At 44.3% G+C, this 243,378-nt stretch overlaps 2 protein-coding genes across 2 annotated transcripts; both read right to left on the reverse strand.

The window, feature by feature from the left end:
- Positions 1-42,739: 42,739 nt before the first annotated feature.
- On the reverse strand, positions 42,740-97,723 carry LOC120909298 (membrane-spanning 4-domains subfamily A member 4A-like). The gene is made up of 7 exons (XM_040321045.1): positions 97,644-97,723; positions 84,350-84,567; positions 74,231-74,341; positions 69,109-69,165; positions 55,263-55,388; positions 50,439-50,561; positions 42,740-43,262 (listed from the first exon to the last, which is right to left on the reverse strand). Exons 2-7 carry the CDS (start codon positions 84,557-84,559, stop codon positions 43,170-43,172), a joined length of 720 nt encoding a protein of 239 aa, XP_040176979.1. The 5' UTR covers positions 84,560-84,567; positions 97,644-97,723; the 3' UTR covers positions 42,740-43,169.
- Positions 97,724-112,953: 15,230 nt separating this feature from the next.
- LOC120909299 (membrane-spanning 4-domains subfamily A member 15-like) lies at positions 112,954-191,475 on the reverse strand. The gene is made up of 7 exons (XM_040321046.1): positions 191,371-191,475; positions 180,634-180,713; positions 166,946-167,056; positions 152,301-152,357; positions 132,454-132,585; positions 127,627-127,749; positions 112,954-113,146 (listed from the first exon to the last, which is right to left on the reverse strand). Exons 2-7 carry the CDS (start codon positions 180,703-180,705, stop codon positions 113,081-113,083), a joined length of 561 nt encoding a protein of 186 aa, XP_040176980.1. The 5' UTR covers positions 180,706-180,713; positions 191,371-191,475; the 3' UTR covers positions 112,954-113,080.
- Positions 191,476-243,378: the final 51,903 nt, after the last annotated feature.

A 243,378-nucleotide genomic window follows, 5' to 3' on the forward strand; every position in this document is an offset into this window, starting at 1 on the left:
ATACCCACTCTGGCTAGAGTGGCAACGAAAGCTACATTGCTGGAAGCAGGAGTGTTTCCGAACAAAGTTATACATCTGAACCTACTACCTAACCTACTACCTATTACCCTTTCCCACCTCTTCAACTACTACTTTTATTCTTTTACCCCGTTGGGTAATAAAGCATAGAAAAAGAAACCTAAAGTGTGGACACTGAAGTTTTTCTCAACTCTCATCGTATACCCTAGACGGCGAAGGAATAGAGGTAACATGCCGCCCAAAACAAACCAGCAGCTCCTTCGGGGGTAGTGCTACATGTGATTAGATTTTCATGATGGTTTCATGCTGTATAATTTCAGTGTGTTTCTCTAATAAAGCAGTTCTTCTGGTTTATTTCAAACACTGGTGTTGCTATAGTCTCTTGCCTCGAGTTCCAGAGCTTGGGAAGCAGCTTCTTGGCATAGATACCCAGGATGTTCATCATGTGCAAAGAAGATCCCTACTCATTCCTGTCCTGTGGGACCTGCCAGTTGACTCCAGTAGCTGCAGGTGGAACCAGGCCACCTTTTTCAATTTCTCCATTGTCCAGTTCCGATGCTCATGTGCCCATTATAGGTGCTTTTGCCCATCAACACGGGTCAGCATGGGCACCCTGACCGGTCTGCGGCTACACAGGGACAAAAAGTTAACTTGCTGCCTTATATATCCCACTGATGTTCAGGTGCCATTGTAATGAGATAATCAATGTTATTTAACTCAGCCTGTCAGTGGTCATTAAGTTATTGCTGATCGATGTATGTCCTTCATAGAAAATGTAATCACTATCTAGGTAGGCAAATTAGTAACAGATGTATATATTATATGTGAAGCAAACGTACTTTAAACCATATACTGTATATTTGGTTTAACATATATTTTTGTGTCACATATAATAGCACTGTTCTTGGTTATCATATTATATACATCTTGTAGATGTCTAGGGAGACATATTTGAACAGCTGCTGGGGTTTCCTTTTTGCTTTTTATAGAACAAAGGTCTGTATGGCTACAGCATAACTAAATTATAACAGAGTTAATATCAATCTTACCAACTTAGGGGTAGATTCACGTACCTGTATGCGGGCATAGCGTATCTCCTATACGCTATGCCGCCGTAACTTTGAGAGGCTAGTTTGGTATTTTCAAAGATTTTGCCGCCGAAGTTACGGCGGCGTAGCGAATTAGGGCCGGCGTAAGCCCGCCTAATTCAAATGTTGAAGCTGTGGGCGTGTTTTATATATATTAAGTGTGACCCCACGTAAATTACGTTTCGATCGTACGGCGCATGCGCCGTCCGTGGACGTATCCCAGTGCGCATGCTCCAAATGACGTTGGCAAATCGTCATGCTTTCAACGTGAACGTAAATTACGGCCAGCCCCATTCACGGATGAGTTACGCAAACAACGTAAAATTTGAAAAATTTGACGCGGTTCCGACGTCCATACTTAACATTGGCTGCGCCATGTTTTTGGTGGTTTATTTTTACGCCTAAAAAACCCCTTACGTAAACGTCGTATCTTTACTGCGACGGCCGGGCGTACCTTTGTGAATAGGCGTATCTAGCTGATTTAAATATTCTGGGCATAAATCAGCGTACACTCCCTTAGCGGCCAGCGTAAATATGCAGTTAAGATACGACGGCGTAGGAGACTTACGCTGGTCATATCTTAGCAATATTTAAGCGTATCTCAGTTTGAGAATACGCTTAAATATACGACCGCACGGATTCGGATTTACGACTGCGTATCTACTGATACTCCCGTCGTAAGTTTTTATGAATCTGGCCCATACTGTATAGTGCTAAATTTGGTCAGGGCATCAAGGCTTTAATGACCCCCGATCATGAAAGAGTTATGCCGCGTACACACGGTCGTTTTTCGGCATGAAAAAAAATTTAGTTTTTAAAAACGTCATTTAAAATCATCGTGTGTGGGCTTCACATCATTTTTCACATCATTTTTCGGCTTCAGAAACGTCATTTTTTAAAATGTCGTTTTTCGTGTTGTAAAAAATAATCGTGTGTAGGCTAAAATTACGTTTTAAACCCGCGCATGCCCAGAAGCGAGTTATGAGACGGGAGCGCTCGTTCTGGTAAAACTACCATTCATAATGGAGTAAGCACATTCATCACGCTGTAGCGTGAATCGTCTTTTCCTAACAAGGAATCAGCTAAAAGCAGCCCAAAGACGAATAGAACTTCCCCTTCAGAGTGCCGTCGTACGTGTTGTACGTCACCGTGTTTTGTTCATCATTTTTCAAAAACGATGGTGTGTGGGCAACATCGTTTTTAATGATGAAGTTGGAAAAGCGTTGTTTTTTGGACATGCTTTTTGGACATGCTTTTTGGACAACATTTTTTTTCATGCCGAAAAACAACCGCGTGTACGCGGCTTTAGGCTTAGTTCCAGTTGAATAGCCGTAATTCTGTGTTGGTGTATCAATTACCAGTAAGTGATTCTGTTGGCAGAAGAGACAGTGATTGTGGTTTACATCACAGACACCACAGGCTGGTTTCTATGTGACACCTTAAACGGAGTGAAACACGGCAAGAAAAATCCCATTCTTTTCATACAGTATTCAAATATAAAAAATGTTGACTAGTTTCTATGTCATAAAAGTAGACATTTACCTTAGATGCCCAGGCAAAAACAGCATCAGTTGTGTTGGTTAACTTGGCAAAAAACTTAAACCTGCTGTACGCTGTAATTTACATACCTAAATACTATACTAAATATTTTATTAGGTACATTTTATGCTTAAAGGCTGACAAATGTTTAAGATATATATAAAAGAAAAAAAAAAAAACGTTTTATTTTTTTAATTAACTTTTTGCAGGCTGAAGGCTTATTTTGTCAGTGACCCCTCAAGCATGCTTTAGATAAAATTAATTAATCAGGTTGGTGGTTATGACAGACCTAAGGACTATATACTGTAGAATTTTGCGACAAGGTCATCTAAAGCCCAGGATGAACAAACCAAACTGCACCCCCCCCCTAAGATCTATGAGCATTATGTGTCAGAAAAAAAATCCCCCACAAAAACACAGAGCACTAATCTGCATGTTTCCCCTCCAAGCATAAAATACCCCCTCCTGCCAGTACAAATCCTCCCCATGCTGAAATCCCCTCTCTCAGCACAAACCTTTGCTCCCCCTATCCCAAAATCTCCCCCGCTCACATGCCCCCGCCCCCAAAAAATTAACCCCCTAGCAAAAATCCTCTACTCCTCAAATGTCCCCTCCTAGTACACATCTTTTTTCCCCCTCTGCAAACCCCCCTCTCAACACAAATTCCCCCCAAATCCTTCCTCCTAGCACAAATCTCCCCCCATTCCCCCTCCCAACACCAATCCCCCTAAATCACAACTCTTAGCACCCAGCCCCCCCCACCCAATTTTTTTTATTGGTTGAGCTAGATGGACCCCAAATTCCCCCTTCCAACAAAAATCCCCCCATCTCCTTTTGTTGCCCCCACCTCACATGATACCACAGTGCCCAGGGCAACTGCCCCTCCTGAAAGCCCCTTGTTCCGGCCCTAGGTATATACAGTATTTTATAATTCAAGTATATATTATTATAGTATAATATTCTTTTAACTCTCAGGGTGTTACACACGGTCAGTTTTGGTTTGTTTTACCCTCTGGTCGCCTGGATGATGAGGCCCCTCTTCTGAGGTTAACATACTGGATGATTGGAATTGCCATCTTGTTTTTAAATTGTGTACAAGTGTGACTATTGGGTTATCTATGTTCAGGAGATAATACTAAGGCCCCATACACACGAGAGAATTTATCCGCGGATACGGTCCAGCGGACCGTTTCCACGGATAAATCCTCTCAAAGATTTCCGCAGATTTCGATGCGATGGAGTGTACACACCATCGCATTGAAATCCGCGCGGAAATCCTCTGCCGATGACGTGTCGCGCCGTCGCCGCTATTATGACGCGGCGACGGGCGCGACGCTGTCATATAAGGAATTCCACGCATGCGTCAAATCATTACGACGCGTGCGGGGAATCCCTTTGGACGAATGGATCCGGTAAGTCTGTACAGACGAGCGGATCCATCCGTTGGAATGGATTCCAGCAGATGGATTTGTTGTGCATCACAGCAAATATCCGATCTGCTGGAATCCATCCCAGAGGAGATTTCTCCGCGGAAACAGATCCGCTGGCGTGTACACACCATAGGATCTATCCGCAGAAACCCATTTGCTGGGATTTATCTGCGGATGGATTCTATCGTGTGTACGGGGCCTTACATGACTGGATGAAGGACAACACACACCGAAAGCTGCTCGATTTAAAATATGACAGGAAGGCTTCAGCTCTGTCCCCTTCAAAACCGCGCCCCTCTAATGAGTTTCACGCAATCTTGGAGGAGGGAGTGGGTATGTGTCTCACGATTTTATGCACCATGATTAGTTGAGTCTGATTTTCTTTGTACTCAATGGGCTGATGATGCATAAAAACATCCCCACTCCCACCTCTACAATTAAGCCCATGATGGGTGAAATGTGTAAGAAGGGAGGCATGGAGCTGAAGCCTTCCTATCATATTTGAAGTCAAACAGCTTTCAGGGGGGGTTCCATCCTCTTCCTTCATCCAGTTGAAAATCAGGCCAGATGAGACCTTGTGAAGCTACACCCAACAAACTGAAACTGAGCTGCAGCACGATGGCCAAGACCATACAGCGGTTTAACAGGACAGATTCCACTCAGAACAGGCCTCACCATGGTCAACCAAAGAAGCTTATCGGACATACTCAGTGTCATATCCAGAGGTTGTCTTTGAGAAATAGATGTATGAGTTCTGCCAGCCTTGCTGCAGAGGTTGAAGGGGTGGGGGGTCAGCATGTCAGACCATACGCCGCATACTGCATAAAATTGGTCTGCATGGCTGTCGTCCCAGAAGGAAGCCTCTTCTAAAGATGATGCACAAGAAAGCCCGCAAACAGTTTGCTGAAGACAAGCAGACTAAGGAAATGGATTACTGGAACCATGTCTTGTGGTTCAATGAGACCAAGACGAAAGCACTCAAGAATGTGGGACATTTTGTGACAAGGAGTACAAAGACAAGTATGTCTTGCCTACAGTCAAGCATGATGGTGGGAGTGTCATGGTCTGGGGCTGCATGAGTGCTGCTGGCACTGGGGAGCTACAGTTCGTTGAGGGAACCATGAATGTCAACATGTACTGTGACATACTGAAGCAGAGCATGATCCACTTCCTTCAGAGACTGGGCCGTAGGGCAGTATTCCAACAATATAAAGACCCCCAAACATACCTCTAAGATGACCACTGCCTTGCTAAAGAAGCTGAGGGTAAAGGTGATGAACTGGCCAAGCATATCTCCAGACCTAAACCCTATTGAGCATCTGTGGGGCATCCTCAAATGGAAGGTGGAAGAGTACAAGATCTCTAACATCCACCAGCTCCATGATGTCGTCATGGAGGAGTGGAAGAGGACTGCAGTGGCAACCTGTGAAGCTCTGGTGAACTCCATGCCCAAGAGGGTTAAGGCAGTGCTGGAAAATAATGGTGGCCACACAAAATATTGACACTTTGGGCCCAATTTGGCCCTTTTTCACTAAGGGGTGTACTCACTTTTGTTGCCAGTGGTTTAGACATTAATGGCTGTGTGTTGAGATATTTTGAAGGGACAGCAAATTTACACTGTTATACAAGATGTACACTCACTACTTTACATTGTAGCAAAGTGTAATTTCTTCAGTGTTGTCACTAGGGATGAGCTTTGTGTTTGAGTCGAACGTATGTTCGACTCGAACATCGTCTGTTCGTACGTTCGTCAAAATTCGAACAAAACGGGTCGTTCGCTCCAAATTCGAGTGACGCGCAACGGCCCATAATTCACTGCGGCATTGCGCTCTGATGATTGGCCGAGCATGCACTATGACCCGCATGCTTGGCCAATCACAGCGCACAAAAAACAGAGAGCCATAATTGTGGCACACACAGGGTGGCTTTGGCCAATTATGGCTCAGGGCTTTAGCACACGCCCCACACTATAAAAGGCTGCCTGCAAGGCGGCCTCGTGTAGTGTGTTGCGGCGTTGTTAAAGAGAGCAGTCCTATAGTGAGAGCTAGAGAGACAGTCTTTTTTACTAGATAGATAGATAGAGCAGGCAGGCTAGTCAGTTTAGTTAAATTTACATTGTGTAGAGGATATATATATATACATCCCAGGAGTTGTACATATATTTATACACTGTATAGCTTAGCTAGATCAGCTATTCCTATTTGTCAGGCAGTAGATTGTGCTAGCTGCAGTGTTCTAACGTGTTGTATTGCCCGTTTGCTGTTTATTTTCACCTAAACGTACTTGGTGTTACTGCATTTGTGCTGTTTATTTGAGACTGTCACTGTGACTCAGGAGGGGACGTGTTGTGTTAGTGAGGTCTCGCCATCATCTGTGCGGCTGCACACTGCTGTCAGTGTCACTGTGTAAATTATATGTGTGTGTTCCATCCATTCTAATTTCCTGCCCTCCTGAGTCCTGTCCCTGAGCTACTTACTTACTATATCAACAATAAAATAAGAAACATGTTTTTTGCCTTATTATCTACCTTAAATCATATTGCTAATTGCATATTTTTTTTTTTTTTTTTTGTAGCCTAAATACTCTAATTTGCACTTAAAACAGTAATTTTGTAACTTTTGGAAATGCCAGTAAAAGCTTGGCTGTGCCAGTAATTTTTGGGTGTTGTGTCAGTAAATTTCAATCTGGTAGGTTGGCAACACTGTTCAGATTCTACTTAACAAACCTACAGTCCCTGTCTTGTTTGCACCGCCTGTACACTGCTGTTCAAAGTATATAGGGCCAAAGGGTCTGGTAATGACCTGGGGGGAGGGTTGGGAAACCCATGCTATTTTTCTCAATGATTTTCATCCATATTGCAGGGACTAAACATTACATTAAAGCCACAAGCAGTATTAAATAAATGTTTTCTTATAGTAATCTCATTTTGTGCAGGGACAGTTGTAAACACGTGCCACCTCACAGGCATACTATAGACACCCAGCAGGTACGATATTTAAAGGAATTTTTTATTTTTTCCCCACTTTAAGCATCATTAAAATCGCTGCTCCAGAAAAAACTTGATACATGTTTCCTGGGGCAAGACCCGGTTTCTCAAATACATTTTCCAACAATAATTTGAAGATTGGGCTTTAAAATGAGCACTTTTGAATTCGAACATTCAAGTCCCATAGACTTTAATGGGGTTCTAAATGTTCGTGCGAACGTTCGGGCCGTTCGAAGGTTCTGGTGCGAACCGAACGTGGGGGTGTTCGGCTCATCCCTAGTTGTCACATAAAAAAAAGATAAAATATTTTTAAAAATGTGAGGGGTGTATTAACTTTTGTGAGGTACTGTTACTGTATATAGGATTTATTCTATTTGCTCATACATGGTTTACCTTTATAGGCTTTCCTAGTCATATCTGGGATTTAATAAATGACATCCAAAAGTGTGTGGATGGGACATTTGTGTCTCGGTGGCTCTCTTTGAAGGCTGTTTTCCTCTATGGTGAGTATTACGGTGTCCTAGTATAGAAGTATGACAACATAGCCCACAATATGTCTGGGGATTTTATCATCTTTGTTTTCTCTCTCTCTTTTATATTTTTAACCTACCGGTTCAAGTCATCTATTCTTCAGTTGAGTATTATATCCACACTATTATACCCTAATTAGGTAAGTGGGTATATTATGAATGTACACATTTAAATGATAAGTTATATGTTGAGAGATAGCCTGATGGGGGAATAGGGTTTAGGTCTGGACACATGCTTTGGCCAGTCCATCAGTTTACCCTCAACTTCTTTAGCAAGGAAGTGGTCATCTTGGAGGTGTGTTTGGGTCGTTATCATGTTGGAATATTGCTCTGCGGCCAAGTCTCCAAAGGGAGGGGATCATGTTGTGCTTCAGTATGTCACAATACATGGGAAAAAACTTTTTCAAAGAAATAAAATTTCTAACAGAAAAAAACACTGCGCAGAAACAATGAATGTGTAAATGCTGCCAAGTACCAAAAATTGTAGATACAAATTAAAGAACAAGTGAAAAAGGAATAGGTACAGCGCAAAAACTGATAGTGATTGATAGTGGTACCTACGCTGTGAACTAAGGTATATATGTAAAAAACACAAATAATATATGTATATATAAAAGAGTTACATATAATAATGCAAAATTTCCAATAGTGCAAAAAAACAAGAGTTCATAATGAATGAAAAAGCATGTGAATGAGTGCAGTCCATACACATATAGTGGTGAATAATATAGAAAATCCAAAGAGTGAAAAAAATACAATGTGAATCGCCAATGCAATATTCAAGATGTGACAAACGTTTGGATTATTTTGGATGTCACATCTTGAATACTGCATTGGCGATTCACATTGTATTTTTTTCACTCTTTGGATTTTCTATATTATTCACCACTATATGTGTATGGACTGCACTCATTCACATGCTTTTTCATTCATAATGAACTCTTGTTTTTTTGCACTATTGGAAATTTTGCATTATTATATGTAACTCTTTTATATATACATATATTATTTGTGTTTTTTACATATATATCTTAGTTCACAGCGTAGGTACCACTATCAATCACTATCAGTTTTTGCGCTGTACCTATTCCTTTTTCACATGTCACAATACATGTTGGTATTCATGGTTTCCTCAATGAACTGTCGCTTCCCATTGACGGCAGTACTCGTGCAGCCCCAGACCATGACACTCCCACCACCATGCTTGACTGTAGGCAAACACACACTTGTCTTTACACTCCTCACCTGGTTGCCGCCACACACGCTTCACACCATCTGAACCAAATAAGGTTATCTTGGTCTCATTAGACCACAGGACATGGTTCCAGTAATCCATGTCCTTAGCCTGCTTGTCTTAAGCATACTGTTTGTGGGCTTTCTTGTGCATCATCTTTAGAAGAGGCTTCCTTCTGGGATGACAGCCACGCAGACCATTTTGATGAAGTGCAGAATATGGTCTAAGCACTGACTGGCTGACCCCCCACCCCTACAATCTCTGCAGCAATGCTGGCAGCACTAATATGTCTATTTCCCAAAGACCTCTGGATATGATGCCAAGCACGTGCAATCAACTTTTTTGGTCGACCATGGCAGGGCCTGTTCTGAGTGAAACCGGTCCTGTTAAACCAGTTCTACCATGTTACAGGGGAATCTCTGGCAAACAAACAATGCTGTGTTCATTCCAGTGATAGACTGCATTATATATGGCAAAATTGCTCTTTCTTAGGCCTTGTACAGACGACCCAACATGTCCGATGAAAACGGTCAGCGGACCGGTTTTCATCGGACATGTCCGCTGGGATCATTTGGTCTGATGGCTGTACACACCATCAGACCAAATTTCCCGCGGACAGGATACGCGGTGACGTGGCGGCGACGTCGTGGCGACGTACGCGACCCCGGAAGTTCAATGCTTCCACGCATGCATCGAATCACTTTGACGCATGCGAGGGATTTCGGCCGAGCGGACATGTTCGATGAGTCGTACTGACCATCGGACATGTCCAACAGACATGGTTCCAGCGGACATGTTTCTTAGCATGCTAAGAAACATTGGTCCGCTGGAAACCTGTCCGCTAGGCCGGGAATCCGTTCCGGTCGGCCCTACACACGACCGAACGTGTCCGCGGAAACTGGTCCTCGGACCAGTTTATGCAGACATGTTTGGTCGTGTTTACGAGGCCTTAGAGTTCTGCCTTAGGGAAAATATATCTAATAAAAACGTCTCACCCCAGCTACCAGAGGTAGAATGGGTCTCATTGGTTGGTGTGTTGTCTTGTCTATCTTTCTTCACCGCTTGGACAGTCTTGATGGTATCCAGCAGGTTAATGCTGGTGTTTATCATAGTTCCGTTAGGTGATTCACAGAAGACCTTCCCACCTTTAGCCTTCACCATGCTGTCTGCCACCATCGTGTGCTAAGGTAAGAACAGTTAGCACAACACATGGCTAAATTATGTTAAACATTGGTAAAAAAAAGTTATTCAAAACTAGTAAAACTGTCATTAATGATTTACACTTTTAAATTTGCATTTTCATTCTTTATTTCCTATAACCACCAAAAAATATATATTATTGTTGACAACAGAGAGAGAGAGAGAGAGAGAGAGAGAGAGACTTGTAAAGCGCAACACATGCAAACTGAATCGCCTCTGGGCGCTGTATCCATTTCATGGGTAAGGAACCCCTTGACCTCAGAAGAGATGGGTTTTAATCTTTCTCCTGAAGGCCAAGTGGTCCGACTCCAGTCGGATGGTGGTTGGTAGTGCATTCCACAGGTGAGGTCCCTGGACTGCAACAGAAGCTGTCTAAAGTTATGTAATCATGACTTCCATCAGAATCTTCTTGTACTAGTTCTACAACCACCATCACAAAAATGTATATAAAGCCCATATTTTCTCCATGGATGGTCTTTGGAACCCAACTGGAAAAAACTCAGATCTTATAAAATGCCCCAGAACTTTGGGATAATATGTTTAATTGATTTCTGAATTAGTGCAGATGAGTTATTACTTATACTTGTGACACATATACCTACAAGAAATGGTGGGAGTGGTTGCAAGTAGAACAGGAAGGAAAAGACAACAATAAATGTTATATGTTCTAAGGCCTCGTACACACGATAGGTTAGCCAGGGGACAACGGTCTGAAGGACAGTTGTCTTAGGTTAACTGATGAAGCTGACTGATGGTCTGATGTGCCTACACACCATCAGTTAAAAAAACGATTGTATCAGAACACGGTGATGTAAAACACAACAACGTTCTGAAAAAACGAAGTTCAATGCTTCCAAGCATGCGTCGACTTGATTCTGAGCATGCATGGGTCTTTTAACCGATGGTCGTGCCTACTAACGATCGGTTTTGACCTATCGTTAGCAATCCAGCGGTTAAATTTTAAAGCAAGTTCCTATTTTTTTAACTGAAGGTTAAATAACCTATAGGGCCCACACACGATCGGTTTTGACCGATGAAAATGGTCCTTCAGACTGTTGTCCTCTGGCTATCCTATCGTGTGTACGAGGCCTTACTCTTCTTCACTCTACTTTATCTGTGTCCTCATTGGAGAGATTTTCCATCACTTCCTGTTTTAACAAAAAGTGAGATGAAATATCTATAACAGTGACAAAGATAGTAATACAGGTGCTCTAACTATTTCATGATCTACAAGCAAAATTAAATGTTTTGGCTGAATAATCTTCCACCTGGCTGTGTGCGGCAGAACAACTGTATGGCAAAAGAAAGTTGAAGAAAAGACTTCTACTTCTATATCATTATTTTGATATCACTGGTATTTCCACTTCTTCCTCAGCAGAAGTTTTAAATTGAGATTGAAGAGTAATAAATTACATATTGATATTAAAACTTTTGTTTTCCTTTTCTATGGCATTAAGTACAACTCTCCTGCAAGCTGTGCACCCCAAGGTGGATCATAAGAGGGATGTTAACCAAGAAGTGTTACCCCCTTTGATTGAACTTTGGATCAGATGGGAAGCCTCTGAGAAGCAATCAGAAGATAAACCAGGGTATTACTTAAATGAAAGGTCCCTAAGGAGCAAATGGAAAGCAACTTGGAGTATGATGTGAATAAAAATTGCCAGGGTGTTGTACCCAACATGCACCACCTAATTGGAGGGGGCTTGCAGTCAGAATTTAAGATTGAGCTCCCAGTTCAGTCTGAACCTTTGCTTGGAACAATCTCTGTTTGTTCAGGTTTGGATTAGCGGCCAAACTAAGTGGGTGTTCAGCTGAGCCGCGACTCTGGCTGCAGTGGGAAGTGATACATTTAGCAGTGGTATTGCCTCCTCCTGTACTTCCTCTTTAGATCCAGGGTCCAGGTACAAAGACACTTTTGGATGTCCTTTCAGTTTTTGCGGTGTTGTACAGAATTGCTATCTGTCATTGCTTATTGCCCTTGCTATTCTGTATGTTGCTTTGTGGGAAGTATTTCCCAAAATAGATTCCTTTTTCTTTAGCCATGGCATGTTAGAGGGTATGGCCTTGCCGAAATATTTATTGTCATCTGGAATCAGGGGGGCCCATACATTACTGGTTACTTCGAGGGTAAGTGCTACACCCTCATAGAAATATACACTATGGGCTAGATTCACATAGAACCGCCTATCTTTGCGGCGGCGTTACGTATCCGATTTACGTTACGCCTCCGCAACTTAGACGGGCAAGTGCTGTATTCTTAAAGCACTTGCTCCGTAAGTTGCGGCGGCGTAGCGTAAATTGGCGTAAGCCCGCCTAATTCAAATTTGGATCAGGGGGGCGTGTTTTATGTAAATGTACTGTGACCTGACATGATTGACGTTTTTCCCGAGCGGCACATGCGCCGTCCATGGAATTTCACAGTGTGCATTGCTCCAAAGTACGCCGCAAGGACGTCATTGGATTAGACGTGAACGTAAATGACGTCCAGCCCCATTCACGGACGACTTACGCAAACGACGTAACTTTTTCAAATTTCGACGCGGGAACGACGGCCATACTTAACATTGGTTCGCCGCACTTACGCCACCATATAGCAGGGGTAACTATATGCCGGGAAAAGCCTAACGTAAACGGCGTAACTTTACTGCATCGGCCGGGCGTACGTTCGGGAATTTGCGTATCTAGCTAATTTGCATACTCAACGCGGAATTCAACGGAAGTGCCACCTAGCGGCTAGCGTAAATATGCAGTTACGATCCGACGGCGTAAGAGACTTACGCCTGTCGGATCTAACAGATATCTATGCATAACTGATTCTAAGAATCAGGCGCATAGATACGACGGCGTATCTGGAAATACGCCGTCGTATCTCCACTGAGAATCTGGCCCACTATTACCAAAATAATTGAGACAACTGCCTTTACACGCACATGAACTTTAATGGCACCCCAGTCTAAATTCCCGTACACACAATGCGCAAATCTGCTGATTTTTGGATCGTTAGTACGGTGCTTTGGACAGCCGATTTCACGTTTTCGTCAGACAAAAGCTGGATGTGCAGAGAATAAAATTTTTGTCGGATGTGAACTCAACGTCCGATTTTCATTTCATTAGAATAATTTCCGTATGAAAAAAATCGTAAGAGCAAGATGAAATACAAACAAAACTATTTAACGCATTTTTCCTCGCTCTAATATCACAGCCTACAGTATATACACACCACAAGCCTGGATGTCATAGAAGCTGCTAAAAAAGTGAAAGGAGAGACTTGGCAGTATTTCATTCCATATTTATCTGTCGGGCATCGCAAAACAGTAGAGGTGGAGACCTAGATAAAAGTTTACCAGGGTGCAGCAATCTTTTTTTTCTTTTCTTTTTTTTTTAAGGAAATTAACTAACAAGGTTTCATGGAAGAGGTAGGAAAGTTTAAAGAAAAAAACAAAAAATAAATAAGTATACAAACATCAATGTAAAGCCTCACACACATGGGTGGTTTGCATTAAATCCCAGAGTGCATTGGTCAGGAGTAAGTAATGTAGAGTGCAGTAGTATGTCACATACAGTCAGGGCCGGATTAACAATGGGGCTGATGGAGCTGCAGCTCCAGGCCCCTTTCTCAAGATAGGCCCATTTGCCCCAAAAAAAAAAAAAAAATAATAATTTTTTTTTTTAAGAATTTTTTTTTTTTTTAAGATCGAATTTGAGGGGTTGTAGCTCGATGACCAGAGGTCACAGAAACCCCACATTTGGGGGTAGGCATGGGAAGAGCTACCCCACAACTGGTTAAAATATGGGACGGCTATCATTTATGGTTCCGGAGATACAGGCCTGCTTGCACAGCCTGTCAGAAGCTACATTCAGAGCGGCCAATATAAATACAAGCTGACACACTACAGCAGACTGATAGGATCACAGTGCTTATAATAATTATTTGTATATTACTCATGGTAATTAACCCCTTGCCACCCAGGCCAATTCTGACACTTCTCTACTACATGTAAAAAACATCATTTGTTTTTTGCTAGAAAATTACTCTATGGTGGCCTTTGCACTTTTTATGTTGCACGGTATAGAGCTGCACGATTCTAGCTAAAATGAGAATTGCAATTTTTTTGCTTAGAAGATAGATCACGATTCTCTCACGATTCTTGCGGCGTAACATCATCTTTCACATTAAAAAAAAAAAATGGGCTAACTTCACTGTTTTGTTTTTATGGTTTTTATTATTCATTGAAGTGGGAAAATGCAGTGTGACATAAAATATTGCAGCAATAGCCATTGTATTCCCTAGTGTCTCTGCTAAAATATATATAATGTCTGGCAGTTCCAAGTAATTTTCTAGCAAATAATATTGCTTTTTAACTTAATAAACAAGTGTTGGACTTTAAGTGGTTAAATTTAGTTACAATGTTAGTTAGTTACAATGTTTCATTTTGTTTACAAACTTCGCAGACTGCCCAGATTTGTTCTTTACACACAGAAGTGTATCCCTTTGATCTAAGAAGGAAGCGTTAGTTACAATGTTTCCTGTTAAAAACTTGGCAGACTGCCCAGATATTTTCTTTTGACAGCTGAAAGTCTCTCCACTTGTTATATGAAAGAATCAGCAAACTCTGCATTAAGATCGTCAGGGGGGTTGAATCGAGATCACAATTTTTTTAACGATTAATTGTGCAGCTCTAGCACGGTATTTGCGCAGCAATTTTTCAAACATGTTTTTTTGGAAAAAAATGTTTCATTCATTAAAAAAACAGTTAGTTAGTTAAGTTAGCACAATTTTTTTTGGTATCCTAAGCGATGCTTTACATTTTTTTAGGTTACATGTTTAGAGTTACAGAGAAGGTCTAGTACTAGAATTATTGTTCTTGGTCTAACGATCGTGGTGTTTTTTAACCTGTGTGTATCTGGCTCTGATACGACCAGTGCCTACCCAGCCACTGACTAGTATCTCTCCCCAGCCTGTCCCCACACATCCTCTCACCTGCTGACCTGTGGATGGGGGAATCACTCCTGCAGTGTTATTGTGTTCTGCCAGTGCGTACAATGATCAGTGTTGCTAACTTTAGCTGGCAGCACTGATTGTTTTAAGAAAAAAAAAACAGGCTGGTTATACTCAAGTTGATTAATAGATTGACTTGTGTAAAACCAGCTAGCCCATACATAGATTGACTATGGCTGGTCTCTGCATAATTGGCGTAATTTCAATCCATGTATGACCCGCTTAACCACTACTCAGTCCCTAAATATCCTTCCACTCCTGTACATAGTGCTCACTGTCATACTCTCCACACTCCTCTCCTGTACATAGTGCCCACTGTCATACTCTCCACACTTCTCTCCTATACATAGTACCCACTATCATACCCTACACACTCCTCTCCTGTACATAGTGCCCACTGTCATACCCTCCACACTCCTCTCCTATACATAGCGCCCACTGTCATAACCTTCACACTCCTCTCCTGTACATAGTGCCTGCTGTCATACACTTCTCTCCTGTACTTAGTGCCCACTGTCGGACCCTCCACACTCCTCTCCTGTACATACTGCTCACTGTCATACCCTCCACACTCCTCTCCTATACATAGTGCCCACTGTCATACCCTCCACACTCCTCTCCTATACATAGTGTTCACTGTCATACCCTCCACACTCCTCTCCTATACATAGTGCCCACTATCATACCGTCTACATTCCTCTCCTGTACATACTGCCCACTGTCATACCCTCCACACTCCTCTCCTGTACATACTGCCCCATCATACCCTCCACACTTCTCTCTGGTACGTACTACCCTCTGTCATACCCCCTCACTCTTCCTGTACATACTGCCCATTGTCATACCCTTCACACTCTCCTCCTGTACATAGTGCTTTTTTCCGTACCCTTTGTACTCCTCTCCTGTACATAGTGCCCACTGTTAGACCCTCCACATTCCTCTCCCTCACCTGCACATACTTCCCACTTATATACCGTCCATACTCCTTCCCTATGTCGCTCACCCACAAAAACAGTTCTTTAAAATTATACTGAATATCCTCAATGTTACCAGCTCTAGAATGGACACACTTTTGTTAGTTCAACTAAAGGTAATATCAGTTCTCATATTTGTTCTGCCCCATTATTAGTACTCATTTAATTTTGTGATTACTACTATGATGTATAGAGGAACATCGGGGATCTCAGCTACTCTAAATATAGCACTTATATAAAAAAGTGGCCCTGAAAATATTTTTTAAATGTTGGCAACTGTGCACTTAGGCACTGCCCAAGGGCCACCGTCCACCGGGTCAGTAGGGGGCCCCATGAGAGGCTCCTGGGATCCTGTGATAATAAAGCGGTAGTAAACTTTCCTGACATTACTACTTTTTAGAGGCCCTGGGGTAGGTTATGCCACAACGTACAAGTATGCACAGCATATTAGCACATTAGTGTACACTTCAATTTTCAGACTGAGCCCTCCAGTGCTGTGATGAATCAGGCGGGGCCCGGACACTTCCATCTTCACCCGGTCTTCCTTCTGGGTTCTGTGCCTTTGGTCACTTGCCTTGGCTGGGCTGCGTTCATGTCATTCCCACGCATTTATTTATTATTTATTACACCCCATTCACACCTCTGCGACAAAACGCCCGACGCCGGGGGCTCGTGCCGCTGGAGGGGAGAATTCCCATTGCTGTCTATGAGATGGTTCACATCAGGTGGGTGGTTATAAAGTTAGGACTGATCCATGTGCAGTGCGTACTGCATATAGCAGTGGAGGACTGTCCATTAGAGGCGAACACATGTGCCGCCCCCCTAATCTACATGCAGGGCTATGTGTAAATTTAGGGGTTATCTAGGCTGTAAATGGCTCAGAGTGATTATGTAAATTGTTGCTTCTGTTCTAATTCAGCTGTGCTGTGTGCATTTCCCACTTGACATTTGGTGTCGCTGTCACCACAGGTCAGCGTTGGAAAAACAGCAGGCTGGGAGTACTCGTTCCCCAGAGGCAGCCCAGTGGGAGTGTTTGTGACGCTGGGCATTCTGGGAAAGGATACTTAAGGGACAGACGCCATTTTCTGGGGCTCTCTTCGACCTGATGTCCCTCCTGGCCTAAGGTATGTCATAGCGGTTCTTCTGCCTCTGGGCCTGCTGGCCCGAGGCTGTGTTACTGGAAGTAGGCCCAGGAGTTTCTGGGGTCTACTGGTTCAGGGGTGGTCCTGTGCTGTCTTGCCGGCGGGGAGAATCCGAGCAATTGGAGGCGCCAGGGGAGGACCTTTTCCGGGAGAGGACCGAACGAACCACTGGTATCAGGAAGGGGCCTGGTGACTCAATTGGAGGACGCATCCCAACCAATCTACCTCACTGTACTGCCGGACAGTTTAAAGACTCTGGTACTGTGTAGCTGTGCTTAAACTTGGAAAGAACTGTTTGGTTATGCAATCCTCAGGCAGAGGATTGTGCAACAACCCGATTGTATTCGTTAAGTCTGTGGCAGAGACTTTGTCCGCGCATCGCACCGGCTGCTAGGTCAGTGAGAGAGGCCTATCCGGTGGTTGCGAGTACCAGTGCTGGAAGCTGTTTGTCCTCTGGATCCTAGGAAGTGTCCGTGATCTGCAAACAAGGTATCTGAATCTCCCCTAACCCTCCATCCCTCTATCGCTGTAAGTTGTTTAATAAAAGCATTGGAAAAGAACAAGACTAGGTGTTTGGTGCATACATCCAGGCCCGTCGGAACCCGACAGGCAAACCAAGCAATTGCCTGGGGCCCCCGAGCTGGCCAGGGGCCCCGAGCTAGCCAAGGGGCCCCAGCAGGGAGGGCCCTTGCCGCACCGCTGCTTCCTCCTGCAGTCCGGTCAACCGTGTACCATAACCGCGCGGTACAGGAGAATCAGGTTCCTGTTCCCGGCCGGACTGACAGGAAGTGCACACACTGTGTGTTCATTTCCTCTCAGTCCGGCCCCGGGAACAGAAAACTGAATGCCCTGTACCGCGCGGTTATGGTACACGGCCGACCGGACTGCAGGAGGACGCAGCGATGCCCTCCCTGCTGGGGCCCCTGTGCGGACACCAGGATAGAGGTAAGCCGACAAAAACACCCCCCCCCCCCACTTCTGAACTAGAAAGGTGATTTTTTATTTTTTTTTGCTTGGGGCCCCCTAATATCTTCAAACGGCCCTGCATACATCTGTGGAATTATTTTCCAATACAGACTCCTGGTTCTGATACGGTGAACAGTAAGGTAACGGTAGACCCAACTTTAATTCAGCAGCTCCTACGGGGGTAGAGCTGCACATGTGATTAGAACCAAAGGCTAATAGGCTTCAAAAAAGGGTGGGCTTGGGACATAGTGCCCATCCAGTTGTGTGACCATAGGGAATGAATATGGGTGGGTGAGGTGCTGGGAGTCGACCGGGTGGTGGAATCCCCCCCCCAAAAAATATACCACTGGTTTAAGCTGTAGACCAGTATACAGTACAATTTAGACCCACCCACTTTTCACCATAACCACACCCACTTTTCACAGCTTGTCTTCTTTTTTCCAGGATTTGCCTCTTTCTCAGCTTCTGATCTTAGGATCAGCAGGCAGTATAACAGTAAAAGGATGGGTGCTGCAAAAAACAGTGGGCCAGATTCACGTAGAAATGGGCTACGCTGCGGCGGCATAACGTATCCCATTTACGTTACACCGCCGCAAGTTTACAGCGTAAGTGCCTGTTTCACAAAGCACTTACCTGTAAACTTGCGGCGGCGTAGTGTAAATCCGCCCGGCGCAAGCACGCCTAATTCAAATGGGGCGGGGACCATTTAAATTAGGCGCGTTCCTGCGTCATTGCGCTAAATGACGTCGCAAGGACGTCATTGGTTTCGACGTTAACGTAAATGGCGTCCAGCGCCATTCACGGACGACTTAAGCAAACGACGTGAAATTAAAAAATTCGACGCGGGAACGACGGCCATATTTAACATTGGTTAGACCACCTAGAGGGCATGCTTAGTTTTACGCAACGTATCTCTACGGAAACTACGTAAATTTAGAGCGACGGGCAAAGCGGACGTTCGTGAATCGGCGTAACTAGTCATTTGCATATTCTACGCCGACCGCAATGGAATCGCCACCTATCGGCCGGCCTAGAATTGCAGCCTAAGATCCGACGGTGTAACACAGTTACACCTGTCGGATCTTAGGGCTATCTATGCGTAACCTGATTCTAGGAATCAGGCGCATAGATACGACAATCGTATCTCAGAGATATGACGTCGTATCTCTTTTGTGAATCTGGATGGGTTGGTGATGCAGAAACCGGCTCTGAATATGGCTGCATTTATGTAATATAAAAAAGTGTATACTGTATATCATAGAAAGTGCTTATAAAAAAATGTTTTTTTTTTTTTTTACAAAGGTCGAACACACTGGGGCAGATTCATCAATAGATACGCCGGCGGATCTCCTGATCCGCCGTCGTATCTGTGAGACCCGACGGTCGGATCTGTGAGATCCCACCGTCAGAGCTATGCGACTGATTCATAAGAATCAGTTCCGCATAGATCTCCCTTGGATCCGACTGGTGTAAGTGACTTACACCAGTCGAATCTTAGGCTGTAATCTCCCGCCGGCCGCTAGGTGTTGTCGCGATTTTTTACCCGTCGCATATGCAAATGAGGAAAACCACCGATTCACGTCCGTACGCCCGCCCGTCGCTTGTTTTCTACGTCGTTTGCGTTCGGGTTTTTCCGGCGGATAGATACCCCTGCTTCTATGAGGGGTAGCTAATGTTAAGTATGGCCGACGTTCCCGCGCCGATTTTTAAATTTTCTACGTCGTTTGCGTACCGCGATCGGGAATACCGATGGCCGCAAACAACGTACCCGCCGCAAACAATGACGTCGTAGCGACGTCATTTGGAGCATGCGCACCTGGCTTTTTCGCCCCGGCGCATGCGCAGTTAAATCGGCGCGGGAACGCGCCTGATTTAAATTGTACACTCCCCCTAGCCGCGGAATTTGCATTCCGCCGGGGGGGGGTTAGGATCCAACGGTGCAGTTTGCGAGGTAAGTGCTTTATGAATCATGCACTTGCCTCGCTAAATTGCACCGGCGGATCGTAAACCAGGTAGATCTAGCGGATCTAAAGATCCGCAGATCTATATGAATCTGCCCCACTGACTTATTAACATTATTTACATCAAGTTTATCTCATTTACATAAAAAAAAAAAGATATACATTTTAAGAGAATATATATTACTTTGGGAAGCAAGTATCTTTACAAAAATTGAATTTACGGTAGACTGTCTCAGGCAACGAGACAAGAACATCATTAATCATATCCAGATAGAGTATGTCTGATGTTCTAGACAAGAAACGACAACAGGAAAAAGCTTGTGGTTGTAGGTGACAGGAAACCCAAAATAGGAAAAGGTTTGTGGTCATGGTTGAGTAGAACATTTTCTGTTACCACCTTTTTTCTGTTTTTATTCCATTTCTCTTTTTTTATGCCTACTTTCTCTTCAATACAGGGCCAATCCGAGGGTCACAGGCGCCTGGGTGCAGAAATATTTCTGGCGTCCCCACATGGTCATCATCATTTTACTAACTCCTCCCCTTTACAAATGTTTCTATGGCAATGACTCAACCACAGAGATGCTCCCCCACAAAGTCTTCATTACCCTGGGATCCTTACATGATATCTTAACAATAAACACAATAAAGGAAAAGAAGCAGAGTACTTTATTGGGACCTGGAGGGGAGCCTCTGTGATGGACACAGAGAGGGCTTCTGTTAGAGAGTCTGTTAGATGTTCGGCACCCCCACCTCTGCAGGTGCCTGGGTGCAATGCACCCTGTGCACCCTGCCTAGGATCGGCCCTGCTTCAATAGAGAACTCAGGCCAAAACTTTTTCATAGTTTTGGATAGAGTGGTGAACTTTTTGTCAGGTTTAAATCGGTATCTGTGTCAGTGTCTCGCTATCTGTACCGGTGACTATTGTCACCAGAACGGCAATACAGGACAAAACTAAAATATTACAGGGGCTAGCAGGAGGAATAATGGGGAAATCTACCAAAGGTACCTACGTGTATAATGTGACCACTCTGATCAATCACAGCAGATCACATGATGTACAGACAGGGCCAATCACAACCCATCTGTACCATGTGATTAGCTCTAGCCAATCACAGCTAAACAAATCAAAACGTACTACTGTAAATGAAACTGATTACGTCAGTCTAATTCTTGCTTATAACAATGAAATTCACTGCTAAAAGCAATCCTAAGGTGTACAAAAAAAAATTCTGATCACTTCCTGAGAGTAATATATTGTTACTGTGATAAAATTATATTACTCTGGTCACAGTGGGTTTATGTATGGAAGCTGGAGTGTGCAAAATCAGGTTTACTTTGGCAATAAAACCTGAAAGGTTTTAATGCAGGAGGTTAAAAGCTGATTTGCTACCATGCACAGTTGCACCAGATTCTAAATGCACCTGTTTTAGTAAATCTACCTTAGTGTGTTAAAAAAAACAAATAAAAAAATAAAATAAAAAAATGTACTGTATTTATTGGCGTATACACTGAAAATCTGTTGTAAATAGTGTGTGCGTGTTATACGCCAATACTGCAATTTGGGCTGCCTCAGAGAGAACGGGGTGGGGGGCGGGACGAGCGCCGTCAGATTGCATACAGTGAGAATCTCATGTTTACTTAGCGGCCTCTGTAATAGGAAGTCCTGTCTCCTGGGCCGGCATTGGACCAATGTTCTGTCTATCATAGAAGCTGGTCCAGGAGGCGGGACTTTGTATTAAAGAACACATTTGTGTACCCCAAAAGAGGTGTGTGTTTCCTCGGTTGGACTTTTAGATTGGGAGACTAGTTATAAGTAAATTGAAAAATTGATTAATAGACAGTTGTATTGTCAAAAAGTATCAAAATGTTATTACTAAGTGTTGTTATTAATGAACAACACATCGAGGTCAAAGTTACAAAATATAGTACAAGCATCCAAAGGACCAAGGACGAGGACATGTAAATCCGGACATACAGAACTCAAAAGAGCTTTCAAACATCAAAAAATAATAAAACATAGAAAACAATATATGGTAGCGACAAGAATGTCGCTACCAGTGTCAGTGATTATCTCACTCACAGAAGAGGTTATGCGCACGGGTGTGCGCTAAAAAACACTTAAAGTTAGATATTGAAATAGTTTGGGGGGTTTGGGGGTACTGACAGCTGAAGGCGGCCGGGAGAAGGGCATCCAACATACCTTAAAACACGAAAAAATAGGTCTACTGCTGAAGTGCATTAGAGTGCACTGGGAGTGCATTTCCCATAGGATAATCACTGACAGAGATGGGCGTTGTATGGCTTCTTCTCCTGCATATGTGATTGGGCATTGCTTCACACACGGGGATAGCTATGATGGAATATGATTGTCTTCTGATGTTTGTTTCTGGTATTTTGCTTTTGCATTATTATTTATGTTTCCTTTTTCATTTTAGATTGTACAGCGACAACCTTGCATTAACCTCGCCCTGATGAAGAGGCTCCACTCTACATAAGCCTCGAAATGTTGGCACATCTGTCTTTATTGCATTAGACAGCTCTTTAGGGGGTTTTTTTTGTATGCAATATTCTTGTCGCTACCATATATTGTTTTCTATGTTTTATTATTTTTTGATGTTTGAAAGCTCTTTTGAGTTCTGTATGTCCGGATTTACATGTCCTCGTCCTTGGTCCTTTGGATGCTTGTACTATATGTTGTAACTTTGGCCTCGATGTGTTGTTCATTAATAACAACACTTAGTAATAAAATTTTGATACTTTTTGACAATACAACTGTCTATTAATCAATTTTTCAATTTACTTATAACCAGTCTCCCAATCTAAAAGTCCAACCGAGGAAACACACACCTCTTTTGGGGTACACAAATTTGTTCTAATTTAGGGATGTGGTGAGACTACGGTTTATTTTGCTTAATGTTCAGGGGACACCTATACTCCCCCTTTTTTCTTTGTATTAAAGAGGTCGCCGAGTAAACAGGAGATTCTCGCTGTATGAAATCTGACGGCGCTCATCCCGCCTCCCTCCCTGAGATGGGCAATGATCATTCTGCATTCATGGCAATGGGGAGGCTACAGATGGGCAATTGTGAGGCTGCAGATGGGCATTGATCAAGCTGCATTAATGGGCAATTGTTAAGCTGCACATAGGCATTGATCAAGCTGAATTGAAGGGCAATTTTGGGGCTGCAGATGTGCGTTGATCAGGCTGCATTGATGGGCACACAGTTCTTTTTTTAAAATTCAATTTTTTTCCCTAAAACTTCCCTCTTAAAATGAAGGTGCATGTTATACGCCGATAAATTGGGTAATACATTTTTTTTTTTGGTACTGTCACCAATCACTGATCACAGCTACACCAGATGACACCCTAGGCGAAACCTCATCTTGCCGCTCCACCCCTGACTCCACCCAATTTTCCCTGCCCATGTATACCCCATCATTTTAAAGCGGATGTGCCATTAAAAAAATATATTAAAAGCCAGCAGCTACAAATACTGCAGCTGCTGAGTTTTAATATTAGGACACTTACCTGTCCTGGAGTCCAGCGGCGTCCGCAGCAGATGACGAGCGATCGCTCGTCACCCTGCTGCTCCCCCCTTCATCCACGGTGAGGGAACCAGGAAGTGAAGCGCTCGGCTTCACTGCCCGGTTCCCTACGTCAAATGCGCGAGTCGCGCTGCGCCCACCGATTGGCTCCCGCTGTGTGCTGGGAGCCGAGTGTTCCCAGCATACAACGGGGGACGGACGGGATGCCAGGAAAAAACCTGTCTTTTGCCCGTGTCGTGTGGCCGGAAGTGGGTGCAAATACCTGTCTGTAGACAGGTATCTGCACCCCCCTCCCCCCCTGAAAGGTGTCAAATGTGACACCAGAGGGGGGGAGGGTGCCGAACAGCACGACTTCACTTTAGGGTGGAGATCCGCTTTAATGAAGCGCCCATCAAATGCGGCCTCACTGCGGATGATATTCTGTTTTACGTCCAACAGCCTATAACAACCCTTCCTAACTTAATGTCAGCTTTTTCTGCCTTTAGTGACATTTCTAACTTTAAGATAAATATGACGAAGTCGGAAATTCTTAACGTTACTGTCCCGCCCCGGATTGTATCCCAGCTAAAAGGGTCCTTTCCTTTCACTTGGCAAGCACGGTCTCTTAAGTACTTAGGCATATTCCTCACATCTAACCCAGCCTCCCTGTTTCGTACTAACTTTATCCCCCTATTAAACTCGATCAGATCGGACTTACAAAAATGTTCCAATCTTGCACATTCCTGGTTGGGGAAAATTAGTGTCGTGAAGATGAACATTCTGCCCAGGCTATTATTCCTGTTTCAGATGATCCCATTTGGGATCCCTGTGGGTTTTTTCACTTTGCTGAGATCACTGATTTGTAAATATATTTGGAATAGGAAACGGCCCAGGTTAGCTAGGTCCGTTCTGGTGAGGTCTGAGGCCCCGTACACACGACCGAGGAACTCGACGTGCCAAACACATCGAGTTCCTCGTCGAGTTCAGTGTGGAAGCCGCCGAGGAACTCGGCGGGCCGACTTTTGCCATTGAACAACGAGGAAATAGAGAACATGTTCTCTATTTCCTCGCCGAGGTCCTCGTCGGCTTCCTCGGCCGAAAGTGTACACACGGCCGGGTTTCTCGGCAGAATTCAGCTCTGAACCGAGTTTCTGGCTGAATTCTGCCGAGAAACTCGGTCGTGTGTACGGGGCCTAAGAGGGAAGGAGGCCTTGCCCTTCCAGACATTAAAAAAATATTTCCTGGCAGTTGTCCTGAATAGGATATCGGACTGGAAGTTTAACAAAAGAACTAAGCTATGGGTGACCTTAGAAATGTCTCTCTGTGGTACGATCCTTTCGCGCAAATGTGGGTGCCCAGGAAATGCCGTTCTATGGCGGTGCATACTTCACCGATTACCCACTCAACCCTCATGGTTTGGGACTCGTTATGTAAATCTCAACACTGGTTGTTTAATTCACCCCTCATGCCCTTATCTGGACATAATTATTTTCCACCCGGAAATTTACATCCCTCCTCTCTTAAATGGTCCTTGGGAAATGTGACCCACCTACATCATGTCACTACTTCTACCGGGGTTGCCTCTCTCTCTGACCTTCTGGGTTCTTCTACAACTTCACCCTTAGACCATTGGAAATACCGCCAGCTGTCTGCATTCGTACGTTCTCTTCCTAAACCTCTCCGGGCTCTCAATGAGCTGACACCGATTGAAATTGCCTTTGCTGAGGACTAACCTGTTGAGAGACCCCTGTCTTATTTTTATAAAGCCCTTCAATCACTTTCCTCCACAGGGCAACCGGCATTCTTACATAAATGGGAACAAGACCTACACAAAGATTTTTCAGAGTCCCAAAAATCTACTATTTTATACCTTGCTCATACCACCTCGCTGTCCTCCAGGATGGCAGAAGTTAACTATAAACTGCTTACTAGATGGCACCTCACCCCAGTTGTACTTCATGGAATCTTTCCTCAGGTGCCCCCCCTATGCTGGCGGGGCTGCGGAGAAAGAGCGACACACGCTCACGTGTGGTGGTACTGCCCCCTTATCAGACCTTTTTGGTGTTCTGTTTTGGGTTTGATGAAAGACATCCAGGGTTTTGAAACCCCCGGGGATCCATGGGTTGTGTTGGTACATTGTACAGACAAACCAGTTAGACCGTATAGAAAATCTCTTACACCTCATTTACTGAATGCCGCTAAGTCCCTCATCCCTAGGTTTTGGAAACAGGCGACCGTACCCACGGTACACCAATGGTTAACGGAAGACACATGGAAGACCTCACGCATTCCCTTAGAGCTTCAGAAGACCTCTCACGCAAAATATGCTCTGACTGGTTTGCCTTCAAGTTTACCTCTGCCTATGCAGACATAATGTCTCACTCGGTCTGATTTGATTGTGTAGTTCTACTGAATGGTTATACTATTAACATATGGAGTGTACCTGAGATGGGTTCCCCTTTCCCCCCTTCTCTCTTCCGCTTTTTTCCTTTTCCCCCCTTTCTCTTTCTCTTGCTTCTCTTTCACTCTTTCGTCTCTGTTTTCTCTTCGGTCTCTAGGCCGCTATGTCTCTCTCTCAAAGAGGCAGTCTGGATATTGTTGTTTAGATTCGCTATTTTAGGTTAAATGGCTAATGTGTTGTTTTTCGGATCATAGATCCTCACATGTGGGATATATACTATTGTGTTGCTTTTCATCCCCAGTCCCAGCCCCTGCGTCTGCGAACGTTATTTGGGTTGGGGGGTCTGATTGCACCTTTGTTTATTGTTTCACCCTGGATATTAGTGCTTGACTGACTGTCACTGCTCTTTTGTTTTGCTTTCTTTTTCTGTATCATATACTTTTCAATAAAAACTTATTGAACAAAAAAATGCGGCCTCACCAGCGCCCATCAAATGCAGTCTAACCAGCGCCCATCAATGCAGCCCACCAACGCCTACCATTGCTGCCTAGTTTGCCTAGTGGTAGCACAGGCCCTGATTGCACTGGTGACAGTATGTAGAAAAAATAAATTGTAAACATTTTTTTTCAATTCTCCTTTTTCCAAAATATTATGCCAAAAAATTACAACTTTAATAAACTTGCCATGCCTCTTACTAAATACCTTGGAATCTCTACTTTCAAAAAAGGGAGTAATTTGGGGAGTGTAACGGAATGACCCGTGACAAACAGAGACTTTGGAAGGATGAGGGGTACTCCTGTCCCAGCGTCACTCATAACTCTTGTGTCTAGGGTCACCCTGTGTCCCTTTTGGGCATAGGGTGACTGAGAAATATTAATTAGAAATTATCTTGAGATATTACAAGTGTTGGTTTATTCTGACCCTACCGGTCAATAGAATGACTCTTTCAATGCTTAGCCCAGGCTATTGAGTTGTTAAATGAGGCTGGCTCCTGAAAGACCTTTCATTGTGTGATAACACTGTTTAAAGCCTATTGATGATCAGGTGTGAATACCTTTCTGTCGGAGACAGACCATCTGTCTAAAGATGTGGATTGAGGGGAACTCATTGTGTGATGGTGTTTTGTTTAAATTCTATTGATAAAGGAATATGACTTCTCAGGTGTAGTAATTAGGCCATGTTAATTATAGACCGGCACCGAAATGTCTGGAATGTTTAGTAATTAGCCCATCTGAAGGTGTATTGAAGCCCCCCAGTGTGTGATGTGTGGGTGGAGAGTTTGATTGTTCCTGTGATTACTGAAACTTGCCTTGTAAACTGTATATAAACTTGAGAGCTAACCATTAAAAGTGTTCATACATTTTGAAGCAGAGAATAGAGCTGTCAGTCTCATTTTCTGGGGAATTGATATGGATCGTGTCTGCTGGTTTGTCGGTGTGTCGGATAAGCTGTCGTGGGTTGATGGAAGGTCGTAAATGGTGGTGACCTTTACAGGGAGTATTTGTACTGTCCTGGCATTTTAGAGCCTCAAGAAATGCAATTGGCTGTCAGTACATCAGGTTTAATCGATTTTCAGATATATATGTTTGTGGACTTTATAACTTTCCTACATACTTAACAATAAACACTGATTTGGGTTATTTTCACCAAAGAAATGTAGCAGAATACATGTTGGGCTAAATTTATGAAGAACAATTCTTATTTGAAAACCTATATAACTGAAACAAAGAAAAACCTTTTTTGTTTTTTTCTAAATTTTCAGTCTTTTTTCATTCATTTAGCAAAAAAAAGAAAACCTCAGGAGTGATTAAATACCACCAATAGAAAGTTCTAGTTATGTGAACAAAATTATACAAATTTAGTTTGGGTATAGTGTTGCATGACTTCGCAATTTTCATTCAAATTTGGCCTGGGCAGGAAGGAGGGTAAAAATGCCCAGTATTGAAGTGGTTAAAAGAGGTATGGGTTTTTGTTTTATTTTTTACTCATACTTACCTAGGTGGATGCAGCATCATGCTGTGGTGTTGAGACAAAGTATGGGTTGTGATGGCGCCATAGTTGGCCCAAACTGGTCCAAAGTATTTGAACTTGCTTTTCAGAACAATCTCCAGCAGAAAAAGATCCTCCCTGGTGTTCCAATTCAGAATTCAGCTTAACGTATAAGGCTGCTTTTTACACTGAGGCTATTTGCAGGTTCTATTGCGCTAAAAATAGCGCCTGCAATGCGCTAGAAAAAGTTCTGCCAGCCGCATCTTTGAGGCGCGGTATTTCAATGGGATAGCGCCTCCAAACCGCCCGCAAAAACACCGGTTTTACCCTTTTCTAGGCCGCTAGCGGGAGTTAAAATCTCCCCGCTAGCACCTGAAAATCGCGGCAAATGCAACGGTAAAACGCCGCAAAAAATTGCGCGCTTTTACCGCCAGCGCACCAAAAGCCTCAGTGTGAAAGTACCCTAACTAAAGGCAAAACTTTGCTTTAGTTTTCGATAGACTTCAGAAGGATTGAGGGGTTATAACCATTCCTTATACCCCCTTCCTAACCAGGCCAATTTTCAGAGTTCAGCACTAAGACCCCTTTCACACTGAAGCGTTTTTACAGCGTTTTAGCGTTAAAAATAGCGCTATTAAAACACTCATAAAACGCTCTCCATGCATCTCAATGGACCCTTTCACACGGAGTCCTGCAAGCAGCATCTTTGGAGCAGCTTTTGGGCGCTGAAAAAAAAAAGCTCCAAAAACGCCCCTCTCCATTGAAATGAATTGAAAGCGCTGTAAAAACGCCTTACCCTTTCACACTGAGGCACTGCAAAAACGCCCTAAAACGTTAGGGTCTTAGCGGTGCTTTACCAGCACATTGGGATTGCAGATGAGGCTTCGCTCGAATAACACTCGAATAACGGCCCAGTGTGAAAGGGGCCTAACACTTTGAATGAAAATTACTCAGTCATGCAAACCTGTACCCATATGACATTTGTGTCCTTTTTTTCACGCAAATAGAGCTTTCTATTGGTGGTATCTAATAACCTCTGTTTTTTTGCAATATAGATAAAAACAGACCAAAAATTTGGTAAAAAATATGCTTTTTTTTGTTTCCGTTATAAAATTTAAAAGCGCCCCCCTAACGTCCGAATACCTCCACAAAAATTACGGCAAAGCGCTGCTGAAAATAGCGACGCTTTACCGGCAACGCCGCGAACACCTCGGTGTCAAAGCACTCTAACCCAAATCAGTGTACATTATTTGGTCTTTGTGAAGGTTATAGAGTCTACAAGCTATGGTGCCAATTTTTGAAAATTGATCACACCTGATCTAATTTCTTGAGACACTAATACACACGATCCGATTATCGGACGAATGATCGTCTGTTTTTTTTATTGTATGCTAATCTCACGTCGAATCTGATGAGTTTACTAAATTAACGAAAATTCTCGTACGACAGAATAAAAAATCGTAAGTGATGTCATGTGTTGTAATGCATTTGTATCGCATTTTCGAACGACAGTGTAACAGAATGACCCGTGACACCCAGAGACTTTTGAAGGATGGGGGGTAATCCTGTGCCAGCGTCACTAATGACTCTTGGGTCTAGGGTCACCCTATGCCCCTTTTGGGCATAGGGTGACTGAGAAATATTAATTATAAATTACATGAGATGGGACATTACTGATAATTCATGTATTGCAGGAGATCTGGACATATTACAGGTGATTTCATTCTGACCCCCAACCGGTCAATAAGAGTGTCTCCTTCAATGCTAATACTGTTTTGTGTGAAAAGTCTATTGATGATAGAGGTGTTGTGAGTTAGCAGTCTAAAGGTCAGATGTCTCCTTTCAGGGGTAGGGAAATAGCATGTCAATTATGTTTAGTAAAGGAATGTGTATTATGCAGGTGAATCACTTATTGTTAGAGACGGAACGTCTGGGGGATAATTAAAGGATCACTAAAGGAATTTTTTTTATCTAAATAGCTTCCTTTACCTTACTGCAGTACTGGTTTCATGTCCTTATTGTTCGTTTTTGCTTTGAAGTTGCTGTAATTCTGCTGTGATCTCCACACTTCCTGCTCGTCTGTTTCCTTATAACCACAGTACTGGGAGCTTTCTCACGGTGGTCTAAGCTGTCATTACTGTGTGTCTAAAACTTCCCAGAACCAATCAGATTCATTTTAAAAACAAAACACTGCCCTGGATTTGTTTGTTTTTGTTTTTGTTCTGTGTGTCTCTCTACTTCACAGAAACATGTGAAAGTGAAACTAGAGGTACATTATATGATTGATTTTTATCTATTTTTAATCATTTTTAAAAGGAATCAGTTAACTTTTATGTCTCTATACCCTGTAAACAGTCATTTCAGCAAAACATTTTTTTTTTCCTTTAGTGACCCTTTAACTCCTCTGAATGTCATTATCTAAAAGAATGTGATTGAAGCCCCATTGTGTGATGTGTGGGTGGAGAGTTTTTGTCCCTGTGCTTCTTGTACTGTATATAAGAAAGCTAAGATACCATTAAAGGTTCATTCATTTGACTCAGAACACAGAGTGTATGGCCCCATACACACCATAGAATCTATCCGCAGATAAATCCCATCAAATGGGTTTCTGCGGATAGATCCTATGGTGTGTACACGCCAACGGATATTTATCCGCAGATAAATCTCCCCTGGGATGGATTTCCAGCAGATGGATATTTGCTGACATGCACAACAAATCCATCTGCTGGAATCCATTCCAACGGATGGATCCGCTCGTCTGTACAGACTTACCGGATCCATCCGTCTAAAGGGATTCCCCGCACGCGCCGTAATGATTTGACGCATGCGTGGAATTCCTTATATGACAGCGTCGCGCCCGTCGCCGCGTCATAATAGCGGCGACGGCGCGACACGTCATCGGCAGAGGATTTCAGCACGGATTTCAATGCGATGGTGTGTACACGCCATCGCATAGAAATCCTCTGAAATCCTCGAGAGGATTTATCCGCGGATACGGTCCGCTGGACCGCATCTGCGGATAAATCCTCTCGTGTGTATGGGGCCTCAGTCTCGTCTCTCTGAGGGAATTCTTATGGATCATGTCTGCTGAATTGTGGAGTGTCGGAAGCTGTCTTGGGTTGATGGAATGGGAATATCGTAAACACTGGTGACCGTTACAGACAGCTATACTGATTAAACGAAAATCGCACAATCTGCAATCGTACAAAAAAAAATTCCGTGCATGTCCGATAGAATAAAATCTAATGAACTGTCCTGATCGGCTCTCGAAAGCTCTGTACTAACGATCCGATTATCATACGATCGTTTAGAAAGCGGAATTTTTCGTACGATTTTCAGATCGTTTGTACAGGGCATAAGGCTCGATTCACACCTATGCATGTTGCTTTTGAGCGTTTTTGCAGTGCTTTTTGCGGTGCTTGCTGCGTTTTTCGACACACGTTTTTGCACGATTTGCATTTTTTTTATTAATTTTGTGTTTTTTTAGCCAGCAATTTTTTTTTTATTACATTTCCTTTAGCAACAGCTATAAACAGGTAAAAACAAAAATGCAAATTGCGGCAAAAACGTGGTACTTGCGTTTTGGATGCGGGTCCATTGAATTCTATCACATGCAAAACGCTGCTTTTTGTGGGAAAAAAAGTCCCCGACCCTTTCCAACAAAGCAGAGGCACAAAAAAGCCTTGATGTGAACATGTTCCATAGGAAGCCATGTTAAAAAATAGAAAATGCAATTTTTTCAAAATGCATCAAAAAACGCATAGTGTGAATGGAGCCTAACAAGCCAGGACAGTACAAATGACCCTTTTTGCAAAGTAGTTCAAGGTATTTAGTAAGAGGCATGCTGAGTTTTTTGAAGCACCCACCCCCTAATGTTGGGGGTTCTAGCTCATCCCCACCCCCTTTCCTGACCTGCTGAGCTGTGTGCTTGGTTAAGGGTCTGGTATGGATTTTGGGGGGGACCCCAATGCCATTTTTTTGACGTGGGGGTTCCCCTAAAATCCATACCAGACTGAAGGGCCTCATATGCTCTTGTATGGGTGAACCCATGCCACTTTTTTGAACATTTTGCATGGAGTTCCTCCTAGACACAGTGCCTGGTATTGTCAGGGATCAAAGTCAGATCCCTGTTCATTGAAGTCGGACTTCAAGTCGCAGGGCAAAGTCGGATCCAAAGTAAAACGACTGTCATGTCGTACCAGTGTGAACCCGGCTTAAGGCCCCTTCCACACTGGGGAATAGCGGCGCTATACCGTCAGATTTGCCGTGGGATTCGGCCGCTAGCGGTGCGGTATTAACCCGGCCGATTAAATCGGCCGATAAAGGGTTAATACCGCCCCGCAATGCGCCTCTGCAGAGGCGCATTGCGGGCGTATTGCCACGGTTTCCCATTGTTTTAAATGGGAAGGAGCGGTATACATACCGCTCCAAAGATGCTGCTAGCAGGAGATTTTTTTCTCTCCTGCCAGCACATCGCCTCAGTGTAAAAAGCCCTCCGGCTTTCACATTGAGGTTGCTGGGCAGGAGTTTTTCAGGCGGTATAGCAGCGCTAAAAACTCCTTAGTGTGAAAGGGGTCTAAGGGAGTTTAATTACTACCTTAGGCTGGCAATACACTATACAATTTTCCTTTAGGTTTGACAATATATTATATGGTTTTGGTAAATCTAAACACTTTCAGTGGGTATGCAATCAAACTGTTGTACTACATAGTTAAAGGTAATTCTAAAGGAAATTGAAAAAAAAAAAAAAAAGTATAATGTATGGCCAGCTTTAATCTGCCACAGAACAGTGTAATTCATATGTGTTTGGGTTTAAAGGGATGAGGTGGCAACCACATGTCCATTGTACCCACCCTGAACACCCCAAATACTCCACACTATCCACATACTCTGCCTGACACTACAAATACTCCACAACCTTTCACATATTCTCCATGACACCCCCAAATCAGGGCTCAAGTCCTGCGGGAACGCGAGGAAACGGAGTTCCTGCACTTTTTCACAGCAGGAACATAGGGCCATATCCTCAAAAGAGATACGACGGCGTATCTACTGATACGCCGTCGTATCCCTGTGCCTATCTTTGGAACTGATCCACAGAATCAGTTTCCAAGAGATAGACAGAAGATCTGACATGTGTAAGGGACTTACACTGCCGGATCTTAGGATGCAGTACCGCATCCGCCGCTGGGGGCATTTTGCGTCGAAATGCCGCCTCGGGTATGCAAATTAGCACTTACGGAGATCCACAAAGCTTTTCAGCTTCGTTTTTTCTCCGTAAGTTTTAGTTTGCAATCGTAAAATTAGGGCTGCTTTTACAAAGTGTAAACTGTTTACACCTTGTAAAAGCAGACCCTTCTGTCCAGCGACGCGTTTTCTTTTTTTGTTTTAATTTTTTTTTTTTTCCGCCGTATCTTTTTTTTTTCCCGACGCAACTTTATTGACCCGTCGCGATCCACAAAGCTTGGCGTAATGTAATTTCGCGCTATGCACGTCGGGAAAATGACGTCACGAGCATGCGCAGTACGGCCGGCGCGGGAGCGCGCCTAATTTAAATGGGAATCGCCCCCATTTGAAGAGGAACGCCTTGCGCCGGCGGAATTTAAATTACACAGCCGAAAATTTCTAGGTAAGTGCTTTGTGGATCGGGCACTTAGGTAGAAATTTTAAGGCAGTGTAACTTAAAGAGTCACTAAAGGAATTTTTTTTTTTAGCTAAATAGCTTCCTTTACCTTACTGCAGTCCTGGTTTCATGTCCTCATTGTTCGTTTTTGCTTTGATGTTGCTGTAAATCCTCTCTGTTCTGGACACTTCCTGGTTGCCTGTTTCCTGATAACCACAGTACTGGGAGATTTCCCACGGTGGTCACTAATCAAGGAGGTGTGATTACTGTGTGTAAAACGAAACTGGATTGGTGCTGAGGAGTTTTAGACAAAGTATCACTGCTCTCTATTGGCTGACTGCCCTCTAGTGGCTCTCTGTACATCAGAGAACCAGCAAACAACAGCAAAAACGAAACTACACTGCAGGCACATTATATGATTGTTTTTTTTATCTATTTTTAATCATTTTTAAAAGGAATCAGTTAACTATTATGTCTCTATGCCCTGTAAACAGTCATTTCAGCTAAAAAAAGTTTTTCCTTTAGTGACCCTTTAAATGGGAATTTTTAGATTACGCCGGTTCTTTGTGGATTTGGCCCTCAGTTCCCTTTGCAGGACTAGAGCAGCCGAGCCATCCGAGCCAATCCTTCACTAAGCGGCGATGCCCAGCTCGAGTCACTGTCAGGGGCAGGCGAACCTTAGTAATCCTTTATGTTACTGGCCGCTTCCTGTATATGGATTCATCGGGTAGTGTGTGGGTATTCTGTCACTTCCTTGATGCCACAATGTCTCCTGGGAGCTTTTGTCATTGTTCCCAGGAGACATTGCGGAGGTCTGCCGCAAGTTATCGCAGGATTTAGAAAGAACTTACTAAGGTATAGTGGATCGAAAAAAAAAAACATGCAGTTTAGTGATTATGCATATGAGCGTATCATTTTTTTTTTTGGCGGGGGAGTGGATTTTGGGTGGGAGTTCCCACACTTTTTTCCCCAGGACTTGACCCCTGCCCCAAATATTCACCGCTCCTAAAGCGCTGCAAACAAGCTGCTGGCAGGACTTTTTTTGATGCCCTGCCAGCGCAGCGCCCCAGTGTAAAAGCACTTGAGCTTTCACACTGGGATTGCAGGGGAGGGTTTTTTCAGGCACTTTACAGGTGCTATTTTTAGCGCTAAAGCGCCTGAAAAACGCCTCCAGTGTAAAAAGGGTCTAAGTGACACTCTTTAGGGACCAGTGACACGTGCTTAAATAATGCATTGATTACTGTATAAAGGACACTGGCAAGAGGTTAACACCAGGGGCAATCAAAGTGTTAAGTGTGTCCTAGGGATGTGCTTTCTTAAGCCCCATACACACTATTAGGTTTTCTGCAGTCTTTTGCCTTCAGATTTACCAAAACCATATAATATGAGGTCATTCCTTAAGAGTTTCAATTTGTATGCAATCAGGCAGGCCCTTGCACTACATGGTTTTGGACAAAAATCTGAAGAAAATCGAATAGTGTGTATGGGGCGGACTGACAGGGTGTACACAGAGATCACTGTTCCCAATTACTAGGAGCAGACAAACACTGTTTACATAGGCAGATCCCCAAGCCGCACCTGTCGGCTCCCTGCATGCACCTACAGTATCTACTATACGAAAGAACGTACAGATACATAATTTTGCGCAATACTGCCGCAGGCAGGTGGTCCTTAAGTGGTTAAAGGGATGAGGTGGCATCCCTATTATCAGGTAAACATGTCATGGAGAATGTGGAGTAGTTTGGGATATCAGAGGGGGAGGCAGTGCCGATCCTGATCTCCCTGTTCCCTAAGCAAAATGACATGTCACATTAAATATCAAAGTGATAAGCGGGGGGGTGCTGACTTCTTACCTCTTCTCCCATGCAGCCAGCGAGTTGAGAAGCGGGTTGAGCGGCTGAAAATTACTTCTCACCAGGCGGGGCCTCTAGTAATTTGGGGGGCCCTCCACAGCTTGGTGGGGCCCTAAGCCGCTTGCATAGTGAGCCTATAGGGCGGATCGGCCCTGGGGGGGAGGGGTGTCAGGGAGAATATGTGAAAGGGCAACCCTACCTAAACCTAAAAACCTAACATCACCTCCATACCCTGCCTGAAAAACACAAATCCCCATGACCTGACAAAAGGTGTGTGTGTGTATATTATATATAATACTGTATGTGTATATATATATATATATATATTTGTGACAGGCAGCCCCTGTCAGTGATCGATGGAGTGCATCTGCCACATAGAATGTTGAGGTAAATAGATGGCATTAGGCGGTCTGTAGGCAGCAAGGGGTTAAGCACTGGTCACACCTCGCTCCCCACCTGGGGTATAATTTATCCTCCCTGGGTTATTCTGTGGTTGGTGCTATGAAAGGAGATAAGCAAGTTGTGAGGGAACATGTCTGCAGGACTGGACCCAATAAGGTCTATTTATTAGCCATAGGCTTACATTTATTTTTGCTGGCCTTTTTGTTGTTGGGGCTTTGTTTTCTACCCCTGCACGGGAATCCTTTCTGTTACGGTGCATGCTGACCAAAAAAACATGGGCATGAAGCCATTAACTGTGGCTTGGATCGCCTCTCTGAAAACTCTCCACAGGCCACAGCTGATCCCCACTATATATAGCAGCAGCAATTCTTTGACTCTTTCTTTTATATATGGTCATCGGAATAATTGAGTGCTGCTCTCCCCATCTGTGGTGAATCAACACACACACACACACTCATACCCCTTGAAATTTTCCACATTTTGTCATGTTGCAACCAAAACAAATATATTTTATTGGGATTTTATGTGATAGACCAACACAAAGTGGCACATAATTGTGAAGTGGAAGGAAAATGATAAATGGCTTTAATTTTATGTAAAAAGTATGGCGTGCATTTACCGTATTTATTGGGGTATAGCGCGCACCCCTAAAGTTCCCCCGAAATTCCTGTGGAAAAAATATTTTTGTACTTACAGTTTTGGTGTCTTGCGCGGCGTCCATCGGCATCCTCGTCGGGTCCGGCGTCCGTCTGCGGCTTCGGGTGTCCTCTTCGTCGGGTCCGGCGTCCTTCTGCGGCGTCCCCCCTGCTCGTTTCCCGCTTTCCCGTGCCGAGTTTGAATACTGCGCCAGCATATACCGAGCACAGTACACTCGTGTATAGTTGGGCAGGCTCAGCTACTGTCGCGCTCACGTCCAGGACGTGAGCACGAGAGGAGCCGAGACTGCCGGACTATACACGAGTGTACTGCGCTTGGTATATGCCGGCACAGTATTCAAACTCGGCGTGGGAAAGCGTATATCGCGCACCCACGATTTTGCCCTGATTTTCAGGGCAAAAAAGTGTGCGGTATACGCCGATAAATACGGTATATTCAGCCCCCCCTGAGTCAATACTTTCTAGAACCCCCTTTCACTGCAATTACAGCTCCAAGTCTTTTGGGGTATGTCTCTACTAGCTTTGCATATATAAGTATGTGTAAAAAATGCTATACATTTTCACAATAAAATTGTTAAAAACATCATCATACAATTGTAAATGGTATAATAGTAAATAGAATTGAGTTTGGATGGTATATTGGATGAAATAGGAAACAACCAACTCAAAATGGTGCTAGAAATCAAGCAAAGAAGGTGTACTTTTTATTAGCTGTAGTATGAAAACCGTATAAAAAAGGTTTTATAAGCCATAAAATATCACAGTATATCATAAAACAATAGGAAAATATATAAAAGCCATCTGCTTTATTGGAAATATCATCATAAAAGCTGATTTAAAAAACAGTGCACCAGAACAGATCGTATGTTAACCACTTAAGACCCGGACCTTTAGGCAGCTAAAGGACCTGGCCATTTTTTTCGATTCGGCACTGCGTCGCTTTAACTGACAATTGCGCGGTCGTGCAACGTGGCTCCCAAACAAAATTGGCGTCCTTTTTTTCCCACAAATAGAGCTTTTTTTGGTGGTATTTGATCACCTCTGCGGTTTTTATTTTTTGCGCTAAAAACAAAAATAGAGCGACAATTTTGAAAAAAATGCAATATTTTTTACTTTTTGCTATAATAAATATCCCCCAAAAATATATAAAAACATATTTTTTCCTCAGTTTAGGCGATACGTATTCTTATACCTATTTTTGGTAAAAAAAAATGTAATAAGCGTTTATCGATTGGTTTGCGCAAGATTTATAGCGTTTACAAAATAGGGGATAGTTTTATTGCATTTTTATAGCAATTTTAAAAAACATTCGTGACTGCGACATTATGGCGGACACTTCGGACAATTTTGACACATTTTTGGGACCATTGTCATTTTCACAGCAAAAAATGCATCAAAAATGCATTGCTTTCTGTGAAAATGACAATTGCAGTTTGGGAGTTAACCACAAGGGGGTGCTGAAGGGGTTAAGTGTGACCTCATTTGTGTTTCTAACTGTAGGGGGGGGGTGTGGCTGTAGGTGTGACGTCATTGATTGTGTTTCCCTATAAAAGGAAACACATGATCAATGACGGCGCCACAGTGAAGCTGTGTTTACACACCGCTCTCCCCGTTCTTCGCCTCTGGAGTCCCGCGATCGGTCCGTGGGTCCCGCGGTCACGGAGCTTCAGACCAGGTCGCGGGCGGGCGCCCGCGACCCACGGCTGGGCACTGAAAGAGGACGTACCTGTACGTGCATGTGCCCAGCCGTGCCATTCTGCCGATCGATATGTGCAGGAGGCGGTCCTTAAGTGGTTAAAATGTGTTTTTCCTAATACATAATCACTTTTTTCATCCAAAATATGCAATGAGTTAGTAAAAATAAGTAGTATAACCAATGACCTTTCACACTGGGGCGGTGGGGGCGTCAGCGGTAAAGGTATTTTTAGCGGCACTTTACCATCGTATTCGCTGCGCTGTTCAGCCGCTAGCGGGGTGCTTTTAACCCCCGCTAGTGGTCAAGAAAGGGTTAAAACCGCCCGCAAAGCACCGCTGCAGAGGTGCTTTGCAGGGGGTATAGCCGCGGCGCCCATTGATTTTAATGGGCAGGAGCGGTGGAGGAGCGGTAAACGCACCGCTCCAAAGATGCTGCTAGCAGGACTTTTTTTTTACCGACCTGCTAGTGCACCGCTCCAGTGTGGCTGTTTCAGGGCGCTTTTGCAGGCGCTATTTTCAGCATTATAGCGCCTCAGTGTGAAAGGGGTCTAAAAAAAATAACAACATCAGAGTATATAATTTTGTAGATTGGGTCCTAACTTCCAAAATACTACACTGAGATAAACTTGTCCAGTGCTTTCTATCTTCAGTTTTCTTCTCCTAAATAAATATATTATATATATATTGGGCCAGATTCACATAGGAGCGCGTATCTTTGTTCCGGCGTAGCGTATCCTATTTATGCTACGCCTCCGCAACTTAGACGGCCAAGTGCAGTATTCACAAAGCACTTGCTCCGTAAGTTGCGGCGGCGTAGCATAAATTGGCCTGCGTAAGCCCGCCTAATTCAAGGGAGAGGTGGGCGTGTTGTATTTAAATCAATCGTGACTCCACGTAAATGACGCGCTTAAAGAACGGCGCCTGCGCGCGCATGCTCAGTATCACGTCTAATTTTTTCCCTAAGTTACGCCGGCTCAATGCCTGTGACGTGAACGTAACCTACGCACAGCCTTACGTAAACGGCGTAGCGGCCGCAAGTACGTTCGTAAATCGGTGTATCTACCTAATTTACATATTCGACACGTAAATCTATGGAAGCGCCCCCTGCGGCCAGCGTAAATATTGCACCCAAGATACGACGGCGTAGGAGACTTACGCCGCTCGTATCTTGGCCAAATCTTTGCGTAACTGATTCTAAGAATCAGGCGCATAGATACGACAGCTCGGATTTGGACTTACGACGGTGTACGTGGAGATACGCCGTCGTAAGTCCATCGTGAATCTGGCCCTTAGTGTGTGTATATATATATATATATATATATATATATATATATATATATATATATATATATATATATATATTTATATATATATATATATATATATATATATATATATATTTATATATATATATATATATATATATATATATATAATTTGGGGGGAGGTTCATGCATCTTTGGGGTTCCTTTCAAAGATATGTTTAGAAATTTAGGATGCACCTACCGATTTTGGATTAGTTCTCAAATGAGATGCAACATATTGTGTTTTTATATTTTCCTTTTTTTTATGGGCATGACCATACCCGTTTATATACACATACACTATGAGGCCAAAAAAGTGTGGACACCTGTCATCACATCTATATAAGCTTGTTGGATATCCCATTCCAAAGTCATAAGTATTAACTGCTTCCTGACTGCCTACCGCATTTATACTGCGGAAGGGCGGCCAGGCTGCTCCAAATCACATACCTCTACGTAATTTTGAGCATGAGGTTTGGGGCGCACAAGCCATCGGTGGCCCATTTACGCTGTGATTGGACACAGCGTGAGCCAATCAGCTGGTCTGAGGGAACATTCGTAGAGAGGCAGAACTGCTTGCCTATGTAAACAAGGCAGATCACCGTTCTGTGAAAGGAAAAGAGAGAGATCTTGTGTTTCTGCTAAGCAAAAATACGGATCTTTCTTTCCCCAGTCAAAGCACTCATGCCATCGTTGGAAAGCACCCTCTAGGGACACACTTAAGCCTTTTAGCACCCCTGGTGTTAACCCCTTCCCTGCCAGGGTCATTAGTACAGTAACAGTGCATTTTTTAGCATTTATCACTCTAATAATCTCACTGGTCCCCAAAAAAGTGTCAAAAGCGTCAGGTGTCCGATTTGTCTGTCGCAATGTCACAGTCCTGCTAAAAATCGCTGATTGCCGCCATTACTAGTAAAAAAATAAAAAATACAATACAAAATGCCATAAAAATATCCCTTAGTTTTTAAATGGTATAACTTTTTTGTAATCCAATCAATATACGCTTATTGGGAATTTAAAAAAAAAAATATGTAGCAGAATACATATTGATCTAAAATTCTAAATTGACAAAGAAATTCATTTTTTTCCTTTTTTTTTTTTTATTGGGCATGTTTTATAGCAGAAAATCTTTTCTTGTTTATAAAAAAAATAAAAAAACACAGCGGTGATCAAATACCACCAGAAGAAAACTCTTTGTGGGATAAAAGGGCATCAATTTTAATCGGGTACAACATTGCACAACCTCACAATTGTCAGTTAAAGTAACGCAGTCCTGTATTGCAAAAAAATGGCCTGGTCATGAAGGGGGTAAACCTTCCAGGGCTGAAGTGGTTAATGGAAGGGTAGTACTGGGACCCTAGGATTATCTTATTGTAGTTGTAATGCAATTTGGACAGGGTATCTGAATTTTGGGTAAGCAGCTTGTCCATGTCAAAGGATGTCACCATTTTCTTTGGTTTGTAACTAAACAGATCTGAGACTGAAGTGCCACACCAAGAAGTAATCAACAAATGTAGATTTATTCCATAGATCCGATAAAAAGAGTAATGCCCCGTACACACGATTGGGATAAATTCCAACGGATTTTTCTGACGGAATTCTGTTCAAGCTGTCTTGCATACTCACTGTCACACCAAATTCCGACTGTCCAAAATGCAGTGACGTACAACACTACGACGAGCCGAGAAAAATTAGGTTCAATGCTTCCGAGCATGCGTCGACTTGATTCTGAGCATGCGTGTTTTTTTCTCCGCCAGAGTTCCATACAGACAAACGGAATTTCCGATGGAAAGAAAAGAACATGTTCTCTTTCTAAGTCCGTCGGAATTTCCGATGGAAAAACTCCACACGGTCGGAATATCCAATGAAAAGATTTCGTCTGACTTTTTTCTTCGGAAATTCCGATCGTGTGTACAAGGCATAAGACTTTTCAGGGTCCAGAAACTGCTCTCTTCAGAGCTATAAAATACAACAAAGGACTATATACAAGAAATGTATAAATTGAACAATGTGTCTGATACATACTGTAATTTTCAAGGAAAGGTTTCAAAATGAAGAGCTTTAAGGAAAAAGGTGGGTGACAAAATCCACAAACAGTGACTGAAAACTGAAGTAATATTTTTCAATGTACAGACCATTCAACTCTGGAAAAAATACAAGGGCTGTACCAAAAGTCATGCAAAAGTGCACATAACTTTTTGTCAGGTCACCTGTGGCCAGGTGACAAGTGCACCCCATTGGGGTCAGGGATGCACCACAGGGTAGTGAACCCTATGGCCAACTGCTGTGATTAGAGAGGAAGCGTGAACCCAAGATCGCCCAGGGCGCGGAGTCTAAGACCCAGCTTTTTGTTCACCAGAGCCTCTAGTGGCGAGGATGGCCCTCGCCGCAGCTGGATCCAGGTTGCGACCCCTGGGATTCCCTAATCCCTAGGTCACGCTCCGCAGGGAGAGAGGGGAAGCAGCAAGCAGGACAAGCGGTAGTGATGGGTAAGCCGAGGTCAGGGCAACAGGCAGACAAGGGTAACCGAGGGACAGGCAAAAGGTCAGGATCACAGGCAAACAGGAGAAGTCAGGGACGAGCCAAAAACGGTACGCAGGAAGATAATCGTAGCACACTGCAGACAGGAACTAAAGCGTGGTTGAACAGCAACGCAGACTAGCAGTGCAGTGGTTAATAAAGGCTTCCTGGGATGTCATAGGGTGGAGCAATACAGGGAGGAAGGTGATAAAAGACAGGCCTCTAATGAACACATGGAGATCAGGTAAGCTGCCAGACTTTATTGCATATCCATGACACTTTTGATTAGCTGTTCAAATTGTACATGTTGGTAGAGCAACTATTCCTCTATAGTAAAAACATTTTTATTGCTGGTCTATAATGGATTCCAAGCAGAATCAACATGGTGTCATTGATTTCTTGACAAAGGAGGGGTTCAGGCTGTCCGACATCCACACAAGGCTACAGAATTTTTACCAAGGATGGCACCATTGACAAAAGTCATTAATGACAATACATTGCACCTTTCAATGGTATCATCTCTGTAAACATTTTGTAGCCTTCTGTGGATGTCGGACAACCTGCCCTCTCCCTTCATCAAAAACGAATTAAGGAAATGTTGCTTCTGCTTGGAATCCATTATTCACCTGCAATGAAAATGAAGAGACTATGTAAGGTAATAACTTTTGGTAGAGCCCTAGTATATGGCTGTACTAGTTTAATTTTAGAGAACATGTTCTATTGTAAACCTGTAAAAATTACTTTTAATTATTTAAAAAAAATATTAAACAGAAGCATGCATTTCATGAACTGGCTACTGTCAGCCAAGGTTCACACATATGTGATCTAAGACATTGCATGTGATTTGCACCCGCACTGCAGGCGCTGATCAAATGCGATGTCTGCAGTGCGAGTTCTGATATAGAGTTGTATGTCTGAGCTCTCATTAGATTTGCAGGGACTTTTTTCCCCCCATACTGAAATTCCTGTGCCAGTTCATAGTTCGCACTGTGATCTATGAACCGATCTGGGGGTGTTATTACCAATGTAATGACACCCGCACTGGTTCACAGAGGGCAGTGTGAACTGCCTGTGGGAGAGATGCGGGAACCGGCGCTGTAATCGCTCTGGTTCCCACATTGCACAAGTCTGCACCTAGGCTGTAGAGAAATGTATGCTGCCTTCTGGATTTGAATATACTGATGGTTCAGGCTTTGCAATCACAACTTCATTCTGGATCAGAAAGGTCTGTGAAAACATACAAAAGAAAAAACAAATTCATTATTTGACATAAAAATCTGAATCAGACAATATAATGTAAAGGAGCCCCTATACCCTTTTATTAGATCATGGTAAGCAAATGTGGCTGTTAAATTTTCCAACTAAAATATAAACCTCTGATCCGTATATGTACTTGATTGAACCAGATTTGCAGAAAAGTCTAGCACCTCCAAGGCTAAGCCCATGTATTTGTAGGGGTTCACTGTTTTATAGATTGGCAGGACCTTTGGTACAAGTTGTCCTTGTCATGGAAACATGAATCAGACGTACAAAACAGATAAATGAATAAGAAGATCTTTATTGAAAACCAAACAGCAAGGTCAAAGTCCACGCTGACGATCGTAACCACCAGAAGAGTCGTCCAACCGTGCCAGGGTCGATAGCCAGGGAAGAACGTCAGCCAAGCCGGAGTCTGTAGCCAGAGACTGGGTGAAACGAAGCCGGGGATCAGGAACCAGAAGGAACGTCCGTAGCCGGGTCGGTAACCAGGAACAAGCAGCACGATCACAGAAGGGGTAACAGACGAGAGGCCCAAGCAAGGAAATGCTGCAGCTGCCGTCATATATATATATATATATATATGCAGAGCAGCCAGCTCCTCCCAGTGGGAAGGAGGAGCCGCAGAGTGAGGCAGGTTACAAGAACCCCATGAAGCAAGATGGCTGCCAGCACATGTCAGTGATGAGAAGCCTGCAAAGAGGTAAGACCATGACAGTCCTTTGATAAATCTACTTCCCTGATTTCTGTCCAGCTGGATACTTACTTGCCTCTCTCCCTGTTCCTGCCTGGAACCACCTTTGGAAAGTGTCCTTACAGGGTCTTCTTCTGAGCATACTAGAGAAAGGGTTTCCTATGTGTGCCTGAAGAGAGACAACTTTTTCATCAGGACCTATAGAGAAAAGTTACTTGTATGAAGTCGTGCAAAGCCCCTAATTAACTGATAAGAGAACTAGCATTGGTTTCACATCCTGGACTGGACAACCTGTTGAGCTAAAGTAAAATGAAAGAAAGGTGGCATGGTTTGACCTCAGTGGAAGATGGCTGCTAAGCCTGTGAGCTTCCACCAGCAGAGGATCTCACTCGACCCCACCGGAGGTTTGCATCGTGCAATCTTGCCGAACAGCATGGGGACCTCATTCTGTGGCTCCTCTGCCACATGGTCCTGCTCTCCCCACGATTCTAGCGGCAGGCTGAGACAGAATATCCTGGAGTGGACACAGGTGAGCAGCATTACAAGGCCCTACCTCTTCATCAGACATGTCTGCTACGGGTCCAGCATAGGGTGACCACATGTCCCCGGATTGTCCGGGACAGTCCGGCATTTTGCAGATCTGTCCCGGGCACCTTCATTCCAGGACAATACAGTGTCCCAGAATGAAACTGACACAGCCACCCCCCCCTGGGCCAATCTGATGCCCCCAAAAAAGGCTGCCACATCACCGTTTTACTCAATGACAGCACAATCCCTGCCCCCTGTTTGTGATTGGAGAAATCATAAATCCCGCCTTTTGTGTCCAATCACTATGCTGTGATTCATTACAGCACAAGCTGATTTTTGGGAAGGGAGGTGTCCCTGAATTGTAGTTTGGATATGTGGTCACCCTAGTCCAGCATCCACCCACTCATCCCCTCTAGTGTGTACAGTTGTGGCCAAAAGTTTTGAGAATAACACAAATATTAGTTTTCACAAAGTTTGCTGCTAAACTGCTTTTAGATCTTTGTTTCAGTTGTTTCTGTGATGTAGTGAAATATAATTAGACACACTTCATACATTTCAAAGGCTTTTATCGACAATTACATGACATTTATGCAAAGAGTCAGTATTTGCAGTGTTGGCCCTTCTTTTTCAGGACCTCTGCATTTCGACCGGGCATGCTCTCAATCAACTTCTGGGCCAATTCCTGACTGATAGCAATCCATTCGTTCATAATCACTTCTTGGAGTTTGTCAGACTTAGTGGGTTTTTGTTTGTCCATCCGCCTCTTGAGGATTGACCACAAGTTCTCAATGGGATTAAGATCTGGGGAGTTTCCAGGCCATGGACCCAAAATGTCAAAGTTTTGGTCCCCGAGCCACTTAGTTATCACTTTTGCCTTATAGTACGGTGCTTCATCCTGCTGGAAAATGCATTGTTCTTCACCAAACTGTTGTTGGATTGTTGGAAGAAGTTGCTGTTGGAGGGTGTTTGGTACCATTCTTTATTCATGGCTGTGTTTTTGGGCAAAATTGTGAGTGAGCCCACTCCCTTGGATGAGAAGCAACCCCACACATGAATGGTCTCAGGATGCTTTACTGTTGGCATGAAACAGGACTGATGGTAGCGCTCACCTTTTCTTCTCCGGACAAGCCTTTTTCCTGATGCCCCAAACAATCGGAAAGAGGCTTCATCGGAGAATATGACTTTGCCCCAGTCCTCAGCAGTCCATTCACCATATTTTCTGCAGAAGATCAATCTGTCCCTGATGTTTTTTTTGGAGAGAAGTGGCTTCTTTGCTGCCCTTCTTGACACCAGGCCATCTTCCAAAAGTCTTCGCCTCACTGTGCATGCAGATGCGCTCACACCTGCCTGCTGCCATTCCTGAGCAAGCTCTGCACTGGTGGCACTCCGATCCCGCAGCTGAATCCTCTTTAGGAGACGTCCTGGCGCTTGCTGGACTTTCTTGGGCACCTGAAGCCTTCTTCACAAATGCAGTGGATTTTCTTTTTATGGGATTAAGTTAATTTTCATGGCAAAGAGGAACTTTGCAATTAATTGCAATTCGTCTGATCACTCTTCATAACATTCTGGAGTATATGCAATTTCCCATCTCAAAACCTGAGGCAGCAGACTGTGAAAATTAGTATTTGTGTCATTCTCAAAACTTTTGGCTTATCACCTCAGTCTGACTTCACAAGATCACGGCGGACTTTAAGGATACCTTAATGGCTGCAAAAACAGACCTTTGCATTGACATCCAATTCATTGCAGGCAGGGTGCAGAGGTGAAAAAGGTAGCCACACACCAGGGCACTGCCATACGCCTCATCCATCAGGCTGTAGACACCCATACCCTGCAACTCAGAGATCTTCACAGACCTATGGAGGATCTTGACAACTGTGGCAGGTGCCATAACCTGAGGCTCAGAGGCCTTCCAGAATCCGTTGATGCTGAACAACTACTACCTTTAGTACAACCTACTAGATAGGCCCCCATCCAACGATGCCCATATACCTTTTTAGATCCTCTTACCATATCTCACCCGCAACCTTTAGATTCCTTAGAATCGCTCTCTCTTCCGAATTATTCAGTGTCAAATAACAAACTTAGAATCTTGTTTACCAGCAGATGACACACTCCATAGAATGACACCCTCTCTCCCTATAAGTAATAAGCTCCTTCTAAAACTCCTATCCCTAAACTCTTGCGGTCTCAATATACCAGAGAAATGCTTCCAGCTACTTCATGCAATGCATAAAAACAAAGCTGCCATTATTTTCCTACAGGAGACGCACTCTAAAATGAATTCTATCCCTAAACTCTCTAACACCCGCTATCCAATGGTCTTCCACGCTACTACTAACACATCCAAGACAAAAGGGGTCTCTATCCTTTACATCAAAAACTGTTCTTTCCAAGTCTCAGACTCCTGCTTTGATAAAGAAGCCCAATACCTTTTTGTAAAAAAAGAACACTTAATGGGAAATCTGTCACCCTGGCAAACATTTATGCCCCAAGCAACAATCAAGTCCCCTTCTTTCGCTCCATAGTCCAATCACTATACCCCTGAGATCTCCCCAATGACAAGATGGGAGGCACACAAATGTGTTATTCGGGCAGAACTGATTGCTCAAGCGTCAAAGCGCATACAAGAACAACAAGCTTGCATAAATGATTTAACTAGTAGCCGACCGCGCACCGTCATTATACGGCGGCAGGTCGGCTCTCCTGGGCGAGAGCCCGTAGCTATACGTCCTATCGTATAGCCGCCACTAGGGGGCGCGTGCGCGCCGCCGGAGGCGCGCGCGCGCTCCCCGCTCGCCCCCGACTCCCGTGCGTGTGCCCGGCGGGCGCGATCGCCGCCGGGCACACGCGATCGCTCGGTACAGAGCGGGGAACGGGAGCTGTGTGTGTAAACACACAGCTCTCGTTCCTGTCAGCAGGGGAAATGCTGATTTTCTGTTCATACAATGTATGAACAGAAAATCAGTGTTTCCCCTAGTGAGGCCACCCCCCCCCCCCACAGTAAGAACACACCCAGGCATACTTAACCCCTTCCCCGCCCCCTAGTGTTAACCCCTTCACTGCCAGTGGCATTTTTATAGTAATCTAATGCATTTTTATAGCACTGATCGCTATAAAAATGCCAATGGTCCCAAAAATGTGTCAAAAATGTCCGAAGTGTCCGCCATAATGTCGCAATACCGAAAAAAAAATCGCTGATCGCCGCCATTACTAGTAAAAAAAATATTAATAAAAATGCCATAAAAATACCCCCTATTTTGTAAACGCTATAACTTTTGCGCAAACCAATCAATAAACGCTTATTGCGATTTTTTTACGAAAAATATGTAGAAGAATACGTATCGGCCTAAACTGAGGAAAAAAAATGTTTTTTTATATATTTTTGGGGGATATTTATTACAGCAAAAAGTAAAAAATATTCATTTTTTTCAAAATTGTCGCTCTATTTTTGTTTATAGCGCAAAAAATAAAAAACGCAGAGGTGATCAAATACCACCAAAAGAAAGCTCTATTTGTGGGAAAAAAAGGACGCCAATTTTGTTTGGGAGCCACGTCGCACGACCGCGCAATTGTCTGTTAAAGCGACGCAGTCCCGAATCGCAAAAAGTACTCTGGTCTTTAGGCAGCAATATGTTCCGGGGGGTAAGTGGTTAATAACCCATATCCATACTTTGGAACAAGCACACGAAATGTCACAAGCTGCGCTCTCCCTCCAAGAACTCCAGCAGACTAGGACAGACCTACTGGAAGAATAATTGCAACAAAGGGAATTTGGGACTTTAAATGAAACAGTGGGCTAAATGGGGACAAAGTAATGAAACAAACCATAGATGAAATGTTCATGTATTGAGAAAATAGAATATTTGGTAGAAACAAATAGCTATTTACACTACACAACACAACACTATTTACACAACATTACCACTTTGACATACTGTAAGTAACCAGAACTGACTTACTACCTCTTTTTTGGTGGATCCAATTTTAATACCTTGATCACTAATCAAATCTGTATTCCAGATATCCCACTACATCCGCCCCTGATGAGTGTTTTTCATATACACGAAACGCCGCGTCGGGCTTATAAAGATGTAGCTATACGCGTTTTATGGGACCCATTCTGATCAACCAGTACTTCTATGATCTATTTACATTTTATACTTCACCTATTGTGTGGGTATGCCCAACCTCTATGTGGCTATATATGTTGTCATCGACTGTTATTTATTTAATGTATTTTTATATCAACTATTGTATTATGTATGAAATGTATGTTCTGTACTTTTGTACAAGCTATTTGTTTCTACCAAATATTCTATTTTCTCAATACATGAACATTTCATCTATGGTTTGTTTCATTACTTTGTCCCCATTTAGCCCACTGTTTCATTTAAAGTCCCATATTCCCTTTGTTGCAATTTTCCGCATATGGGATGGAGATATAGTATGGATGTAATCTCATATAAAGTCCAGACACAAGGATGGAGATACATCACAGAGGTATTCTCATTTAAAGTCCCAAACACCTTCGGTGGTCCCCCCCTTTTTTCTACTGGAAGAATAAAGTAGAGAAAGCTGGACTTAGACCTTCCCAACTTGGTATCATATCGAATCATGGACGAACACAGTATTTAATTCTATGCACTTGTACTTTTACAAATATTACAGATATATGTTAAGTTTTTTTTTTTTTTTAACAATACATATGGGTCAAGTGTATATATTATGGTGTTATCTTCTCTAGATGTACTCCCATTTTGGAGCTTTAATCTGTAGTATTCATTATGTCACACATAGTGACCCCCACCTGTTCATTGTTATACCGGTTTTGTACAATCTATAATAATTATGTACAACTTGCCTTGCAAACTACAGCTCTTTTTAAATACAAAAAAGTTAAATCAAAGAGCTGCAGTTTGCATTGTTATTCTTTAAGTGTCAAACTAGGGAATAGGTACTCAATAAAGCAAATGTAAACTTTTAATTTAAATATGATAAATATATTCCAGGTTCACCAAAACAAAAGGTGTGCAACATTTTACAGTTCAGTTTCTGTAGAAAGCAGTCACAGTCTCGCTAGAAAAAAACATGTCCTCTCCCAGCATGCTGCAGAGAAAGAAGTTCTCTGTATTGACTTTGGCTGCGACTTTAGAGTTTTTTTTTTTAACCCTATACTCCACTCCCCTTTTATTTTCTGCTGTGTACCTGTGGCTCAACCCATCCTTGCTGCTCAAAATCCCTTCCCAGACATTGCTACCTCCCAAAGCACATTGTCCACCTAGCAAGAACATTGCACAGCTGTGTTCACAGTGCATGAAAGAAAACCTTCAAGAGACTGAGAGCTGTTTTTGACAATGAACAGCTCATTCAACATGTATGTAAATATCCTGCAATTTTAGATACAAGGGACCCGACCTATAAAGACCAAGGGAAGCAAGGCCGATCATGGTTAGAGGTAGCAAGACTATTCCATGAGGATTGGGAAAGCTTTTTGGCTTCAGAATGGTCCAAAAAAATCGAATAAATGTCGCACTCTGGCTTTGGCCAATCATAACAAAACAAAGTCACAAGAAAGCCTCATTGAGGTTGCATCAAATCGCAATGCACTGGAAGTTGCATGACTTTGGGGTCATAGCAGTGTGAACCAAGCCTGAGCAATAGGATTCATTTTGGGAGGAGGGTTTAGTGTTTAGTTAGAGGGAAGGACAGAGTAAGAATAAAACTGATGATATATGCTAGCGATAGGTGAGAGTTAGTTGAGCATGGCTGGTTTTGCCCCTGGTGCCAAAAGCTTCAAACTTAAATGTCTTGGTTTCTGATATCCAAAAAGTTACCTACTGCTGTTCAAACTGCAACAAGACTCACAAAACTTCTCTACAGGAGCTAAGTATGGATGGACAAGATGCCCAAATGTGCCTCACCTGGGGTACACTATGAGGTGCAAGAACCATGGCCTGGCATCCAAACACAGACAAGAAAATGGATACTGAGAAGAGCAAAAGATTGCTTAACAGGAGTGCTACCAGAACAACATATCCACCAGCCTGTAAAAACAAAAATGAACATTAGTAATGTAACATGCTAACATTATTGGCAAGCTGAAAGAAAACCTGTGCTGAAAAAAATTCTCAAAGTCTGCCTTTGCTCAAGTATATAAAATAGCTTTGGTCTGTAACCCCAAAATCCACAGAAAATTACCCATAGTGGTTAGAAACCTCAATAAAACCCCATACCTCCATATAGTTTTTATAAACTCTAGCAGATATAGAAAACAATTACTAAAATTATTGACATCATTTTTTTTTTACATAAAGCCATCTTAAAGCGGTAGTTCACCCTCACTGACATGATTTTTCCATCGAGACAGGCATTGTAGCGCGAGCTACAGTATGCCTGTCCCGATTTTTTTACCCCCGTACTCACTGTGTACTCGTACATTAAAGATTTCGGCTCCCGCGGGGAATGGGCGTGCCTATGGAGAGGGAGGATGATTGACGGCCGGTCCTGGCACGTCACTCTCCCCGAATACAGCCGAAGTAGGTCTCGGCTCTTCACGGCGCCTGCGCACAGGCTATGCGCAGGCGCCGTGAAGAGCCAAGCCTATTTCGGCTATTTCCGGAGAAGCGTGACGCGCCAGAGCCGGCCGTCAATCATCCTCCGTCTCCATAGGCACGCCCATTCCCCGGTATCTTCGATGTACGAGTACAAGGTGAGTACGGGGGTAAAAAAATCGGGACAGGCATACTGTAGCTCGCGCTACAATGTCTGATTTTATGGTAGAAAATTTTTTTTTTTTTTTTGTGTTCATAGGGTGAACCCCCGCTTTAAATACCTGAACCTAAAACTTCTCTTCAAGAACATATTTTTTTCCATTTTCACTTTAAGATAAATGTACATTATCAACTTCGCATAATAATCGGTCCCCTAAGAAAAAAAGAGTAGTACTGGAGTGTATAGAAGATCGTAAATGTTAATTAAAACCCCAAATTAACACCAAAATTATTTTAAGGTATGTCACTGTATATTTTCCAAAAAAGCCATCAAATACAAAAGCAGCCAGGAGATCCCAGTAATCAGTCTCTACCTGATGCTGGCTTCTGGGAGAGTACTTAAGTCCTTCTTCTGCTGATACACTTTGCATCAGGGTTTTGCATTGCTGTGATAAGGCAGATGCCTCTGCCATCTTTCCTGGTCTTGCACTTGTCCTGCCTCCTGTACCCTGCACCTTGCTGCATTATATCTGCTCCCCTTGTTCCTGATCCCAGTCCTGGTTCCCCCTTCCTTGCACCTCTGGTATTCCCTGTGACCTGTGTTCCTCTTCTTGTGTATATATAGAATTATAGTTAGGCTTCTTGTTACATATAACCAAAATGCCTAACTATTGTGGTTGTTCACTCGTAACTTCATGTTTGCAGTGTTTCCTGTTTGTTGGTGTATGGATGTATTTTTTTTTTTTTTTTTGCTATTAATAAATTGACTTTAATATATGTAATCAATTGTCACCACTGTGCCATGCCATCAAACGCAGCCACTGTGCCATGCCATCAAACACAGCCACTGTGCCATCAATTGTCACCGCTGTGCCCTTTAATTGTCACCGCTGTGCCCTTTAATTGTCCCCACTGTGCCCATTGTCCCCACTGTGTCTATTGTCCCTATTGATGTTGCCGCTGTGCCCTGTAAAGTGCCCCTTTCCCCCCCCGCCCGGCACTTACCTTTACTGGAGTCAGCCATCCACGTCCCTCGATGTCTTCTACCGCCCTTGATGACTGACAGGCGTCTCAGCAATCAGGTTACCGGTAGCCAGAATCGGCCAACCTGATTGGCTGAGACGCCTGTCAGTCTTATACAAGGAGCGCATCCCTGTACTCGGAAAAGCCTATCAGAGCCCTTGGCTCTGATAGGCACTTCCGTACAGCCAACCAGCTGCCGTTATTCAGATGGCCGGACATGAGCGCCGACCATCTGAATAGAGCAGCGGCGATAATAACATAGATTTGTGCAGTGCATGAATCTATGTTATTAGACTCAGTGGCAGTAAGAGCCAGAGGGGGCGGCGCTCCAGTGCACTGGTTGTGTGTGTAGAATCCCACTCTATAATTACTTGCTATTAAAGTGCATTAGATATGTTGGATTCATTCATTTTCTTTTTTTCAGACTTTTTTTCCTATATTGTCACTAAGTGGTTTTGCCAATAATATACTTTTTGACCTAGGGTGACAACTGTGCAGTATCTATGAAGGAGCAGCATTGCCAAATATAATACAGCAGGTGACCTGAAATCCATTGAAGTGTTATTTGAATTACAGGAGGTCTCCAGTTTACAGTCCTTCAGGCTGTAGGGGGGTCGGACTATAGCCAGTGGGAGTAAAGCATGCCGGGGGTCAGTGAGAGAAATAGTGTCCCATCATTGGTATTAGTGGGAGGAATAGTGCCCCATCATTGGTATTAGTGAGAGGAATAGTGCCCCATCATTGGTTTCAGGGTGAGGAATAGTGCCCCATAATTAGTGTCAAAGAGAGGAATAGCGGTGTTAGTGGGAGGAATAGTGTCCCTATCATTGATTTCTTTGGAAGGAATAGTGCCCCATCCTTGGTGTCATTGGAAGGAAAAGTGCCCCATCCTTGGTGTCATTGGAAGGAATAGTGCCCCTGCATTGGTTTCTTTAGAAGGAATAGTGCCCCATCATTGGTGTCATTGGAAGAAATAGTACCCCATCATTGGTATCAGTGGGAGGAATAGTGTCCCATTATTGGAATTAGTGGGAGAGATAGTGCCGCCCATCATTGGTTTCAGTTGGAGGAATAGAGCCCCAACGTTGGTATTAGGGAAAGAAATAGTGCCCCGTCATTGGTATCAGGGGAGAAATAGAGCCCTATCATTGGTGTCATTGGAAGAAATAGTGCCCCCATCGTGCAACGTGGCTCCCAAACAAAATTTGATGTCCTTTTTTTACCACAAATAGAGCGTTCTTTTTCCATATTGGGAAAACTGAATATCTATGGCTTTGGATTGAATACAACTGTGCACTCTAATCACCTTTACACACTGACAGCTTTGTCCTGCTACAAAATCAACTACAGCTGGCGCTGTGGGACTAGCTACCTGACTTAATTAACCACTTAAGGACTGCCGCACGATGATAAACGTAGACAGAATGGCACGGCTGGGCACAAGGGCATACAGGTACGTCCCCTTCAAGAACCCAGCGGTGGGACGCAAGCGCGCCACGCTCGCGACCCGGTCCGAAGCTCCATGATCGCACCGGCGGGAACCGCGGACCCGAAAGCCGCCGGTGTCTCGCGATAGGGTCACAGACCTGAAGAACGGGGAGAGGTACGTGTAAACAAACCTTTCCCCGTTCTTCCTAGTGGAAAATATTTCATGCAAGAACAACTATACAACATTTTGACCACCAGAGCTGACAGATACAGGCGTATTAATTAATATTTATAATAATAAATTTGTAATAATTAAATGAGGAAATATAATACATTGATGATAAAAGATTTAAATACATTAACACATTATTTAAATAAAAAAATAATACAAACATGTATGAAATGAATAAAAAGAAAATGCACAAATAATGCATTTTGTTTAATCAAATAGTAAATTACATTAATAAATTAAATACATAAAAAATGCATAAAAAAATATTAAATTATTAAAATTTAATATTATTATAATTAATTATTAAAACACACCAGGACATTGCTAGCCACAATGGTGTAGATTCAGGTAGGGGCGCGCAATGATACGGCGGCGCAGCATATCGTATTTACGCTACGCCGCCGTAACTTACAGGAGCAAGTGCAGTATTCACAAAGCACTTGCTCCGTAGGTTGCGGCGGCGTAGCGTAAATGGGGCCGGCGTAAGCGCGCGTAATTCAAATGTGGAACGGGGGGCGTGTTTTATGTAAATGTATGATGACCTGACGTGATTGACGTTTTTTACGGATGGCGCATGCGCCGTCCTTGTACATATCCCAGTGTGCATTGCTTCCAAGTACGGCGCAACGACGTATTGGTTTCGACGTGAACGTCCAGCCCTATTCGCGAACGACTTGCGCAAACGATGCAAAAAATTCAAATTTCGAAGCGGGAACAAAGTCCATACTTAACATTGGCTGCGCCTCCTAATAGCAGGAACAACCTTACGCCAAAAAAGCCTAACGTAACTGACGTAAATACATTGCGACAGGCGGCCAACGTTATATTGCACACAATTCTACGCCGCTGCAATCAAGTTACGTCGGTGGAGGAAGCCTATTTTTTAAGCGTATCTGCCTTTGAGAATTGGCGTAACAATGCACAGATTTCAAATTACCGCGGCGTATCTGGAGATACACCGCCGTAAAAGGTACGTGAATCTACCCCAATGTCAGTAGAGCACTGCTGAGCCACTGGGAAGTAGCTATATTTTTATTTATTTGTTTGCAACAAAATTTGCGTAAAATGTAACACCTAATAGCTCACAATGATCATATCTAGTGAATGTGCATCCCCGCAAGGAATAAAGACCCAGGCCTACAACATATCTGTTTTCTTTTTTGTAAAATAAGGATACCCTGAAAAACATTGAAAAGGATGCTTAGGCTGCCACCTTCTGGTTAAGTAAGAAAATACTATTTATTTAAAAATGTTCATATATGGCTGACTAAAATATAAAACATTTTATATATAGTAAATACATATGTAAATATACACAATAAAATTATTTATCTTTTTTTAAAATAACTTACAACTGATCCTTTTTTGTAGTGATGGTAATTGTCATGACTTATTACGATCAGATCCACACAGACCATAACTAGTGCAAGAAAACTGATGAAGGTGGAAGCAACATTTAAGCCAAAAGAGCTTTTTATCTGGAAAAACACCAGAAAAAAATTACTGTAACTTAATTCAAACAGGAACATTTAAAAAAAAAAACGTATACAGTAGTCTAAACTTTAAAGTGTACCCAAGCACCTTTTTTTCCTTTTAGGTGGGGAAGGCACCACTATCACCAATGGGGCAGATTCAGGTACCTGCGCGCCTAGTTACGGCAAGGCAGGGTATTGTATTTACGCTACGCCGACACAACTTACAGGAGCAAGTGCAGTATTCACAAAGCACTTGCTCCGTAAGTTGCGGCGCGTAGCGTAAATGGGGCCGGCGTAAGCCAAATGTGGAAGGGGGGCGTGTTTTATGCTAAAGTGTGATGACCTGGCGTGATTGACGTGTTTTACAAACGGCGCATGCACAGTCCGTGTACATATTCCAGTGTGCATTGCTCTCAAGTACGCCGCAACGACGTATTGGTTTCGACGTGAACGTAAATTACGTAAATCGAACGACTTGCGCAAACGATGTAAAAAATTCAAATTTCGAAGCGGGAACGACGTCCATACTTAACATTGGCTGCGCCTCCTAATAGCAGGAGCAACGTTACGCCGAAAAAGCCTTACGCAAACAACGTAAAAAACTACTGCCGGGCGCACGTACGTTCGTGAATCGACGTAACTAGGTAATTTGCATATTCTACGCCGAAAACAACGGAAGCGCCCCTAGCGGTCAACGTAATATTGCACACAATTATACGCCGCCGCATTCAAGTTACGTCGGCGGAGGAAGCCTATTATTTAAGCGTATCTGCCTTTGAGAATCGGCGTAACGATACGCCGGCGCATATTTCAAATTACAGCGGCGTATCTGGAGATACACCGCTGTAAAAGCTACCTGAATCTGCCCCACTGTCTAACCATTATACTGCTGTTTGTGTCCCCGTCAGGGAAATTCATTATCTCTATTGTTGGGGAACTGAAAGTGATGATTAAAAACGTTTTAACTTTCCCACCACCTAAATCTATGAATGAGGACACACTATCAAGACAGGAAGATCTCTCACTTTGGATGAATTCCTTTTTATGCTCTGCTGTGCTTGAAAATAGGAATTAAGGGCCAAATCCACAAAGACCCGGCGTAACGGCGAATTTCTAATTTGAGTTACACTGCCTTAAAATTTCTACCTAAGTGCCCGATCCACAAAGCACTTACCTAGAAATTTCTGGCCGTGTAACTTAAATTCCGCCGGCGCAAGGCGTTCCTCATTTCATGGGGGCGATTCCCATTTAAATGAGGCACGCTCCCGCGCCGGCCGTATTGCGCATGCTCGTGATGTCATTTTCCCGACGTGCATAGCGTGAAATTACGTTACGCCCGGCTTTGTGGATTGCGACGGGTCAATAAAGTTGCGTCGAAAAAAAAAAAAATAAGGCGCGAAAAAAAAAATTCAAATAAAAAAAAAAAAATGCGTCGCTAGACAGAAGGGTCTGCTTTTACATGGTGTACTAACTTTACACCATGTAAAAGCAACCCTAATTTTGCGTATGCAACTTAATACTTACGGAGAAAAAACGAAGCAGAAAAGCTTCGTAGATCTCCGTAAGTGCTAATTTGCATACCCGAGGCGGCATTTCGACACGAAATGCCCCCAGCGGCGGATGCGGTACTGCATCCTAAGATCCGGCAGTGTAATTCAATTACACATGCCGGATCTTCTCCCTAACTATGGAAAACTGATTCTGTGGATCAGTTCCATAGTTAGGACCAGGGATACGACGGAGTAACAGCAGTTACTCCGTCGTATCTCTTTTGAGGATTTGGGCCTAGGGGCTCTTTTGCACTTAAAAAACAAAAATAATTCTGCGCTATCTGGATAACAAGCAGCTACATACAATCCAGTGAAAAAGGAAAGTGAAAAAAAAGCAAAATACAAAAAATGTAGCGCTAAAACATAAGTGAGTAATAGGAAGACACTGATGGTCTATATCGCACACCAATGTGTCAATGTAAACAGAAAATATAAGTATAAGTCCATATGTTCCTCACACACCAAGTCAATAAAGAAATAGTAGATGGGGGGCGGAGCTAGCCAGGATCCGAGATGGCCGCATGTTAGACTAGCTCCTACACCAGCGGCGTTAACCCGGCTCACAGCGGACCTCAGAAGGGACTGATTCCCTTGCAATAGCGGCGTTCCAGCTCCGGGAAGCCCAGGGACCGTACTCCTGCGATGACGAGGCGTAAAAACGCCGGCAACCGGCCCACCAAACTCACCGAGTTCTTCAGCATGGAGCGCAGACAAGATGGCGCCGGATCTTCCTCCACGCCGCTCACAGGCCTCAGGAACCATCCGGCCACTACAGGGAATCCGCACAAACGGAGCAGCCCTCCCAGAGGCATGTCCTCCCAGCCGGCCACCCCCTCATCTGGGAGCCCTGAAAAACACAGATTCAGGATGGACACTCCGGAGGCCGCACATGAGGTGAGCACACTATTAGATTCTGGGGAGGACACCAGGGAGCTACCAGACTCCATAGAGGGTTTCCCCACCACTAACAAACCGGTCATGGACACTGTGCTAAAAGAGATGTTGGTCTCATTGAGGAGCTCTCTCCACTCGGACATGATGTCCTGTGTCCACAAATTTAGCACAGAACTCAGAGGAGTGGCAGACAGGGTGTCTCACATAGAGGACAAGATGGGAGAATTTGCCTCTACCATTAATGAACTAGTGGATGCAAATGATGGCAAGGATGATGATATTGAGGCTATTAAGGCTAAGATGGCAGAAATCGAGGACAGATCTAGGAGAAATAATGTGAAAATGAGAGGAGTGCCTGAATCTGTTAAACCTCAGGAGCTCCGTAAATATGCCTCCCAATTGTTCTCTGCTATACTGCCTGATCTGTCCGAGCTGGATTGCACTATTGATAGAATACACAGACTTCCCAAACCTGCGTTTCTGGCTGAAGAAGTCCCTAGAGATGTGATCCTGCGCCTACATTTTTATCACGCTAAAGAAAAATTGATGGCTGCATCCAGGCAGAGGGATAACTTCCCGCCTGCTTACGCGAATCTCCAATTCTACGCAGATCTATCGCAGTTTACGCTGCAAAAGCGCAGAAATCTCACAACTATCACCAAGGCTCTCAGGAACCATAACCTGATGTATAAATGGGGGTTCCCTACCAAACTCATAGTCACTAAAGACAACCGTGATTATGTGCTGGACTCAGTTGACAAGGGCATGGCCCTACTGAAAGAGTGGGGGATAATCCCCGAACCGCAACATACATCACGGCAGAGAGGGGGAGCAGGAAATGTTGATGCTGGATGGCAAGTGGTGGACCGCAGGAACGCCAAATCCCATAACTGAACCTTCTGGAGGTTTACAATGATGCAACAAGACCGCTGAGGAGGAGTTGCTTCGGCTGGCTTAAATCTCAAGTTTTACTTGAGTTTCCCCGTTCTAGTTTATGAGCGACTATTGAAAGTCGCACACAGTTTTCTCTAACTTTTCGGCAGCATGCTGGCGGTATGTTGCCCTGTTAACCACCTTGTTTTTTTCTCTTTATTTTGCTGTCTTTTTCGTTTTTTTTTTCATTATGCCCTTCCAAGTAATACTTCTCTCTACACCTGGCTGCTGATGAGGATGGACTCACCTGACCCGAGCGGACTGAGAATGGTTTGGATGCCTGATCACCGGCCGATGGGTATGCCCACTAGATCATCCACTGTGAGTACCTTATTGAAAATCTCAACTACACCCACACATTCCATCTATGTACTAAGATGATACAGTTCCTGACTGTTAATGCTAAAGGACTCAATCACCCGGCGAAAAGGCGATCCCTCTGGAAGGAGGCCTTACAACAGAAAGCTGATGTTTTATGTGTCCAGGAGACCCACTTTGATAAATTAGCCCCTCCGAAATGCTCACACCCCAAATACCCGCTTACTTTCTTTGCTAACGCAGACACCAAAACAAAAGGGGTGATGATTGCCGTGAGAGACTCTGTTCATTTTTCCCTGCATAAGTCTATCATTGATCCACTGGGAAGATACATAATCTTGCTGTGTGACATTGACCTAGTGTCATATACGGTGGTCGCTCTGTACGCCCCTAATGTGAAACAAACCAGATTCCTACAAAGACTGACTAAGAAGATCAGGGTGGAACAGAAGGGTCTGCTCGTGATATGCGGAGACTTCAATATCATACCTGACCCTGCCATGGACTCCACCTCTTCTCCGAGGCGCACTCCCCCTTCCTTGGCTCCCTTTTTGAAAACACACGAACTGTTTGATGCGTGGAGATGCCTGAATGCTAATGAAAAGGACTACACCTTTTTTTCTTCCAGGCACAGGTCATATAGCAGGATAGATCTTTTTCTGGTTGATAGAAAGATGCTCTTGAAATGTAAATCTGCTCGAATCGATGGTATCACCTGGTCGGATCATGCTTCGGTGGGTCTGACAGTAGGGGACTCGGCTCCCAACACTCCGGTCTTCATGTGGAGATCCAATCCTTCACTATTCAGGAGCGGTCCGGCCAGGTCATACATTGAAACAAAGTTAAAGGAATTTTTTGATAACAATGTAGGGTCGGTCACAAGCCCTTTTACTCTTTGGAATGCCCACAAGGCATGCATCAGAGGGATCATGATTCAACAGGGGGCAAGGGTTAAGAGGGAAAGGCAGCAGCGCACATTGCACCTCCTGGCTCAGATAGATGACTTGGAGTCGCAGAACAAATCTAAACCATCCCTCTCCCTGACTGAACAGTTGGCACGTCTCCGTACAGACCTCAGGACGTTGTTTCTTGATGAGTATGAAAAGGCCTCTAGGAAATTTAAATTAGCTTTTTTTACTAGTGGCAACAGAGCAGGCAAACTTCTTGCGAGCAGGCTTAAGGGACACAGAATTAAATCTAAGATCCCCTTTATTCACCACCCTGAGACCAAGGTGAAACATTTTCACCCTCAAGCAATAGCTGACGCTTTTAGTCACTATTATGGATCGCTCTATAATCTCAAAGATGATCCAACAATAACCCAACCCTCCTCAGACTCTATCAAAGCGTTCCTTGACAAGACTAAACTCCCGACCTTGACCTCTGACCAGCTCCTGGAGCTAAATTCCCCTTTTACTGAGGAGGAAGTGAAAAAGATTATACAGTCACTCCCGTCGAATAAATCCCCAGGCCCTGACGGCTTTATTGGAGAATACTTTAAGACATTCCAGGATGTACTCAGTCCATATTTGGTTCAGGTATATGATGCCGCTGCTGCCTCATCCTCATTCCCAAGGGAAATGTTGAGCGCCACTATTGTGGCTATACCCAAGCCGGGGAAAGATCCGATCACACCTCAAAATTTCAGGCCTATATCATTGCTGAACAATGATGTCAAATTATACGCTAAACTTCTGGCCGCCAGACTAGTGGACATACTCCCGGGTTTGATTAATGTCGACCAATCAGGATTCACCAGGGGGAGACAAACTGCGGACGCCACTAGGAGGTTGTTAAATATAATACATATCACAGAGCAACGTCGGACGCCTTCTCTGCTCCTTGCGCTGGATGCGGAGAAGGCGTTCGACAGGATTCACTGGAGGTTTCTGGAGCAGGTCTTGGGGAAATTTGGGTTTAGGGGTTACATTTACTCTGCCATTATGGCGTTATATTCCCACCCATCGGCACAAGTGTTCGTGGCAGGCACTCTATCTACCCCATTTGACATAACAAATGGCACGAGGCAGGGGTGCCCCCTGTCGCCTTTAATCTTTAACCTCTTGATGGAGCCTCTGGCGTCACACCTGCGGACACATCCCCATATTTCTGGGATCAGGGCGGGAGGGAAAGACCATGTGATCAGCTTATTCGCAGATGACATCATACTGATGGTCACTGACGTAGAAAAATCGGTTGAAGCAATATACTCCTCTCTCAGGGCATTTAATGAAATTTCATACTACAAAGTGAACGAATCGAAATCGCACATTTTAAGCTTGGGAGTCCCTAAAGAAATTAAACGACGTATGGAACAGAAGTTCCCTTTTGTATGGCAGGAAGAAGGCGTTAAATACCTCGGAATTGTCCTGACCCCTAGAGTCGACGGGTTGATACGGGCCAACTATACCCCTTTCCTGTCCTCCTTCCAATCTAGACTGGATGCTTTGGCCAAAACCGAACTATCGTGGTTGGGCAGGTTGGCGGCCTTTAAGATGCAGGTGCTACCTCAGCTCCTGTATCTTTTCAGAACGTTGCCTATCCCGGTTCCTAATTCCTATTTTAAGCCCCTCCAATCTACGCTAAATAGGTACCTATGGCAGGGAAAAAGAGCTAGATGTGCTTTTAGTAAACTAACAAAACACAGAAAGGCAGGCGGAATTGGGCACGTACACCTCCAGAGCTATTACTTTGCCACCATACTTTCACAGCTGCAATACTGGCTAACACCGGCCTCGGGAACACTGTGGGGTGGCTTAGAACAGTCCCAAATTAAAAGGGGTACGTTACGAGACTTTCTACTGACCTCTCACATAAACACGACACTGGATCCACACACTGCGCCCACCATTAGGGCTTCCTTGAGGGCTTGGGGACACCTTTGTAACTCTTACAAGTGGACGGGGCCAACGTCTCCGCTGAAGCTCCCTATTACTGCCATAAATAACATTATACCTGATATCAACCTAGATGAATGGGTCTCCAGGGGTATTCATCACCTCAAGGATATAGTAGTGGGGTCTTCACTAATGTCGTTCAGGGAGATGAGGGACAAGTACAAGATTCCGGCGACTGACCAATACAAATACATCCAGCTGTCACACCTGTTCAAAGGTAAGGCACAACTTTTCACGTCACTTCCCGACAAGATCTGTCAGTTCTACCAACAACCCAACGTTACCTCCAAAGGAATCTCAATATTGTATATGGGAATGCAGGAAAAGCATATGTTAGTTAAAATGCAACACATGGAGGCCTGGGAAAGGGAGGTTGGGAGGGAATACACTATCCTCCAGTGGGAAAAATCCTTGAGAGTTGTGTACTCTTCTACCAAGAGTACTAACTTAATGGAAACTCACCAAAAACTTCTGTTGAGGTGGTACTTAACCCCCTATAGATTATCGAAGGTGTTTGGCGGCACTTCTCCTCTGTGTTGGAGACAATGCGGTGAGGTAGGGACTCTGGTCCATATCATGTGGTCATGCCCGAAACTGAAACATCTATGGTCTGGGGTATGGGGCATTGCCAGGGATATTCTGAACTCAATTGTCCCGCTGACACCTGGATTGGCAATCCTCTCATTGGAAATTGACAACGTCCCAATCATTTGTAGAACTGTAGTGTCGAACCTCCTACTGGCCACAAGGTTGGTAATTTTGCGCCACTGGAAGAATGTAGCACCGCCCTCACTCAATGAGATAATCTCTACAATGCATACACAGGGCAAATATGAGATTATGCACTCGCATGCGATGGGTTCCTCCGAAGCCATGATAACATCATGGTCCCCTTGGTCACAGTGGTATTCGAACCTTACAGGGTATTGAAATAATCTGAACACATATGAGAAGAAAGTATTAGTATTAGTTAAAGATGGCTAGCAACTGTGGAATGGGCATATGCATCCTGTTAATCTGCTTATCTTTTATTTACTTTTTATTTTTTGTTACTCCGCTCATAATGCATATCTGCAATATGGATTAGTTGGAGGCACCTGAAATTCCCTGATTTTGTTACTGTTATCTGGTTTAGACCTCTGTATGGACATATATGGGGCGGGTGGGCCATCAAAAGCAGGGGTGAGGGGTCTCGGACGGGATTGCCACTCTGACCAACTGAGAGGGATCGGAGGGGGTGGTCTGGGCTGGGACCTTCTGCATCCGTGGGTTTATGCAAGGTGGTATCGATGATGGAGAGGGGGGGCTACTAAGCCATGCCTACATTGTGATGATGCATTTCTGGTTGCACAATTGTGACATGCAGGGGTATGTTGTATATTACTGCTCAAATGACTTGTGGTGCTCTCAAGTGTTTTTGCATTCAGTGTATTTTTATTTCTGTTTTATGCACTGTAACCTTTCTAAAGTTCTCAATAAAAAACATTGTTCAAAAAAAAAAAAAAAAAAAAAAAAAAAGAAATAGTAGATGATGTTACAAGGACACTAATTAAGTGTGTCTAATATCAATTAGAATAAGTACGAGGGTATAAGTCCATATGGGTGAACATGAACTGGATAGATGAAAAAAAACAACTCCAAATACGGTGATTGGAAACCCACAGTGTTTCGTTGTTGTATTATGATGTAGTGATAATACCCGCCACCAGAGAAGGAGGAGGCTTACCAGATATGGTGGACCCAAATGAGCGTATGCCCAAATGCACGATGCAAGTTATTGCGAAACATGTCGGGACTCTACTGCTGCCATGCACTTTACAAACATCGATGTCCGTTTTTAATCTACCAATTGTAAGTGTTTTTAACCGATATTAAACCTCCCCGCTTGTACGGAATTACACTATGTGCCTTTTATTTTCCTCCACATACCCTGAGCATGTTCTCCATTTCCCATGAGCTATCTCCCAGCTGATGTTACCTCCTCCACCCGTTATCAAGTGAAGACTTCATTGCTCCTTGCTGATCGCATAAATTGGTGTGTGCCGGTACATCTTTCCATCTACATTATTTACAGCTTTTTTGATCCTTTGGGCATAGGCTCATTTGGGTCCACCATATCTGGTAAGCCTCCTCCTTCTCTGGTGGCGGGTATTATCACTACATCATAATACAACAACGAAACACTGTGGGTTTCCAATCACCGTATTTGGAGTTGTTTTTTTCATCTATCCAGTTCATGTTCACCCATATGGACTTATACCCTCGTACTTATTCTAATTGATATTAGACACACTTAATTAGTGTCCTTGTAACATCATCTACTATTTCTTTATTGACTTGGTGTGTGAGGAACATATGGACTTATACTTATATTTTCTGTTTACATTGACACATTGGTGTGCGATATAGACCATCAGTGTCTTCCTATTACTCACTTATGTTTTAGCGCTACATTTTTTGTATTTTGCTCTTTTGCACTTGTGGTGACCTCTGAAAAGCGATCCACATTCAGATCACTTTTCAGAGGGCCTTTGACAGGCAACAAGGTGTTATGTTGCCACCGCACCACCTGTTTTAACCCAGTAATGCCGCAATATCGTTCCACAATCACTTTTATGGCATTCGGTTGCAGTGTGGCCCCATTGAACTCCGTAGGGCAGTTTGACACGCAGTGCCACCTGTCAGTTTCTGCAACTCACAGTAAAAATGCCACGGCCACAAAGAAAAGCATGAAATCGTGGCTCTGCCTTCTGTTTTTACCTCTCCCCAGCTGCCCAGCTGAAAGAGCTCCAAATGGGACACAAGACAGCAGTCCCTGACTATTTTAATGAAGTATTTCTTTAAGGTAGGCTCAGACAAAGTATTAGCTTTGGGGCAGATCCACGTAGCGCGACACATTCCTCCGTCCGGCGTAGTGTATCTCTGATACGCTACGCCACCGTAACTTACAGTTTTTTTTGTATCCTGAAAGAATTTCCGCCGTAAGTTATGGCGGTGTAGCGTAACTTAGTCGGCGTAAGGGCGTGCAATTCAAATGGATGTGATGGGGGCGTGTTTTATGTAAATTTGTCTTGACCCGACGTAAATGACGTTTTTTTCAACTGCACATGTGCCGTCCGTGGGGGTATCCCAGTGCGCATGCTCGAAATTAAACCGGAACAAGCCAATGCTTACGACGGTGAGGTCATTCTACGCAAAGCCCAATTCACGAACGACTTACGCAAACAACGTAACATTTTCAAAATTCGACGCGGGAACGACAGCCATATTTAACATAGGATACACCTCATATAGCAGGGGTAACTATACGCCAAAAAAAGCCTTATAGAAACAACGTAAAAAAATGCGCCGGCCGGACGTACGTTTGTGGAGCGCCGTATCTAGCTAATTTGCATACTCAACGTGGAATTCGACGGAAACGCCACCTAGCGGCCAGCTTAAATATGCACCTACGATCCGACGGCGTACTAAGACGTACGCCTCTCAGGTCGAGCCCAGATTCAGTCGTATCTTGTTTTGTGGATACAAAACACAGATACGACGGGGCATTTTAAAAATTATGCGGCGTATCCATAGATACGCCGGCGTAATTCGTTTGTGGATCTGGCCCTTTCTGTCTATTTTTAGTGTGTGCAAAACCATATGTAATGGGATAGTTTTTTTTTTTTTAATTTATGATTGTGCGAAGGTTTATATGTGTCTGTAAGGCTCATAATCAAAGCATATTTTATTAGTACAAGGAAGTCCGTTTTAGTTTTTTTACGCTGTAGTGACACTTATTCTCAAGTTCTAAAGTTGGGAGTTATACCTTACCTTAGCTCTGTTTCTTTATCTCTGTAATTATTTGTTTCCTTTATTTTATTGCTATATTATTAGGAGGAAGAATTGGCTGTGTGGTGAGCAATTGATGAGGACCCCCTTGGCAGAAAATGTTTAAAAATGTTTTGATGGAGCTGCAGGGGTGGTCTCAGGATAATTGCATGGGCAGTGGCAGCTGGTGGTACATTTCTGGGGGGGGGGGGAGGGGGCACACAATGGACCAACAGTCATCCCCACCCTGTCTCCACCCTATGCGTCGGTTGGTCAATTGGGTCTGCACACAACCACCACCACAACCATCGGGCAGCGGCTTCATCCCCTGCATCTCCTCCTCTCTCCTCATTGTGGTCCAATAGTATCGCTTGTCATTTTGGCAAATCAGGACCCGCTTTCTGATTGATGGAGAGGACATTCAGTGTGACAATAGCAAATATTCATTCGCTCTTTGTCACACAACTGGGTGGGCTCGAAGTACAGAGCTCTGCCCCCCGAGCCCACCCTTGTTTTAAGCCTATTAGAGCCTCTGGCTCTAATCATGTGCTTAAACCACCCCCCCTCATTTAAATCCATGCATCCGGGACCTCAATGTAGATTTGCATGGATGGAAGGGGTGTGGCACATGTGTGCCCCAAATGGACGGGTATATATTTCATAGAGAATGCCAGAAAGTGAGACCTTACTACAGCAAAACCTTAGCGAGGGTCCACTGATGTAGATAAATGTTTATTATTATTATTATACAGAAATTATATAGTGCCAACAGTTTGCATGGCACTTTACAGTATAAAAGGAGACAATGCAGAAACAAAACAATTCAATCCAGAAGTGTTAGGAAGGGGCTGTTGGAACAAAAGGTAGTAACTGTAAGTGATGAACAGATGGGAGAAATAGAAGAATTTACTTATTAGCTGAAGGCAGGATAGGCTTCCCTGAAGAGATGAGTTTTCATTCCTGCTGGGAACTACCTGATTGGATACACATTGAATGCCAGGCAGTGGTGCCATAAAGAAATGAGACCCTCTGTATTGTCCCCTACACTTTCTCACTCATTTGCTCTCTGGGACAGTCTAAGGCCCCATACACACGATAGAATCCATTCGCTGAAAAATCCCAGCAAATGGGTTTCAGCGGATAGATCCTATGGTGTGTACACTCCAGCGGATCTGTTTCCGCGTATTTTTCTTCCCTGGGATGGATTCCAGCAGATCGAATATTTGCTGACATGCCAAACAAATCTATCTGCTGGAATCCATCCCAACGGATGGATCCGCTGGTCTGTATAGACTCACCGGATCCATCCGTCCGAAGGGATCCCCCGCATGCGTCGTAATAGTACGACGCATGCGTGGAATTCCTTATATGACAGCGTCGTGCACGTCGCCGCGTCATAATCGCGGCGACGGCGCGACACGTCATCGCCAGAGGATTTCGGCACGGATTTCAATGCGATGGTGAGTACACTCCATCGCATTGGAAATCCGCTGAAATCCTCGGGAGGATTTATCCGCGGAAACGGTCCGCTGGACCGTATCCGCGGATAAATCCTCCCGTGTGTATGGGGCCTAAGGGAACGAGCAGCTAACATCGCCCATTACTCCCCTAAAACACTTATTCCAAAACCCGGCATTCCCTCCAGGGCTAAACACAAAGGCTTTTCAGATGGTGGCTCGATAAGGGACTATATAGAATAGGTCACTTCCTCAGACCCACACCCTAAAACATATTACATTTATGACCTTGACATGCCACCATCGGAACTCTTTTGTTACACCCAGATCTCCAACTTCCTCCACCAATTTGGAAAGCACATCCTGATAGTCCCCGAATCACATCTTTTGAACAATGGTGTGGCCAGGCCGATGAGCAGAAGGGGGGAATCACAGTAATCTAGAGGGCACTATCCTCCATTCGCTCCAAAACTTCCTTTATGCTGGCATTGGAGGAAGATCTTTCCCAACAATGGAAATTGGAGACTTGGAATAGAAACTTTTTTCAGTCATACACAGGTATTCTCAATTCTAGCCTTGCAGAAGCTAGCTTAAAAGTAATCTCCCGATGGTATTTAGTCCTCACAAGACTGGCCAAGCTATACCCGGCAACATCCCCCTGTGTTTTCGGGATGTAACCTTAGAGGAGATATGTTACATGTGTGGTGGGGATGCCCCAGAATACAGAGTTTCTGGAACAAAGTTTTCTCCTGGATACGCAAGATTACCAACGCCCCTATTCCAACTTCTCCCCTCATTGCCCTTCTTAACTTTCCGGTGAGGACAGTGTCCAGGAGTACACAACGCCTGATTTTCTTTATCCTTTTAGGAGCCAATTTAACTTAAGCCAAAGCTTGGAAAAAGTCAGCAAAGACTACTAGCAAAGAGAAAGATTTCCTGGATTATGACGCAAGAGAAAATAGCAAGTGTACTCCTAGGCCGCACTGAGAAGTTCGAACAGGTTTGGGAGCCCTGGGCCACCTTCGTTAAAGTCTTGTTACACCCAGTCTCCACTCCGTTCACTCTCTCTGCTGCTCTTCCCTAGTCGGTCTCTTCCTCTATCACCTCCAATATTTTCTCTATTTTCTTCTCCTCCTTTCCTCTTCTTTCTATATCTTCTCTTTGAGGGTTGTGGTCTCAGGCCCACATCCTCACTGACCCAGCCAATCCTGAGGTTGGGTCAACTAGCAATATTACCATGTTACTTCCCCATATGCTGTTTTGTTTATTGGTAATTTGACAGGTACCACGTCTCACCTATCCATTTAATTGGTGCTCTATGCCTTGACAGGTCCTCTGACCCCTTTTTTTTTTTGCCTTTTTTTTTTAAGATTTTGCTTGGTCTACCTTAAACCAGATTACACCTCAGAGCCTTGAACTAGGGGGGTAAGAGCTCTAGCCACAGCATGATCCCTTTTGGGATGGCGGGAATGATCTGCCAGACCCCCGAACCAGACTCTTTCTTCACAGTTTTAAAGGATGCATGGCTCTTAGTTTCTGTACCACAGGCTACATATTGATGATGGTATATATATGTTTCCTTCATTGCATATCATTGAATCATATTGTATTCTTTACCTGTTGGATTACTCCCTTTTATTTAGCCATGTTGGCTTTCACAGGACAAATGGTCCTACTCTTGTCTATGTAATGTGTATGCTTTCTTAAAACGAATAAAAAGTTATTGAAAGAGTTTTCAGGGATCGCCTAAAAGTAGACAGAGTAGATATCCGGACAGATTGGGGTAGAGAGTTCCAGAGGATGAGCATGGGAGGAGGAGGAACGGGGGCTAGAGCAGGAGGTCTTTTATTCAGTAAAAACTCACCATGCAGACGTTAGGCTTCGCCTGAGCTTTAATTGTTAGAACACCAGCAGTGATATACTATAAAAACACAATTAATAAAAAAAAGATTATGTAGTACAAACATCAATAGCTTGTTAAAACAAAGCATTTATTTTTCAATATGTAGGTAAAAAGAAACCGAAAAAAAACTCTTTCCTTACCACAGTGGAGCAACCAAATGCAAACTGAGTGTTGAGTCACAGGGCTGACCTATAATACCACTCATTCTCATAGTGCTTACCAACATGCTCTCTCATTCTCACAGTGCTGACCTATATGCTCTCTCATTCTCACAGTGCTGACCTATATGCTCTCTCATTCTCATAGTGCTTACCTATATGCTCTCTCATTCTCATAGTGCTTACCTATATGCTCTCTCATTCTCATAGTGCTTACCGACATGCTCTCTCATTCTCACAGTGCTGACCTATATGCTCTATCATTCACACAGTGCTGACCTATATGCTCTCTTATTCTCATAGTGCTGGCCCTTATGCTCTTTCATTCTCACAGTGCTGACCTATATGCTCCTCTCATTCTCACAGTGCTGACCTATATGCTCTCTCATTCTCATAGTGCTTACCTATATGCTCTCTCATTCTCATAGTGCTTACCTATATGCTCTCTCATTCTCATAGTGCTTACCGACATGCTCTCTCATTCTCATAGTGCTTACCTATATGCTCTCTCATTCTCACAGTGCTGATCTATATGCTCCTCTCATTCTCACAGTGCTGACCTATATGCTCTCTCATTCTCATAGTGCTTACCTATATGCTCTCTCATTCTCATAGTGCTTACCTATATGCTCTCTCATTCTCATAGTGCTTACCGACATGCTCTCTCATTCTCATAGTGCTTACCTATATGCTCTCTCATTCTCATAGTGCTTACCGACATGCTCTCTCATTCTCATAGTGCTTACCTATATGCTCTCTCATTCTCACAGTGCTGACCTATATGCTCTATCATTCACACAGTGCTGACCTATATGCTCTCTCATTCACACAGTGCTGACCTATATGCTCTCTTATTCTCATAGTGCTGGCCCTTATGCTCTTTCATTCTCACAGTGCTGACCTATATGCTCCTCTCATTCTCACAGTGCTGACCTATATGCTCTCTCATTCTCATAGTGCTTACCTATATGCTCTCTCATTCTCATAGTGCTTACCGACATGCTCTCTCATTCTCACAGTGCTGACCCTTATGCTCTTACTCAGTTTCAAAGTACTGACACATATGTTATCTAAATGTCACAAGTACTGATCCATATGTTCTCTCATTCTCCTCATACTGACCCATTAGTTCTCTCATTCTAACAGTACTGAGTCATACTGTACGTTCTCTTACTCCAAATACTGACCCATATGTTCTCTAAATTTCACAAGTACTGACCCATTCGTTCGCTCATTATCACAGTACTGACTCGTACTGTGTGTTCTCTCACTCCGATATACTGACCCATGTGTCCTTTTAATCTTAAAGTACTGACCCATAAGTTCTCTCAGCATCACAGTGATGATCCATCTGATTTCTCTCAATCTCGCAGTGCTGTTGCATGTGTTCTCTCTGTCTCACAGTCCTGACCCATAATATTATTATTATACAGGATTTTATATTGCGCCAACAGTTTTCGCATTACTTTACAACATGATGTTCTGTAAATCTCACAGCGCTGACCAATATGTTTGTAGGTTAAGGGTAGGGATGGGCCGAACTCCCCCCACCCCCTCCCAGTTCGGTTTGCACCAGAACACCTCGAACAGGCATAAAGTTCTAGCGAACATGCAAACCTTATTAAAGTCTTTGGGACACGAACATGAAAAATCAAAAGTCCTCAATTTAAAGGCTAATGCCGCGTACACATGACCGTTTTTCATGACAAGAAAAATGCCATTTTTTTAATTGGTCGTGAAAAACGGTTGTGTGTATGCTCCAGAGCATTTTTCTCGACGAGAAAAATGTCCGGAAAAATTTAGAGCGTGCTCTATTTTTTCTTGTCGTTTTTCACGTCGCATGCTCAGAAGCAAGTTATGAGACAGGGAAATTAGCAAAAGCAGCCCAAAGGGTGGTGCCATTCAAATGGAATTTCCCCTTTATAGTGCCGTTGTACGTCACCGCGCTTTGCTCAAGCATTTTTTTTTCACGAACGTGTGTATGCAAGGCAGGCTTGAGAGGAATCATGACAAATCACGTTTTTTTCATGACATGAATAACGGTCGTGTGTACGCGGCATTATATGCAAGTTATTGCCATAAAAAGTGTATGGGGACCCGGGTACTGCCCTAGGGGACATGTATCAATGCACAAATCTTTTTTTCAGGAGCAGTGATTTTAATGATGTTTAATGTGAAACAATTAAAAATGAAATATTCCTTTAAATATCATGCCTGGGGGGTCCCCTTAGTCTGCCTGTAAAGTGTCGCATATGTGCAATGTGTAGAGCATGCCGCAACAATAATGATCTTTATAAAGGAAAACATTTCATTTAAACTTGCTCGAGGCTGTAATGTATTGCCGACTCCCGGCAATATAGATAGGGAAAAAAAATGTCATAGGGTCCCCCCTCCTCCCAGTCCATACCAGGCCCTTAGGGTCTGGTATGGATTTTAAGGGGAACCCCATGCCAAAATGTAAAATCCATACCAGACCCTTATCTGAGCAAGCAGCCTGGCAGCTCAGGATAGAGGGGGGATGAGCGAGCGCCCCTCTCCCATGTTGATGGGGACAAGGGCCTCTTCCTGAAAACCCTGGGCTGTGGTAGTTAGGGTCTGCAAACAGGGGGGCATATTGGAACCTGATGTCATATGATGTCAGAAAGGGGCAGGGTCACTCGGTTACGTCACTGGGGGGTCCCGCCCTTGCCCATATAACAGCTGTCAAAGCCAAGAGACAGCAGTCGCCGGTAGGTCTTCCATGTATGCAGAGCCTTATTAATTTGTTCTATCTTTCTGGTCCATCGGGCGGCATGATTGAAGATGGATGGGCATCTTGGGACACTTTTTTTTCCTTTTTAATAAAGGAATTCTCAAATTGTCTTTGCGGTTTTTAATTTTTGACACTTTTTTTGGTGAATTGATAGGGGTACAATGTACCTGAGGCCCCTTCACATATGTCGGATGTGGAATCTGGGGGCCCCCTTAAAGGGGGCTTCTATATTCTGATAAGCCCCCCACCCGCAGACCCCAACAACCACCAGCCAGGGTTGTCGGGAAGAGGCCCTTGTTCCCATCAACATGAGGACAAGCAGCATGGTATGGTTTAGGAGGGAGGGGTGCTCGCTCATCCCCGCCCCTCCCTTTCCTGGCCTGCCAGGCTGCATGCTCGGATGAGGGTCTGGTATGGATTTTGGGGGGCCCACGCCATTTTTTTTAAATTGTGGTGTCTGGTGTGGAGTTCCGCTTAAAATCTATACCCGACCCAAAAGGCCTGGTGTGGATTTTGGTGGGACCCCACGTCATTTTTTTCTAAAGTCTGCCATAGGGTTTCCCATAACTACTATAATACACTGTATTATATACTCTGCACTGCACTATATACCCTGCATTGTATCATATATACTACACTGACTGCACTATATATTCTTCACTGTATTATATACTACAATGACTGCACTATATACTCTGCAATGTATTATATATACTACACTGACTGCACTATATGCTCTGAAATGTATTATATATACTACACTGACTGCATTATATACTATGAACTGTATTGTAGTATATATATATATATAATACAGTTCAGAGTATATAGTGCAGTCTGTGTAGTATATATAATACAGTTCAGAGTATATAGTGCAGTCAGTTCAGACTGCACTAATACTCCGAACTGTATCATATATACTATACTGACTGACTGCACACTATACTAATTACCTCCCCAATCTCCATTCATTCACTATATATGGCCGCCATGTAAGCAGCAGCCTTATATAGTGTGGGGCGTGCCCCTGAGCCCTGATTGGTTGAGAAGGCGTAGTGGTATAGTGACGACTGGTGGTATATTGTTTTGGGGAGGCGGAAAACAATGCACCCACAGCCCCCCCTGTCTGTGGCCACCCTCACCTACTGACACACCCCCCAGTTGGTCACTGGCCCACACTTACCCCATCTAGGTCATGGTGGGTCCAGGCAGCGACTTTTCCTGCATCTCATCCTTCCCTTCATCACGCCGTGCATTTCCTCCCTCCTCTCCTCTGTGTGCCGTGCGTTTCCTCCCTCCTCCTCCTAGGCGACCAATCTGATCGCCTCTCCTTTCAGCCATTTGAGTGACAGGTCTCAAGACCTACTTCTTCATTGGCCGGGAGGAGAATCAGGAAGACACAAGTGAATATTCATTTTGCTGTTGTCACACAAGTGGGTGTGCTCAGGGCAGAGTGCTCTGCACCCTGAGCCTACCCGTTTTTGAAGCCTATTAGAGCCTCAGGCTATAATCATGTTCTTAAAAAAACAGAATGACCCCATTGGAATCCATGCATCTGGCACCCCGCATGTAGATTAGGGGGCTGGACGCATTCACTCTGCATTATAGGTCGCCACTGTGTAATATTGTATATTGTTAGTCATTCCAGATACAACAACAGAGTCTCTTTAACAATAATAACCGATTTGGACAGCAGCCCTCCTCATTACCATGTGGAGCCCTAAGAGGAATAAATATTTCTCTTGTCCTCAGTAGACGCAACAGCGCACTCATGTAGAGAGGTCAACCTGCACCTGCCTACATGTTCTCTCAGCCTCACAGTGCTGACTCCTATGTGCTCTGCAAGATTTGGTGATGTCACTACTGTGCTTCTCCCTGTTCTCCTTACTGGAGGCGCTGACATGAGAAAGCAAAGCCCTGCCTTTACCAAGATGGCTGCCTCCAACACAGAAACACAGTGCAGAGCAAGGCATGGTAAGTCAGTAATTGGAAAAGATTGGTTGCAGGGAAAGCACAGGCAATACTGCTGACTAGTTTTTTTTTTGTTTGTTTTTTTGCCCTCTGCATACATTTTTACTCAGTACAATTAAGCTAAAAAAATATTCTGAATTTTTTAATCACAGATTATCATTGCTATTCAAAGCACCACTAGAACAATAGCATTTTAACTCACAAGCACTGGTCCCCAGAAATCAATTCCGCTGGTCAAGGAAATAGCAATTGTTGTAAATATTGATGCAATACCCAGAACAATCTGTAGGCTGGAAGTAGCAATCAACACAATCTAAAGGATAAAAAAGAAAGATTATAATGATGATTACGATTATATTATTGAAATAAAAACATATTAAAAGATATGTAAACACTAACAATGACCCTATTTGCTCTCTATTGGTTTGTTAAGCATACTATCAAAAGTGTTTGTTGTTTTGTTTCTTTGCAATACTTGAACAGATATACCCAAACTACTGAACACCCACCCTCAATGTAATAGAAATGAGAAGAGGAGTGAAGGTTCTGTATTCCTAACACACTTCCTGTCCTCAGGGCCGTCTTAATAGCATCATGGGCCCCTGGGCAAAGTAATGCTCTGGGACCCCTACAGTGCAGGTAAACAGACATGAAGTAGATAGGAGGTAGACAAGCGGAGCTTCCCCTTTTCCCCAGATTATCCCCCCAGCACTCTGACCCCTCTACACCCTAGATATTTGCCCCAGCACTGTAACCATATACTATAAGATATCCCTTGTATTGTGACCCCTACTACATCCCTGATACCCCCTACACTGTGGCCTATCTACATCCCTGATACCTCTAGCACTATAGCCACCCAAGCATTGCTAACTCCTATATACCCCAGATCCCCCCTCAGCATTGTTTCCCCCATACACCCTTGATATCCCCCAGCACAATTATTCCATCCATGTAGTACCCTCTTTTCCAGTAGAGATAAAGTGCATGTAAATGTTTGGCTCTGTGCCCACCTCCAGCACTGCACTCACCTATACCAAACAAGCAGGCAGAGGAGGGAGCATCCCTCCGGGCATTTCAAGCTTTTTGGTGCAAACAGTGCTGGACAGCTGGTTCATCCACAATGCTACTTCAGCAGCTCCCACTCCAGCTCCTACACCGCAGCCTTCGAGTTCTGAGCATTCAGGATGCATGGGGCGGGGTCAGAGTATCACTGGCACTCTGGCCCTGCTCCTGTCTGCTGGCTGTGAAATAATAGGTATCGTTCTGCACCACGCGGCGCACCGCTGCCAGCCTGCCTCTCCTGTGTATCCATCACTCTCAGTGCCATCATGGGGCCCCCAAATTTTGGGGCAGCGTGGGCTCAAGCTTAGCTGTTTTGGGGAAAGAGCAGGGGCCCCCCATGCAGCTGGGGCCCCTGGGCAGTGCCCAGGTGTGTCTCCTCATTAAGACAGCCTTGCCTGTCCTAGGGTGACAACACTTCTTCACCATGGAGAGAGTGAACGTTGTCACCCTATAAAAGGAAATGTGTTAGGGCTTGTTTATACTAGTGTTGTTTCCTGATCTTGAGATTGGCCGGGAAGTCCTTTTGGCCTCGGATATGATGACCCTTGAGGCTACCCTTGAGGCTACCCCTGAGGCTACCCCAGAGCCTACCCCAGAGGCTGGCAGCAGTCAGGCCACCATCAGGGGTAGCCCCTCTCACTCCTCCCCCAACAGGCCGCAACCCACAAGGGTCACTCTCCCCCCTCCTCCCAGGCCACAAGCCTCAGGGGTAGGCAGGATGGCGACCCAGGAGACCAGGGGGGTGGCCGAGCGTCTGCCGGCCAGTCTGCAGAAGGACAATGCCCGGCAGACCCGCCATCTGGGTCAGATAAAAGAGACTCTGACCCAGATGGAGCACAGCCTGGGTGTAATGAAGGAGTCACTCAGTGATGTGGCCACAAACTCATTGGCGGTCATCACATGTTTGTGTGAGTTGCAGACCGCCACAACAGGTGTGGCCCAGGAGGTGACTGCCCTGACCCAGTGTTATGACCCTGTGAGAATATTCTGGGTTTAGTAAATATGGTTTTGGATCTCAACTGCGGAGGCTTCTCAGGGTTCAACCACCGGTTCACTCTCAATGAACAATAAGAGCTTGGGGTTTACTCATCACAACCTCCAGTGAGAAACAGAACTTATAAGTATGATAGCTTATTACCTCATTAGCTTAATTAGACAGCAAGCTATGAAACAGTCCCTTGTTATAGCTACTGGCAGCTCAGTAATAAACAGACAGGTTGGCTGCGGTAGAATGCAAATGGTTCTACTAATGATTCAGTGGTCTTGCTGTGGTGTGTGCAGGAAATAGACTTGAGCTGAGATAATTAACCCAGTGGTATAGCAGATACAGAGAATAAGAACACTGTCCCTTTAACAGCAGAGATGATATACATTGTAGTAACAACTATTTGTCATTAGGGTACTTGCGGTTAGCTTGTAGCTTCAAGTGGAGGTTTCCAACAGAAAGGTTGCTGACATCCAGATAGCAGGGTTCAGGGAAGAGGTGCTTTGGAAGACTGGCAAAGAGACGTTGGAGCTGTGGTCTTGGTGAGGGTGCTGTGGAGCTGGTTCTGGGATGCTGGGTTGGAGTCAGGGCTGCTGGGCAGACTTGGTCCGAGAAGGAGAGGCTACAGAGGGGTCCCAATACACCGGTGGCGGCAGACGTCCAACTACAATATCTGAACACCCTGCGGCCGAACCTGGGGGTTTAAATAGCCCGGGCTCGTGAGAGGAGCCGGGCACCGTACGCTAGAAAGCACTTCAGCGTTCCAGCGTGAACCGCAGACGTACGCACACCGGAAGTGACGCGGACGTCTTATTGAATAGAGCGCAGCTGTTAGGGAAAGATACAGCTGCGCTCGTACTCACTGAATTAACGCTGATAGCGTTACATACTCCCCTCCTCAAGGGGGCACCTCCGGTGCACCTAGTAAGAGATGGTCTATCAGGGTACCTGCGATGGAATTGTTTAATGAGTCGAGGAGCGTGAATGTCTGAAGAACATTCCCAGGAGTCATCAATGGGAGAATAGCCTTTCCAACATATCAAATATTGGAGGGAAGAACCTCTTTTCCTAGAATCGAGAATTTTCTCTACTTGATATTCGGTCTCACCAAGAACTTCAACTGGAGGAGGGGGTTGAGGATCTCTGTTAGGAAATGGATTAGGTTTGTATGGTTTGATAAGTGAGACGTGGAATGATGGATGAATCTTCCAATTTGAAGGTAGTAGTAGTTTGACAGCGTTAGTGTTTATGATCTGAGAGATTGGGAAAGGACCAGTGAATTGACGGCCAAGTTTCTTAGAAGGAATTTTAAGACGTAAATTCAGAGTGGATAGCCAGACTAAATCGCCAACGTTGTATGAGGGAGGTACTGTTCTATGTGAATCATAATATCTCTTTTGTCTTTGCTGCGCAGCCTCAAGGTTAGAACGGAGTATGTTCAGGGTTTTCTTTATGGTTGAAAGATATTGATCGATAGCGGGAACATTATTTGGGTGTAAGATAGAAGGCATACTGTTGGGATGGAATCCATAGTTGGCGTAAAATGGTGAGAACTGAGAGGAAGAGCTGGTGGCGTTGTTGTAAGCAAATTCAGCGTGGGGAAGTAGATGGAACCAGTCATCTTGAAGATGTGTACAATAACAACGTAAATACTGTTCGAGTGTCTGGTTGACACGTTCTGTTTGTCCATTTGTTTGAGGGTGGTAAGCGGTAGACATGCGGTGATCTATTTGTACGTTTTGACAAAGAGCTTTGCAGAATTTCGAGATAAACTGTGAACCACGATCTGAAATGATCTGGGAAGGCAAACCATGCAGCTTAAGAACATTGGAGATGAAAGCTTCTGCTGTCTCTTGAGAAGTTGGTAACTTTTTTAAAGGAACGAAGTGAGCCATCTTCGTTAGAACGTCGACTGAGACCATGATGGTATTAGCGCCGTGAGACCTAGGGAGATCAACTATGAAATCCATGGAAATGACGTCCCAGGGTCTATTAGGTACTGGGATGGAAGTTAGCAGTCCATAAGGAGGCTTCCGTGAATGTTTGTTGGTGGCACAGGTATGACAGGAACGGACATAGTCCTGAACTGTTTTTGTCAAATGGGGCCACCAATAGTCTCTCTTAACGAGATGTATGGTCTTACTGACTCCAGGATGACCTGCGAGAGGAGAATCATGGAGTTGTTTGAGCAGTATGAGTTGCAACTTCGGTGGGATGTAAGTCTTATTATTGAAGGTAAATATTCCATTAGATTGTTTTAGTAGTCCCTCAGGCAATTGAGAACCCTCTTTGGAAAGGGTTTGAATAAGCAACTCTTTAAAGGACGTAGTTGTACCAATGAATCGGTTGGATGAAATAATGGAGAGAGGGGGAATCTCCCTTGACTGATCTTCGTACATGCGTGACAAGGAGTCGGCTTTAATATTTTGTGTTCCTGGGAGGTAGGAAATGTTGAAGTCAAATCTATCAAAAAATAAGCTCCATCTAACTTGGCGAGCAGAAAGAGTCTTACATGCTTTTAGATGTTGTAAATTGCGATGGTCTGTGAGGATGGTAATAGGGTGTGAGGAACCCTCCAGTAGATGTCTCCAGTTGGCCAAGGCATCTTTTATTGCCAAGAGTTCCTTTTCCCCAATAGGATAGTTCTTTTGCGCTGGTGATAGTGTTCTGGAATAGAAGGCAACTGGATGCAATGGTTCTGATAATGTTGATTGTTGAGAGAGTACAGCACCCAAAGCAAAATGTGAGGCATCGACTTCCAGTGTGAAATGGTATAGTGGGTTAGGCAACTGAAGAATGGGAGTGGAAGTATAACTGACTTTGAGTGTATCAAAGGATCTCTGTGCTTCCTTGGACCAAGAGAAAGGTGTTTTTGAACTAGTTAAACTAGTTAATGGCTTTACAATCGTTGAAAAATTCTTGATGAATTTTCTATAGTAATTCGAAAATCCAAGGAATCGCTGGAGGGCCTTCCTAGTTTGGGGAATCGGCCAGGACAAGATGCAATCCACTTTGGAGCGATCCATCTGAATTCCATTAGGGGTGATCTGGTAACCGAGAAAGGAGATACTAGTTTGACTGAAAACACACTTCTCAAGTTTAGCATATAAGGAGTGTGTTCTGAGTCTAGCCAGAACCCAACGCACGTGTTTATTGTGTTCCTCCGGAGTGTCCGAATAAATTAAAATGTCATCCAGGTAAACTACAACACAAATGTCTAGCAGGTCGTGGAAAATATCATTAATGAACCTCTGAAAGGTTGCTGGAGCATTACATAGCCCGAAGGGCATAACCACACTCTCGAAAAGACCATATCGCGTCTTGAAGGCAGTCTTCCATTCATCACCCGAACGGATTCTTATCAAGTTGTAGGCCCCCCTGAGATCTAGTTTTGTGTAGATCTTGGAGGTCTGGAGATGTTCAATGAGTTCTGGAATAAGTGGTAACGGATACCTATTCTTTATAGTGATATTGTTGAGAGAGCGATAGTCAATTACTGGCCGAAGCGAACCATCTTTTTTTTTAATAAAGAACAATGCTGCACTTGCTGGAGAAGTGGAGGGCCTAATAAATCCTTTCTTGAGATTCTCATCCAGGTATTCTTTCAAATGTACCAGCTCTGGTTGTGATAAGGGGTAAATCCGAGCGGTAGGGATAGGCCTGTCAGAAATAAGGTCTATAGGACAGTCATAAATCCTATGTGGAGGAAGTATGTCTGCGTTGGTCTTGCTGAAGACATCAGCAAATTCATGTAAATAATCTGGCAGATTAGCCGGGTGAACTTCTGAAAAGGAGATCATGCAAGAAGGGTAACAGAATTCTTTACAGTAGGTAGACTGTAGGGAAAGAGAGTTTGTGGACCATAAGAAAGTAGGTTGATGAAGAAGTAACCATGGAAGACCTAAAACTATAGGAAATACAGGAGATGAAATAATATCAAAAATTAGGGTCTCCGTATGACCACTTGCACAAGTAACCCCAAGAGGAGATGTTTGAGTCGAGACTGGACCGGAAGAAGAACTAGAACCGTCAATAAAGGTGAGTGACACAGGAGTATGCTTGAACACACGGGGAATTTTATTAGATTCTACAACACTTGAATCTATGAAGTTGCCGCAGGCTCCGCTGTCGACCATTGCTTCAATAGTAATCTCTTCTTGATCCCACTGCAGGGTAAGAGGAATAAAGACATAACGGTTAGATGTGGTTCCAACTGAATTTAACTTACTAATGTGGGAAAAATTACCTTCAGAGTTCCTCTTAAGAAGAGGAGAGGTGGAAACGATGTGGTCTGGAGCTGAGCAGTAGAGACAGAGATTGTTGGCTCTGCGGCGTTGTTTCTCTGCTGAAGTCAAGGGTCCTTTAATAGCTCCAAGTTCCATTGGAGAATCTTTGGGAGGTGATTTGGACCTCCTATAGGAAATGACTGGGTAGGTAGTGGCACGTTCAGCTTTTCTCTCACGAAGACACCGATCTATAGTCACTGAGAGGTGCATAAGATCTTCCAGGGAATTAGGGAGTTCCACACTGGCCAGCTCATCCTTCATGGCCTCCGACAGACCCAACCGGAACTGGTTTCTAAGAGCAATATCGGACCATTGAGTCTCTCTGCTCCAGCATTTGAATTCAGAAATGAAGTCTTCCACAGGCCTCTTCCCCTGTTTAAGATTCCTAATTGAATTCTCAGCTGTTAGCTGTTTGTTGGGGTCTTCATATAACAAAGACATCTCATCAAGAAAAGTGTCAAAAGCTCCTAGGAGATCTCCATGTTCCTCCACATAGGTATCGGCCCATACTCTGGGTTCACCCCTGAGATAAGTAATTAACGTGAGGATTTTAATCCTATCAGAATAATAGGTACGTGGACACAGTTCAAACATCAAGCGGCATGAACTAATAAATTGTCTGTAATTTTTTCTTTCACCAGAGAAAGGTTCTGGAGCACAGACCTTAGGTTCGGGTCTATCTCTGGCTTGTACAAAATTTTGATTACATAAAGCATCATTCTCCATACGCAACTCATTCATATTAGCTGTAAGATTATCCACCCTTTGGGAAAGTGCAACTACATGATTTGCGAGCTCCGCTGGATCCATTCTTTCTTTTAGGTTCAGATATTATGTTATGACCCTGTGAGAATATTCTGGGTTTAGTAAATATGGTTTTGGATCTCATCTGCGGAGGCTTCTCAGGGTTCAACCACCGGTTCACTCTCAATGAACAATAAGAGTTTGGGGTTTACTCATCACAACCTCCAGTGAGAAACAGAACTTATAAGTATGATAGCTTATTACCTCATAAGCTTAATTAGACAGCAAGCTATGAAACAGTCCCTTGTTATAGCTACTGGCAGCTCAGTAATAAACAGACAGGTTGGCTGCGGTAGAATGCAAATGGTTCTACTAATGATTCAGTGGTCTTGCTGTGGTGTGTGCAGGAAATAGACTTGAGCTGAGATAATTAACCCAGTGGTATAGCAGATACAGAGAATAAGAACACTGTCCCTTTAACAGCAGAGATGATATACACTGTAGTAACAACTATTTGTCATTAGGGTACTTGCGGTTAGCTTGTAGCTTCAAGTGGAGGTTTCCAACAGAAAGGTTGCTGACATCCAGATAGCAGGGTTCAGGGAAGAGGTGCTTTGGAAGACTGGCAAAGAGACGCTGGAGCTGTGGTCTCGGTGAGGGTGCTGTGGAGCTGGTTCTGGGATGCTGGTTTGGAGTCAGGGCTGCTGGGCAGACTTGGTCCGAGAAGGAGAGGCTACAGAGGGGTCCCAATACACAGGTGGCGGCAGGCGTCCAACTACAATATCTGAACACCCTGCCGCCGAACCTGGGGGTTTAAATAGCCCGGGCTCGTGAGAGGAGCCGGGCGCCGTACGCTGGAACGCACTTCCGCGTTCCAGCGTGAACCGCAGACGTCCACGCACCGGAAGTGACGCGGACGTCTTATTGAATAGAGCGCAGCTGTTAGGGAAAGATACAGCTGCGCTCGTACTCACTGAATTAACGCTGATAGCGTTACACCCAGGCTGTGCAGGACAATACCCGGGCTGTCCAGGACAATACCAGGGCTGGCCAGGCCAATGCGGCTGCCCTCACAAACTGTCTGACAAGCATAGCAGTGGCCTTGGAGGGCAGGCCAGCAGGAGGACAGTCACCAGGGGAGGCTCCTCCTTTCCTGCTCACACCCCCCCACAAAGATACTCCCTCCCCTGCTAACACCCCCCCATGAATATCCTCCGGTTGGCCGTGCCCGTGGCCATGCCCGTGGGCAGCGCAGGCGGAGCAATCGTACTTTTTATTTTTTATTTTTATGATTTTTTTTTATATTTTTATGATTTTGTTTATTATACTGTACTTATGATTTGGTTTATGTGTGTGAATGATGTGTGAATGTGGGGGGGTGGCATTCCTGATTAAATAAGGGTGTCACCCTTAGTTTTGGTGGAGAAGGGATCCCCAGGACCAGGGAGAAGTGATCCCAGGTCCCTGAATGGTGTATGAATGCACAGTAACAGAATTGAAGCCGTGGCGGGGCGTTACTGCTCCCAAGTACCAATGGGGGGGGTACTTGGATCTAATCCAATTAGATGTGCATGTGATATGTCTGTGCTAAGGACCACAGTGGGTGTGCATTCATGCATTCTCATTGTGACATAATTAATGTGTGTGTTTACTATGCAAAGATGCATTCTGCGAGGCGTCTCCTGACTGCTGTTCCCTCAGAAGAGGGGGTACCCTCGGTCACTGAAGTCACTAGTCTAGCTATGCGAATGGATGCCCCTGGCATGTTGGCATACAGATTGTAGTCCAGCAAGTGTGTGTGCTCAGCTCTTCCTTAATGGTGTTGCTTTAGCTGACCTTTACACGGCATGTGTAAAATTAGGGCACCTTTTATAAAGTGTAAATTTACACATTTGAAACTAACAGAAGCGCACAGGGCGTAATCTACGGCGCACACACTTAATTTTGTGGATCGCCCTATCTCCCTCATTTGCATCTTTGCCTATCAAAACAGCGGCGTGTCTAGCGTAATTTGCTCACGAAAAACCGCCGGTGTAATTATTTTAGGTAGAACGGAAAAACATGATTTTAAGGCGTATCTCGTTTTGAGGATCTGGCGCAAAGATACGCGCCGTGTAAATTTTAATTACGCCGCGTATCTCGAGTTAAGTCGGCGCATCTGCTTTGTGGATTAGGCCCATAGTTCCTTCTGATTGGAAGGAAGTTGAAACATTTCAGTGCATGATAACTAGCACCCTGGGGTTCTCTATCATCCTGTGGGAAATTTAGAAAAGGTCAGGTGGTATTTATAATCATGAGATTTAATCCGACCATAGATGGTTCGAATCTCAGCCGGTTCAGAAGGGACTCAAACCATCTATAGGCAGGCTGACTGTACCTAAGGTAATCCATTGATTAACTTGGGTACAACCATCATGTCAGATTTTTACATTAGATTAATTACTGTGTTCTCCTGGTAGGGATGGCAGCCCATCCGGAGAACACAATAGCTCTATGGGAGGGATTCCCCCATCAACACTGAATGGGTTTGCCTGTGCTTACAGAAAAGAACATCACACTATCTATGTCATGCCTATACCTCTTTGTGATTTGTATGTCCTGCCTTACTTGCGGTTATGGGACCATATTGACCAGCCTCAGGTCTATACATGCACACTGTAGGTAAAAAAAAAAACGGAAGTAAATAGTTTGGGTAGCTGATGATTTTTAGCCCTCCTATTAAAATTAAATTATTAAAAATTGTTGGTCACAACATTGTTGTACACTGATGTTGTTCTAACCCTGCCGGTTCACACTAGAGTGTCGGTTCACACTAGAGCGACTTGGGATCTGACTTGTGTCGCCGACATGAGAAATTCCATTGAAGTGAATGAGATCCGTCTTAATGTACACTACTGAAGTCACTCCGACTTCAGTAAAGGTTCCTGTACTACTTCAAGGCAACTTGTAGGCAACTTGTACCCATTGATTTCAATGGAAGTTGCCGCCAAAGTCAGATCACTGTCTTAACTGAAGCAACTTTATAGGAAGAGAAAATAGTTTTCTCAAACCCCTCCCTCCCGCAGAGCTGATTATTGTTTGATTGGCCACCGGCAATGTCGCCTGTCCTTGAGGCAACTTAAAGTCGCGTTGTAAGTCACTCCAAGTCACGCTGAAGTCGTCTCGCAAAGACGCACTGGAAGTCATGTTGCCCCTGTGTGAACCGATACTTAGGCTTGACAATAAAATAATTCACACTTACCCCCAGAAGTTTAGGTCTTCCCTTCATGAATGTTTGTTGTAATAGTGTTGAATGGTTAAACTGTGGAATTGCAGTTGTAGCCTTGTAGGGTTCAGCAGAAGGAAGTACATCAGAGATAGAAGAGTCAAAGGCAGAATTCTTGTTTGAAGCCACTGGATTGACGTTGTATTCCACAAAGTCAGGGCTCTGTGTATCCGATGGAGTGGTCATGGTGTGGCCTTGGTAAAGGGGAGAAAAACAGTAAAATAATTAAATAAGCCATAAGAAAACTACGAAAATAAATATGCATTTCAGAGTTGAGTTGGTGGAGCATGGAATAAAAACCCAAGCAAACTTGGAGAGGTGCCTGTTGGTGGAACAATGATGATCAATTTTCAGGTTAAAGGCCTGTTATTAATAAAACAAATATTTGTACTTTTAGGTGAACAACTACAGCAGAACTCTCTTGGGGATTCACATGCATTGCTCTACCTACTAAGTACTGCCAGGACTTTTTCAGAAGTCAATGGGTATCCCTTACCAGCATTAAATCTGACCACCAAAATGCAAAGGTCTGCTTGGAGAAAAAAATGTTCTCCACAAGTTTTTAAGAACCACTTGCTGTCTCCCATGGCACATAAGCAACATTTTGTATATGAATTTTGCACCCACTCCTTCAAAGGTGTTATTCTAGAAAGAAAAAAAATAATTTCCCTTAGTTGCGACAGCTTCCCCTCTACCTCCGACCACGACAGGTGCTCTCTTGCTTCTGGATAGGCCCTCAGACAGCCTAGCAGACAGATATCCCTGGGATAGGCCTCATGCTCTGGCCTAGCAGCCTGGGGCAGCACAACACATGTCCACCCAGACAGCCATCCAGGTGGCACAGAACCTTGATCACCTGACTCAACCCAAATAAATAAGTTCTCCCAGCAGGCCAAGGGATTCAAGATAACCCCTGCCCATTGTCTGAGATACCCTATATACTCCTAATCTGTCCTTGCAATGCCCTTGTCTTATCTAATTTCGCTAGGTACCCAGCCACCTAGCGACAGAAGAGAAAAGTGCAGCAATTCCAGAATTAGGGCAAAGTCAGTTGACCCCCTGGCAATTGGCCAAGGCAACTATCACTTGGCAAATAAATGTAAGAACACAATGCCTAAACATCAGTGTACTACATCTATATGGGGGAGATAACTCTCTAAATTGACTTTGTTAGAACAGGAAGACCCTGTCCTCGTATTCTGAACTATATCTTCTTCAAGATTTATTGGCTCATCTATATAGTGATAATAGAGTCTGATCTGATGTCCTTGGAGATTAATACGTCCAAAGATGTAGGCCTCCTCCCACCATCCCATAAATAGGTTTGCATATGTGGGGTCAAACCTAGCCACCTAAAAGTGATGTTCAATTGGCCTTTAAACCTGCCAGTAAATCCATTATTGCTGTTTGGTCTGCAAGTGTGATCACAGCAGAGTTGTAGCTCATAAGGTAGCTGAGCCTTAAAGTGATTCTCCTTGTGTATATAATATCTTGACAACCGTCACTGTCGCTGGACAGCTTGGCCTGTGTGTAAAGGTGGGGAAAATATTAATAAAGATACAGTATATGAAATAATAAAATAAATTTATATACTAATTATTACAACTCCACTTCCCAAAAAGTTGGAATGCTGTGTAAAATCTCCATAAGAACAGACTGTGATTTGTAAATCTCATAAACCCATATTTTATTCACAATAGAAAACAAATGTTTCAACTGAGAAAATGCACCATTTTAAGAAAAAAATAAGGTAATTTTTAAGTTGATAGCAGCAACACGTCTCAAAAAGGTTAAAACAGGGCAGTAAAAAGCTGACAAAGTAAGCGGTACTAACAAGGAGGAGCTGGAAGAACATTTTGCAACCAATTAAGTTCATTTGGCAATAGGTTGTACATTACATATGTGATGACAAGACGTATTAAAATCTGATGTATGTCTTTGAGGAAAACAGATCTCATTGTATTAAAACAAACTACCCCTATGTGTGTCCTGATGAAGCGAATCAGCAGAACGTGTTCACGCATAGGGGCTCACTCATCTGATATGGTGTAACAATTCACTTTTCTAGTGCTTTGCCTATGTAGCCTATATTTTACACACATGATTTTAGCTCCATGTTTTTGCTTTTTGCAAATGCTTTTTATTGTATTGTACAAATAAAGTTTTTATACTTTTTATATATTTCATGTGGTCCAAATTACCTTTAAAGTCTAATTCTTCAATGCTCTCCCCTTTCTTATTATCCTCAAATATTACGGATGTGGCAATGAAGTGATTTCTATACTTACAAATGGCAACAGGTTAGTAACATGAGTGCTATAATAAAAGTGAAGCGCTACCTCTCCAAATTTGTTGCTAGATATTTGTTGCTATACTGTATGTGGGAACACAGTTGGTGTTAAGCAGCAACCTCAAGCAAGCCAATTTGACTAACCCCTTTATTCTAGAATCACACATAGTAGTGCAGAAGTCTTTTTTATTATCTTTTTTGCCTCGGGTTAGTTACATGATTGGGTAAAAAAAGAGCATCTAAGGCCCCGTACACACGACCAAACATGTCTGCTGAAACTGGTCTGCGGGCCAGTTTCAGCAGACATGTTCGGTCGTGTGTTGGCCCGAGCGTGCAGGATTCCAGCAAACATTTGCCCGCCGGGCCTTTTCCCAGCGGACAAATATTCGTGGACTTGTTTTAAAACAGTCTGCTGGAATCCTGCCCGCTCGGACATGTTCGGTCGTCTGTACAGACCTACCGTACATGTCCGAGCGCCCGCCATCCCTCGCATGCGTCGAATGACTTTGACGCATGCGTGGAAGCATTTAACTGGCAGGCCCGCCCACGTCGCCGCGTCATTGTCGCGGCGACACCACGTCATCGTTGCGGCGACACCGCGGACACGCCCCGCATATTGTTTACGCGCGGATTTCTGTACGATGGTTAGTACAGCCATCGTACAGAAATACCCCCGGGCAGACATGTACGGTGAAAACGGTCCGGCGGACCGGTTTCATCGTACATGTTTGTCCGTGTGTACAAGGCCTTAGAGAGTCGGAGGGGTTGATTTACAAAACTGGACAGTGCAAAGTCTGGTGCAGCTGTGCATGGCAGCCAATCAGCTTCTAACTTCAGAGTGTTCAATTAAGCTTTGCTAAGAAAAAATCCTGGAAGCTGATTGGTTTCTATGCAGAGCTGCACCAGATTTTGCACGCTCTACTTTTAGTAAATCAACCCCAGAGTATCTCAGAAGTAAAAATGGGTAGAGGTTCATCAATCTGTGAAAAGCTGCTTCTAAAAATTGCAATTGTACATTGATGAACAATTGCAGAATAATGTTCCTCAAAGTCTTGAAACATGTCATCATTTACAGAACATATCATCATCAAAAGATTCAGAGAATCTGGAGAAACCTCAAGACCACAATTAAATATTGGATGCCTGTGATCTTTGGGCCCTCAGATGGCACTGCTTTAAAAGCAGGCATGATTCTGTGATGGACATCACTGCATGAGCTCAGGAATACTTCCAAAAATCACTCTTTGTAAACACAGTTCACTGTGTCATCCAAATATGCAAGATAAAGCTCTATAATGCAAAGAAGAAGCTATATCTGAACATAATCCATAAGCACCGCAATTTTCTCTGGGCGCGAGACCATTTAAAATGGTCTGTTGCAAAGTGGAAAACTGTTCTGTGGTCAGACAAATATAAATTTTACATTCTCTTTGGCAACCATAGGCTCCATGTTCTATGAACTAAAGAGGAGAGGGACCTTTTGGCTTGTTATCAGCGCTCTCAGTTCAAAAGCCTGCATCTTTGATGGTATGGGAGTGCATTGATGCATATGGAATGGGCAGCTTCTGGAAAGGCATCATCAGTGCTGAAAGATAGATCCAGGTTTTGGAGCAGCATACGCTTCAATACAGACAAAGGGCCAGATTCACAGTGAGAGTACGCCGGCGTATCTACTTATACACCGGCGTACTTTCAAATTTGCTGCGTCGTATCTTTAGTTTGAATCCTCAAACCAAGATTCGATGGCTTCTGGCTTCGATCCGACAGGCGTACGGCTTCGTACGCCTTCGGATCGTAGGTGCAATACTTTGGCGCCCGCTGGGTGGAGTTTGCGTCGTTTTCCGCGTCGGGTATGCTAATTAGCTTTTTCCGTCGATCCACGAAGGTACGCGCGGCTGTTGCATTCTCTTACGTCGTCGCTAGTCGGCTTTTCCCGGCGTATAGTTAAAGCTGCTATTTCGTGGCGTATAGATAGACTTGCCATGTTAAAGTATGTTCCCGCGTCAAATTTTGATTTTTTTTTTTGCGTAAGTCTTCCGTGAATAGGAAAGGACGTAACTCACGTCTACGTTCAAAAAATGACCTTGGTGCAACGTCATTTCGCGCAAAGCACGGCAGGAAATTTCGAAACGGAGCATGCGCATTTCAATCGGCGCGGGGACGCGCTTCATTTAAATCAATCACGCCCCCTACCCGCCCAATTTGAAATACGCGCCGAAAAATACACTACGCCGCTGTAACTTACGGCGCAAAATCTTCCTGGATTCGAAATTTTGCCAGGTAAGATACGGCGGCGTATCTCTGATACACTGCGCCAGGGCAATTCTTTGTGAATCTGGCCCAAAGTATTTTTTCAGGAAAGGCCTTGCATATTTCAGAAAGACAATGCTAAACTGCATACTGCATCTATAACAGCATGGATTTAGTAGAAGAGGTCAGGTACTTAACTGGCCTACCTGCAGACCAGACTATTTACCAATTGAAACTATTTGGCGCACCTTGAAATGAAAAATACGACAAAGAAGACCCTGTTGAGTAGTTAGAATCCTATATCGGACAAGAATAAGACAACATTCCTTTCCCAAAACTCCAGCAACTGGTCTCCTCAGTTCCAAGATGTTTACAGAGTGTTGTTAAAGGGTGTAATGGTCACCACCGTTTACGATATTCCATTCCACCAACCACGACAGCTTATCTGACACTCCACAATCCAGCAAACAGGACCCATTGGATTTTCCCCAGAAACGAGACAACACACAGCTCTGTTCCTGGTTCCAAACGAAGATATCTTTAATGGTACACGCTCAGGTTTTTATGCAGTTACAAGCATGTTACAGTTAATCACAGGGACAATGAAACTCTCCACCCAAAACATCACACAATGGGGCTTCAATACACATTCAGATGGGCTAATTACTAATGATTATCCGGACAGCCTGACTCCGCATTTAAAGGGGTTAATTACTACAGTTGACAAGTCACATTCCACATCTTATCATCAATAGACTTTTCACACAAACAGTGTCATTAGCATCACACAATGGAAGACCTTAGAAGCAGACGTAATTAGCACAATGGACACAGCAAGCCCCAACTACAGCCAGGGGGACTTAATTAGCATCTCAACAGTCTATGTTAAGCATTGATGGAAACATTCTCTTATTGACCTGTTGTAGACAGAATTAACCAAACTATAATATTCCAAGATATCCTGAAAAACATGAATTATCATTAATGTCCCATCTCATGTAATCCGAGATATCTGGAGTTGTTTTGTACACAGAATGTACACAGAATACCCCTAAGAAACCTAATTTCCTGCTTGTGTCATTGGCTGTATCATTACAGGTATTAACCCCATACAGTTTCTAGACTACAATATGTTTTACTATAGTGATCCTTTAAACTTTTTAAATGGCCCTATAGAAATAAAAGTTAAATAATGACAGAATTTATGTCATAGGCAAACAAGGAAATAAATATATTGCTCCGACTCAAGTTATGTATTAATGTTATTTATGTAAGACATTCACCTGCCAGTGAAACAAATCTTCACATAAGAACAACTGAAAAGTTAGCAAAATTGGCATACAAATTATTTTAAATTCAGACCTGAGCCTAATATCATTGCTTTCTTGACTGAACAATGGATGTAGAAAATAAATAGGTGCTTAAAGAGAAACACTAACTAGAATTTTATTACATTTAAAATTTGCTTACGTCTTGTGCATTAAATAATTGCCATAAAAAGATATATATATATATATATATATATATATATATATATATATATATATATATATATATATATATATATATATATATATATATATACCTTTTCAGCCACTTCTTGTTGACATGTACTCCAGCAATGGCTACATGGCACATTTTGGGGTGGATTTCCCAGTCATGACAACAGTAAACCATGTCTGTGTAATGTGATTTGAATCCGCTCACAGTCCGCACATGTTACAGGGTAACAATGCAGAGTCACAGTTGGGAGAGCATTGCCACTAGGGTTACCACCTCGCCCCTTTAAACCTGAACACATAGTAATTACACAGGTTCTGTAGCTGATTAAGGTGGTAATTAAACTCACTTAGTGCTTTAACTGCATTACATTAGCCTCAGAACCTGTGTCATTCATATGTGTTCAGGTTTAAAGGGATGAGGTGGCAACCCTAGTTGTCACCCTATAACAGGTAGTCTCTGAACAAGTACTTTCATGGGAGGATATTAAACCATTCCCTGACTGTACATGCACTATATATATATATATATATATATATATATATATATATATATATGTTTCAGCTCCCCATGCACCTCGTATGTCTAAGTGACCCTGTGCCATCCTGGTACAGGGTGACTGAGAAAATATGTCTTGAATTACTTAAAATGGGACAGTATTATTTATCCACAATATCTCCCAGGATATATATTAAGACTATTCTTGGGTTGTTTGATTCTGAACTCAACATGTTAGTTGAGAGAGCTGATCACATTGGCCTCTGTACAATGTAGGAGACGGGCCGACTCCTGCTGGAGCTCCTGCTATTGTGTAAATGTGTCCTGTGTTTATAATGTATAATCTACTGTGTGAAGCTCGGTGACAACAGGTCTGTAGTGAAATCCTGAGTTATCATAACAATGCCCAGAAGGCTGCTATAAGGGATTAGTTAATTAGCTCATGTTAATTTGTAACAGGTGTATTGTTGGAGTAATATGAGCAGGAGGTAGGAACCTCCTCTTCTACTGTATATAAGACTTGGACTGTTTATTAGAACCAGAATACATGTTCAGTAGTTAAACAAGTATCGTCTTGTTTTGTGCTTGTGAGCGGTTGGAATATCTGATATCAAAATTCAGACTGGGAGGAATCGGCATATGACAAAAGCACTCAAGCGGAGTGTGAGATGCTTTGTTACTAACTATATGTATGTATATATATATATATATATATATATATATATATATATATTGTAAGGTTGGGGGTTATTAGCTCTCGTGGTATGGGCGTTTTTTTCAGCGATTCACTCCAGCCAGGAACTATGGTTAAGGGCATGGTAGCCCATTTTTATTAAAAAGGCAAAAATAAGTCCAAACAAACATTTTCCCACGCAGGGGTTCTTCTCCATCAAATATACAACAGAAGATGCTAGCCCACCTTGCTCTCTGTAGCAGTACCTCTGCTCTTTATCCTGGTTGCCCAGACCAGCGGACTCCTCAACACAGACCGCTTCCCTTCAGCGTCTACCGCTCTGCCTCTTGCAGTCACCGTTCTGGCTGTCTCCTACAGCCTCTCTGATTCCTGGAGACCTCCTGTCTCTTCCAGGAGCTGTCTCCAACTGGGAGCCATGAGGTCTTCCCACACACTCATTATAAAGGGCTGTGCTCACCTGAGCACACACACCCTGCTGGTAATGAACATAGCCTGGATTACCAAAACCTGGAGAAAGCTGCAAAAGCAGTCTTCTCCAGTCCACAGCTATGCTCTGTAGTTTTTCACATCTCAAGTGTGCATACCCTGGGTCCATTTTACCGTCACAGTAGCTCCTACTGTTACAATATATATATATATATATATAGTGTGTGTATATATATATATATATATATATATATTGTGACAGGAAGTCAGGTAAATCTGTGGGTGTTGTCACAGACGGGACATAAATTTCTGCCTTGTTTAGACAATACACAAATGGTTATTAGGCGTCGGCTGCAAACGTAGCCAGAGAAAGGCTAAAGGCCGTTGAAAAACTTCAGCTGTTCAGAATGAGGCAATTAAGGCCTCTAAAAGTCCAGAGGATTACCACTGAATTGCTGCAGGCTGAGACTTTCTGAGTGAAGGAGAAGCAGTGTACTGAAAGTCTTCTGAGGAGGTGAGGAGAGGATGGATTTTTCTGTGTGATAAAAATCAAAAGACTATTGTTTTGCTGCTGTATGATCAGCACTGTCTGACCAGCACTAGGCTGAGCCAGACTCCATAGATAGGTTCCTGTGTGGAAGGTAGACGCCCAAAGTGGCTAGGATTTATTTTTTGATTTTGTTTATGCTGTTTGGATGCTTGCACTTGTTTCCTGCAAGACGGACGAATAAACCAAAATCTTTATTTTCAACCGTCTTCGACTGCCAGTCTGTATAAATTCAGTGTGTAGTGAACCCATCCAGGGGGTCACACACCCCGCTACCGAGCTTACCCCTTACAATATATATATATCCTCAGGGATTTGGTGTTAAAATCAGGATGATGGGTGCAGCCATTGTCCTGATGTCAATCTTTACTCCAGCTATGCCCTTTTTGGTAAAAGTGATATGAGCAGCTGAACGAGCGAACCAGCGGCTCAATCACTTTTACAAGCAGTAAAAGTGCCCCCTGTCACAGTTTCTGGACTCTCCCATCCCAGCGGGGAGCCCAGGGCTGCTGCTGGTGGTCGCACTGGCTAACCATAGAGACGAGGGAGGCACTTCCGGTTTCGGCTGTTTGTTTACCAACCATTACCGGCTAGTAAATCAACTCTATCAAACCGAGAGCAGTTTGATGGGCTGCTTTGGAGGGCAGACGAGAGATCTAGGTTCTAATAGACCCCAGATCTCTACATAAAGAGGACCTTTCACAGCCCATGCTATCACAAGGGATGTTGTACAAAGTTCCCCGTCCACCCCCAGCGTGCTTTTGTGCAAATGGGAATGCACACATAGGCCCTGTACAGATATATAAACAATGATCGCACACATATGTGAGGTATTGCCACAACCAGAACAATAGCAGTAATTCTAGCCCAGACCTCATGTTTATATACCTCTACAGATTACCAGTTTAGAGGTAAAGTGTTGCCTATGGATAATTTAAAGGAGACGTCCAGCCTGAGCTTTTTAGGCTGGGTTTCTTCTATGGATCACAATTCGTTTTGCACTCCTGTGACCCTTTTTAGCAGAGAGTGGTCTGAAGTCCGCTCTCCGCTGATGTCACTTCCATCAGTCGAGGCAGCGCGTCATCCTGACTTCCAAGTCTGGATCCGCCAGCTGTCTTGATTTATGGCAGTCTTAGTGAGTCAGTGAGCCGCTGAGATGGCCGCTCCCCACCCCACCACAGTTTAGCGTTACAATGAACGTGGAGGAGCATAGAGGAGAGACGCTGACTGACAGTCAGCAGCTCCGCCCCTCTCGGGTATCTGTGAAAACCAAGCCTTCAGTGATGTTCGGTGGCTCGGTTCTCAGTGCAGAGACGGCAGGGACAGCTGAAGCTTTAGACTGATGCTCCATCCACGTAGGTAAGTATTAATCTAAAATAAAAATAAATCCCATATTTCTCTTTTAATATATTGTGCAGTGGGTAAAATAAGTATTGATCACATCACCATTTTTCTAGGTAAATATATTTCTATGGTTGCTATTAGACATGTGCACAGAAAAAAATTTCGTTTTTTTTTTTGTTCTGTTTCGTATCGTTCCGTAGGTTCGTTTCCGTTCGTTTTTCGTAAGATGCCCGTTTTCCTGTTCGTTCCCGTTCGTTTTTCGTACAACGAGATTTTTTCGTATTCCGATCGTTTCGTATTTTCGTTACCGTTTTATTTTCGTACATGCGGGATGGTTCGTTATTCTGTTTAATTCATGTTCGTTACTTGTTAGACAATAATTTTCGTGAATTTTCGTCAATGATTTGCATTCTGTGTTTTGGATTCCTTTTTCTGTTCGTGTTTTCGGTCATGTGTTCGTGTGACATCTATGACAATTTGTTGTAGATGTCATGTGAGCATGCGAATGAAGATACGAACAGAAAAAGGATTTTCGTCATTTTGTACTTTCGTAAATATATTGCGGGATTCGCGGCACTTTCAACACGCGGCTCATCCATATTAACGATTGTTAAGCCCCATACACTTGGTCAGACTTTTTTAACAACAAACATAAAAACGATCGTTTTCCGTTCGTTCTCAGAAAATTTGTTTGTTTTTAAACTCCATCAGAAAACCATTTTTGGGTTCAAAAGTCTGGCCAACTGATCTCCCTTCAGATGAAAATCCACAGAAAAGTTTATTTGGCTTTACTGTACTACTCAGCACAAAAGAGAAGCTGCTTCACTAACTACACTCACTGCCCATTCAAAAAAACAAAAATTGCATCTATAACAAAAGATTTGCATTCTGTATTTTGGGTCCTTTTTCTTTTGGTGTTTTCGGTCGTGTGTTCGTGTGACATCTGTGGCAAAAGATTTGCATTCTGTTGAATCCAAAATACGAACAGAAAAAAGGAATTCAAAATACAGGGTGCGGGTCTTTTGTTGTGGATGTCGTGTGAGCATACGACTGAGGGTGCGAACAGAGAAGGGATTCAAACAAGATACAGAGTGCAAATCTTTTGTTGTGGATATCGTGTGAACATACGGCTGAGGATACGAGCAGAGAGGGGATTCAAACAGGATACAGAATGCAAATCTTTTGTTTTAGGTGTCATGTGGACATACGGCTGAGGATACGAGCAGAGAGGGGATTCAAACAGGATACAGAATGCAAATCTTTTGTTATAGATGTAATTTTCGTTCTTTTGCCGTTTTCGTTTTGTCGTATTTTCGTCGGATCGTTCGTTCGTATTTGCGGTTGTTCGTTATGCGGCTCATTCGTAATCCCGTCGTTTTCGTATTTTGGTGCTTTAATTTTTTCGTATGTACACATTATTTTGCGGGTACGAAAATGAACATTTTCGTACAAAAATAACATTCGTACAAACGGGAATGCACATATCTAGTTGCTATTGACATGATATTTTCACCACATGTCGATAACAACCCACACTGGGTTTTGGTCAGATGAGACCAAAATTTAACTCTGTGGATGCCATAATAAACACCATGTTTGGAGGTCAAATGGCACTGCACATCATCCTAAAAACACCCCCATATCAACAATGAAGTTTGGAGGTGGGAACATCATGGTGTGGGGTTGTTTTTCTACATATGCCACTGGCAAACTTCATATCGATGAAGGAAGGATGAATGGAAAAATGAACCAAGACATTCTTAATAAAAATATGTGCAGTGGCAGGAGGTGTGAGGATGGCCGACTGAAGCGCTGCACAGGCTGAGGCCGGGAATCGCCCGACGAATGGATCAGCCCTTTTTACATGCCGGGGGACTGCAACCACCCGCTGACCGCTGGGGAACTGAGGGGGCCGGAGGGGGCTGGAGATCACACGCTGTGGCTTCTCCCCCTACTCCGGCCAAGATGGCACCACCACGGGTCGCTGCGGTGAGCACCTCCACTACTACCAGCAGCAGTAAGAGAGACACACAGGTGGGGGCTGCAACGGCCAGGGACCCACATCCTCCCACGGATTGGCTGCTCTCCCCTATACCATCTCCAGACATCCCTTGCTCAGACCCACAGCCTGTGTCAGAAAGCGTGGTGGTGGGGGCAGGCAGTCATCCTGAGGAGTTAGTCTGGGACATTGTTGCGGGCCTGCCTACTAAACAAGACCTCCAGGCCATGGGTACCTCAATTGTTACTGCCCTCACATGGGAGCTCCATGACCTACGCCATCAGGTGAACAGTGTGGAGGAGCGGGTGACAGACTTGGGATCTTCCACATCTGCAACAGACGCCCACATCACCACCCTGGAATTGGAGCAACAGACCTTTCGTCGCCATCTTGTTGAGGTCCAATTATGGCTGGACGATGAGGAAAAAAGCAGCAGGCACGATAACCTGTGACTCTGCGGCATCGCGGAGGCTACCATGGGCCCAGATCTGCGCGTCACAGTAACAGCTATCTTAAACCAGGTCCTTGGCAAACCTCCCACTTCGGCGCTGGAACTGCCCAGAGTGACGTGGCCCTAGGGTGCCCCCCTCCTCCTCTTAGAGCCAATCTCCTCCAGACATGCCACGAGACGTGCTTTGTCTGGTCCACTTCTTCACTATCAAAGCGGAGATCCTTTGCCTGACATGGTCAAAGGGCTCTATTGACTTTGATGGATCTACCCTGTCTCCAGGCAAACACAGACTCTGCGGGGTCTTATGCGGTCTCTCCTGGAAGTGAGCCACGCAGCAGAGGCCACTTACCGCTGGGGACACTTCTTTCATCTGATTGTGCGAAAGCAGGGATCCGAGTTCTACCTTGGCTCCCCCGATCAACTCCCTGACCTGTTCGGCTTCCTGGATCAATCGATCATCAGTGACACTTATGAAATGCTTATAATTATACTTCAGTATACAATAAAAACACATCTGACAAAAAGATCTAAAAACACTAAGCAGCAGACTTTCTGAAAATTAATTTTTTTGGCATTCTCAAAACTTTTGGCTATGGCTATGGCTGTAGAGACAATTTCCTTGGAGACAAATCAGGTAATGCATGGTAAATGCATGGTAAATGTAATGTTTTATTGTGCATTACTGCAATGCATGATAACACATGATCCATGTTATGATATTCATTTAGAATGGCATCCCAACACACAACTATATTTAACAAGCAACACACCTGTGCTACAGTGTGTCACATCATACATAAGAAAAAAATTTATCTTTATTTATGCATGATAATGCGTTGTGTTTTATTAAAGCATGTGCATTAACACAGTATAAAAGTACCCTTAAAGACCCCTTACTGTTTTTCTAATGCCCCCCTCCATGTCTAAAGTGTGGTTTCTGTAAAAAGTAATTAAAAAAAAAAACTTATAATTTAGAGATTGAGGCTTTGCTCAACTGCCTATATCTACCTGTGTGTTTATGGACAAGATCCTTTTTCTAGCCAACCTTCTGAGCAACCATAATGCTAACAGCCCATGCTAAAACAAATCTAATCATACAGTATATGTTTAATATGACAGAAGAACGTCATTGTAACATATATGCAAGCGTAAAAAGGGTACCTATAAAAAAAAAAACAGCTCATGTTTTTAGAAATACCAGTTTTAATAAGAGACTGGTCATTTATCATTTAAAAAAAGAAAATTAGATAGATCTTAATCAAACACTGTACCTTTAGTGCTTCTGTCAGTGGTTGTTGAGTCTGAACTTCGTTCAGCTTATGAATGTTTATTCTCAGCTATAACTATTTACCTGCATACTCAACTTTCATTTTCTGCCATTGGAATATTTATATACATAATTGCAGATAATTCAAGGTCCAATGTACGGTTATTTCTTCTGATGATCACTACCTCGCCTCACAATAAATTCCTGTGCTTTCCCTGCTTTCCCAGCCTTCCAGCTTTGTATTATTATTATTGTTTTACAGGATTTATAAAGCGCCAACAGTTTGCGCAATGCTTTACAACATCAGGGAACACAGTACAGTTACAATACAATTCAATACAGGAGGGATCAGAGGGCCCTGCTTGTTAGAGTTTACAATTTAGAAGGGAGGGTCAAGTGGAACAAAGGGTAGTAGATGTGGGGGGTGATCAGATGGACAAAATAAAAATACAGTTGTTAGATGTAAGTAGGATCTGTCAGAGCTTTAGCCTTAGATATTCAGGGAACATCAGCAAGGGATGGTAGGAGATTGAAGCAAGCAATCACTCCTACGTTTTGCATTTGCTCTTTAATAAAGTAGTGTTTCCTGACCAGGGTTCTGTGGAACCCCAAGGTTCCTTCAGAGGTTTCTATGGGTTCCTTGAGCAATCAAGAATTTCTGCCTTACTACTGACACTTATGTTCTTTTCAGTTATCTATAGGCACTAAATTCTTCCCACTACCACTAATGTAAAGAGCATTGTTCCCATTCACCACTAGTGTAATGAGAGCTTTCTCTCACTGACCATAAATGCAAAAGGGGACACTTTTTCCAATGACCAGCAATGTGAGGTGGTCCATATCCCACTGACTATCAATCTACAGGGGGCCTCCTCCATTGAAAATCAATGAAAGAGAACATTTCACTGACCAATAATGTTAGGGGATATGTCACTGTCCAGTAATGTTAGGGGATATGTCACTGTCCAGTAATGTTAGGGGATGTTTCACTGTCCAATAATTTTAGAAAATACTTCACTGACTGACTTCATTGACCAGCATTGTTACTGACTTTGGTAGAGAGGTTACTTCACTGACAACAAATTGTAAGGTACACTTCAATGATCACCAATATAAGGGGATATTTCCCCCCTGATCCCCAATAAAGAGGACACTTCACTGACCATTGCTGTAAAAATCTACTACAATGACCACCGATCTTAGGGGAAGCTTCAATGACCACCTACAGTATGTAGGGAACACTTTACGAACCACCAATGTAAAGGGACACTTTTCCACTGATCAATAAAGTAGGGGCATTTTGCCAATGGCCACCAGGAAAACAAAACATAGGCAGTGAAACCGTATTAATTGTGGCTAAATTGTTTATTTCATTTCATTTTAATTACTGAAAATGATTAAGTCATATAGGGCCAGATTCACAGACAATTACGTTACTCTGCGGCGGCGTAACATATCCCATTTACGTTACACCGCCGCAGGTTTACAGCGTAAGTGCCTGATTCACAAAGCTCTTACCTGTAAACTTGCGGCGGTGTAACATAAATGCACTCGGCGCAAGACCGCCTAATTCAAATGGGGCGGGCACCATTTAAATTAGGCGTGTTCCCGCGCCGAACGTTCTGTGCATGCTCCGTTAGGAAATTTCCCGACGTGCATTGCGTGAAATTACGGCGCACCAACGTTTTTTTTTAAATGTGACGTGCGTTTCGTATTCCCGGACGTCTTACGCAAAAAAAAAATCGAAATTCGACGCGGGAACTACGGCCATACTTTAACATGGCTGATCTAAAGATAAGCCATGTTAAAGCAGGTGTAACTTTGCGACGGGTAAAAACGACTAACGATGACATACGGGATTGCGACGAACGCACGGATCTTCGTGGACCGCCGTAACTAGTCATTTGCATATTCTACGCCAACCGCAATGGAATCGGCACCTAGCGGCCGGCCTAGAATTGCATCCTAAGATCCGACGGTGTAAGTCAATTACACCTGTCGGATCTTAGGGCTATCTATGCGTAACTGATTCTATGAATCAGCCGCATAGTTAGGACGGGCGGATCACAGAGATACGACAGCGTATCAGGAGATACGCCATCGTATCTCTTCTGTGAATCTGGCCCATAGGGTGGTTGTTGAACACGCTAAACATGCCACATTTAATTCTTCTATTATTATTATTCCTAAAAATTATTATTTTATTTTTCTTGTACTGTTCACGACATTAACATACCATTAGCTTTCAATATATTTAGCAGGCGTTTCCTCAGACCTGAAACGTATTTTCAAAGGTTGCATTAAAGTGTATGTACAGCTGAAATGTTTTCGTTTTGGATAAAGGAAAAGAAAACACTTAGGTCCTGCCCCTTCTGTGTTATTATCTCTTGTACTGGTTGCTCACAAAAGTGTAGCATGATGGTTGGAGGAGAAATCATAAAGGGTTGGCCCAACATCTTTTGTTTTCCAGTGTTTCAAACTCTTGTAGTGTAACCCAACCATTTAAGAAACCCTAACATTCCTGTCTTCCTCAATGCACTTCAATAAAAAGACTTACAGGAAGTACAAAAATCGTATGATTCTTCCGTACAGATGGACCCCCAGTTCAGTTCGCACCAGAACTTTCGAACAGTGCAAAAGTTCAGATAACAAACCCCATTGAAGTCTATGGGACCCAAACGTGAAAACTCATTGCCCATTTTGAATTCTTATATTCAAGTAATTGGGCATACGATGATTATGTGGGTCTGGGTACTGCCCTGGGGGACATTTATCAATGAAAAAATTGTTTGTAAAAACAATCATTTTTAAATGAGCAGTGATTTACTTATGCTTAAAATGAAAGCATAAAAATGAAACACTCCTTTTAATATAGTGCCTGGGAGGTGCCCTTGTGCCACTTTACAGATAGACTATCTGTACAGTGTATAGAAGCTGCTGCATAAATAACTGCATTTATAAAGCCAAAAAAAAAATACATTTTCCCTGCAAGCGTTCTTTATTTTGTAAGCAACAGCTTGCGGAGCCAGTCTGATCAGTCTGATGAGGCTGCAATGTAGTGCACTGGAAACAAAATTAGAACTTTTGGATAAAGTGTGGTGTCTCTTCCACAGACTTTGGATAGAAATAACAGGTGCGTATAAATTGGTCTTTGGGTGTCAGTGGTGCCTTCACGCCGCAACCTTATAGAGGTAGTTGATGAAAGCAAGAATTGGCCTTGCTGTCAAAAATCAAAATTATATGCACCTGTTAAACAGGTTTGCATGAGGGGAACAAAATGCCAATTACCAGCTTCTGTTTTCATTGCGTGATCAGCTGTCATTGGCTGACAGCTGATCACGTGGTAAGGGGACGGGATCTGCCCCTCACTCCGATCTGTGATCTGCTGAGTCTCATGGACTCACTGATCGCAAGGCATGCCGCGGGCAGGCATCACATGCATGGGAGGACGTACATGGATACCCTCCCAGCAATTAAGGCCCGTGCTGTAGCCATCTTTCGGCTATAGCGTGGACGACAAGAGGTTAAGTACTGTAGTTTGTCGCCATTCCACGAGTGTGCACAATTTTAAAGCATGACATGCTTGGTATCTATTTACTCGGCATAATATAATCTTTCACATTATTATTTTTTATTTTTTCATTAAAATGTATTTCTTCCAAAAAAATTGCATTTGAAAAACCTCTGCACAAATATAGCGTGACATAAAACATTGCAACAATCACCCTTTTTTTCTCTGGGGTTTCTGATAAAAAATACACACCAACGGAGGAGTGAGAGTCAGCCTGTCAGCTCCTGCGGGGGATATCCCCCCTCCCTCTCCTCCAAACACTTCAGCATGTGCAAGCTCCACTCGCAGAGCCTGGCCGCCCACTCTGTTGCCTCCCCTGCTTCCTCATTAGTAGGGAGCCCATCAGCCAGGCCTCCAGCAGCTGCAAAGCATTGTGGGACATGAAGTCTCTATCGCCACCGGCCCAGTAGCAATCCCGGGGGGCAGAAACTCCCCAGTCTGGCCACAGGACGAGGACGGACGAGAGCGGAGCTCGCACATGCTGAAGTGTTTGGAGGAGAGGAAGGGGGGATATTCCCTGCAGGAGCTGACAGGCTGGCTCTCTCTCCTCTGTCGGTGGATTAGTGTGAGTGCGACCGACTGGAGGAGCGGAGCCCCCGCTACATGAGTGAGTGTCACTTGAGCTTCAGCGCTTCTCCCTCTTCCTCAGCTCATGGCACCTGCCCTGACCCGACTTCCTCCAGAAAAAAAAAAATGTGAGCGGGCGGCCGCCGGCCGTTAGGCCCATAAGTTAGTGCAGCCTAGGGGGAAATTTTCACCCTGCCCCCCGGCCCAGCCCGCCCCTGCTCTCTTCTGGTTGTCCTCCTCCCATCTAGCCTGGTCACCTGCTCTGCTTGCTCCACCTCTCGTTGCTCAGTACCTGAACAGTGTGAGACAAAGCAGACTATGGCCTGGATTCACATACATTGGCGCATATTTATGCAGGCGTAGCGTATATCCTTTGCGCTACGCCGACGCAGCATAGAGAGGCAAGCATGGAATTCAGGAAGCCAGTGCTCCCCAAGCTGCGTTGGCGTGGCTTAGATTTCGAAGGCGTAAGCCGGCGTAGGTGGAAGTGGGTGTGACCCCATGCAAATGATGGTCCGAGCGTGGAGCAGTGTTTTACGCCTGGCGTATCATGAACGGCGCATGCGCAGTGACGCGGACGTATGACCACTCCCTTGTGCGCATGCTCACAACTACGCCAGCGCAACTTCCTGGGATACGCCGGCCCACCGGCTTACGCTGAGCGCATAAATACGCCCAGCCATGCGCCCGTCCGGCGCAAAAGTACATCCTGCTTGTTTCCCACCCTGAAGCAAAGTACTTTTGTTGAGCGATGGCAGCTGCAAATGTTGGCAAGGAGAGGAGGAAGAGGAATTTTTCTAAGGAGGAGAGGGCTGTCCTGATTTCGGCAATAGCCAAATTTGATAAGTACCTCCATGGTGCCCACAGTGCCAGGACCAGCAGGGCATATAAGAGGGAGATCCTGGAGGAGATCACCCTGGAGGTCAATGCCCTTGGGCATGAGACCAGGACCCCTGACAATGTCAACAAAAAGATTAATGACATGAGACGTCAGGTCCGTGATAAGCTGGCCAGCATGAGGAGGCACGCCAGGGGCACGGGAGGAGGACCAGCTTCTGCTCTGCGGTTGACGGATGAGGAGGAGGTCATCGCCAGCTGTCTGGAGCAGGAGCAGGTGGAGGGCATGGAGGGCTTTGACTCCGGTGACCAGGCCTTGAGGACAGGTAAGTGTGTTTTATACCCTATCCGGTGTGTAGCATGTGAGGGGGTGGAAGGGAACATGTGACAAGTGTGTGGGTCCACCAACATGTGAATGCTTTGTGTCATCCACAGATGTGCTGGAGGGAGCTAGGCCATCGTCAGCTGCTGGATGACCCACGCCATCCCCGGAGGAGTGTGCCCACACCTCTTCTCTAGAGGAAGTTGAGGAGGAGCATGGTGACCTTGAGGAAGGTGTATACCTCGAGGAGGATAACATCATCCCTGGACCCTCCCAAACCTCCTCCCCCATCAGGGGAAGCCCCTCACCCTCTTCCCCCATCAGGGGAAGCCCCTCACCCTCCTCCCCCATCAGGGAAAGCCCCTCAGGGTCCACCCCCATCAGGGAAAGCCCCTCAAGGGCCTCCCCGTACATAGGCCCCAAGCCTCTCCTGCCCCCAGGAAGGCTACGTGGAAGACAAGGGGTGTTCCTGAATCCCTCCAGGAAGGGCTTGCGAGGGAACAGGCCCGCCAGACGCGCCACATGGGTGCAATTGCTGGTGACATGCGCCGTGTGGCAGACAGCCTGGCCTCTTCAGCCAAGTCCCAGGCTGAATGCACCTTGGCTGTGCAGGGCACCGCCACCACTGTGCAGCAGTGCCTGACACAGCAGTCTGAGCAGAGCACCTCAATCTGTGACAGTCTGCAGGATGTCAGTGCGAACTGCGCTGCTATAGTGACCTGCATTGGGGAGCTGCAGGCCACAACATCAGGCCTCGTGGCAGAGGTGAAGAGCCTGGGAGTGGCTATACAGGCCAACACGGCTGCCATCGAGGCGGAGGGGCGGCAGACCAGGCGCCACCAGCGGCACACCACCACCCGCCAGCTGCGGATGTAGGCGCAGACGAACGCAGTCCTCACCCACATTGCCCTTGCATTGGAGGGCAGGCAGCCAGCATCTGCCAGGAGGGACAGACCAGGGGATGATCCTCCTCCTGATGCCCCCCCCACCCGAGGCTTCCTCCAGACAACTGAGGAGCCGGAGCCGTGGCACCAGGCCTGGCCCATGACAGGGCAATTATTTTTTTTGTTTGTTTGCTCCGGTTTTGAGCTTTTTGTTTGTGTTTGCTCAAGTTATGAGCTTTTTGTTTTTGTTTGCTCAGGTTATGAGCTTTTTTATTTTTGTAGTAACTGCACACAGTCAGTAGTGCAAGCTACAGTGTGACTGGTGTGTGAATGTGGGTGACATGCCTGCCAGCAAGGTGTGTCACCTTGGGTCGTCAGGGAGAGGTTATCCCCACGACCGTGTGAATGTGGTATGAACGGACAGCAACACCATTGGGGCCTTGGCGTGGCGTTGCTGTTTCCAAGTCCTGCATGGTGGACTTGGGCTAAACCAATGTGAAGTGGATGTGGTGTGTGTGAGCACAGGATCCCAGATGGCAAGTCACCTTTTTTTTCTTTTTCTTTTTTTTTTTAAAAGGTTTTGATATTTTTTTATTTGTTTTTATTCTTTTTAGTTCCTTTTTTATATATATTTTTCTTTATTTCGTCTTTCTCAATTCGCGGCAGCACCCCCCCAGGCCCATGCCTGAAGCTGTGTAAGGGGCCCCATAATTCCTGATGGTGGTCCTGCCTGGCATGTTGGCATACAGTTGTTGTCCTGCAAGTGTGGTTGCTCAGCTCGTCCGTAACGGTGCTGCTGCAGCTGCTGTCCGGCTGACCTGTGCACGTCTAAAGCTGAGTTACACCTGCTTTATGTGGAATAACTTTAGGCCGGACGTTGAACTTACGCGCACCGCGTGCACGTACGTTCGTAAATCGCCGTATCTTCCGCATTTGCGTAGGAAAGTTGCGTCGGTCATAGGAAGCCTATTTTCAGGCGTATCTAGTTTTGTGGGCACGGCGCACAGATACGACTGTGCATATTTACACTTACGCGGCGTATCTCGAGATACGTCTGGGTAAGTGCTTTGTGAATCCGGGCCTATGTGTTCCTTCCAGCTGTGTAAAAAACATAGCTCACTGCTCAAATTTCTCTATCTGCCCATTTCTAACTGCAAAACTATTGTAGGGTGCCCATTGTTGCCTTGAAACACTTTCACGGAAAGGCATTGACTTCCAACATAATGAATAAACTTGCATGTCCCTCCGTGCTGTCCCGGGAAGAACATTCTTGCAAAATGCCCCATTGTATGTCAACAAAAACACTTATAGCTAGATTCACGTAGGGTGTCCTAACTTTGCGGCGGCGTAGCTTAGCATGTTTAGGCTACGCCGCCGTAAGTTAGCGAGGCAAGTACTTCATTCTCAAAATACTTGCCTGCTAAGTTACGGCGACGTAGCCTAAAACGAAGCTGGCGTAAGGGCGCCTAATTCAAATTTGTCTGAGGGGGCGTGTTTTATGATAATGAGGCTTGACCCGACGTGATTGATGTTTTTTTTTAACTGCGCATGCGCCGGGCGCCTAAGTCCGCCGCACGGGCCTAGTGATATCGACGTGGACGTAAACGACGTAAATCCCTATTCACGGACGACTTACGCAAACAACGTAAAATTTTCAAATTTCGACGGCGGCCATACTTAACATTACTATTCCATCTATTTGGCGTATCTGTACTGCGTCGGCCGGGCGTACGTTCGTCAATAGGCGTATCTATTGATTTACATATTCTACGCCAACCGCAATGGAAGCGCCACCTAGCGGCCAGCCTAAATATTGCACCCTAAGATAGGACGGCGCAAGCTGCCGTATCTTAGATAGGCTGCTCTAGTCCTGCAAAAGGAACTGAGTTCCTGCTGTGAAAAAAGTGCAGGAACTCCGTTCCCACGCATTCCCGCAGGACTTGAGCCCTGTTATCAATGCTTTATTAAACAGAAAAGCTGCACATACAACTGTAGGATACACAAAAATATAAGCATGTACAATATGTATGCATTAAGTAAACTAAACAGTTACTCAACTTAGGGGTCAAGATGTATTGTCCTTCATGGGTCCTTGCTCAGTCCAACTTAAAATGTCTCCAAAGTTATCCAGCTTCCGGGAAGCTACGTGTTACTCCATCGTCCTTCCTAACACCTCTGTTGTCAAAAGCTAAATCTCCTCACTCTAACTCCTGCTTACATCACATCGAGCCTGCCTTCCCTGGAAACATATGTTCTTAAAAATCTAACTATTATGGCTATCAAGACAATACAAATGGCCATAGCAACACAAGCACCCACCAGGAAATTAATCAGATTATTCAGGATTATTTTTAACTGAATGTTACTCCTGATATCTCCATCTCCACACTCTGGGCTGTGCATAAATCGGTGCTATGGGGCCATTTAATTAGTTTGGTGGCAGTGAAAAACAAACAGAGGTGGCAGGCAATGTACATAATTTGCAGAGACTTGGAACATCTCTATTAAATTTAAGCAACCAACCCTTTAGATTCCTGACAACAACTGATCTCTCAGAAGAGGCTTAAGCTGAATATCCTTTTATCCGCCAAAAAGGCTAGATTTCTATTACATAGTAATACGTTCTCAAAAGTGTTTCCCCATTAACGTACCCAAACTCTGCAAACCTCCCCCCCCCATGTATACAAGGTAGAGGTTCCTCAGGCAACATTGTCACCTTGCCCGCAAAGGTTAATCACAATTTTAGCTGTTACTGAGGAAGAAGTGGTCTGCGTTATTAAATCCCTTAAACGTTCCACCGCCCTGGCCCAGATGGGGTTTCTACTCTGTTGTGCTTATTAAGGTAAATTTTCCTGCACGGTATTTATGATTTAAGTAATGTTTAACAATGATATTTTTAAGATACAGGTTCAATCAAATGTGACCACAGTCTAAAAATATGAAATGTATTTACCATACATGTAATCATACAAAATAGTTATATATATTGGTTTACAACAACAAATGTTACATAAAATTAAAATACTGATTGCGCTACATAAAAAGCTTGAATATCAGTTGAAACACCCGCTAAATGGCAGTGTAGTATCTTTGACATGACACAGCAATTATAAACTTTCCTGTAGAATCAATAACCTTGTAAAATGACAATTAGACAGAATGTCTGTATTTCACAAATTCAACCATTACTATACTGCAGGTAAGTAAGTGGTTAACAACGTGAAATAAACTATGCAAATTTAAAAATATATTGAAAATGTAATCTTTAGAGAAAAATCTACAATTACAGTTATTTATTTGTGAGAATAATTATCAATTGTATAATACTCAATAGATCAATATTTAAGAGAACACAAATGAATATAAGAAAGGATTGTTTTTTATTTTCTAAATAGGTTCCTTTAAGCTAGTGCATTGTTGATTCACTTACCCTTTCCTTCAATTTCCCTTCTAAATGTTTTTTTTTCCTTTGTCTGAATTTCTCACTTCCTGTTTCTCCTCAGTAAGCTTGCCCCCATCATCCGAGCCGTTCTGGCTGGGGGTTAGTCAGCCAGAACAGCTTACTAAGGAGGAACTGGAAGTGAGAAATTCAGACAAAGAAAACAAAGGAAAAAAAAATTTTGAAGGGAAATCGAAGGATAAGGTAAGTGCACTAGCAATGCACAATGCACTAGCTTAAAGGAACTATTTAGAAAATAAAAAACAAACCTTTGCAACCCCTTTAAAATAATACTGAATGCCAAATTTTAAATATCTTCCTAAAATGTTTTGAAATTAACTTTGGACAGACTCAATGAATATTTAGAGAGTATGGGGCAGATCCACAGAGAGAGTACGCCGGCGTATCTACTGATACGGCGGCGTACTTTCAAATTTCCCGCGTCGTATCTTTGTTTTGAATCCTCAAAACAAGATACGACAGCATCTGGGTTAGATCCGACAGGCGTACGGCTTCGTACGCCTTCGGATCTAAGATGCAATTATTCGGCGTCTGCTGGGTGGCGTTCCTGTCGTTTTCCGCGTCGAGTATGAAAATTAGCTATTTCCGACGATCCACGAATGGCCATCGCATTCTTTTACGTCGTCTCTAGTCGGCTTTTTCCGGCGTATAGTTAAAGCTGCTGTTTCGTGGCGTATAGTTAGACTTGCTATGTTAAGTATGGCCGTCGTTCCCGAATTTTGTTTTTGTTTGCGTAAGTCGTCCGTGAATCGCGAGATGGAGGTAATTTACGTCCAAGTCTAAACAATGACGTCCTTGCGACGTCATTTTGCGCAATGCACGGCAGGAAATTTAGGAAAGGCGCATGCGCAGTTCGTTCGGCGCGGGGACGCGATTCATTTAAATGAAACATGCCCCCTACCCGCCCAACTTGAATTCCGCGCCGTTACGCCGCTTGAGATACACTACGCCACCGTAACTTACGGCGCAAAATCTTTATGGATTCGAACCAAAGCCAGGTAAGGTACGGCGGCGTAGCGTATCTCAGATACGATGCGCCGGGGCAGATCTTTGTGGATCTGCCCCTTTATCTGTATACACAATTCCTAGAGTCTAATACAATGGGTTTCGTTAGATAAGCGTAATTTCTTTGTGATAACAACAGTCTAGTTACGTATCTGTGTAACCTTTTTATGGCAGTGTTTGTGTCTCTTCTTTTATTTACCCACCAAGGACAGGTAAATATCTACTGGTTTCGTGAAAAGGGGCATTATTGTTCAGGCGACTCTGTTTCAACATAAAGTTTGTATAGCTTTAGGATGATTGATTCGTTGAAACTTGGAAACATGTGAAGTCATGGAGACTTTTAGTTCACCTGTCTTGAGGCCTAACTGAGTTTAAAATCTCCACCATAAGAATATGAAATAACTAGAAACACTTTACTCCAGTACTAGCCCCTAATTTACAAACCTTGTGGTGAGCATCAAGGGGGGCTATAACGGGGGTTATATTGCCTCAGTTATCAGCCGCGGCTGGTTTCTTCTCTGATATTTCAGTTCTGGCTTGCCTTCAGTGATGTCCCCCCTCAACGCTCACCATGGATCTTTCCTCTGGACACAGTCAGCTACTTAGCTCCATTCACTTTGCCATTGTCAGTGCCCCTTGGTTGGTTGTCCTGGTCGGCCCTAATGATCCATCAGTGCTTGAGCCGGCCTTACAGCCTTGTGGTAACATTGTCATTCAGATTTGTACTGTTTTATTCTTTTTTGAATATACATGTGGTTCATTGCAGCCATTACCCATCAATTTTAGCTCAGTTCCTGAGCGCTGTCAACCCTTTTTGTCTGCAGCATTGCAGCATCTGATCCTTTGCCATTAGACAGCAGCACTGTACAGCTGAACATATTTTGCATTGTGTGTTTTTTCCTGTGATTAGCGCCTGAGACTCAACCCTCTTCTACACCCAGGGCTGGTGCAAGGATTTTTGACACCCTAGGCGAAACCTAAATTTGGCGCCCCCCCCCACACACACACACACACACTGGCTCTGGCTCTGCCCCTCACTAAACAATTTGCGGCACCTATTTCTTCAGCCGTGGTCCACAGGCTTGCACATGTGCCTCTGGACCCAGCCCGAATGTGGATGGCACCAGCTCGCTTCCTCACAGCCGTGGTCCACAGTCCACTGTCTGTACGAGCAGATAGATACGCTGACAATGCTTTACAGGTTCTTACTAGGAACAATAATAAATGCACATTTTTGTACCTGCAAAAAGATCTGCATTTATTTCTTTTTTTACAAAGGTGGACTTGAACCTTCACACCTCAAATCGCCCCAATTCCTGTATTTTCAGGTCTCAGATCACCACAATTCTTCGACCCTCACAACCCATCACTGTATCACCCTGAATGCCTGTTCCACTCTGCACCCCCCTGCACCTCTGTTCCCCTCAAACCCCCCCCCCCACATATCAGTTCCTCTCTGTACACCCCTGCACATCTGTTCCCCCCACACACATATCTGTTCCCCTATGTACATCTGCCCCCACACACATCTGCTACCCCTCTGTACATCTGCCCCCACACACATCTGCTACCCCTCTTTACCCCCTGTACATCTGCCCCCACACACATCTGCTACCCCTCTGTACATCTGCCCCCACACACATCTGCTACCCCTCTTTACCCCCTGTACATCTGTCCCCACACACATCTGCTACCCCTCTGTACCCCCTGTACATCTGTGCCCCCCCCACACACATATCTGTACCCCCCTGTACATCTGCCCACCACACACATCTGCTACCCCTCTGTACCCCCCTGCACATCCACCACACACACACACACACATCTGTTCCCCCTCTCTACCCCCTGCACATCTGTTCCCCCCACACACACATATCTGTTCCCCCCACACACACATATATGTTCCCCCTCTGTACATCTGTCCCCCACACATATCTGCTACCCCTCTGTACCCACTGCACATCTGCCCCCCCCACACACACACATATCTATTCCCCCTCTGTACCCCCCTGCACACCTGTCCCTCCCACACATATCTGTTCCCTCTCTGTACCCCCTGCACACCTGTCCCCCCCCACACACATATCTGTTCCCCTCTGTACCCCCCTGCACATCTTTCCCCCCCACACACATCTATCCGTCCCCCCCACACACATATAAGTACTCCCCTGCACATCTGCCCCCCCCCACACACATACCAGTACCCCCCTGCACGTCTCCCCCCCCCCCACACACACATATCAGTACCCCCTGCATGTCGCCCCCCCCACACACATATCTGTCCCACCTGCACATCTGTCCCCTGCCAAACACACATATCTGCCCCCCCACACACACACATATCAGTACCCCCTACACGTCTGTATGCCCCCCCCCACACACACATATCAGTACCCCCCTGCACGTCTGTGTCCCTCCCCCCCACACATATCAGTTCCCCCTCTGTACACAGTGCAATGCACTATCAACTTAAAAGCAGAGTCAATGTTTTATTTTTTGTGACTGAGTGCTGCCTGTGTTTCCACTATACCTGAGCCGCGGGGGATTACTTTACTCCAGCAGAGTGGCGCTGCGCCTGCCTGTCCTTGCACACCAGATCCTCGAGCACCCAGGAGGAGGGGGGAGCGGATATCGCGGCAAGCCCGCGGCCCGCCGTAGTTACAGTACATGCAGGGCTTGCATCTAATCATCCGCCTCAACCGATCATGCGGCACTTCCGACCGGCTGCTCCTCGTCCAGGCTCTCTCCCCTCATCTTCTCTCTGCCGCCGCTACTAGGACGGCACTGTCTGAGGCTGGGGATAGAGTGGTCTGTCCAGCATGTATTCACAGGTGCAACCGCCCCCTAGCCTGGCGGCTGGCGGCATAATAGTATATAGTTATTTAACCACTTAAGGACCGCCTCCTGTAAATATACGTCAGCAGAATGGCACGGCTGGGCAGATGTACGTACTGGTACTTCCTGTACATCTACCCGGTCGTGGGCGCGCGCCCGTGACCCGATGCACCAGGACCGCAGGACCCGCGGACCCGATCACCGCTAGGGTCCCGCGATCGGTCCCCGGAGCTGAAGAATGGGGAGAGCCGCGTGTAAACACGGCTTCCCCGTGCTTCACTGTGGCGGCTGCATCGATCGTGTCATCCCTTTTATAGGGAGACACAATCGATGACGTCAGACCTACAGCCACACCCCCCTACAGTTGTAAACACACACTAGGTGAAACATAACTCCTTCAGCGCCCCCTGTGGTTAACTCCCAAACTGCAACTGTCATTTCCACAATAAACAGTGCATTTTAAATGCAATTTTTGCTGTGAAAATGACAATGGTCCCAAAAATGTGTAAAAATTGTCCGAAGTGTCTGCCAAAATGTCGCAGTCATGAAAAGAAAACGCTGATCGCCGCCATTAGTAGTAAAAAATAAAATAATTAATAAAAATGCAATAAAACTATCCCCTATTTTGTAAACGCTATAAATTTTGCGCAAGCCAACCGATAAACGCTTATTGCGATTATTTTTTTTACCACAAATATGTAGAAGAATACGTATCAGCCTAAACTGAGGAAAAAAACTATTTTTTTTAATATTTTTTTTAGGGGATATTTATTATAGCAAAAAGTTAAAAATATTTACTTTTTTTTAAAATGGTCGCTCTATTTTTGTTTATAGCGCAAAAAATAAAAACCGCAGAGGTGATCAAATACCACCAAAAGAACGCTCTATTTTTGGGAAAAAAAGGACGCCAATTTTGTTTGGGAGCCACATCGCACGGCCGCGCAATTGTCAGTTAAAGCGACGCAGTGCCGAATCGCAAAAAGGGGCCTGGTCCTTCACCTGCATTTTGGTCCGGGGCTTAAGTGGTTAAACGGTTATTTATGGTAAATTTTAAAATGGTTAAATAAAAAGGCCGGAAGTCCCTTGAATCATTGGGGTTTTGTGGGGTAAGGTATAAGGGGGTTGGGGTCATGTAGATAGTGGGTAAGGTGTCACTAGGATCGGTCATGTCATGTATGATATAGACCATCACAGGAGATTCAAGATCCATTTACATTTTCCTGTGGCAGTAACATACACTAAATAACTTGGTTTACTACACCGCATGCTGACGCATGAATGGTGGTGCGGTGCCATTATTTTGAACAGCACTATTACATTAAAAAGGAATGCGTGGCATAAATTGTGGATCCCTGTGTCACGGCTGTTTATTTGTGTATTTTTAGGGGTGTTGACAGCTAATGCCCTGTACACACGATAGGTTAGTCTGATGAAAACGGTCTGATGGATTTTTCAATCAGTTATCCAATGGAGCTGACTGATGATCAGTGGTGCCTACACACCATCAGTTAAAAAAACGATCGTGTCAGAACGCGGTGATGTAAAACACAACGACGTGCTGAGAAAAATGAAGTTCAATGCCTCCAAGCATGCGTCGACTTGATTCTGAGCATGCATGGATTTTTAACCGATTGACGTTCCCACAGACGATCGTTTTTTTAACCATCAGATAATTTTAAAATGGATAAAAAACCGATGGGGCCCACACGATCGGTTCGTCTGATGAAAACGGTCCATCAGACGTTTTCATCAGACGAACCGATCATGTGTACGCGGCATAAATGTTAGTTTCCATTCAATTTTCCAAAATTTTCTTTTTTTTCTACATAAAAGTGAGAAGGAAACATACAGATATTTATTTTTATTTGACACAGATTATTTTAAATAATTTCAAAAATGGAATAAACAGAAGCCTTAAGAATTAAGAATGTTATAGATCTAGTTCCACAATGGACATCTTTCATGAAATTGGGTAAGGTGGTGGTTGAGGCATTCCAGTCACAACAGTATTCTGTACCACAAACACCTGTGAAACAAGACAACAAATCAGTTTCAATAAATAGCTGAACTATACAAACTACAGTGAAAGGAGCTCTATACCAGTGAAAAATTAATGAAAACATTTTACTACAGCGCTACTAAATACTTGATTATATGTGACATCAAAAAAATCCTAAATAATAAACGCAGCATATGTTATGTTAGTCAAACAAAAAACGAAATCAATAATAATAATATGCGCTGAGTATTAACTTCTGTGATGTGAACCGGAACCACAAACCATAGGTGATTCATGATTAAGTCACGTGTCTAGTGATGTAACGCGTGGGGGAAGAGCTACAAATGGGACGGATTGCACATCCGAATGAGGAGACACATCGTATGCTGAGCAGCCAAATGAGGATTGTTTGTTGGCTGATATTAATCGGTGGATTCGTGAGTGTGACCTATCTCAAGCTTGTCAAAATTGTTTCCATATGGTTGTGTGTTATCTGCACAATGAGGATTTCTCTTTTTGTCTCTCTGTTTTTCATATGAGCTGCACAACTGTGGAAGATCTGATACTCACATGTGAAGCAAATCAGCTTGGAGTCTGTAGAATTTGATCACCCCATACTTATCTTTCAAGCCAGTACACAGCACTAGCACTCAGGAGGTGTATTGTAGTTACATGCTCAGTAGCATGCATTTGGACTAATTATTTGTATACACAAGGAGCTCTATACCATTTCCCATTTGTCCATGTTGGAAAAAAGTTTGCTTCTATAGTTGGCATCTAGCTTGCCCAATAAATACTGATTATTCTGTTACCCTCAATTTTTAGGGTATGCAGACTTGCTCAGTAATTTCCAAGGCTGAGCCATGGTCTTTCACTGTGTGTGAGGCTATATTTGTATGTGATACCAGTAGGGTAGGCCACTGCAAGGACGCTGATAAGGCAGTACAACTGGTCCTGTAGTACTGGGCCCAGGTCTCAACTGCTTAACAGGGTGACCCGGGGCAGCTTTATTGTTAATTTTTGCCTAAAAAAAAATATTTTTACTAGACCACACCCCTGCTCTTACTTGCTTACCAGTGCTTAAATTACATTTCCTGGGCCCCATCAGGTTAACAGAGGGGCCTAGGAGGTGGAAGCAAAGGAGGGACTTTTTTTCATTTTTGGGATGTAGGCAGATAAAGTCACTGCTGCTGTTTATTGCACCATGGGGGGTGGGTTGTGGGCAGAGTTGGGGGGCCCCATCAGGAAGCCTGTATGTGACCCCATGATTCCTAACAGCGACCCTGGTCCACTGCATTATATTCCCTCACTATAATGATTCCTTTCTGTTTTTGAGGGAGGGCTTTTTGAACTATTTTGAAGATGAGCCCTGGGGAGCCAACAGATATAAAGCCAAACCTAGCTTGGACAGAGCCTTGGCATACATGAGGGCAAAATAACATAAACAACTAATGTAGTTCAATTCTATCCTATCCTATGAATCTAAAGATCCAAGCCAATTTTTTTCTGTTTTGACTGCATAGTCCAAGGAATTCTCCCAAGACTGTAGGGGGATAGGTAGAGAGAGTTCTTCTAACAATGACACATTGTCAAGGAAAATAATGAAAGTGGGATTTTTCCTATATTTTAAGAGATTTTATCTTGCCTCCTGTGGTGTCTCTAGGACAAGAAATGAGAACACAGACAGGATTCAGAGACATAGCTATGTTGCTTTGAGCGTTGGTTATGTTGTATGTGATTTAAGGATTTTTTTTGCATTACATATACAAAAACTTGTACTTACTAAGCATTAAGGGCCAGATCCTCAAAAGGGATACGCCGGCGTAACTGCTGTTACGCCGTCGTATCCCTGTTTCTAACTATGGAACTGATCCACAGAATCAGTTTTCCATAGTTAGACAGAAGATCCGACATGTGTTAGGGACTTACACTGCCGCATCTTACGATGCAGTACCGCATCCGCCGCTGGGGGCATTTTGTGTCGAAATGCCGCCTCGGGTATGCAAATTAGCACTTACAGAGATCCACAAAGCTTTTCAGCTTCGTTTTTTCTCCGTAAGTTTTAGTTTGCAAACGCAAAATTAGGGCTGCTTTTACAAAGTGTAAACTGTTTACACCATGTAAAAACAGACCCTTCTGTCCAGCGACGCGTTTTTTTTTTTGTTTTGAATTATTTTTTTCCCGCCGTATCTTTTTTTTTCCCGACTCAACTTTATTGACCCGACGCGATCCACAAAGCTTGGCGTAACGTAATTTCGCGCTATGCACGTCGGGAAAATGACGTCACGAGCATGCGCAGTACGGCCGGCGCGGGAGCGTGCCTAATTTAAATGGGAATCGCCCCCATTTGAAGAGGAACGCCTTGCGCCGGCGGAATTTAAGTTACACAGCCGAAAATTTCTAGGTAAGTGCTTTGTGGATCGGGCACTTAGGTAGAAATTTTAAGGCAGTGTAACTTAAATGGAAACATTTACGTTACGCCAGATCTTTGTGGATCTGGCCCTAAGGGCTTTGATATATTAAATCTCTGCTTACAGTTCTATACAGGAAGCAATCACACCACACTGCATGGCATCACATATATCAATCTTTATGTGATAATTTGCTATCTAAACCTCTGCCTATGGGTCTGATGTATTCAGGGCTTCCCTTGTGTCTGTGTCATCTCTCTTCCAAGCTTATTGGGAAGTGTCAGGGGCTTGTCTTTTCCTGGGGGTGTGTCAGGGGCTTGTCTTTTCCTGGGGGTGTGTCAGGGGCATGTCTTTTCCTGGGGGTGTGTCAGGGGCATGTCTTTGCCTAGGGTCGCTAAACAATGTAGTTCCATATGAGGTGTCCTTCTTTCATTCTGATTGGCCACAGTGCTCCTCAATAGGCACTCCAATACTAATCCACCACTGGTGCTCTTCAAATTGTAAGGGGTGGTGTGAAAACACAAACATGGTCTGATTAGCTCCAGAAAACTAAAGCGAGTGGGAAAAGACTGCACTGGTGGGTACTGATAGGCTGTATTGATGGGCACTGATGATGATGCACTGATGAGGCTGAACTGATGATGATGCACTGATGAGGCTGAACGGATAGGCACTTATGAGGCTGCTCTAATAGGCTGTGCTGATAGGCTGCATTGATGGGCACTGATAAGACTGCACTGATGGACACTGATGAATGTGTAGTTGTTTATATTTATTTTTTATGAATTAACTCCCCATAAACATTTAAGTGTCATTTCATGAGATAATTTGTGAGGGCATGTTTAAGGGCGGAATTTGGTGTAGGGCAAGGTAGGGGTTGGGTGGGGCAACTGGTGGCGAGTTATGCCCTGTACACACGATCGGTCAATCCGATGAGAACGGTCTGATGGATTTTTCCATCAGTTAACCGATGAAGCTGACTGATGATCAGTCATGCCTACACACCATCAGTTAAAAAAACAATCGTTTCAGAATGCGGGGACGTAAAACACGACGTGCTGAGAAAAATGCAGTTCAATGCTTCCAAGCATGCGTCGACTTGATTTTGAGCATGTGTGGATTTTTAACCGATGGACTTGCCTACTAACGATCGTTTTTTTTTTCTATCGGTTAGGTATCCATTGGTTATTTTTAAAACAAGTTTCACATTTTTTAACCGATGGATAAATAACCGATGGGGCCTACACACGATCGGTTTGGTCTGATGAAAACGGTCCATTAGACCATTCTCATCGGATTGACAGAGCGGCCGAACTCTTAAGGCCTGGCTAGTAGCTCTGGACTTGAAATTTTGAGCCCTGCTTTATATAGTGGTATAAGGTTTCACATCCCATAATGAGTGCAAATCATAAAACAGAAGAAATGTGGTCTTTAGAGGCACCACATTACCACAGAAATATAGCATAAAATACAAATATTTTGTTTATACATCTATGAACAAGCTAATTTACAATACAACCCCCATATAAGAACATGGGATATCTTCAAATTGGATATTATGACAGCAAACAACCTCCCCTATTATTACTGTCCAGCTAGCATATTATGCTGACTCATATATTCATAAAACCGTCATTTATATATTTTTATATATATACTGTAAATATATATTATGATATAGATTTTATATAAATATCCTAATGCTGGTTCCCCATGTGGAAAAGGTAATGCATTTCAAATGTATTCAATGCTGCATCATTAGGAGTATAGTTGGAGGTAAGTTCTGAAATAAGTTAAGAACCTATAGGTAGATTCACAAAGAGTTAGGCCGGCTTATCAGTAGATAAGCCGACCTAACTCTGAATCTACGCCGGCGTTTGTTTAAGCGTATGCTCAAACAGAGATACGATTAAACAAAGCTAAGATAGGACGGCTTGCGCCGTTCTATCTTAGCTTGCAATTTTTCGGATGGCCGCTAGGTGGCGCTTCCATTGCGGCCAGCGTAGATTATGTAAATGAGCTTTTACGCCGATTCCCGAACGTACGCCAGCCTGCCACAGTCGAATTACGTTGTTTACGTAAGGCCTTAGGCGGCCTAAAGTTATTCCACCTATGAGGTGGAATAACAATGTTAAAGTATGGCCGCCGTTCCCGCCGCGAGGTTCGAAATGTTTACGTCGTTTGCGTAAGTCGTCCGCGAATCGGGAGTTACGTCGTTTACGTCCGCCTCAAAATCAATAGGCCCGTACGGTGTACTTAGCTGCAATGCGCCCTGGGAAATGTAGGCGCCCGGCGCATGCGCAGTAAGAAAAAACGTCAAAAAACGTGAGGTCAAGCCTCATTAGCATTAAACACGCCCCCCAACCCATTTGAATTAGGCGCCCTTACGCCCGCCGTGTTTACACTACGCCGCCCTAAGTAAGGAGGTAAGTGCTTTCTGAATCATGTACTTTCCTCTCTTACTTAAGGCGGCGTAAACACGCTAGGCTACGCCGACCTATTTTTAGGCGTCCCTACCTGAATCTACCCACTACATTATAAAAATAAGTAAATAGCTTACATATGTACAGAATTTAACTTTGTATCTTTTTTTAGCGTTTACTTCATGTCTTACCACGAGATTTGTATGTATGCAATGGCTGTCTGTCCAATAAGCCTAAATCTCCCACAATGTCTGGGAACCCCCCTAAGGAGAAGGTGGACTAGGGCCATCCAAGCAACCAGGAGACACACAGTAGATTGAAATAGCACCTAAATTAATAAATAAATGAATCCAGTTTCTAATGAGCTGGAACTATAAAGATTACAGATTCAAAACTATAAAATTTGAGGTGATAATGTTACCTTCTAATTTTGGTGAATGGTACGAACTTATCGAGGCCATAAAGAACAACAAGCAAAAATTTCATGGATGGAACTTCCTACAATGGGACTAAGGCTACACAAAGAAAAGTAACTTATACATTTGCATAGCCCTTTAGGCCTATAATACTCAATGAAAAGTCATTCAATCAATCCAAAATCCTACATTGACATTACTTCAAATGAAGCTTCTAGCCCAGGGGTCTCAAACTCAAATTACCTGAGGGCCACAAGACAAGTTTTCATATGCCATGGGGGGCCGCATGCAAACTTTCAAACTTCAAAAACAACAGTACTGGTGTCAGCGAACACATTATTAACCCCCAGCACTGGTGTCAGCGAGCGCATTATTACCACCAGCACTGGTGTCAGCGAGCGCATTATTACCACCAGCACTGGTGTAAGTCAGGGTTTGACAAATTTGCTCGGAATCTAGGAGCCAGCTAAAAAAGTTAGGAGCCAGAAAACGCACCCGTCCCGACGAGCTTGCGCGCAGAAGCGAACACATACGTGAGCAGCGCCCGCATATGTAAACGGTGTTCAAACCACACATGTGAGGTATCGCCGCAATTGGTAGAGTGAGAGAAATAATTCTAGCCCTAGACCTCCTCTGTAACTTAAAACATGCAACCTGTAGATTTTTTTAAACGTCGCCTATAAAGATTTTAAAGGGTAAAAAAGTTTGTCGGCATTCCACAAGCGGACACAATTTTGAAGTGTGACATGTTGGGTATGAATTTACTCGGCGTAACATTATCTTTCATAATATTAAAAAAAATGGGGATAACTTTACTGTTGTCTTATTTTATAATTAAAAAAAGTGTAATTTTTTCCCAAAAAAGTGCGCTTGTAAGACTGCTGCGCAAATACGGCGTAACAGAAAGTATTGCAACGATCACTATTTTATTCTCTAGGGTGTTAGGATAAAAAATATATATAATGTTTGGGGGTTCTAACTAGAGGGAAGAATATGGCAGTGAAAATAGTGTAAAATGACATTAGAATTGCTGTTTAACTTGTAATGCTTAACTTGTAATACCAATGGCCACCACCAGATGGCGCCAGCTCACATCTGGTGGTAATAACTTGTAATACCAACGGCTCACCACCAGATGGCGCCAGCTCACTTCCACCCTGCCTGCGGGCCATTTATAACTGGTCCGCGGGCCGCAAATGGCCCGCGGGCCGGTACTTTGAGACCACTGTAATCTAGCCTTATGAACACAGGAAGTCAGCTGCTTGGCATGAGCACCATTTACATCGTGCTTTGCATAAATTAATGCAAAGCGTTCTTAAATTGGACAAGGTGGAGAACGTGATGTCACCATCCACCTCGTCCAGTTTTATTGTTTGTTTGGAATTTTCTTGGGGCTCTTTCCTCTTCAGAAATTCATTAGGGCATTCCATATCTTGTTTTACAGGTATTATTCTAGGATCCAGACAGAGTCACTATAAGGCCACGGACCGTTTCCAGCAGAGATTCCTCCTCCGGATTTTGATCCGATGGCTTGTACACACCATCGGATCAAAATCCGCGCGGAATACATCCGCGGTGACGTGCCGTCGACCGCGACAATGACGTGCCGTCGCCGCGACGATGACGCGGCGACGTGCGCGACGCTGGAAGGTAAGTACTTCCACGCATGCGTCGAATCATTACGACGCATGCGAGGGAGGGGAGCGGACGGATTGATCCGGTGAGTCTGTACAGACGACCGGATCAATCCGCTGGACACGATTCAAGCGGATAGATTTCTTAGCATGCTAAGAAATTTCTATCCGTTTGAAATCGATCGGCCGGACGAATCTCCGCGGATAAATATCCGCTAGGCCGTACAGACGACCGGATTTGTCCGCTGGAACTGATCCGCGGATCAATCCCAGCGGATAGATCCGGTCGTGTGTACGAGGCCTCAAACTCCCTTGGACCCCTTCCTTTGCGGTAGAGATAAATATAAATGAGATATATATAGAAGATGATTATAATATAATTCTGTAAATTTGAAATTATAATAAGGATTTTGCTTCCATTTATAGGAACCAATCAGAACTTAGGGGGACCAATTGTCCTTGTGGTATATCCTCTGTGAGTTCTTGGGTTTCCTTTTCACCATCCTTTGAATTATTATCTAGCAAGTCCCAAATGGGCAGGTGGGGGAATGAACGCAAAGGCACAACAGTGAATTTATAAATGTTGAATGCTATTACAGGTATTATATATATTTGTAAATTCCTAGAATTAGTTAGCTGTTGTTCTCATATTGTAACTTGTTTGGGGTTGTACATTTTAGATCTATAGGATGTCCTCTCCTGAAGAAGTGAAGAATGTTCATGAAACATGTACAGAAATAGTCTTTGGGTTTTTGAAATATGTCAGAAATTCAACATATCACAGTTGTAAAGTTTTAAGAATATTTTTTATGCCTAGAGAAATTAATCATCTATGTTAATGGGATTGCTAAAAATTACGTGTTTTTAATATAAAAATGTAGTGATTTTACAAAATTATGAATTTTTGAATTGTTTGCATTATGCAGTAATTGATGTGATACCTTGAAGAGAAACTACATATGTTTTTTCAAACAAATTTAAGTTCAGCAGCTACAATTACTGTGGCTGCAGATTTTTAAGAAACAGCCATTTCTTCACCAGTCTTCAGATCCCCCGTGCTGCCATCTTGGCTGTGGAAGGCAATTTTGACTTCCTACAGTTTCACAGCTGGCTCCCTATTGTGCAAGTGTGGGATTGCACTGTGATCTCAGACTGGTCTTGCTGCCTCCTAGAACATGTGGCATGTCCCAGGAAGTTGCGGGCAGGGAGGTGGACAGGCAAAACTTCTGTAAGTCTCAGGCCCCGTACACACGACCGAGGAACTCGACGTGCCAAACACATCGAGTTCCTCGTCGAGTTCAGTGTTGAAGCCGCCGAGGCTCTCGGCGGGCCGACTTTTCCCATTGACTAACGAGAAAATAGAGAACATGTTCTCTATTTGGCCCGACGAGTTCCTCGTCGGCTTCCTCGCTGAAAAGTGTACACACGACCGAGTTTCTCGGCAGAATACGGCTCGGACCGAGTTTCTGGCTGAATTCTGCCGAGAAACTCGGTCGTGTGTATGGGGCCTAATGGAATTCTCTCATTGGCAAGCTGCAATATACTGTATAGTATTAGATTTTTTGGTTTTGGGTTTAATACCGCTTTAAAGTGTTAGTTCACCTCAGCAAGATTTTCCCCAAATCCTCCAATGCAATTGATATGTTCTGAATGGTACATACAGTACCAGCAGTTCTCCTGTTTTTAACAATGCATATCTTCGCATTACAAATGTCCCCTCAAGCCCCCTCAGTCCTGCTGTTTGGAGAACAGACTGGACATTAGAATTTTGCACCCCCTAGCAGCCACTCCGGACCGTCTAAACTGTGAATGTGAGCAGTGCGCTCTCGCCTATAGCTGAGCTCAGAAGGAGGAGTGAGCGCACTGCTTGTGGGCACAGTTTGAACATTCCAGAGCATCTGTAGTAGGGGACAGAACTCCAACCCAGTAGCTGCTGAGGGGTGTACAACTATAGTGTACTATCCAGAGCTCATAGGGGGATTTGAGGACAATCTTGCTGTACAGTAGCTGAACCTGCACTTTTAGCCCAACAAATATGACATTTATATCTGTTGTAGCATTGTATTACAAATACATCAGGACCACCAGGGAGGGGACTTTGACAAACATATAGGTAGATTCACAAAGAGTTAGGCCGGCTTATCTGCAGATAAGCCGACCTAACTCTGAATCTAAGCCGACCTATGTTTAAGTGTATTCTCTAACAGAGATACACTTAAACATATCTAAGATAGGACGGATTGCGCCGTCCTATTTTAGATTGCAATGTTTTGGCTTACCGCTAGGTGGCGCTTACATTGCGGCCGGCCTAGATTACGTAAATGAGGGGATACGACGATTCACGAACGTACGCCGGGCCTACACCGTCGCATTACGTTGTTTCCGTACTCGATAGGCCGCCTAAAGTTATTCCACCTATGAGGTGGAATAACAATGTTAAGTATGGCCGCCGTTCCCGCCGCAAGGTTCAAATTTTTTACGTCGTTTGCGCAAGTCGTCCGCGAATCGGGATTTACGTTGTTTACGTATGCGTCAAAATCAATAGGCCCGTACGGCCTACTTAGCCGCAATGCGCACTGGTAAATGTATGCGCCCGGCGCGTGCGCAGTGTAAAAAATGTCAAAAACGTGAGGTCAAGCCTCATTTCCATACTACACGCCCCCTCCCAGTCATTTGAATTAGGCGCGCTTACGCCCGCTCGTTTTAGGCTACGCCGCCGAAAATTTGAAGGTAAGTGGTTTGAGAATCACTACTAACCTAAATAATTTGTGGCGGTGTAGCCTAAAAAGAGTAGGCTAGGCCGTCCTAATTTTAGGCGCCCCTATGTGAATCTACCTAATAGTTTACAATATGAAACAAAATGAATACACTATCTTAAAGGAACACTAAAGGTACAATTTTTTTTTTTTTTAAATAACATACATGTTATACTTACCTCCACTGTGCAGATCGTTTTGCACAGAGTGACCCGGATCCGTGTCTTCTGGGGTCCCTCGGCGGCTGTCTCGGCTCCTCCTCGCAAAAGCTTTCCACGTTCATGCGAGCTCCCTCGCATGGTGGAAAGCTTTTGCGAGCGCGCTCCCGCGATACAGCAGCGGCCATAGCCGCCGACTGTATCACTCGGCCCCGCCCCCCGGCGCGCCGCGTCATCCGCTTTGATTGACAGCAGCGCCAGCCAATGGCTGCGCTGCTATCAATCCGCCCAGCCAATCAACGGCCAGGCTGGGAACCGAGCAAGATGACAAGCAAGCGCCCGGGACTTTCGAACAGTGAGGTAAGTAAAACGGGGGCTCGGGGCGGTGCTGTCAGATAGGATGCATTAAGGTAAAAAAAACTTTTACCTTTACAACCCCTTTAAGGCCACACATCTCATAGGGTAAATTAGGCTTTAAGCTACAAGCCTTTCTGTAGCTGAAACGCCACGATGATGCAATGTTTTTAAGGGGGGTTATATGTAAAGACCTAAAAAAACGTCCTAAATAGATACAGTAGGGGGTGACTGTATTGTTAGACAGTTAAACATCTATAGCTAGATTCAGGTACATTTTCGTAACCTTGCGGCGGCTTAGCTTAAGGCATTTAAGCTACGCCGCCGTAAGTTAGCTAGGCAAGTACATGATTCACAATGTACTTACCTGCTAAGTTACGGCGGCGTAGCCTAAATCGGCGGGCGTAAGGGCGCCTAATTCAAATGTGTGTTAGGGGGGCGTGTTGTTTTCTAATTGTGCTTGACCTTAAGTTTTTCACGTTTTTCTGTAACTGCGCATGCGCCGGGCGCCTACATTTCCCAGTGTGCATTGCGGCTTAGTACGCCGCACGGGCCTATTGATTTTGACGTGGACGTAAACTACGTAAATCCCGATTCACGGACGACTTACGCAAACGACGTAAAAAATTTGAATTTCGACGCGGGAACGGCGGCCATACTTGACATTACTATTCCAATAGGGCCTAGCTCTAACTTTACGCGGCCTATCTCTTACTTAAACGGCGTAAAAGTACTGCGTCGGCCGGGCGTACGTTCGTGAATCGGCGTATCTCCTCATTTACATATTCTACGCCGACCGCAATGGAAGCGCCACCTAGCGGCCATCCAAAATATTGCAATCTAAGATAGGACGGCGCAAGCCGTCGTATCTTAGATATGTTTAATCGTATCTCTGTTTGAGCATACGCTTAAACATACGTCGGCGTAGTTTCTGAGTTAGGTGGACTTATCTATCCCATTGAGATCCCAGTATGCTAATACGTAAGTAGTAGTTGAAGTGCTCTCTTCTTAGTGCAAGTGTCTAGGTATCCAATAATGGTAGAGGATTGGCGCAAAGGTAAAAACCAGCGTGTCACAGGGGTGCTGAAAATTATGAAAGGCTGGTATGGGCAATATAAAAACGGGAAACAAATTTAAAAGTCCAAAAAAATCTTTTAGAAGTATCCATTGGCTGTACACATAACTCGTAACTGTTCAAGCAACTTGAAGAGGGCTAGGAGAAAGCACAAGCACCAATCTAAGTGTAGCAATAAAATTGTTTAAAAAAAAAACATACAGACAGGTACTCACAAAGTTGAAGTTAAAATCAGCATGTGGCACTACAAATGTCCCCATCCCAGAAGAAAGTCCTCCTCTGCGACTGTGTGCTCTGGAGGACACCGCTGGTGGATTCCGGAATTTCCTGGAGCCGTTGAACGCAAGGACGACTGTATCTGAAGTGATCACACAGCAGCTGCATCTTTAGGATGACTATTATGGGCCGTACACACGACCGAACATGTCTGCTGAAACTGGTCCGCGGACCAGTTTCAGCAGACATGTTCGGTCGTGTGTAGGCCCGAGCGGGCAGGATTCCAGCAAACATTTGCCCGCCTTTTTCCAGCGGGCAAATATTTCTGGGCTTGTTTTAAAACAGCCCGCTGAAATCCTGCCTGCTCGGACATGTTCGCTCATCTGTACAGACCTACCGTACATGTCCGAGCGCCCGCCATCCCTTGCATGCGTCGAATGACTTCGACGCATGCGTGGAAGCATTGAACTGGCAGGGCCGCCCACGTCGCCGCGGCGACGGCGCGGACACGCCCCGCTTATTGTTTACGCGCGGATTTCTGTATGATGGTGAGTACAGCCACCATACAGAAATCCCCGGGCAGACATGTACGGTGAAAACGGTCCGACGGACTGGTTTCATCATACATGTTTGCTCGTCTGTACCCAGCCTAAGAGGTGACCAGCCTGATCCTGCTTCCTGATCATAAGGAAGTGACATCAGCTACAGTGTCCCTTGCAGTCTACGGCTCTAGGAAGTGCCGGAATACACCGGCGGTGTCCGCCAGAGCATACAGTCGCAAAGAAGGAGGACTTGCTAGCTCCTTGGATGGGGACTATTGTAGTGCAACGTGCTGATTTTTACTTCACCTCTTTTGAGTAGCTGTCTGCACTATTTACCAAAAATGTTATTGCTACAATTAGATTGGCACTTGTGCTTTTTCCTAGGTATCCAATAGTTGCGATCCAAAAAATAATGAGTATGCACACCACAGTGCCCTCCACCAGTCACCTTATGCATTCACCTCCCAAAGAGACCTACAATAGGGTCCAATGGCGCCTTCCTCTTAGGCCTCGTACACACCACCCAACATGTCCGATGAAAACGGTCCGTGGACCGTTTTCATCGGACATGTCTGCTGGGATCATTTGGTCTGATGTGTGTACACACCATCAGACCAAATTCCCCGCGGACAGAATACGCGGCGACGATGACGCGGCGACGTGCACGCACCAGGAAGTTCAATGCTTTCACGCATGCGTCGAATCACTTTGACGCATGCGTGGGATTTCGGGCCAGCGGACATGTCCGATGAGTTGTACTGACCATCGGACATGTCCGACGGACAGGCTTCCAGCGGACAAGTTTCTTAGCATGCTAAGAAACTTTTGTCCGCTGGAAACCTGTCCGCTAGGCCGGGAAACTTTCCGGTCGGCCCTACACACGAACGAACATGTCTGCGGAAACTGGTCCGACGGACCAGTTTCAGCGGACATGTTCGGTCGTGTGTACAAGGCCTAAGGGGTATAAATCAAGCTAACTGACGTTCCTCTTTCTGTATAAGGGCTCCCGATCTCTCAAATGGCGTTCCTCACAAGTAGCTATCATAAGGGTAGGAAAGAACTTGATATAGCGTTTACCATTTAAAACACTAACTTTTATTACAACAGTAAAAAAAAGTGTAGATTTTCCCAAGGGCTGTTTTGTCTATAAATCTACCAGGTTTTTTTGCTTTGATTTTTTTGTAAATATTAAGGGCCAGATTCACGTAGCCTGGGCGCAGCGTAACGTAACCGATTTAGGTTACACGCCGCAAATTTTCTGTCTAAGTGCCCGATCCACAAAGCACTTACCTGAAAATTTGCGGCGGTGTATCCTAAATCCGTCCGGCGCAAGGCGGGCCAATTCAAATGGGGCGGGTACCATTTAAATTAGGCGCGCTCCCGCGCCGGACGTTCATGCAAATGCTCCCGACGCAAATTTCCTGACGTGCTTTGCGCGAAATTACGGCGCGCCGACGTTTTGTGAATCGCGACGTGAAAAAAAGACTTGCGCCGAAAAAAAAAAAAAATTAAAAGCGACGCGGGAAAGACGGGTATACTTTTACATGGTATAGTAATTTTACACTTTGTAAAAGGTGCCCTATCTTTGCGACGGCAAACTAACACTTGCGGCAACGTAACGACGGGACAAAGTTTTGTGGATCGCCGTAACTGCTAATTTGCATACCCGACGCTGGTTTACAACGCAAACTCCCCCCAGCGGCGGCCGCGGTACTGCATCTTAAGATCCGACAGTGTAAAACTATTACACCTGTCGGATCTTAGGGTTATCTATGCGTAACTGATTCTATGAATCAGTTGCATAGATAGAAACAGGGATACAACGGCGTATCAGCAGATACGCCGTCGTATCCCTTTTGTGAATCTGGCCCTTAATATTTTTGCTATATTTAAGGATGGATACGTAGCCATGTGTTTTGAAGTATGCATTTGTGGTTGTGTTGAAAAATCTTTTAGTATTGCTGCTGTCTCTCTCTCTCTCTCTCTCTCTCTTTCCAGAGCCCTGTGTTAAATGACAACACAGGGATCTAGGCTGTGACTGGACACAGCTGATCAGCAGGTCTCAGCCATAAATCATTGGCTGGTACTTGCTGACAGACTCCTGCTGTGTACAATCACAGCGAGTGTCGACGGTGGGCACGCATGCACACGCTCGGAAACTGGAAGCAGTACATACATACAGTACCAATATGTTGATTTGCCTGCAATGGCTGCCCGTCTGCAGTACATTGCGGGCAGGGGGTCCGGGAGTGGTTAAATATTTTTGCCAACATAATCTGTTAGCTGGACAATGATAATTGTGTAAAAAAAAAAAAATGTTTGTCATAAAATCCAGTTTTGACGATATCCAGGGTGGGTTATGGAAATTACCTATTTTTAATAGATGTATAAATAAAGTTTTTGTTTTAATGCTATATTTTTTGTTAATGAGGTGCCTTAAAATTCCACGTTCCCCCTTTTTTTTATGATTTAACAGCTTAATCAGAAGACAACTATCTGTTTGCAAGAGCTCTGAGCTTTACCTGCGCAGGGGTATTCGATTCATGACCCACAGCCTGGCATCCAAACACGGACAAGGAAATGGACACAGAGAACAGCAGGAGATTGAGGATCAGAAGTAAAGCAAGAACAGCTTTCGCGCTAGACTGTAAAAATCAAGACGTATGCAAAGATTAATACAGCATCATGCCACACTATGCTATATGATCATATACTATACATATCACAAGTTTAAGACAACAAATTGTATTTCATAATGAGCAAGTAAGCAATGCATACTAGCTCATTATGCCTTTTGTCTTGCAGTTTTTTTTTTCAAGGTTTACAACCTCTTTAACACTGTAATTTTGGAAATGCAAGTAAAATCTTGGCTGGGCCAGTAAATTTTGGGTGTTGTGTCAGTAAATTTCAATTCAGTAGGTTGGCAAAACTGCTTGGCGCCTAAAGTACCAGGAGACACCCTATGCTGTGAAAGCTACCATAGTGCATGAGTTGTATTGAGAATTTACAACTGCTCTGCACAACATGATGACGTTGCAGAGACACTACCCCATTCTCATGTAGAGTGGAAGATATAGAAAAGTCGGTGTGAAGTATACAGTATTTCACATTAAAAGGTTATACCCTAGAGGAACCCTTGAAAAAAATTTTCAGGTCTAAGGAAAACCCCAGCTAAAATGAAATAATTTGGGTCAAAAGGTAGAATTTCCCTCACAATGGTGGTCGGTGGGAAGAATGCTCCCCTTACAGGCACCTAAAACGATTGTTGTCCTGCTTCTGGTTCTGCCAAGTGGAGTTATGCCTTGTACACACAGTTGGATTTTCCGTCGGAATAAACTCCGACGGGTTTTTCCGACGGAATTCCGTTCCAGCTGTCTTGCATACACACTGTCAAACCAAATTCCGACCGTCAAGAACGCGATGATGTACAACACTATGATGAGCTGAGAAAAATTAAGTTCAATGGTTCTGAGCATGCGTCAACTTGATTCTGAGAATGCGTGTTTTTTTTTCTCTGTCGGAGTTCCATACAGACGAAAAAAAGATGTTGGGCCAGATTCTCGTAGAATCCGCGGCGGCGTAGTGTAAGCCATTTACACCACGCCGCCGCAATTTACTGGAGCAAGTGCCGTATTCTCAAAGCACTTGCTTCCGTAATTTGCGGCGGCGTAGTGTAAATGGCCCGGCGCAAGGCCGCGTAATTCAAAGGGGGCGGCTTGTATTTAAATTAAGCGCGCCCCCGCGCCGATCGAACTGCGCATGCGCCGGACGTAAAAATAGCCCAGTGCGCATGCTCCAGCTCACGACGGAAAACGGCAATGAAGCCGAAGTGAGCGTCATTTACGTAAAGCCCTATTCGTAAACGACTTAGTAAAACGACGGAAAAAGACGACGCTGTCCCGACGCCATACTTAACATGGCATACGACGGACCTTCGTAAACTTACCCCTCATATAGCAGGGGTAAGTTTACGCTTACGGAAACAACGTAAACGACGACGAGGCGGCAGAAAAACGTTCGGGAATCGGCGTATCAGGCTCATTCTAAGACCCCGTACACACGAGAGGATCGATCCGCTGAAATTGATCCGCGGATCGGTTTCAGCGGATAGATCCGCTGGTGTGTACGATCCAGCGGATATTTATCCGCGGATATATTTCGGGCCGACCGATTTCCAGCGGATAAAAATTTCTTAGCATGCTAAGAAATCTATCCGCTGGAATCGGCTCCAGCGGATCGATCCGGTGGTCTGTACAGACTCACCGGATCGATCCGTCCAAACCCATCCCTCGCATGCGTCGTAATGATTCGACGCATGCGTGGAATTCCTTATATGACAGCGTCGCGCTGATGACGCGGCGACGGCGCGACACGTCATCGCGATGGGAATTCGACGCGGATTTCGATCCGATGGTGTGTACACTCCATCGGATCAAAATCCTCAGAGGATTTATCCGCGGAAACGGTCCGAAAAGGCCGTATCCGTGGATAAATCCTATCGTGTGTACTAGGCCTAAGAATCACTTGCATAGATACCCAGGCTCAGAAACAGAGATACAACGGTGTATCTGGAGATACACCGTCGTATCTCTTTTGAGAATCTGGCCCGTTCTCTTTCTGAGTCCGTCAGAATATCCGATGAAAAAATTCAGTCAGACTTTTTCCATTGGAAATTCCGAACGTGTGTACGCGGCATTAGACCCAAAGCTATGAAGGCACCATCGGATGGGAAGTAATTTGGCCCCAGCTCAAGGAACCCCTAGCAACCTTAATAGGAACCCTGGTTGGGGATGGCGGTTCCACACAAACTGCCTTGTAATTGTGTTAAGCAAGTTGGATTAACACTTCTAACAATAGACTTATGCCCTGTACACACGATCGGATATCGGATGGAATCTAATCCGATGGATTTTTTCGTCGGATATCCGATGAAGCTGACTTTCATCAGTCTTGCCTACACACCATCGGTCAAAAATCCGACCGTGTCCAAACGGGGTGATGTAAAACACTATGACGTGATGAGAAAAATTAAGTTCAATGCTTCCGACCATGCGTCGACTTAATTCTGAGCATGCGTGGATTTTTGACCGATGGACTTCCACACAGACGATCGTTTTTTTCTATCGGTTTTTTATCCATAGGAAAATTTTAAAACATGTTCTATTTTTTTCACCCATGGAAAACAAACCGATGGGGCCCACACACGATCGGTTTGTCCGATGAAAACGGTCGTTTTCATCAGACAAACCGATCGTGTGTACAGGGCTTAACTGTATCTATAACAAGATAACAAGTGCCTGTATTGTGTAGTGAAAACAACACATCAGATCTACCAAACTTGGACACAGCGTAGGCCAAAAACTATAGGTAGTGATCCAACCCTTCTAGGTTACAGTGTATTTATCTTGTTGCAATCAGGGAAAAGATATAGGCCACATAAAATGCATACTAATCGCTTGAAGTGTAGATTTTCCCAAGGGCTGTATTGTCTATAAATCTACCAGTGCTGAGTTTTAGAAACTCTATTGCCCTGTACACACGATCGGTTCATCTGATGAAAACGTTCTTATGGATTTTTTCATCAGATATCCGATGAAGTTGACTTTCATCAGTTGTGCCTACACACCATCAGTTACCACCAACTCAGGAGGGTGGTGGGACGACTGACCTGGAACGGACAACGACGACCCAGAACTAGTGACGTCTGTCTCTTAAGTACTCTCCCCCAGCATGCTCAGCGAGGCGATCAACTCCCACTGATTGGCTGCCGAGGAAGAACACCCAATACACCTTGACTCGACTGCCGCCACCCTCGGCCTGGGGTGGTACCAACACCCCAGGCAACAATAGTGGTCACTCACAGTACAGCCACGGCTGGAACAGAAGCCCCAATTTGGCAAAACAATACAGTCAGAGGTAGTTAAATCTCTGACTACACTCTAAATTTAAGGCAGCGCCATCTATAAAAGTAGCAAGCCGCTACACTTATACCCACCTAATCCCTAGATGCGATGGTCCAGTCACATGATCTCTAGAGCAGTCAGCTTTAGCGAAAAGGAGAAATCTTTGATAACGACTGCTATGCCTATGAGGTGATGTCACCAATAGACTTATTATGGGGCATCTGCTGTCAGCTGTCCCTCCTCTATCCTGAAGCCAGCACTGGGAGCCAATCACGTGACCAGACAAGAGCACCCTCAGGAAGCTTTTGACTGGATTTATTTGTCTGGAATTTCTCTACAACAGGGGTGCCGAACCAGTGGCCCGCGGAGCCCTCTCATGTGGCCCACGACCTCATGCTTTGGGATGGCTGGTTGGCAAGCCCAGATTGCAGATTGCCGACCTGCCATCTCAGAGCATCAGTGTTGGGAATGAAGCCGGCAGTAGAGGGAGAAAGTGGCTTTTCAGAAAGTGCACCACACCTGCAGGATATAATAAACGTCTATGGCAAAACGCAGACATTCATTGTAAAAGCAGCCTTAGGCCCCTTTCACACGAACGGTCCAACCCAATCAGACCCTCCATTCACCTCTATGGAGCGGAAGATGTAAGACTTTTTGTCCATTTACACCTGCCTACCTCCAATCCGATCTGCTAAAAAAACAGAAGTGGATCCGTCCCCTTCCATCTGATTGGATTCAGAGGGCCCATAGAGTAGATTGGGCTGTGCCTGTGTCTGCTTTGCATAAGCAGAGTGGACACAGACCTGTCATCTGCCCACTCCGCTCATTGTGGCCCGTGACTGGTTACCAAGTCGCTTAAAGCGGGGGTTCACCCTATATAAAAAAAAAAAAAAAAAAATTTCCCCTCTAGCATTAAATCAGGCATAGTAGCGCGAGCTACACTATGCCGGTCTTAATTTTTTTTCCCCGTACTCACTGTTATAGCGTACATAGAAGATTCCGGGGAATGGGCGTTCCTATGGACAGAGAAGGTGATTGACGGCCGGCCGTGGCACGTCACGCTTCTCCGGAAATAGCCGAAATAGGCTTGGCTCTTCACGGCGCCTGCGCATAGCCTGTGCGCAGGCGCCGTGAAGAGCCGAGACCTACTCCGGCTGTCTTCGGGGAGCGTGACGTGCCAGAGCCGGCCGTCAATCACCCTCCCTCTTGCTAGGAACGCCCATTCCCCGCGGCAGACGGAATCGTCAATGCACGATATAACCGTGAGTATCGGGATAAAAAAATTAAGACCGGCATAGTGTAGCTCGCGCTACTATGCCGGATTTTATGCTGCATTGTTCTTAAGGAGGGTGAACTACCGCTTTAAGTAGCCCTCGGCCTTCAAACGGTTGGGTACCCCTGCTCTACAGTATAAGTGTCTAAGAAATCAAAAAAGTGAAAACATACCAAGTATTCCTTCAAGGTGCCATCAGCGTAATAAGTTATTGCATTAAATAAAGCCAGATCTGCACAGACCAATATGAACGCAATGAAGCTGACGATAGCTGTAATGATGTTCATAGCAAGAGAGCCCTTGATCTGGAAAAGACACATAAATAATATTAATTCTGTAACATATGCATATATTACCTTTTACCATTTGTTTTGCCCTCCAAATCAACATGACATTTTGGGGTAGATTCACATACAATTAGATGGGCGCAGCGTATTTGAGATACGCTACGCCGCTGTAACTTACTTTTGGCCGGTTCGAATCCCCAAAGAATTTGCGCTGTAAGTTACGGCGGCGTAGTGTATCTCAAGCAGCGTAAGGGCGCGGAATTCAAATCGGCGATTAGGGGGCGTGTTTCATTTAAATGAAGCACGTCCCCGCGCCGAATGAACTGCGCATGCGCCATCCCTAAATTTCCCGCCTTGCATTGCGCTAAATGACGTTGCAAGGACGTCATTTTTTTAACATAGACGTGACTTGCGTACATTCCGATTCACGGACAACTTACGCAAAAAAATAAATAAAATTAAACGCGGGAACGACGGCCATACTTAACATAGCAAGTCTAACTATACGCGACAAAATAGCAGCTTTAACTATACGCCGAAAAAAGCCGTCTAGAGACGCCGTAAAAAAATGCGTCGGCCGCTCGTACGTTCGTGGATCGTCGGAAATAGCTAATTTGCATACCCAACGCGGAAAACGACATGAACGCCACCCAGCGGACGCCGAAGAATTGCATCTTAGATCCGAAGGCGTACGAAGACGTACACCTGTCGGAATCTAACCCAGAAGCCGTCGTATCTTGGTTTGAGGATTCAAAACAACGATACGACGCGGGAAATTTGAAAGTACGCCGGCGTATCAGTAGATACACCGGCGTACTCGCTCTACCCCTATATCACTAGCTCTCAAAAGAGGTGTCATTGTTTGGTTTGTCTGATGGTCTTTGCTTGGAGGGGCTGTTAGGCTCCTGTAAACATCACAGCACCATCTCCCAGATCTTTTTTTTTTAAAGAATGGTTTATGAAAACACATTTCCAGCATACTGTACCTTTCACATAATGCTTTAGAACAAAATGACTGGTGGTGGCACAGAAAATGAATCGCTCTGGGAGGCAAGCAACCACAATACAGATCAGGAGGAGAGAGAAATGATGATGATTGAAGTCCTTCACAAATGAAATGAAGGCGAGTTCATGCTAGCTGCTGCAGCTTTTTTTTTTTTTTAATTCTTTATTTCATCTCTGTTTTCCTTTTTTTTTCCACATTAAATGGTAAATACTACAATATTACATTTCCAAACAAATAAACAGATAAACCATTTCTAAATTCCATACATTGGTACACATAATATAACCAACCTCTTCGCTGCCTCGGAATTTCTATATTTTACTGTACACTTAACCATTTCCTGTTCAAAAAATAATCCCCCCCTTCCCCCCTCCCTTCCCCCCCTCAAAAAAAAAAAAAAAAAGGGAAAACCCCCTCCCTGGGTCACTCATGCGTCCACGTCCCCCCCCCCCACATTTCTCATAGCTCCCCTTCTCTGTAACTTACATATGGACTCCATATCCGTCTATATTTTTCCTCTTGTTCTCTAATGCCCATGGTAAGTTTTTCCATTTGTTGAATTTCCGAGATTCTATTTAACCATTGCTGTTTATTTGGGGTAATTGTACTTACTTTTCCACAAGATTGGAATACAGGCCCTTGCTGCAACCAGTAGATGTCTTATCAGGGAACTTTTGAACCTGGCCATGGAGACTGGGATGTCCAACAGTAAATAAGTGGCCGGGTTACTTCCCAGATCCACCTCCACAATATCTTTCACAGTGTCCATGACCATTTTCCAAAAGTCCACTATCTTCTCACAGGACCAGAAAAGATGTAGCATGGTACCCTTTTCCTTGCCGCAACGCCAACATCTGTCTGAGACTTCCGGAAATATCCGGTTTAGTACTGCAGGGGTTTTATACCACCTGGTTAAAATTTTGTAGCCCCCTTCCTGGTATCTGGTAGCTAGGGAGGCTTTATGTGTAAAATTAAATATTTTTGTTATCTGATTTTCCGAAAAAAACACCTCTAACTCCTTTTCCCATGCTCGTATAAACGGCAGCTCACGCAGTGTTGTTTCCTCCACCCAGAGACTATACATCAGCGAGAGACCGTGTCTCAACTCCTCTCCCTTAAGGCACAGTTCCTCATATCCTGAGAGGTCTCTAATTGGTCTCCCTTTTGGGTTCAGAGCTCTAGTGGCCGTTTTTAATTGATTTTGTCTCATTGGGTCAAGTTCCTCTCTTATTACCTCATCTCTTTCCTCGCTTCTGATCCTTGGATTCTCTCCCTCAAAATGTATTACTCTGCTCCAGCCTGCTCTTTTTACCCTCTTAAAATGTGGGTCTGACATCCCTATTTGAAATTTCGGGGTTACCTATAACCGGAGTGAGTGGGCTTGGGGTAATCGAAAGTTTTGTTTTCCTGAATAATTTTTTCACGACGCTCAGGGTTGCCCCTATGGTTGGATGTTTCTTAACTGCCCCTGGTATATCCACTTCTTGTATCCATGCCAATCCCTCCAAGGGGATATCCGTACTTTTCTGCTCTATAAGTAACCAAGGTTTATGCTTCTCCTGCATGCACCATTCCACCACTCTTGACATGTGTGTTGCTACATAGTAACCTACTGGGTCTGGGAACCCCACTCCCCCTTTCTCCTTGGGTAAAGTTAATATTTCCCTCCGAGTTCTCGACGCTTTCCCCGACCAGATAAACTTCGCAAACTTGGATCTTATATCCCTTAAATAACTCGACGGGATTTTTACCGGTAGGGTTTGAAATAAATAGAGCAATCTTGGTAACACGTTCATTTTTAAGATGCTAATTCTCCCAAACCATGAATACGTCTCTTTTTCCCATCTAATGAAGTCAGATTTCATTTGCCTTATCAACGGGATGAAATTCAATTCGAGAATTCTATTTAAATTTTTGGGGATTTTTGTCCCTAAATAAAGTATGTGAGAGTCCGACCATTTAAAGGAAAAATTTACTGTCAAGAGATCCTTTATTTGTTTGTTTATTTCTAGCCCCATTGCCTCTGACTTATTATAATTTACCTTAAAGTTAGAGAGGTCACCATATGCCCTTATCTCTCTCATCAAGGGAGGAAGTGATAGTTCGGGAGCCGCTATTGAGAACAATAGATCATCCGCAAAAGCAGCTACTTTATGTTCCGTTCCTTTAATCTGAAATCCTCTTATATCTGCGTTTAATCTAATTGTCCTCAATAGCGGCTCCAATGTTAAGATAAAAATAATCGGGGAGAGTGGGCATCCTTGCCTTGTCCCGTTCCCAATTGGGAATGGGTCCGATAATACCTCATTCACCTTGACCCTTGCCGACGGACATGAGTAAAGGCTAGCAATCCACTTCTGCATGCCCACTCCTAGTCCTATATGTTCTAATGTAGCCTTCAAAAAACCCCAGTCCACCCTATCGAAGGCTTTTTCCGCGTCAGTCGAAATAAGTGCTAGTGATTTCTGGTGGACTTGGGCCAAGTAAATGGTATTTAACACCCTTTGTGTGTTTTCCCTACCTTCTCTTCCCGGTACAAAACCTACTTGGTCTGGGTGTATGAGTGAAGGGATATTAGGTACCAATTTATTTGCAATTATCTTTGAAAATATTTTTAAGTCTATATTTAACAACGATATAGGTCGATAACTCGCACAGACTGTGGGGTCTTTACCTTCCTTGGGGATGACGGCAATATGAGCTCCTAATGTTTCTCTTCTCATCTGATGACCTTCTTTCAGTGAATTAAAGGCCTCTAGGAATTTTGGTATTAATTTGTCTTGAAAAGTTTTATAGTATGCTAGCGTGTAGCCGTCTGGCCCTGGTGATTTGCCTGGTTTCATCTCCCTTATTACCTCTTGACATTCCTTCACTGTGATCGGACACTCCATGCTCTCTATAATTTCCTTTGGAATTTTAGGCATTTCTGACTTCATTAGATATTCTTTTATTCTCTCTTCTCTATTCTGTATTTTTTCTACATCGGGCTGATTATCTATTTGATATAGACCATTGTAATATTCTTTGAAAGCATTTGCTATTAAATGTGAGGGGCTTACTAACTTATCTCCCTGTATTTTTATTTTCTCTATGTGTTTCCTCGCTCTCGATTCCCTAAGTGCATTTGCAAGCATCTTACTGGGTTTGTTGCCGAATTCGTAGTAAGTTCTTCTGCATCTGTTCAACTGCGCTTTGGCCTTATCCATCAATAGTAAATTTAGTTTTTCTCGCAACGATACCAATTTCTCCTCATTGCTTGAATTCTGCACTCTCTTGTGTTCATTTTCTGTTATTTTAATCTCTCTCAATAGAGTGTCCACCTTAGCCCCTAATTTTCTCTTCCTGTGGGCCCCCATAGATATTAACATTCCCCTCAAATAGCACTTGTGCGCTTCCCACCTGCAGAGTGGGGATGTCTCATCCGCACTATTCCTTTCAAAAAATGTGTCTATTTCCTGCCCTATCAACTCTTCATATTCTGGGTCTTTAATTAAGGTTTCATTAACCCTCCAGTTCCATTCCCTAAATCCTTATACTCCCCAGTCAATAGTACAGTTAATTGGGGCATGGTCCGAAATTGTAATAGATCCGATTGATGTATCCCTTAAGTTCATCAGTACAGCTCGGTCTAGGAAAATATAATCAATTCGTGTATAAGTTTTGTGTTTGTTGGAATAGAAGCTATAGTCTCTATCCTGGGGGTGTTGAGACCTCCAACTATCTACTAGTTGCATATCATACAATATATTTCTTGCTTGTCTCAGTTTAGAATTGGATATGCCATATGATCCCTTGGAGGAGTCTAAACTTGGATCTAGTAACATGTTCATATCTCCTCCTAGGATTAGGACCCCCTCTTTGTTTTCATTTATTAGTTCTGCAAATTTACTTAGGGCAGCCACAGGGTTTTCATTGGGGAGATAAATGTTTACTAGTGTAACCTTCTGATCATTTATTGTCCCCTTTATCAATATGAACCTGCCCTCTTTGTCCGTGACCACTGTCGATTCTTTCCAACTTAAATTTTTTGCTAAAAAAATAGCTACCCCATTTGCTTTTGAGGATTGGGATGCCCCCGTATACATCACTGGGAATTTCTGATTTCTCCATTTTGGAATCTTATCCTGTCTAAAATGGGTTTCCTGTAAGAACACGATTTGAGTTTTTAATCTCCCTAATTCTATCATCACTTTAGTTCTTTTCTCAGGGATATTTAGGCCTTTCACGTTATATGATGTTATGTTTAGTCTATGCATTTCCGAAGTCCCTCTCATTTCCCTTTAAATTACTACGTTATCCCTTTCTCTAGGACCCTCTGATCTTCACTCTCGAAATAGTGATGTCTACTGGACAAGGGAGGTGACCCGTAGGAGTAACCCAGGGAGAGGTCAAAAACAAAAAAAAAAAAAAAAAAAAGGATTCTTACTCCCCCCCCTTATGGCTCGAACTCAAGACCTCCGTCCAGCTGTCCGAGTGCCCAAAAAAAAAAAAAAGAAAAGGGAAAAAAAAAAAAAACGGGGGTGATCAATCCGACCCCCCCCCGCCCAATGCGTCTCTGACTTCCCTCCTATACGGAGGAGAGACGCTTTGGGAAAAGTGTGAAAGCACAGCGGAGAGTCTCCCGCAGTTCTCCTACCCCGTGCCCCTTTTCTTTATTTTACAGGTCTGTTAACCCCCACCCTCTCTGCCCTTGCCCTTGTTTCCTCTCACTCATAGGCCTCGGGGCACCGGGCCAATGAATCTTATTATACACATTTTACGCATTTTACACCCCTTATGCTGGGCCTTTCCCCTAAGTGATCTCATGTTCCTATTTTAACCTTTTTTTTTCCTTTTTTTTCCCCTAAGTGTTTTCAGTATTATATATATATTATATGCATATATGCTCACCAGACATAATCACAAGCATTGAGATTAAATAAATTAAAAAGAAAAAAAAAAAAGGGAAAATAAAACAAGAAAGATTCGAGTTAACATCTATGGGGTCAGCTGTGTTGATCTTCAACCTATTAACCCTTGCTAGTTCATTATCTATTATCCACTTGACTCATAGGTATGGCACCTCTCTTCCCCCGGATTTCTTTATTCACTCTTCCCTTACATCCCTCCTTCTTCCCTCCTTCTTCCTTCACCCCCTCTCATCCCTTATCTACTTCCCCTGAGTCCCATTCCGGTTGGTGATAGCCCCCAAAACCCCTCCCAGCACCCCTTACTTCTCACTGCCCTCCCCCCAACCCCTAACCTATTTCCCACCCCCCCCACCCTAACTCTAAGACCATAACCCCTCCCTTTATCTCCTTCTTAAACCCCCCCAAAAAAAGGAAAAAATTAGTACTATAATAAGCAACACGACAAAACTATTAAACCACATCTACAATGTAACCTCTAGGATCCCCCCCCCTCCCCCCTAAAAAAAAAAAAAAAAAAAAAACACAAACCCTACGTGCTATCTTCTTGTGTTCCTTTTTGTGTTAGTGGCTCCCAATCCCCCCTCCCGCTCCCCCCCCCCCCGACAAAAAAGTAAAAAAAAATAAAAAAAATAAAAGCAAAAACCCCTTCCCTACGTGATAGTTCCTACGTGATCTTCCAAATTGTGTCTGTATCTTGTGCTCAAGCCTCCTCCCCCCCCCCCCCCCCCCACCCATCCCCTTCCCCTTGGATTTGGCCTTGGGGACATCCCCAAAGAGATAGAGGGACAGGGCCAGTACTAATTGTGCGCTCCCCACCGTGAGTTCCTCTTATATAAGGGGGTTCTGTTATTCCTAAAGGCCAAGTATAGAGATCAATTAAGGAGAAAGAAAAAACTAAAAAGTAATGTGACTCCCTCGAATGGGAAAGGTAGCAGAAGAGACCACGCCTTCCACAAAATAAAACCATTCACTGCTTATTATACCCCTGACCATCATGTAGCCTTTATATAGTTCCGACTTTCTACCCCCCTACACTACTCCGGTGCTCATCAGCCTTGTCAAATAATACCCCTGGAAACAGTTGAGCCAATCCGGTCGCCGTCCAAGGGGAATAGACCATGGTGCCATGAAAAAAAAAAAAGGGAAAAATATAAAAAAAAAAACAGCCATAGTAAGACAGATTACAAGCATCTAGCATGTGAGAACCCCCCACTGCCCTAAGCCGCTTATATACATAATACATGGTCCATAATTAGTTCACCAATCTGTTACTCTTGTTGCTAGGGTCTAATCCGTCATTGACCCGCTCATAAGTCCCTTTACCGAACGACAGTCAAAACATACAGCTCCCAAAAAAAAAAAAAAAAAAGTCCAGGCGGATACCTTCCAATAGCGCTCTCCTTAATAATTTCCTCCTTCTGACATAGGAAGAGGGATTGCGCCTCAAAAAAAAAAAAAAAATACCAATCTGGGAAAAAAAAAAAAAAGAAAAGTTTTTTCTAAGTATGTCTTTTCCTCTGTGAGATCCTCATAACTGCAGCTTGTCGGCCCCTGATGCCCATATGCGTTAAAAGCCCCTAATGCCCACATGATCACAGTCTTCAAAAATCTCCGGGCAGTACCAGCCAATTAGGCACCTCTATTGGGCCCACCCCCAAAAATTGAAAAAGTTTAGGGAGCTGAGATGGTTCATTCAAGTAATAACTTGTTGCCTCTTTCTTAATTATTAGAGCTAAGGGAAAACCCCAGCGATAGGTAGCGCCGTTGGATCATATATATTCTAGTAGAGGCTTTAGTAGTCTTCTTCTACTCTTGGTTTGGGGGCAAAGGTCCGAAAATATGTGGATCTCCCCCCCTTCAAATACCCCGACAGTACCCTCCTTCCAGGCTACCCTGAGAATTTCCTCTTTTGTCCTGTAGAAATGGACCCTACAAAGGACATCTCGGGGTGCCGTCTGGTCTTGGTACCTCCCTATAGGGACTCTGTGGACACGATCTAGTTCCAGTAATGTTTCTGGGGGTTTCTTCAAGATTTTGTTCAAAATGGAGGTTACCACTTCTCTCAGCTCCAGCCCTACCGATTTGTCTGGTATTCCCTTTATGCGCAAGTTATTCCTCCTGCTCCTATTGTCCGTTTCCTCTGCTTGTAACTGTAGCCTAATTAGTTGATGATGTTGGGATTGCACTCTCCCCTCCAAACTACGCAGCCTAACCTCCATCGAGTCTTGTTGCTCCTCACATCTCTCGACCTTTTGCTCAATCTCCACTACGCTTATGCGCACTTTTTCGATCTCCCCCATCATTGCAGCAGTTAGATTGGCTACTATCTGTTGGATATCTTCCTTAGTGGGGAGAGCCTGGATAAGCCTACTAATTTGCCTATTATCTGGGGGGGGGTTCCATCTCCTCCTTCCCTGTATGTTGGCGAGGTTGTGGTAAAGGTACGGAGCCTCTGATTCCCCCGCCATCCGAACTTAAATTGACTTGGGCTAGATCATTAAGGCCCTGTTCCATAATATATGATAGTGTCCTCGTTAATGAATCTAGTGCTCTCCCTGAGTGCTGGGGTAGTACTGTTGATGAGAGCGGGGGTGACTGCGCTTTAGTGTCAGTTTGAAGCAGTTCTACTAGTGGAGAGTATGACTGATTGAAAAGCTGGCATCTCAGGCAGACAAAGTCTGTAGTGTCTCTCACCTGTCTTCCTGTAGACTCTGACACCAGCGCTCCCCCCTCCGGTCTCTCCTTGAATGCTGCACGTTGTAGAGCCTCTATTGTGGCAGGGATTTCCAAAGAAGCAGCAGCTGGTACTGACGGGACGGCTACTGCTGCAGATACAGAGCTCTCTGTCAGTGAACTCCGTCTGCTTACCCCGTGATCCTCATGCGCCGTTTGGGTATCTCCCCTCACCGTCATGTACCGCGTGATATACGAGTGTACTGGCTGAGCAGGGGATCCCCGGCTGCACTTCCCTCCGCTTCGACCACGCCGCGACATCAGCAATGGGATATGCAAGGTTTGTCCTCTCCTCTATAGCGCAAGCGGGGGGTGGTGGTGGGGGCAGCCGCATAGACCGCTGTAGACGCTCTCCTGTCCTTAGGTGCACGGGGAACCGCTGGACTCTCCTAGCACAAACGCTAGCCCGCCATGCCTCCGACTCCTCCCCCGGAAACGGAAGTCTGTCCTGCTGCAGCTTTTAAGGGTTGTATTGTGAAGGTTTGTAGGGCATTGACTTACGACAAGTGTGGGAAAAAAGATAAAGTTAAAATTCAGTTAAAATTTCAAAAGACACTGCAATCATATATAAACAATATATATTTAATGGGTCAGTCCATCCAAACTGATAGTTAAAATCCTTGACTTGTTTTCTTTCTTTCTGGTACTTATGTAGCACTTACCCCCGAAGGAGCATCTGGTTAAATTCGGGGTTTTGAATGTTACCTTTTCCGCTTCGTCAGGGTATGGAAGTCCATAATAAATGCAATTTCCAGACAGATGTAAAACCTTCAACAGTTAGGTTTTATTTTTACTGCAGGGTAACTTGAAGTAGAGAAAGTAGAAGTGCAGAGGAAGGTTCAGGCACACGGACAGGGCCGTCTTACTGAGCGTGCACCCCTGGGCACAGCCCCATCAGAGCCAAACAAATAGCACTAGCCGGGGGAGTGTCAGACTGTCAGTTGGTGCGCTCGGGACACAGAAATTAGTACTGGGAAAGCCTGCTGCGGTATGGCCGACTTCAATGGGACAGTGTAGCTGTCAAATTCTGCCTCTGATGTCGGGGATGGGCGGGCCAATCAGGTGTCCCGCCCCCTTCATCAGGCAAACTGTCTCCCCACACACAGAGTGCCTCCTTGACCCAGCCCACCACAGAGGGGAACCCTGCTCCTCCTCCCTTCTCCGACCATTAGAGCAGAACCCTGCCATCCTCTTGACTCCACCCACCACAGAGCGCCACCCTGCCCCTCCCTGACCCCACTCACCACAGAGGGGAATCCTGCTCCTCCCTTCACCGAATCACAGAACGGCACCCTGCCCTTTGTCCTGACTCCGCCCACAGAGCAGTGGTCACCTGGTGACACGCGGGGTCCGGTGATCTCGCTGCTGATCAGCGGGATGAAGAGGATGGACGTCGGAGCCCCCAGAAGGGCCAAGAGTAGTTTGGCGATGGTCCGGAGGCCCCCCGTGGTGCGAGCCAGATCCTCCCCCTGCAGTCTCTGAACCCCAGGTGCTGGCAGCGGTGGAGTATGCTATGAGGGGGAACATCATCACCAAAGCTATCAAGTGGGTATTGCTCACCCGGATAGTCCCCTCTCACATGGCCTAGCAGCTGGGATGATGCACAGGAGTACCCCAATTTTTTTTTCCATTGGGCCCCTGATTGAGGCTTGGAACTCAAGCAATCATGTGCTGTGCTCCTGTCCCAACTGTGTTATGCACGTTTATTGAATTGTTCCTGATTGGTCTTTTAGATGTCCTAGTTGGATGAAACGCATCGGACGTGGTTCAACACTCCCCACATTGCTTTTATCCTGTGATCACTTTTTATTCTTGTATGTTGTTGTTTTTTTTTATAAAAAAAAACCTACTTTTTTTACCTACACTATTGGAGCCTTTTTTTCTCTACATACTTTTCCGGATGTCAGTCTTTTTGGCTATCTATTTTGGTCATCAATCCTTCAGCTTTGCTGTTATCTACAAGATCCCTTTGAGGTGCCTCCAGAGTTCCTGGGCCTTCCTCTCCGTTTGGGTGACTTGCCGATTTGGATGTCCATGCCTTATTGACTCGTTGTCACTGACACTCGGATCCACCAACTCCGGTAAGAGTATTTAGTCTTATCAATGATTGGATGACATATTACTCCGGATTTTCCATATATCTATGGTACCATTAAATATCTACTTGTGAACAATCACCTGTCTGTTGTGGACCCCTCTGCTTGTTACGAGGATTTATTTACATCATAGGACTTGTTTTCATCTACATATCCAGGACTTTATACTGATTTTTTGTATGCACATTTTTAAAATCATTGTTTCTGCACCAGTTTATTATATATCACTTTAACACTACATCCCATCCATGCAACACTGTACCCATATGAAATTTTGATATTTTTTTCCCCACAAATAGAGCTTTTTTTTTTGTTCTGTTTGATCACCTCTGCTGTTTTTATTTGTAGCGCTATAAACAAAAAAAAGCGACAATTTTGAAAAAAACTATTTTTTTTACTTTTTTCTATAATAAATATCCAAATGTAAAAAAAAAAGTCTTCCCTTAATTTATGTATTCTTCTACATATTTTTGTTAAAAAATTGTAATAAGCGTATATTTATTGGTTTGTGCAAAAGTTATTGGGCCAGATTCTGGTACAATTGCGGCAGCACAACGTAACCCGTTTACATTACACTGCCGCAAGTTTTCAGTGTAAGTGCCTGATCCACAAAGCACTTACCTGTAAACTTGCGGCGGTGTATCGTAAACACAATCGTACTGCACATGCTCAGTTTAGAAATTCCCGCCGTGCTTTGCGCGATGTGACGTCATTTTTTAGATTGGCGACGTGCATAGCGTCCATTCGTATTCCCGGACGTCTTACGCCAAAACAAAAAAAAAATTGAAATTCGACCCGCGAAAGACGGCCATACTTTAACATGGCTCGACTAAAGTTAAGCCATGTTAAAGCAGCCGTAACTTTGCGACGGGAAAAAATTACTAGCGACGACGTAACAAAAGCGAAAACCTTCGTGGATCGCCGTAAATCCTCATTTGCATACCCGACGCTGGAATACGACGCAAAATCCCCCCAGCGGCGGCCAAAGTATTGCATCCTAAGATCCGACGGTGTAAGTCAATTACACCTGTCGGATCTTAGGGCTATCTATGCGGAACTGATTCTATGAATCAGCCGCATAGATAGGACCAGAGATACGACGGTGTATCAGGAGATACGCCGTCGTATCTCTTCTCTGAATCTGGCCCATTGTTCCTACAAAATAGGGGATAGATTTATGGCATTATTATTTTTTTTACTAGTAATGGCGGTGATCAATGATTTTTTTATTGGGACTGTGACATTGCGGCAGATATATCGGACACTTTTTACACTATTTTGGGACCATTCACATTTATACAGCGATCAGTGCTATAAAAATGCACTGTTTCTGTATAAATTTCATTGGCAGGGAAGGGTTAACACTAGGGGGTGATCAAGGGGTTAAATGTGTTACCTAGGGAGTAGGGATTGAGCTCCGGCATGTTCGCACACTCCACGTGCAGAGCCTGCACAGCACTGTGCTAATCACAGGCAGGGAGACATTGTCCCGATGCTCGGCTGCAGAGATCGGAAAACGTCTCCCTGCCTGTGGTTAGCGCAGCGCCGCGCAGACTTCCTGGAGGGCTCTGCACGTTGAGTGTACAAACACACTAGAGCTCATCCCTACTAGGGAGTGATTCTAACTGTGGGGGAGGAGACACGATCCGTCTCCTTTTCCCTTACAGGATGTGGATCTGTGTGTTTACACACATAGATCCACATCCCTGCTATGTGAAAGACAAAATAGAACTCAATATTAATAATGCAACACAAAAAAATTAAAAACACTAAAAGAATGCAATTTTGGGCATTCTGGACCAGAAGTGATGTAGGAGACTGACACGCTTTTGTTCAGTAATTGGGAGACTGTCTTCTGGCGAAAAAATGCACCGAAAAAATGCACCTAAGATCCGACGGCGTGCTAAGACGTACGCCTGTCGGATCCATCCCAGATGCAGTCGTATCTTGTTTTGTAGATACAAAACAAAGATACGACGCGGGAACTTTAAAATTATGCGGCGTATCAATAGATACGCCGGCGTAATTCTTTTGTGGATCTGCCCCGTAGAGTTTTGGGAGCACTATTATAATTGAGGGAACAGCATTTTTTTTGGGGGGGAGGGGGGCGATGTAGGTCAATAGTTTATATGAGGCAGGTTTGATTAGTCTCTCCAGCTCTTGAGGCAGTAGGTTAGGCTTACCAATTGTTAGACTTTGGCAATACTTCGCTTTATATGAGGCAGAATAACCAAGTACATGCAGTTTTGTTTTTTGCTGAGGCAGATATTCTGTTTAACTTTGCTAGTAGACCCTGTCAGGGTAGCTTGTATATTAAACCACTTAAGGACCACCCGCCGCAGGAATACGTTGGTACTTTGAAGAGGAATACTGTTGTTATGGTAGCAGCTAGCTACCATAACCTAACCCAGTGTTTCTCAACTCCAGTCCTCGGGGCGCACCAACAGGTCATGTTTTCAGGATTTCCCTCAGATCAAACTGCTGTGGTAATTACTAAGGCAGTGAAACTGATAAAATCACCTGTGCACAATAATGGAAAGCCTGAAAACAAGACCTGTTGGTGCGCCCCGAGGACTGGAGTTGAGAAACACTGACCTAACCCCGATACCCTCTTCAGCGCATGGTCCACTTTCAGATAAAAGTGGTCTCTGCGGCGGATACGCCGCAAGAGCACTTTTATCGGCGGCAGGAGAGGGGTCCCCCCCTCCCACCGCTCTCCGGTGCCCTCCGCCGCTTATCGGAGCCGTCAGCAGCAGCGGAGGACAGGTGTCTCCATATCATATCATTGCAGGGTGGAAGCGACGTCAAAACGTCACTTCCGCTTTTTTTTATTGCATTTTAGTTTAAATATGAGATCTGAGGATTTTTTTCCCCAGATTTCATATTTAAGAGGAACTGTCATGCTTTTTTTTTTCTATTACAAGGGATGTTTACATTCCTTGTAATAGGAATAAAAGTGACCCAATTTTTAATTTTAAATGGTTTAAAAAAAAAATAAAAAAAGTAAAATAAGAAAAACATATCTTTTTTTTAAAGCACCCAACAAGCTTGCGCGCATAAGTGAGCAGCGCCCGCATATGAAAACGGTGTGAAAACCACACATGTGAGGTATCGCTGCGATCGTTGGAGTGAGAGCAATAATTATAGCACTAGACCTCCTCTGTAACTCAAAACATGCAACCTGTACAATTTTTTTAAACGTCGCCATGGAGATTTTTAAGGGTAAACGTTTGTCGCCATTCCACGAGCGGGCGCAATTTTGAAGCGTGACATGTTGGGTATCAATTTAATCGGCGTAACATTATCTTTCACAATATACAAACAAAATTGGGCTAACTTTACTGTTTTTGTGTCTTATTTTTTAATTCAAAAAAGTTTTTTTTTTTCAAAAAAGTTCTCTTGTAAGACCGCTGCACAAATATGGTGTGAAAAAAAGTATTGCAATGACTGCCATTTTATTCTCGTTCTAGTTTTAGAACTCCCAAACATTATATAGATTGTTTTCTAGACATGTGCAATTTGTTTAGTTTCTAATTCGTTTTTTAACGAAAATTCGTTAATTTCGAATTTTCGTTTTTACGAATTTTTTATTTCCGAATTTTCGGACTTCCGAAAATTTCAAATTTCCGATTTTTCGGATTTCCGAATTTTCGTATTTCCGAATTTTTCAATTTCCGAATTTTCGGACTTCCGAAATTTCGAGTTTCCGAATTTTTTAATTCCCGAATTTCGGAATTTTTAATTTCAGAATTTTTGTATTTTCGTATTTTTTTTAATTTAAAAAATCCCGAAATTTCGAATTTTTCATTTTTTATTTTCGAATCTTTCAATTTTAGAAATTTATAATTTTTCATTTTTTTTAATTTTCGAATTTTTCATTTTCGAATTTTTAAATTTCGAATTTTTAAATTTTCGAATTTTTAAATTTTTGAATTTAGAAATTTTTAATTTTCGAATTTCAAAATTTTTAATTTTCGAATTTCGAAATTTTTAATTTTCGAAATTTTTAATTTTCGAATTTCTAATTTTTTATTGTTCGAAATTTCGAATTTATAAATTTTCTAATTTTCTAATTTTTGAAATTCCGAATTTTCTAATTTTCGAAATTTAGAATTTTTGAATTTTTCATTTTCAAATTTTTCATTTTCGAATTTTTACATTTTTTTTCGAAATTGTAGTTTCCGAAATTGTGGAATTTTCTTTTTTTTAAATTTTCGAATTTTAGAAATTTTAGAAATTAAAAATTAAAAATTTTTCGTACTTCCGATTTTTTGAATTTCCGAAATTTTCCGAATTTTTTGAATTTCCGAAAATTATTTTTTTAATTTTCGTTTCATTTTTTTTTTCGGAAATTTGTTTTTTTTCGTTTTATTCGTTTTTTTCTTTTTCGGAAATCCGAAAATTCGGAATTCCGAATTTCCGAATTCCGAATTTTCGAATTTCCCGAATTTACGAAAAAAGCAAAAAAACGAAAATAACATAAATGAAAAAAAACTATTTTTTTGGCAGTGTATTGTTTTCTAAGTAATTTTCTAGCAAAAAAAAATGTTTTTAACTTGTAAACACCAAATCTCAGAAAGAGGCTTGGTCGTTAAGTGGTTAAGTGAACAATATAGTAGAGTTGCACCTGTAGTATCCTGATAGAAACAACAGGTATTACAAATAATTAATTGGGGTTAATTAGTACTCTCTTGGATATGGGTGTGGCAGAGAAAATGCAATAAATTTCCAGTCCTTTCAGGAGAAAGGTGTGATTGATACCAGTAGCTAACCAATCTTGAGCGGATTACTGGCCTCTGTAGGAATACAAGTCCCTTCAGATTATAACCCTGAAGATGGAGGCATTATATTGTGCTCTGTGAGGGAGAATTATTTAGAATTTGCCAGTCAGTCTGGAAGCCATTCAGAACTTAGATTGAGGAGTATAATCATAGATAGCTGCACTTTTCACTATAAGTGGAGGTTTATTTAGGATCCCCATGCAGCTTCTGAGAGTTTGGAGCTGATTGACCTGTATGCTACACAACAACAGCTAGAGGTTTATCCTTCCCTTCCTTATTTTTTGTTTTTCCTTCTCCGCCCAGACTATTAAGACCCCTTTCACACTGGGTCGTTTCTGCGCTAGAACTAGCCTTTGCTAAGCACCTCCCATTCTTTCCTGTGTGCCTTTTCACACTGGGGCAGTGCGCTTGTGGCACATTCCAAAAAGTCCTGCAAGCAGCATCTTTGGGGTGCTGGTTTTTAGTTCTCCCAAAACACCCAGCCTATTGGAATGAATCAAAAAGCCTTAAAAGCGATTTGAAAGCGCGGCAAAACTGGAGTTTTTAACAATTTTTGGGGGGTTAAAAGCGCCCTGCTAGCGGCAGTAAAGTGCCGCTAAAACGAGCAGCCCTTGGCCGCGGCCCCATTGTGAAAGGGGTCTTAGTATTGTGTACACTAATCACTGCCAGTACTACTAAGCCAACCAATAAACAACAAACCTCCCTTTTTGTACATATAACTTTTAATCAAATTATATAAAACATCTCTATACAGTATATATAATACCAATGGCCTTTGGTGCGCAGGGTTACTCACTTTTCGTTTAGTGATTGCCAGTTTAGGTATTTTGAAATAACCACTTTTGGACCGAGTCTATTTTTGACACTTGGGCCCAGATTCTCAAAGGGCTTACAACGGTGCAACGCCATGTACGCCACCGTAAGTCCTAATCTGGGCCGTCGTATCTATGCGACTGATTCTTAGAATCAGTTACACATAGATATCCATTCGATCCGACAGGCGTAAGTCTCTTACACCGTCGGATCATAACTGCAAATTTTTTTTCCCCGCTAGGTGGCGCTTCCGTCGTTTTCCGTGTCGAGTATGCAAATTAGCTAGATACGCAAATTCCCGAACGTACGCGCGGCCGACGCAGTAAAGTTGCCCCTGGGTCTATGAGGCGCAGTCAATGTTAAGTATGGCCGTCGTTCCCGCGTCGAAAATTTTTAAAATTAAGTTGTCCGTGAATGGTGCTGGACGTAATTTACGTCCACGTCAAAACCAATGACGTCCTTGTGACGTCATTTAGTGCAATGCACGCCAGGAAATTTTAGGGACGGCGCGTGCGCAGTTCGTTCGGCGCGGGGATGTGCTTCATTTAAATGAAACACGCCCCCTACCTGCCGAATTTGAATTCTGCCGGGTGTTTTACGCTACGCCGCCGCAACTTTACAGGCAAGTGCTTTGTGAATAAAGCACTTGCCTGAAAAACTTGCGGCGGCGTAACGTAAATGAGATACGTTACGCCCGCCCTTTTTTGCGCTATTCTACGAGAATCTGGCCCTTGGTGTTTTACAAGTAAATTTTTTTTTTTTTTTGCTAAAAAAAATACTTGGAACCCTAAAACGTTTTTAAATGTGTGTGTGTGTATGTGTATATATATATATATATAATATATAATATATATATATATATATATATATATATATATATATATATATATGTGTGTATATATATATATATATATATATATATATATATATATATATATATATATATTTTTTTTTTACCAAAGACCCTAGAGAATAAAATGGCTGTTGTTGCAATATTTTATGTCACATGGTATTTGCACAGCAGTCTTTCAAACGCAATTTTTTGGAAAAAAAATACACTTTTTTGAATTAAATAAGAAAACCGTAAAGTCAGCCCAATTTTTTTTACATATTGTGAAAGATGTTACACCAAGTAAATCGATACCTAACATGTTACGCTTTAAAATTGAATGCACTGGTGGAATGGCGACAAACTGCAGTACTTAAAAATCTCCAAAGGGGAAGTTTACATTTTTTCAACGGTTACCTGTTTAGAGTTACAGAGGAGCTTTAGAGCTAGAATTCTTGCTCTAAAACCCCTTTCACACTGGGCCACCCGTCCATTTGCGCTCGTTTTAGTGATGTTTAAGCTGCACTTTTCCCCAAAAAAGTTTTGCAGTGCTTTTCAAGCGCTGCCCATTTACTCCAATGTACAGGGTGTTTTGGGAGCACTAAATACAGCGCTCCCAACCTGCCCCAAAGATGCTGCCTGCAGGACTTTTCGGAAAGGCCTGCAAGCGTGCTGCCCCAGTGTGAAAAGACACACTGGAATGAATGGAGAGGTGCCCCAGTGTGAAAAGACACACTGGAATGAATGGAGAGGTGCCCCAGTGTGAAAGGAGTCTAACGATTGTGGTGATACCTCATGTGTGATTTGAACACTGTTTACCTTTGTGGGTGGGACTTAAGTATGCGTTTTCTTTGGTACGCTTTAAAATAATTTGTATTTTTCTTATTTATTTTTTAAATCTAATCACTTTTTTTGTAAACATCCCTTGTAACAGTAATAGGCAGTGACATGTACTCTTTATGGAGGTCCCCTCCGGCTCTTTATAACGGCTGAGCGGCTCATTAGCCGCAATGTTTTTTATTATGACCACCACTATTTCTTTATATTGGCTTTTAAAATGTACAAATGCAGCAATTTAGAAATTGGATGCAAGGTTTAGCACTGGAAAACACCTTTTGAAAGATAAAAAGTGCATTTTATATATAACTGTATAGATCAGACCAAAATGAGGGACAAATGAGGAGGAATGAGGGACAGATGGACATTGCTCCAAATCAGGGACAGTCCTTCAGAATCAGTGAAAGTTGGGAGCTATGGGGTATAGAGAGTGTATAACACAGTGTACAGCAGTATGGGGTAAAGAGAATGTATAACAGTGTACAGCAGTATGGGGTATAGAGTGTATAACACAGTGTACAGCAGTATGGGGTATAGAGTGTATAACACAGTGTACAGCAGTATGGGGTATAGAGTGTAATACACAGTGTACAGCAGTATGGGGTATAGAGAGTGTATTACACAGTGTACAGCTGTTTGAGGTATAGAGAGGGTATTACACAGTGTACAGCAGTATGGAGTATAGAGAGTGTATTACACAGTGTACAGCAGTATGGGGTATAGAGAGTATATAATACAATGTACAGCAGTATGGGGTATAGAGAGTATATAACACAGTATACAGCAGTATGGGGTATAGAGAGCGTATAACACAGTGTACAGCAGTATGAATTATAGAGAGTGTATAACACAGTGTACAGCAGTATGGGGTATAGAGAGTGTATAACACAGTGTACAGCAGTATGGGGTAAAGAGAATGTATAACAGTGTACAGCAGTATGGGGTATAGAGTGTATAACACAGTGTACAGCAGTATGGGGTATAGAGTGTATAACACAGTGTACAGCAGTATGGGGTATAGAGTGTAATACACAGTGTACAGCAGTATGGGGTATAGAGAGTGTATTACACAGTGTACAGCTGTTTGAGGTATAGAGAGGGTATTACACAGTGTACAGCAGTATGGAGTATAGAGAGTGTATTACACAGTGTACAGCAGTATGGGGTATAGAGAGTATATAATACAATGTACAGCAGTATGGGGTATAGAGAGTATATAACACAGTATACAGCAGTATGGGGTATAGAGAGCGTATAACACAGTGTACAGCAGTATGAAGTATAGAGAGTGTATAACACAGTGTACAGCAGTATGGGGTATAGAGAGTGTATAACACAGTGTACAGCAGTATGAAGTATAGAGAGTGTATTACACAGTGTACAGCAGTATGGGGTATAGAGTGTAACACAGTGTACAGCAGAATAGAGAGTGTATTACACAGTGTACAGCAGTATGGGGTATAGAGAGTATATAACACAGTGTACAGCAGTATGGGGTATAGAGTGTAATACACAGTGTACAGCAGTATAGAGAGTGTATTACACAGTGTACAGCAGTATGGGGTATAGAGAGTGTATAACACAGTGTACAGCAGTATGGGGTATAGAGGGTATAACACAGTGTACAGCAGCAACATACAGTATAACACAGTGTACAGCAGCAACATACAGTATAACACAGTGTGTTAGGGTAATACAGTGTACACTGTCTATTTAATATAAACTCACCATGCAGATGTTGGGATTAGTCCCAGCCACTATGGTCAGGGCACCGGCAATGATGTACTAATAAAAAATAGAAGAGGGTTAGGTTAGTCCAAATTATAATATCATTATATAAAGTAATCAGATGACATATTATAACTGATAAACTACAGCGCTACTAAATCCAAAATACACCACACAATTAATAAATAAATGTAAAAAGCTGCAGTATGTGAAAAGGGTTACCAACCAAACAACAAAATGTGAAAAATAAAAACATATGCGCTAAAAACAACTAATTTATGTGATACCTTACTAAGATCAATCCAATTGTGATAATAATTCAAAACCCTGAATAGGGGATTAGTCGTGTTGCCACAGTGGGGTGAAGCACACAAAATATATATAGATGAGGAAAAAAATGAGTGTATAAAAATTAATAAATTAATACAAAGCTAATTAATTCAGAGCATCAATTAGTACTCAATCTCAGAATACCGTCCCTATAGAGTAGATGGTAAAATATAGGGTTAAACAATGTTGATTAGCAGCAGCGTGAGAGTGTCACTGGATACAACAGCTCTGTGAAACAGGTGCCTTATACTCAGCTTCAAATCACTTCAGTAGCTCCAACGACACAGCCTTGGTCATTAGTGATGGTGCAAAAAACAGGCTTCAGCCCCCCTCCTCAATACACCACAGCAGGTGTGGGACATGTAAGCAAAGGGGAAACACAATAGTGTAATACAGCCAGACACGACAATACCGCTGCCAATGCTATGCGCCGATCCACTCACGCTCTCCCCGTCTTTGAAACAAGCCACTCAGTAACGAAAAGTCACTTGCCACGTGACTTACTCATGGGTAATGTCCATAGAGTCCATAGTATGCTCTATGGACATTACCCATGAGTAAGTCACGTGGCAAGTGACGCAACGCGTGGGGGAGGAGTCTGCTGTACGAGATCTGTCGGAAGTTCCCGAGTGAGGACCTCTACACTTTTCGTTACTGAGTGGCTTGTTTCAAAGACGGGGAGAGCGTGAGTGGATCGGCGCATAGCATTGGCAGCGGTATTGTCGTGTCTGGCTGTATTACACTATTGTGTTTCCCCTTTTCTTACATGTCCCACACCTGCTGTGGTGTATTGAGGAGGGGGGCTGAAGCCTGTTTTTTGCACCATCACTAATGACCAAGGCTGTGTCGTTGGAGCTACTGAAGTGATTTGAAGCTGAGTATAAGGCACCTGTTTCACAGAGCTGTTGTATCCAGTGACACTCTCACGCTGCTGCTAATCAACATTGTTTAACCCTATATTTTACCATCTACTCTATAGGGACGGTATTCTGAGATTGAGTACTAATTGATGCTCTGAATTAATTAGCTTTGTATTAATTTATTAATTTTTATACACTAATTTTTTTCCTCATCTATATATATTGTGTGTGCTTCACCCCACTGTGGCAACACGACTAATCCCCTATTCAGGGTTTTGAATTATTATCACAATTGGATTGATCTTAGTAAGGTATCACATAAATTAGTTGTTTTTAGCGCATATGTTTTTATTTTTCACAATCAGATGACATAGTGTTTTTGGGTGATTTTTACTTTAGGGGACATTCTGCCCTGAAGAGTGGTGTGATGGCAAAAGGGGAATTTTAGGAACATCTAGAGGGCAGCATCGCTAGTCTGATGGAGAGTTATTAACAGAAAGAACCTATATATGTTTTCTGTGCCTGCTTGGGTTTTCTCAAGGCACTCCGATTTCCTCCTATAGGTGGATTCAGAAAGACCGCCTTAACTTCGCGGCGGCGTAGTATATCGTGTTTACACTACGCCGCCGTAAGTTAGCAGGGCAAGTACATGATTCACAAAGTACTTGCCTGCGGCGTAGCGTAAATCGGGCCGGCGTAAGCGCCTAATTCAAATTCGGCTGAGGGGGCGTGTTTTATGTTAATGGAGGTGACCTGGCGTGATTGACGTATTTTACGAACGGCGCATGCGCCGTCCGTGTACATATCCCAGTGTGCATTGCGGCAAAGTACGCCGCACGGTCCTATTGGTTTCGACGTGGACGTAAATTACGTCCAGCCCTATTCACGGACGACTTACGCAAACAACGTAAAATTATCAAATTTTGACGCGGGAACGACGGCCATACTTAACATTACTAGTCCAGCTATTTGATGGAATAACTATACGCCTAAAAATGCCTTATGTAAACGTCGTATCTGTACTGCGTCGGCCGGGCGTACGTTCGTGAATCGGCGTATCTAGTGATTTACATTATTCTACGCCGACCGCAATGGAAGCGCCACCTAGCGGCCAGCCTAAAAATTACACTTTAAGATACAATGGTGTAAGACACTTACAAAGCTCGTTTCTTAGCCTAATTCAAGTGTATCTGGTTACCAGAATATGCTTAAATTTGCGTCGGCGCACATTCAGACCTAGGCCGGTGTATCTACTGATACGCCGGCCTAAGTCTTTCTTAATCCACCTACTACACTCCAAAAGACATGCTGGTAGGTTAACTGGCTTCTGTCTTAATTGGCCCTGGTATGTGTATGTATGAATTTGAGTTAGGGAACTTGGATTGTAAGCTCCTTGAGGGCAGGGATGGATAAGAATGTACAATACCATGCAATGGAAATTCCCTAATGAACGAAGGCCAGGATCCAACTGCATACAAGGCTATTGCTCCACTGGGGAAGGGACTTTATTAAAGTGGATGTAAACCCAATTTTTTTTGATTTTTTTTTTATGTCACAATGTAGAGAATAAGATTTCCTATCATCTGTGCCCAGTCTTGTCACACATAGTTAATCCAGCTCTGAGCAATCCTCTTTTATTGTTCAGTGAAAATTAACAGACTTCCAGATAAAAAAAACCTGTCTAAATAAAAAGTCCTTTCCGTCCTCTTGCTTCGAGTGACAGGGTTTTTACATATCTCGTGCACTAGCTTGGACACATGCACATTCCTGGATGTTTATCATAATATGGGGGGTGATCCACGGTTCATTGTGACAGGTAATGTATGTCACTCGAAGCAAGGGGACGGAAAGGACTTTTTATTTAGACAGGTTTTTATCTGGAATTCTGTTAATTTTCACTGAACAATAAAAGAGGATTGCTCATAGCTGGATTAACTCCGTGTGGCAAGACTGGGCACAGATGATAGGAAATCTTATTCTCTACATTGTAACATCAAAAAAAAAATAGGGGGTTTACATCCACTTTAACCACTTCAGCCCCGGAAGGATCTGCCCCCTTAATGAGCAGGCCATTTTTTTTTTTTGCGTTACGATACTGCGTCGCTTTAACTGACAATTGTGCGACGTTGTGCCCAAACAAAATTGACGTCCTTTTTTTTCCCCACAAATAGAGCTTTCTTTTAGTTATATTTGATCACCTCTGCGGTTTTTATTTTTTGCACTATAAACAAAAAAAGGTGTAAATTTTGAAAAAAAACAATATTTTTTACTTTTTGCTAAAAAAAAATCTTCATCAGTTTAGACCAATATGTATTCTTTTACATATTTTTGGTAAAAAAATCTCAATAAGCGTATATTGATTGGTTTGCGCAAAATTTATAGCGTCTACTAAATAGGGGATATATTTATGACATTTTTATTAACCACTTAACCCCCGGACCATACTGCTACCCAAAGACCAGAGCACGTTTTGCGATTTGGGACTGCATCGGTTTAACTGACAATTGCGTGGTCGTGCGACGTGGCTCCCAAACAAAATTGGCGTCCTTTTTTTCCCACAAATAGAGCTTTCTTTTGGTGGTATTTGATCACCTCTGCGGTTTTTGTTTTTTGCGCTATAAACAAAAATAGAGCGACAATTTTTAAAAAAATTAATATTTTTTACTTTTTGCTGTAATAAATATCCCCCAAGAATATATCAAAAAACGTTTTTTTTCCTCATTTTATGCCGATACGTATTCTTCTACATATTTTTCGTAAAAAAAAACGCAATAAGCGTTTATTGATTGGTCTGCGCAAAAGTTATAGCGTTTACAAAATAGGGGGTATTTTTATTAATATTTTTTTTTTACTAGTAATGGCGGCGATCATTATGGCGGACACTTATGGCGGACACTTTTGACACATTTTTGGGACCATTGGCATTTTTATAGCGATCAGTGTGATCAGTGCTATAAAAATGCATTGGATTACTATAAAAATGCCACTGGCAGTGAAGGGGTTAACACTAGGGGGCGGGGAGTGTTCCCTGGGTGTGTTCTTACTGTGGGGGGGGGTGGCCTCACTAGGGGAAATGACTGATCTTCTGTTCATACGTTGTAAGAACAGAGGATCAGCATTTCCCCCCCCCTGACAGGACCGGGAGCTGTGTGTTTACACACACAGCTCCCGGTCCCCGCTCTGTAACGAGCAATCGCGGGTGCCCGGCGGCGATCGCGCCCGCCGTGGAAGCGCATGGGACTCGGGGGCGAGCGGGGGGGTGCGCGCCCCTAGTATCCTGCGAGAGAGCCGACGTAGAGCTACGGGTTATCATGCAGGGGAGCCAACCTGCCGCCGTAAAACGACGGCGGCAGGTCGGCAAGTATTTATTTTTACTAGTAATGGCTGCGATCTGCGATTTTTAGTGGGACTGCGACATTGCAGCGGACAGATTGACACTTTTGACACTTTTTTGGGACCAGTGACATTTATACAGCTTCAAATTGCTGTATATATGTCACTGGCAGGGAAGGGGTTTACACTAGGGGGCATGATCAAGGGGTTAAGTGTTCCCTAGGGAGGTGTTTCTAACTGTGGAGAGAGTGGACTGACTGAGAGAGACATAGATCACAGTTCCTGTTACTAGGAACAGCAGATCTCTCTCTACTTCTCTGACAGAATGTGAATCTGTCTGTTTACATTGACAGATCCCCGTTCAGGCTCTCTGATGAGTGATCGCAGGTCGCTGGCTGACATTGCGGCTGCTGAGCACGCGCTTCTGCGCCCCTACAGCTCCTAAAGCGGCCGCCATACACCTACTGATCGGCAAGCAGTTAATAAATACTTTGTCATTAGCACTTTCATGTATACATACAAAATCCAGCACCTCTCACCCTTTCAAACTATTTTCTCCTGCATAGACCTGGCTATTAGTCAACAATGTGGGTATGAAGGGGTTTTCAGAGACAGAGTAGTGTCCCACTACATCACAAAATGCAAGCTTTTAGTTTTCCTGGTTCAAATTCAAACATTTATAACATGCTAAACGGACACATAAAATAACCAAAATGTATGTATGCATGTACCACTGCACTGTGACTGCATAAAAAATATGAATATGTAGCAAGGTGTCACTTTTGAACGTAGCTTATAGACTACAGTTTGTGCCTAATAGGAACTCAGCTCCCTCTGGTGTCTATGTTATATTGCTGCAATGTGTTTGGTTCAGCCATACGGGAACAATGCATGATGGACATTGTGGTACAGAGAGACAGACTCTATTACTATAGGTTGGAAATAGACTATAATACCCACAGTGCGACTGTGCTACCGAAGTGCATTGCGCCAGGCACAGATTGCTGGGATAATTTATTTAAGGCTAGGCGAGGCCTTGTTCCGGTCTCTTGGGACACCATCGCTCAACAGCAAGAGGCCTACAGTGAGTGTGCTTAGGCCGGAGAAGCCTGGGCCTTGGCGTTGCGGAGACCAGATCACCTAAAGCCGGCACCTTGTGAGCGGCTGTGTGGAGGACCAGAGACTACGAGCTGCAGAGGGACTGAGAACCAAGAAGGTCCAGACGGAGCATACCGGCGAGGCGAGGCCTTATTCGGTGAGAGGGCATCTGCCCACCAACATAACTAACTGTATTGCAGGAAGGTGATTTTCATAGTTTCACTTGTACTGCTGGAAGTTGCCGTGCCACAAGTAGGGACACATTGCACCCGGGAGTGACATAGCACTTTGGGAGAATCAGCGCCTCCTTTGCCATTACACTACGTACTATAAGTGTTTATTCTTTTCTTCACATCTCTTGTTGGATTACAAATACTCATGTGCACCAACAAAGCCAGCAGAAGATTACTTTAAACTTGAAGAAACAATCATCAATTCAGTTTGTTGTTTAAGTTGACACAACAGGACACGTGTCAGCTGAATTGCCCACTAGAGGGAGTCAAAGAGCTCACAAACTCATAGGTGTGATATAGCTGTTTGTATTGACTTGTATTGTCGTTTTGCTATCTCAGTGAGCTGGGTGGGGCTTGGTGGAGAGGTATCCCATTGCTGGCATCATTGCATTGGGGGAATCCCTCCACCGTCACTGTGCACTTACTCAGGTCTGACCTCAGGTTGTGTGATTAGGTCCTTTTGTACAGTCAAATCCTGAACCTGTTATATAACTGTATACCATTGACACTTACAAGGCCCTGGTTAAAGTCAAATGTTGCTTGTAGGGTTGAGCGAACCCGAACTGTAAAGTTCGGGTTCGGTACGGACTTTGTTTTTTTTTGCTCCCGAACCCGAATAATTGGTAAAAGTTTCGGTTCGGAGTTCGGCTATTTTATGGCACGCTGCACAGCAGCCAATCGCCATTTGTTTTACTAGTGTGACTAGGAAGCCATCACAGCCATGCCTACTAATGGCATGGCTGTTATTGGCCAGTGCAGCATGTGACCCAGCATGTGACCAGCCTCTATATCAGTTAGAGGCACACAGCACAGCTCGTCACTCTGCATTAGCTAGTGTAGGGAGAGGCTGCTGCTGATTGAGGGGCAGTGTCAGAGAGGTGTATCCTGCTTCAGAAATCTACACAAGCACTGTTTATTTCTGTGCGATCTGCATCTTATAATTTAGGGAGAGGTTCCAGCTATTTGCTATAGGGACAGGCTGCTGTTGATTGAGGGACAGTGTCAGAGAGGTGTATCCTGCTTCAGAAATCTACACAAGCACTCTTTATTTCTGTGAGATCTGCATCTTATAGCTTAGGGAGAGGTTCCAGCTATTTGCTATAGGGACAGGCTGCTGTCGATTGAGGGACAGTGTCAGAGAGGTGTATCCTGCTTCATAAATCTACACAAGCACTGTTTATTTCTGTGAGATCTGCATCTTATAGTTTAGGGAGAGGTTCCAGCTATTTTCTATAGGGACAGCAATCTATAGGTGACTCTCTGTATATTTCACCAGCACTGCACCTGTCACCACCTGTGATATACTGTGTGTGTCCAGTACATAGTTTAGGGAGAGGTTCCAGCTATTTCCTATAGGGACAGCAATCTATAGGTGACTCTCTGTATATTTCACCAGCACTCTACCTGTCCCCTGTGATATACTGTCTGTACAGTACATTGTTTAGGGCTAGGTTCCTGCTTCTTGCTATAGGGAGAGAAATATATAATTGAATCTCTGCCTATTTCACCAGCACTCCACCTGTCCCCTGTGATATAATGTCTGTGCAGTACATTGTTTAGGGCTAGGTTCCTGCTTCTTGCTATAGGTAGAGAAATATATAGGTGAATCTCTGCATATTTCACCAGCACTCCACCTGTCCCCTGTGATATACTGTCTGTGCAGTACATTGTTTAGGGATAGGTTCTTGCTTCTTGCTATAGGGAGAGAAATATATAGGTGAATCTCTGCATATTTCACCAGCAGTCCACCGGTCCCCTGTGATATGTTGTCTATTCAGTACATTGTTTAGGGCTAGGTTCCTGCTTCTTGCTATAGGGAAATAATTATATAGGTGAATCTCTGCATATTACACCATATTACACTATTGTTGTATTTAAAAAACACCCATTTAGGGCAAGATCCTACATTTGAGAAATATGAGGAAAACGTCAAATAAGGGACGTGGCCGCGGTCGTGGTGCTGCTGGTGGAGCTCCTGTTACAGGGAGAGGACGTGGTCGATCTGTGCCAGCTACACGCACAAGTGAAACCCCTTTCTCAGGTGCGAGTAGCCGACAGAGCCTGCAGCGGTATTTGGTCGGGCCTAATCCAGCTCTACGAATGTTGAGGCCAGGAGCAGAACAGGCGGTAGTAGATTGGGTTGCTGACAGTGCCTCCAGTTCCTTCACATTGTTTTCCAACCAGTCTTGTGCTGAAAGTTCAGAGTTGGCGCCTGCAGCCGATGTCCACCATCAGTCTTTCCCCTCACCCCCTTGCAAATCAGCCAAGCAGTCTGAGCCCCAAATCATGCAGCAGTCTCTTCTTCTTCTTTTTGATGAGTCTGTTAGCATGTGTTCCCAGGGCCATCCACCTAGCCCAGCCCCAGAAGTGGAAGAGATTGAGTGAACCGATGCCCAACCACTTATATTTCAAGATGAGTACATGGGGGGACCATCACAGCACGTCTTGGATGATGATGAAACACAGTTGCCAACTGCTGGTGCTTTTGCAATTGTACAGACCGACAAGGAGGGCAGTGGTGAAGACTGGGTGGAAGATGATGTGGAGGACGATGAGGTCCTAGACCCGACATGTTATCAACCTCATGCAGGTGACCCATGTAGTTCGGAGGAAGAGGCGGTGGTCGCACAGAGCCACCAGCACAGCAGAAGAGGGAGCAGGGTGCCAAAGCAGAGCGTCCGTCCCCTAGACAGTACGCCTGCTACTGCACAACGCAGCAAGGGACCGAGCACACCAAAGCCAGGTCCAAGGAGTTCCCTAGCGTGGCAGTTCTTCACACAATGTGCTGATGACAAGACACGCGCGGTTTGCACGTTGTGCAATCAGAGCCTGAAGCGAGGCATAAACGTTCTCAACCTGAGCACAACCTGCATGACCAGGCATCTAAGTGCAAAGCACAAGCTGCAGTGGAGTAGACACCTCAAAAACCAAGAAAGGTCTCTGGCTCCTCCTGCTTCCTCTTCTGCATCAGTCTCGGGCCTCTCGGCCTCTTCATCCACCTCTGTAGTGACAGTGCCACCTGCCACCCCTCAATTAGAGGACCGGCAAGCAACACTACCACCTGGGTCACCAAACATCTCCACAATGTCCCATGGAAGCATTCAGCTCTCTATCTCCCAAACACTGGAGCGGAAGAGGAAGTACCCCCCTACCCACCCGCGATCCCTGGCCCTGAATGCCAGCATTTCAAAATTACTGGCCTTTGAAATGCTGTCATTCTGTCTGGTGGAGACGCAGAGTTTTAAAAGCCTGATGGCATTGGCTTCCCCACAGTACGTCGTGCCCAGCCGCCACTACTTTTCCAGGCGAGCCATCCCTTCCCTGCACAACCAAGTGGGGGACAAAATCAGGTGTGCACTGCGCAACGCCATCTGTGCCAAGGTCCACCTAACTACGGATACGTGGACCAGTAAGCACGGTCAGGGACATTATATCTCCCTAACAGCGCACTGGGTAAATGCAGTGGCGGCTGGGACTGAGGCGGATAGCAGTTTGGCGCATGTCCTTCCACCACCGAGGATTGCAGGGCGCTTCCGTTTGCCTCCTGTTCCTAACTCCTTCTACTCCGCTTCCTCATCCTCTACCGCCTCCTCATCCAGTCAGCGTAACAAATTCACCACCAACTTCAGCACAGCCATGGGTAAACGCCAGCAGGCAGTTTTAAAACTTTCCTGTTTGGGGGAAAAACCGCACACCGCACAGGAGTTGTGGAGGGACATGGAACAACAGACCGATGAGTGGTTGGCGTCAGTGAGCCTCAAGCCGGGCCTGGTGGTGTGCGATAATGGGCAAAATCTCATAGCAGCTCTGGGACTAGCCGGTTTGACGTACATCCCTTGCCTGGCGCATGTGCTGAATTTGGTGGTGCAGAGTTTCCTGAAAACTTACCCCGATATGCCACAGCTGCTGCAGAAAGTGCGGGCCATCTGTGCGCACTTTCGGCGTTCTCACCCTGCTGCTGCTCGCCTGGCAGCGCTGCAGTGTAACTTCGGCCTTCCCGCTCACCGCCTCATATGTGATGTGCCCACAAGGTGGAACTCCACCTTGCACATGCTGGCCAGACTGTGCGAGCAGCAGCAGGCGATAGTGGAGCTTCAGCTGCAGCACGCACGCGTGAGTCGCTCTGCGGAACAGAACCACTTCACCACCAATAACTGTGCCTCCATGCGAGACCTGTGTACCTTGTTGCGCTGTTTCGAGTACTCCACCAACATGGCCAGTGCCGATGACGCCGCTCTTAGCGTGACTATCCCAGTTCTATGCCTCCTTGAAAAAACGCTACGGGCGATGATGGAAGAGGATGTGGCACAGGAGGAGGAGGAGGAATCGGGATAATTTCCAAGGCTTTCAGGGCAGTCATTCACAAGTGGCTCCGAGAGTGGGTTCGTGCACCAACAAAGGCCAGGTACACAATTGTCCAGCAAGGGCACAGTTCTGGAGGATGACGCGGTGGAGGATGAGGAGGAGGAAGACATGGAGGAGGAGGAGGAACCATGTTCACAGCAGGATGGCATCCAGACCAGCTCATGGCCATCACTGGTGCGTGGCTGGGGGGATACAGAGGACACAGATGATACACCTCCCACAGAGGACAGCTTTTTGTTGCCTGTGGGCAGCCTGGCACACATGAGCAAACACATGCTGCAGTGTCTCCGCAACGACCGGCGTGTTTCGCACATTATAACAGGTGCTGATTACTGGGTGGCCACGCTGCTGGATTCCCGTTACAAGGACAATCTACCATCCTTAATTCCCTCACTGGAGCATGAACGCAAGATGCGCGAGTACAAGCGCACGCTGGTAGATGCGCTGCTGGTGCAATTCCCACCTGGCAGCGGGGGCACAGTGGAAGCAGAAGGCGAAGGAAGAGGAGGAGGAAGAGGTCGCCAATGCAGCAGGGGCACCGCCAGCACCTCTGAAGGCAGGGTTAGCATGGCCGAAATGTGGAAAAACGTTGTCAGCACGCCACAACAAACAGCACCACCAGCTGATATGGAACGTTTTAGCAGGAGGCAGCATTTCAGCAACATGGTGGAGCAGTATGTGTGCACATGCCTACACGTACTGAATGATGGCTATGCCCCCTCCAAATTGGGCACATGGCCTGAGCTTGCCCTTTACGCCTTGGAGGTGCTGGCCTGCCCTGCGGCCAATGTATTGTCTGAACGTGTATTTAGCACGGCAGGGGGCGTTATCACAGACAAGCGCAGCCGCCTGTCCAGAGCCCATGTGGACAAGCTCACGTTCATTAAAATGAACCAGGCATGGATCTCAGAGGACTTGTCCGTACCTTGTGCAGAATAGACACCGGGCCGGCCTTACCCAGCCATTGTTTTTTTTCTGATCTTTCTAGGGTTGCCATCTCATCTCTTTAAAAGCAAAAACATATTACACAGGTTCTCTGGCTGATTAAGGTGCTGCTAATTAAACTCACTTGGTGCCTTAACGACATTAAATTAGCCCCAGAACCTGTGTAATTACTCTGTGTTCAGGTTTAAAGGGATGAGGTAGCAACCCTAGATCTTTCTCACTCTTTTGAGGTTTACCCTAATTTAAAAAATAAATCAATTAAAAACCAAAACCTGCTGTGTTGGCTACCTCCTCCTCCACCGCCGCTTCCACCTACACCGCCACATCCACCTCAACCTCCTACTACATATGGACCTCGTCCTCCAAGGCCAAAATGATTTTATTTTTTTATTTCCCTATCCACATTTATTTCCCGAGTACTTGCCATGCTCTTCCCGACATTTTGCTGCCATTTGCAGCCCTCCAGCCCTTTCCCTTCGTTTTTTAGAGACATTTTTGTAGTCAAAAGTCCGGGTCCCCATTGACTTCAATGGGGTTCGGGTTCGGGTCAAAGTTCCAGTCGGGTTCGGGCCCGAACCCGAGCTTTTTTTTCAAAGTCCGGGTTCGGGTCCGAACCCGAACATCCAGGTGTCCGCTTAACTCAAGTCTTGATCTGACACTCATATACTTCATTTATTTTTTGGAAATACAGTATAGCTACAGTATGGTCAACTGTTGAGATTCTGGGGGGCTCAACTGCAGCCACTGACACACCAAAGGGTTGTGCATATTATTTTGTGGCAGACATACTACAAGAGATGGTCAGAGACTGCAAATGCACTACAGGAGACAATCAGAGACTACGGATGTAGTACAGGAGATAATCAAACATATACTATATATGTCATCAATCTGAAGGCACCTTCATCCTCATATATTGAAACTGTCACTTGTATGTAAAAAAAAAAAAGGTAAGATTGCGCTAAATTATCACAAAAAAATATTTGTGAACAAACCAAAAAATGGGTGTGTGGTTTTTACTGTATTAATGAGAAGAATTTTTTCTTTTATGAAAAATCTAAATTATTCCAAATACTCTTTAGTGTAACTCATGTGCTGATATATCAAGAAAGACCATATAAACCATATATTCAAAATAAATTGAATTCAGTCCAAACTCAAAACATAAAGTGAAAACTCAGGGTAATTAACCCCACACAGTATGTGACTCCTAAAAACAATTGTCCATAGAGAGAAAAAATCGATTTCACAGATGTAAGTTGAGAGGACTAAAGATGAAGAAATTCCACCACTGATCGAAGTATAGTTTGAGTAGAATGTAGAAAATCCACCGAAGAAGTGGTAGGTATTAAACTCTTACCAGACGGCCAAACAAGTACAGCATAATGATCCACTCAATCCCAGAAGGATGGGGGGGAACACTGCAACACTCCACAGTGGTCAGCTGGTCCTTGCCTGGTTGTAAAGATCCCAGTCTTCCTCCAGGAACAAACTCGGCTCACCTCGAGGCTCCAAAACGCCAATGTAGTACCCAAGAAGGAATAAATGCTCGGATAGTGAAGTACCGCAAGGAAAAAACTCCGGATTTTATTTAAAAATTATGTGAATCCAATACACAGTACTCACAGGTAAAACAAATAAAAGGCAAGATGTAAAACGAACGTGCGCCCGTGCTTCCGGGGTCACGTTTCGACGTGATGACGTCAGTGCGTGGCTCCGCCGCAAGGATAAGCCTGCCTACCTGAATCTAGCTAATGGTTTATATGTCTTTCTTGATATATCAGCACATGAGTTACACTAAAGTGTATTTGGAATAATTTTGATTTTTCATAAAAGAAAAAATTCTTCTCATTAATACAGTGATAACCACACACCCATTTTTTTGGTTTGTTTTTTCACACATATTATTTTGTGATAATTTAGCGCAATCTTATCTTTGGTATTTTTGTTTGTTTTCATATGTCTATCATATGTGGTAAAAGGTTGCAGCTTTAGTTATTAACTTAACACGGTTTTGCTCATTTATTTTTTATTAATTTTTAGCACTTCATATCCCTTAACGCGATATTTTCCGTTGTAAATTCTTGTATGTAAAACATTTTGACATATGAAATTGGCTCTGCAACAACTCCCAGGAACAAATAAAAATGGTAAAACTCTACCTTTCAGCTATGTACAGTTCTGAGTCCCGCCCATTCTGATCCAGCCTGCCTTTTCAGAGTCATATGTGGCACGGCTGGTGAAGGGGGTGGGTTACAGTATAGTGCCAAATGGCTGAGAGGCGGGGCGGGGGCAGAGTTAGTTACCACCTTAGGGCTTAGTATGTCAGGCAGGAGTAGGACAGAGCAGTGATAACAAAGCAAAGCCAAGCTCAGGCAAACTTCACCAACCAGGCTCACTCTTACAACAAAAATTTAATTCAAAACAAGGAGCACTGATCCAGTAAATTAATAATCCAACATTATGATAAAATAAAAAAGTATAAAACTTTAAAAACACTTGTATCCATTGATAGTCACAAATAATAGTCAAATTAAAGATGACTGGATAACACAAAAACTCACGGCTGACATGTAGCTCTGTATTAGCGGAGGAATGGATGGTTGTCAGAAACCCTGATGTTGTTGGAGCAGGGATGGATTGCCAGGAAGATCGGGTAAGGCTCTCACCCTCAATACACCCAGTGGCCAGATGGGGAGGGATCGAGGGGAGTCCCAATGCTCCAAAGTGTGGAATCCAAGCCCAAAGAGATCGCTCTCTGGTCCCGATGGTCATGTGACCTGACGAAGGGGAGATTCCCCAAAACATGTAGTCCTACATTTGTCTCCTTTTGTCTCCTATTGTTTTGCGGTCCTCCCTGTTTCCACTCAACATCAGGATTTCTGACAGCCATCCATTCCTCCGCTAAAACAGAGCTACACATGTCAGCAAGCCACTGTTTAACTCGTGCTGACAGCTCTCCTCGCATACACTGCCGTTTTTGCTTTCCACCTGTCAAAACTTTCCAGGCACCTCCTACTCAGCTGGGCACTGTGTGCAGCGCTAGCTATGTGCCGCTGAGCTTCCCAATGTCATGACAGTCTCCCTCCACGCAAACCGCTGGTAGCTGCTTAGGGCCCCACAGCAATGACTGGGCCCTGGGCAGCTTCCCCTTTTGCCCTGCGGTAAAGACGGCCCTGATCTCTGTTCTAACAGCTCCTCCTTGGCAGAATACATGCTGCATTTTTTTAAATTACAGAGAGGACTTCCTGAAAATTCAATTAGACTTTTCTCTTCAATGGTAAGGAATTTCACAAATATAATAACTGTTTAGTGTTTTGTGTAGGGGGGTGTACGAATGGGGGATTGTTTGCCGATCCTGGAGTTCTGCTTTAACAAATGCTTGAGCAATGTAACTAGAATTAACTATTCTGTGTCTTAGTAATGTACGGTAACTAGAATTTTCTGTGCCTCAATAATATCAAAGAATATTTTTACTTACAACTACTGCTCCCCAAAAATCGATTCCACTGGCCCAGGAGTAGATTGCTCCTGTGTATACCGATGCTATACCCAGAGCAACTTCCAACACACCAGAAACAATCAGCACAATCTGCAGGAAAAAAAATATTATATGGATTATGGATGACTGGCCATAATTATCCTTGGTGCTATCTTGTGTAATAAATTGAGAATGCAGTAAAGTGACTAAAACTAGGTAAGTAAAGAGGTCAACAGTGACAGCTTCTCATGGCAAGTCTCATTTACTGACAAATACACGTCAATATAAAACTGGAATACGTTTAATACGTTTTAACACCTATTCTGACTAACCTGGGTATAAAAGATCTATATACTTGCCTATTTTCAGGCCACTTTGGTCTGCTCTCCCCTGTCAGCCAGTGCTGGCTGCATGTGTGGTACAATAGCTGTTTGCATATGTGAGTGGGACTTACATGCATGTTCACGTGAGCATGGGAGGGCAGGGGTGCTTTACATGTTGTTTTATTAAAATGTTCTTTTTGACAATGTACAGTGCCTTGAAAAAGTATTCATACCTGTAACGACACCCTGAGTATGAAAGGGGTTTAAAGTCGTTTAGAACATTCCATTCCCGAACACAAGGCAGCTACCAGACACTCCAATCAGCCAAACAAGGAACCCATAAGAATAATTCTCCACCAAATACGAGACAAAGCTCTGTCTTGAGGGTCAAGCAGGAATCATAATCTTTATTGAGGAATACAGTCTTATATACAGTAAAAGAGGAGGTTCCTACAACCTGCTTTATATTACTCTAGCAATACACCTGTGACCAGAAACCTAATTAACATGAGCTCATTAACTAATCTCTTTAGACAGCCTAGGCATGCCTAGCCTGGCTGTCTCCTAAACTACAATACACATTATCATACATATCAACACAGAACTCCTTCATACAATTGCAGGGTCAATTAGCACAGACAATGGGTGAAAGAGAATCCACACTAGACTCATTTACATTATAACAGACCGACAGGTGGCTGGAGTTGACATCAGCACCTCCTAAGGCCTCATACACACGAGAGGATATCCGCTGGAAACGGTCCGCCGGACCGCTCCCAGCGGATAAATCCTCTGGCGGATTTGGATCTGATGGCTGTACTCACCATCAGATCGAAATCCGCGCGGAATACATCCGCGGTGACGTGTCGCGCAGTCGCCGCGACGATGACGCGGCGACGTGCGCGCCGCTGGAAGGTAAATACTTCCACGCATGCGTCAAATCATTACGACGCATGCGAGGGAGGGGAGCGGACGGACTGATCCGGTGAGTCTGTACAGACGACCGGATCAGTCCGCTGGACTGGATACCAGCGGATAAATTTCTTAGCATGCTAATACATTTTTATCCGCTTGAAATCCATCGGCTGGAGAAATCTCCGCCGAAAAATGTCCGCTAGGCCGTACACATGACGTGATTTGTCTGCTGCAACTGATCCGTGGATCAATCCCAGCGGATAGATCCGGTCGTGTGTACGAGGCCTTACAGTATGAATCAGTCAGTCTTTCTAATATGGCTAAGGAGATATTGTTAATGAATATTACTGTCCCATTTGAAGTAATCCAATCATATTCTCAGGGTTCATTATTTTCTTGCTCACCCTGTGCCCCAATAGATACAGGGTGACTTAGACATAAGAGGTGCATGGGGAGCTGAAACAAGGGTATCCCATACTTTCCAAGGGATTCTGGGTTCCACGGTCCCTCCCATCACATCTCTCCCCTTTCAGCAGGAGACTAACACAAGAGGAGACCCCAGACGGGTTGATTATGAAGTTAATCAGTAGTTCCAGTCCCCCAATGACGGTATCCAAGCAGTACCCCAAATAAATTGTCCCAAACAGAGCATTACTCACCCAGCCAACCTCTGCCTTTCTCAGAGAACATACCCGCCGCTGGGGGGGAGGTCTGGACTGGCCCTTCTCCCTGGAGTCCTTTCAGCCGCTGAAGAAAAGACAGGGTGACTAGGCTCACTCCGTCATTTCTGTTGGGGATCTGGGCCAACTGCCCAGCATCTTTGGGGTATACAGGGGGGGACTGAAGTTCCATACACTTGTGGTAGATAAAAATCACACAGTGCTTGCAAAGCAAGGCTGACATCCTCCTGTCTGTGTCACACCATTTTCTGGAGTTGTGTCAGTGAAGACCGAAGTCCCATCCACTACCACAGGGACTCCCTCTTTTGTTAGTTGAGGGCAGAGGCCAGCGGCACTCTGCTCTGTTTCCAGCTCTTCTGCTAGGTTGCTGTGAGTGGAGACCGCAGTCCCATCCCCCAATATCATCTCAAGCTGCAGTTGTGTGCAGAGGCCAGTAGCATTCTGTCCTGCTGCCAGTGATTCAGCTGGGAGTAAAAGCTTTACTACCTCAGCTTGTCACTGGAGAGAGGGACCGACTGCCCCGGCTCTCTAGAACTACACAGTTGTTGCCGGTGCTGGGCAGAGTTTGGTAGCACTCTGTCCTGTTGCCAGCATTTCTGCTGAGGACTCCACATCATGCGTTTTGGCTAAACGTTGGGGCAGGAGGCTGGATTCCTCCCCTCCCAAACTGTGCAGCTGCCATTGGGGAGGTGAGCTGGCTGCTTCCTTTTCCGTTCCCTCATCTGGCTGCTGGGAGGTGATCGCCACCTTCTCACCAAGAACCTCCGGAACTGCCACAGGTGTGGGGCAGAGGTATTGGACCCTCTGTCCGGTGACCAGCTGGGGAAGTTCCTTGCAACTCCACAGATATTGCTGTTGGTGCTGGGCAGAGCACACTGCAGTTTGACCCTGATACCAGCTCTTCTGCTGGAGGCTCATCAGGTCGTTCTTCCTCAGCAGAACAGTTTATCAAACCCCTGTCTCTGCAACTAATATCTGGGGATAGAGGTTCACCATCTCCTGTCCGTGGAACCCAGAAGATGCTATCAGTGCTGGGCAGAGGTTAGCAGAACTCTGCCCTGTTGTCAGCACTTCAGCTTTGGGGATGGCAATCTCCAGATTTTCCACTGCCGATTCTTCAGCCAGGATATCAGAGTTGTCAACTGGTATTTCTTGATAGTCGCAGACAAAGGGATCCCCACCCATCTGCTGAGAAGAATCTAGCAGCTGTTTGTAGGTGATCTCCAGCTCCCATTCCTTAACAGCCAGAAACTCCAAATCTTCCTCTGCCCAGTGCCCTTTCTGAGACATTCAGTCTTCGCTCTCTGTGCTCCATTATTTCCCCCAAACGCCACTCCCGATCATTCCCAAAGTCAGGGTCCCTGGTCAGCCTCCAATACAACAATAACAGACCATCATAGTCAAAGCCTTCTGTGGGGCTGTCATCCACTGACCACGGGCACTCTTGGGCTACATACCACCGGAGGGCTCTGTAGCTCTCGTCCAACCGCATCTCTGCCCGGATCAGCCTGCTTAACTCAGCTGTCCACTCTTGCTTCGGTTGTTCCCCTAATAACAACATTGGTACTTCATACTGCGACCAGTACCTTACATGGATGGAGGGGAGAACTTTTCCCTGGTGCTGTTGCTTGAGAGGTAGTGCATTCTTCCAGAGTTTGCAGCGGATAGAATCAGATGATATTGGTCTTCTATGCTGTATCTGCATCTCTCGCAACCTTTTTCTGAATTCCTCTTCCATGGCAGCTGGTATCTGTACTGTTGTGGAAATTTCAAGATGTATTGTCATAGTGTCACCCAGTGTTTAGTACTTCCGCAACCTGCTCTAAAGAGCTGACTGGGGCAGTCTGAGACTGGTTGAATCCCGTCTGGTAGTAGAAAATGTCTTGAGGTTGGAGTGTGATGTTTGTGTCGTGGGCATGTGTCCGCCAGTTTGTGCTGGTTTTGGCAGGAACAATTGCATGAGTTAATGGCGCCATATTTCTGTGGACTGCCTTTTGTTGATGCCATGAGGCTTGTCGGCCATCTTGCGGTAGTGCAGATTTCATCCACCATTTTGCTGTGGCCTAGCTTGTCAACTATCTCGAGAGGCGCAGTACTTAATGTTTTTTATCCGGGAGAAACACACATTTTGAGGGATTTTTGCTTTATACTGTTTGGCCTGTGGGTGATCCTATAGGGAAAGGTGCAGCCACCTTTCCTTTGGGTGTGGTATTCGTCGGCTATCTTGCTGGTGGAATTTTGCAGTCTTTGGGGCATATTTAGATGTTTGGTGTGTGTGTAGTACGGTCTGTCCTGTTTTAAAAAAATGATTTGGAGGCGCAGTTAAATTGTTTTTCTAAGCATCGCCTTTTGAGTGGCGTAGAGAGGTATCTTGATATAGTGTGGTCTTGCCCCGAGGGGTCCCGACGCGATTGCACATGCTAGGGCCAATTTAACCTACCGGCTGACTTTGCAGTGTAAGAGTGGAGATTTTTTGTGTTGAATTTTGTTTTTGGGTGAAAGACTCTGCTTTGCACTGAATTTTGATGGATTGTGGGACTGGCTTTGACTGCGTTTTTGTGCACAGTGGTGTGTTGTTTTTATGTTTAAATATTTGGGAGTTTCCCAGAGGGCAATTCATTGTTTTTGAAGCTGGTATTGTGTAGCCTGCAAAAGGGGATGTCTGGATCAGGGGGGATCAACTCCCATTTTGCAGTATGGGGGGGATTATTTTTCCTATTCCTGAACTAAAGGTGTTTTTGTTTTTTTAACAAAAAAAAAAAAAGCAGGAGATTCAGTTTTGGCTCTTTGTTTACTGCTGTGTAATGTTTGGGTCTCAAAACTTGTGGTTTGACTTCCCAGGTGAAATTGTTGAAATATATGATGTTTAGCCATGGATTTTTTTGATGTGTTGATAAGACTAGGCGATGAAGCTAGGCTTCTCCCTCCCTCTTCCTGTCGTTGATATGTAAATAAACCAGTTTTGAGAGCTGAGCATACAACAGGAAGTACTTTTCAGCATTTATGTATCAACAGAAAGTTGGTGGGAGGAGTTTGGGGTCTTCTGAAAGATGAGCAATGAGATTTGTGTTTTGAAAGGACAATGGAGAACACTTTGGTGGTTAAAAGAGTGTTTTAAAGTTGAATTTTAGTTGTTTTTGTGAAGTTTTATACTGTAAATACAGTTTTGGGTAGAGAGTAGTACAGGAGGGCATCACCATTACTGTTGTAACATCTAGATGCAGGTAGATAGAAGCCATAATAATGTTTTCAATAGTGGAGGATTTCATAATGCTTTGTAGGTTGTCTGACAAACACGTTTAGAAGGCTTTATATCGTGAGACAGGTCGGGCCGTGTAGAATAATCGGAATTTCAGTGCGTGATTGTATTAGCATAAATGTGAGGAGTAGTACACCAACAGCCCTGCTCAGGCCGTGTAGAATAATCAGGATGCAGGGGTCGATTATGGTAATAAACCGCTCCGAAAATAAAGCGCAGGGTTCTCTGGACGCAGAGTTCACCAAAAAAAGTGATTCGAATCGTCATGGGCAAATGTGCCATCCATGCAGTGCACCAGTCAGACAGCTGCACCACACATGAGGTCTGGGTTTGGGGCTCCAGACATGAAACCCTGTAAAGAATGACATATATGGTCAGAGGGTACAGTAAGGTATATTCCTTTGGAAGGTACTTTTGCTGGAGGTACGAGACCTCAGAATAAAGATACCTTGGATGTAGTTCAGCTGTGGCTTCAGAAATCTGTAATGAGTGTGTTGATGGAGGTGTAGTACACACTTTGGTGATCCTCAGAGGAGGAACTATGGTTAAAATTCTCATGCCTGTTTTGTTTAAACCTTGTATGGCTGGTCCATGCAAGGTTCTCAAGCTGCTCTCATGTTTTTCCCATTGTATTTTCTTCTATTGCTGAAAGAGTGAAGGTAGAATTCTGGCTGTTTTGGTTTTTCATTTTTGGTTTTGTAAACTATGAATATCTCCCCCACATTTGTATCTGAATGTTTGTATGTAGTAACTTGAATATGTTCAAACTTATCGTGGCGATCCTCCGACGCGTCGCGGCTGTTGTATTTTTGTAGGAACGGGAAAAGTAAGGGTTACAGAGGGTTTTGTTTGAATCGGTTTTGAAGGAATGTCATTGGTAAATTGTCAATGTACAGCAATGTCATTTTTGTTTGCCATTCTTTGCAGGTTAAATATGAAGATATAGAGTAATGATTTTTGCTTATAAGTATTTTTCAGGTCCAAGGAGTTTCTGAAAGTGTTTGTACATAGAGAGCATGTGTATGTAGACAGCTGTACACATGGATAAATACACAAGTCTAAGGAGGTAAAAGTATCATAGGCCATTTCATTGTTTCTTTTTTCCTGCACCACGCATTTCTTCCTTCAGTCTGTAATGAGGAAGAAAATGGGGGGATAAATAAATGCAGTTTTTCAAACTAATAACACTAACCTTTCTAATTCTAACCAAGTTTGTGCCAAGACTGTCTTTCTTTGATAGAATTTGAACCGGCAAGCAGCAGTCTGGTGAAGTAGGTTCCCATCCCAGATGCTAAGAACCTGTCAATGGTTACAGGCGATGGTAAGCGATTACAGGCGATGGTGAACCACGCACAGGTTATGCAGTGACCACAGTCCTGATGTCTGGGTTATTGTCATGAGGTTTGTTTGGAGGTCAACCAAAACCAGGGTCGTACTTTCCTCATCAGCTGTCACTTTTATTCTCAGGTGATGGGGTGGGTGCGATCACTGTAACATAAACTTCACAGGGTTCAGTGAGTGAGAAAATTGTATAGCGCAACACATGTGTAGCGCCTGTGTACTTTCAGTCCACATGAAATGTTAAATTTAGAGGGGGATGAGAGTGTTACTTTACTCTCATCCAGCTAATTCATGTAAATTAGGCCTCTACTCTAGCTGGGCTGTGCTGTTGGTTTATTCTGTGTTCCAGGGGTGCTTTTTCAACCTGGAACGGCAGATGGCAGCAGTGGAGTCCAGTCCGAGGCGCCTCTTGCCAGCAGCCAATCAGGAGGGGTTTTCTCTCGTGGGGCATGCTGGGGGAGGGTACTTCTTGAGCGGACGCCATTTTGTGAGGTTCGTTTTCTGGTGTTTGTTCCGGGTGCGGCACCCACCTTTAGGGTGTGCGCACATCACGGGCCCCGGCGATATGGCCTACCAGGCCGGGGCGCACGTGCTACGTGATGTTCTGGGTTCCGGGCACAATGTTGGCCCGGAGCAACTGAAGCTATGGTGGGACCCCAGTGATCTACTGGGTTCCGGAAACTTTGAAGAAGATCCCAAGCGAGTTGTGCTGTTCGGTGGGTCTCATGGGTGGGTCTGAGGAGAGCCCGGAGGCAGGTGATCCAACAGGGCTTTGACAATCCATCGGGGATCGAGGTGACCGGACATTGACAGTTTGTTTGATGGCAACCTGTCAGTCGGTGACCATTTGAAAGACTACCTGAGGGAGATTCAGGCACTAAATTTACTGGGGGAAGATTCACTTCATAATCCTACGTTACGGGGGAAGGGCCTGTGGCAGAGGTTCTTTCCCGATATTCATTTGCACCAGGTCTGTGGCAGAGACTTGTTCTTCCTCCAGTGCTCCGAGTGATATTCTGGCTGCCAGGTCGGTGTGAGAGGCCTGTCCAGGTACACTATACCCCCTCGGCCGAGGGGCGACGTAAAGTAAAGTGTTGTTTAAAGCAGGACTGCTTCTGTATTATCCAAGCCTGAATCTGCAATTTCTCCTCTTCACCCAGGGGTCAAGTCCTGGGGAAAAAAGTGTGGGAACTCCCACCCAAGATCCACTCCCCCACCAAAAAAAAAAAGGATACACTCATATGCATAATTACTAAAGCGCATGTTTTTTTTTTAAGCAAGTTCTTTCTAAATCCCACGATAACTCGCGGCAGACCTCCGCAATGTCTCCTGGGAACAATGACAAAAGCTCCCAGGAGACATTGCGGCATCGAGGAAGTGACCTACACTATACATTTCTTTCTTGTGGCCCCTCCTGGAGCCTTTATTGCAGGGCTATTAAGTAGGAGAAAGGAGAGAGGAGATTGGTGGAAAATGTTGTGCTGGTCCCCTGAGAGGTTGATTGATTTCGATGGTCACTTTGCTGTCCAAAGAATTCTGGTGAGCGTCTATATATTTGTACACGGTACATTCGGTGGAGCACTGTATACTAAAGATTTATGCACAAATATTTTCTGAAAAGAGTCCAGTGATGTAACGATACGCCAAACTGGGTTTTGATCTATGGATCGCAACTGTGGAGGCTTCTCAGGTTTGAACCCAGGTTTCACTCTCAACCTATGTAGAGAGTTAGGGTTCTGTCATCACAGTCTCATAAAGGTAAATGGCGCTTATTCCTTCATATGCGTCACTTAGGTAAAGGTTTGAACAAGAGACTATGATGCGAGGGGAAGATGAGAAAATGTAGTTCTAGAGCTGCACGCTAGGGTTATACCTGGGTCTGGGTAACACAGTTCATAGGTATATGACTAATACTGAGTTGCTATGCAGTAATACACACTTCATAGGCATGTAAGCAGTGTTTGGCAGGTATGGAAGGCTTCAATTAATACTTGGCAACATTAAGACAGATCACTGGCAATGAGAGATTACTGAGCAGGTATGAAGAGTTTCCAATACTTGGTATATTAGCACGGAACAATGGCATGTGAGGTACTGAGCAGGCATGAGGAGCTTCCAATAATACTTGGTATATTAGCACAGATGAATGGCATGACTGGCACTGAACAGGCATGAGGAGCTTCCAGCAATACTTGGTATATTAGCACAGATCAATGGCATGACAGGCACTGAGCAGGCATGAGGAGCTTCTAACAATACTTGGTATATTAGCACGGATCAAATGCATGTGAGGCACTGAGCAGGCATGAGGAGCTTCCAACAATACTTGGTATATTAGCACGGATCAAAGGCATGTGAGGTACTGAGCAGGCATGAGGAGCTTCCAGCAATACTTGGTATATTAGCACAGATCAATGGCATGACAGGTACTGAGCAGCCATGAGGAGCTTCCAACAATACTTGGTATATTAGCACGGATCAATGGCATGACAGGTACTGAGCAGGCATGAGGAGCTTCCAACAATACTTGGTATATTAGCACGGATCAATGGCATGTGAGCACTACTGAACAGACATGAAGGTTTCCTATGATACTTGGTAACAATGGCACAGAGTACTTTGTAGTGTAGTTGTAGTGGATGCTGAGCTGGGATGAGCGTCCTTTAGATCCAGTCCTGGCTCAAGTTGAAGGTAGGGCAAAAGTAAGGGGTCATCGTGGTCCGGTGCAGGGTGAGGCAGGTAGGTTCAGGAGGGTGTGGAACCCCAGATGACAGTGGCGTCCTAGCAGAATAGTGCAACGCCATACTGTCAGAGCTGGGGGTTTAAATAAGCCGCGGTGGAGCGCAGCAAGAGGCGCGGCTAGGTGGCGCACTTCCGCGTTCCAGCGTGGAGCGCACAGGAAGTGAGACAGCATGTGAACAGAGCGGATCGCAACTGCCAGGGAAAGAAGAAGCTGCGCCCGTTCTACTGAGATGTTACTACAGCGGCGTTACAAGTGATTGGTCATCTTTCTTACCAATGGACTTCTTTTTTTTTTTAACAAATATTGATTATGGACTTTTTATTTCTTCATATGGTTTAATTTCACTTGGTACACTATCACTTTTGTAGTTTGGGTTACTAGGGCAGAGCCTTATTTTTCTTTAATAGTGCAAAACACACTATGCAATAATATTAAAGGGGCAGCAGCCTTATGCTTCAGTTCTTCGCACCACGTAATATAAGTTGGCACCCTCATATTTGATTGTTATTTAAATAATTTTGTTCAGTTAAATATGTTTTAATTTGTTTTCAGAATTCGTTTTTTAAATTTAATTAAAAAATTTCTGAATTCGTTCATATTATTTTTATTTGACCAAATTTGGAAAATTCGAATCAGCATTTGTAAAATCATTTATTCTATTCAAAATTTGAATTCTTTTTTTTTTTTTTTTTGAAGGGGGGTGGGGTTGTACAATTTTTTTATTGAAAAAATAGGCTACAAAAGAAATACACAGACAATAGTCCAATAGGTACATACACCAGCCCTCAAAATTTACACTCGCCTTTCTTGCATTTTGCAAGTAAATTTTGAGGGCTGGCGAGTGTGGGCTGCCTGGGAGCAGGGGGGGGGGGGCGAGCAAGGAGAGGAGAGTCGCCGCTGCTGTCCCTGCCGTCTGGTTGTTCAAACCGCGGGGAACATAACAGCTTTCAATTCAATAGCTGTGTTCCCCGCCGCGCGTGTCATATACAGCCCCTCCCCCCTTGTCCGATCACCCATCCCAGGATTGGATGGGTGATCTGTCTATCAAAGTTTCCCAGACAAGGGGGGAGGGGCTGTATATGATGGCTTGCGGCGGGGGAACACTGCTATTGAATGGAAAGCTGTTATGTTCCCCGCGGTTTGAACAACCAGGCGGCGGTGGCTCTGGCTCCTCTCCTACCCAGCACAGGTAGGCTGCAATTGTGGGGGAACTCTGGCTGCAATTGTGGGGGAACTCTGGCTGCAATTGTGGGGGGACCCTGACTGCAAAGTGGAGACATTTTGCTGCATTGGGGACACATGCTGCATTGGTAGACATGGGCAGGCTGCATTTTTGGGCACAGATAAAGTTGTTGTTAATATTTTATTTTTATAACTTAATTCTACATAAAACATTTAAGTGTCATTTCATGAGATTTATGAGGGCGTGTATAGTAGTGGGATTAGGGGGCGGGACATGGTAGGGGTTGGGCGGGGCAACTGGCGGCGAGTACGCCTTGAGGCCTGGCTAGTAGCTCAGGACTTGAAATTTTGAGCCCTGCATACACTATATTGTCAAAAGTATTGCGATGCCTGCCTTTATACACACATGAACTTTAATGGCATCCCAGTCTTAGTCCATAGGGTTCAATATTGAGTTGGCCCACCAACTATAACCACTTTAACTCTTCTGTGAAGGCTGTCCACAAGGTTTAGGAGTGTGTCTATGGGAATGTTTGACCATTCTTCCAGAAGCGCATTTGTGAGGTCAGACACTAATGTGTGTGAGAAGGCCTGGCTCGCAATCTCCACTCTGATTCATCCCAAAGGTGTTTTAATGGCTTGAGGTCAGGACTGTGCAGGCCAGTCTAGTTCCTCCACCCCAAACTCGCTCATCCATGTCTTTATGGACCTTGCTTTGTGTACTGGTTTTGGAACAGGAAGGGGCCATCCCCAAACTGTTCCCACCAAGTTGGGAGCATGAAATTGTCCAAAATAACACTGTGGATCTCCCGGGTCCCTCCCTCCTCATTGGCTGAGATGCAGCCACAGGAGTCATTGGATCATGCTGCTGTCAATTACAGACAGTGAGGAGGGAGCGGGAGTTATGGGCACAGAGACGTTACGGGGGAAGGGCCTGATGACAGTGGCGTCCTAGCAGAATAGTGGAACGCCATACTGTCAGAGCTGGGGGTTTAAATAAGCCGCGGTGGAGCGCAGCAAGAGGCGCGGCTAGGTGGCGCACTTCCGCGTTCCAGCGTGGAGCGCACAGGAAGTGAGACAGCATGTGAACAGAGCGGATCGCAACTGCCAGGGAAAGAAGAAGCTGCGCCCGTTCTACTGAGATGTTACTACAGCGGCGTTACAAGTGATTGGTCATCTTTCTTACCAATGGACTTCTTTTTTTTTTTAACAAATATTGATTATGGACTTTTTATTTCTTCATATGGTTTAATTTCACTTGGTACACTATCACTTTTGTAGTTTGGGTTACTAGGGCAGAGCCTTATTTTTCTTTAATAGTGCAAAACACACTATGCAATAATATTAAAGGGGCAGCAGCCTTATGCTTCAGTTCTTCGCACCACGTAATATAAGTTGGCACCCTCATATTTGATTGTTATTTAAATAATTTTGTTCAGTTAAATATGTTTTAATTTGTTTTCAGAATTCGTTTTTTAAATTTAATTTAAAAATTTCTGAATTCGTTCATATTATTTTTATTTGACCAAATTTGGAAAATTCGAATCAGCATTTGTAAAATCATTTATTCTATTCAAAATTTGAATTCTTTTTTTTTTTTGAAGGGGGGTGGGGTTGTACAATTTTTTTATTGAAAAAATAGGCTACAAAAGAAATACACAGACAATAGTCCAATAGGTACATACACCAGCCCTCAAAATTTACACTCGCCTTTCTTGCATTTTGCAAGTAAATTTTGAGGGCTGGCGAGTGTGGGCTGCCTGGGAGCAGGGGGGGGGGGGGCGAGCAAGGAGAGGAGAGTCGCCGCTGCTGTCCCTGCCGTCTGGTTGTTCAAACCGCGGGGAACATAACAGCTTTCAATTCAATAGCTGTGTTCCCCGCCGCGCGTGTCATATACAGCCCCTCCCCCCTTGTCCGATCACCCATCCCAGGATTGGATGGGTGATCTGTCTATCAAAGTTTCCCAGACAAGGGGGGAGGGGCTGTATATGATGGCTTGCGGCGGGGGAACACTGCTATTGAATGGAAAGCTGTTATGTTCCCCGCGGTTTGAACAACCAGGCGGCGGCGGCTCTGGCTCCTCTCCTACCCAGCACAGGTAGGCTGCAATTGTGGGGGAACTCTGGCTGCAATTGTGGGGGGACCCTGACTGCAAAGTGGAGACATTTTGCTGCATTGGGGACACATGCTGCATTGGTAGACATGGGCAGGCTGCATTTTTGGGCACAGATAAAGTTGTTGTTAATATTTTATTTTTATAACTTAATTCTACATAAAACATTTAAGTGTCATTTCATGAGATTTATGAGGGCGTGTATAGTAGTGGGATTAGGGGGCGGGACATGGTAGGGGTTGGGCGGGGCAACTGGCGGCGAGTACGCCTTGAGGCCTGGCTAGTAGCTCAGGACTTGAAATTTTGAGCCCTGCATACACTATATTGTCAAAAGTATTGCGATGCCTGCCTTTATACACACATGAACTTTAATGGCATCCCAGTCTTAGTCCATAGGGTTCGATATTGAGTTGGCCCACCAACTATAACCACTTTAACTCTTCTGTGAAGGCTGTCCACAAGGTTTAGGAGTGTGTCTATGGGAATGTTTGACCATTCTTCCAGAAGCGCATTTGTGAGGTCAGACACTAATGTGTGTGAGAAGGCCTGGCTCGCAATCTCCACTCTGATTCATCCCAAAGGTGTTTTAATGGCTTGAGGTCAGGACTGTGCAGGCCAGTCTAGTTCCTCCACCCCAAACTCGCTCATCCATGTCTTTATGGACCTTGCTTTGTGTACTGGTTTTGGAACAGGAAGGGGCCATCCCCAAACTGTTCCCACCAAGTTGGGAGCATGAAATTGTCCAAAATAACACTGCGGATCTCCCGGGTCCCTCCCTCCTCATTGGCTGAGATGCAGCCACAGGAGTCATTGGATCATGCTGCTGTCAATTACAGACAGTGAGGAGGGAGCGGGAGTTATGGGCACAGAGAGCGGGGCTCTGGGACAGGGCTTATGGACACAGAGTATGGGGTTCAGGAGCGTGCACGCAAGACTACGCCCATAGCAAGCGGCTTGCTATGGGGGCTCTCACCGGGGTGGGGGACAAAACTCTGGTGAGGGACCCAAGAAGAGGAAGATCGGGGGGTACTATTTGAAAAACCATTGCACAGAGCAGGTGAGTAAAACATGTTTGTTATTAATAAAAATATATCTTTGCAAACACTTTAACCTTTCCTGAAATTGCACTTACCCCGAGAGCTTTTGGTTTGCCTTTTAGGAATGTTTGGTGAAAAAGGAGTGAATTGTGCATTGAGGTATCCATGGTGAAACCTAGGAGGAAAGGAAACCATAAAAAGAACTAAAATCTGTCAACATATTTTATAAGAATGAAAATTCTGCGTTATAACAGTATTTGTGTTCTTTCATTAATGTGTTCAAATTATTCAATTTAAAAAATAGTTCCAATCATCTTCCCTAGCAAAAGCTTGTCATCCTAGATAGTTGATGAGGTTGAATGACACAATGGTCCATCCAGTTCATTGTTCATTTTTTTGCTACAAATCCTTATATCCTTGTATGTTTTGTTCACTAATGCCCTGTACACGCGATCGGTCCATCCGATGAAAACGGTATGATGGATTTTTCCATCAGTTATCCGATGAAGCTGACTGATGATCCGTCGTGCCTACACACCATCAGTTAAAAAAACGATCGTGTCAGAACGCGGTGACGTAAAACACAATGACGTGCTTAAAAAAATGAAGTTCAATGCTTCCAAGCATGCGCCGACTTGATTCTGAGCATGTGTGGATTTTTAACCGATGGACGTGACTACAGAAGATCGTTTTATTTCTATAGGTTATTTATCCATCAGATAATTTTAAAACGAGTTCCTATTTTTTTTTAACCAATGGATAAATAACCGATGGGGCCCACACACGATCGGTTTAGTCTGATGAAAACGTTTCCATCAGACCGTTTTCATCAGACAAACCGATCGTGTGTACGCGGCATAAGAAACACATCTAATCATTTTTTTTTTCTATTTACTGTATCTACACTCCCTGCTGATACCACACACTGTGGAAGGGAGTTCCACATTGTTACCACTCGAAAAGTGAGGAACCCCTTTATGCAGTTTAAGGTTAAACTGCTTCTCATCCAAATCGATTGGTTCCTCCCGATACTACAGTCAGCATTGAAAGATTTGTATATTGCAATCACATTCTCTCTTAAAAAATATATAAACTCAACCATCAAATTCTTGATATGTGTCTGCTGTACTATGCACCTGTGTGAATAAGTCTCCTGTTTTCTTCGTATTGCTTTCTTTGTGTGAAATCCCTGATGTTCCTGTCAAGCCCCCTGTTTGTATATTAAGAACTGGCCACACTAAGCTGGGGAATACACCATGATCCAATCTCTATGTGATGGGAACTCTGTCTTCTTTCCTTCAAAGTTTAAACTTGTCCTGACACCCTCCCAACACAGCCGTTCACTGATGTAGACAATATATCGCTTATGCCATCATGGCACATTACTTAATGAAGATTGCATTGAGCATTGTTCCCTCTAGTGCCCAGCATGGGATTAGGACATGACTTCCTAAATGCAGAGAGAGCGAGAGACCACTGCTGAAAGCAAGTGATTGTGGGACATGTAGTCTAAACAGCTGAGATTTTAATGGATCTAAAGTTGCTGCAAACTACAAGTTACATCTGGCTGGAGAGAGAAAGATTTCTGGGTGAGCTGATAAATAAAACTATCCTGGGAGGGTTTTACTCTCTTGGGACATGGGATCTACAGCTGCAGGAGTTAGAGGCGATGCTCTCCTGGCCGATGAGTGAGCGCCATTGACCTGGATGGCACAGAGGGCTTTTCTGTGATTGCGCCTTATCCCATTAAAAAAATATATTCCAGAAACTCCTAATACGGGGACAAGCCCACATTGCGTGAAAAATTGAGCTTAGGAGATTACAACCTCAAAAACACAAGGGAGAAGAATCCGGAAAAATTCTTACTCGTCTAGTGGGAACCCGATACCATCTAGTAAAGATAACACCCTGTCAAAATGGGAGCCATGGAGTTAAAAAAGTGACCTGTTCTGAAGAGGCCTTTAAAGCTTTAACATTTGTGCCTGGGGGAAGGTTGGAATTATTAAATAAGTGTGTTAGTTAATGGGTGTTGGAGGTTAGAGAGGAATGTTTGTATAAAGATCACATAAAGCTAAGGAGTGAGAAAGGGTAGGTGCCAGGAGTTTGGGAGGGCTCCAGAAGTAGGCAGTCAATAGTGTGATGAGGAACTGCTTGTCTCTCCATTAGAACCTAGTCCGGCTCTGGGCCTTGGGAGTAGACTACGGAATCTTGAGCTAACTGCACTGCTTGATGATAATACCACCATAAATTGGGTAGAGCAAGCCCTTCATAGCTCTTCAGCCGGTAGAGTATGTTTTTAGAAAAATGGTGTCCTTTTCCCCCCAAGACAAAGCCGATTACTTAAGATTGGAATTTGAGTAGACAGGTTTTCTTGAGTGGGATAGACAAGGACTGGAAAAGATATAGAAGGCGTGGCAAAAGGGTCATTTTGATGGAGTTAAACTCACCCAGTCAGGATAGATCATGTCTGGACCAAGATAATAGATCTTCCTCTAGGCCTCTTTATATTAGGGTGCGTTCTAATGGCTATGGCCAAGGTTTCAATTGCGATAGCAAAAATGTATGTAGACATAGTGCAACCTTGTCTAGTTCCCTCTTCGATCTCGAAAGAGTCAGAGTAGTGACCTAAAAACCTAACCTTAGCACTAGGACTGGAATAAAGAGAGTGTATGATTCCTAGAAAGTTGGGGCCAAAACTCTGTCTTTCCAGGATTTCAAAAAGATACGGCCATGAGACCGAGTCAAAGGCTTTCTGGAGATCAGTAGATAAGAGGAAGCTTTCTTGAAGGTTGCCGCCATCCCAAGGAGACTTTAGTAGTGCGATGATATCTATAGCTCTCCGTATTTGGCCAGGGCTCTGTCGTCCCAGAATTTATTTTGCCTGATTTTTATTTATATACTAAGCGATAAAGCCAGAAAGTCTGTTTGCCATGATCTTTGTTAAAATCTTAAGATCATTGTTGATCAAAGATATCGGGTGATAATTACTGACATCATTTGTATCTCTACCTGGTTTGGAGATAACAGAGATGTAAGCAGAATTTAGGTCTCTGTCCAGATGGGATCCTTCACGAAGCAAGTAAAAAAAAAAACGGACCATATACGGGACTATAGACTAACCAAATTTTTTATAGTAGTACACCAAAAAAACGTGGGGACCCGGGGCATAACACAGAGATGTCCTTGAATCATGAGGCAGTCAGAATTGCAGGAAAGTCTCATGACTTCTTCTTAGACCAAGTAAAAATTTGGTTTGACAATAATACCTCTAAACAGGCCTCCTGTGCAAGGTTTTTTGAGAGCACCCTGTGCACCCTGTGTAATACCAGGTGATGCTCTGGAATGTCAGGCATGAGCTCCTTGATGAGCGAGTGGACTACAGAGTGAACCTCTCTTACCGATTTAGGCAGACCCCGAATTCTAAATTTTGGATAATGCAGAGTCCAGTTGATCCTGGAGATCCTGTATTCTAGCTGTGTCCTGATTAGTTCTGCTTTCCTCTCTCTGGCTTCAGTTCTAGCTCCTAAATGCTAAATATGCATGTGGATAGCGGAGGTAATTTGTACTGCTGTCTGAGCTAGGCCCCTAGAGAGAATTTTAGAAAAGGAGGAAAGATCAGTTGGAGTAGGAGAGTGGCCTTGGGCATCCCCACCAAAGATTTCTGGGCTAGCTGTAATATCCTTTATGGGTGTAAGCAGTAAATAATCCATGGTCCTCTCTATTAGGGATAGAGGCTGGTGCGGGCATAGCATGGAGCGGATTACTCACAGCTGAGTTGGCAGGGAGAGGAGTAGAGTGGCCTGCAGCCTCCTCATCTGCTATGGAGCCATCTGCCTCTGTGCCTCATGGGGCTGTGGGCGCCATCCTGGTGAGTTCAGCTGCCCATGGTCCAAGGACTAATTGCCAGGATAGATCCCTGCTAGCAGAGTCCCAGACATCAGGTTACTCATGGGAACTGCCCGGATTAGATGCTGGCGGTGTGGAGTGGAACGGAGTGCTTTAATGGCTGCGACAGGGGTTAAACGTCCAAAGCGATGCGGAACTCCTCGATTAGGCAGCCATCTGGAAGCAGCCACGTATGTGCCCTCTGTTATCACCTTTTAATTTCATATCTCGGTAATTCTGTTTACGCTAAAGTTACAATTTGCACAATACCCATATTTTACATTCTTCTTTCCCTTGTTAACCTACAAATATCTAATAAAATATATTTTTTATTTTGTTTATTTGTAATCTTTTATTTCTTTGGTGTCTTTCGCATTTGTATATGTGAATGATGTCAGAACCCAGGGTGTCAGGAGGTCAGGGCAACTTTTGGGACAATCATCTTCCAGCAGCCCCAAGGGGGGTGGCGCTACACTAAGAAGATCAGTGTGCTGCTGTTTCTCCTCCCCACAGCTCTTATGCAGCTAAGAATAGAGGGAATGTGATCACTTATAAAAAAAATACATATCTATACACAAATATTTTGTCTTTCATTTTTATTTTAAACTGAATAAGTTGTTTTATAAGGTGAGGGTCCATGCACACAGTCTCGTTTTTTTAGGCAGTTGCGTTTAACCTCGTTTTTCTAGAAGCAAAAAAAATGGGCTCAAACGCATGTTTTCCACGTTTTAGACGCTAAAGTGCCTATCCCGGCACTGGGCCTGCAGGCCTGTCAGTATAAGCACGGATTCCTACACCTCCGTGTCGGCGTGATCGTGTGCGTTCCACCGTTGGCTACTCGCTCGCTACAGGAAGCCGGATGGTTGGGCATACAACAGCGTGACCAGGCTACGCCGCCGACGTATGTTTCGTAAGGATTACGTCTTCAGAGGGGCGTGCCTGGTCACGATGGTCACATGTTTTTATTTGTATAATGGCGGAAGTGTACTTTTGATTTGTCGGCAATTTCAGCCAATTAGAGCGCAGTCCCAGTGGCGGATTGAACATTACATCAAGATGTAATGATTGATGTAATGTTCAATCCGCCACTGGGACTGTGCTCTAATTGGCTGAAATTGATGACAATCAAAAGTACACTTCCGCCATTATACAGATAAAAACATGTGACCATTGTGACCAGGCACGCCCCCCTGAAGACGTAATCCTTACGAAACGTACGTCGGCAGCGTAGCCTGGTCACGCTGTTGTATGCCCAACCATCCGGCTTCCTGTAGCAAGCAAGCAGCTGACACGGAGGTGTAGGAATCCGTGCTTATACTGACAGGCCTGCAGACCCAGTGCCAGAATGGGCACTTTTTAATGTAAGTGGCCACTTGGCCCATGTTTTTTACTCTCCTTTTTTAAATTAAAAACCGGTTGCACTATGGAAGTATTTTTCTGTTTCATGTCTCATCTCTGAATTCTGGAGGACAAGGGGCTAGATTCAGGTAGGGGCGCGCATTGTTATGGCGGTGCAGCGTATCGTATTTACGATACGCCGCCATAAGTTAGAGAGGAAAGTGCTGTATTCACAAAGCACTTGCCTCCTAAGTTACGGTGGCGTAGCGTAAATGGGGCCGGCGTAAGCGGGCGTAATTCAAATGAGGATGAGGGGGCGTGTTTTATGTTAATTCTTGGTGACCAAACGTGATTGACGTTTTTCCCGAACGGCACATGCGCCGTCCGTGGAATTTCCCAGTGTGCATTGCTCAAAAGTACGCCGCAAGGACGTCATTGGTTTCGACGTGAATGTAAATTACGTCCAGCCCCATTCACGGATGAGTTATGCAAACAACGTAAATTTTTCACATTTCGATGCGGGAACGACGGCCATACTTAACATTGCGTGCGCCTCCTAATAGCAGGAGTAACCTTACGCCTAAAAAGCCTAATGTAAACGACGTAAAAAAATAGCGCCGGGCGTACGTAAATTTGTGAATCGGCATATCTAGGTCATTTGCATATTCTACGCCAAAAATGACTGAAGCGCCACCTAGCGGCCAGCGTAAATATGCACCCTAAGATACGACGGTGTAAGAGACTTAAGCCAGTCGGATCTTAGGCTAATGTCAGCGTATCTTGCTTTCTGAATACAGAAAAAAGATACGCCGGCGCAGCTTTGAATTTACGCGGCGTATCTATAGATACGCCGGCGTAATTCAATGCTGAATCTGGCCCAAGGTGTCTATCTACCATCTGTGGCGTATGATATGTATGCAGGCATGATCCTGCATAAGCAAATTTGAACATCTTTTTCAGTAAAGAGGTCCACAAGTTCTGGTAAGCGCATTACCACTATTGAGCACTTTTTGGTGTCGATCGCTTATTATGGTGAAGGAGCACTCAGATGCACTTATTGATTGAAAAGATTTCTCTGCAACTATCTTGGAATATACACAGTGGCACTTAAATAACGAGAATTGGGACATTATATTTACTCCTTTGTGTCGTTTCATCACTGATAAGGAACCACCATTCATTTGGACTTTCTTTTCTGGGTTTTTAGTTCATGTTTGCATAGCGACTGTGAACTTGCAAATTATTTACCCTTCGGCCTTGTACTCACGGCAGGACATGTCCGATGAAAACGGTCTGCAGACCGTTTCCATCGGACATGTCTGGCCGGGGACTGCCCGGGGACTTCTGTTCGATGGCTATACACACCATCGAACAGAAGCCCGCGCGTAAACATTACGCGGGGCGTGTCCGCGGTGTCGCCGCGTCGATGACGCGGTGTCGCCGCGACAATGACGCGGCGACGTGGGCGGGCCGCCTTAAATATGCTTCCACGCATGCGTCGAAGTCATTCGACGCATGCGAGGGATGCGGGCGGCAGGACATGTACGGTAGGTCTGTACAGACGACCGTACATGTCCGGGCGGACAGGTTTCCAGCGGACTGTTTTAAAACAAGTCCGGGAAACAGTTGTCCGCTGGAAACCTGTCCGATCCGTCCCAAAATGGTCCGCTCGGGCCAACACACGGCCAAACATGTCTGCTGAAACTGGTCTGCGGACCAGTTTCAGCAGACATGTTTGGTCGTGAGTACGGGGCCTTCAAGTTACTTTCAATCTCTCTCTCTCTCTTTTTGCACCTACAACCATTGCTATTGAAGTATTTTTGGTTATCCAATTTCACTTCCATTTTTTATGTATTCCACTGTTAATTTATTTACCAATTGTTTTGAATTCACTTGCCTGGGAATATCAAGTATATGCTACACCCACCACTTGTATCAGCCACTAGAATTTCTAGTGACATACATCTTCCACAGTGCCCCCTATCACTGAACCAATCCACAACTTGTGGCAGGTGACGTGGCCAGTGGACAATCTACGACTGGTGGCAAGTGGACAATCCAGAACTTGTGGCAGGTAACGTGGCAAGTGGACAATCCAGAACTTGTGGCAGGTGACGTGGCCAGTTGACGTGGCAGGTGGACAATCCACAACTTGTGGCAGGTGACGTGGCAAGTGACACGCTAAATACAAGTACACTGCTGCTCTCTCAGCTGCTGCTACTCACTCTGGTCTCACAAAATGGCCGAAATGGTTAAATAATACAGTTTTTTGAGCTCAGGGAGGGTCTTATGATGATTCTTAACTAAACGCTTATAGACTCAAACACGTTAAAATGCCGCTAAATGCGGCTGCAATCGTGGCAAAACGGGCATTTCTAAACGCTGGTTTTAGCATTTAAAAACATGCGTTCAGCAAAGTTTGCACCGGCGTCTCGTGTGCATGGGGCTTAAAGCCTCATACACATGACCGGTTTTCCCGGCAGAAAAACTGCCAGGAGAGCATTTGCCCGGGAATCCCGGCCGTGTGTATGCTCCCTAGCAGTTTTCCCATGAGGAAAACAGCTGGGATTCCTGATGGGAAAATAGACAACCCTGCTCTCTATTTTCCCGTCGGGATTCCCGGCAGAGTGTTTCCTGCCGTGAAAACCGGTTGTCTGTATGCTTACCTGTCCCAGGTAAACCCGCGCATGCTCAATAAGAGTTCTATGCATGCGCAGTAGCATACAAGGTTAGTGTGGGGTGTAGCAATATTGTGGCGACGGCATTAAATGTGACGAGTGCCAGCTTGTCGTAGTCAATGACGTCACCGTGTTCTTGCCATTCAAAAGAACGGTGGTTCTTTTGAGTGGTCATCTGTATGCATGGCTTTGCAAGGCAAGCTTGCCAGGAATCCCGTCAGGAATTAACGTGCTTGGATAAGGGGTCTGGTGTGGATTTTTGGGGGAACTCCACGGCATTTTTAAAACATTTTTGGGGTGGAGTTCCCCTTAAAATCCACACCAGACCTGAAGGGTCTGGAATGGATATTTGGGGGGAACCCCACGTCATTTTTTTTTTAAATTGATGGCGGGGTTCCCCTTAATATCCATACCAGACCTGAAGGGCTTGGTAATTACATTTGGGGGGACCCCCTTGCTTTTTTTTTTTTATTATTTTTTATGAATGAATTCATTATAGCCGCGAGTCCGGTTTAAATTACTTTTTTTCTTTCAGAAATGACACTTTGTGCAGAGACAGTTCTAAGTACGGGAAACATGCGCTATTTCACATGCATACTTTATACCCCCCCTAGGAACGAAATTTAAATGAATATTTCACTTTTCACTCTAAGCATTATTAAATTCACTGCTCCCGAAAAAATGGCCGTTTTTAAAACTTTTTTTTTTGCATTGATACATGTCCCCTGGGTCAGGACCCAGGTCCCCAAACACTTTTTAGGACAATAACTTGCATATTAGCACTTTAGGTTTCAAACGTTCGAGTCCCATAGACTTTAATAGGGTTCTAAAGTTCACACGAACATTTGGTGTGTTCGCAGGTTCTGGTGCGAACCAAACAGGGGGTGTTCGGCTCATCCCTACTCACCGCCCATCCCGCATTAATGCTGTTCTCCCTCACTGGCCTGTGCTGCCACCATGGCAGGTGACAAAAAAAAATATAATGGCAGGTGGCAAACCAGCAATCCATACCTGGTGGCAGGTGACATGGCAAGTAGCAATCCGCACCTGGTGGCAGGTGACATGGCAAGTAACAATCCGCACCTGGTGGCAGATGGCAAGTAGCAATCTACACCTGGTGGCAGGTGACATGGCAAGTAGCAATCTACACCTGGTGGAAGGTGACATGGCATCCCGCACCTGGTGGCAGGCGATGTGGCATCCCGCACCTGGTGGCAGGCAATGTGGCAATCCCCCACCTGGTGGCAGATGACGTGGCAAAGTGGCAATCCACATCTGGTGGCAGGCAAGGTGGCAAGTGATGTAGCAATCCACACCTGATGGCAGGTGTTTTGGCAATCCACATCTGGTGGCAGGTGACATGGCAATCCACACCTGGTGGCAGGTTCTGTGGCAAGCGACAATCCACACCTGGTGGAAGGCGACGTGACAAGTGACAAACCACATCTGGTGGCAGATTCTGCATTATGGTGAGTTTGAACCATTTTCATTTCATATTACAATGCAATGACAGAAACAATGCACTTCAATCATCCCAACACCATATCAGCCATTGTTCTGTGATGATTGAATCGCTAACACCAGCCATTTCCCCGACAAATTGCCTGTGAAAAGCTACGTAATAACCAAACCCCCCCCCCCCCCGGGCCTTGAACCGATTCTATGCCACGTCCTCGGTGCCAAAAAGGTTGGGAACCACTGCTCTACTGTATTAATAGTTTCTCAGTTTGCTGTCATCTGCTCTAACATAAAGAGCCATGCTGAAAACGTGTGTATTGTGGGGGAGGGGGTGATGACACAGCTTCCATAGATAACAAAACACAATGGCTAGCACAGCTCTGCACCCCAACTTTTAGGAAACATTGCACTGTTGCCCCAACATGAGTGAATTGTGAATGGCTAGAAGGCAGCAGGACAATGTGTGTCTATGGTCAGAACGGATTGATCATAGCAATTACATGTCTGGACTAGTTGTTGCAGAGAATGAACCTCATATTAAACATAAAAACCATTAGAGTTACATGACTTGGAAAATAGCAGAATTTTGCTTAGGGCCCCAGGGAGGTCAGGATCGGCACTGATCGTGCCCGCCGTGCACCCGCATCTGCTCTGGAGGGCGTGCAGGCACCTCTAGTGGCCACAGGGCGAAGCGATGTAACATAACATAGTTTCGCCCCGCCAAGCTTCAAAACTGCAGCGGCTGGTTGGTAAATGGTTAAACATGTTTGGGTATAAACGCAGGGTCTGTATTGTAGACACAAAGGCTAAAACAAACTACCGTATATACTCGAGTATAAGCCAAGTTTTTCAGCACATTTTTTTGTGCTGAAAATGCCCCCCTCGGCTTATACTCGAGTCACCTTATTGCGCCTGATCTCCCGGACTTTGGGGACCTGTTACCGAACTTGGCACACATGTAGCCCCACTCTTCCTCTACAAGTGTGCAAAGTTTGTTGTTTGGGTGACCTACGGCCGGGGAGAACCGTTTTTTTTTTTTTTTTCAAAGCCGGGCACCCCTTCCATAGACTCCCATGTTAAACGGTCATTTCTCCGGTGACTTTGGGGACCCCCTACTGGCCGGTTGTAGGTCCCCTGGACCTGGAACTTGGCACACATGTAGCCGCATTTCGCCTCTACAAGTGTGCAAAGTTTGTTGTCTGGGGGACCTAGGGGGGACACTTTTTCTGCCACCACTCTTCTGTACTGTACAAGTTTGTTATTTTGTGTGTGCCATATTTATCAAGCTGAGCAAGAACACAGAGGACATTTACCCATATGTGGTCAACCTAATTATTATAATAGACCACTGTTGGTTTGGACCTTTGCTAGGGCACAACAAAGCCTTCAAGTTTTTAAAATTTAGAAACTATTAACTTAAAAAAAAAAGTATATACTTCTTGTTATTACCAATGAAATAATAAGTACTCTTACCTATTTTGTGTTCTGCTGTTCTGTTTTACCAACTGATTGCTTCGTCCTTCTTATGTGGTGCCACCCCTATACAAACCCAAACAAGGATTACAGCAGGCAATTTTATTGGCACACTTTGTTTTCCTAAAGAAGCCACGCGTACTATTGAAATAAATGCAAATGTAATCATCCTTTCATTGATATAAAGAGTTTCTTTTGGAAATGTAGCCAAGAAGTATTATAGATAAAGCTAAGTGAGTTTTTTCCTGGACGAGTTTATATTAGGATGGGTTCTTCCTGGTTCTTTGTGTACTAATGTCTTTGTTTCAAATATTTAAGCAAACTATCATCTAATCCTTAATAACGGACAGAGTGTGTTGGCTCAGTAACAGTGTTAGTTGTCACTTGCTGTAATAGATATGTTGTTTTGTAAATTCACGTTGCTGTCCCCTAGTGAGGAATCCAGCTAACATTTGGCGAGCCTGCCTGAGGCTTGTTTCAACCGATGCATTTTTTAGTGCATTTTCAGTTTTGCAGAAACGCACTACAGTCCATTTAAAGCGGTGGTCCGCCCAATTATATTTTTTTAAACGCCAGCAGGTACAAACACTGCAGCTGCTGACTTTTTTAAAATATGTACACTTACCTGTCCTGCGTGCCCGCGATGTTGGTAGCCGAGGTCGATCAATCACTTGTCCCTCTGCTGCACCCGCCGCCATCCTCTGTGAGGGAACAGGGAAGTGAAGCGTTGCGACTTCACTGCCCAGTTCCCTACTGCGCATACGCGAGTAGCGCGGCATGCCGTCACTGGTTCCCCGCTCTCTCCTGGGAACAGTGTGTTTCCCAGAAGACAGCGGGGGTGCGGGTAGGGGCGTGACCCCCGCACAAGTCTGTTCCCGGAATTGGGTGAAAATACCTGTCTTAGACAGGCATCTGTACCCCCCTCCCCCGCAAAGGTGCCAAATTTGACACCGGGGGGGGGGAGGGTTCCGAAAATCGGAAGTTCAATTTTTGGGTGGAACTCCGCTTTAACCTCACGCACTTATACGTCAGCAGAATGGCAGGCAAAGCAACATAAAGCAACATCTGTCGCACGCCGCGGTCTCCGTGACCATGCCCGTGGACTCGATGTCCACTGGTGTCCCGCAATCGGGTCATGGAACGGCAGAATGAGTGTATGACTTTATAAACAAGGCATCTCCCTGTTCTGCCTAGTGACACAACACTGGTCGTCTGCTCCCTCTCATCGGGAGCAGTGATCAGTTTCGTGTCACAGTAAGCCCCGTCCCCACATAGTTAGAATCACTCCCTAGGACACACTTAACTCATTCCCCACCCCCCACTGGTTAACCCCTTCACTGCCAGTGTCATTTACACAGTAATCAGTGCATTTTTATGGCACTGATCGCTGTATGAATGACACTGGTCCCAAAACGGCGTCAAAAGTGTCCGATGTGTCCGCAATAATGTCGCAGTCAGGATAAGAATCTCAGATTGCCGCCATTACTAGTAAAAAAATAGATTATTAAGAAAAATGCCATAAAACAATCCCCTATTTTGTAGACGCTATAACTTTTGCGCAAACCAATCAATAAATGCTTATTGTGTTTTTTTTACCAAAAATATGTAGAAGAATACGTATGCCTAAACTGAGGGAAAAAATGTTTATATATATATATATATATATATATATATATATATATATATATATATATATTTTGGGGGATATTGATTATAGGAAAAAGTAAAACAATATTGCTTATTTTTTTAAAATTATCGCTCTATTTTTGTTTATAGTGCAAAAAATAAAAACAGCAGAGGTGATCAAATACCACCAAAAGAAAGCTCTATTTGTGGGAAAATAAGGACGTCAATTTTGTTTGGGAGCCACGTCGCACGACCGCGCAATTGTCAGTTAAAGCGAAGGAGTGCTGAATCGCAAAAAGTCGCCCGGTCGCAAAAAGTCGCCAAAAAGTGGCCCGGTCACTTGGCAGCCAAATCCTCCAGGGCTGAAGTGGTTAACATTGTTTCCTATGGATGTAGTTCATATCTGTGCATTTTATGGAAAGGGAAGTTTTTCTGTTTTTTTGTGCAAAATGCACCTGCAGTATGCATAGGTGTGAATCAGGCATTGGAGTTTAAAGCAGATTAGGGATGAGGTGAGTCTGATTCATATGTAAATTAAGATTAAACATTTTAGTGGTGGGACGCTTGGCTTAAAGGATCACTAAAGGAATTTTTTTTTTTAGCTAAATAGCTTCCTTTACCTTACTGCAGTACTGGTTTCATGTCCTCATTGCTCGTTTTTGCTCTGATGTAGCTGTAATTCTGCTGTGATCTCCACACTTCCTGGCTGTCCGTTTCCTTATAACCATCATACTGGGAGCTTTTCACGATGGTCTAAGCCAGTGTTTCTCAACTCCAGTCCTCGGGGCGCACCAACAGGTCATGTTTTCAGGATTTCCCTCAGATCAAACTGCTGTGGTAATTACTAAGGCAGTGAAACTGATAAAATCACCTGTGCACAATAATGGAAAGCCTGAAAACATGACCTGTTGGTGCGCCCCGAGGACTGGAGTTGAGAAACACTGGTCTAAGCTGTCATTACTGTGTGTCTAAAACTTAACAGAACCAATCAGATTAATTTTAAAAACAAAACACTGCCCTGGATTTGTTTGTTTTTGTTTTGTGTGTCTCTCTAGTTCACAGGAGCATGAAACCAGTTTAAAAGTGAAACTAAACTGCAGGAACATTATATGATTGATTTGTATCTATTTGTAATCATTTTTAAAAGGAATCAGTTAACTTTTATGTCTCTATACCCTGTAAACAGTCATTTCAGCAAAAACATTTTTTTCCTTTAGTGACCCTTTAATCTCAAACTTTTGGGTTGTTTGTTGGAAATTGCTTCGCAAATCCACTCATAATAAATTGCAAAAGCAATCAGTGGCCAGAGGCTTGCACCTGACCCCTGCTCATGTGCAATACTTTAGCCAATGAGGGCTTGCACCTAAGTTGCAGCCCACACACTATATAAGGCTGCTTTTCCAGAAGCCCTTTGTCAGTGTGTTGGGAGTTTAGGGAGAGAGCAGTGAGCTGATAATGCTTTTAGGAAGGAAGAGTTGGTTAATGTAGTGGGCTGCTACTGCTTTGTGCTTTATATAGTACTCAGTGCTGTATTGAGTGCTGTATGTTTGTTGATACTTTGCAGTGAATTGCCATTTATGTGACTTGGCATGTAAGCTCTCCTGTATTCAATGTGATTTCCTAAAACCCAACAATCTTTTTTAGGATGGCTTTTTTTGACAGGCTATGGGCCAGATCCACAAAGAGCCGGCGTAACGTAAAAATTCCCATTTAAGTTACACTGCCTTAAAATTTCAACCTAAGTGCCCGATCCACAAAGCACTTACCTAGAAATTTTCGGCTGTGTAACTTAAATTCCGCCGGCGCAAGGCGTTCCTCTTCAAATGGGGGCGATTCCCATTTAAATTAGGCGCGCTCCCGCGCCAGCCGTACTGCGCATGCTCGTGACGTCATTTTTCCGACGTGCATAGTGCGAAATTACGTTACGCCAAGCTTTGTGGATCGCGCCGGGTCAATAAAGTTGCGTCGAAAAAAAAAAAAAGATACGGCGAAAAAAAAAAATGTAAAACAAAAAAAAAAACGCGTCGCTGGACAGAAGGGTCTGCTTTTACAAGGTGTAAACAGTTTACACTTTGTAAAAGCAGCCCTAATTTTACGATTGCAAACTAAAACTTACGGAGAAAAAACGAAGCTGAAAAGCTTTGTGGATCTCCGTAAGTGCTAATTTGCATACCCGAGGCGGCATTTCGATGCAAAATGCCCCCAGTGGCGGATGCGGTACTGCATCCTAAGATCCGGCAGTGTAAGTCCCTTACACAGGTCGGATCTTCTCCCTATCTCTTGGAAACTGATTCTGTGGATCAGTTCCAAAGATAGAAACAGGGATACGACGGCGTATCAGTAGATACGCCGGCGTATCCCTTTTAAGGATCTGGCCCTATGTTACTGCTGTTTTGTGTGTTGTGTTTTTGTTTTGTGTTTTATGTGTTTCTTTGCTTAGTAGTTCTCTTTTTGTTTTAATATTTTTTTTCATTAAGCAACATAAAGAAAATCCATTTAATATATTTTAGTGTTTTGGATGAGGGTTTGGGTTTAACCACTTGCTTACTGGGGGCACATATACCCCCTTCCTGCCCAGGCGAAATCTTAGCTTTCGGCACTGTCACGCTTTAAAATAAAATTTGCGAGCGATGTGGCTCCCAAACAAAATTACCGTCCTTTTTTTTTTGTTTTTTTTACAAATAGAGCTTTCTTTTGGTGGTATTTGTTCACCTCTGCGGTTTTAATTTTTTTCGCTATAAACAAAAAAAGAGCGACAATTTTGAAAAAACACTATTTTTAACTTTTTGCAATAATAAATATCCCAATTTAAAAAGAAAAACAAATCTCAGTTTTTAGGCCCATACGTATTCTTCTACATATTTTTTTTGGGGGGGGGGAGTTCAATAGTGTATAGTGATTGGTTTGCGCAAAAGTTATAGTGGCTGCAAAATAGGGGATGGAATTCTGACATTTTTTTTTATTATTATTATTATTATTATTTTATTAGTAATGGCGGCGATCTGCGATTTTTGTCAGGACAACGATATTGCGGCGGACACATCGGACACTTTTGATAAATTTTTTGGACCATTCACATTTATACAGCGAACAGTGCTATAAATATGCACTGATTACTGTATAAATGTGACTGGCAGGGAATGGGTTAACACTAGGGGGCGAGGAAGGGGTTAAATGTGTTCCCTACTAGTGATTCTAACTGTGGGGGGAGGGGACTGACTGGGGGAGGTGACCGATCTGTGTTCCTATGTACAAGGGACACAACATCGGTCTCCTCTCTCCCCGACAGGACGTGAATCTCGGTGTTTATACACAGAGATCAACGTCCCTGCTCTATCACTGCTGATCGTGGGAACCGGGCGAACATGGCGGCCGCCAGGCACGCGCATCGGCATCCCAGTGATGCGCTGGGCACGCGCCCCCCCCAGTGGCCCGGAGGACCCGAGGCTGTAAAAAGACGGCCTCCCGGCATTTTAGAGCCACCTTGGGGCAGTCTTTTTACTATGGCCCGGGACTGAAGAGGTTAAGCTTGATGTTTATAAGTTGATGAGGTCTCTGACCATACCTGGGTGCCGTATAGAGAAGGGGAGGAAAGTGAAGGAGAGGTACAACCAAAGTAAGGTCCCTTTCACGCTACTGCAACTTCACCACAATTTTAGGGAATGCCTGTGTAAGTGGCATCAAAATCGGACCAAAGTAGTGCGTTGACTACTTTGAAGTCAGAACGACTTGAAGTCGTACTAATATGAATGGTTGTCATTGGAAATCATGGGAAACGACTTGTCATGCTACTTTGCCATCACAAATCATGGGACAAGTCATATCAGTGTGAAAGGGGCTTAAGGCAGAATGTCATCCAGGGGCAGCTCACCAGAAATGTGAAGAAAGCAGCCATCCTGTTCCACTGGATGGCAGAGCTACACAGGTGCACTGTTGTCCCCAGTCTGCCAAGGAACTCAATTGTATGGGCCTTTTTACGCATGTGTGCAGCAACCACACCATTGTTTGCAGTCTCTGCAAGCATGACTATGCCATCAGATTTGGATACCATGTGTATGTAAATATATCTGACCATGCAGCCTGTTGGGAAAAGCAGCATACTATAATGCCCCCGTACACACGATCGGAATTTCCGATGGACTTTTTCCATCAGATTTTCCGATCGTGTGTAGCCCCATCTGAGTTGTTTCATCGGAAATTATGATGAATTCCATCGGACTTTAGATATAGAACATGTTCTATATTTTTCTGATGGAATCCCGATGTGATTTGGCTGTGCCAAAACCTGATCCTGTGTTCGCGGCATCAGTCATCTGAACAAGGGATTATGTCTGTCTGCTCCCACTATCCCCCTTTTGGGAAATGGCATCTGGAATACTGACACTGTGGAATAGCATAGACTGCAATCTTTAATCCGTAAAGCCATCTTTACCCTTCACTGTGGACCCCGAGACTGGGATGCTATTATAGTTCATGTGCATGTAAAGGCAGGCGTCTCAGAGAGTGGTTCAGTGAACTAAGAATCGGACTTTGGAATATACATAAGCCATGAGCTTCTCCAGTCGAGTTGTGCCAGCTATGGACTTTACCCATAAGGAATTTACCTGTTTCAGGTACACTGGGACAGCCACTGTTAGAGTTAAGTAAAATATGTTTTGCCACGTTAGGCTTTCCATGTCAAATTTTCAGTAAAAGTTGTTTAACCACTTCCAGTCCGCGCTATAGCCGAATGCCAGCTACAGCCTGGATCTACTTTGCCGGGAGTCCGTCAGTAGACACCCTTCCTTTTGCATGCTCCCTGTAAGGCGTGCGCTGTGATCACTGAGTCACTGAGACTCCGGTGATCACAGATCTGAGTCAGGGGGGGGGGAACCGGCCCCTTAGCATGTGATCAGCTGTCAGCCAATGGTAGCTGATTACATGATGTAAACAGAAGCTTGGTAATCATTTTTTCTTTCTCCTCATGCTGATAGTGTGAGGAGAAAAAAAAGCCGATCACTGGCTTTTGTGGAAGAGGTTCATCCGCCTCATCAGTGCCCACCAGTACAGTCTGCCAGTGCCCACCAGTGCAAAACAGTGCCACCAATTAATGCGCTACACAGACTCCGTTGGTCTTTGCCGATCGGGGGGCGAACCAGGAATGGTTTACGGATCTAACCAGCATGGGGATTAGGCTGGACTCCGTGCATGTATCACGGACCCCAAGAAGATGGCCACGGCTCTACTTCCGGCCTCCTCCAAAATGGCCACGATCGGACTTCTGGCGTTTGCTCTCGCCGACGGGGCATTCGGTTCTGGTCTCGATGTATGGCATACATATTTTATTGGCCCTGATGGCCCCCGGGGCACATTAATGTATTGTATTTTATTTTAATTTTAGTTTTACTCAGAATATCTTTGGGGATGGCAGGATTTTGTAATCCTAAGAAACCTATGGCGTTTGCCCCACTTCCGGTTTGCTGGGACGATGGCGGCTGCCCCACTTCTGGCGCACATTAGATGACAAACCACTGCTAATGAAAGGAACCCCACTATTTAAGCTCACTCCACACACCTCTTATCACTCCTGAAGAAGTCACATGTGAGTGACGAATGCGCGCAAGAGTCCAGTAAAGAGGTACCGGATGTGATGCCAGCGAGTCCGCCATTTGTTTTTTATATGCCTGATTTTAAACTACCTTTGTGAGTACCTAGTGTATAAGCTGTCTTTTTATACCATTAAATTGCTCCTACGTTATTATACTATTGGTGCTCTCCCTCATCTTTCCATGTGAGGACCATTGCCACTTTCAAAAGAATTTCGTTGCTACACCTCTCCATATAGAGTTGTTTTATGCTGTTACCTTACAGGTAAGGGGACATCTGCACTACCTTTAAGGAAATTGGAACCTTCCCTTGGCAAGCACTACACATTTGAACATTTGGCACCAGCACTTTAATACATGCATTCCAGTAGCGTCCAGCCTGCTGCTCCTGCATTAACACTTACGATGTTTTCACTGTGTATGTTTTTTGCTATCACCTATGGGTATAGTTTTGCAGCCCTGTTGGCTTTAGCAACGGTAGCTGTCCTATTTACCCAGCACTTATTGTGTTCACCTTGGAATTGTTACTACGTATCACTGTAGTAATGTATTGTTATTATGCTTAGATGCACTTATATTTGATCTAGCACTGTATTTATGAGATTTACGCTATTCCCCTTCCTTACAGCGCAGCACAAATTTTTTATTCAATAAAAGGGGATTGCTCAGAGCGGGATTAACTCTGTGTGGCAAGACTGGGCACAGATGATAGGAAATCTTATACTGTACATTGTGACATCAATTTTTTTTTTCGGGTTTACATCCACTTTAAGGGGTGCATGTGAGGTCCTGGCACTCATACAAGGGTTTGAGTCTACTGCAGCACACAAAAGGTTCTAATAACATTACAGCAATAAAAGGTTAAACTGTAACCAATCATTGGCATGGTACCAGGTAGGGTGAAATGTTCTCTGGTAGAGAGGGGTGTGGTGCTGCAGCTCCCTCCCTAAAGGTTCATCTCCTTTGGTCCCCAGGAATTTTTTTTTACTGTTTCAGGCAACCAAAAAAATCTCACATGATGCCACCATTACCATGTCCAGGCTCTATGATCACACCCAATCACTATTAGCACATCTCTCTACCTGCCACTATTAACATCTCCTGCCGCTGTTGTAGGCCTGAAAGCATTACTGTCTGAGAATGGGGCCATAACTGCTGTTCTTTGCAACAGCAATTTTAATGTGGCACTTTCATTTAATAACAACTGTTTTACAATTCCAAATGCTGTGAATTTAGTTTTTATAGGATCCTTCCTGTGATCTGCAGGAGTTTTTCTGTAGGGTTATGGTGTTTGGGCACCACCAACACCCAAAAACCCACTTTTTTAAAAAAAATTCAGCACATCGTTGTGTTTTATGTCACCGCGTTCTGACACAATCGTTTTTTTTTAACTGATGGTGTGTAGGCGCGACGGACCATCAGTCAGCTTCATCGGTTAACTTAAGACAACAGTCCTTCAGACCGTTTTCATTGGATGGACTGATCGTGTGTACGAGGCTTTATGCGTTTCTGCAAAAAGCACATAGGTGTGAACCAGGCCTTAGTTGGGCTACTTTTACACTGAAGCTCTTTGCGCACGCAAGATGCTTACCCTGACTTGTTCATTCCCCAAATTAGTTGGGGTAGGCGGTACACTTTGGTGGGGGTGGGTCAGCCACATCATGTGACCTTTGACCTCTGGGAGCCCGCCTTCTGACCTGTGACCTCCGGGTTGAGGTCCCTGTTCCAATTCCTGAGTCCTAGCCATATTCTTCAATGTGAAGCCCTAACCCTAACCCTAGGCCTTAAATTTAATGCTAACCTCAACCCTAATATCTAACTAGATGGGAACTAGGTAAATTAAAGTTGAGGTACCAGTAAGTGTAGAAAAGGTAGATAGTTTACAATGAGTAACCAATATTAATATTAATATTTAATATTATATTTAGTCCATACAATAGGCTCTGGTGATTCCCAGGCTCAAAAAGTATTAAGCATAAGAATGGTCACCTGATAAGGTGCCCTACAACCCCTAAATAAAAGTACTTTAAGAGCTTCTGCTGCTTCCAGCTGAGTGGATGAGTTATATAAATCTGGGCTTCGCCACCATATGGTTGTAACCAGCTGAGTGGCCAAAAAGTATTTGTATGAGGCTAGGTTTACACTGCTGCGAATTCAAAATCGCTGTAAAATCGCGATTTTACGGCTGCGGTTTTGCCGCGATTTCGGCCGCAATTTAAGAGACATCTGTGCAGATGTCAATGTAAATCGGGGCCCGAAATCGCAAAAAGTAGTACAGGAATTACTTTTTGAAATCGGTGCAGCGCCGCACCGATTAGGACGGTGCCATTGCCAACAATTGCCGGCAAATGCCGCCGATTTGAGATGCGATTGACATGTGAAATCGCATCTCAAATCGTACCAAATTGTACCCAGTGTGAACCTGGGCTGAATCCGGAAAAGCTAAGCCATCCTGTTCACAAGGGCTCATCAGGGTGCTTAATTTATACTTGTTTTTTTTTTTACCCCCAGAAAAAAGATGAAAACAGCTGATTTAATCTTGGGAAAAAGGGATATAGGGAGCCGTTGTGGACAATGTCTAAATACATACATTTTTGGTATAATTTTTATTTTTAAGAGATTAACCGGTTTCCGACCGCCGCATGTACATGTACGTCCACAGAATGGCACGTACAGGCATATGGGCATACATGTACGTCCCCGCCTTTCCGCGGGTCGGGGGTCCGATCGGGACCCCCCCGGTACATGTGGCGGTCGGTAACCCGCGGGGAGCGATCCGGGATGACGGTGTGGCTATTCGTTTATAGCCGCCCCGTCGCGATCGCTCCCCGGAGCTGAAGAACGGGGAGAGCCATATGTAAACACGGCTTGCCCGTGCTTCACTGTGGCCGCTGCATCGATCGAGTGATCCCTTTTATAGGGAGACTCGACTCGATCTAACTCCTACAGCGCCCCCTGTGGTTAACTCCCAAACTGCAACTGTCATTTTCACAATAAACAATGCAATTTAAATGCATTTTTTGCTGTGAAAATGACAATGGTCCCAAAAATGTGTCAAAATTGTCCAAAGTGTCCGCCATAATGTCGCAGTCATGAAAAAAATCACTGATCGCCGCCATTAGTAGTAAAAAAAATGTTTTTTTATAAAAATGCAATAAAACTATCCCTTATTTTGTAAACGCTATAAATTTTGCGCAAACCAATCGATAAACGATTATTGCGATTTTTTTTTTTTACCAAAAATAGGTAGAAGAAAACGTATCGGCCTAAACTGAGGAAAAAACTTTTTTTATATGTTTTTTGGGGGATATTTATTATAGCAAAAAGTAAAAAATATTGCATTTTTTTCAAAATTGTCGCTCTATTTTTTTTTATAGCGCAAAAGAGGTGATCAAATACCACCAAAAGAAAGCTCTATTTGTGGGGAAAAAAGGACGCCAATTTTGTTTGGGAGCCACGTCGCACGACCGCGCAATTGTCTGTTAAAGTGACGCAGTGCCGAATCGCAAAACCTGGCCTGGGCATTTAGCAACAAAATGGTCCGGGGCTTAAGTGGTTAATGCGTCCCAGTAAGGACAATGGTAGAGACTTCCATGCTTTAAATTTTGACCCAATGTCTGCCAGAATTTTAGTCAGGTTCAAAGAAATAAATTCGGAAACTTGATGGGAAATTACAACTCCTAAATACTTGAAATTGAAAACTTGATGGGAAATTATCTACCCACTGCAGTGAGTAGATAATTTATGGTTATCCATATCTTTTGGAAACTGATCTAGTCCTATTTACCTTGAGCCCTGTAACCGTTTGAAAATTAATCCAGTATCGCGAGAGGCCAGCATAGTTTAAAAATAATAGGAAATCGTCTGCATACAAAGCTACCGTCTCCTCCAACCAACCAATAATCAATCCCTTTTATATTAGGGGAAGTGTGTAAAGCCTCCGCCACTGGCTCCATAGCAATCGCAAGAAGGGTTGGAGAGAGAGAGGGCAACCCTACCGAGTTCCTCTAAAATAATAAAAAGGGAGATGACAACCATGTTTACTGCAGTTGTGGGATTCATATATAAGACCTGCAACCATTTTATAAATACCATTGGAAACCACAATTCTGCGGAGTACTTCCCACAAGAAGGGCCACTCCAAGGTATCCAAAGCCTTTTTAATATCCAGAGAAACAATGATCCTATGTTAAGCATAAATATTAGCAATCTCCTCAAATTCACATCAGTAGCCCTGCCAGACATGAACCCCGTCTGATCGATAATATTCAACATCAAAGGTTGTAGTCCGGAGATTAACTTCTAAAGTCAAAATCTTGAAATCTACATTCAAAAGAGCAATAGGCCTATATGAAGCACAAGAGGATGGATCTTTTGGATGCTTGTAGATTAAAACTATATGAGCATGACTTACTGAGACCAGCAAGTCTCCCTCCTTCAGACAATCAGAGTAAATAGAAGCTAATATAGGAGCTAAGAGCTAAGGCCCATTTGCTATGGAGTAAAGCATTCAAATTAGTTTCTGAGGGATCCGCAGCACAATTAGCTGTTTTTTCCATCTACTATAAATTTTCAAAGCGTCATTCTTTTACTCGCTGAGACTTATTGACCGCTTTAATAGCGGATATATATTGTCCCCTTGCATAGGCCTTAAAAGCATCCCATAGTATTGCTGAAGTAGACAATCCTGTATTAAACTCCCAATACTATACTAGAAGGGGCGTCATTTTTTTTAACTATATCTGAATGTGAGTGCCCAATCTCCACTATGCTACATCGAAAGTGATGGAGACAAAGTGTAAGCTTAAGGGGAGCATGGTCTGATAACCCGCTTGGAAAGTATTTAACATCTACTATCCGCTAGTGTTGCCAAATTAACAGAAGCTAAATAAATGCAGGAGGCGGTCTTCTAAGAAGTTGAAAAACAAGAATATGATCTAATTATTGGATTTTTCCATCTTCAAACTTCCACCAGGTCTACTATCTGGGCCCAATTAGGGAGCTCTACAGAGAAATGTTTAGGAAAAATTGTTCAATCCAATGCAGGATCAAGTATAGCATTAAAGTCACCCATTATAAATAACTTAGCTTGACCGGACATATTATTTTTCCAAAAGACTATATAGGAGGGTCACCACAAAAGGAGGTGGTATATACACACTGACAATTGTATATCTCTGGCCCCACAGAAGAAACACAACCAAAACATATTTATCCTGGGGGTCAGAGAATACATCTTACACTGTATCGAAACCCCTCTAGAAAACATGGAATATGTAGCATGGTAAGCCTTCTGTACCCAAGGCTTCTTAAAGGCCAAAAGCTTGCTCCCCATAAAGGGAGTTTTTAAAGTAGCACTATATGTGGAAGGTATCTTTTCAAATACTTAAATAACAATGCTCTCTTAAAGCGGTGGTTCACCCTCCATAGCAACATTTTTGCGTAAAATTAGGCATAGTAGCGCGAGCTACAGTATGCCTGTCTTTATTTTTTTCACCCGGTACTCACAGTGCAATCCTCTATAGAAGATTCCGACTCCCTGCGGGGAATGGGCGTTCCTATCCAGACGGAGGATGATTGACGGCCGGCTCTGGCACGTCACGCTCCCCGAAGACAGCCGGAGTAGGTCTCGGCTCTTCAAGGTGCTATACGGCGCCTGCGCACAGACTATGCGCAGGCGCCGTGAAGAGCCAAGCCTATTTCGGCTATTTCCGGAGAAGCGTGACGTGCCAGAGCCGGCCGTCAATCATCCTCCGTCTGGATAGGAACGCCCATTCCCCGCTGGGAGTCGGAATCTTCTATAGATGATTGCACTGTGAGTACCGGGCGAAAAAAATCAAGACAGGCATACTGTAGCTCACGCTACTATGCCTAATTTTATGCTAGAAGAAAAAAAAAATTTTTTTTGTTTATAGGGTGAACCCCCGCTTTAAATTTTGAATTAAGGCCATGAACATTCCATGACAGAATAGAAAAGACCTCTTGGTCACGTGATGTCATCTAAAAGGAAAAAAATATAATGCTTTACTAATAAATTACATTACAGAATGCATTGCAAAGTGATGGACCTTAGAAACAACAAACATCTGAATAGACAGATTTAAAAAAAAAAAAACTATAAAAAGCAAACCATGTGAATAAACATTTAACAAAAATGCACCCCATGGGCATTAATACGCCCTTCCTACCTTTTTTTCCATTGCCATCCCCCAAAAAAACAAAAAACAAGGAGGCCTTATCCCAAAATCTATCAAAAATAGGCAACTATAATCCATTTGTTCTACTGCTTTATATTTGTACTATTATTGGGTTATTTAGCTATGACCTAGCACTAAGCTTTGCATTGAGTGATCTAGTTTTTTTTCTTCTGTTCTCCTTTTTGGTTGGGAGGATTTCCACTCCTCCAGAGAAGGTGAGATGAACTATAGTTTTTGGAACAGATCCATCCATTGGACATTGTAATTTTCAGGGGTTAACACTGTTACGATATTCCATTCCACCAACCCACTACAGCTTCCGACACTCCACAATCCAGCAGACAGGACTCATTGGATTTCCCCCAGAATAACGAGACACAGCTCTGTTCTCTGGTTCCAAACAGAATGGATACTTTAATGGTAAACTCAGGCTTGTTATATACAGTTAGAAGCCCCAAGAAACAAGGGCTTAACTCCACCCACAACATGACACAATGGGTGCTCAATACACATTCCTTTAGATAATGACATTCAGATAATTTACATGAACTAATTACTAGTCATTTACCCAGACGTTCTGATTCCGCGATAAGCTATTCTCACCTGATACACAATACACATTACTTTGTAGACATAATTGACATGCTAATCCACTACAGCTGAAAAGTCAGCCATCTGAACTTTCAGACTGCCAACCCCCAACACATCTATCATCAATAGACTTTCACACAATGAAATATCTTAGGAGCCAGACTAAATTAACACCTCAACAGTATGTGTCCCCACATGAATGAGTCACTCTCCTATTGACCTGTTGGGATCAGAATTAACCACCTGTAATATTTCAAGATATCCTGCAATAGATGAATTATCATTACTGTCCCATCTCAGGTAATCCGAGATATAATTTCTCAGTCATCCTATGCCCCTATTGAACATAAGGTGACCCTACACCCAAGAGTCATTGGTGAAGCTGAACCAGGAGTACCCCGTATCCTTTAAGAGCCTCTGGGTCCCACGGGCCATACCGTTGCATCTCTCCCCTTTCGGCAGGAGACTAACACAGAAGGGGAACCCCAGATGGGTTGACCCTGAAGTTAGTCCATAGTTCCATTCCTCTTATCCTGGTATCCATACAGTACCCCAAATAAATTGCTCCAAACAGAGCATTACTCACCCAGCCAACCTCTGCCTCTCTCAGAGAACATGCCTGCCGCTGGGGAGAGGCCTGGACTGGCCCTTCTCCCTGGAACCCTTTCAGCCGCTGGAGAGAAGACAGGGTGACTGGGCTCAGTCCATCATGCTGTTGGGGATCTGGGCCAACTGCCCCCTATCCCTGGGGTATACAAGTGGAGACTGAAGTCCCATCCACTTCCACAGGAACTCCCTCTCCTGTTAGTTGAGAGCAGAGGCCTGTGGCACTCTGCTCTGTTGCCAGCTCTTCGGCTGGGTTGCTGTGAGTGGGGACCACAGTCCCATCCCCTGATATCAGCTCAAGCTGCAGTGGTGTGCAGTGGCCAGTAGCCTCCTGCCCCGCTGCCAGTGATTTAGCTGGGAGTAAAAGCTTTACCACCTCAGCTTGTTGCTGGAGAGAGGGGCCAACCACCCCGGCTCCCTGGAACTCCACATCATCCGCTTCGGCTTTAGGGATGGCAATCTCCATATTTTACAGAGTTGTCATCTGAAATTTCCTCATAGTCCCAGGCAACGGGAGCCCCATCCTGCTGCTGAGCAGTCTCTAGCGGCCAGAAACTCCAAATCTTCCTGTAACCAGTGCCCTTCAGAGACATTCAATTTTTTCTCTCTGTGCTCCATTATTTCCTCCAAGCGCCACTCCCGATCATCCCCAAAGTCAGGATCACTGGAAATCCTCCAATACAACAATCCCAGGCCATCATAGTCATAGCCTTCCGTGGGGCTGTCATCCGCTGACCATGGGCTACATACCACCGGAGGGCTCTGTAGCTCTCGTCCAAACGCATCTCTGCCCAGATCAGCCTGCTTAACTCGGCTGTCCACTCCTGCTTTGGTTGTTCCCCCAACAATGGCATACGTATGTCATACTGCGGCCAGTACCTTGCATGGATGGAGGGACCTTTCCCTGGTGTTGCTGCTCAAGAGCTAGCGCTTCCTTCCAGAGTTGGCAATGGATCAAATCCGACCATCCCAGCAGGACCTTCTTTGATACTGGTCCTCTGTGCTGTATCCGCATCTCTTGTAATCTACTTCTGAATTCCTCTTCCATGGCGACTGGTATCTGTACTTCTCCTCTCTCTTCAGTTGGTGCTGCTGTGACTTCTGCTGCTGCAGCACCTCTTTGATGTAGCCAAGTTGCATCCACAGCCACTATAACCAGGTCTATGATCTCCGGTGGAGGGTTAGGACCATACTGTGCCAGTCGTTTAACAGCCCGATCAAAACTTTCCCTCTCGGTGTCCTGTCTGTTACGCTGGGCCTTTCAGCTCTATCCATTTGGAAAAGTTCTGCGATAATGTCCATTTTCTTACGGTTGTTGGCCGGTCTGCCCCGGCTCTCCAGTAAGTCCTTGAGGGAAGAGAGCTTCAGCCGTTCATATTGTCTATCCATTGTCCTGTGTCCTCTTGCAGCCGTCCTTTAAGGCTGTGGAATCATCCCACTGCTGGCCACCAATTGTAATGGTCAGGGGTTAACACCGTTACGATATTCCATTCCACCAACCCACGATAGCTTTCGACACGCCACAATTCAGCAGACAGGACCCATTGGATTTCCCCCAGAATAACGAGACACAGCTCTGTTCTCTGGTTCCAAACAGAATGGATGCTTTAATGGTAAACTCAGGCTTATTATATACAGTTAGAAGCCCCAAGAAACAATGGATTAACTCCACCCACAACATGACACAATGGGTGCTCAATACACATTCCTTCAGATAATAGATAATCTAAATTAACACCTCAACAGTATGTGTCCCCACATGAATGAGTCACTCTCCTATTGACCTGTTGGGGTCAGAATTAACCACCTGTAATATTTCAAGATATCCTGCAATACATGAAATATCATTACTGTTCCATCTCATGTAATCCGAGATATCATTTCTCAGTCATCATATGCCCCTATTGTACAAAAGAAGGCCCTAGACCCAAGAGAAATTGGTGAAGCTGAACCAGGAGTATCTCGTATCCTTCAAGAGCCTCTGGGTCCCACGGGCCATACCGTTACAGACATATTTTCTATATTCATTTTCTGATGACAAATATAACGTGTTTGTAGTTATTTAAACTATTACACTGATTAAATCTATTTAAATGCCCATTAAAGCAGAACTCCGGGGTTTTCAAAAAAATCCCCCATTAGTACATCCCCAGCACAAAACACTAAACCATTATTACATTTGTGAAATTTCTTACCGTTTATGAGAGATTTGTGATTGAACTTTCAGGAAGTCAGCTCTGTGATTCAAAAAATGCATCATCTTTTCTGGCAAGGAGGATCTCTTAGAAAGAGAGAAGAGGATATGATGCAATCACTCTTCTAACTGTAGAGGGGTAGAGAAAGGAAGCGCCACCTAAGTGCAGTATTAAAGAGGTTCTTTTAATGACACATTGTACAAAACACACTTACAAGAAGGTAAGGAGTATATTTGAACAGCCAAATCACCTGCATTTTTAACCATCGAACTGCCTGTTACTATTATTTCTAATGGACTAATCACCATACCCCTACCCATACATGTACTTTGTATCTGCGCTGACAGTTACCTCTCCTATTGTATCTCTTTCTAACTGTAATCAGCCTACATTTCCCATGAATCCTTGGGATGAAAGTGAATGTGGAAGGCACACTAGGCTTGTACATGTAAACCTAAACTCGCCCACTTCAAAATAAATCACACCCCTCATTTTGCAGCCAGCAAGCCATACATAAAACACGGTATGATGGGTTACAGCCTTATAAATGCAAACCAGTGCAATGTGTCAGTGTCCACCAGTGCTGAATGTCAGGGACCACCACCAGTGCCGAATGCCAGAGCCTACAAGTGCAGCATGTCTGTCCCACCAGTGTAGCTTGTCAGGAACCACCAGTGCAGAGCAGGTATTATTATTTGAAATCGCTTGTATGCACAGCCGGGATCTTCCGCTGTGTCAGGTATTTTTATATGAGAACACTGATCGCTGATGTCCCACCTCCCGGTATTGTGATTGACAGTGCACTGTGCCAATACCGGAAGGAGGCGGACATCAGCTATCAGTGTTCTCATATACTCCCTGACTACGTGACATCCCTGCTGTGTAATACAACTGATTTCTAATAATTCCGAAGAAAGCGATAGAGGGTGGGTGGTGCAGGGGGGCGGTGCGGCAGGAACAATGGAGGGGCGGATTGCTGGCGAGGAGGAGGGAGGAGAGAGGAGGAGGACGACGACACCTCCTCCATGGGCAGCACAGACCGGGGGCTACGAGACCCCTTTTGCCTACAACAACATATCTGATTCCTCCCTGTTCTTTCAGAGGACTGCAAGGGGGTGTTTAGATCGCTGGCTGAGCTTAGGAGAGGGATGGAAGCCAGCTGTCTTTAAAACAGGATGTCAGCAGGCAATAACGTTTTTTCAGCAAGTTCAGCAGTAGGGATGAGCCGAACCCCCCCGTTCGGTTCGCACCAGAACCTTCCAACGGACTGAACGTTTGCGCGAACATTTAGAACCCCATTGACGTCAATGGGACTTGAACGTTTGAATTCAAAGGTGCTCATTTTAAAGCCTAATATGCAAGTTATTGTCGGAAAATGGGTTTTAGAACCCGGGTCTTGCCCCAGGGAACATGAATCAATGTCCAAAGAACTTTTGGAATAACGCTGAGACACAGCAGCGCCCTGCATATGTGTAGCTCTGCGTTGTGATGCAGTTGGTGTGCTGCCCTTAAGCTGGCCCCTGGAGGGCATCCTGCCTCATTGGAGATGTGCCTGTGCCTCCTCCTCCTCTTCCTCTCTCATATCAGGCACCCACGTAGAGTCAGTGACCTCATCATCCCCTCCCTCCTCATCACTGTAGAAAACCTGGCAGTATGCTACAGCTGGGGGAACATGACTGCCAGATTGCTGTCCTTCTTGGGCACCCCCTCTCTCTGGGCTCACGTCACTGCCTTCCTCAATCTGTGTACCATCATCGGAGCCTTCAAAATGCTGCGCATCCTCATGCAGCATGTACCCAACACTGTGGTCAAACAGTTCGGGGGACTCCTCAGGAGGACATGGTGGGGCTAGAGAAGGAGTGACTGATGCCATTGAGCAGAGGGAAGAGGACGCCTTGGCAGCTGCTTTGCCAGACAAAGTACCCTGAGCCTGGGTGAGAGAGGATGAGAAGCATGAGGACGGCTTGGTCATCCACTCTACCAAGTCTTCGGCATGTTGCGACTCAACACGGCCAGCTGCCGAAAACAAGGACGAGCATGTACACACCAAGTAGCTTTAGGTGCAAACTGCAGAGGACACGGGCAGTACACACCAAGTAGCTTTAGGTGCAAACTGCAGAGGACACGTGTAGTACACACCAAGTAGCTTTAGGTGCAAACTACAGAGGACACGTGCAGTACACACCAAGTAGCTTTAGGTGCAAACTGCAGAGGACACAGGCAGTAAAGTACACACCAAGTAGCTTAAGGTGCAAACTGCAGACGACACGGGCATAACACACCAAGTAGCTTTAGGTGCAAACTACAGAGGACACATGCAGTACACACCAAGTAGCTTTAGGTGCAAACTACAGAGCACACGGGCAGTACACACCAAGTAGCTTTAGATGCATACTACAGAGGACAAAGGCAGTACACACACCACGTAGCTATATGGTGCACACTGCAGAGGACACAGGTAATACACCACGTGAGAATACTGCAGCTAGCACAATCACCTGCCTGCCAGTAAATTAGGAATAGCTGATCTAGCTAAACTATACAGTGTATAAATATATTTTAAGGGGTTAGCTCAGTAGCGGGGGTGTGTGACCTCCTGAGTGGGTTCACTACACACTGAATTATACAGAGAGGCAGGCGTGGGTGGTTGAAAAAAACGACGATTATTGTTTATTCTTCCATATTGCTGGAAACAAGTGCAAGCATCCAAACAGCATAAACAAAACAAAACATAAAATAAACCCTGGCCACTTGGGCTGTCTACCTTCACAACACAGGAACCTACCTATGGAGTCTGGCACAGCCTACTGCTGGGCAGACACTGCTGGTCTTCCAACAGAAAACAATAGTCTTTTTGATTTTCTTATCACACAGCAAAGATATCAACAACCACTTCACCTTCAGAAGTCTTCCTCAGCTCACTGCTCTCCTTAACTCAACAAGCCTCAGGATGCAGCATTGAGTAGTAATCCTCTGGACAATTTAAAGAGGCCTTAATTTCCTCATTCTGAACAGCTGAAGCTATCCAACGTCCTTAAACCTTTCTGGCTACCTCTGCAGCCGACACCTGATAGTAATTGGTGAATTTTCTAAACAAGGCAGAAATGTATCTCCCAGATTTACCTGACTTCCTGTCACAATATGTACAACACCTGGGATGCATATATTTCCTCTACACACTGTAACTTTAACTGACTAGCCTGCCTGCTCTATCTACCTAGAATAAATGACACTCTCTCTCACTCTCTGTCTTCTCTCTCTAACTACCGCCGCAACACACTACACAAGGCTGACCTGCAGGCATCCTTTTATAGTGTGGGGCATGTACTAAACCCCCTAAGCCATAATTGGCCAAAGCCTTGGCCAATTATGGCTTTCCGTTTTTTGCGCGCTGTGTTTTACCCAAGCATGCGGGTCATAGTGCATGCTTGGCCAATCATCAGCCAGCAATGCACTGCGATGCCGCAGTGAATTATGGGCCGTGACGCGCCACTCGAATTTGGCGCGAACGACCCGTAACATTCGTATATACCCACGTTTTTTTTTTTTTTCATAAAGTTTTCTCACTTTTATGAGGTACTGTATAACAGCATAGTAATGGTACATCAAAAAACAATTGTTTACCTCTATGGAAGAAAGACAGTAAACAGGGCCACTTAGAGTTTAGCTGGGACTCCATGCGCTACCTTTCCCGTTTAGGTGATAGAAAAAACAGATTTTTTGAAGGCTGTTTATTATTAAATATATTAAAATAGTTTTATATATATTTAAAAGAATTGATTCCGTAATCCAGTGACCATTTTGAATCCTACGTTTGGCATTTTACGAATTGGTTATTGACCATAACCCCAAAAATTCAGTAATGTAACAATGGTTTTGCATACTGTATGGTCTTATTGTTTGTAATATTTGTGTCAATAAAATGTTATGTTTTTTTTTTTTTTTTTTTTTTAAATAGTCTGTTTTACTATTGGAGGCATATGTAAAGTCCCACTATCCATGCTTTTCAGTATTTTCTGAATAAACTAAAAGTTTAGTTGGGCTTTAAGGCTTACTCACTCTAACTAAAGTTAAAAGAATAATATAGACTGCAAAGATGACAGCACCAAGCATTTTGTGAATAACAATTTAAAAGATGTAGAAAAACCTAATTGAAATAGTTGTACAAATGATTTATAAATTGAAATCTGTAACAGTAAAAGTAAATCATTTTCTACACTTACTAGACTTCTATTTACAAAATGAATATACCTGTATTTAAAAAAATTCTATAGATACTTAATATACCGTACTTACACATCAGTTACAGTAAGTTACAGGCAATGTAATCATCAGAATGATTTTAAGATTTAATTCCTGATGTGCTTTCAAAAATGTTGCTAATTAAAATTGTGTCTGAAGGGGGGCGTGTCCGAACGCGAAGCAGGGAGGACGTGTGGAAGCTGAGCTCCGTTCTGGCAGAGCGCATCCACCGCCATCATCGCCTTAATCCACGCTCAAATCAAGCATCAACACAACGCCTACCTTGGGAGGCTACCTGCGGTTGGTCCGGGGTGTTTTTGGAGCACGGCTGCCTAGGATTCCGGGTCGGGACTGGAGAGGGATTCGCTCCACGCCGCCGCCATCTTGAGGCCTACGCCACCTCCGGGGCCCGCGGCGACAGTATACTGTCCATCCAGGGGGAGCGCTGCCTACACCAAGGAACGAGGCACACCCTGAGACCGCTTCTTACCTGCTCTGCTGGGGATATCCCTCGAAGTCCCGGTCGTGGAGCGTGGAGCTCCGCATAGCCATCTTGCGGCCTACACTGCCCACGGAGCCCGCGACACCTGCATCTCACCCATCGGAGGGGGGAGCCGCTTCCAACACCATCCGAGGCCCCTCCGGAAGCCACAATCTGCCCGTCCAGCTGGGGAGAAGCCCCGAGGTTCCAGCCCTGCAGCGACTTCTTGCAGCCCACGGTCCGGGATCTACTTCCAGCGGGTCACAGTGAGTAGCCGGGCTCCGGCCTATCCCTGGCCTACTAACCCCGGGACTGTCTCTAACTTACGGCCAGGTGTGGGGATACGATCGCGGCTCGGGGGGGGGTTACACTAAGCCCCCATAGACTCAAGCTCAATCAGTCCCCCCTCTCAGGAAAATCTGCGGCTTCGGCCTACTCCTGGAGGACATATTGCTACCCCAAACACTCCCAGCCGTCTCAGAAAATTGAGCTACACCTATCCCCTAACTAGTGCCTTGTTGGAATCATCCATAGTCTACTGGGCTCCTTCATTCATTAACCACTGTATGACTTAATCCTAGAAAGCATCCAAACAAGCTTTAAAGTAATCCACTTATCTAGAGAGTGCAGGGGGAGTGCTGTTGCTACGCAACCAAAGGCCTTGCGATACTGCTGCCCCACTCCAGATGCATAAACCGCTGTCCATTACAACGCCATTGCCACTTAAATGGGTGACCCTCTCAATGAGTGACTAGCCGCGGACAGAGATGGACACTTGATAGCGAAGCTCCATACCGGCGGGACAATTAGCAACACAAAACAGTAGACCAGGCGAACCACACGATCAGTGACCAGTTCCCATACCCTTGGGTAACACTCAAACCATGACAAGGAAAAGGAAGGAAGACAGGAAACCACACAAACTGACGGAATTCTTCCCGCTCAGTCAGCATGGGGATAAGCGGAATGGCGCCGGTGTGTCATCCACGCCGGTGCGCCCGGCTCGCTCTTCTCCCTTTCCTCTGCCTTACATAGCAGGCACAGTAATTCCCAGGGAAGCCCCCAATCTTGTCCAGATACTCCACAAACAGCCAGTCCAGCAAAGGCTAGATTTAGGATGGAGGAGCCGCAATACAGCCCAGTGCCAGGACCCGATCTTGACTCCGGGGACGACATGAGAGAACTACCTGCTCAAATCGAAAAATTCCCCACCACAAATCAGCCTGTCATGGATACCATGCTGAAAGACATGCTGCTCTCCCTCAGAAGCACCATCCAGGCAGACATGATGTCCTGCATGAATAAATTTCACAAAAACATACAAGCAGTGGAGTCGAGAGTGGAACATGTTGAAACCAAAATGGGCGAATACGCCACCACGATCAATGATCTAGTAGACGCCCAGGAACAGGGAGAAGATGAGTTGGAGGGTGTCAAGGCTAAATTAGCAGATTTGGAAGACAGGAGTAGGAGAAACAACTTAAAAATAAGAGGAGTTCCTGAATCAGTGCAGCAAAGTGAGCTTAAAGCCTACGCCACCACTATGTTCTCAGAGCTACTTCCAGATCTCACAGCGATCGACATTACGATCGACAGGATCCACCGTCTCCCGAAACCATCTTATCTTCCCGAAAACATACCCAGAGATGTTATCCTGAGAGTACACTTCTTTCACGTTAAGGAGCAATTAATGGCGGTCATGCGGTCCAAAGACCACATACCGTCAGAATATCAGCAATTGCAATTCTATGCCGACCTTTCTCAGTACACCCTGAAAAAACGGAGGAATCTGGCTACTATAACTAAGGCACTGAGAAATCATCAGATAACATATAGATGGGGCTTTCCAACCAGCATCACTATTACCAAAGAGGGCAGAAACCATGTGGTGAACTCGCTGGATGAGGGCCTGGCATTACTCAGAGCATGGGACATTCTCCCTGATGCAGCAACCAATGCTGACACTGCGAAAAAAACAAAACCTGTGACCCAGGAGTGGACGAAGATCACTGCCAAAAACTCCACGAAACACGCCTAAAGCCTGGCTTACATGACCGCAGCACTAAGTCCCGCTGAGGAGGGGCTTGGATTTCTCTAACACAAACGTTTTTCCCTCCCAATAGTGCCTGAGCAGCCTCTTGCTGCACTTTGAGATACTGTTGTTCTCACTTGACCAATTGGTCTGTTCTTCAGTTAAAATGTTTGTGCCAAATTTGCAACCTTGTTTTTCTATTTTTCTTTTCAACTTATTTTGTTTTGTTCTCATGTCTTGCTTTTTTCCGTCCGCCGAAGCGCACCCAGAGGGCCGGCTGGCCACTCACCAAGATTCATCTGAGATCCCAACCACTGAACAACTACCTCACTACCTACTACCTAGATTCATCTGTGAACCTCCATGGAGCACCACCGTCACCGACAAAATCCAAAGCCGTATGGCCCTCTTCACAACCGTGAGTACTATGATTATACTCACTATATGCTTATACGAATGCTGGGACCGTTCTAAACACACATTGAAGGAGTCTGCTCAATTTTCATCCCATCTCTCTCCATTATGGAGCTCTCATATCAATGATACTACTCAGATACTATGGGAGTGACGTTCCTCTCCATAAATGCTAAGGGACTAAACCACCCCGCAAAGCGTAAGGAAATGTGGGCCGAAGCCCTGCGACATGGGGGGGACATTCTGTGTGCCCAGGAAACACACTTCTGTATCTCAGCACAACCCCAATGCTCACACAGGAGTTTTCCACATGTTTTCACGGCGAGCGCCGACATTAAGAAGCGGGGAGTCCTTACGGCTATACGAGACTCAGTATCCTTTAAACTACATGAGGAAATCAGAGATAGCAATGGAAGATTCCTGATCATAATATGTGACATTAACTCAGTTACATACACACTGGTCAATGTATACTCCCCTATTCGCCATCAACTACGCTTCATTAAAAGACTTATGAAAAAGGTTGAGCGCGTCAAGAAAGGCGCCTTGCTCGTCTGTGGGGACTTCAACCTGGTCCCTGACCGACATATGGACTCTACTCACACCCCCTCCTGCGTGGGCCCTTCGCTTCAGCAAACAATACGACAAAACAGTCTATTTGACGCTTGGAGGTGTCACCATGCTGATGAAAGGGACTTCACCTTTTTTTCATCCCCACACAGATCCTATTCGAGGATTGACTTATTTTTGATTGACTTTGGCCTGTTAAACAAGACTACCAAAACGGCCATCAACACTATCACCTGGTCGGACCACGCGTCTATCTCTCTCTCACTATCTGACGCTTTCTCAGTGGGTGCATGTCCAGTATGGAGGGCCAATCCCTCACTCCTACAACTACCGGACTCGAAAGCCTCCCTGGAGGTTCATTTGAAGGAATTCTTTGAGATTAATGAGAACTCAGTTGGTGACTGTTCTGTTTTATGGAATGCTCATAAAGCTTTCATGAGGGGAATATTTATTAAGATCGGGGCAGGGGTAAAGAGGCGGAGGCAAAAGCGCATCAAAGACTTGACCAGTGAAATTGAAGCTTTAGAGAACCAGAATAAAAAGGCCCCATCTCTTTTGATCTCTAACAAACTCACAAAGCTACGATGTGACCTCAGACTATGCCTTCTGGATGACTTCGAGAAGTCATCTAGACGACTTAAAGCCCAATTTTACGCTAACAGTAACAAAGCAGGCAAAATCTTAGCTCGTCGACTCCGCGGCTACAGATATAAATCTAAAATACCCTTTATTATCCACCCCACGTCTAGAATTAAACATTACCATCCTAAAGACATAGCGGATGCATTTAGCAGCTACTATGCCTCCCTCTATAATCTCGAGAAGGACCCCCACACCTATCAACCTAAACCTGCCCTGATAGATGATTTTTTGTCCAGGTTGTCACTCCCCCGTCTTACAGCTGCTCAACTCCAAATGCTGAACTCCCCTTTTTCCACACAGGAAGTTCAGAAGGCCATAGATTCTCTGCCATCTAACAAATCCCCGGGTCCAGATGGATTTATAGGGGAATATTACAAAACTTTTAAAATGATACTGTCTCCCTATCTGGTTGAAGTGTTCAATGGTGCGGTTGCCTCGGCCTCTTTCCCCTCAGAAATGTTGAAAGCATTGATTATTACTTTACCCAAGCCAGGGAAGGATCCAACTGAGCCGCAAAATTTCCGGCCCATTTCGCTTCTTAATATAGACTTGAAGCTCTATGCCAAACTCATTGCCCTTCGTTTAAATACAGTTCTCCCAGACCTGGTGCATCCTGACCAATCTGGCTTCACAATGGGACGCCAGACGTCAGATGCCACTAGGCGCTTAATAAATATTATCCATTGCTTAAATAAAACAAGAACGCCTTCTCTGCTCCTCGCTTTGGATGCAGAGAAGGCGTTCGATAGGGTTCATTGGGGCTACCTAGCTAAAGTGCTGAGTGCTTTTGGCTTTACAGGGTCAATGTTCTCGGCCATTATGGCGTTGTATACCTGTCCGATGGCACAGGTGTTCACGTCTGGAGTTTTATCCACACCATTCCAAATTACAAATGGCACACGCCAGGGTTGCCCGCTTTCCCCACTGATCTTCAACTTAGTGATGGAACCCCTGGCGTGTTACATTCGCGATCACCCTCAGATCTCTGGTTTTAAAACCCCCAGATCCACACACAAGATCAGCCTTTTTGCGGACGACGTAATATTGATACTGTCGGATGTGGAGAGATCCCTGGCTTCGGTACATCAGGTATTGCAAATGTTTGGCCAAATGTCTTATTATAAAGTCAATGAACACAAATCCTACATTTTGGGCTTAAACATAAGTGATGGTCTACAGAAAAAGCTAGCCAACTCATTTCCATATACTTGGGACAAGGTAGGGATAAAATATTTAGGCATCACCCTTACACCAACGACTTCTGCCCTGGTCAGAGCCAACTACACGCCCTTCCTAGACAGGCTTAGAGACAAACTGCAGGAGCTGGCGAAAACGGAATTATCCTGGTCGGGTAGGTTGGCAACCTTTAAAATGGTGGTACTGCCACAGATGATATACATGTTCAGAACGCTTCCTATTCCAGTGCCTAAATCCTTTTTCAGAGCCGCACAATCACTTCTCAGCAAATATTTATGGCAAGGCAGGAAGGCTCGTTGTGCATTTTCCAAACTAGTCAAATCTAGACGAGCGGGAGGAGTGGGCATGGTAGAGCTAAGGGACTATTACATAGCAACTCTTCTAGCCCAAATTAAAGCATGGTTTCCAAACTCGGGGCACAGGAGATGGTCGGAATTAGAGAGTTATCAGATACCAGGTCATGATCTATACGCCTTCCTCTTAATGTCTCGTAGCGTTAATCTGCAACGGGACGAGTTTTCCCCGACGATTCTAGCGTCACTTCAGGGGTGGGAGGTATTTACCTCTCTTAGTTTCCACCAACAAGTATGCTCGAAGGTACCTGTCCCGATCCAGTGTCTGACCAGCGTAATTCCCAATGTGAATCTGGACGATTGGGTGGCCAAAGGGATAAAAGACGTAACGACATAATGATAGGCCCGGCCCTAAAATCATTTCGTGCTCTTCAATTGGAATATGGCTTATCGGCTAAAGATGTTTGCTACTATTTACAGATTAGTCACCTTTTACGAACTCATCCGATAAAGACCATCTCCTTGCCATGGCAGGTCACCCTATTCTATACTAGCCCTACGGCCAAGACTAGGGGTATCTCCATGTTCTACATGTTACTTAATGACAAAGAGGTCTTTACTAAATCTTCAGCAGTACTCGAGTGGGAAAGGGAGTGGGGTACAGCATATTCCGCTGAACAGTGGCAAAAGGCTTTTAACATAACATATACAGCCACAAAATGTGTGAACCTATGGGAACTTAACCAGAAAATGTTATTAAGATGGTACTTAACCCCTTCTAGAATAGCAAAATTCGCCCCACAGGCCCCGAATTGCTGCTGGAGGCTGTGTGGAAACTTAGGAACTCTGTTCCATATTTTCTGGGTTTGTCCTTTGGTGGCTAAATACTGGAAGGATGTTTTTCAGGTTATACTTGATGTCCTGGGTCTACCACTACCAATGGAGCCGGGTATGGCACTGCTCTCGTTGGGTATTGAGTCTCTCCCCCCTGACAAAAGAATGATAGCCACACACATTCTCCTAAGTGCGAGATTAGTGCTCGCCCGCCACTGGAAACAAGTAAACCCCCCCTCCTTGCTGGAAGTGATCACGACCACCCATACTCATGCCACATACGAACTACTATACGCCTCCTCGCAAAATTCCTCACATAAAATACGCCCCCTGTGGCAACTATGGTTTGATTGGTACGAGCGGTACAAACTCCCTTGAATTTGACTCTTTAACTCTTCGATGCGTTGGCTGTTGCCTCCATTGGTGTGGTGGAAGACGGACGGAGGGTTGCGCTTGTTTGTTTGTCTGTTTATTTTACTTTTGTACTTTATTTCTACCGTTTTATAGTATTTTTATACTTCTTTTCTTTTGTTATGTTTCTTTCTACGATTACTCGGCTCACCAGGCCTTCTAAATAGAGTTGAACGCTTCAACTGTGATTACATTGCTACGTAATGAACGTATATGTTGCTGTTGCATCAGCTATGGGCTTCGAGCCTTGTTATCTGCTACTTGGAAAACATTTTTTCAATAAAAACGTATTGAAAGATAAAATTGTGTCTGAAGGTGAATTTCTGTTTGACCCCTGAAATGTGATGGCTGAGAGCTGCCATCATGGGTTAATCATTTTATTTGACTTATTCCAAATCTTCACAAAAGCTTGGGGTCCAGCACTCCACCACTTAAAAAAATAAAGTTTTGACATTGTTCTCATAATTTTAACTTTCAAAATGTTAAAATTATGACTATGACTTTTATGATATAATAATTATGATTTTTTGTTTTGTTTTATAGTGATTAGGCCAAAAATAGAATTTTAAAAACAAATTATTTATACATGTTTGTGTGTTTGGGGTTTTGCTTTTATAGGAAAGCAAATCAATGCTTCCTTGTGTTGTTGTTGTTGTTTTTTTTTTTTTTAATTAGACCATATCAGCAGGGTTCCTAGTGATTGTATGTAAGTAAATTAAAACTTGCTAAACTAAAAATAACAGACCGTATAATTTTTTTTTAAAAACAACAAATATTATAAAAAAAGGTAAAAACTCAATGGACCACTTAGTCTTTTTCTGCCATCATTCTATGTTTCTATGAACAAGATTTTTTTTATCAAATTGAACAAGAAAAGAATGCTTAAGTACAAAAATCCCCGTGATTAACAATGAAATCAAACAGGAATTCTGAGTTTTGCTTTTCTTGGCAGGGCTTATTTTAAGATATGTTCTTCCTTGTTATTCATGTATCTAGATCATTTGCCAAAGCATTTGAAACAGATTGTGGTTTCTCATAATCTGTCTTTTTTGTCTACAGGATCTATGGATATGATGTTTTGTAAACCTTTGTTGCTACTACATAGAGTGTATCCAGCTAACATTCGGTGATCTTGCCACATCGTTACATTAGATGTTGTTGACATATAACAATACTCTGTGCTTGCGGATGCAGTTCACTGGTCTGACACTTTACCACACTTAATAATAATACATTTCCTTTAAATTATGTTTATTTCAGCTACTTATAAAGCAACGTCAATGTATGCAGAGCTTTACATATATATTATCCACTTAACCCCCGGACCATATTGCTGGTCAAAGACCAGAGTACTTTTTGTGATTCGGCACTGCGTCGCTTTAACTGACAATTGCGCGGTCGTGCGACGTGGCTCCCAAACAAAATTGGCGTCCTTTTTTTCCCACAAATAGAGCTTTCTTTTGGTGGTATTTGATCACCTCTGCAGTTTTTATTTTTTATTTTTTGCGCTATAAACAAAAATAGATCGACAATTTTGAAAAAAATTAATATTTTTTACTTTTTGCTGTAATAAATATCCTCCAAAAATATATAAAAAAAATATGTTTTTCCTCAGTTTAGGCCAAAACCTATTCTTCTACATATTTTTTCAAAACATTTTTTTGGGACCATTGGCATTTTTATAGCGATCAGTGCTATGAAAATGCATTGGATTACTATAAAAATGCCACTGGCAGTGAAGGGGTTAACACTAGGGGGCGGGGAAGGGGTTAAGTATGTCCCTGGGTGTGTTCTTACTATGGGGGGGTGGCCTCACTAGGGGAAATCACTGATCTTCTGTTCATACATTGTATGAACAGAGGATTAGCATTTCCCCCCCCTGAAAGGACCGGGAGCTGTGTATTTACACACACAGCTCCCGGTCCCCGCTCTGTAACGAGCGATTGCGTGTGCCCGGCAGCGATCGCGCCCACCGGGAATGCGCACGGGAGTCGGGGGCCGCCCTAGTTGCCTGTGAGAGAGCCAACATAGAGCTACGGGCTCTCGCGCAGGAGAGCCAACCTGCCGCTGTAGAATGACGGCGGCAGGTCGGCAAGTAGTTATACATTCACATGATTCCCTACCCTCAGGCCGGGTTCACACTGGTCCGACAAACGCTCTGACATTGGGAGCTCATGTCGCATGACGTGTGAAAATCAATGTTTCTCTATGGGAGCAGTCTTAACTGGTCTGACACAAGTTTGACCGACTTTGAAAATGCTCCCTGTACTACTTTGGTCCGGCTTTGATCCGACTTCAATGATATTCAATGGAGTGAAGTAGGATCAAAGTCGGAAAGCCGTCTTGCATGATCTGACTTTGGCATGCGTCTTGTGCTCTGCTGATCTTGAGGGGGAACTCCATGCCAAATTTCAAATAAAAAAATGGCATGGGTTCCCCCTCCAGGAGCATACCAGGCCCATGGGTCTAGTACGGATATAAAGGGAAACCACTACGCCAAAAAAACTACGTGGGGGTCCCCCCAAAATCCACACCAGACCCTTATCCGAGCACGCAGCATGGCCAGTCAGGAAAGGGGGTGGGGATGAGCGAGCACCCCCCCTAAACCATACCAGGCCGCATGCCCTCAACATGGGGGGTAAGTGCTTTGGGGCAGGGGGGCGCGGTGCGAACCCCCCACCTCAAAGCACCCTGTCCCCATGTTGATGAGGACAGGGCCTTCCTCCCGACAACCCTGGCCGTTGGTTGTTGGGGTCTGGAGGCGGGGGGCTTATCAGAATTTGGGAGCCCCTGTTTTTTTCGGGATAGGGGTTCCCCTTTAAATCCGTACCAGACCCAAGGGCCTGGTATGTTCTTGGATCGGGAACCATGTCGGTTTTTTAATTTAAAATTTGGCGTGGAGTTCCCCCTCAAGATTTATATCAAACACAGTGCTTGTTATTGGCAGGGATCCAAGTTGAATCCCCGTTCATTGAAAGTTGGACGTATGTCGGCTTCAAGTCGCAGGGCAAAATCAGATCCAAAGTAGTACTAGTGTCGTGTCACACCAGTGTGAACCCGGCCTCAAGGAGCTTACAATCTAAGGTCCCTAACTCACATTCATACATATACATACCAGGGCCAATTTAGACAGAATCCAATTAAACTCCCAGCATGTCAATGGAGTAGGGAAATGCATCAGTCTCTATTCATCTCTTTAGATGAATTAAGTTGTTGAGATATTGGGCAGTCATACTTACAGGAATGTGTTGCTGTTGTTGCAGTTTTCACCTCAAAGAAGCGTGACCTTGATATTGTTAGATCCTTCCTCCAACATATTTTTCATTATTGTATTAAATATATAGGTTTGTAGAATAGCATAAAGAAGAAGTTCTGTAATTAACCCTGTGCTGCACTTTACGTACTTCTCATGGCTGCACTCTTTGTGATGAATTTTATGGTGCATACTACTGACCCCTGTGCCATATACTGTATATTGTGCTGAAATCTACACTCTCCTAGCCACCATACTCTGTATGTTTTGCTGCATGTCATATAATCCTGGCCACTGTACTCTGTATGCTGTGTCTACTTATTATACTGCTTACCAGCCCACAATGTATTCCAGTGGTGGAACTACCAGGATCACACTTGCAATTAGGCTCTGGAGTTCCACAGCAGAGGGGCCAAAAGCCTGGACTGTAACTCCCCAGCAGGTGCAGGGTTCTGAGCTGTCAGTGTGAGTGAGTGAGTGAGTGAGTGAATTACTTATATAGCGCTACAAATGCGAACTGAATCACCTCAAGGCGCTTGGCATCCATTTTCCTTCAGTTTAACCCTCAGAATAGATGGGTCTTTAGTTTTTTTCTGAATGCCAGGTGATCAATTTCCATTCGGATATTAGTTGGTAAAGCGTTCCATAGTCGAGGTCCTTGAACTGAAAAACGACGTTCTCTTTTGGTCTTATATCGGGCTTTGGAAATTTGTATTAATTTTTGGTTGGTTGATCTAAGAACTTGATTTGGGTTTTGATGTTTTATTTTCTCACTTAAATATAGGGGCACGCTTCCGTGTACACATTTGTGAGTTATGCATAAGGCCTTGAAAGTGACTCGGTCCTTTATGGGCAGTGTCTCTCACAGCCCAGAGCCAGCCCTGATAGTTCCCCCCACCCCCCTGCATGGATGGGAGAGGAGAGAGAGAGCTCATCAGCTTCTCCTCCTCCTTCCCACAATTCCAGGCAGTGTTGTGCTTCAGAGAAGGGGAAACTCTTTGTATTAACCCCTTTGGAAGCCAAATCAGTTATAGTTTATGTGGCACTACCCCCGTAGGAGCTGCTGGTTTAGATTTGGGCCTGCACATTACATCAATATTTGTTGTCTAGGGACAGAAAGTCTAAAAGAATTCCAATGTCCACACAAGATGTAAAATCTCCAAATGTCAGGTTTTATTATTTTTGCTGAAAAACTGAAAAAGTTTGAAGGGGAAGGGAAGGTACACGGTACAGATGACTGCTGGTGAAAATCCCCTAAACTTCAAAGTCATTCACCGCTCCCTCCTGAGTGGGTATTGCTCACCCAGATAGACCCCTCTCGCCTGGCCTAGCAGCCGGTATGATGCACGAACCAGTTCGACAACAGTCTCAGACTGATTGAGAACACATTTGAAGAGTCTGGAATACTCTGCCACAGGATCTAATTCCTGAACTTCCAGCCTTACAGTTAAAGAGCCTTTTAAGCCGACCCGGCGAACTGTAGGACAACTTGAGTTGTGGATCTCTCCTTAATGTCAGCAGGCCTATCCCGAAACATAAGCCTTCTGCTTATTCTCCTCCAGGGCAGGTCCTCCCCCGGTTTCCTTCATTAAGTGTAGATTCCTTCACTCAGATGGACAGCTTAGGATCCCTCTTGATTCGTAGGCCCCAGCCAGCATAACTGGGCCTACTAGTAGAGTTGCAGCCTCCCGGGGCTGTAAATCACACAACACATACCTCGTGCCAGGAGGTCCACGAGGGGAGGGTCCCCAAAATATGGCATATGTGGGGGACATGGCCTGGACATGGCTGAGTGAGGCAGCACTTTCTGAAAGCTCCCAGCTTGAGCCCACCTTTTGCCAGCAAAAAATGGTTACTTACCGGTATGAACTCTGCCAAAAAGCATAGAACCAGGGCAGCAACGCAGGAGACCCCCCACGGGCAAAACTCCAGGCGAAATACACTGCTACTTCAAACTATTTCAGGAGAAATCCCCGGGGGCCAGAGCGACGGTGACACAAACCGGCGCTGAAACAGTCCTCAGACACAGGACACAGGAAGGCTGCCAGTTCAGTGGTGTAGCAGGACGCTCTCCCACGAGTCGGCTCACCTCAGGGCTAGTGCGTAGACTCAGGGATAGATCAGACAGGCAGGGTTCCTCCGGCCCCCCTGCTTGCAGCACCCAGGATCTCCGTCTCTCCCGTCCCCTTTGGCCTCCCTCACAGGTAAGCCTGCTCTCTCCCTCGGCTCCAGGCTCTCCCCCCGCCTCCCCCCTGGGACAGCGTGCGGCCGTCCTTCTAAGGATAAGCCGCGGCTGTGGCCCGGGCGGAGTTACGGCCTGAGAAACGGCCGACCTGTACTCCCCCCACACCCCACATCAGCCTCAATAGCATCCCCGTCTCCCCGCCATCCCCCCGCCACTGCGTCCGCCATCCCCAACATTGGGCCCGCATAATTTCTGCTCAAAGTCACGGCGGCGGCAACTAGGAAAGTTTGCGGCTTCAGCCGCGGCCTAGTGCGGACTGCTCAGAATCAATCGACGATCGACAGTCAAAAACCATATGCACGCACCCCAACCGAAGCACATATCATGGGCTTTGGTCAACACAAGATCGGCAGTAAAACACAGACAAGAAATCCATGATTTCATCCTACAATACAACTTAGACTGCCTCTTTATCACAGAAAGCTGGCTTTCAGCTGACTGTAACACCATTCTAGGAGAACTGGTGCCAGCAAATTATCGTATTCTAACGCAAAACAGAGTGGGGCAAAGAGGAGGAGGCCTGGCGGTGATCCACAAGACTCACCTCTCGATCACAAAACCAGTCCTTCAAAACTTGCTTCCATTCATGGAAACCCTCTCTCTGCAACTGCAAACAAATCCCCAAGACACTGTCCATATTCTACTCTGCTATAGACCACCCGGTCCAAAATCGCAGCTTCTTACGTCTTTGATGGAGTTCATCTCCACCTACACCCTAAACATCAAACACCTCCTGCTGCTCAGGGATTTCAACCTCTGGGCCAACTCCTCACTTGACCCCGTCGCCGACGCCTACATCGACCATCTGGAAAGATTAGGTCTGCAGCAACTAGTGCACGGGCCCACTCATACCTCAGGCCATACGCTCGATCTCATTTTCAAACAAGATTTGGAAATCGACATCCTGGAAAATGAGCCGCTACCATGGACAGATCACCACGCTATTAAATTCACAATTACCAAAAACGTCCCCTCAAAAAAAAACGATAAAACCGGTGACAACTCACTGGACTAGATGGACTCAGAAGAAGCTCCACTCGGAACTCTTCAAAACGACACTAGGAAACAAAATAAAAACAATCCAACAACAACAAACAGCCACAGAAACACTTTACGCCATCAACAAGGCGCTACTACAGTCAGCTGATGTAGTAGCACCAAAACGCAAAACATGCATCCGGAAAAACAACTCCAGCTGGTTTAATGACCAGCTGTCATTGCTAAAGCAAGAGCGTAGAAGAGCGGAAGCTGCTTGAAAAAGATGCTCCTTAGAGGAAAACCTCACCATTTATAAGAGAATAACCAAGAAATATCACAAAGAAATCTTTATGGCCAAAAAAAAACACTTTTCCTACATCATCGCAAATGCCCTAAATCGCCCCCGTAAACTCTTCAAGCTGGTCACTCAGACTTTGAACCCAGCCTGTCTAGAGGCCCCCAATTCTGATTCACAAGAAGTTTGCAACAAATTATCGGATTATTTCATTAATAAAATTGAAAAAATTTGTGAAAGTAGTCAGCAAAAAAGAACCGTCATAAACCCCTCCCCAAATCACAAATCCAATACCCACATAAAACCACCTCAATCAACTAACTTCTCCCTTAAACCCATTTCCATCGATGCCACTAAAAATATCATCCTCCCCCTCCGATGCCCCAGCGATTCTCTGGGGCGCCGGCGCCCTGCCTTCCCCGGCCAGGAACTCATATCAGGACACCCTCGTGGGCGGCCAGGTGAAGACACGTAGATTAACTGGCTGGGATTGCATGCACAGGCCGCACACGACCGTGTCCCCTGATTTAAGTGATTGCCCCATGAACAGCCTGAGGCAAGCGACCCATCCTTCTTGGGGACAGACAGAGGTTTGCCGGGCAGAACACTCCAGATGCATTGGGCAACAGGAGGAGGCATTTCACTGCCCCCTTGGCCTCTCTCACTTGGTGGGTGAGGGGAGGGTTGGAGGCATACGGCAAGAAATTACCCGTACCAACTTGGGCAGCTGTCTACCAGAACCCCCACTTTTTTTATTATTATTTAGCCCCTTTCAGCTGCCCCTTGGCTTCTGGGGTAGATCAATATGTTATGTTTTGGTACTGGCCCTTGCTGTAAGAGAAGCTAGTCTGACAGGGTGGGGGGAGGCGGGTTTTGTATCAATGCTCTATATGAGAGATGAAAAGTTGCAACTGTTTTCCTCAAATCTGTTTTCTGTTATATTGTTATTGCTGGATGATAATGCTATTTTCACTTATTGCTGCGTTGGTTCTTTAGATTGTTACCACAATGGTTACTGTTATATTTATGTCTCTTCGCAATACCAGAATACACTACTAGATGTACTAGATTCTAGATACATACATGCCAGAGGTGGGTGGGTAAGCAGGGCTGGGGGCTCGCTCCTTGGCTCTGTTCACCCATCACCCCACGTATGACGGTACTCCTTACCTCAGGGATTCTTTAGTGTCCCCGGAGAGTACCACTGCCACTTAGGCTCTCTTAGATTCCTCTATCGCTGCACGCTCTAGTGTCAGCTCTTTGCATTCCCCTCTCACACACTCTCCCCCCATATCTCTTACACATTCCTATTCCCACATTTCCCCCCCCCCACGCCCCGTACCGCTGTCCTCTCAGTAGTGCGAACATGGACTTACTCAATATCATATCGCTGAACGCGAAAGGGCTTAACACACTTGAAAAACTGAAGATATTACTCCATGATATGCGCTGCGCGAAAGCGGACATAGTCATGTTACAAGAAACTAATTTCAGAGACCTCAAATTGCCACTACTCAAGAACAGACACTACCCCTTAGCATACCACTCTGCCTATGTGGAGGCTAAATCCAGGGGTGTCACATCCTTATTTCTGCTAGGGTCCCCTGGAAGTTGATAGATGCACAGACGGACAAGGAGGGCCACTTTCTATTTTTGAAAGGCCTCACTGGAGACGGGAAGATGACATTGGCAAACCTGAATGCCCCCACCAAGATACATTCCTTAAGAGACACATAGAAAAATGTATGCGATACTCTGAGGGACAACTTGTAGAGGGGGGAGACTTGAATATACCCTTGACGCCTTCGAAGGACACCTCCTCCAGAACTTCCTCTACCACGTGGGACGTGCGTAAACGTATCAGCACGACCCTACACTCTGCACAACTGGTCGACGCCTGGCGTCTTTTCCACCTAGGGGAACAAGACTACTCCTACTCTAGGCCGCACCAGACTTACTCGGGTATCGATTACTTCCTAGTACACCACGGGTAGCTACACACGATCAAAAACACTTCACTTGGGTCAATCACATGATCGGACCATGCCTCAATAGGGATGAAGTACACGCTGTCTGACACCCATGCAGTACAACAACCGGTGTGGAGGCTCAATGACAGCCTACTCCAGGACCCTGAAGTCTTGGCTGATGTGGTCTATGAAATTGGTCACTATTTTACAGTCAATGTTACATTGGGAAGTGACCCAGGGGTGGTATGGGAGGCCCACAAAGCCATGATTATGGGCGTGCTTATCAAGCATGGCGCAAGGTTGAAAAGGGCGCGGACTGCGCAATTGAACCAACTCCTCGTTAAATTACAGACCCTGGAATCCTCCCACAAGGCGACCGCGACTAGACAGCTTGGGATCGAGCTTGATGAGACAAGATCACAAATCACTGACATTCTACAGTATAAGGCCAAAGCGGCGATGCAGATTTGTAGAAGGAAGGGTTACGAATCGGGAAACAAGTGTGGCAGACTTCTAGCCCAGTCCCTACAGGCTCAACGACAAGTGTCATACATCCCACATGTCATCTCCCCGTCGGGTCAGAAAGCATCGCTGCCTCACCTAATCTCACAGGAGTTTAGATCTTTCTATAACTCCCTGTACAACCTGCACATGCCTACACCGGTGCACAACCCCACGTCGGAGTACCTCGATTGGTCCCTCATGCCCGTCCTGTCGGAAGACACTCAAAGACCTGGATAAACCTATTACCTTACCCAAGCTCCAGCTTGCCCTTAGCGATACAAAGTCGGGCAAGGCCCCAGGCCCAGATGGGCTTACTGCCCACTACTACAAAACCCTGCTCCCCTCCCTAGGCCCACACATGGTAAAGCTATACAACGACCTTGGCTCTGGGAAGTCATTCCATATGGCCAAGCTGCAGACACAAATTTCAGTTATACCCAAAGAAGGTAAAGACCCAGTGCGGGAGCTACCGCCCGATCTCCCTCCTCAATACTGACCTTAAACTATTTACCAAGATCTTGGCTTCCAGACTACAACAACATTTACCCAATCCAGTACATTTAGACCAAGTGGGCTTTGTGCCAACTAGAGAGGCGAGGGACAATACAAGTCCTCAACCTGTTATACGTTGCGACCAGAAGCAAGACACCTTGCGTCCTACTAGGGAAGAACGCCGAGAAGGCGCTTGACTGGGTGAACTGGAGGTTCTTGTTCACAACACTGAAGCACATAGGCTTCGGGACTCAGATGTTACACTGTGTGGCGGAGGCATACTCGATCCCAACAGCCAGGGTTAGGGCGAATGGAGTCCTGTCTGAGTCATTTCCAATTACCAACGGGACCAGACAGGGATGCTCTATTTTGCCCCTGCTCTTCGCTCTGAACCTGGAACCATTCCTGTGCCACCCTGACATTTCCAAAGTAACTGTAGGTGGGACGCAGCATAAGATATCTGCATATGCCGATCACTTAATGATTACACTAACGAAACCCTCCACCTCCCTGCAGTACCTCCTTCGATACCTATGGACAACTCTCCAACTTAAATATCAACTTTACCAAATCAGAGGCCATGGGATTGGGAGTCACTCAATCCCAACTTGTGAGGCTCAAAGACAGTTTCAATCTAAAATGGACAGACACAGCCCTGAAGTACGTTGGTACTCATATACCTGCATCCCTTTCCCGACTTTTCCAGCTCAATTTCCCCCCACTCCTGAAAAGGGTGCAGAAGCTGCTCGACCAATGGAACAGTGGCCTACACTCTGTAACAGCTCTGGTGAACGGGAGTGAACCATAACTGCGGCTAGCAAGGAATTCAATGCACTTCTGTATGTGGGAATTCAGTATTGGACCCCAGGCGTCACTCCACACAAACAGGAGTTTGGGGGTTCTCTACATCATCTTTCTCTCACATAAAGAAAGGCATTGAGCTACTAAGGTTGGACGTATTACAACATGCGACCAGAGCTTAGCTTTTAAAATGATATCATACACTTAAAGATTCCAATGCACTTCTATATGCAAGTGATTATCAGTACGGGACCCCAGGCGTCACTCCACGAAAACAGGAGTTTGGGGTATGAAGAAAATAGACTTTATTCAGGATTTTCTCATAGGTTCTGTTTGTTTTTTAAGAACCCCAAGACCGATCTGGGTGAAATTTGCATATGTTGGTCCCCCAGATCGGGGCTATCAGGGAATATGTAATGGCAGGGATACCTTGTGTGGAAAAGGGGTGGTCCAACTTTTGGGAAAATTGGGGTGCTCTCTGCCTGGAGATAATTTGTTTATTCCTTAAATTGATCTCAATATCTCAATGTGTCATGTAAATAAACTTTGATCTGTCTCTCAAGCAGTGTTCATTGTGTGAATTTCTATTGTTTAGCAGGTGAGACGTTCTTATCTCTGAATCACCTCGTCTGGGCAAATGACCAGTAATTAACCCATGTGGATTCTATTGGAGACAGACGTCTGTCTCCTAAAAGAGGTCTATTGAAGGGGTGGCTCGTTAGTAACACCATTGTATGATGATGTGGGAGGAGTGTGGCATTGTCTATCTGATTATTTCAAGTATCCCTTTTGCTGTATATAAGTAACCTGCGTCTCAATAAAGATATCTATACCTGGACACCCTTCATGAAGTCTTGGCTCATGTTTGGGGGAACATTCTAACCATTCGGAAGAATCATCTTGGAAACTGCATTCATCTCCACTATCCCTCTACCTTCATTGGTAGCGATAATCATTTATGCTTGGCGATTGAGGGATGGAAAGAAGGCCACAGTACCATAACTACTGCAGGTCTTAACATGGGGGTTCCCTACATCATATCACTTAACATTTAGAAATGCATTAGGCCACTAAGGGAGTTGGTATGAAATACCATCAACCCTTAGCATAGAAAAGTTAGAGCGAACATGTCCAGCAAGTTAGGGAAAGGCCCATAGACAAATAACACTTACTGTATGTCAATCACGTAGTAAATAGGAGTTGTAAAGACAACGAATAGTTGCATATGAGAGGCAAATATAGCTCAGGAAATTTGAGAGTAGATGTCCCTTTTAAGATGTTCCTTAGCAAACTGTCACAGGCACCACAGTCTATCCCAAGTAGCATGTTAATAGCTACAAGCCATAATAAATAACAGCAATTGTTTTAGGTGGAATATATGCAGCAGATCTTTCTATAGGACTACAAGTGAAACAATTGCTACTTATCCGTTTGCAGGGCTTCAGTGTAGCAACAAGGGATTCCGTAGTGTAGGATGTCAGCAAGGAACAATGACAGTCTGTTGCAATTAATGTAGCAGCATTAATGCAGGAGTTGCAGGCTGGTCAGTGTTGCAGCATAGGGAGCGATGGCACCATTGATTGTAGCGTGGCCTAGATACGGCTGACAATAATAGAACAGTGTGCAGTCAGCACACCACTCTGTTTATAGGATAGAGAGAGGTGCAGTGCATAAGCACTGATTCAAAGAAAACCGACGTACGTTGAGGCGCACTTCTGCGGTGGAACGCACGCAGCGCCGTGCGATGATGCCATCGCGTGGTCGCCGCATGCGCTCTACGCCGGAACGCATTACGATGGCGCAGGGAGCGCCTGTTAAACACTCATGGCTGGGCCACTGCAACATCCTTAAAATGACAATACTCCCTAAATTCCTATACCTTATGCAAGCCCTCCCAATATCCATCCCTGGGGTCTTCTTTAAACAGACCCATTCCGCCTTTATCCGATTTCTCTTGGCAGGGAAAAGTCTGCGTCTGAGCAGGAATACGCTTTCCTGCCCGAAACTACATGGCGGCCTAGCTGTTGTAATATTAATATAGATGTGTAAGTATTTAAAATATTGTGTTATATGTATGGCATGGTTTACATACAGGCATTCAAGGTTACACATCAAAAGGTGTTTGCTGACCAAAAGGGTTAGCGGTCAAACACAGATCAAAGGAACAGCCATAGGCGTGCGCAGCCTATAGCATTAGGGTGTGCACCTCAAACCAAAGCATCTGTGTGTGTGTGTGTGTGTGTGTGTGTGTGTGTGTATATATATAAATAAATATGCACTTTTTTTGCTGACAAGCCAGGGTTCATATCGATTTGAAGTGTGTGTGTGTGTATATATACTTATATTGTGTAAAAATAAATTATATATATATATTACATATACAATTCAAAAGTTTATGAATCCTGGCGTGTCAGCAAAAAAGTGTGTATTTTTAAAAATATATTTATACACACACACACTTTTTTGCTGACAGTGACAAGCCAGGGTAGTGTGCATCAGTGACAAGCCAGGTTTTTTGGTCCATCATTTGCCCACTGCCTGCCCTGCTCAGTGCTGTCTCACTCAGTGGCATCACTAGGGTTGGTGTCACCTGGTGCAGCAAAACATGGTGTCACCCCCGACACCATGCTGTATGTTATATATACACTGGTCTGTATATAATGTACAGTATAGTGCCAGGGTACAGTCTGTACATTATATGTACACCATACGGTACATTATATAACAAGAGAGATACGGGAGAGAGAGAAAGGGGGAAAAAAGAGTTGGCGGAGGGAGAGGGAGGCAAAGATAAAGTGGGGTGAGAAAAAAATGGGGGGGGAAGAGGTGGGGGAGAGAGAGAGAAAAAGAGAGAGAGCGAGAGAGGAGAGAGAGGGAGGAGAAAGAAAGAGAGGAGTAGAGAGAGAGAGGAGAAAGAAAGAGAGGGGGAGAGAGAGAGGAGAAAGAGAGGGGAGAGAGAGAGAGGAGAAAGAGAGGGGAGAGAGAGAGAGGAGAAAGAGAGGGGGAGAGAGAGAGAGGAGAAAGAGAGGGGGAGAGAGAGAGAGGAGAAAGAGAGGGGGAGAGAGAGAGAGGAGAAAGAGAGAGAGAGAGAGAGGAGAAAGAGAGGGGGAGAGAGAGAGAGAAGAAAGAGAGGGGGGAGAGAGAGAGAGGAGAAAGGAAAAAGAGGGGGGAGAGAGAGAGAGGAGAAAGAAAAAGAGGGGGGAGAGAGAGAGAGGAGAAAGAAAAAGAGGGGGGAGAGAGAGGAGAAAGAAAAAGAGGGGGAGAGAGAGAGAGAGAGAGAGAGGAGAAAGAAAAAGAGGGGGGAGAGGGTGCAGTGCAAAAGGTGGTGGCGGAAGAGAGGTGTTTTAATCTGTGTGCAAAAGTTTCACTAACCAATTATGCCTCCCTCCTCTCAGGATGGTTTCTCTTTAGGTGGCTGATGCAGCTATAGCAGCCATTGTTTCATATCTCCCGCCCAGCTTCTCACAAACTCCAATCACAGCTCATTGCAGGCAGGGGGTTGGACTGTGGGCGGGGTTGGGCGGACACAAATGGGAGGTGGAGTGTGGTATTGGACAGTTAGTGGAGTGAGGGAGGGGCTGGGAGAATGGACAGGACCGAGCGGACACTGAGAACTTGCAACCTGACTCCCGAGTCCCGAGCAAGATGGCTCTCTAAGTCAGGCAGAGTCCATTATCTGCCCTTGGTTATTCCTGCAAGGCAGAGCAGAGATAGGGCAAAGGCTCTCACTGCAGTGCTCACCTGGATCTAGCTGGCTACAGCCACTCACCTGCCGGCTGCCGCTATCTATGCTCCACTGCTTCAAAGGGGGAAAGAGAGGATGGGGGGGGGGGCGGAGTGCAGCTGTAGATTACTCCGCAGCCGGATCTATAGAAGCTGCATCGGAAAATGCGGCTGGATTACATCCGCAGCTGTGGTCCCTAGATCCCTGCTCAATCACCTCCCACTCGCACCACTGCTGTTTTTGCTGGCCCGGACCGACCCCAGTGGTGGTGACTGTGAGCTACACAGGGACAGACATGTTGCAGGCAGTCAGCACTAGCAAAATGTGTTAAAGCACAGACCGAGCACAGAGATGATTAGGGTGTGGCTGGTCACACCCAGCACACCCCGTGCGTACGCCTATGGGAACAGCTGAGGACCCTTTGATGTGTTAATCTTATCTAAGACTACCTAGGTGTGTAAGATGGCCTGGTACTTCCTTACATACATAAGGAATTATTTATTGATGGTAATTAGACTTGGGGAAGTTTTCATTCAGGGAAACAGTTGGTTGACCTGAAAGAACCACTCCCTCCAGTGTGAGACCAGTATTTTGAGAAAGTCAAGCTGGCATTCAGTCTGGTCTTCACTGAGAAATATGGCACATGTCTAGGAATTATATACTTTGTTGTACTTTTGTACTTTTGTGGACTTTGGACTTTGCTGCATTATTGGAAGATCCATTAAATGCCTTCTCTGGATCACTACATTGGTGCCGTTCAAGTGACTAGAAGCGCATTTTCAGGACTTAGTAACAGAAGTTGGTGATGACAAAAAAATCCTGTGAGTTGGACAGAAGTCTGATGGAGACCCAATAGCTGTGCTGTGACTCTAATGTCTGGTTGTGACATAAGAGAGTCTGATATACAAGACTAAACATGTTTGGAACCCCAGAATTATTCTCCGGAGACTGAAAACTGAAGAAAAAAAAGACTGCCGTGTACTAGAAGACCGGAACTGGCAAGGTGGAGCTTCAAATGCGGTGAGTAAAATATTTCCTTTTTTTCATTATTAATAATATAGTCAAAATGCTTACTCAGTGTGAAGCTAGTGTCAGTTCTGATAAAGTTAACAGGGGTATTAAATGGGTATTAAAATGTATTAAGCGTCATAGCGGTCCTTATGAAATTCCAGAAAAATGTAAGCAGACATGGACTATGATGAAGGAATTTTTAGAGGGAAGTGTTTTTGATAGCAAAATTTCAGAAAGTAAAAGAAAAGGTTGTATTGTACAGGGCTTGTTATCTTGTTGTTTAAAAATGGAAAGTTCTTTGAATGATAAGGTTGAGGAAATTGCACAGTTACAGAATGCAGTTGATAATAGCCATAAGGTTTGTCAGAGGTTACAAAACCAATCAGAAGCTGAGACAGTAAATTTAAAATTGCATACAGTTACCATTGGTGGAGCTTTGCTTGAGAAATCTAAACGTTGTGATGAATTATCAGAGGAAAATGAGAGATTAAAATGAAGAATTATGGAATTGGAGAAGAGATCTTAGGAATGCAGATGTGCATCAAATCTTGGATTAAGCAATCTGCAGCAAAATACAAACTTTCTATCAAATGAAATAGAACCTCATATTAAATCTGATAATTCATTGCCAGCCGCACCCACTGTGACCACCACAGTTTATAACAATAACAATACAGGTGAAGTTCAGCTGGTAATGAAGCATTTGAAACCAAAATAACTAGATGCAATTCTTAAAGAAATAGGAATGGTTCCCTGCCATGATTTGAACAGATTTTTAAAATGGTTTTGTGACTTGCAGAATGTCAGAGATTTGTACAATATCAACCCATCTGACTTAGAAAGGGTTTTGCAACATTCTTTAGGAAATAGTCTTTGGACGAGAATTAAACAGATCTGTCTTCAGCCTCTAAGGACACGGGACATATTACTGGAATTATTATGTGTTTTGTATGGAATATGTTCTGATTTTGCCATTCACGGGAAGATCTAACAGATGCAGAGTGAATCTCCCTATGAATTGTCGCACAGGTTAGCAACTGTTAAGGAATTGTTGGTTGGTAATAATCTTGCATTTGAGCGTGGAGGCTCGATACATATCGGTATGTTTCTAGATACTTTGCATGAAGATATCAAACAAAATATTTTATTAGTTACCCCAAATCCTCATGATTTAAAAGATGTATTATTGAGAGCAGATCATTTATGGAGAAGGTCAAATGAGCAAGCTGTCAGAATTGATGTAGCCACATTGTTTAGGACAAACACTGAACCAAAAGATCAGAAGATAATATCTAATGATCACAACAAGAGACAAAACTCTGGGTCAAACATAGGTGATATTAATATGAAAAACAGAGCTGACCAAAATCATAATAAGAAAAAGACCTGGATACCATTTCCTCAGTTAAAACAGAAATATGACCACGATAAGATGAACATAGAATATTACACATTATTAGAACAGTTGAAGGGTCCAGATCTGTTTTTGAATGAAAATTACACTTCTCTAGCAGTGGGGGTGAATTAGCTTTAAACTGTAGACTGTAAATAGTACTTTGTTTAAGGACCTTGCTAATGAGTTTTTGTCTGAGGCCCCATACACACGAAAGAATTTATCCGCGGATACGGTCCAGCGGACCGTTTTCACGGATAAATCCTCTCAAAGATTTCCGCAGATTTCTATGCGATGGAGTGTACACACCATCGCATTGAAATCCGCGCGGAAATCCTCTGGCGATGACGTGTCGCGCCGTCGCCGCGATTATGACGCGGCGACGGCGCGACGCTGTCATATAAGGAATTCCACGCATGCGTCAAATCATTACGACGCGTGCGGGGAATCCCTTTGGACGGATGGATCCGGTGAGTCTGTACAGACGAGCGGATCCATCCGTTGGGATGGATTCCAGCAGATGGATTTGTTGTGCATGTCAGCAAATATCCGATCTGCTGGAATCCATCCCAGAGGAGATTTCTCCGCGGAAACAGATCCGCTGGCGTGTACACACCATAGGATCTATCCGCAGAAACCCATTTGCTGGGATTTATCTGCGGATGGATTCTATCGTGTGTATGGGGCCTGAGAGTTTTTGTCTTTTAGGTACATTGCTGGAGATACTCGTTTGCATGTAAATAGCAGGAGTAAATAACTGGCTAGTGGGAGAGAAACGCTGAATGGACAATATATCACTATACAAGACATGGACACTCTCTCAATATTCATCAAGCAATGGACTTTTTTTTGAACATTCAAATTTCCTTTTTTTTCAATGGACTTACCCAACGCCCTATTTGTTTTCATTTTCTCCCTTTCCCTGATATATTTTTATTTTTTTTATGTTTTATTTCTTGAACTTAATCTTAAAACCAGAGCGAAGCATTTAAACCTAGAATAATTGTATAACATCTGTACATATGACATAATGCATATTGATATCAATAGATTTGACATCTGAGGTGATGCTGCACAATGGCTTAGCATAGCATAAATTATAGTAGGTTGGGTGGTTTTCCTAAATTTATAAGAGGGGTGAGTGAAATTCATCACTCTAGTCATGATTTGAGACATTGTTGAATCAGTTGTTTATAAAATGCTGAAGGCTGTGACACATATGGATGAAAAAGACCTTTCTACCTTTCATAAAAAATACTCGCAAGAATTTCCACTGCCGCCTTGTCTGGACAGAAGATCTGATAAACACTGATGTCAAGCTGATAATATTTAAACCATCACATGGGGGAATATATATATGTTGGTATACCATTCTGGTGGAATTATGAACTGAATGATACAAATAACAGCTCTATTAAAGGCAATGAGGGGTCATACTACAGCACATTACGAAAGCAAATTGTTGCTGGCAATCAACAAATTCAGAATATTGAGGGTTTGACCTGATTGGTGGATTGTTGATTGAAGGTGAAACTCATAAATGTCGGGTGCAAGGAAATTGTTTGCAGCGCAGAATTTTTACTGCCATACCCAAACCTTTTTGACCTTGGAAGCAACTGCTGATACATTAATGGTTCTTCTTACTATAAAGATGAAAGTAGAATTTCAGGATTTGCTGGGGTTCGTGTAAAAGCATCTTTAAAAATGAAAACTTTGAAGAAGTTTGAAGAGAGAGCAATCTTTGAAATGAGGCCTAACAGCTATACGGGCCACAGATGTTTACTGAATCCTTTTTCAATCATGGTCTAAAGTTATATTATCTAATAACTGTTTCATGGGGATATTTTAGAGGTTGGTGAAGAGAGAGGTAACCAGTCTCAACTTAATATTTCATATGAGCCATTGTAAAGCATGCAGTACCTCAAACCATAATGATGTTTGTTGTTTGAATTATGAGTCTGTTCTAGTAGTTAGAACCGACTCAAGTGGGGGAATATGTTGTAATATTAATATATATGTGTATATTGTATTATTATATTGTAGGTCCAAAATTGACCAGGCCAGATTTCAAACCTGTAATTACATATTACACATCAAAGGGTGTTTGCTGACCAAAAGGGTTAGTGGCCAACAAAGGGACAGCTGAAGACCCTTGGATGTGTTAATCTTGTCCAAGACTACCTAAGTGTGTGAGGTATGGCCTGTCTCAAAGGGTAAATTGCTTACATACATAAGGAAGTATTTATTGATGGTAATTAGACTTGGGGAAGTATTCATTCAGGGAAACATTTGGTTGACCTGGAAGAACCACTCCCTCCAGTGTGAGACCAGCATTTAAAGCAGTCAAGCTGGCATTCAGTCGGTCTTGTCACTGAGATATATAGCACATGTCTAGGAAGAGATTTGAATTATATACTCTGTTGGATTTGTATCATCTGTGGAATTTGGACTTTGTTCGTTATTGGAAGTTAATTAAAAATGTGTTCTCTGGAGAACAACAAATTTATAGTCATCATATAATACCTACGATATCAATTATCTAAGAGGACTGGACACTATACATTTTTCTATATCACTACATTTATTCTGTATGGGAAGATCCACCAAATGCACTACAATTAGATCACTACATACAGGTACATCAATTTTGCGCAGGAGGGCCACCCTGCCACAGTATATATGCATGGGGCAGTCCAGAAGGGGTTAAGCTCATGTCACATCCTTTAAGTAATTACAATCCTATGGTTCTTTAAATTCCTATTGTCCATTTGGTTACTTTAGATTGGATCCCTGGTACACAAGAACCAGCACAAGTTAAAGTGATAGCTTTTTAGAATGTAACGTCTTTTCTGGAAGAAACAAAAAATTATAATTCAAACAACCTTTAAAGCTAAAATGGAAACCTGAACATAATCCATTACCAAAAGAACAAAATAATTGGATGTTTTTTCAACGGAATTCTGCTCAAGCTTGGCTTGCATGCACACAATAACACAAAAGTTCTCTGAACTTTCAACCGTCAAGAACGCGTGACGTCCAACACTTCGATGAGCCGAGAAAATGAGGTTCAATGCTTCCGAGCATGCATCAAATTGTTTCCGAGCATACGTCGGAATTTTGCGCTTTGGAATTGCTACAGACAATAAGATTTTCTAATATTAAACTAGTAAAAAAGGCGCAATATCACAGATACCTCAATATGTAGTACCCAATAGTCCAAGGGCAGAGATAAGTGGATGTATATATGTAGATATATATACATCCACTTAAGTATATATGGCAATGGGTCAGTCAGGGCGGCCACCAAGAAAACCAGAAGCGGGTTCCAGTAGGCTAGAATAAAAACAAGGAAAGGGTGCCTCTGAGTATGTATCATAAAAGCATTTTATTAAACAACAATATCCACTCACATGGAGGAAAGAAGAGTTGAATTCAGATCCGTATGCTGGGCTGAAGAGATGGAACTGCAAGTCACAGCAGATTATATATATATATATATATATAATGCGCTGAATCAACTGATCATGTGAAATATCAACACACCAAAGAAATACTGGAGAAAGAAAAAACAACAATATATTCAGAACAATGGATTCCTCAGTTCATTGATATATAGTTCCCTTAATGCTGCAATCATAGGACAGCTCAGCAACACATTCCCAAACCACACATACACCATGTATGGGTTAGACGACTTGATGATTTGTAGCAGAGATCAAACAGTCAAATCAGGGTGTGCTTTCCACCAGATATTCAATGCTCAGATATGCAGGGAAAAAGGAGAGAAAAAGAAGACCAGTAGTGTGATACCGCAATGATAGGATAATAGCATTTCACTGTACACAGAATATCACTCACGAATCCTCAGTAGATATAAGGCTGCAACGTAGTGTGCGTGTGTGCTGCTCAGTTTGTCAGGCTCCTCATCCGGCACCTTCGTACGTCCCGTCACTTAAGCTCCTCCCCCACGCGTATCGTCACTAGTCACGTGACTTATTCATGGGTCTACTGGCCTACTAGTCACAGCAGATCCTGTTGGGCTGGCACCACATCAGATCCAGGCAGAATAGGGTGGGATGGCTGGGCACAGCGCATTCTCCTTCAATGAACCAGGCTTCACATATCACAGTCCAGTGGGATCAGAGAGGGTACATTAGACAAAGATATGGGTTCCAAAACAATAATTGGGAGAGACCAGACGTCAGAGCTACAGGCTGGCTCCACAATGCTTGTCCAGCTTCCGTAGTGTGGAGAAGAACACTGTGTTCTTCTCCACACTAAGGAAGCTGGACGAGCATTTCTTCTCCACACTAAGGAAGCTGGACGAGCATTGTGGAGCAGCGGCGTGGCCAGCCTGTAGCTCTGACGTCTGTTCTCTCCCACTTTTTTTTGGAACCCATATCTTTGTCTAATGGACCCTCTCTGATCCCACTCTGTGGCAAATTTAAACACCTGGAAAGAATTGTTAAACACACCAATCAACAATGGCGGGACAAATTATTTTTGGAAAAATACATTTTCACTGAAATCTCACCTTGAGGTCTTAGAATCACTAAAGATTGCCCTTTTTAAATGCTGCTAGTAAAAAAGAATGGGAAAATATATCAGAATTCTCTACGTCAATGTGGATGGAAATCCTCATTGAACACAGATCACATCTCTTTGAAAAACTTAGACTTGAAGCTAAAGCCATAGCAACAGGTATTATTGATCAAAATTAGGTCAATTTAAAAGAGACCTAGATGATTTTAATTGAAATAGAGTTTTCAATTGGAAACTGAAATTTACGCCACCCACTGTTGATACCAGACCCTTATGTCCTCCCCTTCCCAATCCCCCACCACTAATCCCTCCTAACAGACCCATGCACACCCCTCCTTCCCACCGACATCCCTCTATTTTGCTTTCACCCCAGCACCATTCTCCCCCTCCTTTAATGGGAATTCCCACTACGCATAGGAATCCTCAGTGCACCCCTTCTACCTGTTCTGGCCGTTTGGCAAAAACGACCAGAACTAATAATTTGCTCATTGATCTCAATAAATTCTATAATAGACCCTCCTGTGTAGGAAGGATCATGGTGCTGCTTATTGTAAGACAAATACTTCTATACCCAGTCTTGCTCAAAACATCATGTCTGTATCAACAATGAGTACCACCCGGCCTAACAATGCTTTTGACGTACTGAACCCAAATATACCCATGAATTTTAATGATAAATCCATGGATGTTCAGCCAGTGACTGGCAGCTTTGTCGGTACTACAGAACTTCTCAATTCTGTACACCCACCGAATCCTAAACCTGTAGATATTTTGGATCCCCTCAATATTGACTTCCCCCATTTTCCCCACATCCTTCTTCCTCTCAACACCTCCACATCTACATCCCATGTTTTGTGTTCCTCTGCTACCCCTGATTCTACTTTTTTAATCTCCGGTCCTCCTCGAGCCAACCGGAGAAAAAGAAAACTCACTGGAGAGGCTGCAGAGGAGGATGAAAAAAGCCCAGAAATCAACACACAGAAACTCCGCAAACTGTGAAGATTTTCAACTTATCATGCCTACAGCTTTCCACTGCAGATACTAGTTTACTCAGCAGAGAACTTAATTTTTCCCCGATAAATAAGCCTAATTCCTTTCTCTTGTTTAAAAACTTAAACAGATATATCCGTAACCTGACCCTAAAAAGGTTTTTCTATGCCAAACAAAACATATCCACCACAAACAGCACAGATCCCCCCATCTATCCCGCCCCAGACTCCTTTGAATATGATGGCGACATCATAGACATCTTGGAATCCTTAACTGATGACGATGACACACTAAGTCTCTTCACTCAGCACCTTGCCACTTCACCACCCATAATACATTCATTATTCAAACCCAAGTCAGTTTTGTATCCTGCTCAGTTTAAAGGCCCCTACCTTGAGAGTTTTTATAGAGTAGTGTATGCCGATTTTTTTAAGCTTTGCCAGACATCCCCTACTGTACCACCTCGTCTACATAATCTTTCTGTCCCTGAAACTTGTGCTCTAGACTCCTTAATCCATATGGCAGATATCATCATAAAATCTGTCGATTTAAAGGAGGCGGTATAGTTCTGCAAAATAAGGCGGACTATATCAAAGAAGCCCATTGACTCCTCTCAGATAAAAATACATATAACAAGCTCAAAAAAGATCCCACTATTGTTTTTGCTATTGAGGTCAATGTTTTAGTTAAATCAGCTTTTGACGGCGCAGTAATTAGCAAAACTAAAGCCTCCTTTTTAAAAAAAAAGTTTTTTTTATCAGATCCCATATTTCTATCACTTGCCGAAAGTCCAAAAAAATCTTAATTCCCCTCCTGGCAGGCCTATTGTGGCTGCCATGGATAGTGTCACCACTGGTTTCACTCAGTATATCGATCAATACCTACAGCCAATTGTTCAACAGTTACCATCGTATATTAGAGATGGCTCACATCTCTTGGAACTACTTGCACCTTATAAGTGGGAATCCTCTTACATGTGGCTGTCTTTAGATGTCACCTCCCTCTACACCTTCATTCAGCATCATTTTGGCCTGCTAGCTTTGGAATTTTTTCTTGCAATTCCAGACAAGCCACATTCATCCTAGAGGCTACTAATTTCTGTCTAACCCACAACTATTTTGACTTTAATGGCGAGTTCTACCTACAAATGCAGGGAACTGCCATGGGAGCCAACTTTGCCCCGTCCTGTGCCAATCTAGCCATGGGCTATTGGGAAACTGGGGATTATTTTGCGAAATAAAATTCCTCTGCTAACATTGTCTTTTTTGGTCGCTACATCGATGACCTAATTGTCATCTGGGATGGCTCTCCTGACCTGATCCCCTCATTTGTAGATCATTATTGTAACCATAACCTCTACGGTTTATCTTTTACCCACGTCCTTGATCCCACTAGCCTGGCCTTTCTAGATTTAGAATCAGGCCATGCGGGTGAGACCATTATCTCCAAAAATTATACCAAACCTACGGCTGGTCACTCTTTCCTGCACTATAAGAGTTGCCATTACCCAAAATGGACACAAAACATACCTAAGGGTCAGTTTTGTTGTTTACATCAAAACTTTACCCTGGACACTGATTTCGATACATTAAGTATTTCTTTAAAAAGGAAATTCGCTGATAAAGAATATCCCAAAGAATTGGTTGATCAAGCATGTAATTACTACTCTAAAGGCAAACCGGCCAAAAAAGAAAGAGATAGAATAGACCACTCTACGAGGTTCATCACTACTTTTCATTTCCAATATTAAAAAAATGGAAAACATATTGAGCAAGCACTGGAATATCTTACAACAGGACCCCCTTCTTAAAACTATCCTTCCACCAGTACCTACAATTACTTACATTAAAGCCCCCAGTCCTAAAAATAAAATCGCTCCGAGTAAACACCCAAC

The sequence above is a fragment of the Rana temporaria genome, chromosome 8, assembly GCF_905171775.1.
Source record: "Rana temporaria chromosome 8, aRanTem1.1, whole genome shotgun sequence".
Taxonomy (NCBI): domain Eukaryota; kingdom Metazoa; phylum Chordata; class Amphibia; order Anura; family Ranidae; genus Rana; species Rana temporaria.

Coding starts and splice junctions, on each gene's coding strand:
- LOC120909299 (XM_040321046.1), bottom strand. CDS start 180,705: ATGGATACCTCAATGCACAATTCACTCCTTTTTCACCAAACATTCCTA. Junction 132,586..152,300: donor CTAATCCCAACATCTGCATG/GTGAGTTTATAT, acceptor TGTCTTTTCCAG/ATCAAGGGCTCTCTTGCTAT. Junction 127,750..132,453: donor GCACCTTGAAGGAATACTTG/GTATGTTTTCAC, acceptor TGATTTTTACAG/TCTAGCGCGAAAGCTGTTCT.
- LOC120909298 (XM_040321045.1), bottom strand. CDS start 84,559: ATGACCACTCCATCGGATACACAGAGCCCTGACTTTGTGGAATACAAC. Junction 74,342..84,349: donor GAAGACCTAAACTTCTGGGG/GTAAGTGTGAAT, acceptor TTTATCCTTTAG/ATTGTGTTGATTGCTACTTC. Junction 43,263..50,438: donor CACCTCATAGTGTACCCCAG/GTGAGGCACATT, acceptor ATGTTTTCACAG/ACCTTTCTGATCCAGAATGA.